The sequence below is a fragment of the Camelus dromedarius genome, chromosome 28, assembly GCF_036321535.1.
Source record: "Camelus dromedarius isolate mCamDro1 chromosome 28, mCamDro1.pat, whole genome shotgun sequence".
NCBI classification, from domain to species: Eukaryota; Metazoa; Chordata; class Mammalia; order Artiodactyla; family Camelidae; genus Camelus; species Camelus dromedarius.
In genome coordinates this window covers 12,264,934-12,553,291 of record NC_087463.1, presented here as the reverse complement: position 1 = coordinate 12,553,291, position 288,358 = coordinate 12,264,934, and the positions used below count along the sequence as shown (strand labels likewise).

Below are 288,358 nucleotides of genomic sequence, written 5' to 3'. Positions count from 1 at the left end.
TTTTTGACCTCCTTCATAGTCAGAGGTTGGCAGATCGTCTAAGCGACATACCAATCAGTTCTACTTTGGGCCAAGTGGGGGATACAAAGGCCCAAGACTGGCCATGTAATGTGTGGGACTCAGTGCAAAATAAAACTGCAGGGGCCTTGTGCAAAAACTGTTAAGCTTTTCACGATGATGACGCAGAATATTCAGTGGAGTGTGGGGCCCTTCTAAGCAGGTGGTTCCGTACAACTGCGCCAGTTGCATGCCCGTGAGGCTGGCTCTGAAAAGGTCACATGGTACATGGCCTCTGGACCCACCAAGCTTGCCCTCTAGCTCTCAGACTCTATGTGAGCTTTTCCTTTTCCCTCACTTCTTATTGTGTTACCCTTTTGCAGTAGTGTTCTTGGTGTTTGAATTTATGATTCAAAACGCAAGCTTCCTGGAAATCATCTAAGAGCACTTGAACCCACTGTCCTATTTCCCCACATTTCCTGCACCCTTCCATTCACTGCCATCCGGCTGTCATCCCCAAAGCCCCTCCCTCACTCAACCACCGCTATCATTTGCTCTAAATTTGGGTGGGGTAGCTCTGGCTTCTTAATTTTCTCTTCACGGTACCCATAGGCATCCCACTTAAACTGTATGCATCATTTACAGTTTGACATTGACACCATCACCCTACAACTCTCCTTTCGGACTTCAGTGATGCCCCTCCAGGGTTCCTTGTGTCTCTCTTCTCCTTTTCTGCTTTTTTCACTTCCTATATATCTTTGACTGTTCCTCAACATTTGATAATCCTTATAGATTTATTTATGACTCTGGGTCCTGGTTCTGATTTTTTTTTTCTCTGCATATATTCCTTGAGGATCTCATTCACTCTGGTGGCTTCAACCACCACCAAATAATGCCGACTCTGAAATAAATACGTTCACCCTCCTTTCTGCTGATTTAGACCTATACTTCCAGTGTACATCTAGACAGCTGTGTGGACATTCCTAAGGGACCACACCCTCAACACATCTCAAGCCAGCTTGTGTTTTCCTCATTCCTTTCTTCTCTTGTCCACTTGTATTGCAATATGACTTTGTAATCTCAACTAGAATCATGGGTGATCCTTATTCAGTCTTTGCCTCACCACCCGTTATCCAGTGCTTCCCCAATTTGCATTAATCTTACCTAAAATCTCTGGAATCTCTCCCCTTCTTTCAATTTTCATTACTAGCTCTGTGCCCATCACCAAACTAGTCTATTTGCCTGTATCTGTACTATCCTGTCTTTGCACTGGACTCAGTCTCCAAGTTTTCTACCTCCCAGTTACATTTACCCAAAAAATGTTTTCTAAAATGTAAATTTGCTCAAGGTACACTCCTGTTTAAGGAACCCTATTGTCTGATGGTTAAAGTCAAAACTTGTTTGGAAGCACACAAATAGTTTAGTTTTTTCTGTCTTATCCCAATTTATCTAAGATTAATCTTCCTTACCCAGCCTTTCTAATCACACACCTTAAGTCAAGCAACTCCCAACTGTTGACCTTTCCTTGACTGTGTTGCCCTCTTTTATATCTCCAGGCTCTTGCCCGTGTTTCTTATGTCCAGAAATGCTTTCCCCTAAATTCTTTACCCCCACAAATTCCTAACTGTCTTTCAAGGTGCAGCTTATCTGAGACTTCTCCCAAGAAATCTTTTCTGCTCTCTGGGCCCCCATAGCTCTTCACAAGTAATTATGTTGATTGCAATGGTTTATGTGCCTTCTCTACACCGAGCTGTGAACTCTTGGAAGCCAGGTAGCATGCGATATCCGTCTTCATATCCTCAACAGCTACCATGATCCCTAGCTCAGAGCAGAAACTGAAAGAATGCTTCATGACTATCTGATGTGGAAAGTCAAAGGTTTACCAGAACTCTTGACTCAGAGACTCTGAAGGGGTTCATTTCGTTTTTCTATTTAGTTACAAATGGTAGAACTTGGACCAAGGAGAAAAAAAGAACTTTATTAAAAACTTTCCATGCTGCTGTGGGACGTGCTCAAGCAGAGGTGAGTTACCATAGAGGGGGAATCTGCACTGGGATTGAACGCTGTCTGAAATTTCTTATACCTAAACCCGTATAGTAAGGTGGATAAGATACAGCAAAAGTGTCTCACAGATAGAACTTGTGATGTGCCTGTGGAACCAGCCGCCCTTGTTCTTTCTATCTCTGCTTCCTCCTTTGCCCTCACTTATTCAGTCTTTCTTGAACGAATTTTATGTCTACTATTGAGTGGTTATTACACCTCAACTTTTGAGAACTTTTGTGAGAGAAAGCCAACAATACCAGGCATTTCTTATTTTTGATCATTCAACTTGTGTGTCAGGCTGTTCATGCCATTTGTTTAAGCTCTTTTGGGTCACAGTGACCGAAGTTACAACCCTCATATAGATCAGTTATGTTCCCAAAGAGAATTGTCACCTCCTACATTCTAAGGCAGCATGCCTTTCTCTGACCAGCTGAGAAAAAAACAGCCTCAGAAGAACATCTCCGTTATTGGAAATACAACACCAGCTAGATGGTGAATCAGCAGTATTTGTGTGTGCCTATGTATTTTTATTAACATTTGTGAAATTTCAAGTGTCTCCAGCACCAGAGCTAATTTCAGAAGGACCAAATTCAGCATAGCTGGGTAAACTAATTGTCTCTTATATACTTATCTTTGGCATGCAGACAGTCAGACCAGGCTAACAATGGTGAACAACATAATGGCAATTACTTTTCATACTACCTTTGTGTCTTTCTGCAATGTTTTAAGCAAATTTTGGTTGCCTTCTTTTGTCAAATTTAAGGCTGCAATGAGTCATGCTTTATTACCCAATTACATATGAGAATAGATGCTACCAAATTTTCTAGTGAAGCCCACAGGCCAGCTCCTAAGTTTAAATTTCTTCATTCGTCAAATGGGAACGAGACATTTCAACAGACTTGTGTACAACTAAAATCTGTAAAGTTCTGTAAAAGAAGTATGCCAAATTTTTGAGGCAACAAATTTAAATACGTATTAGAACTACATTTGTTGAGAAATGGACATGCTTTTGGATAGGCCAAGGTTGGGGGTCAGTAAGAGAATTTATGGAGAAGAATTGTCCACAACAGAATAAAAGTAATTTACACAGCACCGTAAACATTGGCGGCTCTAGGCAGTTCTGGATATATAATGTAACAAACAAAGGACTTAGTCTCTGGCCCGGAACAATTTTCAATTTATCTCCACAAATGCTTCAAGACGACACATTAACTATTAGGCATTGTCATTGAAATCCTCCTCCAGGACCAGCTTTCCAAGACAGTTTTAAAGGTTTTGAAGGGAGAAATGTTGGCTAATATTAAATTGGCAAATGAGTCTAGGTCAAAGGAAAGATTGCATGAACAAACAAAGCATGACCCTAGAATGAACAGAAAGACTAGGAGAACTGGGGAAAAAATACTAGAAAGAGCGGGGACATTAATAAAATCAAAGATATTGGTTAGGTGAGAATCCAAAAGTCCAAGGAAGAATAAGAGAAGCCAGTATACATTTCAATGGAAAGACAGTGAATGTAGATTTAAATGTGCAGAACAGGGCTGGCAAACTTCTTCTGCAAAGGACCAGATGGTAAGTATTTTTGGCTTTGCAGGCCATATAGTCTCAATCACAACCCTTCAACTCTCTTATAGTTTCAGGAAAGCAGCCATAGACAATTCATAAAGAAATAGTGTGGCTGTGTTCCAATAAAACTTTATTGACTAAAACAGGAAGTAGACTGATTTGGCCCACAGACCAAAGGCATAGAAGAATGAAGGAGGAAATAATCAAGCCACATGATTTCACAGCAGTTCCAGCATTGCTGGTCATGGCATAACATCATGGCACAATATCACTGAAATCATAGCCTTATACAGGATTTGTGGTAGTTAAGTGGATGATACCAATAGTTAGTTAGGGGTGCCCTAAAATTGTGCAGTAGGCAACTGCCTACTTTCTCTTTATTTGTGCTTTTCTTTCGGTGAGTGCTTCCCACTAGCCCCTGTCCTGAATACCACCTACATGCATCTTCCAAGAGACCAACAATTTACTCCCCACCATTGCTGCCTTGGACACACTGGGTTTTGTATTTTTGACTACCATAGAAATTAATTTGAAAAAAATTGACAATGACTCCTTAAACATCATAATAGTAGGAATCTAACAATATAAAATGAACACAAAAAGTTACTTCAGTTAATTCTAGAACCGTCATTATAAAGACTTTAGGAATCTTTTGATTTCATACCTGGAGACTTAGGCTTAATCACAGAAACTGTGTATAATTAGGGACAAGGCACTACTAGAAGCCAGGGCAATAGATTTCTAACTTAGAGCTCTTTTGTCCCATTGGATGTTATTCTATTTATGTTGCTACTTCCCAAAGCCATGAAAGTAGTTTTAAATACATGCAAAAAGCGTAATGATCCTATGAAGTCTCGACACAATCTCCATTCCTTCTGTATTATAGAAGAGAAGCAGGAGAGGTTCAGTCTTTCTTAACATCAGAGACATGGACCAAGCAATCTCTTATTCCATCCAAATATTTCACTCTCTTCATGAAAAGTAGATTGCTCTCTGGCCCAGGGGTTTTCCACCTGTGAAGACAGACGTGCAACCAAATTCATCCACCGTCCACTCTTGTCATCAGCAGCTAAATGTGTGCAATGACTGGTCAGGCTGAGGATACAAGACATCACAAAGACAATCCTCCCAGGTGGTTTCAACATCTCCATCACCACCTGCACTAGCCAGCCAAAAACTTGAAAAGGTAGAACCACATGTGTGTTTCTAAGATGAGAATCATTCTGTTCACAAGTGGTCAACACCACATGGACTGCTTTTGCTAGACATCATTTGGCCAAACCCTAACGCTGCTAGTTGAGTCGATGAAATGTAAAGCATTCGAGTCAAATAAATTGGATTACTGCCCTTGGATTAAGATAAATCATTTCCCCAATTTTTGGTCTATTTGCTTTGGCTGAGCTTGAATCCTGCAAACTCTGCTTTTGATAACCACACGAAAGCGGCAGGGAGTGAGCTAGCAAGAGTGAATGTGAGAAAGATTGAAATAGAAAATACATCATCAACGAATGACTTTTGAGACTTTTTTTTCCCTGGATGTTTTAGAACTTGGAATCCTTCTGTAATTGCATTCATTACCCTTGACCCAGGAACTTGAAGAAAATAGAATTGGAGATTAATGATGGATTTGTGAGGATGGTAATTCCTCTGTCTGTCCTTCACAAGTTGAGCAAGGTTTTCCATGAGGTGGGGAGGATCATAAGGTGTGCCCTGTCCCCATTCAGCTTCCCTGCTTAGGGGGAAAACTCCAGTCTAGTACTGCACAGGCTGCTGAAAAGCTACTTGGGGCTTTGACTTTGGACCCTCTGTGACTTACTTTTAGAAGCTGTATCGTCTTGTCACTCAAGTATACAAATTAGCCAGCAAATAAAGCCTCAGTTCTTTGGTTGCTTTCAAACTCTGCAGGTATCATAATTGGAATCATAGCCTTATGCAGGTTTCCTGGTTGTTAAGTGAATGATATAAATGGTCTTGTTCAGGGGTGACCTAAAATTGTGCAGTAGGCAGATTGCCTGTTTTCTCATTTATGCTTCTTTTGTAGGTACCTCTCACCATGCTCCATCCTGAGCACGACTTATGTGTATCTTCCAAGAGACCAACAGTCTACTCCCCACCATCGCTGGGGCAATGCCTTATGGGTGACCCATTCTCTTTCGCTTTCTAGTGCCCAGTTTTCCCCAATGCCCTCAATTAATTCACAGTAAGTTATAGATGCCTGAAAAGGGTTGACTCCCCCGTGAGAGTAGTTGCACTTACGAGATTGTCTTCTGCAAAGGAATGAAACTCTGTTCGCACAAGCTGGGGCTGACTACTTGCGGAAATAATTTGGGGGCGTGGAAGGGGTTTGCATTATCCCTGGAATCATGTCACTTTACTGCTCTCTACTCAGTACTTAATTGCCTCCTGGAGCACGTGGCTCATTTCAAGGCTGCTGAGGTCAGGAAAGCATTTGGAGAGCATATTGCCATATTGGCTTTTATGGGGTCCTTGTTTAGATTGGGTAAAATTTCATGTTCTTTAATGCTGGGAATATAGGCAAACCTATCCTTGGAAAGTTTAATGGAGCAGGTCCCAGAAGGAAATGGAAGCTAATAAGGTGCTCAGTGCTGTTGCAGAACAGCCCAATCTGGGTGCTTTCAACTCCCCTTCATGTTCTAAACCGAAAAAAGCCACGGGCACAGAGCCATGAGTAGCCGCGACAGGAGTGAGGAGGGTTTTTTTGTTTTTTTGTTTTTTTCTTTTGGCCCTAGGGAAAATAAAAGTCTTGAAAATCTTTTTCACTCAGGGGAAAAAAAAATATAGGCTAAAGAATTTAATAAGATGGAGCCTTTATTTAGAAACAACATGCCTTCCTGTGAGCACAGATCTCACTCGGAAAGAAGCTAAGAATGGACCTGCACAATTATTTTCTGGCAAAGCACCGATCACATTTGGAGACCTCAGCAGCTGAGCACAGAGTGACAGCTGAAAACTAAAACATGTTACAAAGATCAGAGACATTGCTGAATGCTCCATTTTGAAGTTTGATCCAAAGACCCAATTTATGTCATGTTGATTTTATTGAAGAGAGGAGGTTTAGTCCAAAGGCTCTTTTAAGCCCTAACTCTTTCTTTTGCTCTTTTGGCCCTTCAGCCTCACAGGATTTCCAATATCCCTGGAAGGTATTTGCCCTCAGAAATGAGTCCAATAGTGCTTAGGAAGGAATTAGGTACTTCTCTGAGCTTACTTCCCCTGTCCCCCACCCTCCCCACCCCTCAAGACCCATGGTTACAAGCCGGCAGCTCCCCCCACATTCTAATAAGATGTCTCATTCTCCCTGAGGCATGCTTGTCAGTTCTGGGTTCTTTTGCAAGATCTACAGCTTGTCCAACATGAAAGAGGACAAGGACAAAGTAGATGACATTTTGACTACTATGTAGATTACAAAAGACTTATTAAATACATGGTATAATAAAAGAGACAATGAAATAAGAGGTGGTTTTGAGTGAAGGTCTTGGGCTCTGGAGGCTGACAGCTGGGGTCTGGGTAGTATTTGCTTCGTGACCACGGACCATTCACTTCTTGAAGCCTGTGCTCCTCGCGTATTAATAAAAAGTGTTCTAATCTCTGCCTCCTACGGCCATTATAAGAATGAAGTGAGTTTAAAACGCCCTATATGTGAACGTTCTCAGTACATATGATGTAATGATATTAAAAGTAACCTGGCATGGTTCACAGTATAAATACTAAAACAAGAGATCAGGGGAGTTCAAAGAGCACAGAGTGGGGTGACGCAGTCAAGAGTAGATTAAGCGAGGTGTATGTAGCGTCTGTATTTTTTCCGCAGCCCTGTCCAGAATGAATGTGTGAATTTGCTCCCATCTCTAAGGAATGAAGAGTTTTCTTTTCCCATTCTGTCTTCTAAGGTTAATGATCTTACATATGTACACTTTCAGAGCCTTTTGAAACCCCAAATGCGTATTTTGGCCTAAACAGGGCTTCCCCCTCTTCCCCTCATTCCTCACACCCTCACATTTGGTAGATTACGTTCCCCATTGTGTGTGTGGACTGCTGGCCAGCTTTCTGCTTCTGTGGCTGGCCTCCATCTGACCCAGTTCAATCCAATTCTTCAAACTGCGTTTGAGGAAAATGCTTTACTTTCGGGTGTTTTATTAAATTCAGATGCATCGTGTTTATTGAATTTCCTAGTCTGATTCTAGGACTCAGTTTAAAAGATCCAACTGGTAGACCGTGATTCACTCACACATTTTCAAAACAGCCGAGAAATTTGAGTGGGACCCCTTAGTTTCAGTGACTGCACCACAGTTACAGTCTGTAACAATTGACACCTTTCCTCCCTTGCTCGTTACATTTTCTCTGCAGTCCCATGCCCCACAATTTGTAGCCTTCCCTGGAATTTACATCCACTTCAAAGGCATGCTGCATGAATATCTTTCCTTTGCTATGACCCTGAACTTGAAGAGCATATTTTCCGTCTCCCATAGAGGACATAAACTCCGTTCTTACTGAAGAATTCCACTGGACAACATGAAGTCTCCATCGTAAGTGACCTCCTGGGTAACGATTGTGTTTGATACCTTGACCAACGAGACTCTAAAGTGTTTCATTAACAATTGCTTCATCGTTGCCGAAATAGATTAATCACCAATACTCTCCCCCATTTACTTATCTTTTGGAACCTCTATTTTTCCAATAATGCGCAGCCCAACCTTTCAGCTTCAGTTTTCTCAACCATATATAGAACCATATTATAAAGAACCACTGGATTGTGACTAACTCTTCGGGACTCCTGTCCCACATCCCAAATCTATAGTCCTTTGACTCTGTGGCAAGTTTCAAGTTGTTTTATCTTTGTTTTCTACAGGTTTTGCGTGGGTAAGGCTGTGAGCTATGGAATGTGTTTATCCCAAAAGAGACTCTGAGCTTAGGGATGTAGTAGTAAACCTGATTTGCAAATAAGCCATGGCCATACATGTATTTTTTCACCCACATATTTTTGTTAATATTAAGCAGTTATTTGCAAAACAAGCTGGTGCAATTCCTTGGTAGGATTGTTTTACAGGCTTCTATTCAGCTGTTGCAAGAAAAGAACTGCAAAAGGGATTTAAGTTATATCTTATTACTCTCTGTGAGGGAAAATATTGAATTTGGTTAAAAATCACTCAACTCATTTAGAAATTATGTTGCAGACAGACAAATGCAAAGTGCCAGATGTTGGAGTTGGGTAGAGATCTAATTTGAGTCAATGAAAAGTCCACTCTGACTTTGTATTCTTGTCCCTTTAAATGTTATTTACTTTTATTTTTTTCTCCCACTTAACCAAGTTTTACTGTCTTATGAAACATAAAAATTCATAATGCACTTTAAACTTAATCTTATTTAAAAGGCTGCTTCATATAGATCTATTCTACATTCTTACAATCTCTATAATCACAGAATGTTCTTTGTTGACTAATTTCCCTGGTACCACTAGTCCTATGATGTAATGAAGATCTACAATGGACAACTTGCTGTTTAAATTAATTCCACTTTTTATTTATATAACGTCTCATATAAGAAACTGATTATACATTTAAGAGGTTCCTAGCTTGTGTCTCTTCCTTCCAAGACCACAGAGAAGCTGCAGTGATTGTATTAAGCTAAATAATACTTCATTATTCTGCCATTATGTAAGTCAGAAGGCAGAGATGGTAACACATCAATTATCCGGCTTTGTCAGTAGATGAGCTATTCCTTGTAAGCAGTTTTGTCAAGAAACGAAGTGTATCCTATTATGAGTTTAAAATATTAGTATTAGTCATTAGACATAGAAATCTAGTTTAAAAAAATCACTGTGTACCTCCAGGCTGGTCTGGCAGGAGACTGTCACTTAAAATCCCATTCTCAGGTTGACAAGAGGAAACCAGGTGGTTCAGGAAAAAAGGAAAAAGTTGCTTTCAGACTGGCTGGCTCCTGGCTGTGCATCCCCTGCCCGCACATGCTCCTGCTGGGGACACCCTCCATCCTCGCAGCATGTTTCATGTTTCATCCCTGTGTCCACGTGGTCCAGCTTGGTTCTTCGGATTGCCTGCATCTCTTATCTCTGAACTAGAGCTTTGACTTATGGTTTCCTGTATCCCTCATTGGTATCTTCCTACCCCTAAACTCTGACACCCCCACATCTGTTATCTGTCCCCGTAGCTTTGTCTTTTTGAGAACGGCATATAAATGGTCTCATAGAATCTGCCCATGTTTTGGGATCATCTCCTTTCGTCTAGCATGATGCCGTTGAGATTCATCCAAGCTGTTGCAGGCATCAGGAAGCCAGTGCTGAGTATTAGCCCGTTATAGGGGTGGACGTCAATTTGTTTACCCATTCCTCCATTGAAGGATATCTCGGCTTTTTTCCCCCCAGTTTGTGGTGATTATGAATAGAGCTGCTAGAAACACTTGTGTGTAGGTTTTTATGTGAAGTAAATTTGCATTTCTTCTGGAATTGCTGGGTCTATAGAAAGGATACGTATGTTTTCTCTTTGTAAAGAACTGTCTGTTTTCCAGAGCGACAATACCAGTTTATATTTCTACCTGCAACGTGTGAGAGATCTAATTACTTCACATTTTCACCATCACTTTGGTACTGTTGACACTTTTTAAATTATACCCATTCTGATGAGTGTGGAATGATATCTCATTGTGGTTTTAATTTGCATTTCCCACATGAATAATGATGATGAGCATCTTTTCAAGCATTAATTTGCCATCCATGCACCATCTTTGGTGAAGTGTCTCTTCAAATCATTTGTTCATTTTTAAAATAAGATTGTGTCTCTAATTCAAAAAGATACATGTACCCCAATGTTCACTATTTACAATAGCCAAGACATGGAAGCAACCTAAATGTCCATAGACAGGTGAGTTGATAAAGAAAATGTGGTACATATATACATATATATACAATGGAATACTACTCAGCCATAAAAAAGAATGAAATAATGCCATTTGCAGCAACATGGATGGACCTAGATATGATCACACTAAGTGAAGTAAGACCGAAAGACAAAGACAAATATCATGATATTTGTTACATGTAAAAATCTTAAAAAATGACACACATGAACTTATTAACAAAACAGAAATAGACTCACAAACATAGAAAATAATTTTTTTTTAATTTTATGGAATTCCAATTTGTTACTTTCTTCTCTTGTAGATTATGCTTTTGGTGTTGTATCTGGGACATGTTTGCGTAACCCAATGTCATAAAAATTTTCTTTTTTGTTTTCTTCTAGAATGCTTATAGTTTTGTGTTTTACATTTAGGTCTATGATTTATTTTGAGTTAAGTTTTGTATAAGATGTGAGGTCGTAGTTTGAGTTTTTTTCTGCATATGGATGTCCATTTGTTCTGATATCACCACGGCTCCCTTGATATGATACCTCTATTCTGTTGAGATCTAGAAAACCAGAGAGACAAACTTATTAGAATAGCTTGTAGGGGCAGAGGCTTTACCTACTGTGGTAACTTAATGGTGTTTCCTCTTGCTTCTTGTTCTGAGTTGTGCACTAGTTGGATGGGAGGACCCTATACATGATATCCATCTAGATAATTGAGGTGTCACCATAAGTAAAACAAAACCAGATCACTTAAGCTGAAATACTGTTTCAGCACAACTCAAAACACCTGATCACTAGAATTATGCAGACATTTGTAGCAGACTGATAATAAAATTACTGAATTATTTGCATCCCTCTTTCTTTTTTAAGGCAGTCCATATAATTTACATGTTTTGGTCCATTAATTAATTCAGTTAACACATAGTTATTAAACACCTACTGTGTGCATGTTACCACTCCAGATGCTTGAGAATCATTCATGAGTAAAAGCAGACAGAAATCACCCCCTTGAAAGGCTTGTACCATGCTCACATGGGTAGTAAATATGCACGTATGGGTGAGGAATAGGTGAACACATATTATTCATTTATATTAATAAGATAGTTAAAGATGGATAAGATAATATAAAATGAGGTATATATATAATAAAATAATATAGTAATAAGATAATAGTAAAGGGTCTTAATCATACGTTAGTAAATAAGACACTTTTCCTATTTTCAAGGGCTTAAGAAAGTAAGACACAAGTTCCAAGCAGCGCCTTTCCATTGATTTCTTCTTTATTTATTTAATAAATATTTATTCCTAAGTAATATATGCAAATCATCGTGCTGCTTTATGAGTATTTTAATTTCTCTTCCCTTTCTTTGGATTTGTCTCTGTGTGTGTGTGTGTGAATGAGTGTTGGAGGCTGATGTTGATGGTAAATATAGTGCACATGTAAACGTGATGCTCTCCATAAAAGTGGTCCCAACCGGAGCAACGAGAATTTGGAAGAAATAATCCTGTCTGCTGACGTACAAGGCCCTGCTTGTTTGGCCCCATGCCTACCAAGAAATGGTTAATAGCAAGAATTTCATTCTTCATTCCTGAAACATTTTTAGTATGAACATTTTAGTATGGACAGTTTCAAGCATATGCAGTATTGGAGGGAAAAAAACTATAAAAAAAATCCCATGTCACCATCATTCAGCTTTAGACATTTTTTAAAAATATTAACAGCACGGATTTTGCAGGGAGGCTCATGTGAGATCATGTCCTGATTCCTTACCTGATGGCTCTGTGACTGAGATCAAATTGCTAACCTTCTCCTAGCCTCCTAAGCCTTTTCTTATCTGCAAAATGGGGTTAATGATGCCGTCCTCACTGTGTATGTGGAGCTTCAGGGGAGATAATGAGCAGACTATGTCACTATGTCCGTTACTAGAGGGACTCAGTACATATCGTCTACCTGCCTCTCCTCCATGGCCCCAGCAGCTTGTTTTTAGCACCATAGTTGTTTTGTGTAATAAAACCAGGCTCACCTTGAAAGAAGGGTGTGTGCTGTCCATCAGCTTCCACCCTGCTTGGCAAATAGCATGTATTCAATAGATAATTACAAGCTAACAAGTGAGTGATTGGAGAAGATTTTACAGGAGAGATGTGGAAAGGTGTTGATGTAGGGGAAAGGCATTCTAAGAAGTATATGTCAGGGGTAGAAAAGTCCAACAGGTGCTCACAAAAATGATAAGGTCTCTCGCTGGAGAAATCTAGAAGGTGAGAGTAGAAAGATAGGTCAGGTCCGCAGCATAGATCCCAGGATTTCAACATTATGTAGATAACAGGGAGCCACTGGGGTTTTCCCCAAGTAAGTTATTTTTAGTTAGTGCAGCCGTTGTCAGTGTTTAAGTGTGTGTTTTAAAACAGAGTTTTACTGTTAAACAATGTTATGGGGTGAATTGTGTCCCCCACCTCAAAAAGATACGTTTATGTTTTAACCCCCTGTCCTTTGAATGTGACTTGATTTGGAAATAGGGTCTTTGCAGGTGTCCTCAAGTTAAGATGAGGTCATTACGGTAGGCTGTAGCCCAGCATGACTGATGTCTTTATAAGAAGAGGGACATTTGGACACAGAGACACGAGAGAGGACAGAGAATGCCATGTGGTAACAGAGGTAGCGTTTGGAGAGCTGAGCTGTAAGCCAAGGGATGAAGGCCACCACCGGGAGCTGGGAGGAGGCAAGGAAGGAGGTCAAAGAGGGAGCCTGGCCCTGCCAACGCCTTGATTTCAGACTTCTAGGCCCCAGAACTGTGAGAGAATGAATGAATTCCTGTTGTTTAAAGTTACTGAGTTTGTGGCGCTTTGTTCACGGCAGTCCTGGGAAACGAATACACAGAGCTTACGAGTTCTCCCTGGAAATTCCGTTGGCGTTACCAACTTGCGCCACTAACGTTCTAGGTAGCGCCTAAAGATAAACTTTGGTCCCATCGCCTCTTGAATGGTCCCAAATGCAAAATTAAGAGAGATGCGGTTTGGAAATGTCCACGGGAGCCCAGAAGCCAGAGGTACAGGCCCAGCGCTCCCCGTGCTGTGCAGAGCTACCCACGTGCAGGGAGAGAGGGGCTCGCGGCAGCAGCAATAGTAATATATACACTTTCCGGCCCAGAGACGACGGGAGGCGCAGGAGCGTCCCGTCTGGTTCTCCTGGCTGCCGTGGGGCCTCGGGGCCTTGTGCGGCGTGTCTAGATGCTGTACTTCTGAGTGACTAGTGAGCTGTGTTGTGTTGTGACAGCAGGCTGGGGATGATTTTGGAAGCGCATTGTGTGGCTCAGAAAGCAGGGGCTGGTGGGGGGAGCCTTGCCAGAGGGCTTGGAGCGCATCCAGGTTTATTTGTCTTACTGCTCAGCCTCCTCCCCCAGCTCTGCTTGGAAGCAGCCAAAAGGGATGCTCCGGAAGGAACTGACAGAATACAGGTGGGGACTCAGCCGGTTGCCGACTAGTCAGGGGGGCATCTAATGAGGAACAGAGTTCACTTCAAAATGGCGAAAATCCATACATAGTGACTAGAGACCAATCTTTGGTGACCTGATGTGGAAGATCTTTTCCATTCTCCTAAGGCTAACAGCCCCAAGTCGGAGCTGTGCATGTAGTAGAGTTGACAAAAATAAACAAAAATGTATCAGGTTGTTGGCTATGCATCCTTCCAGCTGACTACCGTGGGGAGAAATTGCTCTACCAGCTCTCAAAAAAGGAGCTTACATCCCCTCCAGGCATGTGTTCTGGGTGTGGAAGCTGCCCACGTTCAAGGTGAAGTTGGAGACGGGAGGGGAGACCAGGAAATTTTATTAACAGAGATGTTCTGGCATTGCACAGTCAGGTGGCGCTCAGCCTCACAGCTTCCGCCAGTGCTCTTGGGTTGTTTGTGGGGGCTGGGCTGTTTCCGACTCCCAGGCATTGGGGTTTTTCTCCTGGAACAACATGGAACAGGGTTGGACCTCAACCCCAGTCATTCTTCTTCGGGTTGCAATTTCTATTTTGTCTCCGAAAGAGACTCCTTCCCTGTTACGGGTTGAACGCTTCCCCTTCAAATTCATATGTTGACGTCTTGGTACTTCAGAACGTGACGTTATTTGGAAACAGGGGTGTTGCAGACGTACTTAGTTAAATTAAGATGAGGTCATTAAGGTGGGCTGTAATCCAGTGTAATAGCATCCTAATGAAAAGGAAACATTTGGATGTGTAACGGGAGACGTCCATGAGAGGATGAAGGCAGAAACTGGGGTGATGATTCTGTAAGTCAGGGAAACCAATGTTGCCAGCAAAGCACCAGAAGCTATGAGGGAGGCATGGAGCAGATTCCTTCATGGCCCTTGGTAGGTAAACAAGCTCAGGAATCAAGCTGAGCGAGGAGGGCAATAGCTCAGTGTCACAGCACATGCTCAGCACGCACGAGGTCCTGGGTTCAATCCCCGGTACCTCCATTAAAAAAAAAAAAGAAGAAATCAAGCACCTTGATTTCAGACTTCTAGCCTCCAGAACTATGAGAGATAACTTTCTTGGTTAAGCTACACAGTTTGTGGTACTTCGTTATTATTATTAAGCATGAAATCAGACATGGGGAGCGGTGGGCTGCAGGTCAGTGGAGCAGACCTGGGGAGTGGGGTTCAACAGTGGGGTTGTAATGGAGAGGTTTGGAAATTGGCACATGGACATGACCCTACTAACTGCCCCGGACTGTGTTTTTCCAAGCATGCCCCTCCCTCCGCATGCGGTATCAGCCCTGCGGGGCCACAGTGATGAGAGAGAGGACAAGAGAGCAAGGACTCCAGGTTACATACACACAGACGAGACACGACAACCAATTCCATTTAAATTTAATCAGAGAATTGAAGACAGGAAGCTAAAGACTTTAGTTCCCTAAGGGATGATATATTAGGATTCCAAGTGTATCAGTTATTCTAAAAATAAAAGTAAACATGTGAAGGAAATAAATTAATAAACAAAGCAGCCAAGTTTTCATTAGAAGACTGCTGTTTTCCTGCCTTAGAAACATTGCTTCCTCAGAAAAGCCATGGATTCTCCCGTAGGCTGGTCCTTGTGGTGATGAATGTGACATTCTAGAAATCTGTGTCAAAGCCCTTTACGTTTTTCCTCTCTTTCCTCTTTTATTTGTTTTCCACCCCAATTCTTAACAGCGTCTTCCTACAAATAAGATAAGGCATGTCTTAACGCTAATACAATGCTTAGCAAATAGATACTGAAGAAACGATCATTCTTTTCATTCAATTTCCTGTCTCTTAATGGTCCTTTTTATTGTATCTTCTTTAAATATATGTGCCTTAAACCTCAACATATTCATAAAAGCAGAGACCGCAGTCCTACTTTTATTTGTTTAATGAAATTTAATTAGCTGCTAACATTTTTTAAAGAGTGAGATTATATATACACATAATTTAAAAAGTGGATTTCCAACTCCAACTTTTCTGAAGAAAATTGGAAGATCTGGCCACACCGGTCACTTCTGGCTGAAGCTTAGCACGCTTTGGGGCAGGGCGTGTGTGCTCCGCCACCTTGCCATGGCCCCTTCCTGCGTGCTTTCCCCTCGACAGCACAGAACTCTGCCAGGGCCGGGGGCAGCAGGGATGAATCCCTGCTGGGAATTTACCCTTCTTTCCAACTCTGCTTCCTCTTCCCTGCCTCCACGTTATTTCCCACATAGCTGTGTAACTATCTGATTCAATCTAAAACTATCATTGGCAGAAAGCAGAACCTGGTTAACATTTGCATTAAGTGGGTATTAGTAACATTAGCCAGGAAAGGCTGCCTGTGTTGAATTTGGCAGAATAAACAGAAATCTGCACCATTAGTACTGCTTAATTAGCACCGCTAGAGAACCATGCCTATTAGTACGTTGAGCTTGTGGCTGATGCTTTCCGAACACTAGTTAATAAGTAAATATTTCCTTTTAAATTACATTTTATGAGCCAGGTCGCCAGTGACAGAATTGGACAGTGGCTGATGTAATAAAAGAATTAATTTTTATTAGCATTCGGAGTTTGCAACGTCTGCAGAATTCCTTGGTCTGAGTATTGCCCTTGCACTGGATTGCCTTTTATCATCAACTTGACTTTGGCAACCTCAGCTGTGATGAAAGAGAATAGGGGGGAAATTGTGGGGTGATCCGATTCTAATACTGTTCTCTGAAGAGGGCAGGAGAGTCACAATGTCCCACAGAGGGGGTGAGTAGCAAAATGAAGCTCAGCCCAGGCTGGGGTGATGGAAGTTGTCAAAAGCGGTTGATGGATTTCAGCCCTGGTGATGCTTTTATAGGCAAATGGAACGTAGCATCCTCCATTGGGAAATGATGGTCTGATTTGAAGCATTGTATGTGGGTTTAGGATTGTAACCAGCAGAAAGGCACTGCTGTAAGCCTTTTTGATAATTCTAGGTTGACTTAAACTGAGGGTATGACATAAAGGCGTGGATGCCCACCAATTGGATGCAGCTGGAGGAATCAGAAATGACTTTGCTGATGCAAGAACTTGGCATAATAGAGCTTTGAAAGAGCAACGGGTCACTAAGGGGTCAGAAGTGCAGACAAGGCACCAGGAAGTGTGACTTTCAAAGCAAGTGGCAGGTCAGAGGCCAGGTATACAAACAAGAATCGGGACACAAATGCCAGGTGGTAAGGCTGAATGAAACCCAGAGCACTGCAGAGAGCCGAGAACCAGGAGACCTGAAAGGCAAGGCAGGTTCAGGACAAGTTGAGCAGAGACTCAGGAGTTCGGAGGGAACTTCGTCCCTGAGGGGAGCCCACATCCAGCAGGAGGATGGATGCCGTCTCTGTGCCCAAGCAGAGCCGGTCCCAGGGAGTGCGTCTAGAAATCTGAGAGTGAGGACACCAAGTCAAGCGCTTTTCACATTAACCCTGGGTTAACTCATGTACATGAAGCCAAGAAGGAAAAAGCTGCTTTGAGGATGACATCCTGCTTTTGAAACCCTATAACAGCTTTTCTTGGAGGAGATAAAAATGCAGTGCATCCTTCTTGGTGCGTCCTCATTAAACCCCGGCTCTACTGACATTCATACTTTTCAGCACCTGCATTTTGCCGGCAGATCGGACCTTGACGATCTTTTAAAAAGTGATGCTGTTGGTGAGAACAGTGTTTTCAACATCATGTTACTTGATACCAGTTACGACCTCCAGGTACACGTAATAGTCTCTCTGAAATGTGTATCAGGCTCTGGAATTAAAAATATGTTTATAACTTAAAAATGTGAGATAATGGTTTCAGGGAAGCTGACAATATAGAAATCAGTTTCTAAAAAAGGTGCAGTCCAGAAATAGACACACGCTCCCTCTGTCCCCTCTGTCCTGGCACACATAACCCAAAATTTGGACCCTCACATTTGTAACTCATTTGCATATGTAAGTGCCAGTTGGCAGTGTTTTGAATGCTTCAGCACTTCTCCGCATCCGTTTGAGTTGGGGCTGCAACCGAAACCCTGTTTCAACGTGTTTTGTTTTTCCTGCCATTTCCAAACGAAGTTGTGAGCTCGGGACCTCTTCCAAGAAGGCCCAGAAAGTAATTTAGTTTCACCTTCTTCCTGTCCTGTAGCCTGTCTCATTCAGTGTCTCTCTGAGACTCTGACTAGAGGTCCCGTGGTCATTTCAGTAAATCTCAGAATGTCTAACTGTGGCGCAACATGCGGGAAGCCATCCAAGGAAGATGGACACGTTGGCTCCTGTTAGCACCATGTAGAGATTTTCGATCCCTAGGCTTCGAGTTCTTTCTCTGGGTTAAATCTCTGTGCTGAGCTAGGTGTTATTCTTTTTTTTCTCCTTCTTTCCTCCTTCACAATCTGCAGATTTCTTTTCTTTCCACCTCCACGAGGGCACTGGTTAATTGGTGCACAACCATTTGGCTGAGTGACGTGTAAGGACGGATGGTTTACCAACGGAAGCTGTCACGGCCGAGTAGCAGGGGGGTAAGCCGGCAAATGTCTTTGAGCAGGATAATTAGAGGACAGGATGCTTTTTCAATTTAATTTTTACTTTAAATCTATTTTTAATTTGTAAGGTCATCCTTTAACAGTTACAAATGGGAATACAGGCAGATATGTCTGTCACCCACTCCTGTTTCCAAAGCCACCCACTTCCTCTCCTTTTTGGTAATCAGGGGCTTCTCTTTACAATTCACAGATACTTTATGCATATACAAGCGTTACCATGGGAGGTTAGCATTAGATACCAAGAAACAGTATCAGCTGCTTTCGAAAGGTGATGCCACATAGTATGTCAGCAGATGACGCTGGATCTCTTGCTCCAGGCAAAGATTCTATTTCTGCTCTAACAAAAGATGCTTTGTGCTTTGAAAGTCAGGAAATGTGAAGTCCAAAGGTAATTTCAGAACAGAGAGAGAGAAGATAGGCTGCTGGCAAATCGGGGTCAGGAAACCTTCCTTATAGCTCTGATATATTTATCCAGATAAAAGAAGATGAAGATGGGGATGAGGGGCAGTAGCCAAAGTACCTCTCGAGTCATTGTCCTGCAATTCATACCTAAAGGCGGGGTGGGAAGCCCAACTCTGGGTCTGGAGGGACAGACCAGTTAATAGACCCTTGAATGTTAACGTGCATACAAGTGGGGGATCTTGCTAAAATGCAATTGCCGATTCAGTCTGTCCTGGGTGTGGCCTGAGAGTCTGCGTTTCCAACAAACCTCCAGGTGCTGCTGGTCCTCAGACCACGCTTTGAGTACCAAGAACCCAAACAGATTCCACCACCAGAGACTCCGTCTCCACGGGTGTAAGACAGAACTCTGCCTTTTGATGACCTTGAGAGGTAATTCTGATGTAGGTTGACCTCAGAACACACTATGAGAAACCCAGCTCCTGGAATTTTCTTTCCTTCACATAGAGTGGAGAAGGTGATCACCGAGGAGGATAGAAAAGGCCTGGGGAGGCGAAGGATAAAGCTGTGGGCAGATGGGGGCGGGGAGGGGAGGGAATTTGAAGCAAGTGCACATTCTGCAGTTGAAACCCAGTTTTGCTTCTCACCAGTGAGATGATTTTCTCAGAAGGAGGATGACAAGACTTCCTCCATATCTCTGCTGTAGGCTTTGGAATAATAGCCACAGACATTGACTAACACCCCCGTTCCTTGAAATTTCTCCTTCTCCACGAGCTTTGGTTCCAGTCATCTAATCTTCAACGTATCCCAATGAAGCCAATGCGCTTCCTTGTGTAATCCCACCGCAGGTCATCCAGATGCCTCACGAAGGCTGATTTTGTCCCAGAACTCAGATTTGGCTTTCAGGCAAGTGATACGCAAATGCTTAAAGGGAAATATGCCCAGATTTCCAACACAGTCCTGATCTCTGTCAGGAAACCAGTGGGCACTGACTGGTTCAGAATCAACTTGGCTAGTAAAATAAGTAAGTATTGTCTGTTTCCATTTCCTGGGAAATTGGGCTCATTCTGTAAACTCAGGCTTCTCTGGGAAGGCTTTTCAGGGTGTCTCCCCGCTGCCAGCCAGCTATGCACGGCCACTGTGTGCATCTGCCTCTGGGCTCCCTGGGGGCAGTGGGTCAGATGTTCACTGGATGTGATGGAGGAAGGATGGAAGCGACTGGAGATAAAGAATTCTGGCAGGCATCTTTGTCTCCTGCACACCAAGACCCCTATGTCCCTGTCTTGGGACCTCTGTGCAGAAATGACCACCCCTTTTTTTTAGCGTGGCTTGCCAAGCCCCAGCTGAACAGGGTGAGGGAAGTAGACTCGACTGAATTTGTTGCTGCTTTGTGCCCCCTTGTGTTCAGCACACTGCTTTTAATCATAACAGCTTGACCACACGCAAAGCCCCAAAGCAGACAAGGAGGGATGAAGTTCTCCCTAGCTTGTGCACCTGCTGTCGCTGATGTAGGAAGTGAAAATAAGAAAAAATGCACGCCGTCCCACGCAACACAGAAACACCAGCCCCAAAAATCCCCTCGCGAAATGCCACCGAGACTCCCACTCAGCCCACACCCTCACGCAGGCACAACGGCTGAGCACCTGGTATGGGGGGCGTCGCACCGCACACCTCGCATGCCGCCTTGCTCCGGGCGGGAGCAGGGGGATTTAAGCACGGGCACCCGATTCACAGCTTCCAGCTGACTTGCTTTAACTATCGCAGTGTCCCTTTGAAGTGGCAGCAATGGCATTTTTGCCATACTATTATTTTCCCTAATAGTAAAGATTACACAGCCCGTGTTACGGGTTGAATTGTGTTCCCCCGACCCCAAATTCATATGTTGAAATTCTAACCCCTAGTTCCTCAGAATGTGACCTTATTTGGAAATAAGTCATTGCAGATGTCACTAGCTAAGAAAGGATTAGGATGGGCCCCAATTCAATGACTGGTGTCCTTATAAAAGGGAGAGATTTGGACACAGACATACATGCACACAGGGAGAAAACCACGTGAAGATGAAGGCGCAGAGATCATATTGATGTTTCTAAGAGCCCAGGGACACCAAAGACGGCCAGCAAACCCCCGGGAGCTGGAGGAGAGGCGTGGAACAGATTCTCCTTTAGAGACTTTAGGAGCAACCAACCCTGCTGACATCTGGATGTTGGACGTCTAGCCTCCAAAACTGTAAGACAACACATTTCTGTTAAGTCACCCAGTTTGTGACACATGGTTATATCTGTCCTGGCAAGCTAATACAGCCCCCAAGGAACAGCATGGGGACTTAAAACAGGTTTTCTCGATCCCTGGCTACTAATACTATCAGCTGTTGTACCAAGGAGGAGCTGAGAGCATGAGGACCGTGGCAACGTTAACATTTTAAAGCCAATGAGGAAGCATTTTTTTTTTATCCCCCTAGTCCCCTAATTTAGATACATTTGGCAACATCAACTTGTAAACAGCCCTTCGTTCCTGCCCCGAGACCTCCCCCAGTAAGGATTGGATGCTTACTCCCAGGCTGTATATCCTCACATTCTGATTACTGTTGCTGCACAGAAAACTCTTGTGAAACACAGAAACTCAGTACAAATCGTATTTCACTGCAACGCACGGATTCTGAAGTCTCACCTGGGTGGTTCTTTTTTGCCTCCAGACATTTTCCAAGGACTGTAGGTCATTCTCGGATGGAAAGGGCTGGTCTGGAGGAACCGGGACAAGCTCACTCCCATGTCGGGTGCCTCGGTGGGGATGACTGGACGACTGGAGAGTGCGGCTCAGCTGGGACTGATAACCCAGATGCTTTCACACAGCATCCGAGCACAGTGGCTGCAGGGTGCTCAGACTTCTTGTGTGGGCCCTGGCTTTCCCTAGAGTAGGTGTCCCAAGGAAGCCAGGGAGAAGTTGCCTGGCCTTTAAAGACTCAACCTTGAAAGCCGCAAATATCATTTCTACCATGGTCTGTTGGCCAAAGGGGTCACTGAGGCCCAACCAGATCCCAGGGGAGGCTTCAAAGACCTCACCTCTTGACAAGAGGAGAATCAAATAATGTGCAGTCATTTAACAACCACCAATTCTACCTTCCCATTTCTTGAGTAGCAAAGAAAATGAGTCAACTCTCTACTTTTCTCCAGTCTCTGCTCCCGTGTCCCAGGGCTCAGACAGGGGTGGCGGGTGTGAGCACCCACCTCCCCGGAGAAGCACCCACAGCTGCTTATCTACTTGCTTCATGGCTGACACTGTGCCCACGGAGGTCCGAGTCTGCGCCCTTGTAGAGCGTCCAGTTCCAGGCCGGGAACTTCTTAAGAGGCCCAAACGGAAATGAAAAGGGTTAATAGGACCCCTTCCCAAATCAGCAAGCCCCCAGACATGAGTTGTCTGAGCCCGTTGACTCAATGCTTCCGGAATTACTTAGCGTCCTCCCAAGTCCTCTTTTATTATCTCTTAAAAGCAGCCACAGGTGAAGCCCACACCTGGTCTATTCACTGTCTGCTGGGGACCCAATGACAGGCTGAGTTTTCTGGAAGAGCAAAGTGTCCCCCAGCCCCAGAGAAGTGGGGGCCACATCACCAAGCTGTGTTCTTCAGAGCACACTTCCCTTAAAGCAACACCTCTATAAACGAAGTGGGGACTGGACTTTCTGTTTGCCTCCTTTGGTATTTCTGTTTGTTATTCTAATCTCTCTCCACGTCCCTCTCGCTCTGCCTTGCCCATGGTCCTCAGGGTGTCTGGGTTACTCGGGACGGTGACGCTACCTGCAGAAGCCCATGAGATTCAAAGCATTCTGCCACTTACTTGACCCTAGAATACAAGGCACAATAAAAAACCAGACAGTATGCAATTGTTGTTTAACCCCAATATTATCGTCTTGTGTAGATGTGTGTGTGCACACGTGTGTGAGCTTGAGTGAGAGAAAGAGAGAGAGTCTTAAATCCCCATTTAGGGAGTAAGTTCCTTGAAGATGGGAACTATATGATATTTACTTTTACCTTTGGAAAAAATCCATGGTGATGTGTTCAGCACATAGTAGGCAATGTGTTGGGTACATAGTAGGTACTCACTGAATGTCTGTAGGAAGATGGATGGGGGATTAGTCAAGCCAAGTCTGCTTTTTCCATTGCTTTCAGGACCCTAGTGAAATCTCGTGTATACGCTTAAGTATATGGTGGAACGTGGAATATGGAATAGGAATGGGGAAGCGGATGGGTGCCCAGGTTGAAGCTGGAGCCCTTGAACTAGAACAAGCCTGACTGATGAGGAGTGAGTGGGTTGGTGGCCAGGTCACCTGGGTTGGCTTTGGACATAAGTGATAGAGACAGAAAGGGGAACTAGACTGATCGCCCATTTCAAGCATGGAAAAATTTGATCAGGTGCTCAGGTTCAAGTGCTATTTGAAGAGATGCAGCGATAGATGGCCCACCTTGGGTTTCTCACAAAGGCAAATGTTGGCATTATTCAAAACTCATCGCCCACGTGGCCTGCATTCGGCTGCCCACAGGACATTTCCTCTTCACAGACCTCCCAGCAATCTGCCAGTGAACCTTCAACTCCAGCATTCTACTGAAACTCTTCCCTAAAGTGTACTGATAAACCTGAATTCAAAAGGGGTTCAGTTTCCCTAGTCTCAATTCTCCTAGTCTTCATCATTCAGCAGTATCCTATCTATACTTTTTTTGAAAAAGATAATTTCATTATGTAACTTATAGTTGCCTGTTATCAGTTCAAAAGTCCATTAATCCAAGGTAGTTCCTGTGTCCCTGGTGGAAGCCTTAGAGGCTTACGGTCAGATGAGGAACATCAGGACGTCATTGCTTTGGAAAATTTACTGCCAAGGTGGCGGCCAAGCTGATCGGGGCAGTAGACAGATTTGAGAAGATAGTCAGGATGCCTTGGTAATAATTCAGCTGGGATGCAATAAAAGCTGATATGGACCCAAAAGGCATTTTGAAGACTAGACAGTTTTGAAGAAGAACCAAAAATATCTGACTGACTAGATAAAGGAAAAGAATCTGAGATGGTTTCTAAGTTTTGAGCTGCACGATTGTGGCATTACAGCTGACAGAAACTGAGAAGTCTGAAAGGGGATTTGGTTTGGGGAAAAGATAAGGGTTTGGTTTTAGACTTGCTATGTTGGAGGCGTTCTGGATAAGAACCATGACACTGTGGGCTACGGGGTAGTGGTTCACTGGAAACTTGGGTTTCCCTCCCCTCCTGTGCCCGAGGAGGAGCCCTGATATGGTCCAAATTGTCAGCAGACCCTGGCGTTTAGGGTAAAGGCGCCAGGGAGAAGTGGGGTGGTTACTGCTCTCTCTTCTGCATGCAAGGACCATTTCCTCTTTGACCATCTCTACCTTAGAACTCTCATGCAGCTGGTGTGGTAAGGCGGCAATGGAACGTTTCCTGCTAGGGAGGCATTCCATTCTATCTTTAAATCCTCCCAACCTTAAAAACCCAGAGAGGAACCAGGGTGGGGCCTTCCAGAAAGAGGGGGTTGGGGTGTCTCATCCTGGCATTTTTTAATTCCTAGGCTTTACATTAAATGGACAAAATTAATCTTTTTATTTCATATGTGATCCCAGAGGCAGGAGACCAGGTAGATGTCTGGGTCCAAACTCACAGCTGGAAGTCATACTCCTTTGCTTGGTGATTTAGCAGAAGGTTGAGCCCACAATCCAGGAGGGGATAATAGTCAAAGACTTGAACTTGAACTTGAACTTTCTTTTTTATGATTAATGTATAATTTTGCTGGTGCTTAAGAGAGCAGAGAAGTGGGGAATATAAAATAGCAAGATATTCATGTTTTAGAGGATAATCCAAAACATATTGTTGATAAAACCTGTGAAGGAAAATATGCTGAAAGAAAAGACCAAAAAAGCAGAAGTATCCTGTGACAAGGCAGCAATTCCACTCCTGGACAGTTACCCAATGACAATTGGCACATACGTTCTACAAAAAGACATCCACAAGAGTGTTCGTAATACGTGGCAACTAAAAATGGAATCAACCCAGAAGTTGATTGGTGGCAAATGGATAAATGAATTGTGGTTTATTCACTCAAGGGAATATTATACAGCAACAAAAAATTAACAGGCTATAACCACAAGTAGCATGGCTGAATCTCACAAGCATAATCTGAGGAGAAGGGGCCAAACTCAAAGGAGTACCTACTCTGCGATTACACCTACATGAAGCTCAAAACCTGGGGAAGTTATCTATGCTGACGGAAGTCAGGAGAGTGGTTACCCTTAAGGGAAGAACACAGAGGCTTTTGGGATTCTGGTTATTTTCTTTATCTTGATGGGGGCTTGTGTGTTTACTTAAAAATTTTTGAGGTGAACACTCTCACATGACTTGCATCTGTATATACATTTTACTGTGATAACATCTGCATAAAGGAAAAAAAATCACAGGGTAGATCTTTGGGGAAAGGCTCGCTTAAAAGCTAAGTACAGGAAGACACACTAGAGAAGAAGTCATTAGAAAAGTAGCAGAATTGCTGTGTTCGGTTCCACGAATGCTAAGAGGGAGTCTTGAGAAATTGTAGGGAACTACATAAAAATGTTTAACTTACCATGTCAAAACAAAGAAGGAATGAGATCAAAAGTCAGGCAATAGCCTGGAAGATATATTTATAGCAATAAGAAACTGGTTTACACAATTATGGAGGCCAAGTTCAGACCCAGGGTTGCTGACGGCATGCTCCCGTCTGAGTCTGCAGGCCTGAGAACCAGGAAGGCCAGTGGTGGTAATTTCTAGTCTGAGTTCAAGTCCAAATGCAGGAGAAGATGGACGTTTCAGCCCAAAGACAGTCAGTCAGAAAGAATTCTTTGTTACTCAACAGAGAATACTTACTCTTTGTTACTTTATCCTGTTTAGGCTTTCAAGGGGCTGGGTAAGGCCCACCCATACTGGGGAGGGTGATCTGCTTTACTCACTCTGCTGAGTCAGTCTCATCCAGAAACTCCCTGACAGACATACCCAGAAATAAAGTTTAACCAAATAACTGGGCACTCCAAAAGTGACCCAGTCAAGTTGATGCATAAACTAATCATCATAACTCTGACCAAACATAAATGAGCAAAGGATGTGAATGAGGGACATGAATGGGTGATAATGGCAGATGCCCACTTGTGGCAAATCCCACAAAATATACTCATAGACACTATCGCTTATTTTCATTTATTGTAACTTAGACTTTTCATGTAATAACCAATGCAGTTTCTATAGGAACAGGTAAAAAACAGAGAAATGAAAATAAGCTTTAAGAAATTGAAATAAGTTGGTCAAAATTTTTAACCTCTCCATGCAATGACTTTGCTGGATTGCAAGATGTTTAAGCCAAGGGCTGCATTTTTGCATCTCAGCAGCTAGTGCAACGCCTAAGCTCATGAATAAGCCCCTCGTGACACAGGTTTGTTGTAAGTTTGGTTGGTTCAGTGGGTTAGGCCCACTGGGCTCACTGGCATACCAGGCTGCCCTAGAGTGGGACTGCACTCTGTCCCTAGAATGGCTGCACTGATGCCTTGGAAAAGCCAGAGATGACTTTGACAGATTTGTAAACTCACTGCTCATTGGCCCCTTCCTAACTAGGGCTTTCCATGCAAATGTGTCTTACAGTCTACAGATGAACTAACTCCCATGAAATTTAGACAGAAAATGTTATGCCTTTAATTGAAAATCTCCAGTTCATTTTAAGAGCCAAGAATTGGCACAGGTAAGACAGAATAGATCATTTTCATTAAATAGCAAGTTGATATTAATATCAATATTCTAAATCTATCGCTCAGAGGAATTTCAAGAGAAAAGAAATCACTGTGGTTTGTCTGGCATTGATATACAAGACACACATCTATATTTTTCACGTACCTATGCATGTCATTTGTGTGGAAATTATTTTGCCTATTGCAAGTGAGTGCCACAGGTCTTTAGTTTGCGATACTTTTACACTTTTTACTCTTGGGAGAGTTAATTACAAACAATTTAATTAAGATCTCTTGCTCATTAATGTTCTAGTAGCTTAGCGAGTTTGCGTTAGCTCAGCAGGTTGCAAAGGTTCAATTTTATCAGTTATCCTCCCATTAACTTATACACCATCAGTACTGTGCTTGTTTTTTTTTTTTTTTTATCCTTCTCTGCCTGGGGTACCGACAGAATTTAAAATATCATTAAAACTAAGAATTCGGGAAAGACTCCATTGGTTGCCACCTGTCCTGATGAGGCTTGGATTTCCATTTTGAATCTCTAGAATACGAGATCAAGGATGTCTGAATAACGTCTCTTCAAGAAGACCAAAGAAACAAAAAAACCCCACATATTTTATTTTTGATTAGACATAGAACAACTAGCATATGGTTTTCATTAGCTTTGTGAGAAATATAGATTTCAAAGAAAAAACCTGTTCTAGAATTCATTAGAAGCACAAACGCTAAAGATATAAGTTTTGGCTAAAAGAGTATTGTAAAGAATATATTTAACACTGGGGAAAATACAAATCAGGTCTTAAGGAAATATTTTTCTATTTATCCTTTCTGAGGACATTTTATATCTATAGGCATAATTTATACCTTGATCTCAGGTATCACCAATACAGGCTGCCCAGAATGGATTATATGATCTATGAAATTCAAACTTGTTAAAAGTCAGTGCAATTTTTTTCTGTTTTTTTTTTTTTTAAACTAATTGACCCTTTTTTTCCCCCTGAGGTATAAATGGTTAAGTAAATAAGGAGTGATTAGCTTCCTGATTTAAATAGTAAATAAGGAACCGTTAATGTTGTACCAGGTTGGGTTTTTTTACCCCCAAGATTCTGGCCATGAATCTCAAGTTCTCTTATTAACCATGATGTTTACTAATAATTATTGGATTTGAATCTCCTTTCTACTCTTGGGCAGGCCATATCTTATAATGCTGTCTTCACTTGAGGGAAAATGGTTACAAAAAGAAAGACACTTAGAATTTGTTTATTTCTTTGTTTTCAATTCTATAAGCCCTAAAATAACCTGGGAACATTTTTTTTTATTTTTGAACTGGATAAATTCTAGTATTCTGAGATTGTATCCAGAAATGATTACTTATTCATAGGGAATAGGATAAATTTAAAAGACCTTTGTAAAAATTAATGAGAAAATAGAAATATTTCTTTAACAACTTAAAGATCAAAAACATTGAAATTAGTTAAATTCAGATTAGCAAAAATATTTCTTGTAAATTGATAAAGGGAAAGGAAGAGCTAAGAAAAGAGACCGTGGGCTTCTGAAGACAATGTGACTCAGGACAAGCTGCAAGATTGAGCAAATCAAAATACAGAACTCTCAATGGGCTTTGAATTTCAGACAGATAATATTTTGGGATAGATTTGTCCAATATGATATTTGGGACAATTTTATCCTGAAAAAGTATTTATTGTTTATTTGAAATCCAAATTTAACTAGGCATCCTGTATTTTATCTGGCAACCCTAGACCCAGGGAACTTGGGTTATGAGTTCAAGGTCACAGGGCTACTTTGTGGCACATTTACCAATAGAACCCGGGTCTCATAAACCGTATGATTCCCATTCTCTACATAATTCTCCTATGGACAAACATCTTTAATTAGTGGCTTTTAAAAATAAAAACATTTTTCTTTTATTTTTCAGATGTCTCATGTCCAAAGACTTTTTCCTATTCCATAAAATGACACTCTTAAAAAAGGATCTTAATATAAAAGTCACATTCAGCTCTCCTGATTATTCAGTAAAATGGTTATTTTAACATGGAATATCAAAATTGTTCTTCTCTCTGTGGTTTTATAGCCAAGTAATTTGACTGCGTATTAAAACTTAAGAATTATGACCAAGGAAATTGCAATTCAGGATCAGACTTGCCATGTAAAACTTTGAACACTCTCATAAAATCCATATTTTCCCTCCTCACTATTATTTTGCCATCAAAAATGAAAGCAGAGGGTGGCTACTTACTGATGAAATGTACAAACACTGTTTGAAAAGACAATGATTTTTGCAGCTGAGAACTCTAGATGGAAATGGGCAGCCGTTTGTTTCAGTGGCTATGATTTTATGACCCAAAGCTGTGTTTTCTGGCAGGAAAATTTGGTGCCTGGATCAGAAGTGTGAAAACAGGAGGTCCTCTGCAGGATGCTGGGAAATGAGGCTGGTGGTTCCTGTAGCCTTTGAGGACAGGCACTGAAATTGTGGCTAGTTTAAAAATTTTTTAAAAACAAAAACAAAAACCCCTTAAGAACCAGAGTCTAAAATCCACACTCTAATTGGTCTCCTTGCACCATCTCGATGGTTTATCTGAAAGAGGAATAACCAAGGTACTGATGCACCTACCTCTGTGCTGTGTGTTAGGCGCTGGGAGGGTCACCAGTGGTGGGTGGAAGGCGTGCCAATCTGCTCAACACAGTGCAATTCGGCGAGCTTCCGTCTGTTAGGCTAGGATCTCAGGCTTCCATGATCTTACCATCTAGCAAGAGAGGCAACCTGGAAACAGACAGACACCCGTTTTGCTCTAGTCGGGAGCAAGCAAAGTGCCATGGAAGTAAAAAGGAGGGACCATTTGGAGGGCTCAGAGGTTCCTTGGAGATGAGACGGTTTCTTTTTAGAGAGCTATATCAAAACATTTGCAAGAGATACAACAGTGTATCTGAGATTTGCTTCAGAATGGGTCATAGTACTCTGAGAGAAGGAAAATGAGTAAGTTAGCCATGAGTTGACATGGGTAGAAGCTGGTTTGAGTGCATGGAGGTTGATTACACATCCTGTGTACTTGATATATTTGAAATTGTCAGTAATAAACACTGTGCGCGTGTGCGTGTGTGTGTGTGTGTGTGTGTGTGTGTGTGTAGACTGAGGCAGAGATAGAAAGAGAGCAAGAGATTGAGATTATAAAGCAAGGCAAAAGTGCCTGGGGAAAGTAGAGCAGCTCAGAGAAACCAGCTCGTTTCAAGGCACCAATTCGCAAAACAGAGGAGATCAGTTCTTGCTCGGTGAGCCCAGGAGTCCGAAGGAAGCAGAGGCACGAACTAGGAAAGGTCCCAGCATTGCTCCTGGCTGGTGTAATTAGTGAGAGGTCTTTCAAGGCTGGAATACGGGGCGTTCAATCAGTGTACTTACCAAGTGCACCAGAACCGCCCACTCTGGTTCACACGTACAGCCTGCTAGACCTTGATTGTCAAGTTCTTCAAGATCTGCTTCCTAGGATCTGGCAAAAGCACTGCCACTTGAACAAGCACTGCCAGACTGGACCAATTACCCAGACCTATGCAGAGTGTTAGAGAAAAATATAGTCATCTCACCCTCCTCCATGACCTCTTGGACCAACGTTCCTTTGCTCAATCTGGCCAGTATTTTTCACCCCCAACTATTTGCTGAGCACCGTGCTGTGTGCGCAGAGGAGAAGTGTCTCACCATTTCCATCTTTGGGGAGTTGAAAGATTTGCTGATGACTTCACAGCCTTGCAGGGAGAGAGCAAGTGAGCCCATGGCGCGTGACCTCTTAGGAAGAGGAACAAGTGTACACTTTTAAAACATAGCCATTTAGCCACAAAAGCAAGCTGAGTTTGAAACCGGTCCCTCTCTGTCCTTCCTTGGCTGGGTAATCTAATTGCAATGCAAGGAAGTCTGGCAGTTGCGAATGCTAGCTGGCAATAGAAGCGCATTTTCATTGACTTCCTGGGATTCTTTGCCTCTCTCAAATATTTTGGATACAGAGAACATGGCACAGATTCTCCCGTCGTCGGTGCTAATGATGAGAAGAACGGCATAGTGGGGAGTGAGCCTCATCCAGACAGAGACGAGTGATGGGGATGCAAGCAGCCCGCCCGGAACGGAGGCCGCTTCCAAGGCTGCCAGGCTGGCGACCACGAGCCGCAGAGACAGTGACATCCAAGTGTCGCGGCTCCGAAGTCGGTGGAGCCTGCCAATTGAAGACAATTAGCAAGCGCGACTTCTCAATTGTGTTGACAGATGAGGGAGGGAAAAAAATCAAATGGATGTGAGAGCTGTGTTTATCCTGCTGCAGTGTTTTGCAATATCATGTCTATTGATCTGCTTTTTGTTCCTCAGTTCTTGGGTGGAGGGGGTTCTGCTCTGCCTGTCAACCCAGCAAGCCTGCTCCCACAGCTGCTTGTCAAGTGAGAATTTCTACACAAATCGCCCCAGCCCGTCTCGCAGGGGACATTAGGCCAAACACACTCTGTTGTGATTTAATGGAAAGTAGGGGGAAAATGCAGCATGCGGCTCAATTTTCTTTTTATAACAGTTGGTTATAGCTTTTGAAATCTGTAATATTGCACAGCCCGCTGTCCCTGGTTTTGCGGGTTATTCTACAATCTGAGAAGGTAAGCTGGATGGTGTGTGGCTGTCATTTGTGGTCACAGCTGACCCTCCCACTAAAATGGGATATGAGTTCCCATCACTTTATAATACATTGCAGGGCCTCTCAAATTAAGATACAGCGGGAAGTCATTGGAAGAGTGTACAGTTATTTTAAAAGAATGTGACACCTCCAAGCTGGCCACCATTGTTCAGGACAAAGAGTTGGTCTTTGCTGGTTTGACTTCTCCCTCTGGCTGTATCTGCTCTAATCCTGGACACACGCTTCCCAGAATGGAGCGCTGGCCCCCAACTGGATGAGTCCTCTTTGGCTGGACCTCTTATCCCAGGCCATTTTAGATTTGAAGCTGTAATGCTAAAATGTATCTAACTTGTGGACCAGTCCCAGAGAGCCTCATATAAGGGAAAGAGATTCAGGATAATTCAAGACTATAGGCTAAGTTTGACTTATACTCAGTTCTTTGTATCACTTTTACTTTGGAGAGAGGGCCTTATCTAAAAAAAATGACATTTGGAGTAGGAAATTAGGAAGGTGTCGGAAGAGATTAGGGGAAGGATTTGGGAGCATCCTTCAAATCAAACTTCACACTCAGCTTCCTTCTCCTTCTACGTGTCATCCCCATCCTGCAATACATGAGAATTATTAAACATGTCTTTACTCCCCAGCTCTGTACTTATTAATTTGCTTTTAAGTCTTCTACAAATGGCAATGGTTGTGGAGTGTCTCAGTTCAGCGAGCCTGCACGTGGGCTTCAAGGCATCCTGTCTATGGCTTGGGTGCCCAGCTGGGCTGAGAAGACCCAGAAAGTAAAATCACATCTATCTTAGCTATTAAAAAAAAAAAAAAAGATCTGCATTGTCGCCATGTGTTCGTGTGTACAAATTTCTTCTTAGTATTAAATCAAGGTCCCTGTGTCCAACTCATTCGCTGGCAGAGAGTTAGGTGCATTTAGGGAGATGCATTCCTTTTCTGCAAACAACACAGGGACTGTTAAACAAACAGCAGGAAGACGGGCTCAATTTTAAACAAAATTTACAGGCCCAGAATGAACAACCCTCCCTCAGTAACAAACTTACTACCAGGGAATTTCTTAGGCACCGGGGATTAGAAACGCTGATTTTAAAGTTAATTACAATACATAAACATGGATTTAAAAAGATAATTATTTGACGTTACTTTGGAACTTGACTGGAAATTGCTTCCTAAGGACAGAAGCTCCTTCTGCAAGGTCTCCAATGACTTAGTACACGATGAAAAGGACATGTATCACACAGCAAGTGGGACTCTTTGTAGCCATGCATTTAAAAAAAAAATCAGAGTTTCCAACTCTTTATTCTATCTCCTGTTCTATTATTTCCTCTCTCCAGAGTCTCCTGCTACCTAAAATGTCATAAATATCATTATGGGAGAGAATGTGGTCTAGTGCAGTTTTATTAAAAAGTCTCACGCTTTTTGCAGCCAAATCATCCGCAGCATATGCTGTTCTCAGCCTGTCCTCTGTTCCAGCAGGTTCACGGGGAATAACATCAGTAGCACTGAAGCTTCACAACTTTTCAAACGCTGTTTTATTCACTCAGACACATACCCACTCAGTGCCAGTTATGCGCACGGGATGCTAGAAAGATACAACAGGGTTTTTAACAGTAAGTCCCTGTCCTCGAAATGCTGACTGTCTAGTTGTGATCGGACATTCACAGGAAAACATTTCCGATCAAGCTCTAACCAAAGGCAGGCAGTTCGGGAAACCACCACGGGGCCGAGGTTAACTCCTGACAAGGCAGATGCCTCCTTTAATTACAGGTTTGGAAGGTGGGGAAGTCTGACCGCGTTTAATCCTCCCGGCACATCTGTGATAGAAGTGTTTGCATCTCTGTTTTACAGAAGTAGAGACTGAAACCCAGGCAAGTTAAATGACTTGTCTAAGCCTGCAGAACTGGTAAGTGGCAGGCCCCTAGCCCTGTTGAAGCCACACGGGGTACTAAAAACGCTAGAGTGTGGGATCTGACACGACTGGACCTTCATCTAGGCTCTATGTCTTTCTAACAGAGCAATCTCTGTGGTGTCTATGTGCTAAGAACGATGACACCTACTTCCTAGGGTTATTGTGAGAATGAATCAGGTCTGTTGTGCGCCCCTCACATCTAAGATACCACTCACTCTTAGTGGCATCATGTTATGTTTCACTTAGAGAAAAATTATGCCAATTAATCTCTCAGTATAATCTTTCTCATTACTTATAATCTTCATTTATTATTTCTTCAAAGAGCTCTTTTAGACTTATTTAGACATAGGTCTTTTTTTTTAAATCAAATATGACCCTTGGGCATACATGAAAGGGAAAATATAAGATAAATGAACAAACCAAGGATTTCTAGACTTCATCACAACTGACATTTCATACCAGCTTTTTGACTCAAGGTTCCTTTTTTTTTTCTTATAGAAGGATACTTGATTTGTAATGTTGTGTTAGCTTCTGGTGTGCAGTGTAGTGATTCAGTTACACATATATGTTATTTTTCACTACAGGTTATTATAAGGATATTGAACATAGTTCTGTGTGCTATACAGTAGGACCTTGTTGTTCATCTATTTTATATATAGTAGTTTGTATCTGCTAATCCCAAACTTCTCATTTATCCCTCCCCACTCCCTTTCCTCTTTGGTAACCATAAATTTGTTTTCTATGTCTGTGAGTCTATCTCTGTTTTGTAAATAAATTCATTTGTATCATTTTTTAGATTCCACATGTAAGTGATATCATATGATATTTGTCTTTGTCTGACTTACTTCACTTAGTATGATAATCTCCAGATCCATCCACATTGCTGCAAATAGCATTATTTCATTCTTTTTTATGGCTGAGTAGTATTCCATTATATATATATATATGTATACCACATCTTCTTTATCCAGTCATCTGTCAATAGACATTTAGGTTGCTTCCATGTCTTGGTTATTGTAAATAATGCTGCTATGAACATTGGGGTGCATGTATCTTTTCAAATTAGAGTTTTCTCCAGATATACACCCAGGAGTGGTATTGCTGGATTACGTGGTAAGTCTACTTTCACTTTTTTAGGGAACCTCCATACTGTTTTCCATCGTGGCTGCACCAGGGTTCTTGATGTCTATGTTTTTCTACAACATCACCCTCTAGGTGGCAAGAGTGATGGTGATGCAGTGTTTCCTAAAAGAATGTTGTGCTCCTACATCTGGGACTTCAGCCATGATGCTCTTACTCTGGGTGCAAGTGTAGATGCTGGGGTGTCAATAGAAGTTTTTGAGCACCAATCAGAACTTTCATTTTTTCTTCAAATTGTCCTTAAGTGTTATATGAAATGTTTAAAATAGTTCTTGGTTCATGTAAGCACTCATCAGGATTTGCACTACAACATAATCCTAGTTAAGGTCTTAATGGCAAGTGATGAGTCAATCCAAGACCTTAGAATCCACCTGCCTTCAAGTAGCATCTTCAATGTGTACTAGCTGTATGGCCTTGGGCTAATTATTTAATCTCTCTGTGCTTCAGTTTTCTCATCTGGAAGATACGGTTTCTCAAAGAAACTATTTTGCAGAAGATCAAGTGAGTATATAATTTTTTTTTACTAGTTTAGACATGGGATGAAGAAGTGACAAATAAATGTTAGCCACTATTATCTATCTCAGAGGTATGTGTGGTTTGCAGAAGATTTCTGGAGAAGACAATAGCTTAACTCAGTCACTTACTTAATATTTACAGCATTTACTGAGAATTATGCAGCATGGGAAAATCCCAGCCCATGGAGCAGGGCATTCAAGTCATTTGTGGCATTGCTTGTGAGAAGACAGTTATATAAATGATTCCTTGCTCTACCCATGGGTCAAGCTAACCATGAATCCTTTTATAGCCAGTTTAATGGGTCTCTCTAGAGCCATGCAGAAATGTCAGAGCTAGCATATGACTTCGTTAGAACAGGATTTGCTACAGGACCTGACTTCCAAGTCCCAACAAGAGATCTGGGTGCAAGAACCCCTTCCCCATTCTATGCTCAGGGCACACATTTTCCCTACAGTAGAGAAAATAAGGAAACAGAATCTTCCCCAGCAATCTCCCCTCCTCTTCTGCTCTGGGCGTCTCCCCAGATCTCCATAACATAATGTGAAACCTTTATTAGCTCTTCTAAAATTTGAAGCTGAAAACCAGGGAACTGTATTGCCCTTTGCCATGGTTCAAAATTAGAATATGGGTCAGTACAGTTGCCATGCCTCCTTCACCAAAATACTGCATGCTCAGTCATTTTCAATGAGTCATTTATTTAATTCATCAATATTTTTTTCTTTTGGTTTGGGTGAAAAGCAGGCTGATCTCTGATGTGGCTCAGATGTTCTGATCCTCCAATATATTATGTTGGTTGCTCTCCAGAGTCACATTAGAATTAAAAAACAAAAAAAGGAAAAAACAGAGCAAGTCAATTCTTTTTTAATACTGTTTGTTCTCTTTTGCATTCAGTTTGATTCTTTTATGCGATATCTAAGCATTTAGTTTCACCATCTTCAACCCCCTAGGAAGATGAATGAAAGTCGTATATTTCTCTAAAAAATGTTTCAGGAGCTGGAGAAAAGAAAACCTTTAAGGTAAAGTTTTAATTTTTCTATCAGAATGGGTGCCAGCTGGCTGCCAGCTCCTCTGGTGTATCCAGCCTCCTGGAACTACTGGTCTTTCAGTCAATAACTCATTATCTTTAGCACCTTGGACCTTTGCATGTTTTGCACCCTCAGAAGAGGTCTCCCATCTTCCTGGAAAATCCCCAGTCATCTTTCAAGATGCAAATAAGATGCCACCGTCTCTTCAGAAGGCTGCTCATCCTCACCCTTCCCTTCTCCAGGGCAGACTTAGCTTCTTCTCCTTTAGGGTTCATGGGCTTTGGGTATTTACAGCGCTGGTAGAGTGCCCAGCTCATTAAACTCAACTGCTGATCCACTCACCTCTCCTACTCAAATGTACAAAATGGCCTGGGTTATCAATTTTTATCTTTTACTCCTGATTTTTGAGAACAAACAAGACTCACCAAGGGTACTCAATAGACACTTGTTGAATAAGTGGTTACCAGAAGCCCTCCAGATATTATATGGAGAGATGGACAATTATCATGAAATTCTCAGCAGTGACCAAGATCTACAGCGTATTGAAGACATAGTTGTGAAAGCCAGGTGTGGCATTTGTTGATTTATTACCTCTTAGCTCAAAATATGCCCTTCTTTGCCTGCTGCTCTGTTCTAATGGAGGTGGGCTTTGTAAATATTTCTCCTTTGCCAACTGGTAAAGTATTAAGTTTTGTCATCGAGACAATGCTGGCAGGACCGTGGAGAGAAAAGGGGTCTCTCTGGTGTGCCTTGCTTGCCAGATTTTTACAGGGCACAATTTCCCCAATATTTGGCTCCTGTTGTGGAAGGCTATTCCAGATCCCAGTTCATGAAGCTTAACGTGACCCACAGCAGCCAGCAGCTTCTCTAGAACCTCCTCTGATGGCTTCAGAGTGGAGGGCTGCCAGCAAGGCACAGACTTATGGACATCCTCTCCCACTACTTTCTTGGGTGACTCAATAGTGATTTCTGAGACACGGCACCAGCCTTGGATTACTTCCCCCAGCACCCCAATAGGACAGATTTCCAGCAAGTCCTGCCTGCGTGGTACCTCAGCCTCCTCTTGCTGTCCCTTGAGCTACGGCCACGCCCTCTTCAGTGAGGTCTGTATCTCAGCCCTGTTTGGGGACGGGTCTCTCTTGGTGCTCCATCCCAGTCCTAGGCATAGAGGCTGCTCCTCAGAGCTGTTCTTCCTGTATTCTTTGCTCTTTTCTTTAACTAATCAAGTCCCTGTTACTCCAGCCCTGTTAGCTGTTCCTTGTATTACACTGTCCCTATTCAAATGACTATGTGATTTTTGCCTCTTTGTTGGGCCTTGATTGATACATCAAGTGATAATAAATAAAGGTTTGAAGACTTTTTTTTTTGTTTTGGAACTTTGGAACCAATGTCAAGGTATAGTGGAGTCTACAGATCTGTCTCTTCCTAAGACATATTAAATGTTTATCTTACTAAATTTTGAATGTTGCATTTGGAAGTAGTCTAAAGCCAGGACTAGAAGTGAGAAAAATAAATAAATTTAGACACCCTGAATTTTGAATTTTTAATAATTCAAAACTCTCCCTACCAAAATTTTCTCCCAATTATTATAAATGAACCACATGATCAAAAGGTAAGATTTAAAAACTGCCATCCTACTTTCAGATATACCCAATGTCTTCTACGTGGCAGGTCCTTAATACACGCTGATAATGCTGTAACTGATTGGGTGAATATAACCACATCTTTCAGTTCATTAAAGGAGTTTTTCTAGGACCTTCTTCTAAGATACACCCAACCTTCCTCGCTGGATTTATTGCATCCGCACAAAGGTCACATTTCTAATATTTCTAAAAATAATCTCAGCCCTAGTTAATCAACTGAGTGGAGTATTGGTGTTTGTTTCTGTTGTTGCTAATGCGTTGAATGACTGAATATACATTGCACTGAAATAACAGATAGAAGAATAAATTAGTGGGAGTTAACCTACCCACTCTAGTGTCTTCTGAGAAATCAGAGCCACATTAGAAAACTAAATGCCACTTACCTTTCATTACTGAGCTTGGGTTTCATATCTGAATCAATTAGTTGCATTCGTGAAGACATCTACCTTTATTAAAACCTGCTTAAGGAGCTCATTCACTGCCAACTGCTACTTTCAGACTTCCAGGGGAATTGCCCATGTGACGCGGAATGATTTACCCTTGTACTTGTTGGATGATAGCTTGGGTTTGTAATGGCTCGTCCTGTTTTAACTAAAGCATTATTCGTGGGTCTTTCTTCTTCATATATTGTTCTCTTGGCTACACAGTTTAGCATGAGCCTGCTTATTTGTGATCTAGACTCCTCATTTTAATCTTTGGTACAGTGATAGCATGCTTTTGGCCAATTTTTATTCATTTCACCTTTCCAAACGTTTTCCAGCTAACTAGCAGGTTTTAGGCTGACCAGCCTAACCCAAAGTTCTTTTTCTTTCTCTGCTCTGCTCACATGATTTTATAGTATCTAGACTAGGAGTTGGCAAACTTTTCAGTAAAGGTCCAGATAGTGATGGTGTTAGGCTTGGGGCATTTTACAGTCTCTGTGATAGCTACTCAGTCCTACTGCCATGGGGTGAATGCGGCCAGAGAGAACATGTAAGAGAATGAACATGGATGGCTGTGTCCCAATAGCCTGTTACTTATAAAGCAGGCAGCAGGTCAGATTTGGCCCGCAGGCTACATTTTGCCGATCCCTTATCTAAACAAGCCTTCAGGGTAGGGCACACGCAAAGGTTTTCTAGATGGTGCCCAGGCACAGATAGCTTTAAGGGGATCACTCTTCTGATCATGATCTTCAACCACATTATTCCCTGCAATTAATCTGCCTCAAGTCTGTGGTGGAGCAGTGCTCCTCTCCTGCCTCCTCTTTAGAAATTTCTCCACTTTACCGAAGAAACGCCTATCTTGTCCACTCTGAATCTTCTTGCCCCACTGTGTAAAAAGCCTCTGGGGTGAAAAATCATTGCAAAGGGTGTAAACACACTTGTAACATAAAACAAGTGTTCCTTATGGATGACTCGCCCCTCAGGGACAGTTCTTTGAGATCCAGGCACAAAAGCAACTATAAGAAATCTTGAAGGATGCTGTACCTTATTTCATCAAGGTGAAAAGCGCAGGGCAAAGCATCGTGCCTACTCTATTTACCTATTTTACTGTTACATTATTTTTCATGAGTGTTGGGTATTGTCTCCTAAATGGTCAATGGTCAACCGTGTCTGCACGTATCACCTGAGAAGCCTTAAAAATTCCCAATGCCTAGGTTATGTCTAATCCAATTACATCAGAATCTGAGGGGAATGGGTCAATGCATCAGTTTTTTTAATGCTCCCCAAGAGATTCCAGTGTGCAGCCAGGACTGGGAACTCCAGTCTAAACTCTCTGTTTGCAAACTAATTCACATAGGTTTGTTTACGCAACCTAAAGGGCAGATGTGGTTTTGCAACTTGCTTAAACTTTTTCCTTTATTTCCTACTGGCTAAAGTATAAAATAAGCTGCCCGTAAGATTGTGTTCATCATTGTTTGTAGGTCAGTTCCCAAGTTAATTTTCTAGTCTTCCAGTCTTCCTAAAAATAAACCCTCTAATCTAGTTATTCCAAACTACTCACAAACATTCTGATAGTTGACTCTTTTCCTTTACACCAACATTGGTCTTTCTTACTCTGACCTGACCTTGTTGTTATTTCACATATTAAAATCCTTCACGCCCTTTAGGAAATAACTTCTTCCATGAAGCCATATATCAACAGCTGGAAAGTCTGTTTGGTCCCTCTCTTCCACCTGCTCTGGCATTTAGTGTGCAGTCCTCATGTGACCTTAGCACACTCTTGGTGACCATTGGTGTAACTGTCTCTCCTCTTTTATTAAGCTGGGAAAATACTCCAGGACTTGACTATTTCCTAAGTTTGTAATCTACATGGCACCCAAAACAGTGTTTTAGCCTTAGATGCTGAATAATTCTCTGAAAGAAGAATCAAATTTCTTCTTGATATAACTTGTTATGAGTTGTTGATATACATATTGTGCCTAGAAAATATCTACCATATAATAAGTGCTCAATAAATATTATCTATTATTATAACGAAGACTCTGAGGATAATGACAGGTTATAGGGGAAAACGGAAATCCTCCAGCTAAAATCTTCATTCTCAAAAGGAAACCTAGTCTCAATGTATCACATAATTTAAAGAACTAATTAAAATATTAATGCATGTATTAGTTAGGCCAGGCTAGATAATGTGGCAGAAATAATCCCGAAGTCTCAGTAATTTAACATGAGAGTCTGTCTCTTGTTCCACATGGGTTGTCAGGGGGTCTGCTCCACAAGGTACTCGGGGATCCAGGAGGATGAGACTCCTCCTATTGTACCACCTGGAGTGAAGAGCCTCATCAGTTGCTGTAACAGCAAAAGAGAGAGTCATGAACTGACTATTAAATGTTTCAGTCCATTAGCTCAGATGAGTCACATGGCCCATCTTAAGCAGAAATTTGGAAGTGCTCTCCTCCAATTGGCCATGCGGTGGAGGACACTGGATGTTCATGAACACTGGTAATGGCTACCACAGTATCATTTCCCCATTACAGATATGTGCAAAGATTTACATAAAGTATTCATGTATTGCTTTAAATATTCACAGAGAATGTATGATAAAAGCATTCAACAATGAGAATTGATTAACTTTAGTTACATCCTATCCACATGATGGAATACTATGCAGTTATTAAAAACCTTCTAGGGCAATATTTAACAACATGGGAATATGTTTATGTTAATAACATTAAGTGGAAAAGAAGGCTATGAAATAGTAACCTTAGTATAATCATAATTTGGGGAGAAAAATACAGCCAGATAAGTCTAGAAAGCTGAGCATCAAAATATCGATAATGGTTATTTTTCAATTACCACATTATAGGTGATTTAATTTTTCTCTTGGTCCTTTTCCATATTTTCTAAATCTTCTATAATTAACATGTATTTATCACAAGCAAAAATTATTTTGAAAAATTGCTGCCCTTACATATATTTGTACAAAATACACTATACAATATTTTTTCTTTGCTTATTTCTTGCATGCCTCATTCCTGTAACATGACCACAGTTAAGTCATGTGTTTCTTTTTATACCAGCCAGCTTATGGAGCCCAGCACAAAACCAGCCACATCATCAACTCTCAGCAGTGATTGGCCATTGAAGGATTTTTTTGAACCAGATTAGAAACAAAACCCAAAAAGCATTAACGATGACAAAATCAAATAACTGTAACATCTTGAGAAAGCTTAGACTATTTTCTGTTCTCAGACAGCTCTATTCATGATAAAGTATTTCAAAGGAAAAAAAATCAGAATCTAAGCTCCTCTTTCTTCTGAAAATGACCACAGCATTCTTTAAAGTTTATTTTCTCCACTCAAGTAATTTTACTGCTATTCCTTGATGTTCTGGTCTCCTTTGGAAGAATTGTGAGGCAAAGATGGGAAAGCGAAATAAGAATCTCAGGAGTCAGTGTGCTTAGAATTTGGGACAGATGATTTATTTAGTTCAGAGATCAAGATAGGTATTATAATATGGTGCAAATTAGAATGAAGATCCTAAATAATTTACGCTAATGCTCGCAGTTATAAAGATAACTGCCTCACTTTGCAACTGATATAAATTAAGGGAATATATTTAAATGTATATTTTAATCAATCAAGAAGACTCATCTGCCAGCCGGTGTCAGATGCTAATGCATGCTCTCCATGAAACGGTCTGTTTATTAACTAAGTAAATGCCAACTGACTGAGTCACTGAATTCAAAAACAGGAAAGGTGACAGTGTACTGTTCTGGTCATTGGGTATCATTACACAGCACGAAGTACAGCCTCTACTCAACCGTGAGACTTAGTTTATTGCTAAATGACCTAGGCTGCCGTTTATCCAAAATGTAAGGTGCATGATGGCATTAAGAGGAGTGAGGTGTCACAAGGAAGCAGCATTAAGAAGAACTCGCACGTAAATTGAGACCACTCGTTCCCTGCTTGGGCTGACCAGCTGCCTACACATAGTAGGCTGCTCAGTGAAAATTTGTGGAGTTGAATTGAATGGAGCTGAATGTGCTATTAAGTATCCTGATGAGCTGGAAGAAAGACATCTTTTCAGGGAATCTTAGGGACTCAATAAAAAGCAAACCTAAATAACCGCCAGCATCAAAAGATGCAGAGCCACAAAAGAGGTGGAGAAGCACAGGTACAGGTACTGAATGCCTGAGTTGAAAGCAGAACCAACAAATCAGGGCACGTTAGCCACTCAGGGAGCACAAAACGTGAGAGAAAAGGCTTTTGAAAGGAAAGCCAGAAGAATGCGACAAACTGGAAATCCACAATCAGTGCCATTCCCTTACTAATCAAAATCCATTTTTTCAGCTTTTTATTTTTTCTGCGCTGGCGTTTTTCTCCCACATCATGGGCATAGAAAATAGAATCAGCCGGGAAAGTGGCAGCTTCTCAACATCGCCAACGAGTTGCTATCAAACTTATTTTCAGGTTTCTTCTTGTTTTTAAATTTGCCTGCTTTCTGTTTGAACTTAAACAGGAAAACCTGAAGATGATTCATCTTGAATCTAGCCTGCTCGAATAATGTATTCACCAAAGAAAGCTCTCCTATCCAAATTTCATCCTCAAATGAATTGCCCTTTTCATGATATGTTAATTTTTCGCATCCTAAAGTCTCACAAAACATTTTAAAAAGGAAGATTAGTGTGCTGGCTAGAATGCAATTCTGTGAAATGTGATGGTTATTGAACTTAAAACAAATGTAAATATAATTTTGGATTGAAAGTAGTTAATACCTTTTTCAACTGTAAATTTGAAAGCGGACTTGAAGCAGAAAAATCTAAGTGGCAGATACTCTGCGGAATTCTTAATGTCTATAATTTTTGAAGTTTTAATTTTTGTCCTTTTATCTAGTTCTGTTTGATTCTCTATACATCTTGAAAAAGTTTCCACAGAAGGTTCACACCAAATTGGAAAACTGAGGTAAAGATTCCTTCTTCATAATCTGGGGGTAGGGGGAACAATTTAACTGTGTTATCATTTGGTCATTTGCCCTGCTTTGATTAAAGAGGCTGACTTAAATAACGCGTATCTCTAGGGTTTTAAATGGCTGTGAATTGGCTTCAAAAATTACAGTGCTTTTTAAAAAGAATTCATCTTTAGTGAGAGCCATAAGAAAGAAGACAAGTTAATAACACGTAAGACTATTTCCTTAATTCTAACCTTCGATAAATACCCAAAATGATATAAACTACTATATATAAAATAGATAAACAACAAGGTCCTACTGTATAGCATAGGGAACTCTATTCAATAGCTTGTAATTGCCTATAATGAAAAAGAATATGAAAAGGAATATATATATATATATAAACTGAATCATTATGCTGTACACCAGAAATTAACACAACATTGTACACGAACCATATCTCAATAAAATAGAATAAAAACTTATTCAGCTCAAAAAAAATACCCAACATGGATTTGGATTGGTACTGCTGGTAGCTTAACTGGGAGTTATCTCCTGTGTGAATGCCCAAGCCCTGTATTCCTGAAAGTCTAAGTGAATTGCGTCAATAGGCAAACCAGTCAGGATTCTTTGCACTCAAATTTACTTCTCTATGTAAATGGTGATAAAGCTGCTCTTTCCAAACCTGTGTTTTGGCTTCGGAAAACCATGGGCTTCCTAGCGGATAAAAGTACTTCCTCTGTGTTCTCTCAGTAGCAGCAGGGATGATGATGTTTATGCTGACTGGAAGAGGGGTTCCAACAATGCATCATCAGATGTGTCCAGCTCAAGATCAACTACATTTTCTCCTGCAGTTCAAGGGCTTCTGTCACCAGTCACGTTGGCCAGAACCACACTGACTGTGCTCCTGGAGTCGAGTTCCAGGGCGTTGTTACTCAGAGTCTCTTTATTCCACTCCAGTAGCACAAAAACTGCTAACAGCTCTTTGCGGGTTATAGATCACACCAAAATGGCCAATTACTTCTTACTGATGACATGCCAGCTACCAAAGAGCCGGATTCCAATGACTTTGGTTGCTTTTACCTTTTTTCCTTCTATCCCAAGTACTAGTCCCCAAGGATAAAATTGTGTGCGGTTGAACAGGGGGCTTTGGTAGGAGTTAGAAAAGCAGAGCCATTTTAACTTTATTTGCATGACATCACACTAAGTAAAGTAAGTCAGACAGAGAAAGACAAATATCACATGATATCACTTACATGTGGAATCTGAAAAATATGATACAATTGAAATTATTTACAGAACAGAAGCAGACTCACAGACATAGAAAACAAACTTATGGTTACCAAAGAGGAAGGTGGGGGCAAGGGACAAATTAGGAGTTTGGGATTAGCAGATACAAACTACTGTACATAAAATAGATAAACAACAAGGATCTACTGTATAGCACAGGGAACTACACTCAATATCTTGTAATAGCCTATAATGAAAAAGAATCTGAAAAATAATATATAGGTACAACTGAATCACTTTGCTGGACACCCAAAACTACCACAACATTGTAAATCAACTAGACTTCAATAAAAAAGTTAAAGAACAGCTTTATGTCAAATCTTACGTATGTTCCCATCTTAACCTTGTTATTTCTTTTTATTGCCTGTTTAACAAGCTAGCATAATATTGGATTGTTGGTGTATTGAATAAAATATTGAATAACTACTCTAGGTACCTAGAGCTACATCAGATGCTTTACATCCAAATGTTTCCTTTTAAAAGAAATACATATTTCCTTTCATTTTGAATTTTAGGAAGAAGGAACGCTATCTAGCAAGTTTTTTCTATTTATAAAATTAAGTGCTGTGTATCACAGAGCTAATAGTATTGAGAAAAACTGCGGTTGGAAGTTGGAAGCGTCCTTAGAAGTTAAGTCTCTAATAGTCTCATTTTATAGGTGAAGAAACTAAGGTCCAAAGAGGGCAAGTAATTTGTTAAAGGTCACATCTAATTAAACGTGGAGCAGGAATTTGGTCCTAGATCTCCTGAGTCCTCGGCCAGTACATGTCCCCTTTGTCTCATTGCCTCTTATAATGGTTATTGAGGATCCGTTGGTACCTTAGTCCCGTGATATGAAAAAAAATATTCAAATGAATGAAGTCTGCTTTGAGCTGTAGTTCTCCTTACTACACTTGTATTTAAGATCAGCACTTTATTTTGCCCTGAAATGAAAAGAACAAATGCACAATATTACATGCTAACATTTCTAAAGCGCCATGAATCACTGGAAATGATAAAGACGCGACAACATTGATCTAGTCTACGCCAATTATCGCGCCTCTCTTATGGGATAATTAGGAGATGCTCACTGAAATATGCTTTTCATTCCCATTCACTGGTAATGACCAGGCACTCCTTCAGAGAAGATTTATTTTCCCTCCACCTCGGCTTCTACCAAGCTAAGCACTTATTCTGAACTCATGCAAATGAAAGGTGTATATTCGATGCAAGAGAGTGTGTGTGTGTGTTTGTGTAATTAAGACGTACGTATTAACTTTTTAGCTGACACAAGGAGATACAGCTTCAAAATATTGGAAATTTGCTCCAGATAGAACACATCTTCATGTCCTCTATTCTATATGAAACAAGCGATATTTACAGGAATAATTCTCTATATAATTACACAATTATTAAAAACATAGTAGTGAAGTAGGAGCTTTTATCAAGTCATTCAAATTAGTGCTGTTTCATACTAATCACTATCTACTTGAATGTGTATTGCTTGGATGTGACTGTAGAAAGCTCATTAAATAAATTTTCTTTAAAATTTAATTACTGGGAACTTCTTCAGATAATAATGATTATGGGTATAATTAGGATCTTTGTTCCTCTTTGTTGTTAGACTAAAAGGTACAAAGACTCAGAGAAAAAGAGATCGAAATTGCATATCCAACACTTGGAGAAGTAGTTGTCACAGGCGTTGTGGAATATTAAAGAGCTCCATCTTCCAGCAGAGCATCAAAATCGAAGTACGGAAATCATAATTCGGCATTTAGTTATTTTGTCTTTCATTTTCTTCCTAAATTGCCTGGGTTGTCTTCGTGAACTGTAAGTGAGAAACAATATAAGGCCGATTCCTTTAACGTCTGTCTGTAGAAGATGTTAGAAATGTGTCATGTCTTCACACACAACCACGGTAGGACACAGATCCTGTACTTCGGTAGTTTAATAAACTCACATGAGAGGCTATGTGTCGCCCTCTCTGTACGGACTAAAACCAACATATATGTTCACTGCAGTTAGAGTTAATGCCTTTGATCCTTGTAATTCAGAAAAACGCACAAGCACTTTGACTAGTGAAGTTTTAAGACCCTCTTTTTAAAACGGTGATTGAACTTTTATATGAACTGAAGGTTATCGCAGAGTGTTTCCTAAGATGACTTCATTTAGGAATAACGTACAGTTTGAGAAGAAATACCGCATACAATTTCTGGAATTAAATACTATAATAATCTCTGGATTCCTCAGTCAAAGACAGTCCCAAGCAGTCCACAAAAACATTCTCTGCTGTGAAACTCTGAGCTAAGAAATGAATTGTGAATATTTTGTCAAAGACTTCAGACGAACATAAAAAAATGAATATGCTTTAGTTATCTAAACCCGATACAAGTTATGTTTCTAAAGCTTTCAACATAAGAAGTTAGATAGTATTATAGCTGAATTAGATTCTTGTAAGAATGAAGAGGAAGGCTAGACTCTTGAAGTATATTGGTGCTAAAGCACAGGACAAAGAGCGTTCCATGCATATTAGCAAAAATAATGACTTTAAGTAGCAACCTTCTGACCTACAGCTTTCACGCTGTCCATCAGCGAGGACCTTTGCGTGTAGACTGCTCTGCTGGGTGTCCCATAAAGCCTCCAACTCTCCTTGTCATCAGAAGGGTATAGAGAACCAAAAGCATCACCAAGCAGAACAAAGCAAGTCCAGAAACATTTAACTGGCTGTGCGAGAGGGAATCTAATCGATATTCACATGGTGCTTGAGTTGCTCTTAGCTTTGAGGGTGACATAGTTCATTTAGGTCCCTGGGATCAGGCAGGATGAACAACAACTGCTTGTGTTCACTTAGATGAGAGAGGCATATGGCGGCATGAAAGGAGAAGGAGGAGGAGGAGGAAGAGGGGGAGGAAGAAGAGGAGGGTGAGAAACAGCTTCACCATCACCATCATTAGAACAATAACCATCACCACAATTCAAAAGTTTGGGGTTTTATTTTCCTGTCACTGAAAAAGCCAGTTTTCTGTCAAGAATGCTGGATTTTCCTTGACAGGAAATAGAAGATCTGGGTGTGACTGTCTTCCCTTGGACTTCCACAGGTTTCTCTGTGGCTTCCATGAGAATGGAATCTTCTGTTCCAGCCCAATACTCCATATTAAATATAGGACTGCTGCATTTATTGATTAAATTTTAAGTTAGTATCAGTGTGTTTTTAAGCCACATTCAGCAGAGGACAAAAATCATGCGCCCTGTTGGAGAAAGAAATGGGATTATGGAGTCTGCTTGATTTTTGTCACTACCAATTCTAGAGCTTTATAGAGCTTTTCTAGAACTATATATAAATGGAACCATAAGTATGTACCCTCTTTTGTCTGCCTTATTTCACCAAGCATAATTTGAGATCCATGCATGTTGTTGGGTTATCAGCAATTCAATACTTTTTATTGCTGAATAGTATTCTATTGTATGAATATACCACAATTTGCTTACTCATTCAATTATTGATAGACATCGGATTGGCTGTTACAAATAAAGCTACTAAGAGCAGTTACATACAAGTCTTTGTATGGACAAGTTTTCATTTCTTTTGTGTAACTGCATAGGAATTGAATAGCTGAATCATATCATCATAGATGTATCTTTAACTTTTTAAGAAATGGTCAAGCTGTTTCCAAAGTGGTTGTATAATTTTATATTCCCATCAGCAGTATATGAGAGTTTCAGTTCTTCCATATCTTTTTTAACACTTGTGGTGGTCAGTTTTTATAATTTTAGCCGTTAAAATAGATGTGAACTTGTATTTCATTTTGATTTTAATCTGCATTTTCTAATGACAAATGATATCAAGTACCCTTTTTGTGTGCTTATTTGCTATCTATATATCTTTGGTGAAGTCAGTACAAATGTTTTGCCCATTTAAAAAAAAAAAGGTTGGTTGTTTTCTTATTATTGAATTTTGAGAGTTATTTATATATTCTAGATGCAAGTCTTTTACCAGATATATGATTTGCAAATTCTTTCTCACTCTGTGACTAGTCTCTTCATTTTCTTATCAGTGATTTTAAGAACAGAAAATTTTAATTTTGACAATGTCTGATTCATTGCTTTGTTCTTTTATGGATCATGCTTTTGGTGTTGAAATCTAAGATATCTTTGCCCATCCCAAGGTCACAAAGTTTTATTCCTATGTTTTCTTTTTAAGTTTTAAAGTATTAGGTTTAACATTTAGGTCTATGTTGCATTTTGAATTAACGTTTATGTTGGTATTGATCAAAGTTAATCTTATTTTGCATCTGGAAATTGAATTGTTAGGCACCATTTGTTGAAAAGACTATCCTTTTTCCATCTAATGCTTTTGCATCTTTGTTGAAAATCAATTGTCCACATATCATATATGTATGAGTCTATTTCTGGACTCTATTCTGTTCCATTGATCTATTCATTTATCTTTGCACCAATTGCCCCTCTGTCTTGGTTACTATGGCTTCATAATAAGTCTTGAAATCAGATAGGGCTAGTCCTCCAATTTTGTTCTTTATCAAAGTCATTTTGGTTTACTATTTTTTCAATGTGTTGTTTTAAGTTCTCGTTTTTACAACAGAACTGTAAGCTAAAAGAGTTGACGATGTTTTATTTTATCTCAACTGCCTAAAAATATTTTACCATGCACACTAGTCGGTTTTATTCCTCTAGTGATTTTTTTTTTTTTTTGACTTACGCTTTTTCAATAAACTTAGAAATACTGCAGCCTTTCCCAGTCTCTTTGGGATTTGCTCTTGCCATTTTCCAGAATTCTCTGAGAATTTTTGAAGCATGATAGTTTTCCCCAACTTTAGTTAATCATACATAAAGTGCTCACAGACTGAAAAACCAGCCGTTCTATATGTCGAGATGCATGCTTTTTCCCATAGAAGGAGAAGAAAGAGAAGGAAAAAAACTCACACACATTACTGACAATGCTGCAGAAGGTGTTTTCTTGAACTCTAGACAATGAACGCTAATGGATCATTTGTGCTGTGTGCTGAAGCCTTTTGAATTCACAACAAGGGAAATCATCTCTGATGATGCTTTGCTTAGCCAAGTTCTCCAATCAGCCAGATTACAAAAACTGAAACTTCAAGGAGCGAGACCATCTTTGGAAGGACAGAAAGTCTGCCTGGCAGCTTGACTATTGAATAGTATGTGGAATAAGCTGGGAGGTTGTCTAGAAAGGTGCAAATGGGTACAGGGTCCATTATTCTGTGTGTTAACATCGTCTAGTCCTTTATCCTTAAATAAGCTTCCCTTGTAATGCAGAGATAGTGGATTTCTGCTACACAGCCATCCCTGCCCGTTGGTTTAGACTCTAGGTAAAGGTTATGACATGTGAAGTTTTCCAGAGACTTGCAGGTGGTAAAGCATCTTTTCATTGTCCTTGTCAGCCCCTCCTGCCACCGAATTGAAATTGCTGTAACCAATTCAAGAAAGAGGTTTAGGAGCAGAAAAATTATCCTTTTCATTAAAACCCAAATGGAAATATGAGAACTGAAATATCAGCTTTGTTTCAGAACCAAGGCAAGGATTGGAGAACCAGGGTTGTGCATTAATCAGGCTACCCCACAAGTGTGGGGTAAACACTTTTTGAAGTTTCTTTTTTTTTTTAATTAAAAAAATTTTAATTGAAAATTTCTTTGAAGGGTGTATTTTGCAGATGGCTGGTGGTGTGGAAAGTCCTATCCTGTCCTGATTCTTTTGCTCATCTATGAAATGAGTCTTCCCTGCTACTACTCCACATTGTGGGAAGTTGGAGAGATCACGTAACAGATGTCATTTAATTAGGGTGTGGAAAATTGTTCTTTGGAATCCCCTCTTGCCCTAAAAACTTTAAACATTTTAAAAACAAGGACTTCTTATTAAAATATAAACACAAATCCTATAGCATTTCCTTGCACCTAATCCTGAAGTATAGCCCCTGAAAAATTGACCTATTTTTTAAAAAATGGTTCTTTTTCTTCAGTGTAAACTCTCAATGTTACGTTAAGGGCATTTGATATCAATGGAACAAAATCTATCTTGAGAGGCTTATTTGATACTGTTTTCATTTTCTGTGATGGCTAATTCATCTACTCAACAAAAATTATGTGAACACCTACTATAAACCACTGTTTGGCCACGAGGAATACGATAATGGACAGAACTTCATGAGCAAGAATTTATGCTCTTATTCAAGACAAGGGAACACTAAGGAAGTTAAAGTTAGTTTGTTGAAATTCTGGCCATGAAGATATGGCAAGATTTTAAAGTTTTGACAGTCTCAGTGACAGTAAATCGTTTCCTGCTGCTTTTGTGGTTTTAAGTTCTAAACTCTGAGAAGGCAGGCTCCTACGATTTTCCTGCAACTGGACATCCAGTGTTTAATATGGTCCTTATTATATATTAAGATGCTCAGGAAGTATTGAATGGCATGAATAAAATGAAGAAAATATAAATCTTTTCTGAGGTCATGAAATACAAGAAAAGAAACCGAAGCTTTGGAGGAGTTCAGTGTTTTGGTATTGGTAGATTAGGCAAACGTCTGGTAGTCTTTAGTTTACCCTTCTTACAAGCTTTCGTTTTGAATTTGTTGGTGAAAATCCTTGACACAAAAACATTTGGGAACGGAAGGTCTATCTTTAAGTCCACAGTAGTAGAATGATGGCCTTTCATCCTTGAGCACTTTCCTTAATAATCTATCTTTATTCAGGTACGTGTCTTACAGGTGAATTTGATCATGGTTATTGTTGTTGCTCCAGCTAATGGTATTTGTAAAATCCAATTGTACAAAACTCAGACCTCATTTCAGATGGTGTGTTGGGAGGGAAAAAGCCAAAGCTCTTACCTGAGCATTTTTCATCTGGAGATGAATCATAGGCAATTAACAGGAACAATTCTAATTAACTGACATAATTAAAAAAATAATAATGTTTAACATTATTGTGTCATACAATGACATTAGCCTTAACAGCTTAGCAACACATCAAGGCCTCATTTCCATAGTCACAGAGTTTATTATTTATCCTGGGTTTCTCTGGTAACCAGTCTGACAATACTAACAGCAATGTGGGCTCCTAAATTGTTTTGCCACACAGCTTCATAATTTATGCCATTGGCAGTAATTGTAATGTCTGTATAATTTCCTTTTAATTATCAACTAATGAAATTTACATTCATTTGGGTAAAACAGATATTCACATTCAACTTCCAATCACCTGTCCATGCTTTCACTTAATTTTCTCAAGTTTGGTGCCTTTTATTTATATTTTTAATATCACACTGTGAGAGGAATATTAACATTTATTTTCTGATTAGTGTTTAGGGAAATATTGATTATGTGGTTCTTTTCGCTTCTTTGCCTTTAAATTTTCAGTGTGTGAATTCCTTAATCCAAGAAGATACGTACTTCCTAGTTTTTTCACATTAAACTCCAAGGAGTTTAAGTGGAATTAATTTAGTAAACTTTAATTGCAGAATAATCTCTGCCTGTTCCCTTACCTCTTGATTTATTACAGGCATTTATTTCTACTTTGAAAAATTCTCATCAGTTTCCCAGGGAATTAATTTAGATTTCTAAAAAGAAAAAAAAAAACCCCACAAATTGCATCCAAGTTCAAATTAAGATGCTAATTACAATAATTATTTCATCACATTATATAGAAACTTTGTACATATGAGTATAGCAATTTTGAGGCAAAAAGTGCTATTTTTTCACAATCTTAAGTCTTGCAACTTTGAACAGATGAGTTTCTTAGTTTAATTAGTTGTATACAGAGACACTGCCCCTCAAAAGAAGTTAGGCTGAAATGCCAATCAACTACTAATTTGAAAAACTGATAATAAATAGACTTCGTAAGTGAGCTCAGTGCCAATATTAACCCACCAAGGTGGGATGAGCTCATGATTAGTAAACTATGGGGGTCGATCATTAAGAGGCATGAACAGTGTGCTTTGGACCAGAGAGAGCCACGCTTATGGACTCCGCTTTTCCAAATGGGGAAAAACTTATTGAAAAAGTGATTGTAATTTTATTATTGTTATTATTAAAAAGGGGAACACTTTAGGAAGAGGATTTGTTTGTTCTGCACCTGGGCCCAAGATCGTCTGGGTACCCAGTCATTGGATGTCCATAGACACCACACTCAGGGTTTAATTCTGGTTAAGACATTGCTGGGAGAGTTGGTGAAACGGCATTTGCACCTCAGTAATGGGGGAAGGAAGATTTTAGCAGTTCTGACTTGTTCTTTTGATTGCGGGGAAAAATCAAGGATTTTGACTCTAGTTCTTTGGTGTTTTGTTTTTTAATTCAAACTATTTCTCCTTGAACCTCCTGAGGTAAATGAAGGCTTGATGCCTATCCATAGATAATATGAATATGTTTAGAGCAGAGTTAACAGATATGCTCTTATGCATTCTTTTATTTTTTTGCTAGACTGGGGACAAATGTGTTTTAGCTTCACACATTGATCCAGTGTACACATTATAGCCATTCTTTATTTGACCTTTCCTGGAAAGCTTGGTAAAAATCAGATTTGGGGACTATAAGTCTGTCAGTGACCTATGCTAAGATTTTGAAGCAAGTTATGTTAGGAAGATGCTGGATTTGGACTCCAAATAAATAGGTCAGCTATTTACTGTCTACATACAGACTGATCCTTGCCTTCCTATTTTGTAAAATGGGGATGGACAACACTACCTGCTACCTCAGAATTCATATGAGAGTTAAATGAGGTAGAAGAGGACAAAGTGATTTATGAACTATAACGTCCTAAACAACCATAAATCAGTGTTACAATTCTATCAGGGTCTTCAGTTAAAAATGGGACTAACTTCAGGGCAACTGCCATTTTGTGGGATGTTCGTATCTATAAATAGACACTTAAAGTACATATTCTCCAGAGTAAATCTATGATTTATCTTTAATAGTGAAGACTATTTTATAAATATAAATTATGGCTTCCTAACTTAACCATCATCTAATTTTGGATTTTTACATTGATAATTTTACTTCAAAAATTATACACAATTTTAATAGTAAGTCTCTTATAGATTTTAACAATCACATTACTATTACATTTTCTCAACTAAGGTGATTTAACTAGAGTTAAGACTGTAACAGTGATTAATAAGCAATAATATGTTACCCCCTGAAGTCATCTCGGCAGTCCCCAAATAATTCTTAGGTAAATATCCTATGGCTCAGATTGGGAATTTTATTTTTTGACCCTTCAATTGAAATAATTTCCTTCCAATTTAGACAAGCCAAAAATAACAAGTTCATTTAATGTACGAAATGAACCTCTACTTGTTAAAACTAAAGGATAGGCAGTGAATGGACTGTTTATGTCTTGATGATTGTGTAAATAATCATTTTCATGTCTAGCGTGTCTATGGTCATTATAGGTTCGCAGGATTTATATTTGGGCTCTGTATCACTTTAGCCATGGTAGGAAACACTATTAAAATGGATGATCCTGTTCGTTATCCATAGTTTGCAGTGCTCTCCAACACAAAAACATCATCAATATTAACACTCTCTGTTGACTGTTCATAAAATGTTTGAGTGAGAAAGGTATACTGTATAGAGTTGTGCCCCTCAAGATGTTTTTATTAGATTTGGGAAAGCATCCTAACAAGGTGAAAAAAAAATGACAAGGAAGCTTACAGCCAGTGTAAAATGAATGGTAGACATACTAGGTTTATAGTAGACTTTTAGATTGTTTGAGCAGAAATATCTGTCTTGCCTCCATCACATCTTCAAGGAAGCAGCCTGGGATGCCAGCCTGTGAGCCCCGCTGGCACCTCTTACTAATTCTGTGACCTTGAGCAACTTATTTTCTTCAAGTCTCAGTTCTCTCACCTGTAAATGAGACTAGTTATAGTATCTGCCTGCTAAATTAGAATTTTATTTTATTATTTTTATCTATATTGTTATCATGTATTTTCATTATTTTCATGATCCAGATGAGGACACTAAGGCACAAGGAGGGTAAGGAACTCACCTAGTAGTATGTCTGGGGTTTAAACCAAGCTCTTAAACCCCATGCTACTTTGCTTTTCAGTAACTCTCTTTACACAAACATACAGATCGTCTCTGAAAAAAAAAGTGCATTTCCAATTTTAACACAGATGGTAAATGTATCCCTAAGTTATCACTGAGACTGAAAATTTGAAATTCATGAGTGAAACTCAATAATGAAAGAAGTTCCCAATTTAGTTGAAAAGACAGGTTTAATGCATGGAAATGTACAACAAGTTGAATTGTAATTAACACTTTAAACATGAGTTTGAAACAATGACAACAAAAAAATGTCAAAAGATAGTTCTTGATAAATTGCAAAATAAGTGGTCTAGCTAATAATTATTGTACTAGCCACTATTCAGAGAAATTAGGGAAAAACATTCTTTTCTCCCCTGATTGAGGAGCGTACTACAAAACACAAGAGGTTGTTCCACACTCCCCTATGTTCAGCTATGAGTCGTCCCAGGTAATAGTGACTTTAAACAACATAGAATTTCCTTTGTCACTTCCAGAAATCATGAGGTCCAGAACTGGTACAGCAGGACATGATTTCAAGTTTCCTTCTATCTGGTTCTTCTATCTGTGGCTTTCATTTGCAGTGATCCTTATGGTTCAATGTGGCTGCTGGAGCTCCAGCTATTAAGTTTATATTCCAACCATTAGGAAGGAGAGGAGAGGGAGAGGGAGAAGGCTCTTCCTTCTATCTTTAAGGATGCTTCGGGGAACTGTATGATCAACTTCTGCCTCTATTGTATGGGCCAGAAGTCAGCTATCTAACTCGACTGAATGCAAGACGCTGGGAAATAGTCTTTTTTTCTTCTTCTTCTTCTTCCTAGGTGACTAAGTGATCAGATAAAAGTATTTCTGTTACTGAGGGAGGTGAAGAAGACAATTGTCAGTCTCTGTCACACTACCTCATAAATCTCCATTTATGGGCACAAGTCCACATACTTTTTGACAGACCAGTCCACACACTGAAAATGGATGGCTACTATGTTTATTTTCACAGCCTACCACAACTTTTATCTTGTCCTGGCTGGTTGACTTCATGGCTCGGAGGAGCTAAGATACCACTACCATGTCTTTACTTCTCTCCACATTTGGAAGCCTCAATCACTTGTTCTAGGGTTCCAGATGAGAAGAACCAATGGAATAACCCCAAATAGACTTTTTCAAGCAACATACTGCAGTCCCCGGGTTTACCAAGAACAATGTGGAGCAATGAATTCTCTACTTCATTCTCAAAAATCGAACACATCGCCACAGTCTCCCTAAGAAGGCTCTCTATTTGCAGAAAGAAAAAGGAAAGATGTGCATAAATTTGCCAAGTATTTACAAAGCACACACCATAAGGCCATGCTCAGGCCTGGGTTTAAATAAGAGATTGATTATGTGAGCAGACCGTGGACTGAGATGAAGTCCCAGATCTCAATGTGTAGTAGTTGTTTTTGCTTTATTGGTGTTCTGCACGATCTTGAAAGATTTATTTAAGCTCTGGAAGTGTCATCTTCCTCTTCTGCAAATGAGAGACTGAAATTAGTACCCTATTCCCTTCCTCACAAGGGAGGAAGTTAATTAGGATAAAGCTTGGGCAATTATTTGAGCTCTGCGGAGAAAGGTATACACAATTTCTTATAAATTCCTACAGGAGAGACCATTATTATTAACCTATGTATTTTTTTTCTCTACCTAGAAAGCACCTCCAATCCACCTCTGCCATCTTATTCTCCAGAATGACTTCCTTGATCTCCCCTGGTTAAATGTGAATGTGCTTCTGTCTCTGACATTCATATGATTCCTGACCCTTGCAGGATGTATTTGTAACTGTAATGTGAATTTTATGATCTTACCAGGCCTTTCCCCTATGATCTATTAGATAGTGTAAGTGGTTAAGCACTCAGGCTTTGTGAACAGAAAACAACTTGGCTCAGACTCCCACTCTGACACTTGGTAATTTTGTAAACTTCAGTAATTTAACTTCTTAAGCCCCAATTTCCTCAGCTGAAAAGTGGACATAATTAATACCTCTTTTATAGAACTGCTCTAAGAATTAATTAAGATGATATGCATAAAGCACCTTAATCGATCCAGCTACAGAGCAAGGACCCAATAAATGAGTGCTATCATCACTTTGGTAAAAGTATCAGAGATAGGGATTTTTCTCCATTGCTGTGTCCCCTAAAACATATACTTGCTGGATAAGTGGTTACTAAAAATATTTAGCATTTTTGGTGTAGAGTGAGTGGTAATCATAATATCATACAGTTTGAAAATGGCAGGGCTAGAATTTGAATCCAGGTCGTCTGATTCCAGATTTCCTGTAAGTAGTCACCACCTCTTCTCCAGGCCACTGAGGCCCTTATAAAGCAGCACACAGGTACGTCCAAGGACTCTCAAGGGTTTTGTCTCCACTGAGGCTTATGGGGCTCCACTGGGATGGACGAGTCATCTATGACAGCTCATGGACAGCTCCATGCTCTGATGGGTTTCAAACGCTGGACTCTGCCACTTATACTTGGCCCAGACTTTGGCCCTTGGAACTGGGAGGTGGTGCTGGGCATCCCCAGTGCAGGACTGTGTTTGTCCCAACACCCTGGGACAACTCAGCCGTCTAGCACATGGTGCCCTGCACCCTTGTTGCCCTGGCCCTGGCCCATGTGGTAATGCCTGCCCTGGTCCTCATGATGGGGACAGACTGTTCTAGCATTTTTTCCCCCATGGGTTGGAAGCTAAAATGTAATACTATTATTTCTCAAATCTCCATGCTACTAGAGGTGAGCTCGCATATTCATTGACTTGTGTGTGCAGAAAAAATAGACTCAAAGTGACGTATATGGTTACGAATGTGCACTTAGAAACATGGCTGCACACACAGGCACACACGCGCAGAGCCTTAGTCACATGGCAGATCCCTCTGGGGCAGCTGATTGCCTCTATTTCTGGCTTACTCTATAGGGAGCTAGAGCAGAGGAGCTGGGATTAAGGGTTTTTGAGAGGTGAAAAACTCTTTCGAGAGTTCACTAGTTGTGTAATTCATGTGTACGTAGTTAGATGATTGTTATACATGATGATGCAGGGCTGATCACTGAATTGAACGATCTTTGCCAAATCCTACCAGAATTCCTACAGGTGTCCTTAAGTCTGGGGCACTCTGATACTCCTTGTATTTTACAAATACTCTGAGCATTTTATCCTCCTCTGAGCATCTTCTATCTTCACAAAGAGAAACTTGGGGAGTTGGTGATGACATCATTTTCCTGTTGGCCAAAACTGCTTTGGAATTCTTGATTGGAACAAAGCTGGGACATAAAATTTGAATTCATCACACGGTGCAAGATATGTTTGAGAGTGTGTTTCTCAGTTTTAGGGAAGTTGTTTGAGATCCCTGGGAGCTAACTTCGGGAGATAAGGTGGGAGGCAAGGCTGGATAGCAACACTTAAAATTAAAAATAACCAGTGTGGACAAAATCTTGTCATTTTTCTGTGATGCTCACCAGATTACTTTGAGGCCAGGATTCAAAGATGAGTTAGAAAAATATGCTTCTGGCCAGGGTAACATCACAGGAATAAAAGTATCTGGGCCCCTTAGGGTGTTTAATTTGAAGGGGATCAAACAAAACTAAATATGTAGAATCTGAAGTTTGTTAAAAATTGACAGCTTTTCTTTAGAGTTGTGCTTCTTTCCCTTTAGCTCTTTGCTTTTTCAAGTCAGTGGATGACTCACTTTGCTTAGACTAGACTTACTTTCGGGACTTAAAAATTAACAGCAATGCAGAAACATCACACCAAGAGGTGGAGACCAGAGCGCTTCCTACTCCGCTGTTACGTTCTATCTCCAGAGTGTCAATTACAGCTTAGGTTCTATCCACACTGGTCCAAGTCCCTGGCTTAAAATAATCTCTTTCCAAAAAATCCAAGCCATCTGGTGGGGAAGCAGACACCAGGCAAGCTGCTTTAAATGGAGGTGATTTTCTGACCTTTTTTTTATTACTCCTTAAGTCAGAAATGATCGACTTCTGTGAAAGTCAATCATAAACTCGCCCCCTTATGTGACATGAGGTCAACAGACCCCTCTATAACTTGGCAGCAATATTAAAGTTAATAAGCATGATTTTGGATAAGAAAGATTTCTTAAAGGAACTTTGCAATCATTATACACTCTGCTTGTTGCAACATCCAATATTTATCTTTGAGGACACTTCTGAAATTTTTAGTATCACTTCATAATATACCATGATTTGTTAATTGTATTTTACGTCTGTAAGAGAGGAAAACTCATTGGCTGTACAATGAGTGTGAGTGAGCTTCAAGTCTAGAAAGGGGAACTTGACCAAACCTCTCCCAGACTTCAGTGCTTCTTCCAGTTTAGTGTGCTTGTCCAGTTGGAGATGTGGGTGCCGCTGGTTTGGCTGGAGCCTCAGTTGTTCATTTCTGACAAGATCTCACAAGATGCAGAAGCTGTTGGTCTGAGGGCTGCTCCTTGAGCAGCAAAGATCTCAGAAAATATTCCTTGTTGAGGAGTTCTTATTAAAAATAAGTAACAAGAGGCACAACCTCTCAATTAAAACTTAGACACACGCTTGCTGGGATTCACGAGGTTCTGGGCTCTGGAAGTCATTAGGAGACCCCTGTCCGGCACATTTCCACGTGCACAGCGCGTGGGATCGATTAGTGGGGGGCTGGCCCAGGTGTGGTCTGACCGGCGAACGGCCGGGGGAGTCCGCCTTTGTAGTTATATCAGGTGTGGCTGCATCCAGCTTTTAAAACAATAAGGGCCAGGACGTGTGGTTTTAGGGGCATATGGTAACTTTGGGTGAGCACATAAATCTTCAATGCGAGGGGAAAAAAAAAAAAAAAGGAACTCTTGGGTTTAATTAAGAAATTTGTTAGACACAAAAAACCCTGTCAGATATTTTGCTTTGATGTTAATTGTTCCACAAAAGTAGGGACTTGGGCATGATGAAGTTCAAGGCGGTTACCAAAGCAACGCAAACCGCGGAAACAAAGAGCTCTCGCGGGGGGGGGGGGGGGGGGGGCGAGGATTTTCTCTCTGTTTGCGGTCATTACTAATTCTGCAGCGTACTGTGTCTGAGCGTGACATGCGAGGCCTAGACCTTCGTGTTTAAATGTGCTTTTTCGTATCAGGGGAGTTTTAATAATTCTTGATTGTTAGCTCAAGAAGGGTAGATGCAGGCTACCAAGGCTAGATACTCTGGAAGCACCGATACAAGAAAGCGTGCTCTTCATATGTCTAGTCACCTACATGCTGATTAAAATAGTCTGTTACTTGGGGAAATAACGTTTCTGTCAGTGTCCTTTTGCCTGTTATTCGCAGGCAGGTATTCAAATTCCACTGCATCCATACATCCATTGTAATACCTTTGACTGTATTTGCTCAACTCTTTGAAGGTTAATGGACCACTGAGAAGAACCTGATGAATGAGTGAGCTGGGAACACAGCAGGGAAGAGGACAGCAGTGTTGTGGGACTGCTGTGGTGCAAGGAACTTGGGAGAAAATGCCGTTTCTGGGATGAGTTGCATTGCTTCCCGGCCTCTTGTAGATTTGCTGTTCCCTGTGACTGGCTGTGGGGTCTGTATCAAGCCACTTAACCTCTCCACGCTTCCTCTTCATAATGATGAGCTTAGAATGATGCAGTTGACTAGTTTGTAACAGGAACTGGAATCCCCGTATGCTGTAAATTGCTTGGTATTAACAATAATTGCCTACAGATTTTTTCTAAGCCATTTACATGAAGAATCTTTGCAATATGAGGTTAAATTATAATGTGCCAATAGTCCATCGATGTGGAACAGTATACGTCCATACACGGAGCTGACACTCTTTGCCTGCTCAAGGCAAATGCGTTCCATTTCATACGTATGTTTTTGTCTGTTTCAGGCTTACAGCTGTCCTGGCATTAGGAAACCAAAATCTTTTTGACATATGCTTTTCTGTACACATACATTGTGCCCTAGTGCTTCGGAAACCATGCGTTGTGTCTCCCTTCCTGAAAAAGTGACGGACACATTCCTGTATAGTTGTGTGCAGCTGTGATGACACTATCGGAATTCTCACGAACAAAGAAAGCTCTGTGCTGGAACAGAGCTTAAAGGAATGGCATTGAGTGTGAGGAGATTTGCCGGAATCCACCAAAAGGAGAAGTTGTATGAGCTAAATTTCAGCCAAGAACAGAGTAAATAAACCTAGGTTGTATAGGATATATAAACCAGAGAGACAGCAGAGAGTGGCTAGAAATGTAAGTGACCTGGTCCGGGTTTCTAATCTGCCTTGAAGGACGTATGGTAGATGAAGGTGAGGTAGAGGCTGCTGGAAAGGTATTTTTGGCAAAATGTACAGTTTCTCCACTTTGGCCAAGAAATGAGTCAACCAACAAGACTTTATTATAAAATACCCAGTGGAAAAAAGACTAAAGCATGGAAGAAGCACAAATCACAGTCTCTCACCTTGAGAAGCTCACAATTTAGTTGTTGAAATGAGAGAATCACCCAAAATGGACTCCCTGGGTAAGCTCATCCCTAGGTTGGAAATCAGTGGATTTTGCAAAAATATGGCTCTTGAACGAACAGTCGGTTTGTCAGGAAGCATCTCTTGCAGAGCCCGAGTTTCCAGGAGGTCCAGTGTCATTTCCAGTTGTTCAGGGACTTATATCTAGTTTTTCACCATAGTCCTGGCACCTGGAAACATTCCTTCTGTATAACATTCAAAATTTGTTGAATGAATGGGTTAATGGATACAAGTGAAAGTGTGCAGTATGAGTATAGTAAACATGAACTGGGGTTTATGTTCAATGACAATGATTCTCTTTTTCATCAGTTGGAATGGGTTGGGGTCTAAGAATACAGAACGTAACAGCAGAGAAAACACGCAGAGATTTTTTTTTGTTTAATGAGGTGAAGGGCAGTCTGGTGCCATCAGAGACATACGTCATCCCATGTTTCTGCTTTGCCATCCTTAGTATGTATGTATGTAGCCTTTGTCCTCATCACTGCTGTCACCTCATGGCAACAAGAGGACGGTTGCAGTTATAAATGTCACATACTTCGGGCAGGGAAAAGGGGAATGAGGCGACGGAATGAGGCGACGGAATGAGGGGAGGAAGGTTGACTTTTCTCCTACAGAGACTTTGTCCTTTATTTTTATCAGTTTCTCCATCCCCAAGGATTCTTGCAGGCATTTTTCTTGTCCAGAACTGTGTTACGAGGCTATTTCTAACTGTAAGGGAGGCTGAGACCATAAGAGGTCTGGCAACTTTCAACTTTGTCTCTCCTAAACCATTACCAAGTAAAGAATTCAATTAGATTTCTGGAGAGAGGCCATGAGGGGTGAGAGAGAAGAGGTTAGGGAAAGTTCTGGGTGTCAGATGGCAAGTCAGTGGTGGAACTGGGATTAGAACTCAGTTCTGTTTGTCTCCAAGGCTTGCATACTTAACCTTTCCTTCTCCAGCTCTGTAGTAATGGGCAATTATTCAAACTCTTGTAAGACTTAGTTTTGCCTTTTTATATAATGGGATAGTTATAAATTCAAAGACTTTTTAAAGAATTAACAAAAATAATATTTATAAAATATTCAGCCACATACATACACACACACATATATGAAATGCACACAAAATTGAATGACCACCATGTTGATATATGAAAATCAGAGATTTACATTGATACCAAAACCAGGTCAGATAATAACTTGTGTTAAGTGATACTGTCATTTTATTATAATTGCAATTTATTTCTTCCATTAGATTTTATTTTTTCCATTTTTAATTGAAGTATAGTCAGTTCACAATGTTGTGTCAATTTCTGGTGTGCAGCATAATGTTTCAATCATACATATACATATGTGTATTTGTTTTCACATTCTTTTTTGTTATAGGTTACTACAAGATATTGAATATAGTTCCTTGTGTTTTACAACATAAACTTGTTGTTTGTCTGGTTTTGTGAGGATTTCCTTGTGTTTCTGATTGTAAGAGATATTCTGCCAAAGTTCAATAGACATTTTGTGAGAATTGCTCCGTACGTAGATATTGTTTTTGCTGTGTTCGTGGGAGAGGGTGAGCTTCTCATCCTTCTACTCCACCATCTTGGCCCAAAGCCTATAATTGCAAATTGATACACATCTTCACTGGAGTCAAGATGCTTGGCAAAGATAGCTACTTTCTCCAAGATTGACAGTGTACTATTTGCCGGTCCCCAAAGCTGCAGCACTGGTTACGTGCATGGGTAATAAGATTTGGATGAATGAAGTTCCCATTAGACTTTCTGGAAACACAGCAGGGTCTCTCGGAGTCCATCCTCATAGACATAGGAGATTTCTGCATTTGTTAGCCTGCATCCTGCCAAGCCAGCTCATCTTAGCCAGGTGCAACCCCTCAACCTTGGAGTTATGCAATGGACTGTAGATTGCGAGGTTCTATAAAATTCAGGCATCAGCAAAGATGCCACTTAAACTACGCTTGGACTCTGCAACGAATTCCAATCTCTGCCCAGGACACCACTAACATCAGGGCCACAGAACTAACCCCAAAGCCGCTTTTCAAAATTCAGTTCATTTTCTCAAAAAGTAGACTGATGGTGGTTGTATAATAATATGTGTTAGCAATTTCTTTTTAAACAAAAACATACCAGGGGAAAACTGAAAACTAGGATTTACAACATTACGTATAATTACAGAGTAACGACACTGATAGGCCACCTGCGGCTCTCACGCTCCATAACTCATACACATGACTTGACTTTCTGCTGCAGAAAGTCCTTCTTGCCTTAAGCACTGTTTAAATATAAGGGGGGGTTGTAAACTGTTCAAAGTACTAGACATTCAAACTTCTTAGCAAGAGAACTATATAGCATGTAGGTATATTTTTAACACAAATATACAATGTTTTAATTTTTTCCTCTAATATAAAAAATGATACTTTCGAAAAGGTGAAAAATATAGGAAAGCAAAAAGAAAAAATAGAAGGCAAAGTCTGTAATTTTTAAATAACCACTGATACTTTGATCTATTATTTTCTAGACTTTTTTCTTATAAACGTGTTGATTAGTACTATATATGTATATTTTTAGCAACTACATTATATATTTTTAAGAGCCTGGAATGATCGATTAACATGGTAAAGTGAATATTTTTATCGTCTTATTAAGTACTTCTTACTAATTGCAGCCATCAACTTGCAGTCTAAATAAACTAACTTCTAAAACAAGAGAACTAATTTATATTTCCACTTGAAAAAGAATGTTTATCATTTTTACACCTACAAGCACTAAATTTTTCATTTGATTTCATTTTAAACAAAAATTGGTACCTCTTTCATTTTTGGAAAATATTTGTTTGATTACTGGAGAGCTACAATTTTCCCATGCACGTATTGACCAGTTATACATTATCTTTTGCAAATTACCTGGTCCTGCCCTGTACGTAGTTAGGTGGGGAAGGTGAGTGGAAGGGTTTATTTGTTCCTTACCGGTTGGTAAGACCAATTTCTGTAAAAGAATCATAAACCCTTGTCATTTATTGCAAATGTTTTTCTCAGTTTGATGTTTGGCTTTCTTACGGTCATTTTGAGTCATAGGAATTTAATATTCTTACGTGTTCAAACCTCAGGGACATGGAAAGAATTACAAATGTAAACGCGTAAGTAAATAAATCTTTCTAATCAGGACATTCCTAAAATAGTTCGGAAATGGGAGTGAGCATGTTTGTGTATGCAGGTGGCTGCTGGCTGGTGCTGGCCCAGCCTGGCTCCTGTGCCCCTAACAAGGTGGCCAGGTTACAAATGCATTTGCTGCAACTGCTTTAAGGAACGGTACCCGCAAGATGCTTGCTGCTACCTAGAGATGGATAACCTTGCAAAGAACCCAGTCAGAGAGCGAGTTACTTAAAATAAAATGGGAGGAAGACTTTTAAGAGATGGAACATCTGTGATAAACTCATTTTCCGTGTGAGCACCAGTGGAGATGCTTGTCTGGGTCGGCTGAACGGCATTTCTATAGCAGTCGAAAATTCATTTCGTTTCATTATCGGAACTGCTCAAGCACCCCGGTTTGGATCAGGAAACAGCTTCTTAAACCTGCAGGAAGCTCATTTACCCCTGCTGAGGCTCCAGCTCCCCATCTTATGGGAAGGGAGGGATGGCTTGCTTACAAATCCTGGCAGATATAAATACATAGACATATCTCTTCCCTGATCCTATATATAAATATGATTTGTATCAAAGGAACATGAACATTTCCATCTCGAGCAGCCTCAATGTTATCTTTTATTCTGTTTGATTTGGGTCTGTTTCAAGGCTACTTTTCCAACCTTCTCATCGGTTAAAAATACTGCTCTCGGGGCATTAGTAAACAGAGAAGTGCCTCTAAGGTGATGCACAGCGGGACAAAGAACAGAGCATCAATTCTCTTGACAGACAGCAATGAAGCAAGTTGGAGGATTTTTCATACAACGAACGCTGATTGAGAAAACTTCTAAAGAATCCTAGATGGCATTTACAGATTCAGAACTAAATTAATAGAGAGGGGAAAAGATCCATGTAACTCAAAGCCTACCTGTTCTTTGACTGTGACACTCCTGGGCTCAAAAGCTTCAACTGCAAGCACATCCTTGGGTCCTCCACATCAGAGAGGGAGCCAAGAAGTCAGTGGGCAGTGGGAAGAGGCAGACTAAGTGAGACGGGGGAGGGGGCACACTGTTAGGGACGGGGGCGTGGTGGTTGGGATGGCACACAGATGCTGGGGACAAAAGACATGCAGCCAGTTAGGGCAATTCTGTGTCTAGAGAGTGGAGTGGCAAGGAGGGGGTTATCACCCAAGACAGTCGACTAGCAGGTACCAGCATCCCAGGAATCAGGGAGGAGGCGCTGCTGAGAAATCCAGACAGCTAGGCCCCACATCAGGGTGAGGGAGTTTAGAAAGGGAATTACTCCAAAGGGGAGTTTCACAGGGGGAACCCAGTGCAGGTCTCCATCTTTGGGTCACTGGCAGGAATAAGCCACCGTCCTTTCCCCACCACCTGCCTTGGAAAGAGAACTGGGCAGGTCACTGAAGCATGGACCCAGACCCTGAGAAATAAGTCAGGTCCCCATGAGAGACGGCTCCAAAGACTGCAGCAGCCCCACGGCTGAGCGGGGGTGGAGGTGGGGGCAGCTCCGCAGAAGGGGCTGCTTGTCTTGGGCTCTGGCTCCTTCTGTTCATCCCAGTCAATGTAGGATTGGTCTCACACCTCCAGAGTGTTACATCTACAGGAGACAGAGAGAGATGGGGAGAGAGAGAGAGAAAGAGAGAGAGAGATGGAGAGAGTGTGCAGCAGGGCTAAGGGCAAATCTATGTGATAATAATGTGGTCAATTTCTGCTACTTTTAAAGAGTTAAAATTGCAAATACGAAATAAATAGTATTTTACTGTTTCAATGCCTGCTAGTGTGTGTTTGTGTGTGTGTGTGTGTGTGTGTGTGTGTGTGTGTGTGTGTGTGTGTGTGTTTTAAATTGAGCTCTCATGGAAAGCTGATTAACTCTTTCCAATGGAAAAGCCAGATCTGGGAGTTGGCAAGCAAGGGGAGAAGTGGCGGGCTAGGAATCGGAAGCCCAGTGTGGACTGGAGGAATCGTAGCACCGAGAGTGTTAGTTTTAAAGTCTTTATTTTGTTTACTTCGCTCCCTAATCTACTTCAGTCTTCCGAGGGTCTGCCTGTAGTGGCACGAGACCCACAGTGGGAGCTGAATTCATCCATGTTGCTGGACGGCAGACATCGCAGGAAATCAGGGAAACTGGCTGTGTGCATCAGCACTCGAACCAGTTTGGGTCCAGGGGGAGAACTTGGCTCCGCTTTATGGGGTAAAAGAGTGGGTCACGGACAGATGGAGGGGAGTGTCAATAGCAAAGCTGCGGCAGGTGCCCTTGCCTGAGTATTTGCGGCAGAACACACAGTACGTGAAATGATTCATGTGCATTGGTTCATTTACAGGAGCCCTTTGAGATGGGTACCATTTACCACTTTTGCACACAGATTTCTCTGACCGGGAAGCTCGCGGTCGGTACTAGACGCTGTAGACCGTCTCCCTGGTCTGCTGACATCGGTCACACGTAGGGTGAGGCTCAGCCTGACGGAGTCACTGCTGCGCTGAAAGTGCAGGATCACACAGCTTGTCAACACAGGATATTTCATCTGAATTCCCCGACCTTCAACTGATTCACCTTTTGCCCGCGTGAAATTAGTAAAACGGCTACATTAACATTTCTTTTAATGCTCTTTTTTAAAGAGTACATTTTTAAGCACGGAAATAATGCATTTAAATGTGCTCTCCAGAATGTGCATTTGTTTATAATAGACCAAGAAAATTGCCAATGCAGAAGTACAAACTGTTTCAGACACGAACAATTTTTGTACTTATGGTACTTATAGCAGCTTAAAATATACATTTTCGTGTATGTGGGCTGAGAAATGCATCTTTAAATGTTGACTTGTAATATCAACATATCAAAAATTCCCATTAATTGCAAATATATCTCAGTTACTATCTATTTCTTGAATTAGAATAATATCTACCTCATTTTAATGACCAATATAGAGCAATTCACACCCATGTGATTCATGAGTAGGAAGCAAGATGGAAAAGAAATGTACAAAATCCTAAGTCTGTTACCTCCAAAGACAAACACCTTTCTTTTATGTATTAGAACAATTACACATGTAGTTTGATCTGAACAATAACCGTAGAGATGGGGAGAAAGAAAAATAGAACGGTAAGATGACAGGGAGGAAACAGAGATAGAATAATGGTGGGGGTTTGGAGGAATAACATGGATTAATCCACATGACAAATAAAAATGAATGATTTTTTGGCAGAAATACTTCATTAAGTTAGGGCTGTGCCTTTTTTTTTTTTACTCATTTATATTAGGCTTAAATGCCAGAAAAATGTTATTATTTTGCCTACTCCCATTTATTAAAATCATTTTTAAAATGTACTTTGCAGACATCCATCTGTCATATCAGGAAATAAGCTAATTTTCTCTTTCTCTCTTTCTTTTTTTTTTTTTTCAGTACTCTAGAAGAAATTAGATAAACGAATGTAATGTAACATACATTTTGTCCACTATGTAAGAAAACATATACTTCTTAGAAAACTTTGAAATAAAGAAAAATAGAGGAGAAAAATCATTATTCTCAAAGAAAACAAATCTTAACATTTTAGTGAATCTCTTTCCTTCCAGTCGGTTTTTGTCCCCCATAAGAACTTATGGGTTTAAACTAACATTTTTGCAAACACTGAAATATCCGGAGTTTAATCCTTATTAGGTACATTATTATCAGTTTTCTCCCAGATTGCAAAGAAGTAACAAAACACTTCAGGAAACTTTAGTTCATTCATCTTGTTCGAGTCCCACAGAAGTGATGTTTTAGCCTAAACTGAGTTAATTTCATCCCTGCATCCCTCACTGCTTTTGATGTGCACAGCCACATGTGCGACAGAGCAGAGCCTCCATGTACTGTTCCCAAGTCTCTCTCCCAGGTGCATTGTAATGATGATGGAACCACAAAAGCAGCGTCAATGAAGAATGAACTTAATGTCTCAGTAGGTATCCGTTGGTTCCAAAATTGGAACATAATACATGGTAAGAATTTTCTTCCCTGGAGACATTAGCCAGTAATAGGTCTGTTCTGATTCCATTAGTTTAAAGGGTAAGTTGCTCCCTGCACCGCATCGTCTTTTACCAAAGATTGATGAGAAAACAGTCCAAGTGGAGGGAAAAGTTGATCATTCCCTGGGAGATTCGGGTTCTAGGGGAGGAGACTTGCATCTGAGTGTGCACGTCCGAGCTTACCCCACTTGAAGCCTGTGCTGTGTGGCTGCTTGAAGGAAGACTCGGGAGACCTCAGAAGTTCAGTTCAAATCGTCAGTCACTCAGCAGCCTGATCCTTGTTCTCTTGTCTCCAGTGGAACCAAGTTACTCCAAGCTTGAGGATGGAGAGTGTACATTCATTATCATGGAGCTGGTCTACAGACTCGAACTATGCATACCTACTTGGGTATTAGCATTTGGTGCCTTCACACCTGAGGGGCCAACTCTGTGCAAAAGGAGATAATGGGAGGTTTTCTAGTTTTGCCAACTCTGTCCCAGAGTCAGCGGTTTCTTCCCCAGGAAAGTGGTTTTCCGGCCTGATGTTCATATGACTTTTTGTCTCGGGAAGCTGCTGTCACCTTGATCTTTCCAGACTATGTAACTGAGCACAGAACGTCATGCAAAGGTTATCTCTGGATAGACTGCATGCACTTGTGTCCTCATCACACGTTTCCCAAGAGCTGGGCGCTGACTTTTGGTCAGTCAGAGAACGAGGTTTTGCCCACTTCTCTGGGTTCTATTCTCTCTGCCTTAGTCGTGTTAAAGTCAGTGTCACCATCTCAGAAACCACCACAAAGCATCTTAGCCATGGTAACTTCTTTTTCTTGCTGCCTTTCTTAAAAAATCATACTCTGTATAAGAAGCTACAAAAGAGCTTTCTCTTAAGTGAAATCATTCAAAGACCAGCCTATGTATGGAGATGCCCTCAGAGTTTTTGAGAGACTGTCTTTATGTAAAAATGAATAAATGAACAAATTTTCTCTGAGCATCTATTACATAAAAATATGTATTCATTATTTAATATGTAATTAATTCATCATTTAATATGTAACAGGCACTGTTAAAATGGGATAAATAGGGTACCTATCACACAATTTAAGAAACTCCAACAATCTTTAAAACAACTGATTATAAAAATGTTCATTGTAGAAAATCTGAAGAATACAAAAAAGAATGAGAAAAAAAATAAAATTGTCTTGAATTGCCCATTCAAAGAGAATTATGGACCAGTTTGTAGTGTTTCTTATTTTCCTGGGCATAGTCTACATGTAGATCATTTTTTTTAATAGATCAAAAGATCTACTCTTCCCTGTACAAACATTATCAGTAGATCATTATTGAGATAATACAGAATATAGCTTTACCTCTTTTTTTGCCATTCAACATTATAGAGCGAGCATTTTCCATATCATTAAATGTCATGTTAAAGAATCATTTAAATTGTACTTTATATTCTAATTCCTGTTCACCAGGTAACAGGATTTCCTTCTCACAATTACCTGATACTCACCTCAGTTCTTTATCAGAATGGTTTATTTAAGAAACAAGGAAAGTTGAGACCTTTCCACTAAAATGGTTAAAATAAAACCTATGTAGGTTTAATGTCGGTTATCTGGAAAATTCACTTATGCAAAACTTATAATGGTAAATAAATGAGCTGTTAATGAATTCACGTCTTGTCTGGTCCAAAAATGTCTATCTACATGACAGAATAGCATCACTATTCCTTTAAGTCAGCGCAGAGTGGTAGAAACTGTGGTATCAATACAGCTGCATTTTTAAACAAAAATCCAGAGGACCATAGCTATATAAGTCAAGCAAAAAGTAAACTGATTACTTGGCAAAATTAATTAATAGGAATAACTACTGTCATCCAGATATTCAAGAACTTTCTTTTTCAAATTAACATTTTTAATCTTCCCACTCTCTTCCCTTTCAAAATACATCCACTCACCCAACACCCACAACACATACCACACAAGACACAGCACACACAATAAACACACACACTTGCTCACAAACACACATCCGCATTCCTGGATTAGTCAACCAAGTCTCCGTTTTGCTGTCGCGTTGAATCGTAAGATTTAGTGACATATTTTTCATATCTTGTCATATCTAACTTGCAGAATCACGTACATATGGTGAATTTGGGTTGCAGAATCATGACCAGATTTTTTTTCTAAAGCACAAATCAAAACATTTTGATCTTTCATTTAATATAAGCAATAAAACCCCTCACTTTACCTTTTTTTGTAACTTTGTAAAACATGTGATTTGGGTGTGGGGGGGGTGGTTTCACTGTGTCAAAAAACATCTTGAACCCCTCTGCCTTTTTTCTCCCTCCTCCTCGAAGGTTCTTCAACTTGGAATTCAGATCCAAATCCGAGTCTAACTGAAATTCAATTCAGTTGTTAATCCCATAAAGGGATACAAGAGCTGCTACACATGCTGGCAGACCCAAAAATCTACGAATTTTTACTTTTAATAATGTTTTCCCTGTCTCTAATTCCCTGTGTAAGAAAATGTTCTTTTGGACAATTACCCCCGTAATGGCCTTGCCAGAATCAATTTCAATTTCAGCTGTCTCAGAGAGTTCGGTAACAGTCTGAGACTCTTTTTCCTACAATCTTCATTTTCTCGCATAAGAAAACTAAATTTCTTTTTTCATGGTCCTCCCAAATGCCTTCACATACTGTTAAATACACACAGGACATATATGTATTAGCATTACGAAACAGGACAATAGCCAGGCCGTCTCCGACTTACAAATGGGTTAAGTTCTAAAAACCCTTTTATCAATCATTTAATGCATGTTACACACTTCCCCAGAGAAACAGTGGTAGCACTAAAGGGTAGGGTCCAAGAAAAGCAAAAAATAATTTAAACCATAGTGCATCGGTATAAAGCACTTTAAGCAATATTTAAGCGGCACCTAGCCACCAGTGAGAATAAGAAATTCATTCCCAATTCTAGTAATGCATACCAGAAACACGTCTCTCTCTGTTCAGTGGTTTCTCTGCAGGGGACAGAAGGAATGGCATGTGGGGTTAGGGGGGACTGTGTGCCATAGGCAAAAATAATCCCCATGCCAATATCTTGTTAACACTCCACAGCTTCAAAGGGAAACACATTTCTCCAGATATATCACACCCCAGGGGGTCCAAACTGAGGAAAAAAAGGATAAATTTATCCAGAAGAAATGGGACCTCTAGCCTTCAATATATTCGTTGGCCTGATGTTTGTCTATCAGATTTTTTTTTTTTGCTTTTTCACTGAGAGGAGGGTAAACATTTTTTGGAATAACTTTAAAATGTAATGAAATTCAAATTGCATACCGTTGGGGGTTCAGAAGCTGCTCTCAGGTCACCATTGCATTTGTACCTAAGAATTTCACCAGCGGAAGTGACCAGCAAGCCAGCTGCTAGGAGGCAGGTGAAAGCATCACTTTCTCAGTGAATCCATCACCACTAAGGGATGAAACGGCGATCTCACGGCACGTGAGCGGCCATTCCACCCCCGCTACCATGTTCGAGCATCACTCATCCATTGCCTTGTGTTGCCTGCTGAGCCTGAATGAGGTTTCAGAATCATGTCCTACAAGGGTGCCACACTTTCTCCACTTAAAAATCAATCAATCAATCAATGTAATCTACCATATTATTACACCAAACAAGAAAAACCATATGATCATAATAAGAGATGCAAAAGCAGTAGTCAAAATTCACTCATGGTAGGAACTCTTAGTGACCTAGGATTAGAAGCAAATTTCCTCAACCTGACAATGGGCTGTAGGCTTTTTTTTAATAAAAAAATGTCCAGAACTCACTCAGAGTCAGGAATAAGACCTTTTCCCTTCAGCCAGAATAAAAAAAAAAACCCTTTAATTCACAGGGTGTTGTATAGCAGGCGACTTCCTCAAACTGATTAAGGGCAACTACAGAAATGCTACAGGTATCATTGCATTTAGTGATAAAAAGAATAGATGTTTTCACCCTAAGTTCAAGTATAAGAAAGGATGTCCGCTCTCACCTCTTTAACATGGTTTTTGGAGGTTCCAGCCAGTACAACACAACAAGAAAAATAAAAGACATCCAGGTTTGAAAGACAACTTATTTGCAGACAGCATGACCATTTATGTAGAAAATCCTATGGAATTTATAAAACAACAGACACTAAAATAGCAAGTGGGTTTTGTAAGGTAGCAAGACACAAAATCGATATATTTTTATACACAAGCAATGAAAAATCAGAAATTGAAATTAAAATAACTATCATACATTACTATAAGAAATTTTAAAAGACCTACATAACTATAGAAATACATCATGTTCTTCATTGACTGGAAGAGTCAATAACGTTAAGATGGTAATTTGTCCCAACTTCATCTAGAGATTCAACAGTATCCCAACAACCTTTTTGTAGGAATTGACAAGCTGATTTTGAGCAACATGTGAAAATGCAAAGGGCATAAAGCACTGAAAACAACTTTGAAAGTAAAAGCAAATTTGGAGGACTAACAGCATCTTATATCAAGACATTATAAAATGTCAATAATCAAGAATGTTGGTATTGGCATAAAGACAGACAAATCAATCAAAGGAATGGAATGGAGGGTCCAGAAATATACCTACACATACATGGGCAGCTGATTTTTAACAAAGGCGCAAAAACAATTTATTGATAAAATAGGCTTTTTATGGCTATCGGCATATGAAATACAAATTTAAAAACCACTTTGACCCATATCCATACCACATATAAAAGCTAACTTAAGTGGATCATGTACCTACACATAAACCCCAGAACTATAAAACTACTGGGGAAAAAAATCATAGGAGAAAAACCACTGTGACTTTGGGGAAGGCAAATTTTTTAACATGAGTCCAAAAACATAATACATCAAAAAACAAATTATAAATTAGACTTCATCAAATTTAAAGACTTCTGCTTTAGGAAAGACATTGTTAAGAGAATGAAAACCAAACTGAAGACTATGACCAAATATTTATATGTCATATGTGATAAAGAATTTTTATCCAGAATATATAAAGATTCTTGAGACTAAATTACAGGGGAAAAAATCCTCCTTTTAAAAATAGGCAAAAGATTTGAATACACTTTTTAACAAAGAAGACATATGAATTGCAAATTAACTCACAAAAAGATGCTCAACATCATAAGTCGTTAAGGAAATTCAAACTGGAAACGTAATGAGATACTGCAACACATCAAACAGAGAGGCCAAAATGAGACGTCCCCTCACACACCAAGGACAGGGAGGAGCGGGAAGCGACTTGCTGGTGGGAATGTAAAATGGTGCAAGTATTCTGCAACCGTTTGGCAGTTTCATAAAAAGTTAAACAAACGCAAGTCGTGTGATTCAGCCATTTCACTCCTAGATATTTACCTAAGAGAAATGGAGGTGAATATCCATACCAAGCCTGGTTCAGGAATACATAAAGCCGCATTAATCTTAGCCAAGTACCGCAAACAACCGCGATGTCAATCAAGAGGTGAGTGGATAAACCACCTGTGATGTATCCACACAATGGAATACCAGCTAGTAACGAAAAGGAATGAACTATGTGATGACCATGAAGGAATTTTAAAATGATTTTGCTGAGTGAAAGAAACAAAGCAGAAATGGTATCTAACGTATGATACCATTTACGTAAAATTCTAGAAAACGCAAACCAGTCTAGAGGGACCAAAAGCAGATCCGTGGTTGCCTGGGGACCACGGGGCGGGAATAACAGAAAGCAATTACAAGAAGTTATAAGGAAATTTTGATATTTCACAGGTGTGTTCATAGGTCAAAATGTACCAAGTTGTCAATTTTAGTTATTTGCAGTTTACTGTATGTTAGTTACACCTTCATATGGTTGTTAAAATACCAAAAAATAAAAATAGCCAGACTTATAGACTCTAATTCAATCCTCTGGAGAGAATCCAACTGGATGGACAGCTCAGTTTCATGCAAAGAAAGAGTATTCGTGTTCGAGAATGGTTTCTAAACAGATGGGAGGTTAAAGAAGGATTATGTTAATCCTGTTTAACCCACTTACTCTTATCAAACCATATGCATCATTTTTTTAGTAAAAAAATGTAAATGGGTTATTTATTGGCAATAGTGGAGAAACGGGCAAACATACAACGATCTGTCTGGGCTTTCTCCACTTCCGGTGTCAGGGCTGAAGCCACTGAGGTTCCAGCGTCTCGAGCTCAAGAATGGATGTGACTGGTGATGGCAGACCCCCGTGGACCATGCCAGGCTTCTGGCTGGAAAGAAAGCATCTCTCGCTTTAGGTCCTTAAAGAGAAAACACAGCACTCCCGCCTCCAGACCGAGACTCAGCCTATTACAATGCTCCTTTTTCTCTCTCTGGTCCTGCCAGCCCAGGCCAGTCTGAACTGCTCACTCTTACCCATGGTTAAGGCTTAGCTCATCCGCTGACTCACTTGTAGAAAAGCTTTAGGTTCTAGGTCCTTCCTCTGCACGGGGGGAAATAATTTAATATTTAAATATAGAATCCTGCCATTACTACATTCAAGACTTGCTGACTAGCACAGAGCGATAACTAGTCCACACACTAAAAATACCGACAGCTAAACTACAGGGTTATGCCTCTTCCTACTTCTACGTCTCAAGGTGACAAAATCCTAAACGAAACAAGATACTACGTAACAAAGTCCCTGGAGAAAGCTGTTCTTTCCCAATCAAAAGAAGATAAAACAAATAGAACTTTAAGGTCTTCTTAACACTAAGTGGCCGTGTGGCTTGGGCGAGTCACAACTTGTGAGTCCTTGATTTTCCCAGCTGTAGAAATGATACGATTATACAGAAAGATCTCGAAGGTCTCATTCAATTCTACGCAGACACATATACTCCCAGGCCTTGGTGGGTTTGCAATCTGGTAAGAATAGAAAACTAACCATCTTGAAAAAAACAGCATGCATTACTAGAAAAAAATACAATTAGGTGTTCAATTATGTGGTACAGATTCTCAGTATTCCAAGAGTCAGAGGCACAGCAGCACAGTAATTTCTGAGGTTGCAGAAGCGAGTTGAGGTTCATGGAAAAGTGGTGGTTTCATCTGGGTCTTAGACATGACTTACAAGCACTGTGATTCCAAAACACACTGGGGTAGTGGCTAATTTTCAGGGCAGGAGCTGTGTCTTCCTAATTGCACTTTTCCTCCCCAGAGCTCCTTGTCTACCTCCTTGGATTTCGCTCCAAATCTAGTCTATCTTGTCCTATTTACTGTGGACCCATGCATGCCAGTGAAACGCTGTGGTGAGATCTTCGCGAGCCAGGCTTCTGCTCAACATTTCTGCAACCAGATTCATCAGTTCTGTGGTTCGACACCAAGTTAGATCGTATATTCTTTAAGTCACAGCCCTTTCCAAACTCTTGTCATAGAAATGCAATAGATTTAAAGTGTGTGATAAGAGTAGGTTTCAAAGGAACAGAAATTAGTAAAGGGAAACCGAGGAAGCTGGAGCGGAGTGGATGCTGATGGCGGTTGCTCCTGTAGCACATACGGACCACAAACGGTACAGATATGCCCCCACACACAACAGCCTTTTGCGGTCGTGGAGGAAAGATCATGAGCCTCAAGCCTTTTGCTCTTCGGATTATCTTCTTCATGTTTAGCTCTACTGCCTTCTACGCTGTTTGCCATCTTCTCGAATCTTCCCTCTGCTCTGCATAGCTTGGGTACCCGGTGCTAGGTTATGAGAACTGCAGTCCAGTGACAAATGTCTGCATCCTTCCCCCAGCCTCCACTAGGCAGCTGAGCATAGAGCTATGCTTTCTAAGACATCTGTTTCTTCATCTATTTATTTATCCCTTATATTTAATTTTCCTTAGGTAATCGAAATGTTTTTTGCTTTATTAAATTACTGTAGGGTCAAATTTCAAAGCACAGTTAATTCTGGTGCAGCCATGGGCTGAGGCTAAAGGTCCCATTGAACTTAGAACTGCCTGAATAGTATAGAAATTTGGGGCATGATGGCTTAGGGGACTTGGGCTAGAGTATGGTGTATGTCCAGGCTCCGGGCAGATGATGGGCCAGGAAGGGTGCAGTAGATCGTGTTAATGGGCCCAAATATTCTTCATCTCTTCAGAACTTGGTCCCTTTGCTTGTGTGATTTTGCAGTTTTAGTCAAGAGGTGAACTCTATTTGCCTCCCCTGGAGTTTGGGCTGGACTTACATCTTGCTTTGGCCAATCGCACATGATAAACTGAGGGGGTGATCTCTGTTCAGTTAAGAACCTGGGCTCTGCAATCAAATGTCAGCTGCGTAGCCTTGGACCAAGTGACTTGGGTGAGTTACTTGTCTTATGCTTTGGTTTCTTAATCTGTAAAATAGGGAGATATGTACGTCAGAGATACATCAATCATATGAGATAATCCAGGTAAAGCTTGGTACAAAGTAGATGCTCAATAAATGCTAGGCATTTCTCATTTCTATCTTCTGGCGTTGATCTCTGATTTTACAATGCAAACATTGGTGATTTCAGAGCCTAGGCTGATCATGTGAAACAAGAGTGCTGCATAGGGACGCGTGGAAGGTCCTCCCAAATCCTGGGTTTTATGATCCTAAGAATAAATACAGCATTAAGAAGCTGGATGTCCAGACGTTTTCTGAAATGTCCACTAGGTGGCGACATGTTGTCATATTTCCTGTCCTCACTGTCTAAATTCAAAGCAGGAATCCTGAGAGACCACATTGCCCTCATCTGAGAATTAAGAATTTTGTTATCTCAAACGAAAATGTGCTGGCTACAGTCATCGTTTGAAGAACAAAAAAAGTTCCAATTAGTGGCCTCTCGTTTAAAAAAATAACATTTTTATTCACATGGTTACCCTTATATCATAAGAGCAATACAATTGTTCACTATTACACTCCAGGATTTGTCTACTTTCTATTCTTGGGCTCTTATTTATTTGATTTGTGAATGTTCTGTGTTAACTTGTTGGTTGCCTGACGAAAGATAAGGAGATGTTCATCTCCATGATTCAAAACATTTCATCGCCTGCCCTTCTGTGCCTTTGCCACGGTATTAACAACTTAGAGAGACAAAGGAGAAACAGGTTTTCTCCTCTCCTGGATTTTATGTTCTTCGATCAAAGTACTGATGCAGAAAAAAAAGTCAGGAGCAGCACATGGACTGACGGTGTGACAAAACAAAGGTGGCATTTTCACCAATATCAAAGTAATCTCTCCAAAGTGAATTTCTACTCTGCATTCTTTTACTATTCCTGTATAGTGTGTTTATTTGCAGAGGCATAGGAAAGGCACGAGAGAGAAGAAGTCAGTGAATCTGACATAAAAGGAGGCTTTGGGAAGCAGCTGTCAACGAGAGCACAAGGAGTAAATAAAACTGTGGGTGAGGCAGAAAACGTTCCTAGTGGTGCGCATTGGCTTTAAAGAGCTACATCCTGGGGAAGGGCTTCAGTTTACAGGCAAGAAGCAATCATATAACAAACCCATGATAAGGAGATATATTGGAAAATATTTGCATGATGAAATTTTGTTACTTTTTATACTATGTATTTGAGTCCATCACAGAGAGAGCTTTGGAAGTGCCATGGCAATCAACTGCCATTCCATTTACTTCCAGTTACTGGAAAGCATTAAGTGGGTGGGGAAGAGCTGACTTGAATGAATGAAATTCTAGAACAAATGCTGCCTGTAGGCATTGCTTCTGAAATCCCACTGCCTAGAATAAAACAGTCATATGTCCTTGGTGAATGCACATGCTGTGTCTTTACTTTTTAATTAAAATAGTCATTCATGATGCAACTATTCCCTGGAAGTTAAGCTCTTGGCCTATTATAAAATTCACATTCTCCTGGCATCTATCCAGAAGGAACCCTACTTCAAAAAGACACCTGCACCCCAACGTTCATAGCAGCACTATTTACAATAGCCAAGACTTGGAAACAGCCTAAATGTCCATCAACAGATGACTGGGTAAAGAAGATGTGATATATTTATACAATGGAATACTACTCAGCCATAAACACCAACAACATAACACCATTTGCAGCAAGGTGGATGTTGATGTTCCTGAAGAATGTCATTCTAAGTGAAGTAAGCCAGAAAGAAAAAGAAAAATACCATATGAGATCGCTCATATGTGGAATCTAAAAAAAACAAAACATAAATATAAAACAGAAACAGACTCATAGACATAGAATACAGAGTTGTGGTTGCCAGCAGAGCGGGGTGTGGGAAGGGACAGACTGGGATTTCAAAATGTAGAATACATAAACAAGATTATACAGTATAGCACAGGGAAATATATACAAGATCTTGTGGTAGCTCACAGTGAAAAAAAATGTGACAATGAATATATGTATGTTCATATATGACTAAAAAATTGTCCTCTACACTGGAATTTGACACAACATTGTAAAATGACTATACCTCAATAAAAAAAAAATGTTAAAAATAAATAAATAAACAGAAAATCAGCAAAAAAAAAATTCACATTCTCAAACTCAGATTTTTAAGCAACCTTTTGAAATGACTTTTGCTGTTATATAGTGACGGCGCTGGGGCCTAGCATGGAAAAGGAGGTTTATTGATTCCAATATATATTTTTGAAGAAGGGTCATCCAGCTCGAACCTCCAATTCTATTGAAAGTCACCCGGTGGTTATGTATAAATATTTGCAAATGTTGTATGGGAAGGTTTTATCTGTTTGTTTTGTAAGGAATACACTGTAGGTACCTGAATGGTTTAGAATCATTTAAAGTTGTAGTCGCTGGCAGCTGGAAACTTCACCTCAGCCAGGACGAAGTAGACCATTGTTCATTAAACAAATATTTATTGACATTGTGATATAGGCCTTCAGATGGTAATACAGGAATATCTGCAAATATTGCACAGTGGGGTTTCACCTGTTTGTTTTGCAAAGACCACACTGTCAGGACATGGATGGTTTAGAACTATTGAGAGTTGCAATTGCTGAGAGCTGGAAATTCGGCTGGCCTTAGCAAGAACAAAGTATATCACTGTTCCTTAAACAAATATTTACTGACTTCCTGATTTAGGCCTCAGGAATTCAGTGGCTGGCCACATAAACCTAACTCTGCCCTCACAATTACTCATAGATTTTAACAGGAAACCAGACAGTAAGTAAACACTCGCAATACATGTAGTCATGAAGGGAAAGCAGGCTAGTGGAAATCTGAAATAAAAGAAGAAAGATTTCCCAGAATCCACATTGGAACTCGAGTCTACTAAATAAATGTCCTGTACATGTCAAACAAAGAAAAAAACAAACAAAACCCCATGTTGCTTAATGTAACTGATTTCAAATAATCAGGAAACATGGCGCACTACCAATCTGTTGGGACTTTGGGATCCTTCAAGCTAGCGCAGAATCTACAAACTCTTTCTGATCCCCACCGCACTGACTCCCCAGATTTAACCTCTAGTGTCCACTCCATGGATAGAATCTGTAAGTGATGCTCGCTGCCCTCTGGATGCTGGCAGCTGGGAAGGTGTCTTTCTAGAACCTCCAGACACTTCCGCTCGCACGAGTGAACTGTATCCTTAATAAGTATCCATTACATATTTTTCTCAAACCTGTTTATGCCAGCTCTACTCTGCATTTTAGTTTTTTTAATTTATTTAAATATTATGTAAACGGATAAAGGAGTGTAAAAAAGAGTAGATGCTTTTATGAAAACAAGCTGAGTGCTTTGATGACTCAAAAGCAGATTGCTCTTAAAATCGATGTAGGTAAGAAAATTCATGCAGAAACAGTCAAAATCGAGAAGGGTCCTAACATTAGATTGATTCATAAGTGTGTTTAAGTCCTTACTTTTCTTTAAAAGAACTGAATTTGGACATTCTAGACCACGCCCTTTTGGGTCCACATATTTAGGATCAAGATGCCCCAAGATGATTCATTAGAGGTCAAGCCACTTACTCAAAAACTTGAGCCCTGCCTCAAAATACTGGCCAATAAAGATGTACTTATGTTTTAAGTTAAAGAAAAATGTTCTAAATATTTACATACCACTTTTCATGATTCTACCACTTTAACCAACTTTTTGGATCCCACTGCAACTTTTTTCATCAAAGAAATTCTTTAAAGAGGAGTCAAGCATTCCCAGCTTCCCATTCTTTACCCGTTTTCCTCCTTAAACCCTTGAATCTAGACGTCGGTGACCTCAGTGGGTTCCCCTGGCAGCCTAGCCACCACGGCCAGTGGTCGGTGTCTTTCATTTCCTTTTAGCTCGCTCTCCCTTCCCTGCTCCTTCCAAGTTCAGACACTCACATTTTGTAGAAGTTTCCCATCTAGCCCACTGCCCCAGATGCCCCATTGATTTTCCTAAAACACAGTTCTGTTCAGGTTGCCCAAGTCCTACTTGGAAGGTCTGTGGGGCCAGGCAGGAGGAGGGCGGGTGAGAGAGAGGCAGATGGGAAGGGGGATGTATGGAAGGGCTGCAAAGGTGAGTTGAATGGACCATGGAGACCAACCAGGTGAGCAGAGGTCACCGAAAAATCCAAACTGTGGTTGAAGGAAAGCCAGGAAGATTGTGCAAAATGTGAGGACTGAGGACTTAAAATGGAAGGGAAAACCATAAGGTGAAACAGGCTTGGAAGACCGCAGCATGGAGAATATATCGAATGTGGTCTGAGCAACGAGGAGGCCTTGAAGCAAGATGGGGGTGAAGTTGGCTTTCTCTGAGCTACCTGGTATTTGAGCTCCCGAGCAACCCTGGGATCCAGGGTTAAGTTTAAGATCTGTGATGCCTTTTCAGTTCTATACCTATCTTCGGAAATTCCTTGGAAAACTCTCTGTCCCCACTGCATGCATTCTCATTGGGCTTGTTGACCAAGATGCTCTTCCGAACTTTGGCCAGATGATGAGCAAATGACTCATATGGATTAACAGACCCTCTGTCTTGGAAATTTGAAACTTGGATGGAGAGGATCTTGGGCGTTGACGGACCCAACACAAGCATCTTGGAAAGACTTCGCACCAGGTCCTGCTCCCGGTGCCCTGGTCTAGTAGAGCCACCTCGGTTTCCCGTCTTCCTGAGGCTTGGTTGTTCAGCTTTTCTCTTGATTTTGTGACCTCCTTCCAATGAACTCATTCAATTAACTCTCAGTGGGGGTGCAGTTTCCGCTCCGTCCTGCGTGAGGGCGCTGACGGATTCTTCAGCGTAGTGGACGATCCTGGCTTCTGCCTACAGGGCTTTTCTGTCCTAATACTCAGTGATTCCCCATGACCCAGCGTATTAAGTGTACATGCCTCACCTGGGAGTTTCAAGCCTCCCAGAATATAATAAAGATCTACTTCCCAAGTTGTATTTCGTACTATTTTCCTATTTTACATTCTGCTCTCTAGTCAATAAATTACCGAGTATTAGCCATCTGGGGTAAATTGTTATAATAAAGATTGACAGTGAATCTCACCTCCTGGTGTCCAGTCCCCCCTGCATTGATGCTGGGCTTGGTCACATGACTTGCTTTGGCCAATGGGACGTTAGAAAATGTGCAGAAGCAGAGGCTTATTAAAAGAAAAAAAAGCCTTTGTGCACTGGGGCTCATGCCCTTAGAACATTGCTGCCATCATGCCAGGAAATCCAGTCGAGCCTTCTTGAGGATGAAGGAGCTGCGGTGAGAGAGACGCAGCTGTCCTTGCCTCCAGCAGTCCCCCAGCTAAAGCCTCAGGAGTGAGTGAGTGCCCCACAGAGTCAAATTACGAGAACTGATAAATGATGGTTATTTTAAACTACCAAGTGCTAGGGCGGTTGGTTACAGAGCAGTAGATAACCGAGACAAAATTTGTTCCCATTGTCCTGAGTTCATCAGATACCTGTTTTGTCTTCCAAGTATGGCTCGTCCATGTTCCACTAGTCGTCTCCTTACTGCTCCCCTGGCCTCTGCCCGCCGTCAGGTCGCAAAGTCAATGCCACCTGCTTTCATGTATCTTTATGGCAGTATCTGCTTAACCAGTTTCCTTCTCTTGCAAAACACTGCAGTCCTGTTTTGAAATGTATTACAACGTTTCATAAGCCCCACTTCTTCCATAGAGGCTTTCCTCCTCTACCAGCTGTGGTTTCTCCCTTTTCTGAAACCCTCACAGTACTCTGAACCTCTCTCGTACGAATGATTTGCATCATATTCTCTTCTGCCCCATCGCTGTCTCCCGGGTAGCCCCCTGTGAGGTATTTACCAGCTGTTGGAGCACGCGTCTCTGCACTCCCGATGCTCTGCTCCTCAAAATGTGGTCCCCAGACCAGGAGCAATGGCGTCGCATGGGAGTTTGTCAGGAATGTCAAATCTCAGGCTCTCAACCCAGAAATACTGTATCGGAATCTGTGTTGTACCAAGAGCTCCAGGTAACTTGAATGCATTTAAAGTTTGAAAAGCATCATTTCATTTCATTGTTTCACTTTAATGAAGGAGTACGCAGATGTGCATTAGAAAAAATTGGGGATTTGAAAAAAAGTCTATCCTGATGCTTGGGGACCACACCAGTGAATTAAATTAACTTACCGTCAGGGTTGATACCCCCTCTTCCAAAGTAAAATTGTAATTCAGCAAATAAAAATACAGAAACACCTGGTTAAATTTGAATTTTAGAGCAACAATAAATTTTTTTTTTAGTACAAGTCTGTCTCAAATATTACATGGGACATACTTACACTAAACAATTCTTTGCTGTTGATTTGAAATTCAAATTTAATTAAGCATCCTAGATTTTATCTGGGAGCCTTAATGTTTATTCCAGAGCATTGAGTGGTTTTCAAATATTAGAGTGCAACAGAAGCACTCGGAGGGATTTATCAACAGAGTCCTAGATCCCAGTCCTCAGAGCTTCTGATTCAGTGGATTTGGGACAAGGAATGAGAATTTGTATTTCTGACAAGTTTCCTGGTTGAAACTGTTGATCTGGGAACCACATTTAAGAACCATTGGTCTAGCATTAGATTTGTCTGAATGGATGCCTTAAATGTGTACAAATTAGTGATGGGAGGAAAACCTCTGGGTAGATACCATGGTTATCTTCATCAGCAATGTTGTACAGGAAAAAAACCTTATAGCGGAGATGAGGATTATATAAAGGTCAGGTGCGTGGGTAAGAAAACCAGTTCCCTAGCGGACATGATGAGTTTCAAGTGCCAATGGGGCCCCTGTGTGTGCCCCTCCCTTCAGGGCAGTGGGGAGCTTGGCTTGTCTCTAAAAATATCGCTCTAAAGCAGAGCTGTCCCATGGAAACAGTGTGAACCACCAATAAAATTTTTTAAATTTTAGTAGCTACAAGAAAATCATCAAAGAGCAGAAGAAATTAATTTTAATCATAGGTTTTATTTAACCCAGTATATTCATCATCTTAATCTATAATCATAATCAACAATTAATGGAATCATTGACATTCTTCTTTTTCATACTAAGTCTTTGACATCTGGTGTGTATTTCAAGCTTACATCGCATCTCAGTGAAGACGAGCCACATCCGGTGGGGAGAGTGCAGCTCAGTGGTAAAGCCTGTGCCTAGCATGCACGATGTCCCGTGTTGAATCCCCAGTACCTCCTCTAAAAATAAACAAACAAGCCTAATTACCACCCCCCAGAAAAACCAAAACAGACTAGACACATCCCAAATGCATGGCCTGACCTTGGATTGATCACCTGGTCCAACCACCTCACTCTTCTCTGATCACAGGCTTGAGCTGGTTCCCTGGCCAGTTGTACCCTGGGATTTTTTCCCCCCAAATTCTTACTCTTGCCCTCCCCCTCCTCACTCCTGAGATCTGACTCAAAGGGAAAACCATATGAATAAAAATACCAATGTCAAAAATAACTACCAGAACTTAAAGGACCTTGTTGCGTGAGTCCACTGCATCTTTGCCTTGGACAGGGTTTTCCATCACCCAGGAGGCATAACCAAAGTCTCAGTCCAAGAAGCCCTGTTGAGGCCTTGTTTAATCTAGTTTTAAAATCACAGATGCCAGAGAGACTAACACTTCCCTATGACAGCTTGAATCCCACAGCTTTCACTCTCAAGGAAACTGGCCCCATGTAAGTAACACAAGTGAAAGACAAGAAAAATCACCAAAAGATGATACGGTCAAAAGCCATAAGTTCCTGGGTAAAATATAAGCAAGGTGCTGTAATTGAAACTATCATTTATATTTTTTCCCACAGTCCATTTTATGGCATAGTGATCCCATATTTGAAACTCTTTTGGTTGCAAAGTTGTCCAAGAGTTTAGTCATTTTATGGTAAAAAGCCAAAGAGAAATTATTTATCAAACGATGAGACAGAAAAAGAAATATGCATGGATTTTCTATATATTAGTTCTACTTGCAGAGCCTTGGAAGTTTCAGATAAGCTTCCGCTGTGGGTCTGCAGCTCCGAGAGACTTGGAATTTGGCCACTTCCATGGAGAAGCAGAGTCGCACAGGGGATTCAAAAGCTAGGATCACTGCTGTGATCTAGAATGAGGTTTGAGGTCCTGAGACACGGGTTAAATTTAACTTAGATGATTAACTAGATGTATTTTCGGCTGGATTTCAGCTGTAAACAATCTGACAGGGTGATTGGCAGCCTCTCATTATAGAGGCATAGTGATTAATTAACACAGAGCTTAATTAATTTTGTAAGGGAAGGAACAGTATTTCCTCGCGGTGGAAAATCAATATTTGAATACTCAGAGCTCCTTCTCCGAGTTAATTTCACTCAGACGTTGAGCTCACTTTAAATTCCAGGGTCTTCATAAATGTTACGTGCTTCCAACTATTAAGGATAATTGGGAATATTTATGATATTCTAGCTCAAGTTATTTTTAGAAGAATGTGAAGTGTAAATACATACATTTAAAAATTCTCGTTTCAGTTTCAGAAGCGTTTTTCTATGATCGTACTTGTCAGGATGTTAAACTACATTGTTAAAGGCAAAGATGTGTATAGAAATTATGGAAAATGAACCCCCACCAAGCCCTCACCCCGCCTTTGGTGGGAATTACCTCAATATGGGGCTCAATGCACATTTGAATCATTTTGCCACTGTCAAAGCCTGGAGAATTACTTCCTTCAATGTTGGAGTGAGTCTCAGGGACTCCGCAGTACAGAGCTCATTCCCGTGGCATATGACTTAGCAGTCATCTCTAGTCTGCAAATAAGCCAAGAGTGAGAGTTATGTCTTAGGAAAAGTAATGTGCTGGGAGGGGCCAAAGAGAGCTCAGGGGTTGGCAACTGGGAGGGCTGGATTCTGCCTCTGGCTGGGAAAGAGGGACGATGCCTGCCAAGTAGCTCAGGATGAGGACTGAGCTATGAGGTGGTCCTTGGACCATCTGAGGTCGGACTCAGGATGAATAAAGGTGCTCGCTTCCCCGAGGAAGACAGCTTTTTTTTTTTTTTTAATTTAACTTCTTTATTAACAGAATGAAGACAAAGTTTTTGTGGAAATTAAATAGACTCTAACTAATGTCTCATCCTTTCAACCACCAAAGCAACTTAAGAATATCATGTGATTTTTAGAAAACTCTAACGCATTAAAAAAAAAACTTATCCAAGTGACTATTAGTTCAATCAGGCACATCTCACACAACGTCCTTGTGGCCACTGTTTCCTGCTGGAGTCAGCTGTCGTGGGCTCAGCTCCTTGGCTAGATATAGAATGGTATCGATTCTGAGATGCTTGTATTCAGTTCCACTTCAAGGCTGGTTTTCTGGGCAAAGCCTAGAAGGAAGAAGACATCCCCTTCCTCCTAGCTGGATACCCCTGACGACTGAGAGCCAAGGGCGGCCTAGCTGGGATTGACCAGCTGTGCCGAGCGGAGACCACAGAGAGAGATGGGGACAAGGCGGGAGGTGGCACTTGGAAGGAAAGGCACCTCAGGACTGTCCTGTAGAGGGCGTGGAACTTACTGCAAGCCCAGAAGCCCAGGGAGGACTCGGGGGTGAGGGGGCAGGGCATCTTCTTTTTCCTTCTGCTTAACCAAGAGCTAGAGCAAAGCCGATGTCACAATGGCTTTGCAGAAGCATTTAAATATCTAGAAAAGATACACCAGCCAGCTGCAGCCCAGGTGATTACCAGAAACAAACTGGCCATCTGTTCTTGTATTAGACTCTGAAGCAGAGGCCTAGATTGTCACTTCAGCCTGTGAAAGCATGTTCTGGAGTTCAGCTAGACTTTTCTTGAGACCTGGGTGGTTTTCTTGTCTTTACAAAACAGAGGGAAGTGACAATGATTACCCCAGCTTCTACTAAGGCAGCGTAAACCAAGCTCACCACCAAAAGAAAGGTCACAAAAATCAGAGATTCTGAAGTCCTTTGAATGGTATTTTTGGAAGAAAATGAAAGAATATCTAGTTTGGTTAAGAGAACAGCCGTCGTTTAAACAGTGATGTCTGGGGCTGACCTTCATCTGGTCCACACTGGTTAATCCGTAACAGTTCACTACGGCTGACAGCTTGTCTGATTGGTCAGTGCCACTGCTCAACCAGGAGGCACATATTTGGAATATCAAGCCTGGTTATGTCATGGTTTCTGCATCCTTTATATGAAAGGAGTCTTAGAAAAAGTTCTACCTGTTTAGACAGACATGGATACACAAGTAGACTCTCATATATTGTTCACTGATGTCTGCTAAGAAGTGTTTCACTCTTAAAGTCAGAACAACCAGAGTTTCATTTCCTACAGTGACGTTTTCTTTCCTCTCACAGCAGAGTTGAAGTAGAAAAATATATCACCTGGACCTTTTGTTTCTTACACACAAAGGGCCCCCACCTCTCTGCTTTATCTCCCATTAGTCCTTCATGGTCCAACTGGACCGGTCTAGTTGGTAGCTCCCAAATCTGCCTGAGCGTTTCCCTGCTTTTGTGCCTCTGCCGTTGTCTGGTCACAGAAGTCCCCCGTGCTCTCCTGGGATGACGTGGTGCTTAAACTCATGACGTAGCTGCACTCCTGCCTCCTCTGAGCATTCCTCCACGTCACTAACTAAAGTCAATTTTCTCTCTTCGTCTTCTGGTACTTATTAGCTCTCCTGCTACTCAGCGACGATCAGTTGTTTGGGACTGTCTACATTTATTATGTAATTGTATTTATACTTATTTTCCACGTGCATGTGTGACCTATCCATTTAAAGGGCAAACACATGGAATTTAAAATGATAAAAATTGACCTCAACACTCAGCACAGCAGCTTGCACAGAGTAGACCGATTGTTGTCTCAAGCTGCCGAGAGGTATTTCGATGCTTTGTGTTTTCCCTAGCTCAGAGTCCAGTCTGCAAGACTCAGGGGGCCCTTAGAGTTCAATTTTGTTAAAATCAAATGCCTTAATTTTCCACATTTGCATTCCTTTCTCCATCCAGCAAGTCCCAGAAAGTCCAGGAAGGCTGTAGGTATGGGGGAGGGGAAGAGCCTAGAAAATCTTCCAACATCTGGCCCTCCTCTGGCAGCATTGGGGGGGGGGGGTGCCGGGGGAAGGGGAGAGGAAAGAACAGAAGGGCAGGCAGAAGCATCACCAAAAAGGGGATAAGAGCAGGCCTCCTTCATCATCCTGCCAAGCCTTCTTCATTTTGTGCCTTAAAAAATGAAATATTTAATAGAGGCCTAATGAACATTTGAATTATAATGTGATGTAGGAGTACAGCTCTGGGAGGTAGAATCATGACCTCAAAAAATGTCCAGATCCTAATCTCTGGGACTCGTAAATATGTGATCTTACCTGGTACTGCTGACTTCACAGATGTGATTAAGTTAAGGACCCTCAGATTAAGCTAAGGATCTTTAGACAGCCTTGCTCATCAGTAAAGCAGAGAAGAAGGTCATCTGCTGAGAATGCTGGAGAGGAGTTGTTGCTGGAAATCTGGGAAGAGAGGAGGAAACCTGAAACAGTCAAGCAGGCGAGTAAGAGAGGAACAGGCATCCAAGACATGGAAACAGCCTAAATGTCCATCAACAGGTGACTGGATAAAGAAGAGGCGGTATATTTATACAATGGAATACTACTCAGCCATGAAAACCGACAACATAACGCCATTTGCAGCAACATAGATGCTCCTGGAGAATGTCATTCTAAGTGAAGTAAGCCAGAAAGAGAAAGAAAAATGCCATATGAGATCACTCATATGTGGAATCTAAAAAAACAAACAAACAAACAAAGCATAAATACAGAACAGAAATAGACTCATAGACATAGAATACAGATTTGTGGTTGCCAAGGGGGTGGGGGGTGGGAAGGGATAGACGGGATTTCAAAATTGTAGAATAGATAAACAAGATTATACTGTATAGCACAAGGAAATATACACAAGATCTTACGGTAGCTCACAGAGAAAGGAATGTGACAATGAATATATATATGTTCATGTATAATTGAAAAATTGTGCTCTACACTGGAATTTGACACAACATTGTAAAATGATTATAAATCAATAAAAAATGTTAAAAAAAAAAAAGAAAAAAGAGAGGAACAGGCATGGGGCATATCACGTGATCACTGAACAGCATCACTGCCCACTTGAACTTAATGATAATGAATTTAAAGTGAAGCCAGTTGACATTCCCCTCCCCCCTCCCAAAAAGAAAAATGGGCAATCTTAATTAAAATGTGAAGAAAAGCAACTTTAGAATATTTGGCTATTTTAAATGATTTGTACATAGTCTGTCATAAAAATAACTATCAAATGCTCCAGCTATAAGACAAATCCATAAACTTTGATCCCTCCTCCCCCAGTGTCCAACCTCTAAGGCACACCACTAGCGTTTTGTATTTATGGGTGGCTTATAAATTCTCCTGAGCTGCACTATGTAGGTTGCCAATATTTTAGAATTTCACATTCTTGTTAATGAGTGGTTCCCTGTTCCCCTCCACACAAGATTTACTCAAATTGCCTAGGTAATAGTACATCGCAGAACCATGAAATACAGTCAGTATTTTATACTGATTAGAATTGTCACTTTCAGCTACAGTCTCCTTTCTCCTCCCAGAAAAGTGCACAAAAATCTCTTCTCCTCTGATCGCATCAGTTTCTTCTTGGGCATGGTGAGACTTAAATACAAAGTTAGTAACTTCGTCAAAAATACATGAAAGATAGACAATCTGTGGGGCTGGACCACTCACTGGGTCATCCATTCTCTGCTTACCCGACAAAACTTGGACTGATGGAGTAGATTTCCATCTCCAAGAAGGGTTAAGGACAGGAAGAGAGGTGAGAGGGTCTCAGAAAGCAGGGCAGCGTCAAATGCTGAGCCAGATACCAGCTCAGAAGGAGGAAACGTGGTGTTTATGGGACCAACTTGCAATTGCAGACAGGAGTAAACCGCAGCAAGGCTCGGCAACAGCTGGAATTCTTCAGTGTTTAAAGTGGTAATAAATGTCCACGACTATCTTTGGAACATGATTTATCTCTGAAAAATACATCCATTTAATAGAACCACAAGGATTAATTAACCAGCACTTAACCTAACAACCAGCAACTTTCACTTTTCTAACTGGGTACCATTCCAGAAGTTTTATCTGTTGGGGGAAAAAAATTCTTTTTACTTCCTTTTACTGGAGTGAGAATCATAATTGTTGGGTTCCCAGGAAGACTCTAAAAAGCCCTTAAGCCCTTGGATTTGGGGCGGGGGGGGGGGTGTGATTTGAGTTGCAGTTTTCCAAATCCGGTGAATGTGGGGGTTAGAAGAAACAATGCATGCGCTTCCTTTTCTCCCCAGGTCTAAGAGTTTACGAACTTTCAAAGGGAGACAGAGGTCAGTCTGAAACTCAGGTACTGAGAGCTGTGCACTGTTGGAGACTTGTGCGTTGGGGCCCCCGGAGCGCATCCCGGGGCGCCCGGAGCCGGGCGTGTGCGTCCGGCAGCGGCCGGAGCCCAGGCTCCTCCCCGGAGCCGCTCGGGCGCCGGACTCTGCCCGGGGCGCGCCCTGCGGGGCGGAGCTCACTCTGGGGACCGCGGAGCCACGACCGCCCCGCGGAGCCGACCGGCTGGAGGCCCAGAGTCCAGGGCAGGAGCAGCTCCGGGACCTCGCGCTCGCTGAGCGCCCTCCAAGGTAGGCGACCCCTGGCGATCCGCGCACAGGTCACCCCCCAGGTGAACGGATGTCCAGGTGCCCTTGGAGCCGGTTCCCCCAGCGCCGCCCAGTGCACCAGGGACGTTTTCCTGTAAACAGGTCCTCGGTGAGGAGGATTTTCTCCCTGTAAACCTCTCTTCTGGACTCGGATTCCCTGGGCCAGAAGTCTGTGCTCTTCCGGGAACACAGAATTGCCTTCCCGGAGAAAGGATACCCGCTTCTTAGCCCAGTGTATATCTGACTGTCTGATTATTTATTTAGATTGCTGTTATGCAATCCCTTTGGCCAGGGGTCCCCGCAATTCAGAGGCGGTGAAGAAAGCTCTCTGGAAAACTTGCTGTCGCGTGGCGACTTTAACAGGTCACCGCGCTCACAATTTTTAAGAGCATAAACGAATGACTGGGTGAAGTTGGTTGTCTTACCCTTCATTCATTCATCCTGGTTTCTGTAGCGGCAGGTGTCGCAAAAAGACACCAGCCTATTGGCTGACAGTTCTGCACTGTCATGGGATTTTTGAGCTGAAAGTTACTCAGCCCCACGCAGCGGTGGGAAGGAGCCGTGTCATTTTATGGAAAGGGTAGATTTTAGATTGGATGACGGGACTGTAAACTTTCAACCTTCTTCTTCTTCTTCAAAAAATCTATGTATGTGGATGAAAAGAAGTAATTAGCTACAAAAATAATGAGCTGTGTCTGTTTACCATTTGTACTATATTTGTCTGGTTTTAGGAATCAAAATCTGTTTTCCTTCTTGGTGTATAGAGGCCAGATGAAGTGTCCCAAAGGGAACTGGCCTGCATTTGCAATAAGGAAAAGATAATCTGTCCTTTTGATTTTACCTAATGCTATTAAATATTCAGTTCTGCAGAAGCCTGGTTTTCCAGAAACATGATCTGAGCTGGAGTCTCAGGTACCGGAGCAGACACAAATGGTGCTGCTGTCTCCTGACTCTGGCCCTTCCTCCCCCCTCTCCCCCTACTCTGGAATATCCAAGCGTGAAGGTCCCTGACAAGGAGGAATTTGTGCCCAAGGCAAGGGCTTCTTAACTGCTTAGAAAAACAATGAAAATGGTTTACACTTCCTGTGACCCAGGCAAACTTGTTAAGAAGGTTTTTTACCTTTGTGATTTGCCGAATAAAACTTAGTACCTAACCCTGCACTAACTAAAAAGAGACTTTTGAAATAAACACAGACACCATTTCAGTTGTATTACTCACCTTTGTGGTTTCAGGAACAGGGATGGTGTTTGTTAGCTTATTGATTTACAAGGGGCTGGACCCTGGGCTTGACTTGGAATCCAGATTCTGGACAAAGCCGGGAAATGGAAGCTGGACTTGCCCAAAACTGAAAAAATGAGCTGTATGTTTATTTGTCTCAAATGATGACCAAAAAAAGGAACCAGCTGAAGATTTTTGAAGGGAATATGAGTCTTTTAAGGTAGTGGCTTCGAATCTTTGAACTGAGATATTTACATCCAAATTATATGGCCATTTATTGCTAGAAAAATATTTCATAATGGCAAAATGTCACTATCAATTTAATAACATGTTAAAGTGAATTGACATTTTACTAAACATGAAGACAGCTATCCACGTGAGTTTGGAAAAGAAAAGCCTGTGTATGTATATTCTCAGTTTTAGAAAATACTTGGTGCCCCTGTGGGTTTTCAGGCCCATTCATATAGTCATTGAACCAATATTTATTGAGTGCCTGTTGTGCGAGGCACTATATTTTGTCTTAGAGACACAGGGGGATATGGCTTTGTGTAAATAAGTCATTCTTATCCTAATGGAATTTACACAATATTGGAATCCTTCAGGACAGCCCCAAGGCTCTAGATTAGGAACCATATCAACCACCATCCATCAGCTTTGGACAGTAACTGAAACTAGACTAGTTTCAAATCGCAAACTCTTTTACAAGGGTTTAAGTAGTCAAATTTAAAAATTGTAAAGGAACTTACATGCTTTGTAGGGCCATTTTCTCACTTGCTTAGGTTGGGGAAGAACTTAGGGATCATATGTTCTGAGTTAAATGCTATGAAATATTGAGATATTAAACCTGGAAGAGCTAAATATCAATTTCATGCAAATTAAATTAAAACTAGACTTGTAGGAGGAGATGCCAGTAATTTAGGGGAGAAAAATCAATGACTGAACATCTTCAAATCAAGAAAATTTTATCCTCCGAGTTATTTTTTCCCTGTACATTAAAAAAATATGACTACAATCCTGCTTTACCTTGGAGGAAAAAAGTGACTTTACACAAGGCATTCTGGCCCGTTTTTTTCTTTTGCTATTTTAAAAAAAAATTTATTGGAGGTATAGCTTATATACCATAAAATACACCCAGATTTACAATTCAGTGATTTTTTTAGTAAATTTATGGAGTAGCGCAACTATGCTTACAGTCCAATTTTAGAACATTTTCATCATCCCCAACCCCAAAATCTCAAGTGTCTGTTTGCAGTCACTCCCCATTCTCACCGCCAGCCCCAGGCAAACCCTAGTCTATTTTCTGTCTCTTTAGATTTCACTTTTTTGGGGCAGCACCTACAGTGAGATCATACAACGTATGGTGTTTAATATCTGGCTTCTTTCAGCTAGAATCACGTTTTGGAGGTTCATTCAGGTTGTAGCAAGCGTCACTAGTGGTTCCTTTGTATCATTAGCTAACGTTCATAAAGGTTTGTTGGCTACGTCACATTTCACTTACCAGCTGATGGACATTTCTGCACTAGCATTTAAGTGGTAAGACATATTTTTGTCCAGCTTCCATGGTAGCATAATTTGAAAATAACTGATAGGACCCAAACTCTTATATATATTTATAAAAAATATACTCCTAGTACGGATCACTGATATCTACCGAATGTGTCATTATTGTGATCCTTCCGTGCTGTTCCATGAAAATAGCAAATAGTAAACCCCGTGCCAGTGGCAGGAGGCGTCAGTCACTTAATATTCTAGGCTGGACTTTGAAGACGTTCAACCCTGGACAGTAACATCTGTAAAGCGCATACCCCTCCTGTGCTACGTTTTCTTTACAAATAGTTTGCTTTTAAAGTCGGGGGATTTTGATGACTGTTTGACCTGATGGTGATAACTGAACTACTCCTAACAGCCTAAGCGCTTCTTAATCACGTATTTCAGTGGCACACTTAACGTAAAGCATGAGTCATCTATAGATGACGGTAGCCTTAAGCCAAAAAGCAGAAGGGAGTGCATCTGGATTTACAAGCCCTTAGTTTTATTATTCTTTAGTTTCCATGACTGTGCTAAAGAATGAAACTGATACAATTGTTTGCTGACTTACTAAATCAGTAATTGGAGCTTTGAAAATCCAAAACAGAAGAAATGCCTGTCCTTTTTCCCCAGGGCCTTTATGAGAGCTAGACTAGAATTATAAATTATTCCAGGTTCTTACTAAGCAGTGGTGATATCTGTAAGTCTACAGCACAAACCAAATAAGAACTTCCTAACACTACAAAAGCATTGGCTTTTATTTTTCACCTCTCTTAGGAAGCCCCAGTCAGAGCCGTTTTCTTATCCATGCACATTCATCCTGCTTGGTATCAACTTTTATGGCAAGCACATTTTTAGTGGATGACACGTGGCAATTTATGCTTAAAGAGCCTCTTAGGAAGATTTCTTCAGTTGAGTGGAAGCTCTTCTACAAAAAGTTAGGAGATTCTGTGAAACTAAAGAGAATATACTATGTCTCTGAATGCCTGTAAGTTACTGCTGGCATTGCAAGTTCCTATTGGGGAAGAAAAGAGCATTCAGATAACTTGAAGCTCTATTTTATCGACAACTTGTAATGCAAAGGATTTTATTTTTCAGCTTCTAAAATTTGGAAACAAATAATACCGTTTTCCAAAGCTGGATGTGCTCTTTGGGAGCTCAGTTTGTCTGCTGGAAATATCAAAACAACTTGTTAAAACTTCTGGCTCAGAACACTACTGTTTTTGTTGATCTGTGGTTAGATGACATGATCAATCTCTGTTGGTAAATTCCCTCTCTCTCTGTCTCTCTAACTTGGTGAGGGTTTAAATATTTCCAGGATAGATGCATTTTTCTAGTCTTACGCTGACAGTTTCATTCCAAATGTCTCCTAAGAGTCAAATACCAAATACAGGATGGATCTTCATCCTTCTCACGTTCATACACTTTGAAATTGATGTGGACACTCTCCCCATGTTGTGTCCCTTCAGCAACAGCAAGAAAGCTTGCTCAGCACTGAGCTGTTAGAGTCTTCTAATTACTTTGGTGATTTCACTCACTCATCACTCACGTTCACTCTGGTTTCACGCAGAACCAGAAGCCGCATCTCACCCTTGTATCCTTCTGTCAGCCCCTGGATTTCGGTAGGATGCTGCGCTGGGATCAGTCTGAGACCTTCCTGGCACAGGAGGGTGAGTGGAGTGGGTGGTGAAGGGCAGGGTCCCTGCTGTTTCAGGGGGTGGTCAGCCCCTAGTAGACTTTGTAGTCACTGGCCCAGCGTGCTGCTGTGAAGAATGAATACGTGTTATGCATCTAGAAGACGATAAGGAAAAGGATGGGTAGATGAGGCAAGGAGTTCAAGGTTCAAGAATTAGATTTAAATCTTCTTGTTGCAAATATTCTTATATACTTCTTACATATTTCCTCCTACTTTGCCACCTTAGTAAATATAGTAAATAGTAATCATGATCAGCTTTCTAAGATATGTGAGATTTCCCCTGTTTTTCTCACCATATTGAATGTCAGATTTCATGGGCTGTGTTTGTCCAGGACCAGCGGCTCTACCTACCGGTCAGCAGCCCCGTTGCTTGCTTTTTTAATAATCTTGATTCCATTTGTTATTTTTTGCCATTTACACTTTTTGGAGGATCAACAATTTAAATGAAGGAAAACTAAGCCAGTTAATTGTGGCTTCCAGTTCCGATAAAATCAGTGAAGTTCCTTGGATTTTGAAATCTCAATTGTATTTTGCTTTTTCCGGGGTATTGAATTACTACTGAATTGAATTACTGTTTTTAAAATAAAAGTATATAAATTCATCTTTTTTAGTGTAGAGTTCTGTAAGTTTTGACAAATAGTTACAGTCATGGAACCACCATCACCACGAAGATTTAGAACACTTTCATCACCATCCCACCAAGAAAAAATTAAAAAATTCCCCTGTGTCCCTTTGGTAGTCAGTCCTTCCCCCACTCTCAATCCCCAGGTAACCGCTGTTTAGTTTTCTGTCCCTATAGTTTCAAATTTTTTAGTATGTCATATAAATGGAATTATGGAATATGCAGCCTTTTGGATTTGGCTATTTTTAATCACCATAATGCATTTGAGATTTATCTATATTGTTATTGTATCAGTAGGTCATTCTTTGGTATTGATGGGTAGGATTTACCTGTTGGTGAATATTTGAATTTTTTCCAGTGTTTGGCAATCGTAAACATTTGTGTTTTATGGAACAAAAAAAAATCTCCTAGGAGAGGGATTGCTGGGGCGTACAGTCTGTACTTAACTTTATGGAAAACTGCCTAAGTGCTGTCATCCAACGTGGCTGTGCACTTTGCATTCCCACCAGCAACACACGGGAGTTCCAGCCACTCCCCAACCCCACCCACACGTGGTATTGTCTGTTTTTCCCTCCTTCGCTGGATGATTTTTAAAATGAAGTAAACAATGTTGAAGCTAAACTATCCTAAGACACGTTTAGGAAGCTATCGATATTTTGTAAATCCTTGAGCCTTTACTCTTAAAATATTTTATAAAGCCACAAAAGAAATTTTCCAAAAGGGCACCTTCCTTATAAGTGTTACAAATGACTGAGATATGTCAGTGACGACTGCTTCTTTCCATATTTTCTTCACTGACAAGTCGTAAGTGGCTTTTCAGTTGCTTGTTAGTTGAGAAGGACGAAGCAGGAGGAGTAATTGACTAATGGGATGGGGGGGGAAGGACTAGAGAGGGGACAACTGGGCTTAGGCATTGACACTTTCAAATGATGTCCTACAAGCAAATGTCCACGATAAGTTGTGAAGATAACTATTTCCTGTTCTCTGAGTGTGTGCTATGGTCGGATACCGCATAATAAGCTCTTTTTATGCGTTATCCCATTTAATTGTCCTGTAACTATGAGGAGGGTGTTTTCATCTGGATTTTTCAACTGAGGAAGTTAAAGCCTAAGGGAGTTTAAAAATCCTCCCAAGACTGCCCAGCTAGTGAGGAAGTAGAATAGACTCGTGGGCAACACTGACCGAGTCCCAAGCCCTCATTTTTAAGCCACGAAGTCACACTGCCTCTGTTGGTGGAATAAATCTATTACAACAGCCTCTGCTCAGGCTCCTGAGGACACACCTGGGGACTCACAGCAGGAGTTACTTGACTGTTACTTAGTCACTTTCTCTGGAAAACCCCCACTACTAAATGAGCTTGAGTCCAAGAAACTAGGCTTCGAAATTGATTCATAACGCAGCAGACGGCAAACGCGGGTTGGGATCCATGACCGTCATGACTGAGCTGTCTGCTTGACCTCGGCGGAGCTTCATTCCCTCATCTGTAAAATGGGAACAATAACTTTAGCCCCTTGAGGTGCTCCTGAGGATTATCAAGGTCCGCACACCCAGGCCGCGTGTGGTGGGCTCGCAACAGAGCCTCATCTCTCCTCCCCACTCTGCCCCACGTGGGGAGGGAGTCATGTGATCTGCACCTCCTGGCAGCTTATCTGCCATACTGGGCACTGGGCGAAACCTTCAGCTGTTTTTCAAAGTTTCAAATTATACCAATGGACTATGAAAATAGGTTGTCTCATTACAAAGACACTTGGATTTGGGGTCAGGCTATCTGGATTCAAGTGATGGCGTTAATGTGTGATCTTGAAAAACATCACTTTTCTGTGACTTGGTTACCTCATACATATATCTAGAAAGATAAATATATAGGTAATAATTATAGTACAGTGTGTTATGATGATTAATTTTGACACTATACGGAAGATAATTTTTTGGTAAATGGCACCATGCTTTGCCAGTAGCGTCTATTTGTACGTTATGTTAGTACTAATATTTCAATCTTGTTATTCCCCAAACTAAATAGCTTTTATTTCATATCTAAGAGCTTTCTATATCACTGCCTGTGATATAAATATATGTATGTATACAAATGAATAACATTTAGCAATGAATATAATTAATTCTACTTAAAGTATCTTAGATTATTACTTGCAAATAGCTTTGAGTTGGGGTCTGCGTTCAGATGCATTGTTTTTTGAGATACTGCGCATTTTCAGGTAAGCTGCACAGTCACCTGAGATTTTGCCAGCTGACACTGGATGTCACCGTTGTGCCGTGTAAAGCAACTGCAGAACAGGTGTGCTATTTAGTGTTGCTGACTCGGCCAGTCTCTCCAAGGGTTTGGAGACATGTTAGCTTTCCCCCCTTCTTATAACCTGATTACCCTTGTAGCACTTTTATCATAATTCACTCTTTCAGTTTCTAATCTCTAAGGCCTCTGTTCCTAAGAGTGACCAAGAATGATGAAACCGATTTCAATATTGTTAACTTAGAACTGAGAATCTGAAAATTCAGAAGAGGTGCTAAAGCCATTCAGGGCTCTTGGTTGCTAATCAGAGTCACTGACTCTGGCTAACCTAAGTGGGAAAGGAATGCTTTGCAAGAATACAAAGCAGCATCCAGAACTGATGGGAAAACAAGATATGGAAACGGAAGAATCCAGTGTCTTGGTGCCTCAGCCAAGATCAGTCTGTAGCAAGAGCAGGAGAGACTCCTTCTGGAATTGCCACTGGACAGTGGGTACCATGCTGGTGTTCCTGCCACTGGACACAAAGCAGCGCTCTGTACCAGAGTCCTTTCCTTCCAAGAGTCATGACGGAACAAGCCTGAGGGCCAGTCTCTTACCGGCATGTCCCGGTGGGAGGATGCAGGTGGCTGGGTCTAGGACTTGTATCTGTGCTCCAGCCCCAGGGAGTGAGGAAGAACAAGTAAGAGATCCTTCCTGCACAGACTCATATAGACGGTGAGCCCACCTACCTGGGAGGGAGATCCAAGCCCAGCATCCACTATGGTGCTTTTCAATCAGCACCCCAGATGTGAGTTGAGAATGCCACTGGGTAGGCAACTGCCCTTTCTTGCTCCTTCCATGGGCTGACCTGAGTCAGCAACCCCATGGCCCCTGACAGCATCCCAGACTGCTGTATATCCTGCCTTTCCTTCAACCCCAAGGGAGCCATACCAGGCAGGGCTAGACCTGTTTTAAGCGGTTAAGGAGAAAACTCCCTAGGCAAAGTGAAAGTCTTAACAGGTTTCAGTCTATTAAAAAAAAAAAAAAAAAGGAAATCCCTTCTCCATTAAAAGACAAAGAAAAAAAAAAAGGGTAAAGTACACTGCGGACCTTTATGTTAGAACATGACTCTCAGAAAGTTCCAGCCTCTGCTCTTTCTCTACCCTTTGCCTGGAATCCTCTTCTCCCACATGGCCACGCGGCTTCATTTCCTTTTATTCAAGTCTTTTGCTTAAATGCCACCTCTTCAGATTGGCGGTCTCTCCCCACGCATCCAAAACAGCACCACTTTTTTTATTCTATTACCCTGCTCTACTTTCCTTCGTGACACTCGTCACCACCCCTGCTTGTGTTCCCCATGTATTTATTGTTTCGTTTAATGTCCGTCTGCCCCTCTGTACTGCAAGTCCTGTGAAAGCAGGGTCTCTGACTCATTTCTGTGGCCGCGGCTCCTAACGCAGCTTCATTCTATAAATATTTAAAACATGAATGAATGAAGGGTTAAATAGAGGAAGGAAACACCTTGGTTAAAATCTCTAGAATATAAACAGTGCCTGTATTCGTTTCCTAAGGTGGCTAAAATAAAGTTCCACAAACTGAGTGGCTTTAACATGGTGCTTACTTGTGTCACGGTTCCGGGGGCTAGAAATTCAAGATCAGGGTGCTGGCAGGGCTGGTTCCTTCTGAAGGCTGTAAGGAGGAATCTGGTCCATGCTTCGCCCCCAGCTTCTGGTCCTTTCCTGGCAATCTTCGGTGTTCCTGGGCTTGCAGAAGCATTGCCTTGATCTTTGCCTTCAACCTCAAGTGGAGTTCTCCTCGTGTGCATCTGTGTCCAAATTTCCCCTATTTATAAGGACATCAGTTATAGTGGATTAGGGGCCACCCTACTCCGGTCCGACCTCATTTTACCTAATTAGGTCTGCAACGACCCTATTTCCAAATAATGTCCCATTCTGAGGTCCTGAGGTTAGGACTTCAACATATGAATGGAAGGGGGGTACAAAACTTACTCCATAACGGTACCTTATATGTGTTTATTCAAATGGTTAAGCCATCCTTATGTCATTAATCACAGAAGTAGGTTTAGTTACATAATCTGGGGTGCCCAGTGATGTGTTGGTTTATCCGATGGATTATAATACACAATCGTGTATGAATTGCTTTGTGGTAAAAAATGATGGTAAACTGTTCATCAGATGTGAGCACAATCAGTTGGGGATGTTGACAAATTATTGATTCATTGTACTGTTTTCAAGGAAAGAATCAATACCATGGATTTGCTAGTCTTAAAAGACCCCAAAGCAGATTTTTTTCCTTTATAGCCCAGCTCAATCTGCAGACTGTTTGCAGTATTCCCTGATTCTTCACTACCACTCAGGCTGCTTGTCAACAGTAATTGTGGGTAATGGTTTTATATCTCATTTACTTATTTGATAAACACGTACAAATCATTTATTATGTGCTGAGCATTAAGGGCCTGACAAATGTTAACTCACAAACAACCATATGTTGTTTATTATTTATATTATTATTGTTAATGATATTATCTGAATTTTACAGAAACTGAGGCACAGAGAGGTTAAGGAACTTGCCCCAGGTCACACAGCTACTGAGTGGCAGCCAGGCCCTGAAACTAGGCAGTCTGCTTCCCAACCTTTTAGTTGTAGAATGATCTTTCTTCACAGAAAGCCTCATGGAAAAATTCAGTGTGTGACAGAACAAAGCAGAGCTGCTTTTGGTTCAAGTCCAGACGGCGAAGCCTTGTCTGCTCAGCACCTCCCCTGCCCCCTGGGAGCCCTGTTTGAAAAGCCTTGATCTAGGAAATAATACCTTTTGGCGTGATGCCACTTGTAAGCTGTCTTCAATCCACTCTAGCATAAAACAAATGAAATTCTTTTCTCACTTTAATTAACTGATTGTGTTTTATTTTGAGAATTTTATCTGCCTAATCTACTTCTGGCAGAAATAAAATGCTAAGATGGATTTTTCCCAGGACGGTAATGCCATATGGCAATTTGGACTTTGCTGGCTTAAGTTCCCCTTGGGTTTCTTTCTACAAATGAAGGGCTGTGGTCGTGAAAGTTTTCTGAACCAGAAGAGAGAAATGGGATTTGATTTCATACAAATAGAGTTGCACATAAACTTTGCAACCAGATAGGCATGACCCACCTCCTCTGTTGCAGACTGCTTATTTTCTGTGGTTGTTCATGGTATAAAATAATCTGAGCAGCAATATTAACAGTTACTGTCCATTGAGTGGAATTTTTTTAAAAAACCCTCATTTTTACAACTCTAGGTGTTATCACCCCATTTTACAGATATGTAAGTTGAGGCTAAGATTTTATGTAATTTGTTTAAGATGGCACAACCAGTGAGGGAAGAAGGTAGGATGTTTTGAGAAATATCAGCGATTAAGGAGCAGAATTTTTTGATATTAAGAATAAAAGACACATAAGAGAATATCTTTTAGGATAAATAATGTGAGGCCTGATGCTTATTGTCTCTGTGGATGTTTATTTTGCTTCCAGGATTTAAATGTTGTTTTGGACTAAGAACTGAATCCCGGAGAGACTTCAGAGGCCTGAATAACAGAAGTAGTTCCCCTTAAGTTCTGCTAAGACAGGAGCAGAGCTGCGGCTGCCAAGTCAAATTCTGCTGAAACAAATAGAAGCCGTAGTGGCCTTTCTAAGAGGATTTAACATAAAATGGAAAATTCTTGGCATACTCTGTCAGTTTCATTGAAGATTAAAGGATAAATCCAGGACTTTGAGGCATCCCCAGAAGCTATCTAGTTTTAAAGTGATGCTAGCAAATAGGAAAATTCTTTGTGTATTCTGACAGCATAGGTCACTGCTAAATTTTAATTTTTTTTTTTTCTCACTAGGGAACCTGGCCTCAATGTGATAGAAACACCCTTGATCTCGGTGACCAAAAGAAGAATGTTTGAGTTTCAGCTCTGTTAGCTTTACTGTGATCTTGGGTATGTTAATTCACCTACAAGACTCTTCCTTATCAGTAAAAAGAGATTAATCGTGCTACCCCACAGGGCTTTTATTTTATTTTATTTTTTAGTTCTTTCCGATTTATTACGAAAATTTCAAACAGAAACAAAGTAGTAGAGGAACATAGTGAATCCCATGGGCCCTTGCCCAGCTTCAAAAACTCCCCACGTTTTATCAAACTTTTTTCATCTTTACCTCACCTCATTTTCTTCTCTCTTTAAATACCAGAGTAAAACATTCTTTTTAAAATTCCAAATGCAATATTATTTCACCTGCCAATATTTCAAGATGTATGACTAACAGATAAGATCTTTTTAAAGAATATCATGATTCTGCTGTTACACTGAGCAAAATAATAATAATTCTTTAACATCATCCGCCCTCCAGTCAGCATTAAAATTCCCCCAGTTGTTTCAAAGCTGGTTTATTTGACTCAGGAGCCAAAGAAGATTCATATAATGCATTTGGTCATGGGTCTCTTGAGACGGATAATTTATGGCAATTTCTCTTCTCTCCTTTCATCATATAATTCATTTGTGGAAGGAATAGTTATTTGTCCCATAAAACTTCACATCGTCTGGATTTGGCTGATTGCAACCTCCACACTTACAGGCTATTGAGAGTTAAATAAAATGCAGTATATTAAAGGTCTCTGTAAGGTGTAAAGAGATATACATACACATATATAAGTTTTATATATATATACACACACACATAGAATTTTGTTATGTTATTTTACCTCCTCAGACATTTATTAAGCACTTACAATGTGCTAGAACATAAACATGAGTAAGGCATGGACTCTAATCTCGAGGTTTTAAAATCTAATATGATATGGAATAAAAAGGAAAATTTCACATTTTTTCTTCTCTGTTTAATTCTTAAGTTTCTAATCCAAGATTGATTCAACTGGTGTTGTTTTAATATTAAATTAATTCCTGGATTTTGGATATATACAGATTTCGATAATTTACAATATTTTTCTACTATGTTTGGTTACACTGCCTAATACAGAGTTTCTTTCAGTTTATGAATCATGTAATTATAACATCAAATAAGTTAGTTTTGTCTAACTGAGTTATGTTTTCCCAAAGCTGGACTTCACAATGACAACAGTAACAGTGACCCCAGCGGCGACCCTGAGGGGTAAGGTAGAAGACAGTTCTGCTCTGTGTGAGTCCACGTCAGCTCACATCATTGAAGAAACCGAATACGTGAAAAAGGTATGTAGGGATGTGGCCACTGGAAATCGTGTTGGCACGATAAGACTTTTTACAGTAAAATCTGCTATGGCTTGGTCTGCTTTGTTTCTCCCTCCCTAGAACACGTGAGGAAGAACAAACCTAGTTTGACAAAGGACCAGCTTGGTAGCTGAAATTTAAACACATGCTTAGTAATTTCTCTTGAGGGTATGAACCTCTGTTCCTACACTTGGAGTAAAACTGGATAAACGGCCAGGAGGGTCCAGAACACCTGTCAGCGCCCAGTTTGTCCCACACTGTTCATCACTGCACCTCTTACTTACTGTTTTATAGTATTTCTCCGTTGCTTCATGAGTATGGCTGCTAAGTTGCCAAGTAGATGTTCACGTTCCCTGCTGTGTTTCTGTCTCTCCTCGCCTTGTTCCTTCTCTAGCAGCTCAAGGTGACTGTCACCAACGATTACATGTGGTACATGCCAGCATGTACTCCATTAAAAATGTGAAATCTTTTGAGAATCCTACGATAATGGCTGACAAACGTGTACATTATTATGACAATTTTTTTTTTGGACAGATGGAAAAATTTGGACATTACTAGTTTGTAACTTTTTCAGTTTGATTAGTTCATCTTTGAGTGTCTTGCAATTCCATAGAGCACCAAGACATGGGGCTTTTATTTCATGTATACATTTGTATGATCTCCTCTGAATAATTATTCTCTAGTAATTACTAAATAGTAATTATTCCCTAGTAATGACTAGATAGCTATTATATTGTGATAATTACTAGATAGTAATTATTTTGTAGTGATTATTAAATAGTAATTGTTTTATAGTAATTACTAATAGTAAATTAGTACTAAATTACTATATAGAAAAAAAGAACTAAAGAGTATTACGTACTAATTACTAAATAGTAATTATTTTGTAGTATAATATTCACTGAGGCTATATTTTATGTTTGACTAAGAAAGAGTTATAAAGACCAAATGCACATTTTCTGCAATGTATACAAGATAAGCCTACGTGCAAGTTAGGTTGATGGCGGTTATTTAAATCTGAGATCCTAGTATATGTACTACTTTCTAAATAAATTAGGCACCCTGTGGCTGGTGTAGAGGCAAAAAAAAAAGTATTGGGGATTAAATGCCTTTGAAACATTTTTTTTTTCCTTTTAGATTCGAACTACTTTGGAAAAGATCCGAAATCAAATATTTAAGGATGAAATAAGACAGAACAGGACAAATTGCAAACTAGATGCAAAGGTAATGAATTTATCAGAATGCACCACATTTATTCCTTCATCATAAAGCCATATAGACTTTATTTAGATAACTTTTTTTGATGATTATGGAATCTTTTCTTGGTATCTAAAGACGATAACCGGCATATGTATGAAATGTTTAACCACAGATGTCATTAGTAGGGTGAGATTGGAATGTCCAGATCTTACCTGAATATTTTAAACTTAGCTTACTTATCTAAAGTATATGGGAAGACGTTGGCCCAGCCAGGAGACATGGCAGCAACATTTCCGAATGACAGACAGGGAACAACCTTTTAGCTCACTTGGGCCACACCAGTGGACACACAGTTGAAGCCATGATGCTAGTGATCAGACAGTCAATAAGCTTAACTCACCCCTTTCCCGGTGATCAGCCTTTTATTCTCAAGATTGTGAATGACAAATACTGCAAGCTGTATCAGTAAACAAAGAATGCTGAAGCCATCAAGTCATCAGCAGCTGCTGCCACCCCTCAGTGAAGACAAGTCTGCAGCCCAGCCTCTGCAGCCACTCACAATGGTGCACTCTGAGGGGACTCAGAATAAGAAAGGACAGGACACTGGCCCTAGAGAGCTAAATGTTCATTAAAGGAATGATTTCAATGAGCCCAGATGTTTGCTCCTTCCCATGCATAGAAAAGCGCTAAATTCTAAAACCAGATGCCTGGGTTTCATGTTCCAACTACCTGGTCTTTGTTGTAAAACTCCTATATATCCTAGCTCTTCCCCTACCTCTTCAGAGCAGTCCCTCAGAGCGATCTGAGAGGCTGTCATCCCGGGCTGAGTCCTCAGAATTGTCCACCGAATAAAACATAACTCTCAACTTTTAGGCTGTGTATTTATTTCAGTCGACAAGATCAAGCAATCTGCACTCAGCCTTGTCTGGATTGTGCCAGGTTAAACCTCACCTGAGCCACAGGCACCTCATTAATGTCAGTGTTATCACGATGTAGGATGGCCACAGAGAACATGGGGACACAGGGTCTGATGCATGAACAAAGTCTCCCTAGTCGTCCTCGGCTCCCAGACTAACACAGCCAGCCCCAGTTATTGTCTCCAATTAAGTGCTCTGAAACTGGACGGAAGGTGAATGCTTGCAAATGAGAGGGAAGATCAAACATTCAGGTTTGACCTTGTTGGGTTGCCTGTTCGACTTCCAAGGGGAAGATTCTCGTGGAAGGCTGGATATCTGATTCTGGAGTTGAGGGTAGCGGTCTGCGCTAGAAGGCCCAGGCTGTGGGGCAGAGACTTGCGGAGTCAGGATGGTATTGAAAGTTCCCAAACTGGAGGAGATCGCCAAACATATGAGAGTGGTTAGAAATGAGAGAAAATTTAAGCACCGAATCCTGAGATTTCCAACAGTTAGACGTTGGGAAGAAGCAGCAGTGCTGACAAAGGCACGTTCATGAGCCCCACGCACCCTGAGGCTAAACAAACGGAAGCCTCTGGAAACCTCGGAGTTTGGAGCAGAGAAAGGTTTATTGCAGGGCCTGCAGGGCCAGGTAAGGAGGACAGGGCCAAACTCCCCAAAGGGTTTCAGTAAAGCATATTTAAAATCCAGATAAAGGTGGCGGGGGGGGGGGGGGGGAGTCGCAGGGTGTGTGATCAGCTTATGCACAATCCTCTGGTTGGTTGATGTTGAGATGACAGGGCGGTCCACCCCTAGGCGCCAGTAGGTCTGGGGGCTACGTGTTCTCCTTCATCAAGTAGTTAATTTCTTTCCTTTGCTGGTGGTTTTTTAGCATATGAAAAACTCAGGAAATGAATCTGAGATACTATTATCTGGGTCCTTCAGGGAGGAGCTGCAGCAGAGGATGTGGGGGAGGGCCTCTGTCCCAGGAAGGCCCCACAGGGTCCTGCTGGGTTTTAACAGGAGTCTGAGAAGTGAGGCTAGTGAATTAGGAGGGAAAACAGAGGAGAAAGGAGTCCCTGAAGACAGGCAGAAAAAGGGTTTCAGAAAGTGAGGAGGGACCACTGTGCCAAATGGTGTTCTTGGGTCAAGTAAATTGAGGGCTGGTTATTGACCACTTGATATCACAGGGGGGAGGTTGTTGGTGACCTTGATAGGAGCAGCTTCATAGGAGTGCAGATAAATTGTTGTCAGTGTGTCTGCCTCGGCCATCTCAAACCACAGGTCAGCAGACAACTTAGATCAAATAAAAACAAACAGCTGGCTTTGTGGATATCATTTATCTTCTAAAAGGTCTTAAAAATATATTTAAAACTGTAGGGAATGTCAATGGCATGAACGATGTACTTCTGGCCTCCTTTTCACATTAGAATCTATTCAAATTTGGGCAAATACAGAGGCCAGCTGCTTGATCTGGAATTTCCCGTTGATAATGGAGATTCGAAAGATTTATTTGTGCCAACTTGAACCTTCCTTGCTGTGTGTAGTACTGGCTGATAGTTGCTGGTGTGAAAGTTGGTTAAGGAAAGAAAACGTCAGGTCTGTGATCTTCCTGTTTGTTCATTTCAGCGCAGTGGAAACATTCAAAGTGGCTCTGGTTCTCAAATGGAGCCCAGTTTGGACCCGCTCGTGGAAAAGATAAAAGGAAAAGACCTACAGCTCTTAGAACTGAACAAAGAGAATGAATTATTGAAAATCAAGGTATGACAGTTTGGAGAAATTTCTAGGTTTGTCCTTGAAACCTTTGAGCCAATAGGATGGATTTGTGGATCTGTGAGAGCAGAGGCGCCGCCATACACGTCCATCTGTCCACACGTGTGCTCCCGCACATGGAGAAGAAGCATTTGTGCACTTGATCAATTAAATCTCACTGTTTCATTTTGGGGATGATTTCTATTATTGAAAAGATTTTACAGAAGTTCAACGGGTATAACGTTTCAGTTGTGCAAGATGAGTTAATTCTAGAGACCTGCTGGATAACGCTGTGCCTGTAGTGCACACTTCAGTGTGCACTTAAAATTTTGTTAGCGAGGTTAGGTCTCATGTTAAGTGTTTTCACTACAATACATTTTTTAAAAAGTCTTCACACATTTATTCAATATTAATTAGAGCACCCATAGTCAAATGTCTCCTTATTTTGTTTAGTTAATCTATCGTTGGGTGCCTTATATTTTCCTTTTTTGGCTATTTTATATACGGTCCTACAGTGAATATCTTAGTAGGTAAATTGTTGCGGCCATCCTTGATTATTTCTTTAGGTTCAATCCTTGAAAGATTCATGACACTTTAGCTTTATTGCCCTTAATGTTCCAATCTTGTCCCACTTCTATTTCAGGAAAATACATCTTTCAGTACTGTTGTGGACATTGATGCTAAAATGCTCGCAAACATGTGTATAAGCGGATGGGGCACTGGGGACCTTTTTGCAGAGTGCGGTCTATAAATGCAGGGCACTGATGTGCGGGGCGCTCTCTTTGGCCTGGAGGGTGCAAATCACCTGCGTGACAAGCCCCACTAAGTAGGGGGTTTTCAAATGTTATGTTTTCTTCTTAGCAGATAACAGCTGACAGCGTCTTTCCTTCTATCCATTGTCTGTGAAGGTACAAGTGGTACAGTGACAGCCTCTGTGTTTTTAATTGCCCGTCACACTGTTCTGTCCTCACCCCTTGTAACTGTAAATGTCAAGACATGCGCAGTGACCTTTTGTTTCTAGCTGGAAGCCTCCAGAGAAGCAGGAGCAGCGGCTCTGAGAAATGTGGCCCAGAGGTTATTTGAAAACTACCAAACACAGTCTGAAGAAGTTAGAAAGAAGCATGAGGACAGTAAACACTTACTCCAGGTACCGAGCTCGCCGCTTGCGTGCTGGTGAACTGACCACCAAGCTGTTCAAGTCTCTCTTTTTGGAGGAGTTAGACTTGAGCCAAGCCAGGGCCAGGTGACTTGGCAAGCCCGGGGAAGGGCGGGCTGCCCGTCTTCCGTGTCCATCTCCCCCATCCGTGCTCAGCCTGGTACCCAGATGTTGCTGAGATGCTGTGTTACCCCCTTGCCCAGAGCCTGGCAGAGCACAAGCAGGAGGGAGGCGAGGCGGTGCCCCCCAGCCTAGAAATCAGGGCTGACCCCAAGACACTGGCCAGTGACTTCTCTTCTGGTTCTGGGTCTACCTTTGACTGACTAGGTGGCCCCGTTCGAGTCATTCTGTCTCCTTGGACTTGACTTTAAAATGGAAAAGTTGCAGCATTGGATAAATTGTTTCAAAAACTTTTTGGTCCTGGAATACATCCCTCAGGGTAAGCAAACAAGTAAGAAGAGTGTATGTGTGTGTATATATATATGAAAAATACAAATTATATATTTTATATTTTAATATATAAATATATATGAATTTAAAATGTAAAACCATATAAATATATGTATATGTCTCTGTATATCAGAGACACACACACACTATTTTTGTTTGCTTTTCAATCTGAAATATGTATCCTAGGACCAATAAAACTTTATTTGAAGGGTGTGTTCTAGGACTGGAGGAGGGGAGAAGTGTGTGTATGTTTGTCTTGGTCAAAACTCAAAACAGGGAAGGTCATTCAGGCCGGGGTGGGGCGCCCTGGTCTCTGCCAGCCCAGTCAGGAGCCCCAGGGGAGCGCAGTAGGAAACCCGCAGCAAAGGCAACGCATCCTGAAGCCTGAGGCTGTGATGTGATGGTCACAGCTCACATGCAGGCGGGGTGCAGAGAAGGTACCAAGGGAATGAGCGAGCAGGTGTGTGTGGACGGGAGTACCTGAGCCCTGCAAAGGGGACTCAGCCCCAGTCTGGTGGGAGATCCCGGGCAGAAATTCCTGCCTGGTATTTTCAAGGGAAGTCAGACTTTTTTTTTTAACCGAAAAACCTCTAGTTCTATTAAAGGCACAGGCAGACGGGCGTGCCCCTCCCAAGTGTGGCTTGTGGGCTGCCTGCTGGTGGCGTCTCACCTATATCTTTAGGCACAACCCCTGCTCCATGCTAGGAGATAAACCCTGACACAGTGGGAATAATTATTCTGCTTTTACGACACTTTCTGATTATAAAACATTTTTTACTTGAACATGTAAGATTTTATTTTTGTTCTAGTAAGTTTTGTTGAGAAAAAGTCAAAAATGTTGCTTTTCTTTTTTTAATCATATCATCATATTTGTAAATATTTTAATTTTTTTTTATGTTTCCAAACAGATTTTTCTTTTTATTGAAGTATAGTCAGTTTACAATGTTGTATCAGTTTCTGGTGTACAGCATAATAGTTCAGTCATACATATGCATACATATATTCATTTTCATATTCTTTTTCATTATAGGTTACAAGATACTGAATATAGTTCCCTGTACTGTACAGTATAAACTTATTTATCTATTTTACATATAGTAGTTGTTTTTCTTAAACTACTGTCTCTCTTTCTTATACCAATTCAGATAGTATGTTTATGGTAACAAATGTCAACATTCTAGAGATAGTATTTATATATTATTAATTCTTCATTGATTTAGTGTTGTAGTCGATCAGGCTTATTTTGAAGGAAAACTGAATTTAAGGAAGTAATTCTAAACACATGTGAGTTATTAAGTTTTTTTCTGGTTACTCAAAAAATTACAGAGGAAGATAATATCTGTATAGGTTTAATTAAAACAATAGCCTGACAACTGTTTTTCTGACCAAAGGTTAACAAACTTGAAAAAGAACAGAAATTGAAACAACGTGCTGAAAACCTGAATGAAATTGCTGAAAAGCTTGAAGAAAAACATAGTCAAATCACGGAACTGGAGAATCTCGTACAGAGAATGGAAAAGGTAGGCCCCTGAAGAATTTAAGGGATTTCTTCCTGACGGAGTTAGGGTGGAGATTAAAGAAAATAACATGAAAATAAACAGCATTAAGTAAAAGTACCCTTTGCAACTCCTAAGGCCTTAGGAAGTGCTCGATAATGTTTGCTTCTTCCCTTACACATGTAAGGTAACCTGTATTGTGGTTACTGATTTACCTCTTTGCAAATACTGCAGTCATATAATTATCTGTTGCTTTTTTTTCCTGGTAAATGTATGTCTCAGGGGAACCAGGTGAGGCTATGAATAGAAATGATGGAAAAGATCACAAAGTCCAGCTATGATTAGTAATAACATAGTGGATTCCTGTAATCATAGTATTTTTATATACTAGAGTCAATGAATTGTCCATTTTGGGCCGCCCAAGTCCACTTTAGTTTTGTAAAAGCCTACAACTCCCCGGGGACAGATGGAGTTCACATTAAGAAAGCCATTCTACGGAAATTGGAGCTCTCAAAAGTGACAATTTAGGGAAGAGAAATATTAGAACAAAAATTATTAAAAGTTTCATGCAGTGTTCCTTGAAGTAGCTGGCACACATAAAAAGTAAGCACATTAATTTAATTTTGCATGCCTTAGAATTTGGGATTTAGACAAACCAAGACGTATTTTTTTAATAGCAAACCAAACAAATAGCAAATTGGCATCTCTGAAACTGAGCTGGGAGTAGATAAGAATATAGGCTTTAACATGTAGTAAGTATTGCCCAATACATTTTTATATTTTTTTATATTAATTCCCTGATTTGCCTCCACTCTTCTCAGACTTATTTTGTTTTATGGGTCTGCCTGAATCAATGCTATTTGAGAAATGTCACTCCAAAAGCATCACATTTCAGTAGTTTTGCCAAAGGAGCTTTGATTAAGTTTTTACATATTTCCCAAGAATTTAATTTATAACACTTTTGACCAAAATTTATAATCTTAATGAAGGTCTTATGAAGAAATCGCAAAAATTAATTAAGCCCGAACGTAACTGAATCTAGTAATAATAATATACAGCTACATCCGTGTTGGGTGGTGGGTCGCTGAGTGTTTTACTGCAGCAGGAACCGCAGGGGTGGAATGTCCTCTAGGAGCTGGCTTCCCTGGGTGTGACAGGCTATCATTAAGATGTTTTGGACAAACTGTAACATTTGGATGAATACTTTGTAGTGTTAGGATATTTACCCTGTAATAAATACTTTAGCAAACTAAGACTGAGCAAGGAATGTTTGCATTCAGGAAGGGAAGACGATTCTGGAACTCAGATAGGGTTGTTGAATCACACTGGAGTAAAGGGCGTGGCGTTTACATTTAGACTCGTGATCACCTCAAACCCAGTAACACTGTGTCAGGTTTAGTGGCTAGCTGTCAGTCCCTGAAGATTAACACAAAAAATTGGAATGTAATTTCCATTTCCTAGAAGCCCTGGGAAATCTGTACTGGATGTGAGTTCCTCCCAGAATTCTGGAATAGATTCATTCAACTGTTTATTCAACAAATATTTGGGCACCTACCATATACTAGGCAGGGCTAGAGGCTAGACCTCTATTTGTGACTGAACCACTTATAGTCCCTTTGTGGAAATTGCAATTGTAGTTTATTTGGCTTGGGTAAGACTCAAGGAACTTCCTTCATTCATTCCCCCAGGGATCCTTAGGGACACTGACACTCCTACTGAAGATGAGGGAAAGGACCCCAGAATAAGGCTAAGTGGCTTAAGATACTGGCAGATATGTCTGAAAATTGATGGTCTAGCCTTTGTCTTAATATTGAGCCCATATGGTGGACTGTCTCTAGGAACTCAGACACAGTCAGTGGACAGGATGCCCACATTCACCAAAGCCATGCAGTAACCTTCCAGAAGACTCCCATTCACTGACCTCCTAGAGTGGAGTCTTTTGGAATCTCTGGGAGGTGGAAGGAGGTGGGGATGCAGTGGAAGGAAAATGTATGGGAGATTTTTTTTTTTTTGTAAACATCTTTAGTTTAAAGATCCATTGTATTTGTAAAAACAAACAAGCAAATAAAGAAAACTGTAAGAAGCAAAGATTGGTGACATCTTGGTTTAAGGAGATCCTGAGAATATAGGCTGTGATGAAGGATTTCTCAGGAGGAGAGTGTGTATCAGAATGAGAGGAGGGTGGGTACTGAGACCTTTGTCTCTGTAAGAAACAGACGTGAGTTCAAACAGGACATGAAAATGAAAAATGAGCATCCACAACAAAAGTTGATAAATACCGCCCTGGGATTGGGTACCCCCTGGAGAAGGATTCATTTTCTACTCACTTGCACAAGCCACTGCTCCAGTAAATAGCCATTAGTGGTATGAGGTCTGGTAATGAACACATTACTTAAAACCTTCACCATCTGTCCCGCTTTAATCAGAAATGCAGTGAGAATGAATTTCACAAACACAGTGATAAGCCAGCGAAAACGCCCAATAAGAGCATTTTAATACGGCATATACTCCTTTGGCTAGCAGCACGATTCTGCTGCATCATATTTGTTTTCCAGTGTCACTGATTTCGCTCTGTTAGAATTTGAAAGCATGAAGGCGCTTTGGAGACCATCTAGTTCCTCATCATTTCACAAATGAGGACAGTGCAAATGAGGAGCTATTCCACTGTCTTCCAGTTGGCAGTTCACAGTCCTTTCCGTGATGCCCCTGTCTTCCCTGATGCCGGATAAAAAATGATATCCTTGATTGCTAAACCATTTAGATGTCAACGTACGACAAGGATTTAAATTGGTATCCACTCCCCCTTGATCAGTAGGGTGAAGGAGCTCTTGAGCTCTTCAGAGGTGTGGTTTGGGGAAGAGTGGATGCCCGCTGGGTGGTGCTGTGAACGCCTTTCTCTTTCCAGAAGACATTGTCCCCGAGAAGTGCTGGCTGGTGTAGTGTGATTTTCCGTGTTATTAGTGAGGAGGTACTAGGGACCCAAGCTAGATGCTGGAGCCCTGACCAGGGCAAACCATTTACTTGTCCAGTTGCCTGGTCTCTTTGAACCCTGATTATGAAGATCCATTAATTGAGAGTAAGTCTATTAGGAAGAATGTTAAAAGCCATTTTCCTTCCTACAAATTCAAAATATATTATCAGCGATGTGTTTCTTTGATGATCCACGTGTCCTAATAAACTTGCAAAGAGCATCTTGATTCTCAGATCCACTAGGGCTACACCAGAAAAATAATCTATATGTGACAAGAATGCTACAGGAAATTTTTGAAAAAGTTAGTATAAATTTAAAAAATAGCAGCACATAAGATATGAAGTGTTTGACTCCTTCAAATTATTAGAGATTCAGGCCTTAATATGTGCCAGAGAAGCATGTAGACCTTTCACATACATCTCCAATTATCCCAACAGTTCCATATTGATAGATCTCCATTTTTAGGATGTTCAAAAAGTCAAAAATATGACAAACAAATATAGAGTGAATACATGTTAGATGTTTTATTCAACTCATTAATTAATGAGGAAAGCAGTAAGATGGTACTACTGGTTTAAATAAAATATTTTTTGAAATGGGCTATTGATATGCATTTTGAAAAAAAAGAATATAGAATAAGATTACTAGGTTTAGATACAAAGCTGGTTAATATTCTTTAAGGCAATTAAATCATAACCTTTTGGATTATCTTTTTTACTAGGGGGAAATCTATGAATTAACACGCAATCTCATAGAGTCAGGGCTGCAGTCAAATAATAAATAATAAAGTCAAATACAAAGAAATTCTCCAAGAGAATAAAAACTCCTTGGCTCAGGTTATTAAACAATGACCCAATATGACATTAAAATCATATAGTTTGATTTCTAAGCTTTGGTTAATTTTTTTTAGCGGTGATAAAGTCTAGAGAGGTTAAAACCTTGGCAAAAATTACACAGTCCCAAAGTTTCAAAATCAGGTCAGGCCATGTCCAAAGACTTTCCAATGTTTTTGCCATACGGTACTGCCTATTATTTACCCATATAAATATTGCAGAAGGAGTGATTTTTAAATAGCACTGTAAATAATGTCAAAACATCTATTTCCATCACATGTAAAAAAAAGAATGCAATCATTCTTGGGTTTTCATGGACCTGTCTATTTTCCTTTTGAATGGAAAGAGTTTGGTTTAATAATGACATTATTTAGATAGTCTTTCTCAATGTCAAAATTTCTCATATCTTAATTAGGATGTGACTTTATCATTTGTGACCTTGATCCTTCACTAAAAATACATTTACTACTTTTCCACTTTCTCACGGATGCCATGTGAGCAGGTAGGTATCGAGACAAGTGCAGTAGTGTCCTTGGATACCAACAACTCTGTGTAACGGAGGAGAAGCAGGTGTAATGTAGGGAGAGTTGGTGCCTGCAGAGAGATGAGCAGGCAGTTAGCGTTGGGGGTGGGATGAAGCCAGAGTTCTCCGGACAAGTGAGGGCAGTGAAGACCAGTCTTTGAGCTACTTGTAAACCATGCGGAGAATACCTGACCAGGCTTCACTGGGGTGGGTTGTAACAGCTCCAAGTGAAATTAGCTCTTTAACTCAAAATATAATTCTAGTATTACAATAAGCATCTTTTGTGAACAGTTTGCAAGAATGCCTTGCCAAACACATATACACACACAGAGAGAGAAAACAAGAGACAAAGGGAAAGACAGAGACAGAGAGGAAAAGAAAAATGCAAAAACTTGTACTTTATTTTCTCCTAGGAAAAGAGAACCCTGCTGGAAAAAAAACTGTCTTTGGAAAACAAGCTGCTGCATCTCAAATCCAACGCTGCTTATGCTAAAAGGTTTGCAAATCGACCTCCTAAGTGAAAGCAGTTCCCGGGGTCTTCTCCGCTGGTCCATGGCCAGTGGAGAGAAGGCTACCGTCCCCCAAGGAAACAGGAAGCCTGAAAGTACAGGAGGAAGGGAGCTTTCTTAGAATTAACAGCCAAGCACCTCGCCTTCCCCACCCACTGGGGACTCTGGAGAGGGCAGAGTTCACTGGGAGTACAGGGAAACCGGTATGTGTGTTGAGGGAGGGGTGTTAATCCCTTTGAAGAGTGAATGAGCCTGTCCCCTCCCTGTTTATCCTTGCATCCTTGCTGCTGAAGAGGATGCTGTTGAGGGCTCCATTCCCTTGATGCTTCTGATTTCGTGAACAGATCTCTGCTACAGCCAGCATTAAATTGGCTGGTCCACAAGTGAGATTGTAAGATCATTCTATGGTGCCCCCAAATTTGTAAAGAAAGAAGGAAATATTGTGAAAAACATCCTTAGTTCCTGGGACTTATTTGCAAATACTCATAATTCACAAACAGTCACAGTCCTTAGTTTGCTGGGGGGGCGGGGGTGAATTTATGGACCTATGGATGTCACCACAATGGCTTGACTACTTGGCTACAGATTCTCTGGAGTTTCATGTAAAATTCACATCATGTGAAATTTACTGAACTTTTTCTTTTCCTTTCCTTCCTTTTTTTTTTTTCAATTCTCAAAAAAAAAAAAAACAAAACACTTAGGAAGTTTACTTGTTACTTTGAGCTGAGTGTAGAGGTATTCACTTCGCTAAACGACAAGAAAATGAAATCAGTATGAGTCAGATGCTTGGGGTTAAGGCAACAGAGCCTTGGCTAAACCACCACAGATAAAGAGGAGTTCTGTTGGGTTAAGACCGGAGAGATCTGGCCACAGAGAAGACGAACTCGTGGGAAGGCAGGAGGGCAGCCCTCTAGCACCTAATGTGATGTTAAAAACCAGGTTATTTTGTTGATCCTGTTCAGTCATGGGTGTTTGTGCGGTTTCCTTCTTCTCTTGGTCTTTGTTCTTCCAGGTTCATTACCTTTTCCAACTTTTTTTTTTTCACCAGCTGGTTTATATTCTCTGTATTTTCCATGGAATTCCAGAGGAAAGAGTCCAACTGGCCCTAAGACCACTTCTTGTGTTGGGCAGATGGATCATGGTTGACCAACCCCTCCATCCAACCAGCAGCCGTTGGCAGGTGCCCCCTCCCAGGCTTGTGGGTGACCTCCCCTTACTCAAGGAACAGCCTAGGGCCGCCTCCCTGAGCAGGGAGCTATGGGTGGTTTAACTGCCCGTAAACATAGAGAGTGGGTTTGACAGGCACCATGACTTTCTTGAATTGCAATGAGCTTCATTCTGCCATTTTGATAAAAAGGTTCAATAGGTTCCAAATGGCATTTCTAATATGAGACAGCATCTCTGAGGATGATAGCTTTTAAGCTTTTATAATTCAGAAAAAATGACCTTTTCTTGCATATGGATATGTATACATTATTATAATATATTAAGCTAACCCTCACAGTTACTTTCAGTGGGAGTTAAAAGATTCGACAGAAGCATCTTCTCTTAAAAACAAGGCTTGACTCTGTATTGCTACTGCTGTCAGTACTAACTGACACATGGGTAGGTGGTGCCTTTCGGCTTATAAACAACCCCAGGTCCCTTATTTCATTGAATCCCTCCGTCGGCCTCTCAGCGGGGGGAACACAGCTTCTAACTGGTAAGGTGACCTGTCCAGATTACTCAGCCTTTCAGAAGGTGTAGAGCTGGGAGTTTGGGCTCTCGTGCTGTCACAGCAAAGCCAGTGCACGTTCTGCTCTAGAGGAGATGTGACCTTCTCTCTCTCCTTCCTGGAAACTCCGGAGAAATTCTCTCAGACTGGTTCCCTCAGTCCCCTCTGTGGCTCTGAGCAGAAAGCAGTTTTCCAGCATCTCTGTGCGTGGAGATGTCACGGACAAACACACTGGCCCATTGTAGAGTCATCCTTCCCAGAAACACCTTTGGGGTTTGTAAAGGCAAGTAGGGTGTTGGCTCCTCCTTGTAGACCCTGCTCAGGGATGGCAGGTCGCTTACAGGAGGAGGCAGGGCGTTTTGACGATGGGGCGGCATGTCAGAGCACACTGTTGTGACTCACATTGGTCATCCATCTTCACTGGTTTGCAGGGCTCTCTCGAGCCCCACCCCAACCCCTTTAGTGCCACCACTGAATATAACAATGGAGGCGATTCTGTAAGACATATTCCTGGGTTTGGTTGAAATGTGAACAAAGCTGCCTCCACATCTGAGTTTATTTTCACCTTGATCTGGCTGGGAAAGGTCGGGACCCGGCCTCTCCTATTCTTGTGGTTGTGATCCTCAGTTTCCCTCTCTTCCTCTGTGGACTCATGTACAGTGATGGCCACCATAAAGGTCCAAAGAAACATCAGCTGCTAAATAGCAGGAGATCTGAGTCCTTCTAGACTCCAGGATGAGCCCTTCATAGCTTCAGAGAGGCTCCAGGATGCCACGCATCTCACTGTCTTCTCTCCCACGTGGGAACTCTGTGTAGAGTTATTCATGTTCCCAGCGCCTGGGTGTGTGTAATGTGCCGGGAGGAACAGCATCGTGGTACATGACACATAGTTCCAGTTGCCACTTTCACTGCATCCCTCTTGTATCTGGACCTAGCTCTTTTTATTTCTTCTGCAATTTCCATTCCTAGAAACATCATAATGCATTAACCCCTGATAATGAGTACAGTTTGTGAAGACTTAAAAGGGTTATATTCCGGGATCGTGTAAATATGGCCATCCCCATGTTCTTCATACCCTCTGTAATTATGTATTTATATACTCTGAGTTCTAAGAAAATGTGACATTGTTAACAAAAACGACATAAAATAAACATAATCCTTCAATTGGAAATAAATTAGATGAAGAGGCCAAGGAGATAAAAGAACAGGTATCCAACAAGGCTGGCCTACGAAATGTGTACCCGGAGGGGCTACGCACCTGTTCAGGGTAGACCACTGACGCAATTTTAAATTTTCTAGCAGCCAACCTAGTGAGGAAATTATGATTAGTCTGGTGATGCACAATGTCCACGTGACTAAAACCAACCAGTTTTTTGGGGGAGAAGTCTAGTTCTTTTTAATGTATCTATAAGGCAAGAGAGAGATTTTCTAGCATATGCTCATAAAAAGAACCCTGAACAATGTCTTCAACTGAATCCTTATAGTAAACGCAGAGGATGTACCTCAGAAAATGCTTTTAAAAATTAGGATAGCATGAGGCTGGAGAATAATTCAATCAAAGCCATTTTAACAGTGAGGCGCTGCGGGCAATGTGGCAAGGCTCAGTAATGCTGCCTCTGATGGTGGAAGTTGGCCCCAAAGCAGATTTGAAAGTATCTTGACAAACAGATGGAGAAGCAGGCCTCCATGTCCTCAGTTCCCTTTGCCCAAGGCTTTGGTGGACATTGGCTGGTGGAGAGATGCTTCTTGCCTAGTACTTATGCTGCGATCATCCTGTGTTCCTAAGACAAAACCACTTGTGTTCACATTTCTGCAGGTTGAAGATAGGACTAGCATGCTTTTGTGAACACGAAGGAATCTAACAGGAAGAAGACCAGAAATGGAACTCCATTCGCTCTCCCTCTGTAGTGGATTAGGAGAGCATCCTCAGTACCTGTTCTCAAAAGGGTAGAGCTAAAATTTTTCTCTCTTTCCTTAGGGCTTTTTCTTTGCTCTTTTGCCATTTCCAGGCTGTGGACATTTTCAGCTCCAAGCCTGGGATCTGTGAGGCAAAAACAAAACCCAGGGGACTCACCGTTGTGTCGTTCCCTGGATCCCCAGGTCCCGAGCCAGTCTTCCTTCCTCTCTCCACCTTCCAGAGTCTTCTTGTGTTTGTTGATGCAAAATGTTCATGTTTGGGGTTAATGGGAAGAAGAGGGGAACACACATCTTCTACATCTTCCTGGAAGCGGAAGTTTTTCAGTTCTATTTTAATTTCAGCCTTTACTTTGTATTTATATTGAGGCATTGGGAGACTGAGCATAAATCCTAGACACAGACATTTGGCCTCTTTTCCTAGGTCTGGCCTTTGTTATATTTCTTCTTCTTGTTTCGCTTTAGAACATTTTTATTAAGACTAAGTGCTTGAGCTGAAAGATAAATAACAGAGATTAAAGAGAGCTCACAAGGCAGCTGATTTAGGTGTCATCTCACATTCAAAGATCTTAAATGGATGACGAGGTTTTTTTTTTAATTGAAGTGTAGTTGATTTACAATGCTGTGTTAATTTCTGGTGTACAGCATAGTGATTCAGTTACACATATACATACATTCTTTTTCATTATAGCTTATTACAAGTCATTGAATATAGTTCCCTGTGCTCTACAGTAGCATCTTGTTGTTTATCTACTCTGTATATAGTAGTTTGTATCTGCTAATCCCAAACTCCCAATTTATCCCTCTGCTCCCCACTTTTCTCCTTTGGTAACCATAAGTTTGTTTTCTGTGTCTGTGAGTCTCTTTCTGTTTTGTAAATAAGTTCATTTGTGTCATTTTGTTTTTTAGATTCCACATATAAGTGATATTATGATATTTGTCTTTCTCTAAATTACTTCACCTAGTATGATAATCTCTAGGTCCACCCATTATTTCATTCTTTTTTATGACTGAGTAATATTCGTGTGTGTGTGTGTGTGTGTGTACCACATCTTTACCCAGACGTCTGTCAATGGACATTTAAGTTGCTTCCATGTCTTGGCTATTGTAAATAATGCTGCTGTGAACATTGGGGTGTGTGTATCTTTTTGAACTGGAATTTCCTCTGGGTTGGATGACTAGATTTTATATTTATTGAACAATCCTAAGAGAGATTTTCTGCAACTTCCTTTAGTCACTGTTCTAGTGTATTAATGCTGATGAGTCTGAAAGCCCTGTATTTTCAAGAGTGCTTCTAGAAATAATTTTCTTCCTCTTGAGATCTATTTCAGACTTTTATTTATCTTCGGTGAGCTTGATGGTAATAATCTCAGGAAATACACGGGGAAATTTTCTGAGTTTTATATTTTGGAGAACATATCTACCCACCCCACCCTTCCAAAGCCTTTTTCCCCCTTTAGTCCCAGAGTTCTGGGCCATCATAAGACATGATGAGACCATTCTGAATATTCACCTTTAATAATGCATAGTATTTTCCTATATTATGAATTTTCAAAGTCGACCTGGCTCTGCATAGCATCCTGACTACTTTCTCACGATTCCCCAGGACAGTCTTGAGGCTGACTGCTCTTTCTTCCTTTTCTCTTCTCTTTTTCTCTCTTCTCTCCGGAGCAATTTTGAATCTCAGCACCAGACTTCTGTTTGCTTTCTGTGGTGCTTAGATTCTTATGGCCTCATCTCATCTTTCTTTTTGTGAAATGCCTCTTCAAGTCACTTTCTAATTTTTCTGCTGGGTTCCTGTCTCATTGGTTGGTTGATGTTCCTAAGGAACAGATTATTAGTTATTTGTGTTACTAATATTCTGAGGCTATCCCACTGACTCTCATTTGATGACCAGAAGTTTTTAATTTTTGTCTAGTCAAACTGATCTATCCTCCCTTTGCAGTTAATACTGTTTTGAGTTCTGTTTTTAACAATCTTTCTCTATTCCAAATTCATAAGGATGCACTTCTATTTTATCTTCTGAAAGTTTTTGGGGTCCCCAGTTTTATTCACAATCTACATGGAATTTATTTTTGTTATGAAGTGATGCTAGAATTAATTTTCTCTTTCTTTTTTTTTTCATATGAATATCCAGTTGTCTCAGTACCATTTGTTGAAAAGACCACCCTTTTTATGATGTTCTCCAGCATCATCTTTGATATAAATTAAGTCTGTTGGTCTATCTCTGCGATATGTATTTACACGTAAAGTAAAAGTGGCATAGATACTGCAGAATTTGTTTTCTCGATCTTTTATTGATGAATATTTAGATCATATCTAGTTTTCATGCTACGACCAACAGTGAACTACATTTTACACAGATTTTGTGACATACGTGTTGTCTAATTGTGTGGTATTTTATAGTCTAAATTATTTCATTCTATAGGATAAATAAGTAGTAATGGTTATCATTATACATTATTTGTACTTGTGCAAGGATTTCTACAGTTTTGTAGAAATTAATTTTTTCTACAGTAAAACAAACTCTTTCTAAAGCTCTCTCACGCAAAACTGAATGAGGGAAAAAAAAATCAAGACTGTCTTAACTATTGCAAGTTGCCTGACTCTTACTTGGCTTTGAAAGACTGTATTTTATATTAAACGTTACCAAGGCAACCTTAGTGGTTTAGAGCTGTGCTACCCAGAGCGCTCAGAGCATGGTCCGTGGACCAGCAAAACCACTGGCAACACCTGGAACGTGTTGGAAATGCAGACTCCCAAGCCCTCCCCCCGCCTGTTAGAACAGGATGTGCATTTTAACAGGATCCCTGATAATTTAACAAGATCCTCTAGCGCATGTTAAGTTTGAGAAGCAATGTTTTAGTACATGATGTAAAACAAAACGGAGACTTTTTAAAAAATAAGAACACGTTCTGTAGTGCCACATGAATTTCCATGCCCTTTATAATATTTGTAGAGACTATAAAAGTCAGAACTGAGATTGCACTGGATGTTGGCTACAACTTGTAAAACTTTAATAGACTAAAATTAATACATTACTTTGTAAAAAGCTCATTTTCCAAAAGCACATTCCCTTTACCTCTTTCACCAGACAGTATAATCTTGTAACGTTATAAAGGTCGAGATTATGTTACACTGAGGCTTAGAAAGATGGTGTGACTCCAAAGTCACAATGTCCCCGAGCTTGGTGATCTTGTCACAAGGCATTTTGCCTCAAACTCTAATGATATTGGCAAGAAGACAAATAGTCAAAAGCTATATAATCAATTCCATTTACCTAAATGGAGCTTTGGGAGAGTAGGAATAATCTACATTGGAGCTTCACTCATCTTTCTTTGGTTGATGTGGACGCAAAATATTAGCTAATTTATTCTTTTTTCCCCCCTTGCTTTATTTATAGGGAGTAGAATTACCAGAAGTAGAAAGCCAAAAAAAAAAAAAAAAGAAAGAAAAGGGACAAACTCAGGCAACCCGCAGCATATACTAACCCTGTATCACTGGAAGCTGGTGTCTGATACATACATGTGAACTCTCCATCCCCGGCCCCGCGTTCGGACCCCGCTGTCCTGTATCTGTGCATTCAGGTGGCTGCTGTGTCTGGGGGCTCGTAGGTGAGGCACATTAGATATGTCAGTGCTTCACTGGCTTAATGCAGCTTGCCTCAACCACCTGTTGGAGGGAGGGGAGTCACAGGTGACCAGAGAGGAGCTTTTGACATGAATTGATATCCTCATTTGAGTTCATATCCAAGCTAATCAGAGGCTGCTTCGCGGCTGGTCCTCCTCTGTGTGTCCTGCGTGGCAGATGGGGCCCCGGGTGTCTCACCCACATCGTGCCCAGTAGTAGAGCCATGTGTGAGCAGAGCCTGGCGGTGCAGCTTTGAAAGTAGCTGCGTGATGCATTAGTACATCCTTTCCTCTTTTTTCCCTTTTGCGTTTCCAGTTGCCAGGATCTTCAAATGGAGATTGCCCTCCTCCAGGAGCAGATCTCTCATCTGCAGTTCGTGATTCACTCCCAGCACCAGCACCTGCGCGGCGTCATCCAGGAGGTCAGATCAACCGAGCGTGTTTCTCTGCTTTTTCGTCCCCATGTGACATGGCTGTTTTCAGTGTCCTCTTGTGCCTGTATGCCAACGCCTGGGATGTTCTCAATGAAGATATTTGGGAAATTGTGGTGGCTTTTTAGATATTTCAGTGATTTTTTTTTAAAGTGTTCTGAGCCAAAGAATGTACAGTGTTCTGTAGAAGATTTTGTAGATTAAGAGATTCCACCCTTTCTTGAGGAAGACATAATCTGTTTCCATGACGTCGTAGACGGTTAGTTTACGTAGCGGGTGTGTTAGCGCAGGGGTGTAGCCTGGCCCTTCGCTGGGAACAGCTTGGCAGGTGGAAGGGCAGAGGGAACTGTGAAGGCAGCCAGAAGGATGGGGAATCGCATCCTCATCCCAATTACTTCAAGATATATATTCACCTGGTTTTAGAATCGGTTTTAGACTTAAAACCAGACCTTCATTCATTCTCTACCTAATGTTTGTTTCTAAAAGGAGTCCTTTCAAATGCCTTCGTGACACAGATGCAGCATTTGTCCTTGCTTGGCTAGGACCACACCGAAAGGCCAGGGAATTGAGTCATGGCACTTGAGAGTCAGGGAAGACGGAGGGGGCATCCCATGTACTCATTTTATAGATGAGGAAACTGAGGCCCACAGTAGTTGGCAGAGTTGGCCTTAGAATCCATGTGTTTCCTTCCTCCCTGCACCATTCTGAGCTTCATCACCCCACTTCCCCAGGTCCACGGTGCTTCTTGGCAGACGCTTTTCTTGCGAAGAAAGCCAGCTTACCTTAATATGCTGCTGGCTGAGCAGATCTCTGACTCAGGGAGCTTTCCCGCGCCGGGCAGTGGCCTCTGCATCTGCAGGATGACAACGTTATGTGGCTGAGACCCAGAAGGACAGTGGTGCTTTCCACAGGATGCATCCTGCTGAGTTTGCTTTAAACAGGTCTTCTAAAGATTGAAATGTTTAATCGCAACGTCTGTGTGCTCTCGTCCCCAGGTGCCAGTTTGTCCTGCTATTTTCTGTCGCCTGCTGAGTCTGCAAATGCCTGGGATTGAATTTTGATTATTTGATAAACATTATTTGACCACCGAAACCTGTACAATTTCCGACATAAGGAACTCTTCTCTGTTATCTGACAAGATTTTTCCATTTGTGTTTCCTAATTCTTAGATGGAAGAATTAAAAAATAATGTAAAAGACCAAGATAAAAGGATTGAAAATCTGAAAGAAAAAGTTAACATACTGGAAGCTCAGGTAAGGAGCGAATCTGTCGTGTATTTCAGCGTGAATACGAGTGTGGGTGTGTGTGTGTTCCGTCGATCTGCGAGCCTGTGTATGAACGTGTCCTCTGTGTGCGTGTGCACTTGTGTGGGATGGTGTGCCAGTGTGACGCTATGTCTGAGTATGTCTGTGTGTGGATGTGTGTCTGTGTGTATGTATGAGTGTTTTTTTGGGAGTGTGTGTGTGTTTTCTAGGCATAAGAATTATAGCTTTGCAGGGGAGTTACTCTTAATAATTATTAAAGTAAATAGTTATTAAATTATGAAAATAATAGAACAAATTTAATATTAAATTATTATTAAAATAAATTAAATAAAATACTTAAAATTATTAAAGCATATTAAGTATTAAATATAATTGTATGACATTGTTAAATTATTAAGATTAAGTATTAGTAAATAATTGTTAGAAGTTCATCCAAGTCTTCCAGAATACTTGCTGTACTGGGGAGACAGGGTAATGTTTCTCAGTGTGGACTTGAGCTAGACGCTTGGTCAGGGCCACTCTTGTGTGACGTCCTCTCTAGCCAGGCAGCAGGGTTTGCTGTCTCCTGTCTTGGTTTCTCTGCCACCTCTTCCCACCCACCCACCCGCATCCTGAGGTCCTGAGATGTTCTCTTTCTTTCTCTTTCCTTTATTATCATTGTAATGAAATCTAAGAAAGGAGAGATGACAAACACATGTGCTCAGATTTCCATTTTGAACTGGGAATCTCACACAAATCCAAGTTTACCTGTAATTCCGGAGGTCCGATGTGAAGTAGGGGGTCTAACGCCTTCGTTGTCTCACTTTGCTGGGCAGTCTGGTCTGTCTTCATGGATTTGAGGTGCCTATGTTCCCCAGACTCAATTTTTGTGTTGGAAATCTGTTCCAGTGGTGTAATGCCTATTTTGGCTTCAGTGTCCTACTGCTTTATTTTATTTTATTTTGGGCGGGAGGGGGAGGTAATTAGGTTTACTTATTTATTTTTTTATTTTTAGAGGAGGTACTGGGGATTGAACCCAGGACCTTGTGTATGCTCAGCATGCGCGCTACCGCTTGAGCTATGCCCTTCCCCTCCGACTGCTTTAATTATACATCTGTAGGACAGTTTAATTGGAAAGAGTGTTGTCTTTCTCTGATCTTTCACTTTATAATGGTTCTGGGCTCTGGTCATATCTACTTACGTGCCAGCCCTCATCAGAATCAGGGTATCCGTGGTGCTACTGCTTCTGATTCTATCTTATGTCCTTTAGTTGTGTCTCCTTATTTATATCATCCCCAAAGCAACTTTCATTGTCCTAAGTAAAGTGGCCGCTTAACCCATGCATCGCATTAGCCAGTCAGCCTGTTGGTATAATTGTCAGACCAGCACAATGTTTTGCCTCCCACTGTACTGCTTTTATATTCCCAAATTCAGCAAATAGTTGCTGATGAGCCACTCAGTGTGACATGGGAAAGCAGCAGATCTGTGTTCCCCTCACGGACACTTCGTGGTCGGATGCAGTCTGCCCACGGTGATGGGATGGCCCCTCTCAGTACTGCCTGAGAGAGTCTCTGTGTGAAGCTGATTTAAGCCACTGTTTTCTAACATTCTCTTTTATTTAAAAAAAAAAGGCTTCAAATTATAGCAGAATCTGATGAATGGCTTTAGGGTCTCAAAATTTATCATCTTCAGTAGATAAATCTTTTCCTTCACTGCAGGGAGTGTTACAATGCCCATGTCAGCTTTAAAAAGCCCGTCCAAGCCACATTCATCTATTCAGCAACTAGTATTGTGTGTTTATGATGGGCGGGGAAATGGTCTAAGTGGTAGGTATGTGGTAGGAACAGGATAGTCTGTCCTGACCTCATCCAGCTTTATTTTAATTGATGATACAGACAATAAATACATAAACAAGCAAATATACAATTTAATTAGGGAAGGATAACTGCTCAGAGAAGAGCAGAACGATATGACAGTTAGGAAGTGATGGGGGTCGGGAAGAGCACCTCGGAGCCTGCGATGTTTGACCAGGTACTTGAATTGAGTGAGCGCTGGAGCCAGAATGAGCCTGTTTCTAGTCTAGTCCTGGTCAGTGGTTCATTATGAAGATCTTAAGCCGGGATGACATGTGCCAGGGTACACTATCTTGCACTACAAACTTAAGACCATTACCTATTTTGAAATAACAGTGTGAGCCAATTCCGTTTATGAAAAACGGCCACCAGAGCTGAACAACGAATCCTTTTAAACACATCAACTTTCTAAACCATACAGACAGTGTACTTCTCTCATCCCTAATAAAAGCACCTGTTTCTTTTTAGGCATGCCACATGATTTTGTTTAACCCTCAAAGCTACCCTGGGAGAAAGTTATTATTTACTATATTCCGTAAAGGAAGAAACTGAAATTCAGAGACTTAAGACACTTGTTCAAAATCACTCAGTTGCACTGGAGTCTTCTCGATTTGAAGCACATGCTCTTCCTTGTATGATACCTACTTATCTGGGTGATTGTATAAGTGTGTGTGCATGTGTATATATGCAGGTGTGGGACTGTGCACATATGTATGTATGTATATTCAGAAGTGATATGTTTCTATGTATTTAGAATGTGTATTTAGAAATGAAGTTACAACGTTAAGTTTGCAAGACCATTTATATGTATTTTAGCCATTGTCACAGTTATTGCATTAATTTTTTCCCCCTAATTTCTACTTCTTTGAGTCATGGAAACAAATCCTTTTTTTCTGTATATTCTTTTCTATCCTAGCAGGGATTTTTTTCTCACCTCTGCAGGGTGGCTAAAATTCACTCATATAATTCTATTCTTTTTAAAAACATCTTTAAGGATTTTTAAATCTCTTTTAAATATCACCAGGAAATTTCTGCTTAACTCTGCCAAAAGTGTTTACTTTTCTTTCTACCCTGGCATATCTTTCATCATCTTAATTCACAGCTCCAGAATTCCTCTCACATTTCATGCCTTCTTAGCTTCTCCACTAATGACACACTCATGTGGAAATGCATCTTCAGAAATTGCTCCATTTTCTAGACTTTGAAGAGTATCCTACTTTATGTTATCACCATCATCCCTAAAATTGAATTTACTTCCAAGAGCGTGTTGCTAGAAGTTTAAAAATGCAGAAATTAGGTTCTTTTGGAACACCGTGTCAATGAACTATCCTTGGATAGTCCTACTAATGGCAGACGTATTCTGGTCAGTGATGTTGTTTTGCAAACTAATGATGTAATAAAACTCATGCCTTTGGCTGTTCTAGTGAAAGGAAAGCATACAAAAGCCCGTGAATTAAAAATATAAACACCTAAGTCTAGTAGGTGAAATAAATCATCACAGAAGTTGAAATATACGAAAATAAAGACTGTCTAATGTGATAACTCGTGCTTTTGTGCGGCCAGTTGGGAAAGTGGGAGTTTATTTTGGAAAAAATCCACATAGCTTCTACATACTTACCCAGCCACAGGAATATTTTTATTCCAATGCTTGTTGTCATCTTGATACTGTGTTTCAAGTTGCTTCATACCTTGTAAAGTGCTGTAGAGAGAGGAGATTTTCTCAGCCACGAACTTGGCCTTTGAAACGTGCCCGCACTTGTTTGGAGCGTATATTCCATTTCACTCCGTTACACAAGGACCATCTTTATCATCAGTTTGTCAAATCTGAAGCACATTTCCCAGGTGAGACGTAAGCACTTAACTCTTGAAATATCACAGTGGAATGATTCCTGTGTGAAGACTTTTGCCCCATCTTTCAGTTATCATTCCGTGTAGATGCTGTGGGATAAGAAGGGACAAAATTCCCACCTGGTCTTGGCTTTCCTTAGTCCAGTGGTTCTTCATCTTAGCTGCACATTAGAATCACCGAGGGAGTTTTAAAAACTCCTCTAAACCCAAACTACAACTAAATTAAACAGAATTTTTCAGGGTAGGATTAGGATGCAGGCATCAATAGATTTTAAATCTCCCAGGAACTTCCAATATACAACCAAAGTAGAAAATCACTCCGTCAGTCCAATGGTTCTCCAACTGGAGCAGACATCAGAATCCTCTGATGACCCTCTTAAAACCCATCACGTGGCCACCCCTGGTTTCTGATTCGATGGTTGGTTGGGAATTGAGGGTTTGTAGTTCCAGTAAATTCCCAGGTGACGTGGAGATTGTTGATTCTAGGATCTCATACTTTAAGACTGTGCTTTCATCTTTTTTCTCTCCCTTTTTTCTGCCTAGCCCACGGCACCTTGTCTTCAAGGTCCAGGTTAAACCTCCTTGTGTGGGATGATGTCATAAATTATTCTAGTCACGCTGTTTTCTGTTGATACCTTTTATGTAGTAAGGAATTACTGGCCGCCTTATGGTGCCCTTGAATTGCACTGATTGATTGACTGATTATTGAATGGCACATGTTTTATCCCCTCCACCACACTCTGCATCCTGTGTACTCAAAGGGAAGGTGCCATGCTGTCTTGTGCTGCCTCACATTTCCTCTGCTCCTGGCTTGATGCTGCAGACCTGAAGGGGACTAACTGGATGTGGGGAGGCGTGGCTGGGTGTTTGGGGTACTAGATTCCTTGTTGATTAATTCCCTGACAGTCTGCTTTCTTCTCTTTCCTATGTATCATACCTAGAACCCTTTCAGAAATCACTGAATCCCTTTAACTCCTGGCATTCACCATTTACTTATTTGTTATATAAGGAAGCTAGGCTAATTCCTCTGCAAAATAACATTTTGCAGAGAAAAGAGCATGAGACGGGGAGTCAGGCGGGCCTGCGTAAAGCCTGCACGTTTGTACACCCATGCTGCACGTACTGTCTGCGGGTTCTCAGAGGCAAGCCACCTAGCCAGTTTGAGTTTTGCCAGCCTTATTTCTTTAACATGCATAACCATGAAAGTTACTCCTCGGAACTGAGTTTATATCAAAGAAAGTATGGGAAACATCAGACAAAAATCTTGGCATTTCCTAGGCACTCAGAACTATTAACACTCTTGCTTCCATCAAAATTTTAGTGTCTGTTTCCCAAAACCATGCATTTTGATGTTGGCTTATTCCAAACAAGATGGAGTCTTAGTAAATACCACTTAAACTTCAATTACATGACTCTCTAAATCCTTAGTTTCCTAAAAGGGAATGGAGCTGGTGTGTTGCTGTTCTTTGAAAGTTATAGCTTCCTTTGCCATCCTCCCACGCAATTAACTTTTTAATCCTAGGCCCTCTGTACAGATGTATCCTTGAAAGACCTCTGACCTGCCAGGGTGGCCAACTGGCAACTCACCCTTGATTCTTCCCTGGGAAGTCTCATTTTTCAGATGTGTGAAAAGAAACTGCTTGGCTTGGCTGCATCATAAAGTACTGGCTCTGGACTGGGAGGACCTGACTTTGAATCTGAGTTCTGCCATGAACAAGATGTCGGGCACTTAAACTCTTTGGGACCCAGTTTTTAGTTACAATAATGGTCCTTGGACTAGAAAATCATAACCAACTACCTTTAAGTCTTAAAATCTTTGCCAGACATCGAGTTGAGGAGTTTATGTATTTTTATCTCATTTCAGAACCTGTGAAGAAGGGACTGTGACCATATCTATTATACAGATGGGGAAGTAGGCACAGAGAGGCTAAGGAACCTAAAGGAAGTCACACAGCTAGTAAGCAGTTATGCTAGGATTTGTATCTGAAAACCTAAATGATTATCCTTCCTGTTATGAGCCATTGCATTATCCCCCAGAATTACAAGAGTGCTTCCAGATTTAAAATATGATCATATATCTTTTTTCCAACAACATATATGATAGGCAGGGCATGTATCATTTGCCATTTGTGTAGAGATGAAGAAACTGAGGCTTCAATGAATTGAGGCTAAGGATGCCGTGAACCAAAAGAACAGATGGTGCTTATTTTCATGGAGTTTAAAATCAAGAGATTGCACAAGAAAGACAAATGTGTAATCAATATCGTGGGTGTCTTTAAAAAGGTTCTTTAATAAAGTCCTTTCATGAAGTTCTGTGCATCTGTCTATATAAAGGAAACTGTAAAACGAAACATAGATAGTTCAGCTGTTGAATTTCAGAGGCTAAGTCAGAATACTAAACTTTAGTCTCTTGGTAAATTATGCATTTCTTAAGACGCGCTTGTGTTTTCAGAGATAATATTTAGGGACGCTCACCTGGCTATATCCTGTGTTCTAACAGAGTGACTGGCTAAGGAGTGATGTAGGCGGTGGTTGACCAGAAACACCAAGCATGTGGCTAATAAGTGTGCTAGCCATGTGATCTCTGCACACGTTTTTTTTTTGTTTTGTTTTGTTTTTTTCTATTTTAGAACAAAGAACTAAAAACTAAGGTGGCAATTTGGTCTGAAACTCCTAGGACCAAGGTATCTAAGGCTGTCTCTACAAGGTAAGGCCTTTCTTCCCCACTGCCGTCTGCCTTCACCATCCCTGCTGAACACGTTTGACATTCATCCCACCTGAGAAAGAACCCCGTGGATGGATACTTACGTAATCGTTTGTTTACTGTCTGTCTCCCGGTTCTTTGAGAGTGGGGACTGTATTCATCTCGTTCACCACTGAACCCTTGAAGCCCGATGTATGAATACTTACTTGAATAAATGAATGAATAAATTTAGATATCTTTTCCCCTCTTCTTTGCCATAAAAACAAGCCCAGTCTTGGCTTCAACACTTCAAACAGTTCAGATTATCTCCCCTATTGTCCTTGTTCCTCTGTTGCTCATATTTTCTGTGCCATTGATGGGCATTTTAATCATAAATCGTGTGTATTTATTTGAATTTCCATGTCTGTATCTCAAATCAAGTAGATTGTAAATGTCAAGAGGACAGGACCAGTTCCTTGTTTTTCATTTTATTTCCTGCATTGTTAAGGACAAGTGTCTTCAGTAACTACTTAATAATGAATGAATGAAGCAATGACAATGACCCCTAAAGCGATGGAAACGGTGGTTGAAACCATCAAATCACTTTCTAACGTTGACAGAATCTGAAGTGACAGGTTTGTTAAAAAAAAAAAAAAAAAAGACTTCTGGGCTCAACTCTCATTTCCATAATACTCTATGAAATTATCACTTAAAAGAAAGCATAGTCTGTAATTACATGAATCATTTAGAAAGTGATTAAAAACTTCCTGTTCTAACAGCTTTTGAATTTCCCAGCCTGGTCTCTCTAGGGCAGAAACCCATTTTCTGAAATTCTCTTCTGCACAGGGCCTGACTGGAGAATCAGGCCCCTGTGATTAACATCAGTCTGGGAACTCAGGCAGCTCCCTCTTCAAACCACCCTGCAACCGTGCTTCCCTTTGCTAATGATATATGTAATTAGAGACCAGAGATGAAGCCATTATGAATCAAGTTTTCTAAAATCGTTGGGCCACCAGATGCTCAGTTATTAACTTTTTGGCCAGTAGCCCTGCAGTGTCTAACACAGAAAAGACAGTAAACCCCAGAAGTATTAAAGGAGAAAGTGGAAGGCCCAGATTTCAGAAGCAGTGAGAGTAGGTGTCACTTCAGTGGGGGAAGAGATGGAGAGTTTAGAATAAATAGAAAGGCCAGCATGACTTTCCAAGGGAAGGGACGATAGTCAATTTTTTGCTCCCTTATCAGACACACCCACTTGGCGCAGTGAGGCATCATGGCCAACCTCAGCTGCTTTGACCTCGGAGGGAATGGAGCCAGAGTGACGCCGAGGAGGGACCAGCAGGTTGTCTCCATATTGCACTGACTCCAGAACTGAATGCTGAGACTCTGGCTGGCACAGAGTGGGTGTGTTTGAAAGAATGACTTCTCGGCCAGTTCTTTAGTTGCAGTCAATTAACAAAGGTAGTTTTAAAGGCTTTTTTCCTCCCCATGACTTGGGAAAAGTCAAATGGGAAAATTTCCTAATCAAAATAGGGAAGCCGGTCTGAAATATGCCCTTTGTTTTTTGATTTTGGATAGAAATTCTAATAGTCATGATCTGTCTATAATGATGGATCTCATTGTTTCCAAAATGAAATCCAGCCAGTTGGCGGTTTGAGAATGCAGGTGGGAGTGTGGTGTGGTAAGTCTGGATTTACCAACATACAATGGAATTATGACTCTAGAGAGGAACTGGAGTATAAAAGTAGCCATTAATGCAGAGAAAAAAAGGTTTCACATACATTTCAAAGTTAATCTTGTCAAATCTCTTAAATCATTCATAAACTATAGTTCTATGTTATCTCTCAGCACAAAAAAAACAATTTTTTTAATTTTTTCTTAAGCATTAGAACATAGATGTTTCCTGAGTTGAACACGAAAGAAATGATTTGCTGGACATTAGGGGTCAGATTGTTAGGAAACAGCAACAATGAAACACACAGATATGTGGTATTTTTTCCTCAATGTGGGGGCATGTTATGACTATTTAAATATATAATATTAAATATTATATATTTAAATACTAGACTCACACAGTGAAGAGAGAAGTTTAGGCTATGAGAAACCCACAGAACTAAAGCATCCTGACCCGACAGTTGGTTTGTGTTTCCCATCTCCGAGTCCCTCCGGCACAGGTCCTCACTGAAGACAATGGCAGACACAGGCTCTCACTGTCTCCCACTTCCCCTCACGCTCGCTCACGCCCATCCTTTTACAACCAGATGCATAAGGTTAAGGCTTCCCAAAATGTGCTGTGCTTCTACTGTGTCTCATGGGGAATTAAAATCAATCAATTAACCATCATCGCTTAGGTTAAAGCCACTAGGTCAGACTTGGCAGTACAGCAGTGGTGGAGATGGTGCTGGTGGTAGAGCAACTGTACCGACAACATTGTGTGTGCTCGATGTTGACGACTGTGTGGTCTTTTCTACAGTGAACTGAAGACTGAAGGCACGACCCCCTACATGATGCTGGTTAGGCTACGGAGATGAGCTGGCTGGCTGAAGATCGGAACGAGAAAGATCACTCCTCTGTGGGACTTCTTTATTCCTTGAAACGGTCTAAGCTTGTGTATTAAAATGGCTCAATGCCAGTATTTAATGGAGTTTATCATATTGTATTTAATATACGCATTGATAGCTTGGCAAGAGGATGACCTTTCAGAAAAGCAAACAAATAAATAATCAAGGAAAGGAACTCTTTCTTCAAAGCTTACTAAGTGGATAAAGAAACCAGTTGCTTTTCTATGATGGAAGATGAATTTTGCTTTAAACTTAAAAAAAAAACAAAAATTGGATTTTTTTGTGGGGGGGCACAATTTTTGCTGAAGGGACTAGTTAAGGTTGTCAAATTCGACTTTTTGATAGTGGTTTTTACATAAAGTCATCCCTCAGTATCCACAGGGGATTGGCTCCAGGAGCCCCTCAGATACCAAACTCATGAGGACGCGCAGGTCCTGTATGTAAAATGGCAGAGCACAGCTGGCCCTCTGCATCCACGGGATCTGCATCCTAGGATTCAACCAATCGTGGATGAGCAACCTGCAGATACAGAGGACTAACTGTTTAAAATAAGGAAGAGCGTACAGGCATACCTCTTTTTATTGTGCTTCACAGATACTGTGTTTTTTACAGATTGAAAGCGTGTGGCAACCCTGCATTGCCAGGTGATGGTTAGCATTTTTAGCAATAAAGTGTTTTTAAATTAAAGTATGTACATTGCTTTCTTTTTAAAGGTATAATGCTGTTGCAAACTTACCAGGCTACAGTATAGTGTAAACATAACTTTTCTATGCACTGGGAAACCAAAAAAATTCGTGTGACTCACTTTATTGTGATATTCTTACTGTGATGCTCTGGAACGCAGCCTACAATATCTCTGATATACGTCTGTATATGTGTGTGAAAAAGTGGTATTTTTTCCTTGATGTGGGCGCATGTTATGACTATTTTAAAACCCTATAAAGCCATTAGGAAAAGCAAGCCTCCGATGACTTTATCTTTTTTTTTAATTTATTTTTTATTTTATTATTTATTTACTTATTTTTTAATCAGTCTTTTTTGGGGGGTGGTAATTTGAGTTTTTTGTATATATATTTTTTAATTGAAGTATAGTCAAGTTTACAAGGTGTCAATTTCTGGTGTACAGCATAATGCTTCAGTCACACATGAACATACAAATATTCATTTTCATATTCTTTTTCACCATGTTACTACATGATATTGACTATACGTCGCTGTGCTACACAGTATGAACTTGTTGTTCATTTATTTTATTATGTTAGTTTAGAATCTGCAAATCTTGAACTCCCAATTGATCCCTTCCCACCCCTTTTCCCCCCTGGTAAACATAAGTTTGCTTTCTATGTCTGTGAGTCTGTTTCTGTTTTGTAAATAAGTGTGTTTGTCTTTTTGTTTTAGATTCCACTTATAAGTGATATCATATGGTACTTTTCTTTCTTTCTGGCTTACTTCAGTAGAATGACAATTTCCAGGTCCATCCATGTTTCTGCAAATGGCACTATTTTATTATTTTTTATGGCTGGGTAGTATTCTATTGTATAAATATACCACAACTTCTTTATCCAGTCATGTGTCGATGCACATTTAGGTTGTTTCCATGTCTTGGCTATCGTAAATTAAGTTTTAATTTATTTTAATGGAGGTATTGGGGATTGAACCCAGGACCTCATGCATGCTAAGCATGTGCTCTACCACTGAGCTATATACCCTCCTCTCTCTAATGACTTATCTTGAATTATTTACGATGAATGCACGGGGGCAAAAGATTCTGCCTGTGTGAAACAGCATTACCTGCCAGGGATAAAGTTGAGAGAATTGTGCCAAGACTTGATCTGCTTGCAATGGAAGAGTTGCTTATCTTTAAATTAAAAGCTCATCATCATCTTGGCAAAGCCTATCTGAGTAACACGTGGAAGCAGAACAACTCTGGGAACAAGGCAGCTTTTGCAAACAAACCTTTGAAAGGAAGCTGTACAGCTGTGGTCTTGCACTGGCCTTGAACATCGGTCCTTTCACCAGTCTGTGCCTAAGAGAGAGAGAACCACCTGCCTCAGCGTTTTATAATGAGGAAGAAATAGATTGCAATACATTGAGATGCTTACGTACCATAGAACACTTCAACTTGTTAACTGCTGATTTTATAAACCTATCACTTAAAATTATTAGAGAAGTTCCCTTGCAAATCCCAGTCTTTAAACATACAGTAAATTAGGAAGTTTAGAGAGATGGATAATAAAAATCACTTGGCCAAGTACAAATCACTTCTTTCCTAGTTCCTAATGGACATCATGTTTAATGCGACACCATTTCCATACTGATACTGATTTCAAGTTCCCCATCCACCATACGTTCACCTTCAGCACAGAAACAAGGTTGCTTTGAGTACACAAAATAATTGGTAAAAATGCATTTTTATTTGAAAAGTGTGCAGAAACAATCACTGAATACAGTTCTCAGCCATAGTATTCAAACCCAGACACCACAAAATCATTGGATGCTATGATTTCTGAAGTTACTAGAACTTTGGTACAACAAGATAATGACCTAACAGTGTTTGTCAGACCCCTCAAGTCTATTCAGGGGCACAGAGGATAAAAACTCCATGTTTAAGGTTTTAATTTACATTCATAGCACTAGACAAAACAGAGAGCTGTGGCAATGACAGACAGAACCATTACACGTGCTTAGCCTAAAAGTGCGGGTAATGTCACGTAAGGGTAGACCATTGGGAGACAGTAAAGCACTTCAGTGTTATGTCAGAACGTTGTCTACTTGTAACACATTAAGCAGGATATTTACTTTCCTCAAATAATTTCAGATACAGTCAGTATCTTTTACAAGGTTATGGGCACAAAAGCCCTATTGATACAAGGAAGATTTTGACCAAATTGTAATACCCTGTCTAGAATGCAATTGGGCTCCTTCAAAGAAACTCTAGATGTTAGACAAAATGAAAGAGAACTCATATTTTTTTAAATAATTTGAGATATATTAAAAATTTTCAGTTAAACACAATGACCGCCAGTCGATTACCCGTTTAAAGTGTCCAATACCTACTAAAATTAATGTCCTGTCCCTGCTATGACGCTTCTTTTTACAGGGGCTGTGAAATTATGACTATGGTATTTTATTATTCTTACCTTAGGATAATAGTGTCTGTTTATGAAATGGAACATAATTTCCAAACCAGTTTCTTCCATCTGGTCTCCTGGGGGCCTGACATGAACCCTGCGAGGCACTTAGGATTTATAAGCCTCATACAAGAAGTCGTATTTAATGACACACCCATGGCCCCCAGATTGTTCTTTCTGGCCACTTTCCTTTCTGGAATAATAGGTTTCCTCTCTGAGAGCATTTGAAAAAATAACCCGCAGAACAGAAGAGTAAGGACAAGCATATGTTATTACTTTACTGCGACAGACTTGTGATGAGCCAACAGACACAAGGACCTATTAGGTTAAGGTCAGACATGCCGGCTCCGACAGACTTTGCTAATGATCTTTAAAGGCTAAGTCAGCTGAGGGATATTCACTGTGACTTCCAGGACCTGTTGGGAAGAAAAGGAGCTGGGAATCAAATTTAAATGGCTCCATTCAAAGATGGTTCCTTTGTAGTTGTTTTTTGTTTTTCCTTTAGAAGATGACAACCTTTTAAATAACCACATTATTTGGGTACGAATGTTTGTTTGTTTGTTATTCTCTCTAGATATGACAATATCTCAACCACAGACTGTTAGTAAAAAGAGCTCTGCAGACAGGCATCTTTGTGATGCTACTTCTTGAAAAATTAATCAAAGTGCAATTTATGAGAAAATTAGATTCAGGTAGAGAAAATCAAATGTTTCTAAATTTTTCAAATTTCGATGCCAAAAATGAAACGTGGTGTTTAAATATTTTTATTAGCTTAGTTCTAAGGGCATAAATCTCTAATTGATAGATAAAAATAATGGATAAATATTTGTCACAGATCTAATCCCAAAACTCTTTCTGTTAATGTTTCTTGGTTTTTTTTTTTCCTACCTAAAAGTCAACCTTGTAAGTATGGTCTTCTCTGTGTTTGCCAGAGTTAGGAACTCTGTTTAGACAACTTTAAACTCTAATCTCTCGTTATAGCTCTTGCTCAACAATGTCATCGTGGTTGGGTCTCCACCCAAGAACTCTTAAGGCAATAAGTTTATAAAATTCCCTGTTCATCTAACACTGCGTGTTACCGGTCCTACTTTATGCGACAAGTATCTTGATAGATTCACGCAGCATGGAGACAACACGCAGCCCAGATAATATTCTCTATCTGTTTTCCATGTTGAAGAGCTCAGCACGCTCCCCAGGATAAGCTAATATCATCTTGGTCAAAGATCAAGAAGAAAATATAGCTTTTGGTGAATTCTTAGACAACCTTTTCAAATATAGGCAGCATCCTGAAAAATGATAAAGCTTTCCCTAAAACATTCAAATAGACTTCTTTTAATACTTTAAAGCTTTGTACTAGAAGGTGAAAGATAATTGTTCTATTACTTTGGCTAACATAGCTCTCAGATCTTCCTTTTAAAGAGTAAGTATCTTAGGAAACCAGAAACATCAATATTATCTCTTTACAGTTTGAGTTTTAAACTCCAAAATTCTTTATGGATGAGGATTCTCCCTCAAAATTTTAGTGCACTACACAAAGAACAGAGCATATGTAACCCCCCCCCCTTTTTTTTTAAGTGAACAGACACAGAACAGTGAAAAATCCTGTTTCACAGACACAAGGTTCCAGGTTCTATTCTACACCTAGTTACACACCATATCTCTTGCACCTGCTGCTTCTCCGTCTAACTGCTGCAACACCCCATTGGTGAGGACATATATGTACTTCATCAAAGTTGTTGATTCCCGGTGGACAAAATTTACAGCTTAAAGAATAGTTCGGATGTTACTAAATTAGCTTTTAATGTGGCCAGTCCTTCTCCCTGATCAAGCTTCTCTCTCTTATAAAGGAGACAAGAAAGGGCTGATTAAAACTCTTGCCCAGTTTCTCCTGTCTGTACAGATTGGCAGAGGGTAACTTACACTAGAAGCATAATAAAGACACGCACTGATACATAACACGGCCTGCCTGGTTAAAAACGACAGATCAAATATTTACTTTAGAAAATGCTGGTTTTGAATTTTTTGCAGTGTGATAGCTGATAATCTGGAAATGATAGAAAACCAGCTAGAGTGATGGCTGAAGAATTTTAAAACCCTTGTGTAGAGACCTGCAAGCTCAATTCCCAGCATTTAGCATTTTCTCTGCCCGTTTGTGACTTGGTACCCTCATCACACCAAGACAGACATGTTCTCTCAACTATTTTTGATACATTTTTCAAAAGACTATTTTTTTTTACACTGAAAGGTAACATTATACTTAATCACAGTTAGAGTCTCAAATAATGTCCACTTCACAAGAAGTGAGCCAGGGGACCAGGAGATGATGATAATAATCTCCAGATTTGCATAACACCCTTCTACCCTTGGCTGAAGACATCAGAATACATGGAGCTGCATTAGTGTCTGTGGCACTGACATGGTGTTATTGGAGAAGAGCTATGTGGATGGAGACAAATTTGGTCACGGAATATCTGAGGCACTATGTTAAAGCAATGTAAACATCAGACTGCTGTAAATGCTCCAGAAATGCTTTCTGTATCAGAAAGGAATTTTGTGTACATTTTAAATCATTATCCAAAATACAATACGTTTTACTAAAGCATTTGGGACTTAATAAGTAATACATGCTGTGGTGTGTTCAATGGCATATACAGTTCTTTAAACATGGTCTATAACCTTCTTGGCCCTGAATTAATTTGAAATTGTAAAATTAATTATACGGAATTCTGAAATAATGAAAAGAGATTTCTAGTCATGGTTACATAGAATTTGGGGTCTTATGTCAAACTTGACAGAGAAAAATTTTTTTAGATCAAGTATTTATAAGTAGGATACTATTTTAATTTTCTTGTCTGTTTTAAATTCCATTCCTCTTGAGATTATTACCCAGTAACCATTATTTTTATAGGAACAGTTCTATAATTATGGGCACCGTCACCCTCGGCTTCCTGCTCCGCTATCAAATAATGATCTTAAAATCGTCCCTGAATCAATGCTCATTAAATATTGGACAGTGACAGGATCTTGGCATAAGTGAATCAATCCTATAACTGGAAAATAAATGGAAACAAAAAGACGCATCCAAAAGAGAATGCTTTCTGGATTTTAGAAAGGCTAAATATCCCCTATGATGGAAACACAGGGGACATCACAATTTGAACCCAAAGAAGAAATTGATACAATGACCACAAAAGTTCACCAAATTTTGCCATGTCAAGGGTTACCTTGTTTTTGCTCATATTTCTTCCAGAAGAAACGTCTTTGATGTTAGCTAATAGCCTTCTATCCTCTTGGCACAGGCACTGAGGTCATGAACAGCATCACAGAGAAAAACATCACGGGAGGGGATAACCAGTCATGAGTAATCTTAGAGGCTGGCATCGCGCTGCAGAAACCAGAGGAACTGGGCAGTTAACGCTGAACATCTGTTAATCCGTCAAGGGGGTCGCTCCATCAAGGATTCCACATCACCTCGATTCATGGCACATTTCTGGGTCTTATGATTAGATAATCCCTTGGATCTGTGTTCCTAAAACTGATTTATACGAGACAGATTTTGGTAGAGAGAGGTTAAAGGCAGGGGACTGGGACTGAGAGTTCCCAATGTTTGTAACTTAATCAAAAAAACTTGTAGAGGGTATAGAAAAGTGAAGTTTAATTGGCAAAATTTTATACGAAGAGGAATTATCCTGGAGGAAAATCATATGCTCGTAATAAAAAGAGAAAACTTAAAGTTCAATGCCTTTATCATTGATGACTGACTGGAAAACTTAAATAATAGTTTAATAGGAGTGACATGTTTATCAGAAACTAAAATCAAAAATGAATGTAATATTAGTTTAGATACAGTAAGGATAGGCTGATGGAAAATATTTCTGTGATCATTTTTGGAAAGAAAAGGTAGCTTTATGTAAAAAATTAAGCAACCAAATTTTTGGGGAGCTAAGATACAGCTCCATCCTTGCCAACCCCCAAATATAGTTCAACCATGCGTATTCCGCCTCAGGCAAAATAAAAACAGGTGCTAAATATGCTGTAATATGGCATGAGGTATCATCAAATTTTTTTGCGATGAATGACATGAGAATTCAGAGTGACCATAAAATTGATCCAGCATTCTTCTGCAGTTGTTGATCTACAAAGTGACACACCTGTATTTCTACAACTGAGTCAAAGCCAGGGCTGGGTATGGACTGGAGGGAAGAAATGTGATTTAGAGTTTCCAGTACTTTGTAAACTAAGAAGACATCTATAATTAATAGTCACTTTTTATTTCATATCACCAGCATATTTTAACTAAAAAAAATTAAGGCTAAATAGTTTTTCTTGAGTGTATTTTTAAAGCAATGTTTAACAGGCAGCAACCTCACTTCTCCTTGTGACTATTTATCATGATTTGCTAAGAAATATGAAATGTGAGGCTGAATATTATACTAGTTTCTAAAATTTTGTTTGAATTGGAAGCTTCTGGAGACTCTCTCAATCCCAAATGATAATGTCAGCTTCTAATTGGCTTGCGTGAAATTTGGCTAAGGAACTCTCCCAGACATCTGTAACAGGCACATTCAATTTCAGCTGTCCAAATGCCATGTTCCCATACCTTCTCCCAGGGCATGTCTCTTGTCCTCCGTCATTCACAGTCCTACTCATGTCTACCTGCCATTTATTAAGAATATGCAAGTGGCATTATTACACAGTCTCCTACATTTGCTCAGAAGTCTGACATTCATCCTCTCATAACCTTATCAGTAATGTAGTCATTCCAGCACAGCTTACAGGGAGTACATAACAATGCCATTCTTGGTGAACCACATAGAATTCTTTATCGTGTATGCATTTTTAGCTAACACGTTTTCCCCAGTGCAAACCTGAAAGTACGCATCAGATTCTATCTAAGAAGGAAATCCAACCTTTTTTTTAAAAAAAAATCATCTTTCCATGTTCCCCCTTTAGAAGCCTATCCTTGTCCCCAGTGTGACAAGGTAATTTGTTCTGATTCAAAACTCATTGGTATTTCTTCTTGTATGCTCTCTTATATCCCATTTTTGTTGGAAGAAAACCAGGTTGAGCATCCATGATGGTTTGATCACATGGGGAAATCTCTGCTCTTGTTTGGAGGGGCCTCATGGACAACTGGTCAATTCTTTTGAAAACTGTTGACTAATCCACTTTCTTAAAATAGATGTTCAGGCAGGAAAAGAAAGGCATGCCATGATGCATCGTCTACTCAACAACAATTGTGTGGTGTTTCGCTGTTTTTGGAAGTGATGTTTGCACGGGGTTCTGGATGATCAGTTCGTAGGCAGAGTCTAGCAGGCACATTTCTTCTCTGCTGGCTTCTCCCCATCCAGCTTCCCCGAGCTTCCACCATTGACAGTGTCGGGGACTTGGGTCTTCTCAACACATTGTTCCATCCGTTTCATTATTAAGTCCAGAAGGGTTTCCACAGCTTTCTCCACATTCTGGCCAGTCGCTGCACTTGTTTCAAAATAGGGTATGCTAGCATGGAAGAGATGACAAACATTTTTGAAAGGAAGAAACCACAGAAGATACAACAAGATGTGCCAATGAGTCACATGTGCGAAAACATGGCTGGCTGAGAGACTGTGAAATAATCACGGGTTTTGCTGTTAGCAAAATGAGTTGGAAAACAGCCTTGTTTTTCCTTAGTGCGTGAAAACTGGTGAGCTGCTTTTTAGCGTGGGGGTAACCCGTTTTGTGGGCAAGGAAACTGATACAGGAGGTGATCATGGACTTGAAGCCAAGGCATCATCCTGATTTTAAAAAACTGAAGAGGGTAAAAATGCTGAAACCAGTGATTACTATTACCATAAAAATATTACTTGCCTCCAATCAGTCATCGAAGTCTGATTTAGAAATTAAGCATGAACTGAATAGGATATTAACATGAATACAGTCTATGTTTATTTGGAATTCAAAGTTTCAAGAAGGTATGTACATTTTTAAAGCTTTCAAGGAGAATCCTGGAGTAAGAAAAATTGGCAGGTTTGGCAAAAATGCTTAAATTTTAAAAAGAATGACAATTTCTGACTTTGGAGGTCAATTTACAATCACATGAAGTATTTACATTTTTTTTAACCTGCCATTTAAGCTCACTTAGGATAACGACTGCAATATTGTGTCCAGATCAGGTACTGTTCCTTAGAGTTTTGTAGCTATTAATTGAGAGGCGTTAAGAGTGTCGTGTTGAGAAGCACGGGCTCTGATCTCAGGCTGCCTGGGTTGAGTTCAAGCTCTGCTGCTTACTAGCTGTGTGGCCTTCCACCTGTCACTTAATCTGCGTCTCAATCTCTCATAGATAAAGTGGGGTAACTGCAGACTCCCTACATATGATTATGAAGGGTGAGGTGAGTTACAGTCTAGGAACAGTTGCTAGCATGTAATAAGCATTCTGTAAATGTCAGCTGCTATTATTGTTAAATAACTCATTAAAGACATCACACACATTCCTCTGGAAGACCCTTCTCATTCACGTGTCGTTCCTGAATCAAGGGGAGTCCCCCCGGTGTCAGTCCTGTGTCCCTGCCCCTCACCAAGCAGCAGTGTGCAAGGTCAGAGGGCACCTCCGCGGAGCCAGCTCACCTGTACTTGTCAGCCAGGTCCCGGGCTTGCCGTTCGCTGACTTCCCTCTGGTCTGGCAGGTCTGCCTTGTTGCCAATTAATACTATATCTGGGTTTTCACAGTAAGCATTTGCTTGCAGTTGGCCTTGGAAAGAAAACAGATGGAATCAGCAAGTTAGTTATAAACAAGTGATGTCAAATGACTGCTCACACTTCAGAGTCCTAATCTAATTGCTCATCTCTAGCTTGGCTGCTTGCTACTTACGTCCTATTAGCCAAGTTACTTAACTCTTCCCAGCCACAGTTTCCTCATCTGTAAAATGGAGACAATGCCTCACGGACTGCACATTGTGGGGATTAATAACAATGCACATCCAGCACCTGTATGAATACCTACCCGTGCTCTTTACAGCTGGGGAAATGCCCTCTGAGATGAACGCACTGCTTTCCATACCTGTCGTCCCTCAAATATAAGTGGAGATAATAGAATGTGATCTTAAAGTATGTAAGTTTGCTCTCTCCTTTAGAAGGCTGCTACGTTTCCCTTCCTGAAGTTCAAGGTGATGATCTATTAGAGCAGAACATTTTTGAATTACCATGAATTCATGCAGAAACAATATTGAGACAAGTCAGTTGTTTTTCTCTTTTCTCCAGGAGACACTGTTTAAAAGAGAAGGGGGCATGATGGAGGGGGAGGAGGAGGGGGAAGGGGAGAAGGGGAAAAAGGAGAAGGAGGAGAAAGCAGGGAAGGAGTAAGGAAGGAAGGAAGGTAGGAAGGAAGGAAGGAAATTATAAGAAACTTGTCAACCTATGTTTTCAAGGTCACAGGACTATTTTACTGTCTACTTCAAGGCATGCTCTGTGCAACCTTGCTGAGGACAGAGGAAGAAGACAAAGGCTTACTCTGTAACACCAATTATTCGGGTATTAGAAATTAAAGCCTTATTAGAGATGGCAATTAATTATCTCAAATCACAAGAAAATCCTCCTGAAAAAAATTTAAAAACAAGGGAGCATCTCATTTGCCTTGAAAAATGATGAACGAATCATTTTCTGAAAGAGTTGAATAATCTTATCTCCTTATCTCCCCATGATCTAATAATAAGCCCCAAATCTGGATAAAGAAACGAAATAAAATAATATGGAAATGAAGATAGAATAAACACTCATTTGGAGAAGCAACAAAGTAAGTCAGAATTTGTTGGTGTTTTTCCCCACTGGAGCAACTGTGTTAGTGAACTTACATTTAAGGCAGTTATATATTTATATTATTGATTGTATGTAGCATGTAACAATAAGATGTGTATACATTTGAGAATCTCCTCAGCCAGACGGTCAGGAGCTCTGGGGTATCACAGTGGAACAAAGTAGACCAAGCCTGCACCTTCACAGAACTCACACCCTAGTGGTGCGAAGAATCAAGACCACAACGAAGAAATATTATAATACAACGTCGGGGGTGGCAGCGACCACGCGAAGCACCAAGTGCACTGAAGTCACACAGAATGACACACAGCCCTGTTTTAGATGAGGTGCTCTGGGAACGTGCCTCCCAAGAGATAAATGAGGTTTGAACAAAATCCCGAAGGAGCTGAAGGAACTGACACACGCTGTACATGGGAAGAGAGAAATCAAGGCAGAGGGAAGCAGGAACCAAAGGCGCCCAGGCAGGATCGCGCTTTTCAGGAGGGGCCTCTGGCTGGAGGCCGGTGAGCCGCGCAGCCTGAGAGGAAGTCGGTCACGACGGCCTGGCAGGTGGCAGAGGCCTCTGGATTTTACCCCAAGGGAGATGGGAAGTCCCAAAGGACTTTGAGCAGAGGAATAACACAATCTAATCTTTTAAAAGATATCACTCTGGCCACAGGCAGCCCCAATAAATCTAGAAATGACAAGGGGCACCAGCCCTGCGGGGCTGCTGGTAGGTCCCACTGGGACAAAGCTGGTGTTTGTAATAAAAAAGGCAAATGAAATACTGTCTTCAGTGCTACATCAATTAAAAAATAAAGGAAATATCAACTATCCCTCTTCAGTGCGGACATGTGTCAATCTGCCTCTCGTAACGGACGAGGCCACTTTTACACTTTATATTACGTTTAAGTTGCCATGAAAGCTGGAGATTTTTCTATACAAGTCTTCCTCATATCTGCACACTTTTCAAAAAAAAAAGCAAAATATCTACGTGAGCTTATTGACTGCCACGCTGCAAACCTTACCTTCCTGCGGCTGCTCTGCTCCGAAGCCACTTCTCACCTAATTAACCCGAGTCAATTAACCCTTTAGTTAACCCACGTGCAAGGGCACACATCGCTGGTGCCAGGGTACCCTCCCAGAAAACGCTGCTGTTTTCCCGTGTCCTCTCCAGACTACATGTAGCAGATGTGACAGCTCACTTAGTTGTTAAGAAGTCCTTCAAGACTTACTGGACAAGTGGAATGAATGGCTTGTCAACTGCAGTAACAAAGACCTTAAGTGTATGTGGTGAGGAAGCCTTGTCACCTTCTTCTAAGATGTCAAAGGAAGATACAATTTCAAGCCACCTTGACTGAGCCACATAAAAACCACCACTTTGAAGGTGACACTGAAAGCACTAAACTATTGTGACTTGTTAATCTGTGGTCCCCAATCTGGTTTCGTCTTGTGAGGCCAACAAGCAAATGGAGCTGCTGGGTCCCAAAGTGGCCAACGCAAGTTACTCAGTCCCACTTACTCATCCAGTTTCTGACATTTAAGAAGCTCTGTTGACTGGTGAGGTCAAACATTAATAAGAAACCCATGGCGTCTCTGAAAAATGCAGTGGTGAGGCTCCGGAATCTGCCAAGAGAACACAGTGGATAGTTCTGAAAGTTAGTCCACATGCACATGATGATGACAACAAACAACCCTATGGCCCTTTCAAATATGACATCTCCATGACATCCCTCTGGATTATCCTACAGAATGGGAGAGTGGGCAGAGAGACGGCTGGAGGGCCACAGGAGAACTCCTGGTTGTGGATTTGTTTAAGATCACATCCCAGTCGTACGTTCCACAGCGCATACGCACACAGAGTTTGTACCCTTCCATCACACACTTGCTTACACAGCCCCTTGGAATCTTTCTCTTGTTGGCTCGTGGGTACCTTGTGGCCCACAATTACAACATAAGCCACTTTAGAGTTGGGACTTTAACTTACACGTCTCAATTTTCCTGTCTGTGCCCAGAAGGAAGCTTGGCACATGGGAGACTGAAAATGAATGCCTGCGACTACAGACAGAAAACCACAACTTCTTAGCAGCTGGAACTGGGACGACTCTTTTGTAGGGAAAGACAATGTTGGTGAGAGAACTCTTTTATAAGGACTTTTGGGGGATAAAACTAAGCTTTAGGCTGGCATGCCTGTCTCTTAAGGAGCGAGAAAGCAGTGAAGAAAGGAGGAAGGGGAAGATGATTAGGGGGAACCAAGGGAAGGGCAGAGAAACTTAGTAGTTGGTGAGAAGAACCAAGAACATCCATCTCTAATGGAGGATTTTGAAGAATACACTCCCTCATGTGCGATGTGAAGACTCTCTCTCCTGCTCCTTCCGTCTCCCCCTGCCAACATCGTCAGGGAAGTTGAAGATGCGCTGAGATCCACTTCAATGTCAGGAACAAGCAAAACCAGAGATCACACATAGGGTCCAGAGAAGGTTTGGGTGATATTGATAAAGGTGTGAGTTTGCTAACTGGTTTTTAGGAAGTCACATGACTTTGAAATAAGAGACGTGTATCACTTCCTATCCTAAATGTCCTTCTAATTTTGGGTCTCCTATGTTATCTGATTTGTAGACCCTTGGGTTCCCTCAGGGTTCTCTTCTTGACCCCTCCTCGCTCTACATACTTTCACTAGCTAATCTCATCACTTCCCTGGCCCAGTGATCACCTGTATATTAAACCCCAAATTTATAGATCTAGATCTTTCCGGCCCTCCACACTGTTGGATATTTCCACTTGGAGGAAACGAAGGTCCCCCCAACCTCACACGCCTAAAACCGCACTGGCTCCTCCTCCTGACTTCTCTTTCTGTCAGCGGCATCACCACCCTCCGTGGTCGCCACAGCCTCTTTCTACTTCACGTGTTCTGTACGAACAGTCAACAAATATCTCCTGACCTTCTCACTTCTGTCCCATTGATTCTGTAAATCCTCTGCTAAAAACATTGAAGTGATGATCCATTGCTCTTAAGAGAACGACTGAACTTTTTAATAATCTATCAAGGCTCTGCATGAACTAACCCTGCTCATCCATCCAGCTTCATCTCTTGACTACCCACAGGCACGCTGATCTTCTTTTAGTTCTTAGAAAGTTCACTCTCCCCGCTGAGCTTTCACACATGCTGCTCTTTCTGTGGGTAACCCTGCCTTCATGCCTCCTGTACCTCCTACCCCTTCAGCCTGGGTAAGATGCCCTCACACATTAAATGGTATCACTTCCCCTGCAGCCTCCCCAACACCCACATCTGAGTTTGGACACCTCCTGATGCGTCTGCCTCCCTCCCTTTGTTTTCCATCCTATTACTGTCCTAAAGTGATATTGCAATGGTTTCTTTGTCTAAATTCCACCCTAGACCAGAAGCTCCAAGAAAAAAGGAGCTGTGTTTCCAACTTGCTATCCGTTGTGTTTTCATGGCCTTAGATATTTGATCCCTAAATGTTTGCCAAGTTAAGAGAAAGAAGTAAAGAAAGAGAATAGCAAAGGATACAAAATTATTAAAGATTTAAATGACTTCAATAGAAAGCAATACTTTTAATTCCAAAGCAGGGAGATGAGATATTTTCATGACTACTTATTTCTAAAATAGGATTTCTTTGGTAGGACGTAATTATGATGATTATGAAATACTAAAAATTTTCATTCAATTTTATTCTTGCGGATTTGGTCTTACCAGTCACTAGAAGTTCAGAGAGTGCTTTCATTGAATGTTTCTTTCTCTCTCTCTGGGGACTAGCTGTACTCATAAAATTGTCTCCTACTCAACCACAATAGTGTTGCAAACTCAGCCGCAACAGTCTGCTCTCTGTCGTCTCCTTAAGTGTGTGTGTGTGTGTGTGTGTGTCTCAGTTGAGGACAAGACTGTGCCTTATGCCCCTCTCATTACCCACAGCACATGACAGTTACTTAAAACAAACTTGTTGGCCGGATCTCATTGGAGCAAAGACTATTGCATCTGCAGAAACATGGGTAAGACAGTCTTGCTCTGGACCTGACTCCTACCCTGGACCACTCGGCCCAGTACCCTTGTTAACCCCCATTCTTTTCAGGGTTTCCTCCGGGGGAAAGGTAACTGATTTCTAGCTTCACCCACCAACCTCACTCTGTCCCCAGGATGGGGGAAGCTAGGACCTCATAAAAGAACAGATCCCAGGGTCACATTATGGCTCCTTCTCCCTCACTGAGAGCTAAGTCTGTGTCCTGTATCCTTCAGGGTTATGTAAGGGGTGTGATTTTTTTTTCCTCCTTCCCATAATGTTACTTTTATCGATAAACATTATCTTATATGGGTGACAGTGCCAGATGTCCTCAGGCACAGGGCTGAGACGTGAGGCGCTGTGTATCCTGTTGCTGAGCTACACCTTATGTACACAGAACGTAACATTCTCAAAGGATAAATATCCTCGGTGTTACTAAGACTGCCCCGAGCAGGTCCCATTTCCCTCCTAGAGCAGCTGTCTTAGGGGACAGATGAGAGAAGCCTGCCTTCACGCCAGGCTGACATATCAAGTGTGAAGACATATGGGAATCACATGTCCTCATATTATTCCCTCAAAAATGAATTAAATTGGTCTACAAAACATACATCTTTGTGACAACAAAACTGACATATGAACAGAGACTCCTGTGAGGAATGACTTCAAAAGAACCAGCCGAGCTGAAGGATGTGTGTAAATGGGATTCACAGTCAAAAAAGCTCACAGAGAGGGCCCGGCACCTCTCCTGGCGTCTACAACGCACTGAAAGTGAGAACGTTTTGGACTCATTTCAAAAACTGAAGTGTTTACAAGCATAAACATTCTAAGACATGTCATGCAGAATTTGGAGGTATGTGCCTTCTAAATGTCTTCTCTGACAATCAACTGCCAATTTTTGTTTCCTCTAATACTGAGAAGCTTCACTATCCGGGGGTCTTTAGGCTCTGAAAGCATGGTCCCTCAAGAAATATATTTTCATCAAACAGCACCTTCAGCTCTAAACAGTCGATGCTACATCTCCTGAGTATCTCGTCTTGGATGTTGTAACAGAGATGAGGCTGAAAAACCGAGCTTGGTCTCTGCCCTTATAAAGCTCGTGATTTTGTTGGGGTGTGAAGGCCACAAGTGGATTCAGGAACAGGAATTAGAGACATAAATAAAAGATTCTCCTCATTACAAAGTGGCACATAATTAACTGAGTAACTTAAGGGATGGTTGAATAGATGTTGCAGGAGTTCAGGAGAAAGAAGGAGTTTGTTTCCGCTGGGGTGTTCAGAAGAGCCCCACCGAGGTGGTGGCGTGTGAGCCAGGCTCAGTGAAAGGGGAGGCCGAGGGAGGGGGAGAGGGGAGTAAAACATTCCGGCTGGAGGGCAGTGGTGTGACCAAAATCTTAGTGGACAAAGCCAGTCCAATGGCTGAGGGTGAGAGGCTATGTGTAAGGACAGAAAGGGATGAGAAAGAGCTTAACACCCTTTTTCTTCAACTCCCTTTTCAAGTAGCAACATTGCAACGATGTTAATTTCCCACCTTAATTCAGTTAAATTCTGGAAAAGTTTTTTTTTTTTTTCCTATTACAAAGTACAAAGACAATGCATAAGAATCTTCACAAAGATTTCTGAAAATCTGATTTTTGAAATCTGCACCAAATACACAATGTTAGTTATGGTTAATGAACCATAAGTGATTTATATTTATTTCTTAATACAATTGTCTATTTTGAGACCAGAAGGAGAGTTGTACGTCCTTACATTTTCAAGTTCACATACAGCATTCACATTAAAGTAAGTTTTTCTAAGCTGCTTGTAGTTAGAAACAAAGTAATTCACTGTTACCGCTCTTGTCCTGCAGTGTCCCAGAGCTGAAGATGCACCTTAAATGCTTTTCCTGTTGACCCATTTGGTCCCTGTGTGTTATAAACCTGAAAAAATACAAATGTCATCAGTTGATAATGCTCTGGATTTTGTCAGCATACAAATTCGCTGGGTTCATTCACTCAGTATATTTTTTCTCAATTACTATAATCAAAGTTCATAGTGCAGAATAAATATTTGCTCTGTTTTTTTCCAGAAGTATCACATCTAATCTCACTTTTAAATGTCAAGTATAGGTATGATTTTCAACACAACTTAGGCATCCTGCAAACTTAAATTAGACACCTTCTGTCATTTCTTCATGGAGGCAGCAAACATCAGATTTAGGACCCAAGTTCTAGGTACAGATATCAACTCTTCATTTAACCTCTTTGCATCTGTTTCTTATTGGCAAACTGAGTCTCATAATCTCCTCCAACTTTACAGAGTTACTGCAAATTTAAATGAAATAACAGATGTGAAGCCATTTTTTAAAACAGTAAAATGCTTTACAAATACCTGAACATCGTTTGCTGTGAACCGAGCTTTCAAAACGACTTAGCCATGAAATATACACAGAATTTCTCAGTAAATTTACACAGGATATTTCAAGCCTTCTCTTACTAGTTGTTTCTTCAAAGGCTCTTTTCAGAAAAGTTAATTTTTAAATGATTGCCTTTGGATTTATTTAAGCAAAGCATAAGAATTTTAATATTTATGCAGCTCTCTTAAGTATGGTTTAGTGAAAATTTAAAACGAAGACTTTGCAAGGACTTATACCTAGATCAGTGGGAGGCGAGAAGGCACAGGAAACCCTGGAGTGGTTGGAAGCAAGTTTGTTAAGACTATGATACTTGACCTTCAGGTAAGAGACAGGACATTATGAGGAACTGTGATTTAAGTTTTCAACCACCATCTCCTTTGTTTTTCTGTTTTGCTTTGTTTTCTGTCCCCCCATCCCAATCCTCTAGGGACGAGTGGATCTGCGACATCAACAGGCAGCTGCAGCCGTCCTGGCAATTCCAAGCACACCTTGGGCGGCAGCAAGTCTGGCTCAGCTTCTGTGCCTCTGCTGCACGTCCCACATGTCACGGTATCCTTACTCCTGTCACGGCGTCTAGCACAGGGGAAGGAAGTGGCTGTGATTCTCACTTAAACTCCCTTCTCTTGAAAAAGAGCATGGATTGGTCTCACATTCTGTTCATAATAAGCTAGTGATTGATGGCTGAGTCCACACATAAATAAAAATGCTGCAAGAACTTACAAAGCTCACGTTCCAGCTCTTTGCCAATCATTCTTTTAACCTCTTTCTTAAGAGCAGAAAAACGAATACTTGTCTTTACTGAGGACCTTTAACTCCTGACCTGAGTTAATGATTTTAAATACTGACTCGTGTTTTGAAAGATTCTTTAAGTATTCATAGACAACACACCAAATAAACCCAGAAATGATTTATTTTAGTTGCTCTGTGTACTTCTGGAGACAAGCAATAATGTCACCCACTTCTTTTTTTTAAGCAAAATGGTATTTATAGTTGAGAAAGTAAAAAATAATATTCTGATTGGATTAAAGTGACAGGCTACGAATTTCATGTGTTAAAAGACAGACACCTCGCAAAGCAATAAACATAGCTTCTTCATTCTTGTTTTATACAGGAGGATCGGCAACAGGTTAAGAGTATGGTTAGAAACTCACCACACGTTTTTCCCGGAAGTCTATTCCTACTGTCGTGATGAACTTGGGGTTGAATTTATTGTCTGTGTATCGATAGAGGAATGTCGTCTTCCCCACCCCCGAATCTCCGAGGGCCAGGAGTTTGATCAGATAGTCATAGTCCCCATCAGTCATAGTGATGGTCTTGGTGGGCCTGCAGAGGAGGGAAAATAGCATGATTTGGGTAAAACTGGTTTTCCTTTCTTTGCCTTCCTGCCAATGTAAATTTAGCTTCCAAAGGCAAAAAAAATTGAAATGTCTCTATTCTGAGAAATTCTGAATTGACTGGCTCAGAGAAGCTTCAGGAGTAAGAACTCTTACAGGGTTTCACTCGGTACCCAGCTTTTTACATCATGGCAGGTAAAGGGGAACAAAAAGCTATGTGATACCCACCAAGCCTACTGCCACAGCAATGGTAGAACTTAAAGAGTCATAGCTTTTTTTAAAAGCCAGGGTTCCTTGGGAATCAGGAGTATGGTGTAAGGGAGAGGAGTCACAGGGAACAGAAAAACCTGTCCACGGTGAGGCAGGCGCCCCAGAGGGAGACTGAAATTATATGCGGGCCGTGGAAGACGAAAGCCTTGGGGAATATTCTGCATCTAATCATTCAGAATGGGCTTTCTATTATGTGCATACAAATATGCCCTTCTAATTAAAAAAATTTAGCAACTGGTACGACAAACCTTTAAAAACATTGATTTGAAATCATTTCAAAAGCAATGCTTTAAAATCTTCTGTTTGGAAATACTGAACCCTCTGTTCTCCAATGGCAAATCTGCTGTATTTGGCAAATCTGCTGAATATTTTCCAGGCCTTGAAAAAGAGGAAGAGCTATTCAGAGGCAAGACTATGGTAATTCTGCTAATCCTTCCCCTGAAGGAATGCCATTGCCATTTCTCTCACTGCCCTAACTTCTCCTCTGTCTCCGTCTTAATTTCTTCTGTTGTTACAACAGGTGATGCCAAGGGCTAATGCCAAGAATTGTACCATCACCTACTGAATATTTGGTGAAGCTACCACTCTTGAGGTTAGCAACATGATTTGCCATTTAGTACAACTTTCTGATTCGTGGATTATAGAAATGAGTTTGTTGTGTCCTATGCACAGGAGGACTTCTGAAGATATCCCTAGAATAGAAATATTTCTCCTGTATTACGTGAAAAGAAGGAATATTTCCCCACCTTTACAGATCCAGAAAGCCCTGAACTCTTCAGGAGTTCTGAGATTATTGAAATTAAATTTCAACGTAACACCCTTTCTTTTCTGAGTAGGACTCTAGTGGTGGACGTGTGCTAACCATGAATGTATCCTTTTTCTTTTCTAATATCTATACAAAGTATAACCATTGCTCAGGAAGAGATGCATAGCAGCCGTCAACAACCAGCCTCCCTTAATAGAAGGATACAGATACCTCGACTATTGATGTGCAATTTTTCTTAGGAAATGTCTGCATTGATTGACTGCCTAGTGGTGACTAGTTCTGAATTTGGATGATTCTAAATATCTCACCAGGACTTTTTTGGTGGAAATTGTTGCTGCTCCTAGTCTTTGAGCCAAGCGGGTTGCCGGAGGAGACTGCTGCCCACGGTGTGCGGCTTCCCACCATTTCAGGTCCCTCACCTCCTACATCACGCTATCTTATTCTCTCTTGCCCTTCCCAACTTACTCATGCAAAACTCCTCTGAAGGGTGACAGAGTCTGTCATTTCATTGGTAGAATTGGATAAACTGTTGATTCTCTTGGAAAAAGAGACAGATGAAATTTAAATCTTTTAACATATTTAAGTAACTAAAGCTAAATTCTTCCCTGGACACAAACCTTGATAATCAGAGGAAAGAAATTGAAGCTACTGGCTACTTAAATACAAGATTAAGTTGAAGGATACTGTGGTTCCCTGGAAAAATGAAAAGAATAGAGTCAAGAAGATACATCAGCACACTTTAAAATTCTGCTTAAAGTTAACTCTGCTTTTTGTGATATTTTTGGTGACAGTGTCAAAAAAGGCCAAGTCTTGAGCAAATCTAGTTAAATACCTTCAATGTACAGTATCAGGCCCGAAGATAAAAATTCCAAAAATGATGTAATGCATAATCTGGTTTCTGACGAGGCATGCCTACACTTACTATTTGAATATTTGGATAAGGATGCAAGAAAAGACAACATTATTTTACAAGATGGAACACGATTAGTTGATAGATGAATCAAATGGTTGTGCTTTTAGTTCAAACAAAACAATGATCTTCATGGTTTGCAGCGGTCAGAGAAGATTTTGTAGAGGAAGATGAACTTCCACGTAACCTTACAGGAAAGGGAAGGGTCAGGTAGGAGGAGAGGAGATACAGGACCACTGACTGGGAGATGAATTCCCACGTATAGATGAGACCATCACCACTTGCCAAGTACATGACCTACCATGTACTCCTGATCTGTAGCCAGTCTGCAGTACAGAAACTGCCTGGGGTTGCCTCCCAACTGCTCTAATCCAGAGTGAACAGTCCTGGCTACTATGAATCAGTTCCACTCTGGCCCACAAAGGCTCTTTTCTCCAAGCAAAAGGTGGTAGAGGCTTTGTGGCATTTAACATAAATTACACCTGAAATGAACACAAACCTTGGTACTGTGAAAACCCTTCCTTCAGTGTCTTCAATAGATTATTTAATATGAAAATGAATATATGCATGTATGTATGACTGAGACACTGTGCTGTACACCAGAAGGTGACACATTGTAACGGACTGTACTCTAATTTAAAAAAACAGACTATTTAAAGAAATTGACATATTAAGCTGAGATAGTTTGTCTCCAAGTTTCTTTTAAAAAATGAATTTTATATTCCATTGTATAGATAGATAGATAGATAGATAGATAGATAGATAGATAGATAGATAGATAATTCTTTTGCATTTAGTTTGTCATTTTTTTAAAAAAAATTTCTTTCGTATTTAGTTTGGTTCCTCTTTTATTACTATGTGACTTTCTGAGTCCTAAAATCGTACGACCTCAATATTTTGGCACAGCAAACACAACACCGCAAAGAAAAATAAAAACCTTGGCAAGGCTTCTTTTTCCAAGAACTGGGCTCAAAAAAATGATCTGGGAAGGATCAAAAAGCTGACAAGTTTAGCAAGATACTTATTCCTGCACGACGATTGCTGGGACTGTTGTTCTTGGTTCTATGGATCGAAAAGGGAAGAAAAAGCCAGAACGTTGTGGTGGTTCAGGAAATGAGTCTGACTCTCAGCCATTATCACTGTGTCACAAGCGACACCACAAGAGCAGGTCCTTTACAAACAGAAACTGAAGCATCCTCCTCAGAGCCTTTGGTGGGACGGTAAGGGGCTGGGAAGAGGAGGAAAAAGCCTTCAAAACACCCACGAGGCTCTGTTTAATGGAGAATCTTAAAGGTAGAAGCACATCTAAGCAATCGTGTTCAAGCCCTTAGTTTACAGGTGAGTAATCACGTGCGGGGAAGTCACGTGATTCACGGAGCGACAGTTTCTAATAGACGAACCCCAAGCCTATTGTTCATTATGCTTTGAAATGAAAAATGGGTTAGGTCGGTAGAAAGTAGAAATATTTTCATTCTATGGGGAAAGGGAATTCTCTTGGGGAATACGATTTTCATAGTTAGAATATGTCAAATGAGGTTACCCATACTTTCTTCTTTTACCCCCTGTTATGCTTCATTCTCATTCAGCATAAATTCCATTAGCTCAGGAACTTAATTTCCTTGTCCACCGCCAGATCCACAGAGCCCAGAACAGTGGCCAGCATACAGAAGGAGCTCAGTACATATGGGTTGAGTGTATAAATCTATTTAAGCTTCTCGGGGCCATGCAAATGTCATGATTAATGAAATTAATCTTTGAACAGTTGGTGGAAGTGGTGTCCTCCACATTCAGGACTTGCATTCGCCCTCCTTCTTCATCTGTAATGTGAGTATTTAGATTAAATGATGACCCTAGTACTTTCCAGGCCTGGCTTCCTGAGTTCCTTTTTCTATTTTAAGTTGTGCTAGAGTATAAAACTTGCCCCAAATAGAATATTTATATCTTCAGAGGAACGGTTTCAAATAACCTGGGAAAAGAGAAAGTACAGAGGGACTATAATTTTTGAAAGTGAGATTTGTGCTGGCAGAGGGCGTATAAACTTATCAGTGAAATAGGTCAGAGCTCACAGAACCAGGATCCTCCGTGAAAGCATCCATCTGTCCATCTAACGTGTACTCACTGGCACCTCCTGTTTCGCATGATATTTTGCGTGGCTCTGAGGATAGACTCTGATTTCTCTAGTTGGGGAGCTTAGCAAATGCTACCGATATGGGGGGATGACTACTGCACAGACAGACTAACCCGTGAAAGCTTTGGGGTTCTCTGCTATTTCTCCAAGTAACAACCTTAAGAAGGTCATGACAAGTTATGATCTTGTAGCTTGAACTTATTAAATTCTTAAAAACCAACTTAATGTTCTGAAGGCATTTTGGAAAGCTAAAAGCAGCACACAGATAAAGTATTAGTGATATTACTTTGCATTCGGTATAGATGGTTTCAATAAAATAAAGCTGTCATGCATCAAATGGACAGATGTTTGCTATTTCCTCATTTATCTCTATTTGACGGGTTTGTGTCGGGCTCCAGTAGGGGCATTCGAGGTCTGGGACTCTCACAGCAAGCACTTTATTGTCTGAATGATAGCCTGAAGGTGGTTCTCATCAACTGACCTTGAAATATCGCTGCCTATAACCACTTGTACGTCCTGGAGGTTAGGTATGGACGGCGGAAGTACTCCAGGGACCTACGGCCTGGGCATCGGTAGGACAGGAGCCATTATCTGGAAGGAGGGTAGTTGAGGGAGTACATTTTCAAAAAATATGTATTTCCTTTAGTGTGATGCTATAGGCATTATGTCCTGTTAGCGAGGATTATTAAAGATAATTTTTATTTTGGTTCTTCCTAAAGGCTATTTAGAATTAATGGAAGTGAGTCTATATGGAAGATTCAAACCAAAGTGTAAATATAAGTCAACATTAACTTAATTGAACAACTTTTACTGAAGTTGACAGTGGTCAGCATGTCTGCAGGAGCAATCAAATCTATTTTAAAAATGTGTTCATTTTGTTTCATTCTATGACCGAGGATCTAATATAATAAGAGACAAACCAAGAATTCATTGAGCTTATTCACTCTGAAAATAAAGGGTAAAAATCTTGAACACAAGTCAGCTTTAAATTGATTTTTCTCCAATGATACATCATTCTCACGTATTAAGTGTACTTCTAAGCCAATGAATAATTTTATTTCTCTAAAATTCTTTTTTTCCTCTAAAGTAACATTTTTCCCCTTTATCTTAATTTTGTGTTATCTTTTGAAACTGGATTTTCCTTGTATGAGAAGTTCCAAGCATATACAAAACTTCAAGGAATAGTAGTGTACCCGCATATATTGAGTGCCCAGCTTCTATATTATCAATACATGGCCATTCTTTTTTCAGGTACCCCAAATTCTCCCTTTATCAGATAGTTTTGAAGCTAATACCAGGCATCATAACATATTTTTTCATAAATAATTCAATACATGTTTTTGAAGATTTCTCAACTTAGCACTGACATCATGCATTCACAGAAAGGTTGTCAAAGGTGTGGCTTTTTGAGTATTTGATAGGTCAGAAGTCATCTCTTACTACTGTTTTAGCTGGTATTTCTTTTACAATGATCAAGTCAAGCATCTTTTCATATGTTAAAGGGTTATTTGTATTCCTTTTTTTTTTTTTTTTTTGTGAATGGAAGACCCACATCTCTCGGTCTTTTTTAAAAAATGGTTTATCTCTTCTATTTTTAGAAGTGCTTTATGTATTAGGGACCCTGTTATTTAAGTTGCCAATTCTTTTCCCCATTTGTCTTTGTACATTGCTTGTGGGATTTATGCTACCCAAAAGACTTACTGTTGTTGCCCATGTTGTTTGGGGGAGGAGAAATCAAATTCTGAGTCACAGGCAGATTTTCGCATCCCAGATGATACAGAAACTCATTCATGAGGTCTTCTGCTACTTACATGGTTTCAAATTTATATTTAACCATCGAACTCATCTGGACTGTATTATAAATATGTTATGAAGAACTGATCCAAACTTATCTTGTGATCGCTGTCCCAATACAACTTTATGTACAAATTCATTTTTGCACCACTGATTTGAGCTGTCACTTCTGTTCTACAGTAAAATTACACACACAGGTATGTCTATTTTTGGATTTTTCTCTTCTGTTTCATGCGTCTCATTGTCTCTTCAGGCAGCATCCACTTAAACATGATTATTCATAAAATGTTTCATATCTGAAAAAGTTACCCCCCTTCACTGTTCTTCTTTTCTTAACATCTTTACAATACTGAATTTTCTTATCCAAAAACATATGTCTTTCATGTGATCAAGTCATCTGCTGTGACTTTCAGGATTACTTTATGGTTTTCCTTATACAGGTTTCGAATATTTTTGTTAAGTCCACACCCCAGTACTTCATCTTCTTTATTTGCTTTCGTAACTTGGGATTCATCTGCCAACTTCTGCTTATTATTGTTTTGTTGTTTATATGAAGATTATTGACTTCTGTTTATTGGTTTCATTACCCAATGTTTTGCCAAATTTTATTCCTTTAATGGGTTTTCAATTCATTATTTTGAATTTTGCAGATGTATAATTGTATCTTTGATATAATAAATAGGCATTCTTTATTTCTTCCTTGCAAATGTTTACGCTGTTACGTGTTTTCTCTTGTCTACTTTCACAGGCTAATGTCTCCATTAAAAAGTTACATAGTAGTAGAGATCACGGACATCCTTGTACCCAATTTTAGTTGGAAATTCTCTCGTGTTTTTCCGTTAAGCAAGATGCTGGCTGCTTTTAACCTGAGTAGATACTGACTCTGTCCCTTGCCCATTCTTCTTCTGTTGAGATAGTCTTCCGGTTTCTCTCCTTAACTCAGTTTTATTAATAGATTTCCTTATACAGCAACACCTTTACATTTCTGAAGTAAATTTCACTTGTTCATGATGTATTATCTTTTAATATCCTGTTGAGTTACATTTCCTATGTTTTATTTAGTTTTTTCATCAGTATTAAATACTAAGATGTGCCTTGTTTTTGCAACAATCTTTGGTTTTGAGCTTTACATTATAATCACTTTACTGAAAGAATATGAAAGCTTTCCTACTTTTTCTGTGCTCTAGAGAAGTTCCAGTATCATGGAGGTTATCTGATCTTTAAATGTTTGAAAGAATTTCTATGTGCAACCATCTTGTCCTGGGTGATTCTGTGTGTTGGCAGGGGAGATTAAATTATCTTCCCTATTTCTTCTTTGGTAATTGGTCCTTTTAATCCTGTCTCCACTAGGATCAATTTTGCAAAGCTGTGATTTTGTAGAACATGCAGCATTTCATCTAGAAAGTCGAATGCACTTTATAGAGCTGCGCAAATTACTCTCATACTATTTATTAAATCCCCTGTTTTGATACTTATTTTTCCATCTGACATTTCTAACTCTGTATATTTGCACTTCTCTGTGGAAGGCTTTAAAAATCAATGAAAGTACTAGTCCTATCACCTCAAGAGGTTATTTTAATTTTCATACTATAGCCCATGGTCCAGTAATCCTATTTTCTAATATCATTAATTTTTCCCTTAGAATGTCCTCCCTACCCTACTCTTTATCTTCTAAATTCAACTCATAACCACAATTCACAAGTTCTTAGACTTCTCCAGTTTTACTCCAGTTTCTATGTACCATAAGGGTCATACATATACTGTGGGGGTCAAGATCTAGTAGACTTTGAGATTCTGGACTTGAAATTGCTAAAAACCCAAATTTGCTCAAAAGGTATTCTCATGAGCAGCTTGTCCATAATTCTCATAATCAGGGTCAGGGTAGGGCTGCTCCCTGATTTAAGACATTTTAACCCGAACTGAAGGAGTTTTTAAATCATTCTGTTTCCTAGTAGTGATCTGCTCAGGTCAGTGCCTTCCATGTGTTTCCCTAGTACGGGATCATTACAAGGCAGCAGGAGCCAGCCAAACACGAAGCTATTTTGTCCCCGCTTGCAGTGTAATATTGACAGTGTTCTAAATGAAATCTTTCTGAGAAGGACCTGAGAGCAGTGGCCTGGCATTACCCCTGAAGCTCACAGGTACCCTGGGTAGAAGGCAAACCCCCAACCGATATGTGCTGAAAAACACCATTTAGCAGACATGACCCAGACTGCGGGGCTGTTAAAACAACTCAGGCTTCAGGTGAGTAAGTGATCAATGGGAACAAAATAGTACTTTACAAAGTTGTTTCAGATTAGAGAAACCTCTGACAGCCAGTGCTTACAGGATAAAGGTAACTGAGGAATAGTTCTAAATGCTGATAAACTGAAATACCTCTTTAAAAATAGAGAGAACTTTACAGCCTTCTTGGACACTTAAATATGTGCAGTCCCAAAGTGTGTCCGGGTCACGCTGAGGACACAGGCCTTGTCACATACACTGTCACTGATCTGTCACCTTACCTTGTTGGCACAGGAAAACACTGGGTTTCTCTAGCTCTTACAAGATCTCCTTGTGTAGCTTCTTGGAATTTGGGGTTGTGTGTGTCTGCAGCTCCAGGGAGAAGGCACAGCCTGTTCCTCAGGTCGCCTGCACCACTGAGGTGCGAGGCGGTGGGAGACACAAGCAAGCTCCAGGCGTCCTCCTGGCTTCCAGTTTGTTATCACGGATTCCTGTTTGACCTTGCTCTCTTGGACTTCACGTCCATCTTTCTTTCCTGACCCTGGTTCTGCTGACTTCAGCCACAACGCAACACAGAAGAGCACCAGGCTTACGTAGACCGTCTAGCCAGCTCCCACAACTGCACAAACTGCAGCAACAACTACCACGGTAAGGATTGCTCAGATACCCTGAGAGGCGGCTGAGAAGGTCTTTCAGTGAGCTGTCCTGTAGCTGAGGTGTCTGTTGTATATTCCATGGCAGAATGTCTACATCCACTGCAAAATAACTTTAAGCTTTATCAGTAACTTACTCTATCCTAAGGCACGGTTTTGGCATTTCCCTCCAAAATCTCTGAAAGAAGTCCAGGGGATGTTGACATGTCTCTATAATCAACAAGCAAGTGAATCAAAGAACTTTGGCTTTCAATGTACACATTAGTCTTCAGCTCACACTGACGATTTAAAAGAATAAGTTGGCTTCTAGCCCAATTTACTTTGTATTGAGCCAACGGGAGAATAATTCTTCTATGGCTTGGAATAAGAGTATCTTTAGATATTATTCTTCAGTTTAAGGCTTCACGAAATTTAGAAATAGTAATGAGGAGCTTCACAGATGCTCCTCTACAATGTTACAAGGCAGGATTTTATGATTGCTGCTCTAGGCAGGTAAGAATTACACCCGGGCAATTCTAATAGACATTACCAATTAATAGAACTTTCATATAAATATCATTTTATCAAAGAAAGCAATTTGTGACTATGAAGAGAAAATACAGAAAAACGTTGTGGTAAAAATAACAAAAGTATCAAACTATTGGAAAAGAATATTTGAGGCAATTTAAATGATAATATAATGACATCTAACAAGTCACACTGCCTGCTTTTTTTTTTAATGGAGGTACTGGGGATTGAACCCAGAACCTCATGCATGCCAAGCCTGTGCTCTGCTACTGACCTATTTCCCTCCCCCACGACATTGCCTTCTTATGTATTAGGCACTGCTCTAAGCACTAAGTACTAAGGGTTAACATATTTAACACAACCCAATAACACTACAGATTCAACCCAATCTCTATCAAAATCTAGCTGCCCTTTGTAGGAAATACAAGCCAACCCTAAAATTTGTACGTAAATGCAAGGGTCATAGAATAGCCAAAATAATCTTGACTAAAGAAGAACAAAGTTGGAGGGTTCATACTTCCCCAATATCAAAGCTTACTACACAGTTACAGTCATCAACACAGGTAGCACTAGCCTGGGAGGAGACACAGAGATCAGTGCAATAGAACTGAGAGTCTACAGATAAACGCTTACATTTATGGTCAGTTGTGATAAGGGTGCTGAGATAATTCAATGGGGAAGGAATAATCTTTTCAGCAAATGGTGCTGTGGCAACTGGACAGTCACATTTAAAAGAATGAAGTTGGATGCTGCCTTACACTACGTGCAAAAATGAACAGAAAATGAATCATAGCCTTTAATATAAGAGCTACAACTATGAAACTCTTAGAAGAAAACATAGGAATACATATTTATGACCTTAAATTGGACAGCGATTTCTTAGGTGTAACACCAACAGTACCAATAACAAAAAAATTGATAAATGAATTTCATTACAATTACAAACTTTCGTGCTTCGAAAGACACCATGAGACAAGCGAAAATACAACCCCCAGACTGGGCAAAAATATTTGCAAATCATATTTCTTGAGGGAAATAAGGGACTTGAGTTGAAACTACATAATTTTTACAACTCAATGATAAAAGACAAATAATGCAATTAAAAATGGACAAAGGATTTGAATAGATATATTTCTCCAAAGATTATCTACAAATGGCCAATGAGTAGATGAAAAGATGCTAAGGTAGCATGAGTCATAGAAAAGCACAAATCAAAACCACAGTGAAATACCATTTCACACCCACTACGATGGCTATAATCATAACGGTGACAATACCAAGTGCTGGTGAAGATGTGGAGAAATGGAGCCTTCCCATGTCACTGCTGGGAAAGGGAAACGGTGCAACCACACTGGGAAACACTTTGGCACCTTCTCACAATGTTAAGCATAGAGTGACCCTAAGACCCAGCAATTCTGCTCCGAGGTCTATATTTAAAAGAAATGAAAACATGTCCAGACAAACACTTCTACATGAATGCTCGTAACAGCCCCCAACTGAAACAACCCAAATGTCCATCTATAGGTGAATTTATAAACAGAATGTGGCCTATCCCTAAGATGCAGTATTACTCAGCCATAAAAAGGAATGAGGTAGATACACACTATAACACAGATGGACCTTGAAAGCATTACTCTATGTGAAGAAGCCAGGAGCAAAAGGCTACAAATTATATGATTTCATTTAATGAAATGTCCAGAACAGGCAACCCCAGAGACAGAATGTAAATTAGTGCGTGCCAGGGGGTGCAGAGAGGAGGACTGGGGAGTGACTGCTAATGGGAATGAGGATTTTTTGGAGAAATAACGAAAATGTTCTGGATTTAGATATTAATGGTGACACATGGTGGATTTTATGGTATGTGAATTATATCTCGATAAAGCTATTATTTAAAAAACCTAACAGTGTAAAAATACTGTATTTTATTTAAAAAAATTTTTCCATCAGCTAGGTGTTAATTATTCAAATAATAATTCAAATTCAAATAATAATACCCTCTTAAAACCTAATGGAAAGGGCCTGTAAAATATACTCCAGGAAGTATATTCCTGAGGCTTTGTTAACTCATTACAGCAACTCATCCCAGGGTAGAAAAACTCAATGGTCAGGAGAGGAGTCAGTTTATCTAATTTGTTGCTGTTACAGTTTGGAGCGGTTTCCTCTTGCTGACAGCCATCAGCAAAGCTCAGCCTACAGCTAGCGGATCCCTTCCTTTGCTGAAACCCATTATTACACCGCCCTTAACGTACTTTCCCAGAGACCTATAATTTTGTTCCCTCATATATTCTAAATTTTGTTTCCTTGAAAATTAGTAGCCCCTAAATCATGGCTTTATTCATTCACTCTAGACATGCAGCCTTCATCACTATGTTGCTTAAATATCTGGATTAAATAAGCTTCAAGAATTTTTTACAAGATTTAATATTTGACCTGAAAGGCTTTTCTGTTTGTTTTACATAAATGAACAGCATGATTTACTTTTTTAAGGGAGTCAGAGTTTTCTTGTTTTTGTTCTGTTTTTTATGCTCTTCTAGGTCCTTTTAGCCAGGACTTCAGCTTGGGAGCAAGAAAAATAAATAAATAAATAAAAGGAAATCCTTGAAATTCTGCAAAGCCTTATACTGAAATAATCTTTGACACATATTATATTTCTCTCAGGCTGGAAAACCTCGTGCTGCAATAAATCAGATTAGGAGGCACACACAAAGAGGCCAGTGCCTTCCCTGAGATCTGCCAACAAGACCAGAAAATGGAATCTTCCAACTGAGTGGTTCTCAAACCCGGCTGCCTTTAAAATTCCCTGATGCCTAGGCCACATCCCAAACCAAGTACATCTGAATCCTGACGATGAGACAAATGCATTCGTATTTTTTTAATGCTCTCCAGATGGTTCCAACATGCGGCCCAGTTTGAGAACTACTGTTCTGTCTCCCAGCCCAGAGGCTCCTCACTATTAACGAATGCATTTCTAATCCGGAGGTGAACTCAACCTCCCACTACGGCTAACAGAAGAGAAGAGTGGACCACATTCAGGAAGGCATCTCTTTCCCTAAGACAGTGGCTGGTTGGGAGGATGGTTCCTTTCCCATTATAGGCACCTGCTTTAATGGGCCAACAAGTTCTAGTCACAGGGCTGTTCCTTTCCTTCATCACGACAGGACATGTCATCGTCTACACACCATCTCTCCATCTCAGTCCCTCCATCTCTTTTCTCTGCAGAGTTATGTGTTATAAGAAGGGCCATTAAGTGTATGTATGTAAATGGAAGCTTCTATTCTTAAATAATATCTTCACATAGAAAAGGACATGGTTTTAAGCTAAAGAGATTCTTGTTGAATAAGATGTTTTATTAAGTTTTCAGACATTGGCCTAATAATCTTGCAAATTGGGTTCATTTTCCTGCTGGCTGCTGGTCTGAGGAAGCCATACCAAACTTCTACTGCTTCGCTTCATTATCTGAGAAAGGACATACTAATCAAAATATCTGCCCACAAAGCCTGCCTCTCTGACACGCGAGGAAGCCAAACGAGATAGCGTCTAGTAGTTCACAGGAAAATGTCGATGAAAATAAGATGAGAACCATGTCATCACCATTTTCTCACTTGAGTAATTCCCAGAGCCATACGGAATAAGAAAGATAAAATGTCTAAGGCCTTTTTAGGAAAAGAATGTTGGCAGGACATTGTTTTACCCAATATTTAACAAGATGCATTTTATTAGCTTAATAAATGCTGGGAAAGAGAGATTATATCTACAAAGAATGGAGTTAGTCCAAAGAAAGTGCTTGTCTCTCAAGGGCTCTTTCTACACTATGTGGATGCTTATGTTCATTGAAATTCCTAAACTGGAATTTTATTTCTGCAATATGTATGATTTGAGGCTCAACGGAAATTTTTTAAAAGGCTATTACACGTGGCTATTAATCCTTATGTGGTTGAGGAGAAAAATCAACAAATGCTAAGTCCCTTCTTCTGATAGATTATTTGAAATGAGGTCTATCAGAAAATCTAGGGCTCTAAGTCCGAAAGGTGTTCAGAGGAGAGAAAAAAACTCATAGAAAGGACGTGCTGGTGGGGGCAGAAGTAACAATCAGGAGGGCTTCACAGGAGAGGTGGAATGAGAGCTGGAGTTTGATGGGAAAGGGGGAAGAGCACTCACTGGGCCCAGAGGCAGGATGTGCACCCTGAGTCACTGGCCACAGGAAACTTGGCTTAGATGGAGGCAGAAGCAGCATTCTGGGGGGCCTCGGCTGATGAGGTTGGATCTGCAGGACCAAGTGTTGACTGTAAGAGGTGTAATGATAAAAGGTTGAAGTCTGGGGACGGGTGTAGTTCAGTGGTAGAGTGTGTGCTTAGTGTGGACAAGGTCCTGAGTTCCTAGTATCTTCATTGAAAAAAAAAAAAAGATTGGAGTCCACAGCCCTTGTTTACAAGTTCAGTTTTAGTCATTTACCGACTATGTGGCCATGCGCAAATTATAAAAACCCCTTATTCATAGGGCCTTTATCTGCAGCTGTGGGTAAGTAAAGATACTTGGCTCAATGCATTCAGTCACCATGTTCACTCCTGACTTGCCAAGAAACAGGGAATCATAAAAAAATGTTTTGATCAATGACACAAGGTAACAAAAACACAAAATGATTAGTCAACTAACAGGTCACTTTATAGCCTAAAATGAAGTCACCAAATTCCTCTAAACAAAGGTGGTGTAGAAATCCCAAGGAAAGGCATGGCTACATTTTTAAAAGCTGGTTTTACTTCTCCTTAACAAAGCACTATATTCTCTCAGCCGCTTCCTCCCCTGCTGGAGTTCTGGATTAAAAATACAATATGTCAACAGTGACTAATTACAGCTTTAATGAGTCTATTGTTGACTTCTTGGCAGTAACCTAATCAACTAACCATGCCTTAAACTCACTCAGCATTTCCCAATATCAAACATTTATAATTTTGTCTTTGACAGCTTTCACCTCCAGCTGTTACTGGCGTGAAAAGAAAAGTCATCATTAGGACAAAGACATTTATAGATGTGTTCACCTTTTCCTGCTGTTTGGTGCATTTTAAAGACTAATCACAACAGAGCAGAAGGTAGCTTATTTAGTGCCTCGCTCAGAGCCTGCTAAGGTTCTGACAACAGAGAGGGTCTTAATGGGGAAGTGTGCGTCCTCTTTCTACAATTGTAATCTTTAACTTTGGAATCAGTGAACATTTTCAGTTAATAACAATTTGGAGCAGCCTAAATGTCATTGATAAAGAATATGTGGCATGTATATAGATATATATATATATATATATATATATATATATATATATATATAGGAATACTACTCAGCCATGAAAAAGATTACAATACTGTCATTTGCAGCAAGATAGATGGATCCAGAGATCCTCATACTAAGTGAAGTAAGTCAGAGAAAGACAAATATATGATATCATTTGTATGTAGAATCCAAAAAAAAATGACACAAATGAACTGATTTACAAAACAAATAGGATCACAGACATAGAAAATAAACTTAGGGTTACCAAAGGGGAAAGTAGGGGGAGAGAGAAATTAGGAGTTTGGGATTAGCAGATACAAACTACTGTACATAAGATAGCTAAACAATAAGGTCCTACTGTATAGCACAGGGAAATATATTCAATAGCTTGTAATAATCTATAATGAAAAAAGGATATGAAAAAGAATATATATATATATACACAAGCAAGTGTAACTGAATCACTTTGCTGTAACAAATAACTCAATCGCACTTCAGAAAAAATTGGGGCTTCTGAGAAAAGTCATGAAGTAATCAAAGTGCGAATGGTGTACTGAAATGGCACATAAAAAAGGTGGCTACTCAGAGTTTTGTATTATGCGTTCATCCTCCTCTTCCTTAAACTGAAGAAGGAATTTTGGGTGGAAACATATTCTTTTGACAGTTCTTATTTGTTGTATCTGTTCTCATTGAAAAAGAATCATGGTGTTAGCAAAGAAATAAGGGCCAAGAGTTGGAGTTTTTATAACCTAATATTTGTTATAAGATGGGTCTCATGAAATTAGCTTTGCCTGTATTTTCCAGAGTTGACCTAAAATGAGAGGATAGCTCACAGCATGATGCAGGAACACAGATTGGCTTATATCGTATCTCATCTCTGCAAAATCATCTTCATGACTTCTACACTCTCCCAAGGTAAAATATGATTACATTCTCCATTAAAGATTTACGTTTTCCTTTCCAGTATTTTTGAACAAAAGGACAAATATCATAACTGACTACAGTAAGACAAAGTACTGAAAGGTAAATGTTGACATTTTAATGGGAAAAAAAATCACAGTAAGTGATCTGACATGAAGAGTACATTTGCTGTATCTGACTCTCCAGTTTACAGAAGGTCTGTGTCTCAAAGAGATTCTCTGGAAACAATTATTTCCCCAAGGTCAAAGAATGTTCTTCCTATATCATTTCCATTGAATTTTTTAAAAGGCACATCCAAATGTCTTTCTTTCACTGTCTTGTTTCTTAAGGTTCCAGTAACCTTAACTGCAAGTAAGGGCTTCTTTATAGCTAAGCTAAAGGTTTTTCTGCTGAAATCTGAGCCCATTTTGGTAGATCATCACAATAAGAGGCAAAATTATGAAAGTTAAATGCTTACACATTAAATTTGAGGAGTATAAATTCTACTTACGTAGAATAACAAAATAGAGGAGTTTCACATTTGTCCTATCTACATATTTCTGTTGAATACATTAAGGTAAATAGACACACAATTGTGTGTGACTGTTTGGGGGTTTGTATTTTAGAATAAAGCTAGCTTTGCCCTTCTCCGATGTTCGTCAGCAGCTAATCTTCCAGTTCACATTTACACAATGACAGACAGAGGCCAACAGCAAGTCCACTGCCTTTCCCCTAACTAAGCAAAGGGTGGGACTATAATATGACACACCTTAAAAATCTTCCAACATCGTCTAAGAGAGTTGACTTTCCCTAGGATCTTAAACAGAAACTAATTTTATAATTCCAACTATGGGTAAGGTGTCCTTATTGAAAAATCACAAATGTCAGCAAATGATATCCTCTATCTCATGGTAGATAAAATCATATTTTTTTAAAGCAACACTAATACATAGGATAAAATATGAGGAATGAGTATAAGAATGCAGGCTGGAAAAAACACCTTTTCTGCAGCGTAACAGCCCTGACTGGGTTACATCAGGCATTGATTATAAAGGATGGGCAGGGTCATAATGAGCACACACACCTGTTTGCAGGCACGCAGGCCCTTCAAGCATCGAAAGATCATTAGGCCCGTGTGTACACTCCTTACAAGCCAGTCTTCTACTTAACTTGATCTTGTCAGAAGGTATGTCTGCTTTGAATGTTTATGGAGTAAGCCAGAAATATACACAATTTATAAAACAAATTTTCTAAATTAAGCAAGTTTAATTTTTTTGTCTACATCCATAATTCAAAGTAGGAGAGTGAGATCATCTTTTATGTTGAGAATTTGTGCAAGTTCTACAACATGCAAAAGCTTCCCTGCCTGTAAAGAGTAGGACGGAGGGTCCTACAGACATGATCTCCAGGTTTCTTTACCTGGGAGTAAGGTGGTACTAATTTCTTAGAGTGTAGAAGAGGGCAGAGGAAGGAGTTCTTGTAAAAGGAGCAAGTGGAATGTTAGGGTACCACATACCATCAGCCTCGTTAAATGAACCCTAACAGGCTGCCCAGGTGGAGGCTTTCTGAGGCTGGGCATTAAAAGTGACACAAGGTGCTTCAAAGAAAAGATCAAAAAGTTGCCTGGGGATGCTTATACTGTCAACGGTCTCTCCGATTCCTGCCTTTGGAAAAATCTAGTCCAGCAAACACGTTTACATGACTTCTGTATGTAGGACACTAAACCCAGGAGAGAGAAGGAAATGAGGCAAGAAAATGGAAATACTTGTGAAATGGTTTAGAAACATTAAAAAAGCAACAATAATGAGGTATTATATAAAAAACTGAAGAAAAGGGTATGGGTTTTATAATCAAAATCAGACTGCACAATATACTTGTAAAACAGTAACATTTACAAGGAAAGGATACTAATCTCTCCCAGATTCACTCATTTACTCATTTACTCACTCAACAAACATTTATTGGGCATCTACTATGTGCTGGGCACAACGAGTTTTTTATGGGGATTAAATGAAATGACCTAACAGGTTCTGCTCCTCTCACCCTCCCCAGACACTGTACTAGCTAAGCAACCACAAGTCCCGCGACGCCCAGCGCTGGCCCACTTTCCCCCTCTTAGTCTGTTAATACCTCTCCTTTCACTCTCAGGAGGACAGTAATCTGAACAAACTGTATGGTCACTGAAACTAAGAAGCGCCTCCCAACTTGTCTTCGTGCCTCCAGTTCTGCCTTTCCCCCATCCACCCTCCACCAACAGGCACTTCTCTCTTAAACATGTAACTCAGACGTCACTGTTCCGCTTAATATTTTCCAAAGGCATTCCATCAAACTGCATCTAACACCTGGTTCAGGCTGACAAAGTGCCATATGAACGTCTGACTCTTCCCAACTCTCTGTGTCCTGAAGGAGTCAAGTTCCGTCCTGTCTTAGGACCTCTGCACTGCCTGCTCCCTCCGCCTGTTTTCACAGGCTGTCCCCTTACTATCAACCGGTGCTCAGTTTACCTGTTTCTTCATCAGAGAGATCCCGTAGGGCCCCCAAAGGCAGAGGAGGCTCCCATTCACTATCTACGGCATCACCCTAGGTGAATATGTTGTACAGCCCTTCTCCCCCGCTTTGTGCACTGTGGGGCTTAGCTAAAAGTAGGTGCTCAAGAAATATTCGCTGGGCGCACTAACATACGCCTTCTCAGACCTGATTTAGTGTGGCACTGAAACAAAGACTGCTGGTCCTGGAGAACACTCCAGGCTGTGCGCTAAAAAACCTGAATATTCTGTATAAGAAGAAGTACCTTTACCATCAAAGTTACCTTGTATGTTGAGTCCAAAGAGGAAACTAACCTAAAACTTACAAGAATAAAGCTATAGAATTAAAGGACTATGATGGGTAAGTGTACAGTTTCCAACACTATCACGGGCTATTTTTAAGATGGTAAAGGGCTTAATACCTATCTCTGCTTCCTTGATTTTCAAAACCATGTCCAGGAAAAATAAATGATGGCAGATTCTGCTGAAGTGCTGGAAAGGGTCTTATTTAAGTGCTCCAGGGTGGCGTTACTGAAGGGGGAAATCTCCTTTGGGTTCCCGAATCCAGTTTCAACATGTGTGTCTATGTGTGTGAAAGCTTCCCCACATTAACAAGCAATTCTCAGACTTAAGGAGGTGTCTGAGAAATCAACTCAATTCTGACACTATCTACCCAGCAGATTCCACAGGTAAAGGGATGAGTCCCATAGACCGTCCTCCACTTCAGATGCCAATCATGAGCCCAGGTTGTTACCTGTACTTCTGACCAACCAGCTACAAACCGGTGGTTCCAATGACCCCTCCTGCTCAGGACACGAGTCCACAGCCCAGGTTGTTACCTGTACTTCTGACCAACTGTCTATAAATCAGTGGTTCCCACAACCCCCTGCTTGAGTTCGGGTAAATTGTTAGAGCAGCTCAAAAAAACTCAACAAACTCATCTAGTCACTAGATTATCAATTTATTACAAAGGATATTAAAGGATACAAATCAACAGCCAGATGAATAGATACATAGGGTGAGGTCCTGAGCAAAGGAGCTTTTGTCTTCATGGAGCTTGGGGCCTGGCATGGTGGCATGTGGTGGACACATTATGGTTCCCTGACCTGGAAGCTCTCCAAACCTCCTCCTTTTAGGTTTTTATGGAAACTTCTTTACATAGACGTGATGGACTAACTCATTGGCTATTGGTGATTGATTTAAACCTCCAGCCCTTACCCCCTCCCCCAAAAGCAAGAGAGAAGCTAAGAGTTCTAACCCCCTAGTCATGGTTGGTCATCCTGGAAACCAGCTGCCATCCTTACGTGCTTTCCAAAAGTCACCTCATTTTCACAAACTCAGTTGTGGTGGAAAGGGGCTCGTTATGAATACGAAGACACCCATTTCACCTTTATGGCTCTGAAGGCCAGGAGCTGAGGACAGGAGAGCAAATGTAACAAAAGATGAACCCACTGGTCTTATCACTTAGGAAATTTCAAGGGTTTAGGGGGCTGTGAGCCAGGAACTGTGGATGAAGATCAGATATATATGAGAAGTATATTTCAGTCATATGCATACACGAATCACACTATCACTGTCGCAAGCCCTCATTTCTATCATCCCATATGCAAGGTTCTCAATGGAGCAACACACTGCCTTGGAGGTCAACTTTTGAGGATACATAGTAAAAGCAATCTGTACTTCAAGTAAAAGCAAGATCATGTTTTAATGTATAAAAATGGCTAGTATTTCAGGAAAATTCAAGAAAACATTACCAACATAGGATGCAGGTAACTCCATTATATATAAACTGAAAAATGAAGCCACTTTTTATTTTAGACTTGTTTCTTGGGCAGAGGATAAATTAAAGGCTCAGTAAGGGACTGGACTCTGGAGGCAGGTCTGCCTGTGGACAAATTTCAGCTATGTCGAACTCTCAGAACCTATATTATAGAGATCTCATGGAGGATTAGGGAATTTTTTATTTATCTGTTTTATTTTTCAACCTCCACATATTTTTTAAATAAAGGTTACGGTTGATCTCCCCTGTGTGATATGAAATGCCAGAAAACCCCTTGGGTGTTCCCATATCTTTTTTTCCATAGTTGTTCTCTAAAAGTGGCCTCTGTAGATAGTTTTTTTGAGGTGTACTGAAAGACCTCCCTGGACCCCAGCATCTGCTCAGCCGTGAGCCAGAAATCCTCATAAAATCATGAGGAAACAGACATTCCTAATGGGTCTAGCAGAAAGAAGTAATGGTAACTGTATTAGGGCAAGAAATAACCAAGGAGGTAATATATTAACTAGTTTGCTCGTCAGTCTTGATTAGGTCAATTCATTACACTCATTATCTCCAACTATTACCCAAAGTCTTCCAAAGCAAGTTTTGATTAGCAGTGTACCTAGTAAAAAGTGATGTAGCATTTACTGTTGAGTAGATAACAAGAAAAGACCAAGATTATAACTGGGCATACTCACATTAACGAAATTCCCGAATGGGAAAGTAGAGAGGAAATTTAGTAGAAAATAAGGTCCCTGGGCAGATGGAGGGACACTAAAAAAGATGGGCATGTAGTGGGGGTACAAAGTCAAGCCCCAACACCTCTCCATTGGAATTTTGTTCCTACTTGGCCATAAAGACGTCATAATGCATTCTAAATATCTATATTGTAAATGGTCTCAGGCCCCGTCTGTTGAGCTCTTCAGATTCTAAAAGCTATTGTAAATAATTAACTTGGGAAAGCCACTCTGCCCTATAACTGGTGGCATTTAATTGAATCTATAATAATCTGCACTTTTGCTAATACAGTAAGTCTAAAGCTATGCATTGAAACAAGATGCAATAAAATGATGAGGAGTCAAGGGGAGACACCAAAATGTTCAGCTAGAATTTATAAGGATCTATTCGCATTACTGGATTCCAGAAGCAAAAGAAGCCATAGGCAAAAAGCTACCAAAAAATTCAAATGAAAGTGGTCTGAAGAAAGAGGATGAAGTGAGGTGAAAACGTGAGATGTGAGATAATGGAAGGTCTGGGCTGGACAAAAGGGGATTTTATAAACTCCCAACAAGACCTAGGCAACATTCTGAGCTTATAAAGACTCAGGAACACACAGGAAGAGAACCCACAGTATGGTAAAGCACGCATCATGATGCTTCTGAAATAGAGTTATGAACTTTCAGGCCATTCATAGAATTAACAAAACACTAAGAAATTTAATAAAAATTAAGTTGACCTGGTTTCACAGTCTTTAGAGAAAACTACACTTGTAATTACTTTGATGCTGTCACAGCATTATCCTTTGGATTCTGGGATGAGACCCAATTCCAAACTACTGGAATCACTCAAATTGTGGTTTCATGGATCCTTTTCTCTTTAAGCAAATCCACACTTGCCACAGACTGCCAAGCATCAAATTCTCTCTGCCATTCACTCGGCCTTAAAGGGTTCTTTCTCATCTACTTTTTGCTGACTGTTAAGATTTCAAGTGTAGCTGATCTTCTTAAAGATGCTTCTGAGTGAACTGAAGCCGTCAAAATTCAAGAATTTAAGATCCCATTGTAGCTCCATGGTTTCTGATTCCATGATAACTGTGATTTCAGATTCAGCCCCATTGATATTAACCTACCCAGAACATGGCATTTCCTTGGTTTTATAACAGAATGTCAAGTCAGTTCAACAAACATTTACTGAACATCAACTACAGGTAAGAGACTTTCACAACTGCTACAAATATGGAGACAGATGACAGTAGTTAAGCTGGGAACAGAATTTAGTTCTGCTCTCCTTCCTGAATCTATGACTCCGATTTACTGGAAGACATCATTATCAGCAAATGACCTTGAAATTGATATTCACATTGTGTTCTCTGCTGCAGAACGCAGACATTTCATAAAGCACGTCCAGAAAGGAAGAAAACACTTGGCGTGGGCCGTGCAAGATATCCACCCCTAGTGTTTTAATTCAGTTCCTTCACGTAGTCACACATCAAGACACCGATATGCTATACACCCAGTTTGAGCAGCAAGGTAAGGTTCATTAGCAAAAGCCACTGTTCCTTTTTGCCTAAATCACAACTTGTCATTATATTTGTTCACCTCCTTTTTTATAAGCCCGTCACGCTTAGGTGATAAAAGCAGGTGAACCCCCAAATCACAAAATTCAGAACTACCTTGTAAAGGATTTAGTAATGATGAAAGTAACTTGAGCCCGAAGGAATTTAACCTGATTGGTTTCTCTTGGCTGGTTCTTGCAAGAAGGCATTTTAGCTGAGATGGTCATCCACTGACAAACAGAAACTGCTGCTCTGAATCGTTCTCCAAATTAAAAATAGGAGTTTCTGAATAGTGTTAAGAAAGGTGGACTCTCAAAATTAGGCCAGATTGGAATGTGACCTTAGGAAGACTTTGGGGTCAGACATGGTTCAAGTCCCAGCTCCTCTAACTACTAGCTACATGGCTCCATCAATTTATTTAACCTGGGTCTCAGATTCCGCCTGTTTAATTGGGGGGAGGGTCATCAGTATATGTAAAGAACGCGTCTCACCACTTAGCCAACAGGGAGCCAGCGAGTAGGTGGAGCTGATCCCTTGGTATAAAGCATTGTTGGCAACTATTTCTTTGCAGTCGCTGCATGTCTTTGTAGCTGGTGTTGCAAACACTCATTAATAACATTTCTCACTTTGTGCATACTGCAATAAAGGACTCTGTTGCTAGTCAATCTGCATTTATCTGAATCACATATGGAGGGCTCAAACCCTGAGAAGAAAAGCAGCATCAAACATATAATGCTTGCTCTAAAGCACTTACACTGTAAGAAGTCACTTTGGGGTGATTGCCAAAATATATTGTTAGCTAAGAACAGATGTATGCATTTGTCAAAGCTCACTGAGCTGTATGTACACTTAAAATAGGTATTTGTGTGTGTGAATTATTCAATTAAAGACAATCACTGAAAGAAGAATGCTGCTGCCCAAATATAACCCTTAGAGATTCGGATGAAATTGGTCTGGAGTGTGTGGCTTGGGTACAGAGAGTTTTAAAACCATCCCAGGTGATTCTACCTAGAAAAAAAAGTCAAAAATCAAAAGCGAACAAGATGCCAAACAATGTGAACTGTGATCTAGGGTTGCCAGACTGAGCAAATAAAACTCAGGACACTCAGTTAAATCTGAATTTCAGATACAACACCAGTTAATTTTTTAGTGTAAGTATGTCCCAAATATCATACATTTATCTAGATGTCACGTATTTCGTTTGACAACACTACATAATATGTTAATTTTGTGCAAAAGAAAAAGAGAGAAAAGAATATGTGAATCCAATTGTTTAATTATCCATGTGTAAAATAGATATGGAAGACTAGATATGGGAAGGTGAACTAGACAGGAGGCCAGGAAGAGAAGGACCCTGTTCACTGTTATTTTTTGTGCCTTTGGAATTTTGAATCATATGAAAGTATTACATATTTTTAAAAACAAAATTATAACATTTAAAAATAAATAATTTCTAATAGAAGGGAAGAATCAATACAGGGAGACAAAACTAATATACATGACACACTTAGAAAACAAAACTGATAGAAACTTGCCCCCATATTTTATTCTGTTCTACTCTGGTAGGTAGATGTAAGTAGAATATTAACAACCGCTTGCTGAGTTGCAGACTTTAAGTGGAATTAGTGTTAGCAACCTGTTAAGCTGCTATTATGCTATGCATTCACATACATTAGTTAATTTAATCCTACAGTAATAATCTTTGGGGGTTTTCTAAACGAAAATGCTGAAACACAGAAACATTAGTGAACTTGCCCAGAACCACATTTTACGATGGGCAGGCCTGGGGTGTGAATCCAGGTCTGTCAGAATCCACAGCCTGTTGCTTTTAAACACAAGACCACACTATACCGTCTTCAAGAATATGAATTCCTAAAGCCAAGACATTTGTATTTGGGCGTGAGAACTGAGGCAAAAAGGAAGAGCAATGAACAAACACTTTCATCTGCTAACACCAGTCACCGAGCTACGAAACATGACACGCTGGTAAGTATTGTGCTTGTTTTTAAGTGAATGCGCACGTATATTTCACTTTATGCAGTGCCTGTGTTCAGGGACAGTCGTTTATAAATGACATTCATATAAATGTAATCATACTTAGAATAAAATTGGAAGTCTGCTTTTTAGACAAACTCTTGTTAAATTCTTTTTCAGAAGGGAAGCTATTTTTGAAGTATGGTTGACCCAGATTCCGTTGGTTTTGGACAGTGTACAAAATGAGATAAACCAGGCGACTGCCAACTGTCCTCTGGAGTTGGGGGTCTTCACAGAAAGCATGACCGACGGCCTGTAAGTGGGGAGGATACTTTGCTAAATTACAATGGATTTAACTAGTTAAGTTAAGTTTCTAACTTGAGCCTACCTTTAGCTAATTTATTGTTTGAAAAGTATGAATAAATATTTGCCAGGGAGAAGCAGAATGTCACTTAACTCATCAAACCAGTACTACTTTTAAAGTTATCAGAAACAGGAATATGTTAGAGGGCAATTTTGTTTTCTATTGTGAATGGTTTTTAAAAGATTGCTCCAAAACCCATTTTGGTCTACGCGTTCTGTCCACCCCCAATGGCCTGCTGTCTTTATATTGCAGGGTGTGGTGAGCAGGATGAAGGAGTTTATCTGTTGGATATGACAATGGAAGGCTAATATTTAGCCTTTGAAAATTAGGAGTTCTAAAAGCAGCTGACCAAAGGCTATAATCCAATTGAGAGGAGAGCCACAGACTCCCTAAGTAGTTGTCAGGATTTCTGTCAGATATTGGGCTGGGAGTGGTGGTACAGCAGGTAACCGTCCTCCCAGCCCAAGTGCAACCAGAGGAGGGCACACCGAAGCTAAGGTAAGCCTTGCCTTCCCCAAATTCAACCTTTGTACTTTCTCCCATTACACATCACCTCTTCTAAGCAGCCAATATTATAATTACAAATTCAGGCTTTTAAAAGATCAACTCAGGAATGAACATTAATACTATGCCCCAAAGGTGCTGTGGGCCAGGCAATGGCTCCCTTTGTCAGTGCTGGTGGCCATCTCTGTAGACTGATGTTTGTGCCATCATCTGAAAATTTTATTTTCTACTTTCTTCTTTCTTCTTTAAAAAAGTGAGCATTTTCTTTGAAAGAACAAGACTAAAGAATATGTATAAAATGCTAGACTTACATCATCAAAGAGTCTATCTAAAAAGCTATGAATAATTGAGGATTTTACATTACTTTTAGCTCCTTGGAAAGATACCCCTTCACCTCCCTGCTCTTTACCACCTCTTCCTAAACCACGAAATATATTTGCTTTTTAAAATACTTACACATATCTGACTTAGTAGATATTTTCCAGAATGCATCACATCCTGGTAAGGTATTACCAGTAATAAATCTGCATAAAACTCATATTGTTTACAACGAATCAAATTGCATCTCCATTTAATTGTATTTGTTATCTCTAATTGAATCAAGTTTTTTGTTTACTCTTCTTAATTTTAAAAATAGAGAAAATGAATGGTTTATATCTTTTATAAATCATGATGGTTAAACAATGTTCTTCCCTTGGTTTTCTGAAGCCCTTAATTTTTTTTTTCTCTGTAGGTCAGTAGCCTGTTCCTACTTAAATGTCTCTTTATCTTGAGCCCAGGGAAATATATGTACATTTATTTATGAATAAGTTCTATGAATTTTTCCCATTTCATATGTTAATAATATGAATGTCTAAGACTCGATATAAAAATCTCTGTATAAAAACTGCTGATAATGTAAGATTATGAAACAGCCATAGACACTTATTCTTATAAATTCTGACAGGAATTGAGTTAATATTCAAATCAGGACAAATTAAACTCAAGAATTTAGGCATCAACAATCAATCCATGAAATATATGTGGGGAGGTTTAAATGAGTTTATAAGCTTTTGCCGAATCTATTTTTTTTTTAAACATTTCTTTACTCACTATTTGAGCCTATATGTTATACCTTTCTCCAAATCTTGTATCAGAGAAGTCTGAGCACGAGTGGTAGGATTAATTAGTAAATAAAAACAAGCCTGGCTGTTTAACAGAGTCAAGGCTCAGAGGGGGCATTTTCAGTGATGTCTATCCTGATAATCAACATGATGTTTCTGTCTGACATCACGTTCTTAACGGGAGCTGCCTGGCATGAGCTGGAGGTCACAGCCTTCCTCATTCTTCTGCCCTCCCCAGGTTGATTCCTATTGCTACTGTACAAATGCAGGTGTTCTCTTTTTACAGTGATGAGAGGCATCAAAACAGCAGCCTGCTCAAAACATAGCGCCTCCTCCAGTTCACCAGAGAACTGGGTAACTCCATCATTACAATCATTTCATCCGAAGCTCTTTGGAATGTAAATGTCAGCGTAGTAACGCACATGATAGTCCTGCACTTCATGTCAGCATCTCAGCAAAATACAGAACTTCAGATCCCTGTGGAAATCCTTCACAGAACAACGAAATGGTATTTGCGCCTTGGGCTTCGCTATCAATATAAAAGAATCACATAAGGTCCTTTTCTACATCATTTATAAAACTACCATTAGAAACATTATCTTTCTGTACTTTGTGCCATAAAGTAACTCTGAGAATGTAATAACAGAGAAAGAAGTCTCTCCCAACAAACTGATAAACTTTCCTTAATCTGATAAGAAAAGCTAAGGTAGTCAGTATCTTTTCTGCCTGGAAGATCAGAGGTCAGTTTTTTGCTCAAATGTAATAAGCATCAAAGCTTCTCTTGTTTAAACTACTTTACCTCTTAATTCTGAACTACATGACTCAGTGTTTGCTTGTTTTTCATTCTTCCTTTAGCTACTTGACTGCATTTTTATCTCTAATGCTAAACAACTGCAAACCGTTTCAAGGAGGAAGTAAATACAGTCGATCTTGTCATTCATGGTAGTTTTATTCTGTGAAGTTACTGCCAACACTGAATCAGCAAACACTGCAGAACTACTTCCAGGGAAAATACAGGGTGAGGTTCCTGGCAGCCTCTAAGTCGCAGTATTTTCACCAAGTGATCAATATATAACCTTGTTTTATGTGTGTTTCTGTTTAAAGACACCTTATTTAATATATATCTTATTGATTCAATGACACGGAACTCACAGCTAAGTGTGCCGTAACTAACTCAGGCCTGAAAGAAGTTGATCTACCGCACGGATGTTCTCCGTAAGACATACCACAGCCTTGCAGAGCCTAGGAAACCTCAGACAGCACTTCAGCAATATGCTTGAGAGCCCTTTTAAATGGAAAAACTACCACCTAAAGGTGCAAAAATGAGAAAAATGTGGCACTAAGTAAACTTTGAAAAGGACACTTGTTTACTGTATGAGAACCAAAACCAGAAGGGAGGGTTTCACCGTGATTGACCTCAGCCAGGAACTTGCACAAAATCTTCCCCACTGCATACCCATCTGTGAATGCCTGCAAAAGCTCCAGGAGTGTTGATTTCCGGTGGCAAATCAATTTCAGCCAGTAGACACGTTCACAAATACACACGCAGTGAATTGTGAGCATGGACTGGGTGTTTTCCCCAAATTAATACTGTATTATATTTTGGCCAATTAGCGCATTGGCAACAATCAGAATATTAAATGATGGAGTAGAAAGGAGGGTCTTCAGGAAACAGAACCTGGGACGGGTCCTTTTTTGATAACCTTGTGGAAATGTGAGAAGGACAGAGGAAAGACAAGACCAGCAGATCCTACAAGCAACCAGGAGTCCCACAAGGGACTCGAGTCCTGGGAAAAGGAGAGGAGACACAAGATGAGGCTAAAAAAGAGATTGCACCAACCTACTTCACAATTTTACTTTTTTTCCTATGTCGGTGACCCTTTTATTATATCCACTATTGCCTAACTAGGGGAATTCAGAGGAACTTTGTTTCTTCCCCGGTAGATTCCCACTCTAAACTCAGAAAAATATACGAGGCTATTTGACCAAGTATTGCAATGCTAATACGTCTGAGGGAAAAGGAGCCTAATACATAATTAGTCAATTTTGGCCAAATTGTTAGTAAAAGTGGTAACATCAGATTCTGAAGGGAGACTCCTCTTTCCAGTGTTGATGATGAAAAATAGCACTAAACCTGGAGCAGCCACTCCCCTCCCCCATAACTTCGTTTTCACAGTGACACCAACACAAAGACACACACAGGCGAAAGCGGGCAGAAAGGCAGATTGGGAAAGAGTCATGTGAATTTTGTAGGACCAGTAGGAAAGGAGATCAGTCTACTCAGTTTGGATGTTGCACACAGTGAGTTCTTTGGGGATCAACTATGTAAGACGTAGCTCTGAATTAAAGTTGATTAGCTCACGAAGTGAAAATTTGGTCTGATTTTCCACCTGTATTTGGCTCATCGCCAACACTAATTAACCCTCTTGGATCTTCCACTCCGTGAAAATTACTGGAATTATTAGCACCACAGGGCTCTGCAGATATTTTAACTCATAGCTATTTGTCATGGTTTGATGGGTAATTCAACATCTTTTTCCACAAAGTTGTTTCCTGTAGACACTGATACATAGGTAAACCCCTAATTGTACACTGGGCTTTACTCACGCCCTCGACTTGGCTCTTGAGGTCACGCCCTTGTTATTTCAGACCCCACCCTGATCACTGTGATACTCCTCCTCTGCTCGCTGAAGCCATCTCTGGGCAACAAAAGGGCTTTTCTAGTTCTGGGCCACGTCTACTTCCTGTCCTTCATTTGGACTGTAGTCCTAAATCTGTTCGGATGAGTGAGTGGCATACAGATTCCAGCCTATGAGGGATGGTTGCTCTAATATTTGTGGTTTTTTAAAATTATTTTAATCCTGATTATCTGAAACGGGAGAAAAATGTATAGCTCTAGTTCAGCCAAATTTTATAGAATTTGAGGAAATCTTTCAAAGGAGATTTCATCATTAACATTTTATATTTCAGAAGGATAAAAATAATCATCTTGTTGCCATATGATATTTTAAAGCATCAGAATCAAGGAGACTGAGCTAAAAGTTTGAATGCACCCAATTTCCAAATAAGCCAGTTTGCTCTGCTTTATTTTATGATAGTTTGACATTGGTCCCCTGACCCAGCTGATACACAGCAGGTGCCTACCAGTGTGACTTAAATGCTCCTGCTATTCTGATTGGTCAGCAGGTGCCACGCCAGTTGGTTAATGCGTTTAATAGCATCCCTTTTCCCTGGGGAATCAGGAGAGGAAACAGGAGACAGAAGTGTAAATACATCCCTGATGCTATTTTTAAAACCACAAAGGCAAGTTCTCCTGTCAGAAGCATCTTCTTAATACAGGGTAGTTTACCACTGCTAAAACAAGAAGATGAATTTTACTGAAAATCTAAAGTTACAGGTACACTATTGCCACAAACTTTAATAAGTATCAGTGGTACATGGTGCTAATTTATTTTAGTGCCTTCCTGAGCCTCAGTCACCAGAAAAAGTTTAAGCAAACTCTAGCCAGGTTGCAGTACTCTCTGACACAATGCCTGGTGACAATGGTGCAAGAAACTGTGAAGGACGGTGATTGACTTTATGGAGGGTTTGAGTTTCAGCTCATTATAAAATAATACCAATGCATGAATTTAAGATATTTTTGCCTGAAACTGACAAATCTAGGGTGAAATGTTTAGTTTAAGCAGCCCTCCAAACTAAGAATATTTTTAAATAGGCATTTTGCTCTTAAAAGTAGAGACAGACAAAACCTAATGGCAATGGGGTGTTTTGAATTCTGCCCTGACCCACAGGAAAAGAGGAATTCTAGGTATTCTGTTGATATTTTCTCAATGGGTTTTTTGTCTTTCTTGATATTATCACGTAAGCTTTGATGGACTTGATAATGTCCTGATAAACTGTTATGCTGAAAAATAATTTGAAAATATCTATAAAAATTTTCTTTCACACACAAAGCTTTACAGAATTCTCTGAGAACTAGTTCAAAAACCTCAAATCCTTAAAAAGAGACTGAAAGTTATTTCAGTGAATTTGTCTATGTGTTCTAAAGAAAAAGAAAGAAAAACCCATGCAAATATTGCATATGCAAAGAAAAATGCAAGGAAAAAATCTACAAAATATCTCTAAAAATTTCAGTAGCTATCTGGCCTAGGTTTTCCATATAACGAAATAGTAAGAAACTGCTTACACATTACTTCTTACAAACAAGTAGGTCAATCATTTCCATGTCAGTTTTCTAAATTTCACTGACTTAAAATTAATTATTGTTTGGAAATAAGCCAAGCACAGACAGAAAACCAGGACTGAACTTTCCCATGATGAACTAGTTAATTTTACTTTAGGGTTATATCTTAAATAGTGGCCTCTGCAATTGGACATATGACCTACCTTGTTGACAATGCTTCCAAATATGTTTATGTGGCAAATGCTGGACTCCATTTTGCTTACTATAATCGATAATATGTATTTGTCTCTAAGGAAAATCAAACTGTTATCTCTTTGTGATTCCTATGAATTGTTGAAAACATCAATTTTGAACCATTTTATTCCATGTAATAGTCTTGTTTTTCTAGGCTAGCAGGCTGGAAATTGAGTTGAACAGTATATGCATGTCTTGGCGTTGGGGATTTCTCTAAAATTACCAAGATGTAAACAACCAAGGGATCTTTTGCTACCTGTAAGGTTAACTATTTAGTTTGCAATTGTGGACCAAGACCTCTTTAGAGACACTATAGTTTTTTATGACCCCACCTCTTACATTATCAGTTGCCTGAGGTTAGCTAAGAAAAATGGCACCATTCCTGATGGAAAAATACTCAGGTGGCTACTATTACTTTAATCTTCAGACTAACCACAGTGTCTGCCAGTTTATCAACTGAGTTTATTTACATATAATTGTAATGTTCACCCACGAGACAGGAAACCAAGAACTTACTGTCAAGGATACAGACTTAAGTGTTTTGAACAGTTTTGGTGATCAGGTCTCAAACTCTATGAAAAGAACAATTCCCTGAGGATGGACTTAACAGACTCTAGAGAAAGGACATCCTTTGTACAAATGGACCATATTTTCAGAACAAGGAATTTGAGTATCTTTTTAACCTACAGTCTGCTCTGGTAGTAATGGAAGGTTTTAAATGGTTTCTGCTTCAGAAATTCTTGGTCAGCGAGTCACCATCCACATTAGCTTTTACTGATAAAAGTTCTTTTGGCCCTAAACTCTTCCCCTACAACTCCATTCTTAAACCTAGAACCTCTAACACTGGGGGTGCCTTTGGATTTTTGTAACAACAAAGCAAACGTTTACCAGGAAGAGTGATTCATTAGCTGTTTTCAGTCATGGCTACTTTAAATCATCAGAAATTAATTCATCAGAAAGATTAGTCAATAAGTCATTGGTTTCCCAGTGTGGGAGCAACAAATTGGTACTAACCACTGTAGAAAATTATCAAAAGAGATAAAAGTCAGCTTTGAGATAAATTTCTAAGAAAGATCAATTTTACCCATGACTTTTTACTAAAAAGAAAGTTCTTTGCTCTAACTTCAATAAATGTCAAAGAAAAAAGATTCATGGAGACTATCTTTCCTCCATGATAAAATTACTTGCCCACACAGGAGTTTAGAGGCAATAGGGAATATGTGGCCTTATAAAAAGCTTCATTATTTTCAGTTACATAGGAGAATCTGAAGATATATCATGTCTACAAAAAGTCTGCAAAAAAGCATCTTTTGTTTCTTCCTTAATAAAACTTCATAGTAAAACCAACCATTGTTAAGAATGCTATGAATTTACTTATAGACACCATTGCTATAGCATAAATGTATTTTTGGAAACCCACCACTGGAATGGATATTATAAAAATACTCATTCTCTTTAATTCTAATATCAACTAACTCCAGGTCAGTTAAACAGGAATACTTTTAAAGGCTTTGGAATTAAGTGATATTTGCTGCAAACAAACAAACAAAAATATATTATTCTATATCTAGTCTTCTTGGACTTTTCTTAATTAGTAGTGGATTTGATAAATGCTCCCAGTATCTGGGGGTGCTGGATAATACATCAGGCCAAGAGAATGGCCCTAAATAGATAGAAACTTTTACTTCTGCCTATATATTCCCTTTTCTTTGGGACTCTGTGGTTTGGGGAAGACCTCGCTGTTGCTTGAGTCACTCAGTTCAATTTTGCCTTTAAATTGCTCCTTGGGCCAATTTTGGCAATCTTTAAAAGAAACTAGACTCAAAGATTATGGCTAGAACGGGAAAAATGTTTAACCTTCTCTCATCTCTTTTCTATCTTGGCATATAGACAGTATGAATGTCTTGAGATCTCAACAAGTTACATGCAAAAAATTATTTCAAACAGGAAGCAGTTCTAAGAGAAAGTAGAATTTTTATAAGTGTACCCAGTAAAATGAAAATTATCAAACTTTTGATTTTCTTCCATAATAGCCTAGACTTGAAAACTGGTGCATTCAATGAATGCATTCTTCTGGTGATGATATTTCAAAGCTGAAAATGATGGTGTTTGTTGTCAGTCTTTAATCAAAGGTTTGTAATGTTTACATCAATGCAAATTTTTACCCTTGACTACCATTTCATAATTTACAGTGATCCACAATGTTCATCATAAGTTACAGAACGAGTTTTTTGCAGTAATATTTGTTTTTCTTCATATTTATTATTATACTCCCACACAAGTGGGAGTGCCAAAAACAAGAGATGTGTGTCCATAATATTAGCTTACCTATATTCAAACCTCAAACAAGAAGAAAAAACAATGGATATTTCCCAAGAGACTATGAAATATTGATGAATTTACAGAAAGAGATAATCTAGAAGAGTCACAGTTGGATAAGAGCTTAGTAAATAATGTAAGTAACAAATGCTGGAGAACTAAAGGACTAAAGTCAACATGGTTTTAATTAGAAATCTTGACTGGGATATTTGTAGACATGGATTATGTGTCTAGCTCATAGTTGAGTCATTAAAATGTTGTTTAGAATTTTTCCTTCTCCATCTATAATAATCAAAACACACACAAAAAAACTGGGCTACTGGCATATTACAACAAGTTTTTATGGAAAAACACATTTGTTCAGAACTAGATGTCTGAAATGATGCATTTGTAACAAAAAGACTTTAAACACCTGAGTGCAGAAGGAACAGAGACAACACCGCAACTGGACAGGCAGGCGTGTAGAATGGTCCCCTGCTGATTATATGACAATCAGAAATAACTGTGATGGAGAGTGAGAGGCAGTCAGATGGCTGTATAAAGAATGTTCTTAGATGCAATAAAATATTTCCCAAACTTTTTCAGACAATGAACTGGAAAGAGTATTAACATGGGGAGGGGGATGGAGGGAGAGGGGGAAGAGGAGATGGGAAAGAGAGAACAACTTGCCTTAAACATGGTCAATCACCAGATACATGTTTATAAGTCAATCACTTAATGATATTTTACATACTGTCGGGAATTTCAAAAGTAATCATTACTAAATGATTATTCTTTAATTCTTTTAGAATATCGAGATTATATTTTTTAGGCTTTGGTAAGCAGAGCTTGAGGTTAAAAGCATCATAAATTCAATCACAGCAGAGCTAGAACAAAGGTACTGAGTAAAAGAGAATAGCAGCCAATTTGTTCTTAAATTAATATTGGGCATCAGTTATTCACATGATATACCACGACTTCTTAGCATCCCATTTCTAGCTGAAGATTAAAAATAGGCCTTTTCATATCATATCCTATTTATTTAAACCATTTCAATATGTTTTTAACCCTCAGTTTGTAAATACCAGAATATTTTCACTGAAGTGATTTTTTTCCCCCAAGACATATTCTGCAGTGTTTGGTTCCTATATTGTTTCTACTAGAAAACTTTGCCTCCAAACCTTGAGAGGGAGCATCTGATAACAGGTACTGCCAACAGGCATTGGAATGATTAAGATCAAAGACTGAACGAGGGAGGGATAGGGGCAGAATGGTTTCCACAAATTCAGTTCACACAAGAAATTAAGAAATTAGCAAATGGGGTGCATTTCTTCTGTGCTTCCCAGTATTGGGAAGAAAATCTCAGAAAACCCGAGGCCTAAGTCAGCCCAAGGAGGCACCTTGGGTCAAGATAAGGATATACATTTTTTCAAGCACTAAGAGATGCCTGCTTTTTTGTTCCCTCTTTGGAAAATCTAGTTTCGTTCTATATTTCTTTTTTAATATTTTGGCATATCTAGAAACATTTATCAACAGTACATTTTGTTTATGAAAATAGTCTATTTTAAACAATAGTCCATGAGAACTGAGTAACTCTTTTAGTGAACTTCTCCGGCTCCGAGGACCTTGGCTAAGTTAGACAGGACAAATATCATACAAATCAAGTTTGCCTTTCCTAATTATTTTTGTTCCGGTGTCTCCCTCAGGTCAGATTTAATGTACAGTTTCACTTCTCTGAGCAAGTTAAGGAGAGAAGTGACAAGAAAACAGATCAGGTTGACCTGAGCTAAATGGAAAATACACATATGGGCTACAGAAAAAAAAAAAAAAAAAAACTAAAGTAAAACATTGTATTTTTTTCCCCTAAGCCTCTTAAAATGAAATTATCTTCTCTTTTATATGGCTTGTATATTTCTCTTTTTTATTTTTCTGCCTATGCGTGTTTGTGTATACTTACACACAGACATACATCTGTATCTACAAATATCTATCCATCTATCTACCTGTCTATCTAAATAGGTAAATAGATATGTAAGTGGAAGAGAGGAAAGAAACAAAGGGAAAAAGGAAGGTAAGGAACTAAACACAAAGCAAGAGTTGCAAGCTACCCAGGTCTAGAGCTAGACAACAGGGATATTAAAATAATCAACCTATTCCTTTCATTTTACACCGGAGAAAATCACGTCTTCAGGACTCAGTGCCATGCCCACGGCTACAGTCCCTAGCACAAGCAGCGTCTGATTAATGATGGGCTTCAGGACGGTGTGATTTAAATCCCACCAATTTGTGATACATATAGCTGCCCTCTCTGAAGTTATTCCCCAGATTATGTGGAGGAGTCTTGATATCCTTGAATATAATTTTACCTACTAAAAAAAAAAAGTTGTTCTTGCATTTCTGGATATTAAACATTCGGTTTATATGGCAGCTATTAACCTACTTTACTTTGATGTTTTGTTATTTTTTTTAAAACTGCATTAAGTTAACTTGTACTATTATCTCTTAAGTTTGTGACCTAGAATATCTATTAAATACCAAGGAAATTGTGTTCTTTCTTGTATTTTTAGGATCATAGTTTTGGAAGAGAGGTTGAAGGTCATTTAGTTCAACTTCCCTGTACAGACTGTCTCTACCACAAATAAGTCGCGGAGTGGACATCTCAGTCTTCTCTGACCTTATCCAGTCTTTGTAATGACTTCCCAAGTGGTCCCTCCAGCCTCACCTTGTGCGCCTCTCCAGTTCCTGCATTCCACCCTCTAAACTCTTCCGTCAGCTCACTGAGTGCACCAAGCTCTTTCTCAGGAACTCAGCAGATGCTTTTACTCTGTCTGGATGGTTCTCTCCCAACTGTCCACCTGACTGACTCCCAGACATCCTTCGAGTGTCAACTGAAACACTATTTCCTCAGGTAGGTCTTCCTGACCAAGCCCACCTTGATTCTTTCCCATCTAAAGAAGTTATTTGCAGTCACAGTAACTTCTCAAATTTCTTTGATTATAATTTTTTTATTGCTGTCTAAGCCTTCCCATTTTGAACACTATTTTATGTATAAAGAAGATGAAAGAAATATAGAATTCCACTTTCCCTCACATCCACCAACTTCATTCAGTGCTTTGTTCTAAACAACACTAAAAGAAGCTTTGGCCCTCCTCAGCATTTTCCCCAGGCGTCAGCCCACTCTAGGTTTTACTCTTTCTCATAAGTACAGCTCATTCAATACCTTTGCGAGTATTTCTAATCATGTGACCCTTTGTTCATCTGTTCTGCAAGCCATTTTCAAAAACTGATTTTATTAGAGCATCTATGTAGCTTCATGAATTTCTCTAGTGATCTCTCTTTGGAGACTATGTGAAATGCTATTTTCAGAATTTTTTAAAGTTTTTATGAATTCCTATTTCTAAGAACTCTGTTTTCTATCAAAGTTGCCCATGATTCCAAATTGCCACGTGCAATCCTCATGTCCCGGTCCTCACCTCACTCTTCACCTTAGCAGCACCCGACACAACTGACCACTCCCTTCTTTCTGAAACACTTCCTGGCCTGGGTTCCATGACGACACTCTCGGGGGCCGGGGGTTCTTTTTACTGGCTCCTTCTACACAAGATCCCTCGATGTTAGAATAAGCCAGAGCTTGGACCTTGGGGCTCTACTTCTTTCTCTCTCTAAAGTCTAAGTGATGTCCTCAAAACCATGTCTCTAAATAGCATCCACAGACTCTTGATTCCCAAATTAAAAAAAAAAAAATTCAGTTATGACCTCTTCCAAGTGCTCTAGATTCTTCTTATATCCAAAAGCCCAATCTGACATTCCCATTTGGATGCCTAAGAATACATCATAGATCTTAAAACAAATTCTTCACTTCCCTTTCAAAACTGTGTTTCTCCTGGCTTTATCCATCTTAGGAAGAGCTTCACCATCTACCTAGTCTCTTCAGTCTAAAACCTGGTGATCATTTTGGTTCTTTCGCTTCTATATCCCCATCCCTTATCTAATTGATCAGCAAGTCCTGTCAGCTCTGTCTTGAAATACATCCTAAATTTCTCTACTTCTCTCCAGGACCACTACTGCAACCCTGATCGACATCACTGTCATCTCTGGTCTACTGGCATAGCCTCTTAATGACCTCTCTTCTACTCCGCATGCCATACAATGCATTCTCCTCCAGGAGGCCAGGGCGATCTTTTAAGAAGACGGCCTCCTCTGAGGCTTTTCCTGACCACTGAATCACAGAGTCCCACTTCCCTGCCCAGGTCACTCTGTAATTATTTCATACTTTAAAACATTTTAACTAGCACTGAATTTTGTATAATGGTTAACTTAGGTGTCCATCTCCCCAAGCTAAAATGCAGTTCCCACGATGGTAACGTCTATTACCCGTAGGCTTGGAAGAATACCAAGGTTTGTAGGGTGATCAGTATTTGCTGAATGAATTTTCAACAGATAGTATCTAAATCATAGTGTCGTCTCCTTTCATGCAGAATGAAAATCAAAAGCCGACACATTTACTAGGATTTTCAAAGCCCTTAGTGAGCTGGCCCCATTATCGCCCCACCCCCTTTCAGGTCACCCCATCCCTCCCTCGGCTCCAGGTGTCCAGGCAGGCTTCTTTGCTGTTCCTGGACAATACCAGGCAAAACCCTGCTTGTTGTTCTTTCAGTCTGGAAAGCTCTTCCTCCCCATAACCACACGGCTCACTCCCTGGCTGCCTTCAGATCCACATTCAAATGTCATCTTCTCAGTAAGACTTTCCCTGGGCATCCGATCTAAAATTTCAACACTCCCTGGGCTGTGTCACTACTGCTTTCTGCCTGCCTCCTCGGATGCACATTCTCCCCTTAGCACTTATCTCTGATGGAGTGCAGATCCAACTGCTCACCTTCCTTACTCTCTATCTCCCCGGGAAAGGGCAAGCTCTGTAGGATCCGGGGGTTTTGTCCGTTTTTTCCACTTCTATCCAGACAGAGTCCAGAAGAGGGCTTGACGCTATTAATGAACATTTGTTGAATAAGTGAACAAGAAACTTAAATTCTTTTTCTCAATACATTCAGTCATTGTTTAGTTAGAAAAGACAACTTACTGAAGGTTTTTTTTGGCTATGTGTTAAGCAGCATTTTATTCTCATGACTGGTAATCTAGACAAGTTTCCTTCATTTAAGGAAGGCCCATGAGAAAAGGTTAATATTTAAAGAATATGAATAATGACTGCAAAGGGTATGAAGTACATTAAATAATTACTCTCAACTCCATTCATGGGGCTTACAACAGGTTTTTATTATGCTTAGTGGTGTTGCTACTGCCTACTTCCATATAATAAATGTCAGCTCCATATTACACCTAATAATGAGTGAAAAAATCATTCCTCTTTGGCCGCCAACTCTAGAAACTGACATACCCTTCATGAGAAACATCTGGTTTATCCCGTCTGTTTTTACTGTAATTGTTTTCCTGCAGCTCAGCATTATAATTAGTTGCTCAAGAGCTGAACTATTGGTTAACCTACCCTGATGAATCAACTCAAGAAACTGGATTAATTGTGAGCTGAGCTTTATGTGAATAGCTGGTCTGTATTTCATGCTTTCCTGATACGAAAGACCAAAAAACTAACCAGGAATGTCCCAGGGTGAGGGCGGGATAAGGGCAGGTTTCTGTTCTGCACCACCTGGGGCTTTGGATGATTTCCACTTTTCCAGAAGTACAGTTAAATAAATGAAAAGCAATTTAGAAACCAGTAGAGAATATTAGTATAAGCTGGTGTGTCAAGGAGCTGAGAAGATCAATTATATTAGGGATACCTTCCCTATCGGGTCAAATATTCCTGTTCCCGAAAGGGCCTATGAAAGAGTTGTGGTTTGCTTACACTTGACAGATTCCCTTTATTCCTTCTTGGCATCTTTGAGAACAGGCTTATCCAGTTTCATCTGCAATGTTTTGTTCTCCTTTCGAAAGCAAAGATGGTTAACATTTTATGGGAGGTCACTCTCAGTTCTTGAGCAGAAAAGCTTCATTAACATTAAATGATCTGCCAAGATGACCCTGTTTTGGCCGTCCCTAAGAATCCCCTCTTGCCTTCAAGAAGGACTGATTTCCTCAAGGTAGAGGATTATGGTAGGAAGCTGTGAAAAATACCTATTTAGGGGGAACTGCACAAGGCAAGCACGGCTCTTACTTCATACTACAATTTGGACTTTATAATAGTAGCTTGAAAATTCAATAAACAAATTCCTGAGGCTATAATGCTGAAGTTAACTTTTCAAATGCAGAACTATATAACCATGCATATAAAAATATATATATTTATATTACTGAAGATGTGTGAGTGTAACTAAATATTAAGAACCGTAAACATTTTTCTTTGAAACAGAACTAAATAAAAATCCATAGCTATTATTATGTTAAATAATTCTGTTGCTAATAACTCCAAAACTATGTGTTATTCACTTGGGCTTAATTTAATAATGTACTCCCGAAACACCTGGAATCTTATACCCTTAACTTTAGGTCTTGAAATAAAAAGCAGTTAACTATGTTCTAGGGGTGCTGACTTGAACCAAACTACGCTTTTTTGTAGGAACACAGCCTCTAGCTTTGCTCCGGGACATTTCACTGGCTTCAATAGTTTTCAGATAACTAGATAACGTTGTTCTGGGTGGGAGGCTCTGGGAAACCAATTTACTGTGACCACTTGAACCAACACACGCGAACGCACCCTCCTCGCTGCAACACTCGGAGCAGAATTCAGAAGGAACGGGGTAAAAACACTGGAAGACACAAATCACCTTCGATTTCTCTGTGGCTGTTTCACGTGAGGACATGCCAAGATAGCCCGGCTTCCCTCACTAAGTGATTGCCCCTTAAGTGAAACTCTAAACGCATTATGATGATGGTGAATTGTTATCTGCTTGTTTTTGAGGTGCAGATGGAAGGAAGCTGCCAATGCTGCGCCTGGTTCTTTTTCGACCCTGACCAGCTGTTTGACAGGCAAGGACCAAAGCACAGACAGACAACCAGCCGGTTTCCTGCGGCCGCCCGCGCACACATCCCGCCGCACCCGGATCTCCGCGGAGCCGCGGCCCCTCGCCCCCGGCTCACTTCCTTCCCGCGCGGGAGCCGAGCCAGCCCCGGGTGGGTGGGGACACATTCCTGCAGCAACAGCCCGGCTCCCCCAACTCACCAGCCTGCGAAGTTCCCTGGGCGAGAGGTGTCAGGTTTCTGGGGCTTCCTTCCCCTTCCCGAGCCCGTGACCTCCTGGGCTCCGCCACCAGCCTCGACCCGGGCTCGGCCTCCCAGGGCGACCGTCCTGGGGACAGCTCCTGCTTTCGCAACCTGTGGCGCGGGATCGGGCCCACGCCGGCCAGTCCCCGGCGCCCGCCCGCGAGCACTGCGAGTGGCACGACTCGTAGCACCACCCCCGGGCCCGCCGAGGCGCCGGGATCTGGGAGGTTTGTGTGAGAAGAAGGCGTGTCTCCCGGCCCGGGGCGGGCGTGCGGCGCTCACCCCAGGCTGATCCTGGGGCTGACTCAAAGGCGCTCGGCTCCGGCTTCAGTTCTTCAAGAGCTGGCAGCCAGCTCATTTTGAGTCCTTGATTTTCGCGTGTGCTCTTTGCTTTCTCTTATTCAGAGAGCCCAGGGCACTGTGAGAAGTGCTTCCAATGCACTGCATTCTCTCCCGGGAGGGGTGGGGAGGTGAGAGTCTCATTAACTAGAGAGCGAGCCAGGAACTGGCACTGGGGAGCAGAGAAAGGAAATAAAAGGGGCTGGATGGAAATCCGTGTTTTAAAAGTTAGGATCTATTCATATGAATACGTTAATCAGTGTGAACCACCCTAATCTTTGCCTCCTAAAATCATTTCAGAGATCTGCCGGTTAAGTAGGAGTCCTGTCTATGAAGTCAGGAGTCAGGAGCACACACATTCACTGAGCTGAGCTTTATTAAGTACCTGCTACGTGGCAGACCTTGCTCCAGACACTTTCAATTCATCCGTCCACAACCAAGATCCTGGCTGGCCCTGTTGCGGTCACATTTCAGACGACTCTGCCATCTCTGGTATACAGCCTGATGGCACAGGTGAAAATCCGAAGTTGAACATATAACAGCAATTGATTTTTTCCCTCTGTGAAGAAAATCAAAAAGTTCCAAATCTGTTGCTTGCATTCATGTTGGTAAACAACAAAGTGATTGCTTAAATTTTCATTGTTTGACCCAGTTCTGACAGGGTGCCCTAGAGACAATCTGGGAGGCACTGCCATTGTCAGCTAGGCATTATCTCCTGGAGAAGTGCTGTGGAAGAGGAGGGGAAGAAAAAAGAGCCTAAAACCAAAACCAAATGCAAACAAACAATAGCAAAGCATTGGAAAAGATATATGTTGGAGAACACATTTGGTTTCACAGAAATCTGTCTATTCCATTAGGAAAACACAGACAAATTTCCATTCTCTGTGCCTCAGTGTTCTTATCTTGAAAATGGGGATGATAAAATTCCTTCATAGGGTTAGTGTGAATAAATGAGTTCATACCAGCAAAGTACAGAGAACAGTGCCCAGCACAGTGAACTCTATATGTGCATGGGCTCGACTTATTATTTTGTAAGTATATGGAGCACGTATCTACTTCATTCTCCCAAAGTAAGGTCCGGTTCATCAAAATTATTCTGATCTACTAGGAAAAAGCATAATAGGTTCAGGTTGTAGATTTTCAAAACACATATTCTGGGAATCTTATATTTATAGTAAATCTACTCTGCATCCATCAACAGTATCTATATAACAACTGTGTGTCTATGGGCCCTGAGAGAGATAAAAGAAATGCATAAACAACTTCGACTTTCTTCCACTGTGTAGCACATTAATTTAAAATGATTCTCTGCACATGATCTAAAATGGCAATTTGTCTTCTTCACCTAGTTCATGTGTTCACTTCCACTAACCCTAACAGCTATTACTTCCCGTGTTCAGGAGCGTTAATAAAGCCCTGTCCCCAGATCATCTCATTTGACTTTCACAGCACTGCTTTGAAAGAAGCAAGGCATCTATTATTTTTATTGTCCCTATTTTTAAGAATGAAGAAACTGAGGTTGCGTAAGTCCCGACAATGTGCCCAGAATCACGAAGGTCCATGAATGTAGAACTCAGGTCTGCTGCTCAGGAAGGCAGAGCTCACCGCGCTCAGGACACCGTGCTGCCTCCCTCCTGCTTCTGGAAAAAGTGCCTGTCGTGAGGAAGTCTAACACACATTTATCTTCTCTTCTCCTCGTCACCCTTCCCCAGATAAGGAAGGAAGTGTGCCAGCGGCCTCACGGGGTTAACTTGCAGGGACAGCTTTTCTGTAGTCACTTGCCACTGAAGTCCTGCCTTTCAGGTTCCGAGGCTCAGAGGCACGAGTGTTACCTGGTGACACTGCCAACCACTCAAGAGAGGTGGAACTTTTCCTTCCCAGTGTGAAGAGGGGTCCAAGGAGAAGGCAGGGGGACGACATGAGCGAAATGATTCTTGGCCACTTCATGAAGGCCACTTTGACCGGAAGTAGAGCAGAATAAAAGACCCTGGGGAGCCAGTGAAAACAAGGCGACAGCATCTTGTGTCATAACAAACATTAAATGCCTTTCTGCGTCTGGAGTTTATGTGGCACAAATTAAGTAGACAATTTCTGTTTGATAATGATAAACAGGTTTATCATTGAATAAATACAGCACTGAGGTAAACAGACACATAAATATACATGGAAGACTCCTCGTTAGAAACGGTAAATTGACCACGTGTTTTACCTCCCCTTCCCCGAACTCCTCAGACACAAGTATAAATTAATGTTCTGAATGTTATGAAATCGTAACGACAACTAAAAGGGAGAAGAGACATCAAGAGACAAAAGAAACTGCAATGGATTGTTTGGAAGAACCTAAGTCAGACGGAGGCTCAGTAACGCTGAGAAGAGGAGGAGTCTGTACACTGCGTGCCTCAAGAAAGGGTTATGGGTAAGAAGCAAGACAGTTCTCCCTACATAACTTGGGGAGCTCAGGCCCAGGAGACAAAAATACCACCATGGAAGGAGGCCAGCTGGTGGGGTGAACACCAGGGTCTGGTTAGATGTCTGTATACAGAATGCTTGGACCCAAAGTTCCCTTCCCCACTGCCGTGCAAGCAACCAACCATAAGTTCCTCCATCTGCTCAACTCAGCCTTCAGGAGACTGGAGGTTTATTTCCTGGAGAAAGTAAACTAGAGTAATTTGTGGTTTAACAAGATGAACTGAACAAATGCATTTTTATTTTGCTCCTACAGAAAATGAATTAAAAAGAAATGTACATACAAGACAGTAAAAAAAAAACCTCTTGTAATTGAAAATACACTCAAAAATTTAAAAATTTGACAGGTGGGTTATAAGATGAAAAGTTCAGGAGAATAAATTTTTAATTAAGTAATTAATTATCTAAACACACCAAAATATATCATTCTGATATATTAGAAGCCCAGGAATAAAGAGAACCTAAAACATCTTCTAGAAACATAGAGCAGATCACATACAAAGGAAAGGAATAAAAATTGCACTGGATTTCTCAAGAGCAATAATGGGTCCATGAAAATTCTTTAAAATGCCTTTGCATTTTATAAATATAATTATTTTGAAATGAGAATTGTATAGCCAGACAAAATGTCAGCCAAGTGTGATTAAAGATATTTTTAGACATGTAAGAATTCAAAAATGTACTTCCTTTACTGTTTTTAAGGGAGGATCCCCAAACAAGCTTATAAATCAAAAAAGATGTAGAGATGGAACCCAGGAAATGGAGGCCCAACACAGGTGGGTAACAATCGGCCTGGAGGGAAACAAAAGGGAAGACTGCAGTAGAAAAGTCTCCAACAAAAAAAAAAAAAAAAAAAAAAAAAAAAATTATTTAACGTACACACACATTTGAAAAATTATTGAGAATGTCTGTGTAGTGGAGGCTGGAAGTGCTCATCCAAGTTCATGTTCTCTTTTTCTTGAGTACCCCACTAGATTTCAATCCTTAGCCCTTTGCCAGAAGGGAGGCATATAACTGAGTTCTAGCCAATGATATGTGGTCAGTAGTGACGCACATCACTTCCAGAACATTCCCATAAAATGACCTCCGAGATTCTCTATGCTTTCCCTGTTTCCTTATTAGTATCCAGACACAAAGACTCAGTGAAGAGCTCTGAGACCCTAGAATAAATTACAGCCTCGATATGAAAGAAATTTGTGGCTCTGAATGATTGTGTGGCGTAGAAACCCTAGCTGCCACATATTGGACTGTGACATGAGCAAGAAACAAACTTACTCTGAAATAAGCCACTGAGACTTTTTTTTAATTGTTTGTTAAAGCAGTTAGACTATTTTGACTCTTACAGTTTGAAAGATCATTTGGGAGCATTTATGAATAATTTACAGTAGGTACAAAGTATGCTAACAAGGTGGGGAAAAAAGGATATTAATAACTCTAGGAAAAACAAAAGGTTATGAGAAAGGAAACATACTGATAATATAGCATTTCATTCAGATGTGAAATTGTAATTATAATTAGAAAATGGAAACACTGACAAGAGAGTAACCATAAACTATGATACAACTGCATGTGGAGGGTGTACTATAGGGAGATGGTATATCTGTGTGCAAAACAACTAAATTCTCAACTATTGTAACAGAGTCAATAAACAATGTGTGAAATTGCCAAATAAACAGTAGGATAAGCAAACCATGTAGAAACATGCGAGTATGTACAATAAAAATCCACTGAAAAAGTCAAATGTTTTCCTGTGGGGATTGAGACTGGGTCTTAGAAGGAGACCTGTATTAGTTTATAAGAACTTGAACACCATTTTTTTAAAACTATGAGATATATTACCTTAATAGAAATAATGTTAAAGTAGGCTTAAAATATACATAGGGAAGTAAAAGACATTTGTTCAACAGAGAAAACATGACAATTTATTATTAAAGTATTTGCATATATTTTTTGCATTGTAACCTACAAACAGTGGAGAAAGTGAATCTGGGGTGCAGACTGAAAGATAGATTTGAAAGGACTGTACAGTCTTTTATTCACTCAACAAACATTTAAGTAACGTGTGCCCAATACTTGAGGATATCAGACATGGGGTTAAAGTGAAGAACACAGAGGAAAAATATAAGGTGCTCTATAAGGAAATGAGTATTTTAAAGCTTTAAGCAATAAATATATTTGGTTTCTTCTCTTGTCCTAGGTGATATGAGCCACTGACTTAACTTTTAGGGTAAGATACTGCCTTTCATCTTTCAAAATACTCTTAAAACCTACCATCTTGTCTCTCGAGTTGAAACCCACACTGATGAGTTCAGAGGTTTCCTAATTCACCCCACTCCTGGGACTGCAGAAAAGACTTTGCCAGGTAGTCACACATGAGGCTGCCTCCACCCTCCGCTGATCTGTAGTTCACATGATGTATGTCTAATCACAAATAAAAATCAACTCCTCCCCAGTTTGAGGAAACCCCATAGCATGACTAAAACTCACAAGACTGGACTCCCAGGTCACGCCAGTTTTCCTCACTGCTTTTAACGATGTAACGTCAAGGAATATATATGCCTACGTGAACTATTACAGGCAAATTACTTTAAATGTGTAACACATCAAAACCTATTTTAGGCACCAAAGTGGACTTGCTCACGTAATTATATGTACAGCATCTATTCTATGGTTTGTTTTAACCTCCCCACTTCTAACTTTCTTTTGCCTCAAGTTTCTTAGAATGTGAAATGGACGTACACTGGGATATTACATAGAAATTATTTATAAGAGTCTAATTCTTTCTATGTTAAAGGAACATTCTATGGGAAGGGGACCAAATGGTATCATGAGTTATGTTTGTATATAGCCACAGTAGTGTGGTTATGCCATAATTCTGTCAATGGAGAGTATTAGACCCCTTTATAAACTAAGAAATGTTATAATTACGGACAAAATTACAATTACAAAATTGCTCACACAATTTATCAGATTGATTAAGGAGAAATAAATTAGTATTAATAAAAACTCAGTAGATAAGAAAGAATGTAATGATAATACATATACATACACATATAGTTACATATCAACATATATAACTGCATGTGTGAACATAAGTATGGTTACTGACAAGCACATGAAAAATGTAAATGTGTATATGCTTGATGCTAGCTTTATAGTGAGCTACAAAATAAAATGTTATATGAGCCTATCATACAAGTGTAAACAAATGTATGGCGATTCCTTCATTTTCCCAAAATATGTTATCAAAAAATAGTTTTCTTCTTCACAACGTTTGCTACTTTTTACCTGCAAAAACTTCAAATTGTGACACCATACACTCAGGAATAATTAAATCTTTCTTAAATTACTTTGCCTGTGTTTTAACCAATTATTGGGTAATTTGTCCAAGCATCCAAACTAACAGTGAGCCATAACTTAGGACAATGCTTACACATTGGGACTAATTTATAGTAAAGAATTTAGATTATATTTTTAAAAAGTTATCATTTTAACCCAAATAGGTAACTGCTGTTGATTTATCCTTGAACACGTATTTTTAAAAGAATAGTAATTTACGCAACAAAATTTCACAGTATGCTGGACATAAGAATGTTGTTACTCACTGTATCTCTCCTATGAGACTGAACATTTCCCAGAGTTCTTAACTTATTCAGAATAAGTTTCATGAAGTTCTTCAGTGACTAACTAAAACCAGGTTAGGATAAAGGATCACTGAGGATTGAGATTAACATCAAGACTAGGACAGACATGCTGTGTCCTTTCTGCATGAAAACGGGACTATTAACAACACAGAATTTTAGCCCTTCACACCTCATCTATAGTTTATTAGTACTAAATAATCAAGTCTTATGCCCAAAATGCTTTGCTTAGGGTTAAGTTTGGATTTAGCACCTACTTTAGTTTTTCACTTATTTGTGTTTGTTTATACCCTAATTTGTTTCAGAAAGATGATAATTTTTTTCTATAACTGCATAAAGTACAGTAAGAAAAATAAAACTCAAATTGATAACATTTTTAAAAACTAGGCAATAAAAATAAGATCCAAATTTACAAAAGAGAATATTCAGATATCCAGCAACCATAAAAAGGTGCTCACCATCATTAGTCATCAGAGAAATGCAAATTAAACCATAATGAGATACAGCTATGCACCTACCAGGGTGAGTAAAACAAAATAATAAGTGCTGGTGAGGAGGTGGAGCAAATAAAATGTTCACTCGCTGCCAGTGGGTTTGGTTTGACTATCTTAGAAAACTGAACCTGGGCAGAGATATGGCCCACTTTAAATATATGGTTTGTAGAACTCTATTATATGTTCACCAGAAGTCATTCACAAGAGCTATTTGTCGTAGCTGCAAGCTGAAAAGAACCTAATGTCCATTAATAATAAGAAAAAAAATTAAATATCAGTGTATTCATAAAATGGAATATTACACATCAGTGAGCATAAAGTATGTCTACGTGCAACATTAGCGAATCTCACAGGCATAATACTGAATGAGAATACCCAGACACAAGCAATATATCCTCTAGAATTCCCTATATGTAAATTTCAAAGTCAGGCCAAATTAATCTATAGTGTTAGCAGTCAAAACGGTGATAATCTTGTGGGGACTGGAGTCGTGACTGAGAAGAGACATAAGAGGGCTTCTCATGATGTTCTGTTTCTTCATTTGCATGCTGCCTATGTAGGTATACTTGTTTTGTGAAGTTTATTCGGGCTTATATGTACGACCTGTACACATTCCCATATGTATTCTGTTCAGCAATAAAATTATCTTAAAATGTAAGTTAACAACAAATTAAAATTGAAATGAGGTTTAAGATTGAAAAAGAGAATGTGAAAGGATAAAGTCCGAAGTTCGACTAGTACAGAAAAATCTCTTTTCTAACATTAGTTATATTTGTTAGAGACCATGAAGTCAGTATGATTCATTACGTACATGAAAAACAAATGTGTTGCTCAAGAGACATCTATCCATTCATAGAATTAAGATCTTGCTCCCATGCTCATAAAGAGGAGTCATCTTACATAATGAGCTCTGACTTCCAGAACATCCTGATAGTAAAACACCACAAGGAATTGGGGTGGCCTCTTAAAATGGCCATCAGTGCAGACGGATGGCATTAATAGTAAATTTGAGTTCAGTAACCGTAAGTAAGTAGCTCTATGGGTAAATGAGGGGCTGGCAAAACTACATTCTTTGCAGGTTTAATCTAATTGAGGGACTGATTTTAGAGTAAGGGACTGATAGGTTTTATCCTCAGTACATAGATTTTGGTAAGTCCTCAGGCAAGTGGACTTGGGGCTGTCTCCCCAGCAGCACTTGGAGAGCAACCATTGTATTGCTGGTTAAATGAGCATCCATGGGCTTCAGCCAATGAGGGCAAGAGTGACATCTTGTTATGAAAGCTGAGAAGCTTGGCATGGGTATGTGTCTGCATAGAAGGGCTCCCTAGTGCTGCTCAAGGTTACACCAAGGGAGGCTCCTCAGCAAGCAGTTTGGGGTCTCCTGTAACACACACATCACATCCCTGAAGTTCCACTTCGTGGAGCATTAGTCCAATCCTTGGAGGAAAAAAAACTGAACTAAGTGTAACCCATACATTTTCCATGGAACGTTACCTGTAAGTGGGTGAAATTCTTTCTTGCAGAGTGAAATAATCTTACTCTTTTTATGTATAAAACACAGATATACATATAGCACATAAACAGATATGCAGTCTACCTGTGGCATTAAAATTTCATGGTTGGGGGCAGTTATGGGAAAAAAATGACGGAAAAGGCTTCTTGGGTGAGGGGTTGTGTGAAATAAGGGTTAGGAAACACTGATGTAATCAAATGCAAAACACAAAATAATAACAGCTACCCTTCTCCGGCCCCAACTCAGAGAAGTATTCACAGACATTTAAACATTTAAACTGGATCACCATAACCTCATCCAGTATCCTTTAATAGAAATAATTTGTAATATATATTCTCAGGTAAATGAGTAAGTTAACTCAGTTAAATGTTGGAATATGTCTTATAAAAAGACAAATTTGGTTTTAGAATATTAATACTTTACCTTGGTTATTGTTCTATTAATGTCACTCCTACGCTGGGAAAATAAAAATTGCATTGTACTGCTTAACAATCTTGGTCTTTCTATGATCTGTAGTAGGAGGGGGTGGATATAGCTTGCTCAGTAAGTGTACCTTGTGGTTGTTAAAAATAAAAAGTAGCCGGAGGGTAATATGCTCTGGAGCACTCGAGTGGAATATCTGCTTGAAATTTATTTTTTAAAATAGCATTTTTTTTCCACTGTAACTGGTGAAACAATGCAAAACCACACAAAGAAAAGTTCCCCGATTCCATTCCATCCTCTGCCCTTGAGTTAATCAAAGGTATTTCCACAAGCTTCTTTATTTCTTCCAGCTTTATTGCGATATAATTGACGTAGGACATTGTGTAAGTTTAAGGTGTACCATGTATTGATTTTATATATGAATATACTGCAAACTGATGACCACAGTAAGGTTAGTTAATCACCTCACATAGCTAAAATTTTCTGTGTGTGGTGAGGACTTTTAAAATCCACTCTGTCAGGCAACTTTCAAATACACAATATAGTATTGTTAACTCTATTCACCATACTGTATATGGCATTCCCAGAAACTGACACATCTTATAACTGGAAATTCGTACCCTTTGACCACCTTCACCATTTCCTCCACCCTCCACCCCCTGCCACTGGCAACTACCAATCTGCTCTCGGTTTCTACAAGTTCGGTTTTTTAGATTCCACATATAAGTGAGATCTTAAGTGTCTTTCTCTTTCTGACTTATTTCACTAAGCAGAATGCCCTCTAGTTTCATCTATGTTACAGCAAATGGCAGGCCTTCCTTCTTTAATGGCTGAATAATATTCCATTGTGTGTGTATCACGTTTTCTTTATCCATTTTTCCATCAATGGACACTTAAGATTGTTTCCATGTCTTGGCTACTGTAAATAATGCTACAGTGAACATGTCGGTGCAGATATCTCTTCAAGATAGTGATTTCATGTCCTTTGGTCAAACACCCAGAAGTGGAATTGCTGGATCATATGGCAGTCCTATTTTTAATTTACCAAAGAATCTCTATAAATGTTTTCCGTAGTGACTGCAACTATCTGCATTATCACCAACAGGGCACAAGCCTTCCCTTTTCTCCACGTCCTCACCAACACTTGGTATCTCTTGGCTTTTTGATAACAGCCATTCTAATGGGTAAGAGATATTTCACGGTTTCTGTTTCCATGATAATTATCTGATGTTGAGCACTTTTTCATTTGAGTATCTTCCTTGGAAAAATGTCTATTCAGATCCTTTGCCATTTTTAAATTGAATTATTTGTGGGGTTTTTTGTTATTGATTTGTATGAGTTCTTTATATATTTTGGATATAAATCCCTTATCAGATATGTGGTTTGCAAATATTTTTTCCCATGCTGTAGCTTGCCTTTTCATTTTGTTGATCAGTTTCTTTTTTTTTAAACATTTTTTATTGATTTATAATCATTTTACAACGTTGTTTCAAATTCCAGTGTAGAGCACAATTTTTCAGTTATACATGAACATATATATATATATTCATTGTCATATTTTTTTCTCTGTGAGCTACCATAAGATCTTGTATATATTTCCCTGTGCTATACAGTATAATCTTGTTTATCTATTCTACAATTTTGAAATCCCAGTCTATCCCTTCCCACCCCCCACCCCCTTGGCAACCACAAGTTTGTATTCTATGTCTGTGAGTCTATTTCTGTTTTGTATTTATGCTTTGTTTGTTTGTTTTAGATTCCACATATGAGCGATCTCATATGGTATTTTCCTTTCTCTTTCTGGCTTACTTCACTTAGAATGACATTCTCCAGGAGCATCCATGTTGCTGCAAATGGCGTTATGTTGTCAGTTTTTATGGCTCTGTTGATCAGTTTCTTTGCTGTGCATAAGCTTTTTGGTTTGATGTGGTCTTACCTGTTCTATTTTGCTTCTGCTGCTTGTGCTTTGGATGTCATATCCATAAAATCATCGCCAAGATTGATGTCAAAGAGCTTTTTCCGTGTTTCCTTCTAGGAATTTTATGGTTTCAGGTCTTACGTTTGAGTCTTTAATCCACTCTGAGTTACTTTCGAGTGTTGTAAGATAGGGGTCCATTTCCATTCTTTTGTGTGTGAACATCCAGTTTTCCCAGCCCCATTTATTGAAGACACTATCATTTTTCTGCTGAGGATTCTTGACTCTCTTTCCAAATATTGGTTGACCATTATATGTATGCACAAGCTTCTTAATGTTCATATACAGGTTTTTTTTTTTTAAAAAAGAATAGTTATATAAATAAATCTGGATCATAAATCCGGGTCTATAATAGCTTTCCCGTTACAATGTAAAAGTTGAGTAGTTGCTGCAACAAAGGAGCAGCTATATGACCCACGAGCTTGAAACACTTAATATCTGACCCTTTACAAAGAAAAGTTTGCTGTCCCCAACAATAGAGCATTTAGTTAAATAAATCCTTGTTCATCCATTTGATGGAAAATTGAATCCATTAATGTGTCGTTGTAAAAGAATGTTTAATTAAATGAAAATAGATTCACAACGCATATGAACCAAGCAATTTAAAACAATACACAGGCTGAAGTCAGTTTTTGTTCATACACATCTGCATCTGTATCTGTGTCTATACACACACACACACAGTACTACGTGGGGTGCTTAGAATTGAAGTTGCCCATCGGTCAGAGTCTGATGGGCCCAAGATCCATTTCTGAGCCTACCAATTACGAATTGTGTGGAAACGGGTTAAGTTACCTTGCCTTATTGTTCCATTTCCTTTTTTATAACACTGGAGATGTGCTATCTGTGCAACACAGATAGCTCTCATCCCCTTCCAAAAACTGCTCTGAGGTGAATTAACATAGCATTACCTGTCCCTTACGGTGGTTTAATTATGAAATGAAACGGAAGTTTGAATGTGATATCTAGCACAGAGCAAAGCATACTACATTATAAATTCTCCTTCTCCCTCTGCTTCCAATAGACAATAGGAGAGACAAGAAACTCCTATCTTATTATTTCTTTTTCAATAAGCAGATGGAATAGAGAAAGGAGAAAAGAAAACCCCTTTCAAAGCCTGGGACATTCTTCACCACAGTGATAGACAAGGACCACAAAGCCCCAGAGAAAAAAAGCCACAACTGACAGCAACATGAGAAAAGGGTATTAATGTATTTCTATGCCATGACATCTGGTTTCTTCTCTGAATTATGTCAATTAAGGCCATAACTGCAGAGGATGAAGGAGCAACTATGCCTCTTTACTCGTTCTCTTCCCCATGCATTGACTTAGAATTATCATTTACATCAAGAAGCGGTAAAATATGTCTTAACTTATTAGCTTTATTTGCCATTATTTTGTGTATTTATATCATACATATATAGAGATATGCATATATGTGTACCTATGTGTGTATGTATATATATACACATACATATATATACATGTGTATACATACATACATAGGGGTAATTTTCCTTACATTAAAGGCTAAATTATTCATTTTATATTTAAACCATTAGAAATAAGAATGTGATTAACAAATGTAATTCCTAAAATGTCCTTGTTACTTAATGTGGAGTCACAGAAACTCAAAATCTGAAAGCAATCGTCCAGGTCAGAATTTTCCAGACTCTCCTCCAAGGAACACTGAGTAGGAAGGGTTCTGCAGTCAGTCTGCTTTGGGAAACACTGCTTCTGCTACTGCCTCTTCACATTCACAATGAGGGCAGCAAACACATTAAAGTGTCTGCAGTAATAGAACTCTTCAGTCTAACTGAGTCTGTCTTATCTTAAATAATTTGGCAATGAAAGTTCTTTACTCATAAACTCCTATTTCACATCTCCTAGAAGTATTGTTCCCAGAACATCTGTAAGCCTTCATCTAGTTTAATTCACTCTTTCTATAGATAAGGAAACATAACCGTGTATAACAAAAAAATGCACTCTGCAACTCATAGCCTCAGTTCATTTCTGTTTGCCAGCCATTGAGCTAAATGTTGTCCAGATCCTGAAATAATGCTGAATACCTGTTTATCTTCCCTCCAGCCCCAAACTCAAAAAATGGCAATGAAAGAATTAAAAAGGTATTAACCCACAGAGACAAGGGTAAGAAAAAGGAGCAACAGATTATTTTGACGTTAACAAGCAGATGCATGTGTGCTAACTGCCTTAGCAGGGTGGCGGAAACCGCTACGTCTCCACATGGGGGACACAGAGGAGGACGGCGGATTCACTAGAGACACACAGGACTGCTTAAATATCGTGTGCGTATGAAGCTGACATACAAGGACTTAGTGAACATCGCTATGTACATTCCTCCTCTCCCACTCAAAGTTTAGGAAACGCCTATTTCTGAGTGACTCAGGTGGGTGGTGAAGCACAGAAAGGCGAAAAGAGCAATAAAACAATCTAGATTCTTATGATTATTCAATTTTTTCATAGGAAATGCATCAGTTTCAAGTAACCGTCACTGAGCACCGACTATATAAAAGTGATGGACTAGATTCTGGGGATACAAAGATTATCTCACAGTAAAATTCATATGAAAGCCATGATTCCTGGCCTTAAGAAGTTTACCCCTGCAGGGGTTGGGGGATTCATAAAGTTTTGCTGCCTTTTTCAGACATTTATTCAACAGGTAATTTAGTGAGCTCCTGCAAATTTTGTGAGGTCCCAAGTTTGAATTTCAGAACTGTATTAGTTCAAATAAATTCCATAACCACTCTAATCCCCTGTTTCCCCTTTCATATAAAAGGGATAATAATCACGTCGTAAGCTGCATGCCTGAAAACACTTTGATAGATATTTCTGATAAATATATAAAAATAAGAAAACACAGAAGTTCCTGGAATTAAGTTTTGTTCAACCAAATTTATTGGGAGCCTACTAAGCGAGAGGACTTACAACGAAACCCAAAAGTTTAATCTTACCAGAAGTGAACGGGGTACGGGGAAGGGATTACAGATGGGCAGGAGGCCACGTTAGAGGTGACGGATCTATTCACTGTCTTGACTGTAGTGATGGTTTCATGACTAAAATTCATGTGTCAAATACATCAAATTGTATACTTTAATTAGGTCCAGTTTATGAATTAAACTTCAATAAAGCTGCTTTAAAAAAAGGAACACAAACATAAAACTAGGCTTGAACCTCAACCCCTTAAAGGGGACACCATCGTCTTTATATTGAACACCTCCCCCTCCTACTTTTAACTCCCTCATTGTGGGGTGCATTGTAAGCACTGTTTCTTCTATTTTACATTTTGAAGATGTTGACTTGTTTAAAGATGTTTACATGCATACATGGTATACTTTTGATAATTTTTCAGATCAATATTCTTGCAACTTCAACTTACATAAATGTTGAAAAGTTGGACAGTGAGAAAAATAAGATTATGATTACTTAGATTCTTAATAGTAAAACCAAGGTTTTTAAGCTTTTTAAAAATCAATACAATCCAAAATATCATTATCTGTACATAAATTGGCATGAATGTACTCTACAAAGCAAATGAAGAAAGACAGCCCAATTTTCTAAGAAATTATTCCTAATGTGGGATCGATTTAGTAATGTTTACACCTAATTTTTGGATCGTGTCTCATACAGCATGCAGGTAGCCGCTCAAAAGACGTGCTGCTGTATTGAAGGGAGTGATTATTTTATAATCAACCATCTACTTAATGAAAGCATTTCTAAGAATGTTTGGCTCCCAACACTTGGTTTTGACTTTTGTACTAGCTAAGCTTTTACTGCAATAACAGACTACCATAAATCACTTCAATCTGCAGTATCTTAAACCAACGTTTATTCTCTAACTGGGAAAATTTCATTCAAAATATTTTATCATGTATTCATTACTCTAATAACTCTTTCCTTAGGGAAAGTTTTCCTGTGGACCCTGGGTTGCATCACGGCCTTCCTTTTGCTTTCTCTGAGCGATCAATCTGTTCATAGTTCCTGGTCTAGTAAACACTCTTCTCATTTTTGAGCATGGCTAGATATTAACTAATTACTTTTCATATCTTTATTTTAATTAATTATTTTAATTTTAATTAATATTTTAATTTTAAGTAATATTTCATATTAATTATATGAAATCTATATTAATTATTTTAATTAATATAATCATATTAATTCTGTTATTTTAGTGATGGCGTATTTGACTGTGTTTTCTGATTGAAAACTGGAAGCTTTTAAAGTTATGTACATGTATGTGTACACGATAGTCATTTTACATTTTTGACTGTAGATTGGAAAGAATAAACTGGTTTCATTTGTTCAGTAAGGAACTGAGTGATCGGTCATAACACATATTTTTAAAACGAAGTCACTAGTATACTGGCTTCGTCTGAATAGGCTGACGTGTGATGTCTTTGTTGACGACTGTCAGGAATTTCCAATGCTCCTCACTATCTAGTTCTTCTCTACTTCAGTGTCTGTGAAGATGGACACTTTCCTGCCCTCTGATGTTTGCCTGGGCTATGGGATTGGTTTCGGCCAATGAAATATGGACAGGGTGATGGGTGCTATTCCAGGAGGAAACATTTCGGAGCCAGTGCGCACTCTGCCTCGGTGATCACAGAAGCACGGGTGGGATCTGAGATGCCAAGAGACCACAGCAGCCGGGAGCACTGGGCCAGCACGCGGAGGACAGGGACAGCTGCCTTGAATGGGGCGCCCAGACCACATGTGAATAAGAAATAAAACTGCTCAGATACAGGGACTGTTTGTTAACACAGCACGGCTGAACTCATCCAGATGAGTACAAAGAACGTACGGTACCTTAGGAAGTTATCAACGAACAGATTTTAAATACTCCTAATGGCATACATAAGTATGTAACCGACTTTGTTTGTTCTTACAGGATACCTTACTTTTATTATGATGGAAACTGGCTTTTGACTAGTTTTTAGTCAATGTTTAACATGTAATTAGTGCAAAATTTAACTCCTATTTTGAAAGATACAAACAGACTGGGAACAAGAAAAAGACCTAAAAGACCAAGCCGTAGTGCCATGCACATCTATGTTCAGAGATAGAGGATATCCCTGGAGATGATGAAATGATAAGGCGAATGCTAAGGTCTCATTTATTTTCTGAACTCTTTCTTCCCCGTAGTTCAGACATGGCGGTTTTTGCAGTCTGCGTGCTGCCAGCACGGAGCTATCCCATTTCCAGAATTCATCTGTGAGCGCAAGTGTCGATGGAGGGTGTGGCAAACTTGGTCGGTTCCCCACTGAGCGCTCAAGAACAAAACCATTACAACATAGCCAACAAGACGTTACAGGTGGTGCTTAAATCCCACAAAGGTATCATTACTGATACTCATCCACCAGGAATAAGATGAGCTTGTTTCCACGGCTGGCTGTCAAATGATATGCGTGTTGACAAAGTTAGGAAATTTGCTGGTTTTGTCAAAGGCTGGGGGTTAGTGGTGTGAGTCAAGTTATTGTGGTCACCCCTGTAAAGCTCCAAGTTCCTGGGGAGGTTATGTTGTTAGGGCAAAAAGGTGAGGACTTATAAAAGCCTCCTCAACTCTTCTGTGTGTTGCCCATTCCTACGTGAAAAGTTTAACCCTCAAAATAAGGCTTATCCTCAAAGTCAGCATCCATCAACGTTCGGCTTTTCTTTTCTGAATACTGATACTGCACGTGAGGGTGATATCTCAGAGCAGGACAAGAAGAGTTGAATGAAAATGAAATGCCAGTTGATGTAACTAAACCTCAAAAAGTCGTTCAGCATTTCAGAATAAGCTTACCATCTTCTATGCAGTGCAATTTGCTCAAACCTACTCACGTTTACTTGTAAGAGATTTAGAATGTTTATTTCTGATTTTGAGCAGGTCGACGGTAGTGCTGTGATTAATTTTTTGAATGTTATTTTTGCTAGTTGTTTACAGTTTACACATGGTGTTAAAGACTCATGTTTCTGACCCACTTGACCATCCCAGCTTGATCACAACTAACAAAACATCCTGAAAGCTAATCTATGCCATTACGCATTTGAAAGATGTTTACAAAAATTGCATGTATATAGATCTCAGACATGTATTTACATTCTACATAAGTTATCTTCTTTCATAGATTTGAAAATTTCAAAGACTTCGATTAATATATTGACATTAAATTTTAACAGTTCTTCCTATTTGTTCCTGTGAACATTCATTGTCATTTTCAACCCATATTTATCTTTAAATAAGGATTTTTCTATTGTTTAAGAGTATAATGTAGAGACAGTAAGATTCACCATTTCTGGTGTATAATTCTGTAAGTTTTGGTAAATGTATTTGGTAAATGTCATTCAGTCACCACTGTCAGATACAGAAAACTTTCATCATCTCAAAAAATTCCTCCATGCTCCCTGACCCCAACCTTCCAGCAATTACTGATCTGTTTTTTGTCCCTTTATTTTTGCCTTTTGAAGAATGTCAAATAAATGGAATCATATGGTAGATAACCTTTTTAGTATGGTTTCTTTCACTCAGCTTAATGTGAGTGGGTTTTTTTTTTTTATCATACACTGCCATTTCTCAAAATTTGGTTTCTTAATTCATATAACATTAAATATACATTTCTGCCACACTTTTGTAATCTGATGTTTCTTATCTAGCCATTTCTAATGTAAATTAGAGAGATCAATTTCCTCAAAGTCTGTGGGAACAAATTCCTTTCCACTTCAGTGTCTTTGTTCAGGTTGCTTTCCCCTCCTGAAATACCAAACCCAGCACCTTGACTCGTTCAAATCCTTCATGTGTCCCTACAGGATCAGATCAAGTCCTGCCTTCTCAAATAGTTCTCTCTGAAAAATACAGCCTAAAACAAACCCTGTGTTGAATTGATTGGTCATGTAATACCCGAATTGTTTCAGTTTATTTATGTTTTCTCCCCAGCCAGACTGTAAGGTCTCTGAGAGCAAGATAAGCTTCTAGCATGAGAAGGATGCATGCTGAGACCTATGACAAAGATCCGCAAAGGAGTCACTTGAGAATCCCTGCGAAGGGGTGTTGAGGAAGAGCAGGGGGCTGCTACGCCTTCATAAACCAGACCGCCGGGAGTTCAGGCAGAGTGAGATGTTATACTAGTTCCCCAGTGAGTGTGCACAATGAGAAGGAGATTTTCTTTTGTGGACAGTATGTTTAATTGGTATGGCTTTGAGGATCTGATGAAGATTGGTGTTACCACTGCTCACTGATTCACTGGCTGCAAGAACAGTGCTGGTGACTTCTAGTTGTCTTCAGAATTAACAGCTGGAGGGGGAACGGCAAGTTCTTAACTGAGGAGCAGATGACTGCAAAAGAGTTGTTAAATGAATACTATTTCTTGATGTAAAGACTGCAAAAAGGAACTTGAAATCTTCTATGAGAGCCATGAGATACAATACCTGGAACTAAGTAACCCAAGGAAAGGTCACAGGTCAGTGTTAGTCGTCAATGGCTCCCTCAGATTCCAGGGAAACTCGTATTTCCTTCACGGTGGCGAAGAGCCAAGGGATTCAAAACGAAGCCCATAGACACGGCTATGTGACAGTCACATGCTTTCTACTGTGAGAATTTCCAAACTGCAGACACTCTGCATTAGGATCAGCAGTCACATGAATCAGTGATTAAAGAGCCACAGATTCTTAAACGATACGCCTAATGCCTTTATTTCAGTAGAAAATGTATTTCCTACAAACAGGGACAACCAGTGGCTCTTAATACTATCTTATTAAGTAAGCAATTTTACAGACATTTAGGTGAGCAAAGCTTAAATATTTTTCAAAATACACAGACTGAGAAGAGACTGTGATAAAAACATGCCCCACCCACCACTGCTTCAGTCCTTGGTCATTTCTCCTGTCTTTGAAAGATGTCTTAGAAATGTGTTCATTTCTCTGCAGATCCATGCAGGTAAATGCACCCTTTTCCCTAACACATTCTCCATGTGTAAGTCACCTTGCAAGTGACCGATGAAAAGAGCATGCCTTTTTAACACCTAACTGACCTAACAGAAAAAGAGACTGAACTAGAGAATCAATATGATGATAATTTTTAATTTTTATTGTGACATAATTCCTAACTTTTGAATTCGGTATAAATTTGATCTCTTAAAAATATGAATGAGAAAGAAGGAACAGTGCCCCAGAGTGTCAGGCAGACTGAGTTTTTTCATTTGTTATTTGGATACTCCACGCTTGTCCACACTTGGAATCAAAGCGACTAGCAAAGCAAGGAGATGAAAGAAGAGACGGCCCCTGGAATCAGTCCTCTCCGCACCCCCGCAAGGTAACACACAATACGATCCATGTCACAGCAGGCTTCATCTCTCTAGGAAGACGTGGCTTCTGAGCCAAGCAGATGATTCAGATACCAGCACAATCCCCAGTCCTTGACCTAAGGCTGAGCACACTGCTTATCTGTACGGGTTGTCAACATATCTCAAAAACTGTGACTCTCCACCAAGCACAGGATGTGGGCATCGGAAACAAACAAGGAGGCAGCAGCAAAGTGCTCCGTATCTCTGAAGGAAATCCCACAGCTTGCAAGCAAATCAAGTGAACTGAATACATCGTTCAGTTTTATCACAGTGGGTCGTGAGGAAGCAGCTAAAGCAGATGCTCTACAACAGAGCAACAAGAACAAATGAGCACGGAATTTCACGTGTAAGGGGTCTGCCTCAGCTTACAAGTAACAAAGGCATGATTTTGATGGAGTAGTATTTACTTACTCAATCCATGCATTTGGGGACCTAAATTAAATTTTCCAATACAGTGAGAAAAAAAAATCAGTGCTTTCAGAAGCATTTTTATTACTCAACATGGAATCCAATCTCTTGAACCTTGGTCTTCAATTTAGAAACTTAGTTTCGAACAACAACTAAAAGTACCTGTTTAGTGAATGTCGAGTCAACCTCGAGATTACATTCAACTCTGTTCATATTTTCTAAGAATGATCTGCCCTTCGTTTTCAGGGCATGTTAGCACCCGATCTCTAAACTCACAATCCCCATGCTAGGATTTTCAAGTCAACACTATGGACTGGAGTCTTTTCAGAAAGGGAAGTCTTCAGCCACACTGGGATAAAGTCAAACTACTCACAGATTCCCCAAATGTATAGAGCAAATCATTACCATTTAAGATTGAGAAAATTGCTCTGTGCTTTGGCTATACCTAGGACAATTAAAGTAGAAAGACACAAATCTATGCAACTGGAGAAAAAGGCAAATGTAAAATTTTACCATTATACAGACGCTGATGGGGGAAAAAATGAACCAGAAGGAAAAAGGGTCTGGAACTATAAATGTTTCTATGGTGTTTTCTTGTAGAGCCTTTTGTTGGAATGAATGCCATCGTGACCCCCTCGTCTACCTAAGTTTTTCCCCTTGCTACCTCTCTGACACTTGTTGAGAATCCTCCTTCCCTTCCCGGCCCAAAACACCACTCAGAATAAATGCAAGAAGCCAGCACGGTGCCTCGTGCACTTGGTAAGGCTTTGTTGCCCACTAGCTGAGATTTTAAGGAGGGGGTCCTTGAATTGAACTGAGACCTCCAGAAAGCCCTCCCTCTCAGCTCTGCCACATCTGTCTCAACACTGCATGCAAACAGCCCATAGCGGTCAAAATCTAAAACAAAACAAAACAAGTAACAAAACCTTCAAACATATGCGAAACAGGTGTCTACATAGTAAGAAGCTCCCATCTGTCCTTCACCCAGAGACCCCACTCAAGTTGGACCTGCTGTCCCAAGAATATCTTTTAGAGCAAAAGCATCCAACGTCAACCGGAACCACGTGTTTCACTCAATTATCACATATCTTCGATTTTTTTAATCTAGGATAGCTACTCAGCCTCTTCGCATCTTCATGACCCTGACATTCTTGAAGGCGACAAACCAGCTATTTTAGGGAGTGTCTCTCAGTTTGGATTTGTCTGATGTTTCCTCCTTCCCTAACAGTCAAACTTTCATGTAATAGGAGTCTCACAGGGATCCTGTAAAAATGCAGATTCTGATTAATAAGATTATGGTGAGAGTCTTGGTTCTGCATTTCTAACAGACTCCTAGGCCACTGATGGTGCTGACCGCACTCTGATCAAAAAGAGCCCATAAGACACCCGTGGAGAAGTGGAGGCTATAATCAGGGCTGATTACCCACCTCCCCCTTCCTCAGGACGAATCCCACCACCCTTGATGCTTGTTTAATGCTGTCACATTCAGAAGTTCAAGTCTTCCAAAATGATTGACTTCACCACCAGAAATCCCAACCTTCTAGAACTACTGACTTGCCCTATTCCCAAATGAACACCCAGACTTGTCCTGACCATCATCTTATGAAAAGTTCCATCATTCTCCCAGTTGTTTAACTCTAAAATCAAGAAGTCATTCTTAAATCTTCTCTCTGGCTCTGCTCCCACAGCCAATCTGGCGACAGGATCTAATTCCAGAACATCCCAAATCTGTTTACTTCTATTTGTCTCTGCTGCTCTTAATGCACTCCATATCACCCTTACCTCCTGCACGACTGAAGTTACTTTCCATCTGGTCTCCCTGCTTCCACTCGTTCCCCTCCCACAGCCACCAGAGAGATCTTTTCAAAATAACATGCCGGGTTCTTCTGCTTAAACACCCCCAGTGCCTACTTACTACATTTAAGAACGTGCACACACGCGCACACAGACACACACACACACACACAAACCCAGCTCCTTTCTTTTCTGCAAGGACTTGTGTAACTTCTCTCATCTCACTCTGGTCTACTTGTTTTTTCTCTGACCAGCCATGCTTCATGCTCCTTCTGCCTTGGATAAGCTTCCTCCTGAACACAGTTTGCTACTTCTTATTACTCAGACCTCTGTTCAAAAGCCATCCCCTCTGAGGACCTCCTGACAGACTCATCTGAAACTGCCCCCTTCCCCAATTTCTGTACTTCTCCACCCACTACTTTTATTTTCATCATAAGCATCATCACTGTGTGAAACTATGTTATTTGTAGAAGGAACACTGTGTTATTTTTTGTCTTTGATGTACTTAATGTTATATCTGTCTTTGATGCCAGATATAACATAAGCTCTCGATAAATATTAGCTGGAAAAAAAGTGAACGAAAAGAGAATAAACAAATGGTATCCTAAATCAAAATATTTTGGTAAGCAAAGGACTGACAATGAGAAATTGGTAAGGTATCACTTCTCACACGACTGCTCACCGCCAGGGTAACCTTTCCATATCTGCACATGCTCCATCAACACCGATTTCAGACGGGAACACCACTGATGTGAGGCCCTTGGACCACTCCGTTTACTTAAAGGTTTGCGAAATGACACCAGTCCAGTTAGACTCTCTCCTCTTCAGAGTACTGTCCCCCATTCCTGCCACAGATTCTCTTCTGACTTCTCCTGGTTTCAAGAAGGCAAACTGAGCCTACAGGCTTCCACTCCCTTTGCCCCATATTTCACTGAAATAACTAAAGAATTTAAACATAAGAAAATATCTACAGCAGTTTAGGAAAAATCCCTCAGCAAGAAACTTGGAGAATGGCAAAAGATAATGGATTTGTCCTGAGAGAATATCTGATCCACGCTGAGCAGTCTATACATCCAGTCAAGAAAAGAAAGGACCCACTTTGGACATACATGAAGAGGCCCGCTCAACCAGTTCCAGGAGAAAGTCCAGTCTTGGTCACCACATACCAAATGCCAAGGCTGGCACTGAGCCAGTGGGGGAGGGCCGACGGAAAGCCTACAGGAACAATGACTGTGCCCCACACCACTCACTCAGTTCTTCCCAAGCAAAGAAACAGAGGAGGAAACTTGGCTCAGCCCAGGAGTAAAATCCCAGGGTTCTCTCTCTGGAAATGTCTTTCCTAACTCCCACTAATAATTACCACACTCTCCAGTGATACTGCCCGAAGCATCGGAGCAGAGAAAAGGACCCTGTGATCTCTGCTAGGGCCGAGCTTCATTGCATCTTTGATAATCTGGACTCCTGCTTCACTCTTGTGGTCGGCCAGCCAACAGAAATGGAAGCTTTGCTGTTTAGAGAATCCACAATCAATCTTACTTAATGGGAAGGGAGAGGGGCCAGGGCACCCTGATCACTCTTGACCTGTGTATATTCTGAAGGGAAGCCCATCAGCTGTTTCATCTCCATCTCCATTTCCGTCTCCATCCTGGCCCCAAATTCGGGCTCACTCCCAGCACTTCTCCACGCTAAAAAACCCAGGAGGGGCAGCTTCCTTAGGGACTAGCACAAAACTACTGACATAAATGCTGGCTAAGCTCAAATCTTCTACAGGTTTTAACCAATCTTGATCAGAGGTACCAAACTCTAAGGCTGTTTCTCACAGAGGGGCTATTTTTGAGTTCCCTCCTCCCAGAGGAAGTTGGCAACAGTAAAACACTTCCAGTTATCACAACTGGGTGGTAGAGGGCGCACTGCTGGCATCTGTGGGTAAAAGTCAGAGACACAGTGAAACAACCTAACGTTCACTGGACAGCCTTGCAGTTCCCTACAAAGAGTCACCCGATTCAATAGGTCAGTAGTTCAGAGGTTTAGAAATCCTACTCAAAGGTCAGTGGGTACAGATAGGGAATAGTAAATGTGGAGCTGGCCGTGGACTGCCAGGGCATCACGGGGATGGGAGTGAGTTGGGACACAGCAATATGGGCCCAGTGATGGCAATTTATGAAGAGAGGAAAAGAATCTAGGTTTTTAATGGGTGATTTCTATTGTTGCAAACCAGTTTTACAAGGGGTTTTAGAAATGTTTGAAATCAATGTTATCATGTTGAAAATCAGTCCAAAGTAAAATGCAGGAACAAAACAAATAAAAGAATAAAGCCACTCCATGAGCTAAAATAAAAAAAGCCAGTGGTGAAGATCTGGTCATGGACTGCTGGCTTGTCATCGCAGATTTAGGAATTCATTTATTATACAGGAGCTGACGACAATAATTCAGTTAGGTCTGAGCACCTAGGAGGGCAGACAGCAATTTAAAACTGGGCTTTAGTCTGAGCAATAACTAGAGAAAACGCCTACCAGTAAAAAATATTAATGTAAACAAGAGCTAAATTTAAATAAAATCATATACTTGATAAGATTACAGATGAAGCTGAAGCAGTAAGCAGCGGCCCGATTTGTAATATCTGTAACATATAACTGTTTAAAATAGATGATGCAAAGAATATGCAGAAGAGTGGAAAAATGCAAACAGGTAAATCTCAAAAGAACTGTAAAAAGTTGCAAAAGATGCTCGGTTGCCATGATAATCAAATATATGCAAATAAAAATGAGACAGTTTTCAACATTGGAATTAAAAAGGAAGCACTGTCCCATGTGGCCAGGCAATGGGGAGGGAGAGAGGTACGTGAGTGCACTCTGAGTGGCAGATATAAACTCTTTTTGCAATCTAGAATTTGTATCAAATTTAAAATGTCCACGTTCTTTCATGCACAAGTCCACATCTAAGAAATTATCTGAAGGCAACAATCAAACAGGTGGATACAGATCTACATAGAATTCTATTCATTGTAACATGGTTTATAATAGCAACTAGCTGGAAATAACCCAAATGTCCACTCATAAAATAAATGATATTAACAATCACCCAGTGGAATGTTACACAGCAGGCAAAAAGAATGAGATGTCCATATGCAAGGGGGAGATAGTTTATGATCTTTTTTAAGTAAAAGAAAAACTCGAAATAGAATAAATGCATTAAGCACACGGGAGAGCATGAGAGAAATTGAATGGAAAGAGGCTTTGAGGGAAATGTTCTCAATAGTTCATGATTTCTCACTGCTTTGTTTCTGGGTGGTGAGACAGTAGTCATTTATTCTGATTATAAGAAATTGCTGTCTGTATTATCTGGTTTTTCCCATATATACTGCAAATATCTTGCCCTTTTAATAAGATAAAAGGGATAAAAGTTGCTATTAAAGCATAAGATACTATTACTTTCATGCATAAATCAATCTGAAACGTATTTTTAAAGGCAGAATATCCACATATTATACCCTAGGGAGAAACTCAGTGTAGTATTTCTTTATATAAAGTTGTATTTCATGATCTCAAAAACCACTAATGCCAGACTTTACTTATTCTGTTAGCAATCAAGAAAATTCCAGTTAATTTACCTGTCTCTGTAAGTCTGAGAAAGGCACCGTTAATTAGCTAAAAAGTGCCATTAAGTTAGAAGAGGAGACATTTTTGGTCCTTGATTATAAATTACGTGACCCAAACAAAATAAAGGAAAACATATAACTTTATTATATTTTCCCAAAAATTCTAGCATCATCAACTAACATCAATTTGGAAGTAAGTCACAATATTAATTTTTTAAAAAGTATGTCTAGCATTATAGAAAGTTTAACTTTTACAACTAGAGCTAAACATAACCTAAAATAAGAAGTCACTTGCAAGCAGAAACCAACTGGCAACAGCAATTTTATTTTTAAATGAAAACTGCCCAGAGAAATTGAACAAACGATGTTTCCTTATGCAACTAATCCTAGAGTGAGTAAACGTAACTTTGAAAAAAATGTACGTTTTGATCTTCATCTTCCTAACCACTTCTCTTCATCATTTCAATGTTTCTGTAATCTCTTGAATGTCAATAATACATTCCAGAAAAGAATATTTTAAAAAACATTTTCTTGAAATTTGTAAGACTTGGGGGATACACTACATCTAATACCATAAGTGAAAACAACAGAGTCATAAATAAATAATATTATTTAATATTCAAACAACTAGGAACTCTTTGATATTAAAGTCTGGATCATAGACTATAATCTAACATATAACTGAATGTTGGCAACTGAGAAATTCCGAAATACAAGATCCATCACTTCATGGTGAGTAGTACTTTTTAATGTTGTCACTGCTGACAATATTTTTCCTACTTTCTTTGAAGGCTTAACAATAGAAAAACCTCACAGGCGCAGGTTGACATAGAGAGACTTTTCTCTGCCTCGACACTTATCCGAAAGGATTCGTCTACTCTCCCACAGCAGAGGTGGTATCAGGATGGAGTCAGAGTAAGCCTGGCTGCCCCACGACCCTGGCTCTCACCTGGGCTCTGCCATTATTAGTTCTTTAATCCTTGCATCTTCATGCTTCTGTTCCATCATCTGCAAAATGAAAGAGTCCTGCAAGCTGACAGCTAAGGTCCCTCCAAGCCCTAAACCTCTGTGGTTCTATGACCAGATCCGGAAATGTGCTTTATCCCTGGGTTCCCTGTAGCCCTCCTTTAGCATCTCTCAGCCTTTGAGGACAACTGCCTGAATGTTCAGCTTGCTCTGAGAGGGACAGTTGTCTCCTGGGCTTCTAATGTTCTTAGGAACTAGGAAATGAATTGCTAAATAACAGAGAGAGGAAATAAGCTCTCAATATGAAACATTAATGGGAAAGATAAGCAGAGAGAACAGAGAAATGGGAAGAGAATTCAGTTGTCAGATTACAGAACAGACCAGTGATCCACACATTAGAGCCAGCAAAGGGAGTTTTAAACAAAATACTCAGCTTTATCTTAATCGATTAAATCAGAATCTTCCAGGGTAGGGCTGACATTGAAATTTAAACAGGAATGAAAATGATACGACTGCCAGGTATCTCTCTTGCCCAGCCAGCGCTGAGAATCACAAGACAAGATGATGGTGAGAGTGCCATCTGAGAAAGAGAGAAAATAAATCAATGCAGAAATGTTCTTAGGCAAACGGATAATTTTAATCTACAAAACCCTCAACTCTTCTCATTTACGAAGAAACCACAAGTCATTCCTTTAATGCATCTACTGGGCACCCAGGGCTGAGAATCTCTAGAGCATAAGGAAGTAAGCAACATTTTAAAATTTGCTTCCTATTAGATTCCAGACCTCAGTCATTGGAAAGTAGAGACAGACAGTTGTTTACTTAGCCTGTTACCATACATGAGAAAAGTAAGTTAGACTCAAGTATTTTGAATAAAGAAGGAACGAATTAATGTTTTCACATTTTAAAAAAGCTGTAGATCCCAGTAAACAATTCCAAATTCTTAAAAGCTTGAACACACACTTGCACACGCAAATGCCTGCACATGTTTACATAATTACTTTGCGCATATTTTTATGTGGCTGCAAACGTATTTTCTTGATGTCCACAGAGTTGATATTAGTCACATCAGAAATGAGCCAGATGGCTAAAACTCTATATCCCTGGTCCTGAAATGGAGCAAAGACTGCGATGATTCGTTTTAGACTCTGATGTGTTAGAAAATCCTGTCCCTTCACCCTGCTCAGGACCAAGCACCAAGCAACACAGCTGTTAACACAACCACCACACGGCTACTGTCTTAATTTCAGAGTCATTCGAATGACTGTTTCCTGACGACAGTTTTTTAAACTCCAGGCATAAATTGGGAGAGTCTGAGGACATATTTACACAGAGCACTAGTCTCTGGTTGTTTAAAATATCTGGGAAAGAAGATCAGATTTCAAACTTACTGTGTTTCACCTATCAATTATTTTCTCAGTCAATCTCCCTATTTTTTCCACTAGAAGCTGGTATGACTGGGTCTGGGTGGGGATGCTAAGAACAGTAATAAAGGTAATAATTTAATTAATAATGTTGAACTGAAGACCAGATTTTGAGGTGTGAATCGCAGAACGGGGGGGTCTCCAGGCTATACGTCAACATTATCTACTCAGGCATGTGACAAGCGAGTGACATTACGGCAGCATCACCAATTCTGTAACACTGACCTGAAGTGGAAAATAAAAAGTTTAAAAATCACTCTGAAGCTCAACTTCCTCTGCGAGACAAGGGTGGGAAATCTGGAAAGCTGGTGGCAGGAGGCAGACCAGCACGCCCTGCTGCAGGGAGGAACAGAGGGCTCATTTTGAAAAATAATGCTCATGGTCTCTGCAGTAAATACGGACTAGCTAAGAAAGCAGTGAACATGGATGGTAGCAGCCGTGTAATTCAAAGGAAATCGTCATTTGTGCATCGCGAGACAGGACTGCTGGTTGTTTGTTTCTATGTACATTTTTCATTATTTCACACTGAAAGAAGGAACCACAGACACAAACATATCTGGGGGACAGTCCAGACACTGGGTAAAGGACAAAAGGCGATGGACACATTCTGGACACTGCTCCTCTACTTCAAAGGGGGCCACTTCTGCTCATCTCAGCTGATCACTGTCAGGGGACACACTGCCTGGTTTACTCTTCTTTCAAAAGAAGTGGGAAATAAGATATTTATGTAAACTCTCATTAAAAAAAATAGTAAGTTACGCCAATAATGTTTTCAACATTGTATGGATCGAACACATCAATTTGTGACCTTTGCTGTAAAACTAGTTTCGTATTTCCAGACTGAGAATTATCCTACGGGTAAGGCTCAAATCTTATTTCTTATCAAAGTGTGACGCTTTTTTTTACTCTATCAGAGCTCACACCGGAGCTGGATACCATTTCCCCATTCCAGCTTAACTAAGTGGAAAAGGTAGTATGCCTTTTGAAACTGCTACTGGAGCACATTTTGATTATCCTCAACTTTTTATTTAATGAAAATTCAGTCCTACTTAAATGTCACTGATAAGGGCACTTGGAAAAATAAGCCAACATTTTCACCCAGCACTCAGAATTGATAGAGCCTTCTAAGAGGGCTAGCGTGTACAATGATGACGAATCTTATATAGTGTTTCTGGGTTCCAGGCTCTATGCTAAGTATTTTGTGTGTATCAATTCATTTAATTCTCAAAACAACTACCTCATGTAGGTACTAATATTTTTATTGTCTCCCTACAGGGAAAGAAACTGAAGCGCTGAGATTCAAGTATCTCGTCTAACTTTTCACACAGCTAGTAAGTGGCAGAATCAGGGTTTACATCCAAGCAGTTTGGCCCCAGAGTCTAACATCAGTCTCTCTTCCAGCTTTTCATATTAAAAAGTTAACATATATCCAAATGATTCTCCATCTTTATGTGAATCATGAAAACTACAGCAGAATCTCAGACTGTGTGCATTCCTGTAACGCGGTATGTAGGACGTAACTATTCTGTAACTGAATGGACCGCTACAGTGCGCCATTTTCTGAATCCATTATGAATCACTGCGGGTGTTTTCAGTCCAATATGCAGCACAAAGAAGACTTTATTACTTTATGGCAACATTTGATTTGCTCACGTGCTGTTGTCATTTCAAATATTTCACAGAATCCTAAGGAATAAAAATTAGAAGGGACAGACCATAAAGATAATCTGGTCCAAATTACCCTTAACTGAGAACGTGGGAAAACTAAATGAGAATTAGGAGACCTAACTCTCCAGTGACCACCAGAACTGAGTCAAGATATGTGGGATTCCTCTTCCTCCATCACTAATCTAGGTTCCTTTCTTTTTATGTTGCAAACCACATGAAAGAGAGTATCATTTCCTGACAGAGGAGAATTCTCAGGGGAGGAAGATGAAGAAAAATCAGGTCAAATGGCTTTCCCCAAAGTCTGTTAAGTAGTGGAGTTGAAATATTTTAAATCCAAAGGGCTCTCTTATTTTTTCTGCTGAGTTTTTGTTCAAAGACCCTAGGATATTTCAAATGTCTATTAATTTACCAAGACCCAAGGATATTTCAAATGTCTATTAATTTACCAACTATTTACATTAGGAATTGAGATAGTCTCAATTTTCACATATTAATATCAGAGTTTACTGTTATGTTACTATTTAAAAAGACAACTACTATGTTCTTGACACTGCTGGCATTTTTCAAACCCCTTATGTCCAAATAGTTTACCTTTTATGCTTACTATCAGAACCTTAGAATACCTTCATTTTGTTAGAAATTTATAGAGCAAATTTTAATCTGGTAGTAATCTAGCAGAGGGCGTCACACGTTCCTTGTTATTAGAGAGTATTATCCACTGGAGCATGGAAGACAAATTAATTCTTGCTTTGAATATAAATGATATAGTAATATCAATTACTGTAATGACCAGAGGAAACAAACAAAAGGATTATTTAGAAAACTAGGGTGTATACAATTTATCCACTCTTTTACAAACATAAATACATTTCGTTTCTGCTCACTACACTAGTGTTCATCTAAGTTCCTCTCTCTTAACCTTTGCTCTGTTTGCACAACTGAATAAAGGGGTTTAGACCATTATTCATTTGTCCTCACTTTTGCATCAGTGATGATATAAACAGCCAAGTATAGAAATCTATTTGCAGGGAGCAGGAGCAAAGTGAGTGGGTCTTGGTCCACAAAGAGTTGTGGTTTCTTTTTTTTTATTTATTTGATGATTTAGATCTCCGTTTACTATGAAATAAAGTTATAAAGTAATGAGAGGGATTTTTAAAAACTTATATGACACAAAAACATCTCCAAGAAAAGTTGAAATTTTTCTTGAAAATTACACCTGCTAAGAATATATGCTAATTACCTGGCTCTTTGAAAACATCCAGATGTTTATTGAATTTTTATTTTTCCTTCTATATTTTTAATATGCAAGACAGTCTTAATGTGCTTGTCTTCTAGTATCATGCATGATTAAATCGGTGATGGGCCTTATGTGGTCAACATCCAAAATAAACTCCAGGACTTTTGCTTTTGTGAGAAACACTAAACATTCAAAGCAATATTTTGATGCCATCTAAAGAAGGCAACCCTTGTTCTCATTTTCAGGGTGTGAAACTGAAGGGAAGATCTTTCTGAACTGGACTAACACAGGAGTCAGGCTAGAGAAAGGCTTTAATTCTCTTCTGCTCACTCTTCTTCTATTAAATATTTATTTTGCATAGCTCCTATTCCGTCTTCAATATTGGGACTGAGTTCTTGAGCTACACTGTTCAGCATATTTACTGTATCCTGAAATATTAAAATTGCTTTGGGCATGGTGAATTAAGCAAAGCAAATAAGCCTGAGTCAATTTCTAGTTAATCAATGCACATGAGCACAACAGAACTTTATTAATCTCCGCTGATGCTGAGAGATGTGCTAAAACACTGTTATTCAGTACACAAACACCTTGCAATAAATCTTAAGATCACTTTATCATAGCTGAAGTGCTTTAATTTAATTTAGTTATGAACACACTTACTCCAGTTGTAGCTGTCAAACCTCAAATGTTTCATTTCTAGATAAATATATTTCAGGAATGTTAAAAAATAATTAGTTGAAAAATTAGGTTTCATGGTGATTTTAAATCTCTCAGACTTTTATTATATTAACATTTCAACTGGCATCAGTCTGTCGAATAACTTAAAGGCTATTCTCTTTCCACCGCAAGTGTTACAGACGCGATATGTGTCTAGATGCGTGTCTGAATGTTATTTAATCAAGCATAAGAAGATATTATCTAATCTAACCTGGCATTTCAATGGTATTTCAGATGGTACATTCTTCAGACAGCTGTATCATCTTGCTGATCTGTACATGAAACAGAGTAACGAGTTAGAGTGCCACCAGGGAATCAGGTGCTCTCAGTGAACACCCACTCCAGCCAGACGGAGATCCGCACACAGAGAGGTGAGTGAGAACAGGTCAGGGAGGCAGGAAATGTCAAAAGCAGTTGCTCTTCATGTTACTTTTTTCCAACGTTGAGTTGCTTCAAGTAATTCTGGAAAGACTCAAGGAAAGGGACGTTGGCTTTTTCATAAAGTTGAAGCAAAAATCACATTGTCTGAGGGAGGAGGAACTATTTTGCAGAAGACAAAAATGATGGAAAAGTGGAGGAAGAAGAGCAGAAAACACAAAGGAAGAAGAGAAAGTGGACGAAGAGGAAAAGGAAGAGGCAGATTAGATACAGAAAGTATGGAAAGAGAATGTGTCTTTGGAAAATGTCAATCAAACTGGCACAGGTCTACACCCCATTTCTGATACCTCACTCAGTCAAGCTACTTCATTTGGGGGGGCCTCTATAGTCACAACCGTAAGATGGGAAAAAAATCTATTATTCGTTGATTTGATCTTAGATTTCTCATAAATAAGGCACTGGAAGCATGTGCTATAGCAGCCGGCCCACAGTGGTTCAAAAACACGCATTCCATATTTTCCTTATTATTAGGCAGTGTCTACAAAATATGCATTAACGCATTTGAACAACAAATATTTATTGATTACTTCCCATGTTCCGGCAACTGAGCAGACAGCAGGGAAGAAAACAAAACCCAAAACCCTCATGAAGCTTATATTCTGATGGGAGAAGTTAGCCATAAACAAAATAAATAAATTGACTATACAAATCATTTCCTAAGATGGTATTACCAAGGGAAATACAGGAGAGGAGATAGTCAGTGTGGGGGAATCAAATTTTTGAAAGAGTGGTCAGGCAAGGTCTCACTGATACAGTGGCATTTTAAGAAGAGATCTGAGAAAGTTGAGAGTAAAGAACATTCCAGTCAAATGGAAAAGCAAGTGCAAAAGTCCTGAGGCAAGGATGTGTCTGTTGATAGACTGAAAAGTCCTTGGAAATTTGAAATTTGGAAATGGCTGGCGGGATGAACAAAGAGGGTAGGACTAAGGGGTATGGTTAGAAAGGTGGTTGCGGGTAAGAGGGTTTCATCCTGAGTGAGAGAAGCCATCAGAAGGTTTTAAGTGGAGGAGTGGCATAATTTGACATACGTTTTAAGAGAATCAATCACTCTGGCTGCTGCACTGAAAATGGGATGGAAAGAACGTAAAGGCCAATGATGACAGAAATTTGAACTCTGGGGATTATTTGATTTCTTGGCTGCAGCGCAAAACCAGATGAGGCATCTCTCCCTTAATCCTCATCACTCCAACTTCTGCCTTGTTGCCTCAGTTAATCACATAACTCCTCAGTCACAGCTTAGCAATTATTTTCTGGAATGTGACCAAATGAGTAAACCATGGCTGACTCCTTACAGATAACTCTCTCAGTCCTTTTGTTCCTGGGAACTGCCCCCCACCCTCCACTTTTCTTTCTCATATTTTCATGCGAGCAAACATGTCTGGATAACGTGACTCTGCCTTTGTCACAACTGATTGGTACAGGGTCAGGCACAAGACTCACACTGGTGCAAGGGGCTGCTTCCCAGGGGTATTTGTAATTCTGAGAGCCCAGAGTCTGGCTGTTCTCTTGAGGAGTGGGGCTGCAAGCTTGGAACCTGTTGTGGGCATCCACTTTCTGCAGTGGAGACTGAAGAGGGAGAACCTGGTTTAGAGGGAAATGGAAGAGGAAAGCGCAGACTCACAGGGCAGCAAGGAGACAGGAGAGCGAGAAAGCAGCTTCCAGGACCTATGTGTGGTCCACCTTCCTTACTTTCCATTAGACACCCTTGTATCTTCACAGCAAACTGCCTTTTTGATTACTGTGAGCTAGAGGTAGTTACAACCGTACGTAACCAGAAAACTTTAACATTAGAACCTGGTGTGACAACCAGAGATCTACAGGTACAAGGGTTACTGTGTGCACGTGTATATACATAAATACATAAACATAAAAATGTATCTCCACAGGCTCCGGGAGTAACATTTTAAAGCTGAAAGCAAAATATTTACTGATTCAGCTACCACATTCGAAATACTTTTTAGAAATGGATATGAGTTGCAAAATCACAGTAGGGGAGGTGATAAAACGCTTTCTTCAAACTCTGAAGGAATGGTGATAATGATAATCATCAGCTTGGTGTGTTTCCAAAAGCAGTTTAAAAATATTATCGTAAGACTCTTATTGCTCTCCTAAGGAACCCCTAATGACCCTGTCGCTGCGTCAGCTGGTTTTAGTTCTGGTTTTCATATGGGATTCTGAGACAGTGTATTCATCTCATCATTGGAACCGAGGTAAGCACTTCATGGCATAATTCCAGTTTTTAAAAATACGCTGCCTTAGCTGTCAGTGACCGTTTCCTGAAGTTACAGAAGAGCCAGCATCATTACTACACTGAAAATGGAGCACGTATGAACAATCTGTTTTACACTCAAATTTAGAGACTCACTGGTGTTTTAACAACAATTTTGAAAATCACTGTAGAGGTTTTCTTGGAATTTATATGACAATCAATGAAAAGAAAATGTCAGAATAGCCATAAAGTTGTATCTTAGTGTTGTTTTACACAAGAAGAGAACTAGGAAGGGAGAAGGGTAGGAAGAAGAGTTTCCTGGAGTATTTAAAACACACTAAATTGTTGTTTAAAAAAAGCATCTTCTTACATCTCTTAGCATGGAGGGCAAGGAAAAGACATACGCTGTTGCTTGAGAATCTGTATGTTTAGACCAAATTTGTATTTGCCCTGCATAGCAAATAAGCACAAAAATGTTAATACCTTATTGGATTTTTTTTTTTTTTTTGGATTCAGCTTGTACCAGGGTTAAAAATCTCAATTTATGTTCATGACAGTGGAGATTTTAAAACCGCCTACATTCTTTCTAATGCACTGTTGGAAGACTTCAAAAAGAGAAAAGAAAAGAAGCACAGGGAGATGATGACCATCTGCAAGCTAAGGAGAGAGAACTCAGAAGAAACCAAGCCTGCTGACACCCGGATCTGGACTTCCCGCACTGTTAGCAAATAAACCCCTGTTATTCAAGCCACCCAGTCTGCGGTATGTCCTATGACAGCCCTAGCAAACTAATGTCGCAGGTCTGAGACAGGACTCAATTATTGCATTTCTAACAAATTCCCAGCGATGCTGAGCCTGCTGGCCCAAAGAACCACACCTTGTGAGCCACGATCTAGTCTTTTCAGCAGCTGGAATGGCTTCCCACTCCCGGACCCTTGCACTTGGCTGTGTGTACATCTCTCTGGCTGTGCTGAACTTGATTTTCACTGTATCCTCATAACAAGAGGCCTCCAACTTGGGATTCTGTCTGTACTGTGCCCCACTGAGCGGTCCTGGTTGCTATGACCAGCTCCCCTCAAGGTTCAGGACCTGAAATTTTCAACGGGAAAATAGAAAAAAATGTTTCATCATGGGTGTTACTTTGTATGTTTCCAAAGCCTACACTTTTGATTTCAATACTATGCAGGGCGGAGTATAACTGAGTGTGTGAGAACCGCGCTGTCAGTAAGATCTTCGGGTGATTTTTATCTTACTCAATGGTGAGAACCAATGCTGAACAATTTTGGAAAAGGACAGAAGAACTGCTATCTAAAACAACCCAGAACGACTTCAGAGGAGCCAGCTAATCCTTGAAGGGTGAAGAGGGTTTACACGTACAGGAAGGAATTGGAAAGAACTTACAGGTTAGCAGAGGCCAAGGTGAACAAAGCAGAGAGGCAAGAACGCACAAGCTGTATCCAGGGACCGTACACAGACCATCTTCACTGGAAGGAGAATGGAGAGAGGAGAAATAAAGGCAGAAAGCTGGGTTAAACCAGAATGCGACAGCCTGGAATGTAAGATAATGATCATTCTTGCTATAGCTTCCACTTCTTGAGCATTTCCTGGAAGCTGTACTGTACACTCCAGGAGGACAGATTTTTCACTCCTAGAACCAGGCACACTGCAAAGCAGGTGCTTAATAAAAGCAGGCGGGGTGAAGGAATAAAAGCCCTACGCCACTTAGTTGGTCTACACTGATAATGTGTGCAGGTGGTTTATCTCCTTTTATAGGTTCAGAGAGGTTAATTATTTTGTCCCCATGTCACAGGTAGGTTTGTATCCAGAGCTGTGTGACTCAAAGACCATTTGCCTTCATCCGTGCTGTGCTCTCTGAGTGAAGGAGTTAAATTCTGATGCTGCAGGAAACAGGGAAACAGGGGAGGATTTTGGTCATACTGAGCAGCCGTTTTGTAGGAAAAAAGTGATGAGTATGGCTTCAAGTGTGTTCAGTTGGCACTGATGGCAGGTTGCTCAAATGCAAATTCTGGAAGCAACTGGAGAAAGGAATCGCAATTACGGCATTAGGAGAAACAGCATATGGCTTATTGGCCAGAGGTAACCTACCAGGCCTTCCAACATGAGGCAGAAAATTTTTGAGAGAAAAACTACACATACATTTATCATTCTGAAAAGTCATAAATTGTTATAGCAAATTGGCTTCTTGTACTCTGACTTCTGTAGTAAGTTTTCCTTGTCTTACCATTTTATATTTTTACCAGAATCAGTAAGCGAAAGTACGAGCTAGACTGAGAGCAGAAGATGGAAAAGGAGAGAGAGGGAGAGAGAGAGAAAGAGAGAGAGAGCCACTCATACACAAAGAAGTACTTAAAAACCAAATAGTCAAACCTTAACTAAATTTGTGAGGAAACTTGTTTTGATTACATCATGAAGGAAATAAGGAAATACCGTTTGCAATTTAAATCTATCTTTAAGGAGGTAAAAGGGAAAATCAAGACAAATAGCGAACAGACTAAAGTTAAAACATAACGTTAAAGACAGTTGCCCTAAACACAGACAACAGGCTTCTTGGGTACACATGCTAATTGTTTAAACAAAAGGTAAGTTATGTCCATGCTCCTTACTAAATTTCTCCAAAATCCTTCCAGTTTTTAGTGGAGAACTTTCCAGCGAACAGAAGCGCAGTTGGAGCACAGACTCGGCAGGCATGCTGGGCTGCAGAAACACTGCCCTCGTCTCTCACTCTGCAACAATGTTTTCACATCCAGGCATTTCTAGTAACGTTTTCCCATCACCACCTGCCCACATCCCCATCACCAACTGATCCATGAGGTCTGCAGTTCTGTGTTTTGAATGATTTCTCTCCTCTCCTTTCTCACCGCTCACCACTGATCGTTTTTGACTACTTTAATAGGTCAGAGCTCATAGCCTTCAACGCTGAAACAATTATTCCACCTTATAAAAGTTACTGTATATTTAAGAATTTCTCTCACTTCTCCCAAAACATATATGAATAAAGAGTACTTCTAAGCACCCTATTTTTATATACGATCTACATTATTGTGATCAGATTTAGTTATTCACCAAATACTCCTTGTGTGACTGATGGGGAGCCAGAATTATTCTAGGCTCTGTGGACACAAAGATAAAAGGACACCAGAGATTTTCACAGTCCAAGAGACAGGTGCATAAATTGACAATTGCAGGACAACAGTGAAGACGGCCACATGGCCCCACCCTCTCCGATCCATCCTCCAGGCAGATAAGCAAGTCATCTGTTTTGCTCAAAGGCAGTCACGGCACCTCTCTTCCGGCCTGTCTTTGCTGTGAGTCATTTAACCACAAGAGGTGGAGGTTTCAGGAAACCAAGGGACAGAGACCAGACACTTCAGCTTTACTGGCCCCTGCTGCCTGCAAAGAGCAGGGCCCCACATTACCCACACACAGCTGGCTGCTCCTGCTCTCTAAAGGGAAGGGGCCTGATTTCAGGAATGACTAAGGCCTCAGAGAGGGCTCGGTTCACCTGGTTTTGGGGCGGGATACAGACGCGTGGGAAGAGTAGTGAGCACGGGGCTCTGCCTGCAGCCGGGCCTTGCCTGTCTGAGCAGGAACCATCCCTAGGAGGGGTGATGCTCTAGCTCGTAGCTGAGACGTCGGGCAACTTTCTTTCCACACCGGAAACACTGAATGGCCAGTTTCTCTCCATTTTCTAAAAACATTGCAGTCAAGCAAACTCAGTTTGTAAATAAATGAGATTTATACCAAGGGATGTGCAAATACTCCATGTTCTGCTCCTTATGCCACAATATGACCTGTTTTCTGATTAAGCAGCACATCAATCTTGGAGTAACATGCTTAAAAGTTATGATCACAGTGTAGTAACTCTGTATCTTTCCCATGAGAAATCATTTGCAGAAATGCCAAAGGGTGTCAGCATCTTCCTACGGCTGCTTCACAGCATCACTATGCCTCTCAGAATCTGGCCCACTGAAAGGCCAGACACTCAACAGGTACATGAATGTGAATGACGGCACCAAGGCTGATCATACAGTTATGGGTGGTGGAGACATCAGGGAGAAAGCTGGGGAAGACTAGAAATTGGCTAGATCACAAGGAGCAGGGGTGATACTCAGGCATTCAGGAAGAGGAGACAGCTGAGCAAAAGCTGTGAGTGAAGGCAGCCTGGATGACATGGGGGCCGTTACAAGTAGTTCTTCCAGAGGGTGGTGAGAGAGGAAGATGAACAGACAAGGGCTAGACTTCAGGGGACACTGCAAGTTAGATTCAACTCACCAGAACAGTTATTCTGGGGTCAGACTCTACGTGGTCCACATACAGTAGTGCCATCCTGAAGGCTAGGAGACAGAGCTTGGCAGCTGAAAAAGATGGGAAGAGTTTCTGGATGCTGAAAGGACCACATTATTGCCTGAGGCGGCAGGTCTGGGGGGACAAATCCTTAGAATTTTTTCCTTGGCAGTATCATGCCAATGGGATAAAAATTAGGCCAAGAAACTCAGCCTGTTCTCTGGAAGTGTAATGGATGAAATATTGTCAAATTGGCATCAATTCCAGCCTCAAGAAAAAGGTCTGAAGTGCAACTGCTACGTTCCATCATTTAGCTAATGGGAGCTGGGGGATGTGCCAGACATTGCTTCTGGGCTCTACACAATTTTTGAGACGCTTCATGCTGACAATCTGATCATGGCCTCCTCAAGGTGGGGGCCGTGCAAAAGGAAAATAGCAGATGCATTTCCAAGCCGAGCCTGGGTGAGAAGCTTTTCTGCCCACTCTAGGGCCAGACCCTCTGAGAAAGCAAAGGACAGAGGCCAGGTTCCTCCCAGGATGCAAGAGCCGTGACTGGCAGCCCCCAGAAGCACACAGGCCCCTTCTGTGTTTATCCATCCAACCTCTGAGCAGACGTTTGCTGTGCATATAGCGTTTCTAAGACACAGAGCTAGGCTCTGGGGATGCAGCAATGAACAAGACACAAGAAGCCTTTGATGATGGGATTTACAAATGAATACAAACCTGTCAGATGGAAGTAAGTTCTAGGGGGAAAAAAAGCAGGACATGAGGGTAAAGAATGGCACGAAGAACACGCTATTTTAGGATCTTGAGCACTTATGAAACAGTGTTTCTTCACTGTAAAATGGAAATGAGAATAGAAATGAACAGTCTCAACTTCTCCAAGTTGTAACGAGAAATGAGTGCAATGGAGTGATGTGAAGCTTTGCAGGCTCTCTGGAATAAGCAAGGAGTTGGGGATCGGTAGCTCACGTTATTATCAAGGGTGAGCCCATGGGACTAGTGCAGTTCTGTCAGATCTCAGAAGTCTGTCAAACGTCCTGTATTCAGTTTTGGTTCCATGCCTCAAAATCCACCTAGCCTTAGTCAGCCGACCCAGTTCACCTCACTGGGTCTCGGTGCTTTCTCATCCGTTAAAGGAAATAATAATGGTACCTCCCTTGCGGAGTTGTTGGGAGGATTAATGAGATAATACATAAAAAGTGCTTAGCTCTGAGCGAGTCACAGGTTATAGATGCTCAGCAGAAGTTCTCTATTAACTTAGCAACTTCTTTAGGGAAATTTCCCAGCATGAGAATTAGCCTTTCAGGATTATAATTATCTCTGAATGATAACCTACGATTTCCTTCTGATAGCACTCACTTTTGGGGGGGCAGTGGGGAGCAGAGCGTTGGCTGAGAGTAAAGCAGAGATACCATGCGTGTTCTTCACACACAGCTTCTTGAAAGACATCTCTTTACCATTAGAAGGCAATAATATGTGAGGGAAAAAAACAGGTCTATTTCCTACTACTCAAAAGTTAAATTAATTGACACTTCCTGGCCTTAGGAAGTAGCATATATCCTGCTACTTTATGTATCTTTATCATCTTCTGCCAGAGTGTGCATTCTCATGTAAGAAATCGTCCTTACTCATGTGTATGTGCAACACCTGAGACAGTGCCTGACAGAGCTAAGTGCTTAGAAGAGAAGGTCAATTGGACCAGAGTAGCCTGCTGGAAAGGAATAATTAAACAATAGCCACAGCAACAGAGCAGACGCCTCCACACTGAGCCCCTACTTGTACAGAACGGCACTGGGGCTCACCGCCATGGCGATACCCCCTTCCTTTTCCACTGTGAAGCCTCCACATTCTTGGGTAGAATCAGGCCCAAGTCGTATCCACCCTCCATGCAGTCACCTCCTCTGCTCCTTCAGGCACGTCCCTAAGGTAGCCTGCATGGATGCGGAGTTTCTGCGTAGGAGGTCCACCCAGGAGCAGCCTTAAAGAAGATGAATATTACTACGCTGAATCCTGGCCTTAGGAACAGGAAAATATTTACCCCTTTAACTGTCTGAATGAAGAAAAACATTCATTTTCTTTTGTGTTTTAGAAAATTGTATTTCAAAGCCAATAACTGCTCAATGAAATTCAAGACAAAATGTGAGATGATCTTTGCCAAGTGAACCAGAAATGACTGGTGAAGAAAGAAGGAAATACAGGCATGACAACTGGTCCACCTGCCTTTTTTTAAATTCTGCAAATATACTGGATTGGAAATGGCATATAAAAAATCAAGCACAAAATACATGAAAAGAATATGGAATTAAATTATGAAAAAAACTGGTTAAATTCTTCCTGACAACAAAAGAAGACTGTACAAAGAAATGAGTGAACAAAAGAAAGCAGCAAGAATCGAATGTAGTAAAGCATGTTAGGATGGGACAACATCCAGCTTGGTGCCTATACACAGTCTAAGTATAATAAGCATATTATACATCCCCAATACACCTTGTCAAGTAAGTGGATGAATACGAAGCATGGCTTACTGAACATGCAACTAATTGAGTATAAAATACATCAAGTATTACTTTACAGTAATTAATAAAAGAGAACTAGGTTTAGGGTAAGGATTTTAACTGTCCTAATTCAGTGTAACTAGTTCAACACAGAACATCTCTTATTCTCATACTTGATGCCAACTTGAAGTTTGGGTGCATACAACTTTTAAAATGAAAGATCTCACACATTTTGAATCAAACTGCTGCAGGGAAATAAGGAGAAGCCTAGAGGCCAGTGCAGAATTAAGGATGAGCCACCAAAACATTCTCCTTCCTCCAGCAAAGGAAGGAGAGCTGTAATTCCCAGGCTTCATTTGCACGCGCTGTTATTCACAGATGAACAAAGCGTGCCACTTTGTTACTCACCCCCTGGGTCCAGAGCACGTAAGCACAGAGAGGAAATGGTCCAAGAACCATTGGCATCCAACCCGTAATACATTCTGTTACTAAGTATCTGGCATGGCAATTGGCTAGACCTCATCAGCCAGCTGCCAAATGTCATTTAACAAAGTAGTCCCCATCCAGGACCTCTATGTGACTATACTGATAATATTATCACTGGAAGTGAAGAGACACATTCTCTAAAGAAATTCATCATTAGAAATAAACATGGCAGCTCATCAAAAAGCAAAAGCAACACAAAGAAATTGAAGAGGAGATTTTAAGTAATCCAGTGCATTTGTGTGGGTTTGCACGTGTGTTAAAGAAACTAAGTGAGCCTTTATGGATGATATATTTTTTCTCTTTATTGACCAAATTAGTGACTAGACTTTCCCAACACCACAAATACAACAAATATTTATTCTTGCCAGCAGTCTTCAGGTCACAGTGTCCAAAGTTGCCTGGGTTTTTGTCCATCCTTCTAACTATTTTGGGGAAACTGAGTGAAGATTTTTCCTCAGCCTGGCTTCTTTACAAGTAGAAACATCCTTTGTCAGTTTGCCAAACATGAATCAAATGTGATGTTTTACAGAGAGAGTGGGAGAGTTCCTTCAACGTACTATCTTATTTTGCACGGTCCTCTCGGGCAATCTCACCCTCTACACACACACACGCGCGCACACACTCCTCAGCTGTGACCTTCACCCTGTGATACTCCCTTTCTACTTCTAATCCAGATCTCTCACTTCAACTCCAAATTCACAGGTACTATTGGGCACTTTAAAAATGAAATATGGCCAATATCAAGCTCAGAGTCTCTCTACTCTTGGAAATGTTTACCTCACTCTGACTTCTCTTTATGAGTGGCACACACATGAATACAGTCCTGAGCCAGCCAAGATTCTACGTCATTAAGTACTCCGATGTTCCCTTTCATTTCTAAATTGGTTCCATTTAAAATTAATGTTGATCTTTATCTACAAAACAACTCTCTTTTCAGTCCCCTGTTGGCCCCCCTGGACTGTCACCGCCTTAGCCTGGACTCCTCTGGATGCTCTTCTGCATCCAGTCTCACTGTGCTCATCCACCCTCCATTCTGATTCTGCACCGATCCTTTAAAACACGTATCTGATGATGTCTAGACACTACTGAAGATTCCTCAGTTTAACAAGAGACAGAACCTAAATGAGGAAAATTAGTGTCTTTGCTCCCAAAATTAATATATAAATTTAATTTAATTTTAATTAGAAACCCAGTAAGATTTTCTGAATAGGATCAAATGATGCTAACATTTATACGGAATGATAAGTGCTCGAGAAAATTTTGAAAAAGAAAATTAAAGAAGGGATAAGTCTTGCCCTTTCTACAGATAGCAGAAAGTACCATAAGGCTGCTATTAAAACACATGGTACTGCATAGGAACAGAGAAATCAACCAATGAAACAGAACCGAGATTCCAGAAACAGATCCCAGAATATAGAAGAATTTAGTATATGATAAAGGTTGTATTTTAACACAATGGGGGGGGGGTAGTTTACTTAATAAATAGTGTGGCCCAATGGGTTATTTAACTATAAGGAATAGAAACTGGACCCCTGACATACAGTATATACAAAAATAGATGCCACATGAATTAAAAACTTAATTATAATAAATAAAACCGTAAAATTATGAAAGAATATCTCAGTAAATACATGTACAACATAGGAGGAAGGAAGACCCTCTTAACCACAACCAGAAACCCCAATGTTACAAACAAAAAGATACCATATAGAAGGTAAATTTTTTGTATGGCAAAATATACTATTATTAAAACTCACTAGATGAACAATAGATTTGGAGTAAATATTACTATTGCAGAGGATAGAGAAAGAGTCCTCAAAAAATTAATATGAAAAAAAAATTTTAATGGGCGAAGAATAGGAAAAAAGCTATCCCCAAAAGCTCAAATTCAAATTGTGAAGAAATACGAGAAAAGATGTTCTAGTGTCATCATGAGATGGCATCTGACGCCCAATGGACTGTCCGAAACAGAAAAGAACAGTATACCACTCAGTACTGGAAAAGTTGTGGAATAAAAGGTGTTCGCATATGTTGCTGGCAGAAATGTGTATTGTTACAGCCTCCTGAGAAAATAATCCAGCAATTTACGAAAATTAAGTCTTTACCCTAGAAATATAAACACAAGTTTTTAAAAATATGTATTTACATGTATGCGTGTGTATATATATATTATATATATATATATATATAATATATATATACATATATATATAAACTGGAGGCAAAGAAAAAAACATATAAATAGATGAATAGGTGAATTATTAAATAAAAATGGAAAATATGACACATTCACATTTTATGAAGCCTTAAAAATGTAAGTTGATTTGGAGGAATTTCCAAGAGACATTAAGTGAGAAAAGCAAGATGCAGAAACATGAGTGCCTTCTTTTTAAACAATGACGACGCCATCTTTGTGTGTCTGTGTGTTGCTATCTAACTGTACGCAATTACATGAATTGTTGAGGAAAGTGTGAAGGCTAGACTAGACCGTTAAACGCTGACGACCCTGAACGGGTAGTCTGGTGATGAGAAACCAGGAGACGAGAGTAAAAGGTGAAACCACACACAGGAGGCCTGCATGTGTTCACTTTTAGCATGTATGACATTAGTGTAGACTCTGAGTATAGGAAAGAGAATTTAAAAGTTCTCAGTGGTTCTTTATTGGCTTCAGGCAATAATTTATTTCAGTTTAAAAACTGTTTGTCACTCAAGACTCTTCCCTACATGATCCTCACCTTTTACTCCAGCCTCATAGCTCTGCGTTTCCACAGACACCCTCACGCTTTGGCCTCAGGGAAATTCCTGTAACATACGCCGTTCTCTCACCCTGTCTTTTCTTTGGACTTGCTGCTATAAAGAGTTCCTCTTTAACTACTGATGAATTTCTACTCATCCCTCAATGTGAGTGCAAGTTTCACCTCGTCCAGGGTGTCAGTCCAGTCCCTATGCACCTGCCTTGTCTTTGCTCTGCTCTGGCTCCTACTGGGCAACACTGGGATTGTTACTCGCCTGTCTTCCTTCTCCGTGTCTCTACTGGCCTGGAATTCTTGGAAGGAAGGACTGTCTGTTATTTATCATTATACCCCTGATCATCATTTACTCTTCCCACTGGCTCCCTCAAAACAGGAACTCCCTGAAATGACTAGGTTACTGTTACGGGGTTAAACATTTCCTTACAATCTGATTACCTCACTGGAGATAAGGCTGAGCTTGCTGCGTTCCACACAATAGGTAAAGCTCAGTCAAACAGTAAGAGCAACATTCTGCCTGCAGAGGGTGGCGCTTGCGGTTATTTTGTGTGCTCTCTGGTGAACTGTAGAAAGCAGGCGAAAGAACTCACGTCTGACTTCAGCTGGTTGAGGACTGACCAAATGGAATGAAATGAGTGTACATTAAATAAGATAAAAATGGAAGATAAACAACACTCACTGGGTTCATAGAATTCAGGGTCATTATCTAAAACACAAAAGTACAATGATTGCCTAATTGTGTTTGTGAACACCTTGATACAAACAGTTCCTACCTATGCTATTTTTAGTTGTATCTTGTTTTAAAGACCATTAATCAGTCACCCACACTGGTGGTTCTCTCCAAAATACAGGGAGTCAAATAGCTGCTGTAACCAAACGTCCTCACAGCCATTATCTTCCCAGAGAACTATCACGTGACCTCTAATCATGCAGTTAGAACAGCGGGGCGACCTCTGAAAAGTCAACACTGCTTACTGCACATCAGCGTGAGCCACTGGGTAAGCCTCGGTTGTGTGTGCAGCCATTTGCCCTTCCAGATTATTTACCCACGCGAGAACCTGCTTGGGGAGTATTAGAGCAAACATCGCAGAGAGGAAACGGAGAAAGTGGTTTAGTGTTTCATTTCCTTTAAGCAATATGTTAAAAGCGCAGGATAAAAGAAGAAAGAATCTTTGGCCTCCAGGATGGGAAAAATCTTTGTGCTAGACTGAAGTTTTCCCACCTTCTCTGTTTGAGTCTAGAGTCCAAATTTGTATTCATTCACAAACTACGCAAATTGGACGGTCTTCAAAAGTTCCTTGTCAGCTGTGGCCAAATGCCTACATTCTTGGCATTTGGCACAATTAAAAGAAGAGCCAAAAATGAACCAGTAGCAACCTTCTAAAGAAGCCATTAAGGAAGTCACATTACGATGCATTCGTGATGATTTAGCTCTGTGATTCACATTAAAAATTCCCTCAGCAGGCATTGCTTCTTTACTTTAGAACGAGTAACTGAAATGACATTTCAAAACTAACAAGCTGAGTTTATCATCTCTGGGAAACCAGCGATCTACCAGAGGGGATATTAAACGTAAATAAGCCAGTCACCTGCACATCCCTCATTAGAGCTTTCTAGCATTCCACGTCCTGTGTCAATGTCTTGACAAACATTTCAAGGATTTGTACGCAGAGGTAAGACACAACTAAAATGTAAAAAACTTCACTACAAAAACATAAACCCTTAGACCAGAGATATATTTTAGCACTAATTCAATCTAATCCCTTCATTTTATAAACAGAAAAAAAAAAAAAAACTAGACACATTAAATTACCTGCTCAAATCGTAGGGCAGTTGTGGGTAAAGCCAAGAATGGAACCCAGTTCTCCTGAATCTAAATCTGGTGCTCTCTGTCCATACCTGACGGTATTCACTCAATCAGCTAAACGACCTGCATGTGGTAAATTTACAGGGCCATCATTGCCCTTTCACTCTCCAATAATATCCCCATTTGTAATGTTCCAATGTTGCTTCGCTTTGTATTTGTTTTTTATTATTATTTGCTGCTTTTGATAATTTCTGAAGGGTTTACCATGAAGATGATAAAGTAATGAAATGGAATAAAGCCATGTGTTCCTTCATGCAGCTATTACAAGTCTACAACTGAACTCCAGAAATTTGTAGGTTTACTGAGTCTAAAATTGGCAATTCCAGAGGTGTGACTATTGAGCACTAATAATAAAAATGTGCCACAACAAAAACATTTGTTTTGTATTTAAACAAATTATAGTTCCTGCTAGAAGAACTTAATGTCTTCTAGCATATTAAAGGATTTGAGAAGCCTTGCTGTAAATAAACTAGCCTAATTTCATTGAACCCATTATTTCTCAAAGATATTTGAATATGGAAGCTCGTGTGTGTGTGTGTGTGCGCTTAAACATCATTTTTTAACAGAACTAATCTTTTATAGAACAAACCTTAGTAAGTTGCCTTATCACAGTGAGCAATGGAATGTGGGCCAGCATCTCATCCTTCAATTCTTCATCTTATCGAAAAATATCTGCAAAGTGTTTCCTGTAGGCAGCTCATTATACAGAGGTGGTAGGTGTAGGGAGATGAGAGGGAGAAAGAGATGTAGGAAGTTAATAAGACTAGAACTTTTGAGTTTATAATTTCATGATGTACAGTCAAGACACGCACACACAAGTAAGCAAAATCATAAGGCAGTGAATAATTCAGCGTCCAGCATCCCCATCAGGCACAGATGAAGCCATTAGGATTTTCAACTTGAGTTCAACTGGGACAAAGCACATTTAAATTAGACCCTGAAGTATATGCAGGAAGGATTTTGTCTTGCACACACACAAAAAAAAAAGTGCCTTGATCAATACATGTTTGCTTAACAAATCAAGGACATTCTGGTCTGAGAAGCAGCATAAACAGTATCTTGAAATCAAATTGAATGTAATGTTTTAGTCATAGAAAAGTGAAGAATCTAGGTTGCTTGGAGTGGGGCTGGGGTGGGCATTGTGCTGGCGGGGAAAGGAAATTAAGATTAAAGGGGCAGGATAGGTGCTGAATTTTAAAATCTTTATTCTGATGAAAATTCAAGAGTCTTCCTGAAGTTGCAGGTCTTTTCTTATTCACCCTTAGCATCTTGCACATAGCCTGGGTATGAAAGGGGCATTTAAAAGACGTTAGTTAGCGGGGAGGGTATAGCTCAGTTGGTAGAGTGCTTGCTTCGCATGCATGAGGTCTTGGGTTCAATCCCCTGTATCTCCATTAAAATAATAAGTAAATAAATAAGAACCTAATTACCTCCCCCCAAAATTAAAAAATAAATAATTAATAAAAGACTTCAGTTAGTGAAAAGAAGATATGAATGGATAAAAAGTACAATGGAGAACAGCTGGGGGGTTTCTGCTTGGAAAGTAAGATGACCCAACAGTCTTTTCTGAAAACAAATCTGGTTGGTGATGTTTGAAGTGCTCTGGGGTAGTGGCATGTCACAAATTGTAGACATCCATTAGAAGACAAAGGTAGACGTTAAGGACAAATGTCTAGCCTGGAGTGGACATATCTGAAATGCATTTTGAAGAAAGAATCAATAAGCCCAAAGAGCAACTAAATAAAAAGAAAAGAAAAGGGATGGTTTAAAAAAAAAAAAAAGCAGCCAACTTGAAATTTAAGGGAGTGTCATTAACAGACAAAGGAAAACTCCAAAGAAGAACAGACTTTGAAGAGGGATTGAATGTTGAGGTATGATGGCAAATACCCAAGAGGAGATAGTCAGTCACCTCAATAGTGACCTTGGAAAGCACAACTACTCCAAAACATACCCAGCCCTCTCGGCTCATTTTCCAAGTGAGGTATGGATATGATTACTATCACCTCTTCTTTTCAGGTGAGAAAAGTGTGTGGCAGAAATACCAGGTTTTGCTCTAAACACACATACTCAGCAGGGAGCGTAGCCAAAACGTTAACCCCTGTCTCCCGATTTTATATCCAACATCTTTTACAGCATTCCGTGTCAGGAGATTTAGGATTGAGAGACACTGTCTGGTCAGAGATAGAGGTTTGAAATCTCCCCAAACACACATGATGGAATAGTGAAAGCAGTACTGGTTCCCTGAGGACTGAGTTCAGTTTGATGAGCTTTAATGAGGTGCCTGGTATGTGCCCGGTCTGTGTCCTCCATCAGGGGAACGGGAAGACAATACGCACAGGGTGAAGGGCTTACACCGAGGGAAAGCTAAGAGGAATCAATAAACAAGGCGAGTTAAATATAAACCAAATAACTACTGTCTCGTGAGTGCCCACTACATGCAAATCAGGGCATGGCTGAGGGACCAAGAAGAATGCGCGAATGAGAAGGTGCAACGTTTCGGAAGTTAAGGCTGCGGAAGAGGGATGGCTTCATTAGAGGTGACCAACGCCACAACCAGGGGGTGAGGACTTGGGAGCTTTATCCCTTGTCAACACTATTTCCTTTCAGGCAAACCAAGAGTGAAAAACAGTCTCAATCAATCTTTCTCATTCATCCAGTTTGCCAGTTTCTACTAGGACCAGACTCGTGCGGCAGTCCTGGACTGAGTATGGAGGTTTAGTACTTAATGGGTGGGGCCAAGGGAAAGGAAGCAAATGATGCATAAGGATTTAAGGGGAAAAGCCTGAGTCAAAGGTTTTCAAATATACTTGAATAACGGAGACTCCTCGTACCCATTTCTCTCTCCATCAAACAGAATTAGAGAAATCAAATAGCACAGAGGATATTTCAGTCCACCGCCTACTTTTCCAGGCTTCTTTCCCACTGAAGCTGGAGGGAACTGCACATTTGCCAAATCAGCACATTAATATGCAGCATGGTATAGTATCATTTGCTGTCCTTGCCTTACATTCTGATCATCTCCACCAACCAAAATCCCGCATACCTTCATAGCTTGGCTCAGATTCCGTCTCCCCAGGATGCCTTTCCTGAATGCCTTTGCCTGAAATGACCTCTCCCTTCCTGGCCTCTTTGGACGGGCACTTTTGTGTTTTGTGTCACTCACTGATCTGTATTGTGACTGTTCAAAAAGCATCATCCATAAGACTATCAAGTCACTGAAATATTCTAAATGCCTAAAATAACATCACACACAGTATATGAACCATGGTACTTTCACTTCAGAGACTTCCCATTACCCTCACTTACATTTTTGTATGTATTATTTACCCTTTTAAGTTTTACGTTCCCTGAGGGCAAGGACCAAGTTTTATGGATCAAAATATTCATCAAAGCACTGAGCTTAGAGACTCCATAAATATTTGATGGATGGATGAGTTAATTAAGTAGGAAAAAAATGTGAAGGAAAGTAACTTTCTTTAGTGTAAGTATTTATTCCTCCCTGCCTGGGTATGCTGTGACACATGTTGCAGGGCATACGGTGTGGGCACGCGTGTGTGCAGAAACAGTTCAGATCCCCACTCACATAGCCTACAGACTAGAGGAAGGAGCCATATAATATGGGAATAAAATACTTGTCAAAGAGTGACATATACTAGAAAGACTAATAAAGCAGGGAAGAAGAACACGGAGTGGGCAAGGGGAGGAGGGAGACAGGCGATTTTAAATAAGATGATCAGGGAAGACCTTGGGAAGGAAGTAACCTGTGAGTAGAGCATCCAAGGAGATGACTGGACGAGCCATGCACATCTCTGACAGAAGACTATGCCCCAGTGGGAAGTCTCAGGAGGGAGTATGCTTTGGTTGTTTAAGGAGCAGCAAAGAGGCTACTGTGACTGAAGCAGAGTAAGTGGAGAGGAGAAGGAAGTAAGGTTAGACTGTAAGGGAATGTAATAGTTTCCCTGGGCAGCCACAACTAATTTTCGCTAACTGTGTGGCTTAAACAACAGAACTTCATCAGAAGTCTAAAATCCAGGTGTGGGCAGGATTGGCTCCTTCTGGAGACTCTGAGCAAGAGACCATCCCACTGCCTCTCTCTTAGCCTCTGGTGGTTGTTGGCAATCCTTGGCAGCCCTTGCAGATGCACTGGCTTATAGATGCTTTGCTCCAATGTCTACCTCCATCTTCACACTTCCTTCTTCTCTGTTTCTGTGGCTTCTTTTTTGTCTCTTATATGAACACTTTCACTGGATTTAGGACCCACCCTAATCCAATAGGGTCTCATCTTGACCATTACCTTAATTACATCTGCAAAGACCTTATTCCAAATCAGGCCACGTTCCGAGGCTCTGGGTGGCCATGAATCTGGGCCGTGTTCTGAAGCTCTGGGTAGGCATCTGTGGGATCATGTCTCTTGAGCTGGTAACAGTGGATGTGGTGAGAAGTGGTCCCATTAGATCTATTTTTAATTGGGCCAGTGGGATGTTTTGACACATAGGATTTTTGACTTACAGGTTTTTCTTCTTCAGTGCTTAAAAATAAGAGAAGCGTTGGTTTTGGAAAAGAAGAAGTTATGTTGCACCCCAGCAGTTGTTACTGCCTACTTGGGTCTGCTGTGAATATGGAATAAACCCGAATGATGGTTTACAAACAGTTGAATGTAGGCAGATGAAGTAGGGTCCTTTTCCAGTTTTAATATTTGGTGTTTCTTATTAACTATATCTATGATTGTATTTTGTTGCAATTCAAATAGAGCAAAACTCTAAAGATAAATTGTTCTAAGGACAGGAAATATATTCACATGGCAAAAATGGAGAAATGTATCACATTTATTATGCAAACCTCAGAACCAAAACAACTCTATATTCTGATTCACTGAATCTATTTGAATGGAGATATTTCTCTTTGGGGAAGGAAACTGATCTCACTCATCTGAGAAGAAAGCAAAGACTTGCATGTTAAAGAGTCTTAGGAGTTAAGCTCAGCTGGAAAAAAAATAATGAGAATCAACAGGAACTTCTGAGTGCCCTGGTAACAGTTTCAGCTGAAATCCTGATTTAGTTTCCAAGTTATGACCTCAGGGAGACAGGACATGCAGGGAGAAAAAAGGAAATGAAATACTATAAATTGCCCTCATTGTGATGTCAGGTTCTCAAGCAAATTCCTTGATATTCAGTACAAAATAAAGACCAAGCATGCCCCTTAGTTAACAAATGCCTCTCCATGGACCTTTCCCGCTGACTCAACATGGTCTCCTGTTACTTGTTATCTAAGGAGGAGTCTCCCACTTTCTAAAACTGGCATTCAATCGAACTCTCATACTTTCTCCTCCGTCCATAAGAGAACCAGGGCTCCAGTTTAAGCCACTCAGTGTCTCTCTAAACACGGTGTCTTCTTGACTGCCTTCAGGCTCTGCCTGCCTACCTGAGGAGGGCACCATCACGCTCAAAGTTCTTCAGAGTTTTGTTCTTTTTTTTCTTAGTTAGAAATATCTTTATTAATAATAAAGTATTATTTTGTACACCAGAAATTAACACAACATTGTAAATGGACCGGAAGCCAATAAAAAAAAAGCACTGTTAAACATTTTACTACATTCATTAATAGTATGGCTTCCTTCCACTGAAAAAATACCGAGCTGAAGTCAGCTGCTGGTATTTGCAAGCAGCCCTGTGTCATTCTGTAATTACATCAGTGTGGTGTACACAACTTTTATCTCACTGGTTTTCGAGTATCTTACTGTTTTTCCCTATTTCCTATTTACAAGTATTTAAAACTACTAATACTTGTAAACAAGTACCTATTTACATGTATTTACAAGTCCTAATACAGAGGTAATTACTTGCAAAAAAAACTTCAGAGGATCATGTCTTTGTTAACTGGAAATTATGACTTTTTGTGCATTACTTGTTGCCATGCAGATTATATTGTAAATGACTGGGTCATATTTCATACTTGCGTAAGCAGACAATTATATCTGCAAATGTTAAGGGTCATCCGTAAGAAGATTTGCCACAAAGCCGAAGAGGCACAAATTTCAGGCCTCTCTACTTGTGTGGGATAATCAAAACGTCATATATTTTTGCTAAATTTACAAAAACAGGATATTTTAACTGCATTGGTTAATTTAAGAACACTATTCATTTCCATTCTGACTTTTCCTCTGTCATATTTCCTCTCATATCAAACATCAGTCTGTCAGTGGCCATGAGAATTTCAGGTACCTGGCTAAGGGAATGTTGAGCTGAAAATCACCATTCTAACCATAATTTTGACAGTCTGAATATTTACAAACTCCTGCCTTAGTATACATGAAAAGTAGCTTCATTTATCTCTTTAACAGCATGTATTAAAGATCTGAGAGAAAATTCAGATTAAAAAATTAACTGAAGATTAAACAAAAGTGATAATGATCAGTGATGAAACCAATCCAGTGTCAAGAAGGGGACTGCAACAGAAACATCTTATGAAAATTATCTATCAAAAGCAGTAATTTATTAGAAGAAGGAAATTTGTTTTAAAGAGAAGTAACGAATCAATCCTCTTTCATAGTTTGATATTTCAATTAATGAAGAGGAGTGAATCTGTGCACACTGGAAAGAAGTTAAATTTCTTGATTTCCCACAAAATATGATGACAACAAGTCTAGCACAAAACTTAAATACGTCATTACAGCAAGGACATTGATGACAAACTAGTAAACGAACGTCAACAACTTAAACAGGACTTAAGCTCAGACCCTGCGCAAGGAATCTTGAATGTTTTAAAGACCTGTAGCACATATATAAGAGAAACTGGATAAAGGGTTACCAAATTTGACTACAATTCTATAAATGTGTATTATGCTACCAAAAATGGCGTGAGACTGAAAAAAATCTATTCTACGTAATCAATAAGTTAAACACACATATATACACATGCAACCTGCACACACAGATTCTGATCAATTACGCTAACAGAGAGACTGAATTAACTTTCTATCCTATCTATAAAAAATGATCCTACAAATCTTTATCATATGAAGAACACGTAGCCAAAACACCCGTAGAAAAATAAGGTATTGCAGAAGTATATCAAACAATTAATTAATAAAAATATTTCTAGATGTTTCCCATATTTTTCAGTTCTTAGACAAATTTGTAATTTTTCTTGTTTTTGTCATTTCAAACAATTATTTGCTTCCATACATAATTTTATTCATAATTAATTTATTTGCAATCAAGTCAAAGAGGAGCCCCTCAAATATTACAAACACAGGCCCCATAAAACCCATTATTTTCCACTTTAACCAAGATAATTTCAACCATAACTATGTTGTTCTTAAATATTTACCAAAACAAATAAATAAATAAATAACGCTTTTCAGTCTCCATTCTGTCAGAATACTCTTCCTTAGAGATAAATTATATTGTCTCTGCTCCAATTTATACTAATTATTCATATTTAGCTTTTGGTGAGCACACACAGGGATTCACTGTACACATAACAAAATACATTGTGAATGATAAATTTAGATAATCCACAACTTTCTCAGGAAAAAGTAGACTGAATTTCATACTATTTTTTGACTACTATGCCACCCACCCTTGTCTCTCAAGTTAAGATGAAAAATTAAAGTCAAAAGGTATGACTAATTGCAAATGTTATAAGAAATCGTTTTTTTAATGATATCCAACAGATATGTAATAGTGGTTAGAACCCACTCAGATGCTGCTAGAGCACTGGCTCCTTTCCTGTCCCCCCAGAAGGTCTAATTTTATCTCCAAATTTTGGTTCTGACTTTACTTGATAATGGCTCGGGTATCTACGAGGATCCCTGTTCTGCTCTGACTCTGGTGTCCTTTTAATATTTGTGATCTGTCTGCTTCCCGTTCTGCTCATACTTCCTGTGTGGATACCTGTGTAAGGTTCCCAACTGAGACTCGGCTCACTCCTGCTCTGGAATTCGGACTGCTGGCTGGGCCAGGTCTCCCCTGCAGGTTTGCTGCTGTGCGCACAACCACCCTCCGCCCACCTGGTTCCTGGCTCTATCCTGACCTCTAGCGACCACAGCAGGGACCACCCTGTCTGAAGCCCTTACCACGCATCACATGGGATAGATCTGGTCAACTGTCTCAGTGAGGATTACCCTAAAAACTGTTTACTCATATTTAAGCATGAAAGTTTATTGACAAATAATGAAATAACTTGCTAAAGATTAAAATGATAGGCACAGGAAATTCATCTTCTTTTAAGCAAAAAAAAAGTTTCTGTACTTAGTAATTTATTTCTTTATCCATCACCTTCATCCTTCATCCACTCATCTATCCATGAGTTCACTCATTCATCCATTCATTTGACATGAATATCTGGCAAAGTCCTAAAGTAAACTAGACAAAGGTACATCACAGTTTGGCGTGGGGCTCGCCTTGTCGAGATGCATAAATACGCCCAGCCCAGAATGGAGGAGAGTAGGTTTCCTCCGAACAACACCAGTTCTAGATTGCTTCTATCTCTTGTCACATTTCGGTAATTCTTGCAATATTTCAAACTTTTTCATTATTATATTTGTTGTGGTGATCTGTGATCTTTGATGTTACTACTGTGACTCAGATGATGGTTAGCATTTTTTAGCAAGGAAAAAATTTTAATTAAGGTATCACACTGTTTTTTAGACATAATACTGTTGCACACTTACTAGACTACAGTATAAACATAACCTTTATATGCACTGGGAAACAAAAAAACGTGTGGCTCATTTTATTGTGACAGTCACTTTACTGCAGTGGTCTGAAACCAAACTCACAGCATCTCCGAGGTATGCCTGTAGCAGAAGTGATGTTTAATAGAATTATCTAGCTGACAGATCAATGATCATTTCATACTTTTTTCCATAGACATTATTCAGTTATCATTCTTTATAACTCAGTGATAGATGTTTTCATTTTTGTATAGAAACACAAATAAACTGCAAATGGATAATACTACCCAGATCTCTATTGAAATGGCCAATCAAAGCAGAGTCATTATTAATGGACAAAGGTCTCCGTGGGTTTTTTTTTTTTTTTTTTACTTCATGCAGGATTCTGGACACGGAACAGATTGTGATAACAATGTAATCTGTTCTCCGTGTAATACTCAGCATCCTCTTGTGCAATGTTTCAAACATGATCACTGCCTACTGATGTCTAGTTTACTTCCTTACAGATTCATTTGGCTGATGGAACTCTGATGGACGCGATGGAACAGGGGGCACTTGCTATTATCGACTTTTCCTACCAGGAAATCAAACTGAATGTTAATAACAATGGGGATCTGGGGTCAGACCAGGTGTCTGAGCAATAAAAGTACAGCCGCGAGACGATCCCACGCAATCCACACCGCTGGCCTGTGTTCCTGGGGCTCTCCTTAGCTCTGAGGAGGGTTAAAAGCCAAAGTGCCTTGAAAAGGTAACTCCCCACTTGTCATTTAATGGGACCTGCAGTTGTGAGAATTACACTGTCACACAGAGGAGGAATCCTAGAAACTCTCTCAGGAACCATAGTGTGATGCCATGGAGAAACTATTTCTGGATTCAAAAACTCTCTTTTAGGTGAAAGTTTTAAGTGCTATTTTTAATGCATGTAAAGACTTCCAACAGAGCAATATGCCCTGTAAAGGAAATGTCCCAGTTCCAACATTCTTCTTTCACAGGAAAGTCAATACTTTATAACAATCAGAGAAGTAACAATAACCTATATTCATATAGCTAATGCAATTTACAAAGCAGTTTTGTAACAAAGGCACACATCTAAAGAGAGTAGTTTCATTCAGCTATCATTCTGTAAACAGGCACCATTTCCTTGCTCCAATCTAAGTAGCAGTAGGATCTGCTGGTATAAAATATTTCTTCTAAACACCATTTGTGTGAGTGTATATGACATTGAGGGTCTGGGAATTAACCTAGTGCTTCATAAAACAGCAAAATGATTGGATGTGAATAAGTGAAATAAATTATGCAACAAAATAAACTATGTACAAATTACCAAAAAATTAACTTACACAGGTATACGACTTTTCTAATTCTTGTGTCACTCACTACATCAAATGCATCTATGAACAATTATAGAAATATTTTTGTTGTGGGGGAAAATCTGGGCGGTAGAGAGGATAAATAAGTAAACAATAAAATAAATTACAAATAATGTATAATAGCACTGCAGTGCCCTGCAGTTTACCGACTTTCAGGATCTTACAAGGCATCTAGCATTGTGCTAAGTTCTTTAGATGTATTGACTGATTTAACTTTCACAACAAACTTGAGTATAGAGGAAGAAATGGACGCTAGAGCAATTCAAATAACTTGCCCAAGGCCAAACAGCTATTAAGTAGCCAAGCCTGCAACACAGAACACAAGTCTTGGAATGCGCTGCCTGGAGACATATACAGAAAGTGGAGAGGCAAGGGGATAGTTCAGAAAACAGGAAAAAGGCACAGAAACCCCACGGTAAGCAATGATAAACATGCAGCTAGCACAGCTATCCCGCTGGGGTGGGTGGGGGCCGTGTAAAAGGCCTGCTCAGACAGGAAGGCTGCCATGGACCTCCTGGCTGCTGGGAGGAGCACAGAAACTTCTAGTGTGTCTGCTGCCCGAGTCAAATGCTCATCCTGGTACAGGTACCTTTTAAGGTTAAAAGCAACAAAAAAACAAAGCAAAATCAAATATCTTTTCGTGGTGCTTTCTTAGGACTTTGCTATTTCATTCCTCAGCATCCTCTTACAATAACATTATACTTTCAACACACATTATTTATGTTCTTGGATTTCTTCCTACTACTCTGATTTGGCAAAGCAGATGCTTCCCTGCTTGACAGCGGTGATTCTCAAGCTTGCCTGCACATGAGAATCACCTAGGGTACTTTTAAAACATATGAATGCCTGGGCCCCACCCCACAGCAATTAAGTCATAATCTCTGGGGGAGTGGGTCAATGCATCCTGTTTAATAAAAGCTCCCCGGATGATTCCAATGGGAAGTCCGGGCTGAGAGTTGCTATTAAGCCTGAATGAATCAAGGCTCATGGCTTAAGGTTACAGTTAGTTACTCAGTCATAAAAAAGAATGAAATAATCCACTTGCAGCAACGTGGATAGACCCGGCGATTATCATATTAAGTGAAGTAAGTCAAAGAAAGACAAATATCATATGATACCACTTGTATTTAAAATCCAAAAATAATTATACAAATGAACTTATTTACAAACCAGAAATAGACTCATAGACATAGAAAACAAACTATGGTTACCAAAGGGGGAAGGGGTGGGTGGGATGAATAAATTAATAAGAGTTTGGGATTAACATATACACACTGCTGTATATAAAAGAGATAAACAACATGGACCTACTGTATGGCACAGGGAACTATATTTAATACCTTATAATAACCTATAGTGAAAAAGAATCAGAAAAAGAAGATATATAGATATATATATACACACATACACATATATACACATATATATACATACAAGTGAATCACTTTGCTGTACACCTGAAACTAATTCAACATTCTAAATCAACTATATTTCAATAAAAAAAAAACTTAACAAAAAAGAAGTGGACTACCCTCTGTGTTCCCCTGCCTCAATTTACACATGAATCAAGTACAGAAAAATATACAATGGTATGTTATGAGGTGCTAAACTAAAAGGTTGCAAGCAATAACAACTTCTTTGATTGGAAGAATCGTGTCCTCATCCTAATCTCACAATTTGGGTCCTAGAATGTGAGCCAGATGGATTACAAAACCCCTCTAGTTACACGGCAGTCCCACCAAAGGGACAACCAGAGAAATTATGATTCCAGGAACTATTTTCCCAGCTCAGCATTTTCACTAATGATTGTGTCACTTTGCCAATTACTTTTTTCACAACCTAACAGATGTGATTCTCAGTTTTCATGGATCTTTTTTTTTCTATGCTTTGTTCATTTCCCTTCATCTTTTACACCTTCCTTCCAGCACCTGGGTAGATGTAACCATCTCATTAATCATATTTTGTGTGATCCGAAAGAAATACAGTTAACATATATGCTACTAGTTTCAAAACACATCTCCCTCAACCTCACTTCTGCACTCTGGACCGGCATGGCCACATTCCAATGGCTCCTGGAATTCACTGTGCCCAAAACTGAACTCAGATTTTTCCAACTACCCCTATAGTCTGAGGAGCTCCAAATCTATACCACCGGCTCAGATTCCCTTTCATGTTCAAATGATTACCCGTGGCTGCTTCCCCAAGAATGACACAGGCCCCTCAAACTCAACATGCCCAAAACCAAACTGATCGTCTTCCACTTCATGAGTATTTCTCCCCCCAAATTCTCAATCAGTGGCATCACCATCCATATACTCATCCAAACTAGAACCCTGGGTGTCATTCTTCATTTTTTCCTTCATAATTACTTCTCATATCAATCAACCACTGTTTCCAATTTGACTTCCTCTATGGTTCTCTGCTCGCATCCTCTTCAACACTGCACTGCCCTAGTTAAGTTAGCATGTCTCACAAGTACCACCAATTCAAAGCCCAGGCTTCTAGTATTGTCGTTCCTTAAACCCATCAGCTATGCAGCTGCCCAAGTATAAAATTAAACCTGATTGTTTCATTGCCCTCTTAACTTTTAGTGTCTCCCCAGGACTGGATAAAGTCCTACCTCTTCAGCCAGCCAAGGGTCCCTATGTGGAGTGGCCCATGTCTTTCTCTCCACTCACAACTCCCGTCAGCCTCTGTCTAGGACTCAGTTCTCTAGAAACAATAAATGTTCACACTCTCCCTCCAACCTGCTTTGTAACCTGTGCCTTTGGCTCTCTACCTTTTGTTTGGCTAACTCCTGCCCATCACTTAAGACTTATTTCTGTTATACCTCTTCCAGGAAACTGTACTTTGTCCCCTACTGCCTCCCAGGTTCTACTCTGCTTTCATGATATTCTGTGCAATTCTCTATCATTCAAATTAATCACTATCCTCCTCTCTAATGTGAATTTCTCAAATTCAGTGACGGTACTCGGCATCCTCAACAAATAGAGTCTGGTACTCAACCACTGTGAATCATGAATATCTCCACGGCGCTCAGGATACCCTTCTTCCATGAGAGTTATCTTCCATAGCAGTTACTGTGCCCCTCCTCTCTCTTCTCAACTAGACTGTTAATGCCAGGACTGCTATCAAAGACTGTATTGTATTTACCTTTGATTCTTCAGTGGTAACTATACTGTCTTCCCATAAATAGGTGCTCTATCAATGACAAGTGAAAAAAAGGAAAGGAAGGTTCAATTTCTATATAATGGTTCAGCACAACTTGAAAACTGTAAACATTAAAAATTCAAGTAAAATGTGTAATATTATCCTTCACTTCTCTATACAAACAAATGAAACAGTTAAAGATTCCTGGAGATTTAAGAGATAGTTACCACCTTCACATATCTGATTATAAATAGAATATTTGTCTTATTATATTCCAGAATTGAATCATTATAAGATTCTGAAAGAGATCATCAATTTCACTGATAGCTGAAAGAAACAGTTCCCTTACAGGTGTGAATGGACAGAGACATACGAGGAAAAGAGGCTAGTAAGGAGAGATGGACCTTCCACTGTATACAAATGAAGCATCAGTCACCTATCTTTTCAGCTCAAGGCACCATGTTGTTGACAGCTAACTGATGCAAAAGTCTCAAACATCAACGATTAGGGATTCCAGAATAGTCGGCATTTTAAAAAGCTTGTCAGCAGGTATTTTAAGACAGTAGATATTTTTAAAAGCCCAAAGCAAAGAGCATAATTAATAAGTATTAATTTGTAGCAAAAATATATAACTAATATTGTTACAGCTTGCAGACAAAAAAACAAAAACAAAAATAACATGGTTTGTAGCACTGCTGGGGAATGCTGTGAATACTTAGGAAAGTTTTGCTTTTTTCCCTTCCCTATCATCTCTCTTTATACTAGATAATTCGCTCATAATTTCAGCCTTTTTGGACTCTCTTATCCCATCCATTTAGTAGCTTTTTTCATATAATATGTTCTTTTTAGAAATGAAATTTTTTTTTCAATTTTCTGTGCTGTTATTTGTAGTGGCAGTGACATATAATTTAGAGAAGTTATCTACAATCTCTGTTAGTGCAGCTGAGGAGGACGGTGGCTCACTTTAGGAACTGGCAGCTGTCAGCACCTGTCATAAGACATCAGGGTCTGTGAACCAAATCGCTTGTGACTGAGAATATACCAGCAAGTCTTAGACTGGAAGTCAGGACAAGGCGCTGAGACTGGAAGAAAGTCATGAGCTCTGTTTGAGATTGCCTGCCTCTTGTGAAGTCCAGCGGCTCCTTGTGAACATGTGATCTCTACCCACCTGTGTCAGAATCACCTGGGATATTTGTTAAAGATGCAGATTTGTACCTCAACTCAGACCTATTACGTCATATTTCTTGGAGGTAGGGCCCAGGAATCTGAATGTTTCCAGTCTCCCCAGAGGATTCAGGGCCATGCTAGAGTTTGGGGACATCTGTTTTAAGCCACATATAAAATGTCTGTGACTACAGCTCCTTTCCTTCCCAGCCAAGAGAACCACATTATTTTAGGGAAAGCCTTCGATCCACTTACATTTAGGCATTTCATTTAGAAACTTTTACGTACAAGAAATTACTTGTAACATGCTGCACAGTGAATCCTGACACGTGTTAAGGTGCAGAGCTGGGAACTGCTGTGAGGTCCTGGGAGAATCGAGCTCACTGAGCTCCCACACCGGTCACTGCAGCCTCTTTCTAGAAAAGGCTTACTAAAGGCTTACCCTTCAGAGTGGCCCTCCCAGGAAATACGTTAATCTTTATGAGGACTCAGATGATTTTGTGGATGTGATATAACATTATAACTGTAAATAGGATAGGATCAACCACTGAGAAAGTCTTAATAAAGACAATATAAAATACTCGAGCTGGAAATTCTAATTTCACAATCTAATGACTAACACTGCCTCTGAAATCCATGCCTATTTTGGAACATCATAATTATATGGTAGGCAAGGTATGGGAAACAAAAAGAGAATTTAAATGTGTGCGCACACATGCACCCACACATGCGCATACACTGAAATGCCAAGAACTACCATTCAGATTTTTAAAATCGTCCCACATTCTTCAGACTGAATCATCACTTCAGAATGTGGTCATTTGTCCACCACTGGCTATCTTTCTTACTTTGTAATTCACATCTATGACAAATTGGTTTTGACCTTACCCAGGTTTTATCTTATTTAAATCCATATTTAAGTTCAAAACAAAAGTCTACGTATTAAAAGGTTTTTGTTAGTTTTAACCTTGTCACCTGGAAGGAATGACCCATAGATATTAACAACCACTGTTATATTAATATGTATTTGTTTAGAAGGTAATATGAAGAAGGTGAGACATTGGGCTGGCAAATTCTGATCATCAGGAGGGAAGAGAACAAAATTCTACAGGACGTAGTCCCTTGTTATAAGTAAAAACAGAGACAATTCAGAAGTAGCTTAAGGCTGGAGAGGATTTAAGATTGTTGGGAGGGAGGCACTATGAAATGGAGAGCAGGTTAGGAAAAGCCAAAGGCAAATATGTAAATTCTGCCTTGGCCCGGCCCAGCAGAATGGTGCAAGACGCTCTGAGGCAAGTGCGCCCTTCTCAGCTACGTGGAGATCTGAGAAGCAGGCAGCTCAAGAAGAGACTGATTTTTATTTGACTTATAGGTAAACATTAAATCTCTGTACTGTTTCTCTTTGCTATTAGGAAGTTTTTCTTCTCATGTCCTCCAAGCCAAGATTCTCTGAAAAGCTTGGTTTAGCAAGTTACTTGAAGCAAAAGTATTGTGGGAATGCTAGTGTACAAAAAGTGAATCATGAATTGAGTATAATAATAACTATGATGCATTAAGCGCTTCATATACGCCAGCCATTCTGCCAAGTATTTCACTTATACTAATTTCACTTTCACCTTTGATGAAAGGCACTGTTATTCTCCCACTTTCTCAGATGACAAAACAAAGACTAATTAAAGTAAACAAGGATGGCGGGTAGAAGATAAAGCCAAGGTTTACACTGAAGTTTGATTTATTCCAGTCTTCTCTGTCTTAATTGCAAGCCTGAATGCCTTCAAAAATTAAAAGTGTTAATTATACAAGAAGCATTAAATTTAAGACTCCTGTACCTACCATCTCCTTTGATATGTATAAAAGAAGTTCAAATTTATTTTAAACCTCCTTGCAAAAATTTAGGAATATTTTCACAGGTTAAAGTTATGACCTATGCGAAAACGTCAAAACAGGTCTTCAAAAATTAGTAACGTCCCTGAGGAATCAGGTCTCACCACAGAGCGTCCCAATAGCAGTTGTATCTAATAATAATCTTGCATCCAGAAGCCAAGTCAACCTCCCAGTTTTCATCCCATCTAACTGACAAATAAGAGTCTTACATCATACCCGGGACCTAAGCAAGATACTCTTGCTGTCTGATAACACTGGCATAATCTTTATTCAAGTTTTTCCTCACTTGAGGACTATTTCTTTTTTTAGAATGAGCACCTACTAATTTCACTCTTCTCAGACAAAAACAAACTAGTCAACGGACTTCCCTGTCCACCTAGCAACTTTCTTCCAAGCTTCGTCTCATACATCAACATCTCCTGACACTCCTCTCCCACCTGCGATGAAAAACCTCCCTCTCTACCCTCTCACAGTATCCTGCACATATGTCTCCTGGGGCTTGTGCATCATGCTTCTATACAGCTGAAGACTATGTGCTGTTTCACCAACCAGACTGTAATACCCATCTTTGTATCTATCTTGGCTAAGCATGGTGGCCAACTCACTGCCATAGCTCAATAAATGTTTGTAAACTGACCAAATACTTCCAATAACTGGTTTGAAGTATTATTCTTCCTCAGGTAGCCCTGGTCCTGATACCTCTCTCAGTCCTCCAATAAAAAGAAACAAGTTAATAGGCTGGGATCATGAGTGATAAGATGCAAGGTCACCTATGGTCTGGACCTCACAATTCTAGTGTTATCAACTTAGTCCAAATCTTACAGGAAAAAAAAAAACTGTTTCATTGTTTCTTTATCACATTTTGGAATAGAAATAAACAACTAAAAGCCTCGTCCTGAAACGAGGTAGGGAAAGTGAAAGGAATATTAAAAATCCGTAAGTGGTAATCTTCCCGCAGGGGGTCCGACAAGAGCTGCTAAGAGATGTGGCCATGGCTCAGAAACCTTCAGGTGAATGAAGTCAATCCACTTTAACACTCAGTCGCTGTTTTACTTTAAGAGCAGCAGTACGTGGTTAAGAACACAGACTCAGGCACGCTGCCTGCATGGCCCACATTCCCTTGAGAGATGCTCACTGGACATCATCTATGTCAGCACTACTCCTCTGACCACTGGTTTCAGCCACCAGTGTCTCTTGTCTGGAGGACTGTGACAGCCCCGGGAATGGTCTCCCTGCTTCCACCTCTGCTCCTTTGCCCTCAGAGAGGGACGTCACTGGACAGCTCCAGTCTCTCCTTTGCTCTGCCTCCCCCAACGGCTTCCTTCTCACTCGCCTTAAAGGCCACAGTTCAGCAAGATTATTCACACGATCCCCTCGGCCTCTCTCTTGTGCACCTGATCTCATCTCCTGTTATTCTCCTCTTTTCACTTTTTTCTATCCACATGTACCTCCTCGCTCTTCCTTGAACACGAAAAACACGTCCCCATGCGAAGCCCAGGGCGCTGGGCATCTGCCTTCCCCTCTGTCCGAGGTGCTCTTTCCTGCGTTTGTTATCTGTGTGGCTCGTTCACTCACTGAACTCAGGTCTCTGCCTGCGGACCATGTGGTCAGCTTCCTTCCTCACCATTCAACCTAAATCAGCCACGCTCCCTCAGCACTTGCTCCTCTTTAACTATCCCCATCCAACGAATCACAGATGCATCTGTATGTTTCTGGTGTGCTGTCCAGAGCTCCAGGATAACAGGGATTCTATCGCTGGCTCCTAGAAGAGGATCTGGTACCCAGCAGGCAGTCGATATTTACTGAATGAATAGTGGAATACCTCTGCTAAAAAAAAAAACCTCATAATTCGGTTTCGTTAAGAGTATATAAAATGTTGAAAACTACAGCATATAAAAGTTAAATAGGATGATATTTGAATGCTATTCCAAATGCAGAATGAAGGGCCAGACAAGGAGTCTGCTGTCCTTGCGTGCTTGAGATGATGTTATACAGGACCAGGAAACAAAATTATTCTCTCAGTTTCTGTCTAGTTGCTAAAAAATCCTGTCCCAAAATGAAAGACACATTTTTGCAGACAGCCAGCTCCTGCAGGCTTCCAAAAGTAATACAGGGTCAGATAACTGTCAAAAGGTGTCCCCACAATGTGAACAGACATGAATGCAAAATTTACAAGGTTTTTCTTTGCACACTCTTGAGGAGATGAGACCCTACCATCAACGTCCTGGCATATGGCCATCATCTGCAGAGGAAACCAGAATACTATACAACTGACAGCCTTTGGTCCTCTTATTTAAGTCAGCTTGGCTGTGCTCTCTCTCAATCTAGAAACCCAGGAACTATAGACACCAGACTGGCTTACACCTACCACTCAGCTGTCTTCAGGGCACCTGTTCTTATAATGACTTGCTTTCCCCTCAAAAAATGCAAATAAACGTGATTATTGGCAGAAGCAAAACACAGAAATGAAGGTAAATCCACTGCGGAAAGAGCAAATGAATTCTTAGTAAATAGAGTAATTTAAGCAACTTCATACTTTTCAATATTTGTATATTTGACTCTAACTTCTTCCTACTTTCCATCATTAAAAGTTAAACTAATGGCATATATGTCCTTTTAGGTTTTTAAAAACAAGGTAGGACTGCTTATAAACTCAGAAAGATGAAACTGGATCCAGAAATTTTAGCTACAAAATAAACTGCAGTTATGACAGTGTCTCCACCACCGTGCTGCACCCACCATCATGACTCAGAGAAAGGCCTCTCATGTACGTTCTCGGGAGATCGTGTTCCAACAGGCTTAAAGCTTCCTCCAGGGTGACAATTAAGGCACCTCTACAAGCAATTGCCTTAGAAGGATTTCCTCCCAGTCATTTGCTCTAATCGGGAGATAAGACTACATTAGACTCCTTTTCCTTTCAAGCTTTACACATGAAAACATTCACTCTTGGATGAAAAGCCACATTAACTTTTATGCTGAAACATACTTTTATTTGTAGCACAAGCCTTCAGGCTAAAACCAACCCCTCAAGATGGATTTTGCCAGAAGGAAGGATGTCAGAATTCCCAGAGCTTTTCTCATGAGTAGTTAAACTTTAGAAAATGTCTTCCAAAATTACAAGGGTCTTGAGTGCTCACCTACTGCCACCTTCTGCCTCTAGGCAAGAGGAGAACCAGCCCATCAAGGCTGACAGGTAGCTCACTTTTTATTTAGCAAAGGACTTGCAGGGGCTTTGCTTCAGCAGCACACTCTCTATTTTAACTGAAGTACAGTCAGTTTACAATGTTGTGTTAATTTCTGGTGAACAGCATAGTGATTCAGTTATACATATAAATATATTCATATTTTCATATTCTTTTTCATTATAGGTTATAACAAGGTATTGAATATAGTTCCCCGTGCTATGCAGTGGGGCCTTGCTGTTTATCTGTTTTACATATAGTAGTTAGTATCTATAAATCCCGAACTCCCAATTTAATCCCTCCACCCCTACTTTACCCCTGGTAAATGTAAGTTTGTTTTCTATGTCTGTGAGTCCAGCAGCACATTCAATAAGGTTGGAATGTTACACAGACGCTCAGCCACTCTGTAGGGGTGACACGCTAATTTCCATACATACATTTTTTAAAAATTAGATGCACAACAGTGTATGTAGTATACTAACTTTTGTGTTACAAAAAAGAAGGAAAGACTATATATTCATATTTATCTGTATTGGCATAAAAGAACACAGAGTGGGTAATAAAACTGAGTAGCCTGGGGGTCAGGAGTGTGGGGACCTGATGGGCGGGGGGAACAGCACAGGTGCGTCTTCTTGGTGCAGCCTTATAGTCTGGGTTCTGAATCAGAGCAACTGGTTCCTTATTTAAAAATTTTAAGTCCCATAGGAAGATACAGTCTCCCTTAATGATCCTTAATGTTGTCTTAGATTTGAAAATAATCATGATACCACTTGGTTCTTTGGTTTTGTATGCCAAGGCTATCATTCAATATCCATCACTTCTAAGACATGCTTATTGTAAAAGAAGATCACAATTAGATTGTCATCATGACTAAAAAACTAGGAAGGATTTTTGAAAGTTGAGACCAAGTTTTTAATCTTAACATTTTTGTCCTGCTGAATGTCTCAGCGCTGTCTCTTCTAATAATAAAAACGCAGTGGAAATAAAATTTCTCTCTATTTCATTATTTATATCACCAATAAGTAAAAAACAAAAAATGCCATTTAGTGAAAGCCTACTATATTTTGGTGTATACATCCTAAGCTTTACATTTGACAGATGAGGGAAACTGCGGCTCAGGACATTGTAGTGACTTGCTCACTTTGCCAGTCCAGGTACCTGCCTCGCTCTGCCTGATCAGAAAGCTCTCACTCTGCCCGTAGGACCACTGTAGCCACTCCCCAGGCATGATTCTACTTGAAAGCAAGTGATACGCTGGCTGGAAGTGTTCCACTGTTAAGATGTGGAAACTCAGGCAGGCATTTTATAAATGAAAAATTGGAGAGACATTTCTTATTTCTTTTTCTGCTCTAACATCCAGATGAGTTATGCTACATTGCTGCCTATAATAAAAACAGGTTCTGAAAGTGTGCATTAGAAAAATAATCTGACTGCCAAAATGTTTATCAACAGATGGAAAGGATGCCTTATCATTTCCTTCTTAACCCTGAGGCTCTGTAACTGTTTCTATTTAGACATCCAAGGAGTTGGGAGGATAGTGCCTATGAATCATTTCATTATCCAGAGGACTGGTTAATAAATGTACAAGATAAAATCACTCTTATATGAAGATCCTCAATATTACTGCCTTACATAGAGTCAATCAAGTAACTGAACTTTAATAATATTAACCACGGGATGAATTCTTCCTCTAGTCATGTGAAATTGTCACCAGACCATGCACAAACCATAAAAGACAAAAAAAAAAAGGTAAATGGGACTATATAAAAATCAAAACTCATTGCTCTTAGTAAAAAAGAAACTTTGATGAAAATAAAAAGACAAACAAAACTAAACACACTCTCACCATACAATACAGCACTCATGCTCCTTGGTATTGACTCAAATAAATTGAAAACTTATGTCCACACCAAATCTACCCATGGGTGTCTACAGCAGCTTGAGTCCTAACTGCCAAAACCTGGAAGCAAACAAGATGTCCTTCAGTAGGTGAATGGATAGATAAACTGTGGCTCATCTTGAGAGTAGAATATTATTCAACACTAAAAAGAAATAAGCTGTCAAGCCATAAAGACATGGAGGAGTCAAAGGCATATAACTACGTGAAAGAAGCCAATCTGAAAAGGCTACATACTGTATGATTCCAACTACATTCCACTCTGGAAAAGGCAGATCTATGGAGACAATAAACAGATCAGTGGTTGTCAGGGGTTGGGAGGGTATGGGGGTATATGGGAACTCTCTGTACCTTCCTCTCAATTTTGATGTGAACTAAAACTGCTCTAAAAAATAAAGTCTTTTTTAAAAAGCCATAGAACGAGAGGACATATTTGCAACACATATATCTTACGAAGGATTTGTAGCCAGAACATATAGAGAACTCTTACAACTCTATTATAAGCAACTCATGACAAAAGTCAGCAAAAGATTTGAATAGATACTTCTCAAAAGAAGATAAACAAATGTCTAATGAGCCCAAGTAAAGATGCTCAGCACCACTGGTCTATCAGAGACTCATTTAATTTGAAATGCAAATTACAATGAGATACCACTACACAACCCACTCAGAGGCCTAACTTAAAAACATGAGCAGTATCAGTGAAGATATGGAGAAACTAGAACTCTCAGACATTTCTGCTGGGAAAGTAAAATGCAGCAAACACACAGCTAAATGTCTACTTATCACACAGTGCAGAAACTCCACTCTTAGGTGCTAACCAGGAGAAATAAAAATGCATTTCTACATAAAGCCTTGAAAATCAAGGTTCATACCAATTTTATTCATAGCAGTCAAAAAATGAAAACTACCTAAATGTCCATCAGTAGGAAAATGGATAAATAAGTTGTAGTGTATTCATAAGGTGGAATTCTACCCAGAAATTTTTTTTAAAAAAATCTTGAACAACTTATACATGCAAGGAACATGGGAGAATTTCAAAAACATTACGTATGACAGGAGGCATACACAAAGAGTATGCACCATATAATTTCACTTATATGTAATTCCTGATAAGGCAAATCAATTTATAGTGATAAATAGCATATCAAAGGCAGCCTAAGGCCAAAATTGATTGCAAAGTGACATCAGGGAATGCTGGATGTGATCACAGTCTTCTCTACCTTGACTGTATATACAGGAGGACACATTTTCCCAGATGCATTAAGTTATAAACTTAAAATAGGTGTCTATTTTATATAAGTACACCACCATGGAGTTGTTTTATGAAAAAAAAATGTTCTGGTCCAGATCAGGATCTGTCATCACACCTAGCAAAAGATGCAGATTAAGTTTTTTAAAATATTATGAATGTGTTTATGTTCTAAAACAGGGTTTAAAGCAGAGATACATTATGACCCAGGAATCCTGGTCCTGGGCATATATCCAGAAGGAACCCCATTTCAAAATGACACCTGCACCCCAATGTTCATAGCAGCACTATTTCCAATAGCCAAGACATGGAAACAGCCTACATGCCATCAACAGATGACTGGATAAAGAAGATGTGGTGTATTTATACAATGGAATACTACTCAGCCATAAAAACCTACAACATAATGCCATTTGCAGCAACATGGATGCTCCTGCAGAATGTCATTCCAAGTGCAGTTAGCCAGAAAGAGAAAGAAAAATACCATATGAGATCGCTCATACGTGGAATCTAAAAAAAAAAAAAAAAAAAAAACAGACAAACAAACAAAACATAAATACAAAACAGAAACAGACTCATAGACATAGAATACAAACTTGTGGTTGCCAAGGGGCCGGGGGGTGGGGTGTGGGAAGGGATAGACTAGGATTTCAAAATGTAGAATAGATCAACAAGATTATACTGTATAGCACAGGGAAATATATACAAGATCTTGTGGTAGCTCACAGCGAAAAAAAAATGTGACAATGAATATATATATGTTCATGTATAACTGAAAAATTGGGCTCTACACTGGAATTTGACACAACATTGTAAAATGATTATAAATCAATAAAAAATGTTAAAAAAAAAGTAGAAATACATTATGTAAAATTCTGATTACAATGTCTGGGCTCAAGTAGGTGATCAACAAACATTAATTTCATTCTTTTATTCAGTTGTTTTTATGTGGAGAATATATGTAATGTCTTCGAAGGCAGTCAACTATAAAACACTGAGAAATATAAGCAAAAGGACAAGATTATGAGTCAATGATGAGTCATCTAAGAACAATTAAAGGAGGCTAGTACTATATGAAAGCTCTTCCCTCTTTTGTGATTTTTAATTACGACCTAGGTTTTAGAATGTCCTTGCTGTTTGCCTTCCTACCTCTGGTATCTCTCACTCTTTATTCTACTCATTTGGAACTTAGCACACATACCCTACATTAGACGTTACATTCTTAAGCACACATTCCTGTTTTTCAATTTTGTCAAGAACTCCTAGAAGGCAAGAACCTTGTCTGATACCTTTTATTTTTTATGGCTGGTTTGAACAGAGGAGACATTCAATAAAAGTTGAATGTTGTTAATGATATTGATAGCCTCATCTTTGAAAATCTCTTGCCTCATCAATATTAATCAAATAAATTAGATATTATTACATTACTTCCATTTAAAATGAAAAATTTATTTAAGAGATTCGATACCTTAAGGTCTTTTTCCTTCTCTTAATATACTCATAAATCTAGAATCCTTCATTTATGCACTTGATTAGTCTCTCAGTAAACACATGCTGAACATCTCTTTTTGCCAAGCATTATGCTAAGTGCTGAATATACAAAGATTATCATGTGCTCGCATTCTAGGGAAAAAAAATGTCAAATACAGCAACAAATTTATAATGGTGGGCTAAACACATCAAAAGAAGTGTATGGAAAAGGACAAAGATAGTACCAAGATAATGTTCAGATAATGTTCACAAATAAAATTTTGATCCATCTATTCATTACCTAATCCAAAATTTTGCAATCAAAGGTTCAGACATCTGAATGAAGATGATCTATAATTGATACTATAAATAAAGACTGAGCTATTTGGGCATTAAGATTGTGGTGATTTTCCAAGGCAAGGAGAGTAACCCTTCTTCTCTGATTACTTAAACACCTGCAGTTATGTCTAAAGTCAATAAGCACGTCCAAGGTTTCGCTTTTATTTATGAGAAAGAAACTCTGTTTGCGTAAGACAGCCCAGAGAGTCAACAGTGAACCAGTAAATTACAGTATGATTAGAAGCTGACGTCTTCCATTTTGGACCTTAGTGCAAGGTCAAGGTGACCCCTCTATGGGCAGCTTTCTTCCACAAAGGGAAACATTTTTGGCAATTCTGAATGAGAAATAGGTCATAAGGATTTTGTCTACTTATGTATTTCCTTGATTGCAATTTGATATAAGAAAGTAATCTGTACCAACCTGTTCTCTCTCTTTTGGCCAAAAAGGGGAAATAACATTAGAAAAACAGTTCAAGTCATTAAATCTTTGTCCAATTGAAAACTCAAATGCTCACGCTAACTCCTTGGTCAGGGACCTTCTGTATGTCTCCTTTATGAAATTTGCCACCCTCCACAATTCTCCTTTACCTAGAAAACCCCCACTTATCCTCCACGTCCTAATTTACACGTCACTTTCTTAAAGATGGCCTTCTTGGCTGCATCCCCTCAAACACACACCCAGCTCCTACCCCAACACACTAGGAAAGAGTTTCCCTCATATGCTCTCATAATATTTCCTCATAAAACTTAAATATTTGTAATTAATTAGCTATTTCTTTTCTGTCTTTCTTGCTGGTCTACTTTCTCTGAATGGGCAGACACTTTCTATCTTGTTTGTATAATAGGCACCTAACAGCTATTTGTTTAATGAATAATGAAACTTACAAACAATAATGAAGTTCAGGGAAATATTTCATTTTTCAGTGAGAAATCCAAGGTTCCCTATTATAAAAGTAATTCTGCACTAATGAGTGTTACAATAAAACCTAGGTTTTATTTAACATAAAAGTTACTTTTACGGCAATATGTATAATTCCATTTTATCACCATTGAGCACAGAAAAATAAAATCCTATGTGATACAAAAGACAAAAATTTCCTTAAATACTATGGTTGTCCTGACTCACATCTCTTCTGTTTTAACCATACTCTTATTTACAGAACCATTCACAACATCCCAACTTCCATGGTTTCATAAGAGGGTTGACTGCATCACCTTGAGTAATTCAAATGATACATATTTTGGTAGTACTGTGTTTTTTTTGAAGTATGTATTGGTCTAAAATCATCTTTATTACTGCTACCAAAATAAATCATGTATCATATAGTTATCCTGTTTTGGCATAATCACGATACATGTAAAGCCTCTTCAGGTAACAGTTACTTACTATTGAATTCTATCACAATTAAAACTATCAGAAAATTTCTCTGAAATCTGGAAATAAGACAAAAAGATGGAGAACATATGCTTTTAGTATCATACTGGGTCAATGGCTACCTAATGATTGTCTAGGTAGGCAAAGTGCTGGCCCGAAGAAATTTCTGTGAAGGCAGAAATGCTGCCCAGTATGGTAGCCTCTAAGCCAGGACAGCCACTGAGCACATGAAAAGTGGACAGTGCAACTGAGGATCTAAAAGTCTGATTACGTTTAATTTTAATTAAATTGAGTTTAAATTTTAACAGCTGTATTTAAGGAGTCAGCGGCTACCTTACTGCACAGCACAGGTCTAGAGGAATGTGCTCTTTATTTGCCTCATTTTTTTATTATTAGGTAAAGCTCCAAGACTTGGTAAAATTATTTCTTAATGTGTAGAAATTCATCCATTAGATATGCAAATAATTTTTGCCCAGGGAGCAAATAAATCCAAAGATTTATAGCCTGTTGGATATTAGCCAATTTTAGAATCTGACTCAGTAATTTTAGTCCAACATACCTGTGTTAAATTGCCTGTATCTACATAATGTGTCCCATTTTCTCCAAAGCAATCATAACATCTGGTTTTCTTATTAATCAATAAGTTATGTGAAATGGTTTACATTTGTTCACTTTGTATTTTTCAGAGAGGCATGATTTGAAAATTAGACTTTAGCAGTTTTGGAGGTCACCCCCAAAAGCCCCTAAAATTCACTTACAAAATTATTTTTGAGATTTTTTCAGATAACAAATCACAAAGATTTGGTATTTTATTTTATAAAAGTGATAATATTGCTAGAAATAGTTGGGTTTGGCAGCTTCACAGTTACTGATTAGTTCAATACTACTATAAGAGCTGCATAGGGAAAACTGTACAATCATAAGACTGGCTCTGACTTCCTTAGGCTAATCTGCATAGGTGAAATATTAATATAAGTATTTCAGAAATTAGATGCTTTTCTAGGAAGGCCCTGGAGATTTCTTCAGTGCCTTCCGTAGTATGTTCTCACCCTCAGAGAAAACACTGGTCAAATCATCATGAGAGCCTATTAAAGATTTTTACTCCCCTCTCTTCTAACATCATTGGTATGGTCATAAATTCACTATAGCCAGCCTCATCATCAAAGAGCTCTGTTTCCTGATGCCTGCACGGAGGCTCTGCTATAAGCTTTAGGCTAGAAATGGTGTCTTCCACAAAGAAGGTCAGTCCCAGGTCTCATGTAAAGGACAGGACCAAGAAGTCTTCAAAGAACAGACCTTTGGGGATTGACTTCTAAACTCACAAGGCTACAGACAACTTTTAGGCTGTACCAGTGGAATGAGGCAGGATTTGCTGGACTCTGCAGCCCAGAAGCAGACATACTGCACGAAAGCACTAATCACCAGGAATAAAAGAGCTCATGAGGAAAATGCAACTATGATTATTTGTCTGGAATGTGGTTGGAATTATTTTAACATTCTACTTTTAAATAAATATATAAGGAAACCCCTTCTTAAGCTCTCTGTAATCCTAACACTAGAAAAGTATGCTTTTGTAAACTGAAATTAAATGTTCTAAATGGTATCTGAGTCTCACTGACCCACTTGAAATTTAGAAGTAAATATTTTTACTGAGTCTCCTTATTTCCCATGGCAATTAAAAAATATATAAACCACAGTAATAAAATAATTAAAAATGTAATGTTTAAAATGTTAAAATAACAAAATACTGTACAAATTACATAGCATCAATGGGAATCTATCCCCATATTTATCAGGATGTAACTACACAAATCAATGTTGCAGCCAAGTCTATGCTTGGAGCATCACATTTCAGATGGTTTCTTACTTAATCGAGTCTGGTAGCTTATCATTACAGAACGTATGTGGAGTGGATGTCCACAAAGCCTTTCCTGGAAGATGGTCTGTTCTCTGCTTCCAAAGTCCCAGCCTCCCAGGTAGTAAAAAGGTTACTTCCAATAGGCAAGGGACCTTAGCAAATTTGAGGCAGCTCTAGAGGATAAGATTTCACCTAAATGTATAGGCATTGCAGGTGAAATCTAGTGGAAAGAGTGTTTTAGGGTTGGATTCCTAGCCGTAAGACAGAAGTGGTACTAAACGAGAATTTTGGAAGTTCAACTCGAGATTCCTTATGAAAATTTACAGACAGCAGTAAATTTCATGGCATTAGTGGTTGCTCAATACCATAAAGCCTTAGATTTGCAAAGCAAACTGTAGAAGGCCTATCCAGTGGGCACGGGCCTCCTGACACACCTTTGGAAATAATCAAGTCGGAGCTATGCTCCAAGAAGCCTTCACTTACAAAAAGATGATGAGCTCATCTTGGCACACGGGCTTGGTTGGTCCACCCCTGATCTAAACCTTAGAAGTGAGGCAAAAAGATGGGCAGAAAGTATTTTCAGTAACATTTGGGGACAAAGGCCATCCAAAGGTTGTCTAAAGAAAGGAACTTAGTTCATCTCATTGTTTCCTATTGATTAAAAGTCCCAGATTTAGTGAAGTTTCTTGTTAACTCTCAGGCTTTTTGTCCCGTAGAAATGCAAATAATTTGCCTCATGAAACAGATAATGCCAAAGATTAATCTTTTTCTTTAAACTCCACAGCTTTATCCTAACACCTCTTTTGTAAACCGCTAGTACATCTCCTGTTTCTTAAATGCTTTTCAGACCGGTTATTACATCTTAGAGATATGCTTCATTAATTAATGAATTAAAGAAAATCTTATACACATGTCCATTTTATACTTGCCTGAAAGTTACAATTCTACATTCTCAAATTGTACTTTAACACACTACATGCTGATACAATAAGTTGAAAATTTAAGATGTGGCTTCTCATGAACTGACCTCTTGGAATTTTATGATCATCTCCTCTATCCTGGAGGTGGCACACCAAGATTTCTAAAGTCCCTACTAAACTTCATCTTAAATATTCTAAAACTGAAAAGTCTGAATGCATTAATGGGGGCAGAATACTAGTGAAAGAAAGAAACTTTAACATTCTGAAGAGACCTTGAACAGACTGATTTGGAATTCACTAATCTTTTTATTGCAGTAACGATGAAAGGAATCCATTCAAAATGAAAAAGCACCATTTAGATGATCACTTTGCCAGGAGCAATTGCTCTTTAATTGAGTCATTTGTTCTTCAGATAGATAACTTTTGACATACACATAGAATGATACAAGATTCATATCTTTCCTAGGGTTTTTTTTCTTGTCAAGGCATAAAATAAGGTCACTCTTTATTAGAGTATATGTGATGTTCAGACATAAAGCCTCCCTGTCCTTTTCAGATTGAGAGCAAAGTTGCTATAGATCTGAATTGGAATTTTCACCTAGTTTGAATTTAGGCAAATGAAAAACTGTAAATAATTAGAGCTTTTCTATAGCAGAGCATCAGAATGGTCTGCTGAGGGTCATAAAATGTTTCATATTCTAAGGTTTTAAAAAAATAGTTTATAAAAGAAGTGAAAGGCAAGATAATAATTAAAACAACATAAATAAGAGGATAACACCTACAAATATTCATGATGCAAATTAAATCACTTTGGGATTCTATCAATAATGGATTTGATCAATATTTATTTTACATAGTTATTGATCAGTATTTATTTACATAGTTACATAGTTATTTTACATAGTTATTATAGTTATTGAAATATTTTCTGTATTAAGAAATATAGGATATTGCAATACAGATCATCTTAAATCCAACTGTGAGTTAATCTTAATCTTGAAAATAAAGTTTTAACCACAGGGCATGATAACTATCAGAAAACACAATATAAATTTGGCCTCAGAATCAGAATCATGTATTTGTTATAAATCAATCATTTATTTGGTTATCATGCAGATGTTCTTGAATGGGAAAATTTCAAAGGTGTTTAGTTCAGAAATCTGGTTATTTTATCTAAACCCATACAGAGTGCTCTAGTATTAAAAAGTGAAAATTGTACCTGGTTAGAAATAATCTTGTGCCTGGTTAGAAATAATCTCAACAAGATGCATGGATAAAAGTGAAATTTTTCAGTGGGATCAAATGAGATTTAATAAATGTTTTTAAGTCTAAACATTTTTCTAGAATTTCAAGTTTGAATTACATTACCTTTTGTACTGCATATAGCTAATTTGAACTGCATAAATTTCTGATACAAAGAATTTTTATATTGCAACATATGATGTTAACTGTATGATATTTGATCTTCGTGATTTGTGGAGACTTGATTTTTTGTGTTAGTAAATTTTTATACATAAAAGAATATGTAGGCTTGAAAGAATAACTTACTGGTTGCAGGTTTCATATACATCTAACAAATTGAGATTGTAAATTGCATTGTTCAAATACTGCCCTTAACTTCTGCCCAGTCCTGAAAGAGTTTTGGTAAAATCTCTCATTATGATTACAGATTTTTCTATTTTTTCCTTGCTTTATATATTGTTTATACTAATTTAGGTTATGTTATTGGGTGCTTACAGGTTCAGGATGAGTATATCTTACTGGTGAACTATACACTAAATCATTACTTTACAACACTTTTAAATTCAAATTATGCTTTCTGCTTTAGAATGTATTTTCCTACTATGATCATTGCTATTCCAACTTTCATTTAGTAATTACCTGCCTGTTAGACATTTGTCCCTCATTTAATAACATAAAGTATTACTAAAATTCAATATATTGCAATAAAGAAACTAAGACCTAAATAGATCAAGTTACATTTCCAAAGACACATACGTAGATAGTGACAGAGCAGCAGACGACTGAAATACTAGCAGCACAAGGTCTCATGAACTTGAATTTTACTTCCTGACCTGACCCTCTCCACTACTTTCTTACCCTTAGCAACAACCTTTGCTCTATCCTAGTCCTGCAAAAGGACAGATTTTAGTCTCAAACCTGCCAGTTTGTCTGACTGCTATTCAGTAATATCTCATCTTCTTCCACAAGACTGGGACCTGGGCCATACTGAATCTAGACCAGTCAGGGATCTTATTCCCCTAAGGATACCTCTTTTCAATGCAACCTCTTTCATGCTTTTGGTTTAGCTCTTCATTTTGGATTCTGTCTGATAAAGTAGCTTCAACTACATCTAGCTGATAACATCCAGTATTAATGTTTTCCTTTGAAATGACTAGAGAAAAACATTGTTGAACAATTTTGCCACTATACCTAGTGGTATCGTCAAAAGCAACGGGGGGTGGGGGGAATACTTAAAAGTCACCCTTAGCAATTTTCCACTTAAAAATTATATATGTATATATAACACATGTGGTGGTCTATGTGCAGGTGTATACTTCATAGCTGTACACTAATGAGATGACAAAACTCCAAACTCTTCAGGTATGAATCACTCCAAGGATCAATGAACCACCTTCTTCACGAATGAACTCACTTCTTCAACTTGAGCTTGAACCCTATGCTGTGCCACATTCATCTCACTGAACTTCTCTAGAGGTTGTGTGACAGGCCAAGCCCAGTAAGCACAGTCTTGCCAGAGGCCACGTGTCTAACCTCCTTGGAAGTGGTCATCTGAGTCTGGCATTCCCTGGGAGGAACAGCACCTTAATTAATCTCCATCAAGCGCCATGTTAGTGGTTTCTGAGGAAACGATCAAAAATCTACCATAATTGCATCTAACAAAGCTCTTCACTGAGATTTGCTCTTTAGGAAATTCAGGAGCAGTGACCTTCCTTCCTGCTGTCAGTGGAAATGGCTATCTTTTCTCCCTCAACTGTGTGACGTAGAATCACCAAAAGAATTTACAGAAAGGGGCACAGGAGTGATGAAAAAAAATAGTCCAATACTTGTTTATTTGACTAGGTATTCAAAGGAGTGAATCCATAAAGTTACAATGATACTTTATAAGTTATAATGGAAATTAAATTTGCCCCAGGTATTGTCATGGATACTCAACGTGTTATCTCATTCTTCTCCAAACTCTGTAAAGTTTTATCAAGAGGGTGAAATCCTCAGGCTTTCAAGATTCAGAATGATGCAGAATGAGTTTAAACTGCAGTAGGTTTGTACAAAGTCTGCTTTCTATTACAGCACATGCTGCTCATTACTTGGCTGCCTCTTCCACTGGGATCCCTGATGACATATCACTCTTCCAGGGACCCTTCCACACAACCACATCTGAAATATGCACCACATCATTCTTTATCATAGCACTCTCTTCTAATTTTCAAGTTAGTATCTATCAGATATATTCTGGGGTTTTTTTAGTTATAATAACAATTTTTAAAGAAGTTTAATAATCATGTGTTTGGTTCATAAAATTGCTTGCTGCCTATTTCCTTCACAAAATGATGAAATGATGGAGACCACGAATGGTGGGAAATCTTGCATACAGTCGAAATTCCATAGCTGGCATATGTTAAGAAATCGATAAATATCTATTTTAAAAAGATGATCCAAAAATGTTAAACACTGTGTCCATAAAATTTTACACTGATTCCAAAGTGCAAACTACAAGTATTACATTATATCTGAAGGAATAACAAAGCTCATTTGCAACTTAAAAACCTATGGAATCATGATTAATATTTGTCAACTGTTTCCTTAGAGTTTTGAACTTCTTCCCTCTTAAATAAGAGACACAGGGGAAGGGACTGATTGTGTAGTAGTGGCGTCCCAGGTTTACGTCAGTTACAGTTGTGAGAACCAGGAGGGACAATTAATGTCTTGGATGAAATCAGCTTCTCAACAATGCATGGCACACATTTCATATTGTTAATGGGTCTTTTACACCCAAAGGCTGTGCCTCATATATTTTAAAGTCTTTGGCTGTACCTGCAAACTTATTTATTTATACATAAAGTCAGCTTCTGGAAACAAGATCTTTGCTTCTGAGAAAAGCTTCCTCTCAAAAACTACATGGATAAGAGCTTACTCCTATTGCCAAACTCCAGCAAAATACACAACTCACCCTTCTGGTTCACACAATTGTAACCGCTGTGGACGTGGCCTGCCAGTAACATGCTCTCATTTTCTTCCCTTTAAGTCTTTTATTTAATAAGGGAAACTCATGACTAGATTTCAAAGAAATTCTCAAGCTACATATAACTTGTTTATTGTGGCTTGTATATGTGGCCAACAGATCCTTAAAAACTCATGTTAGCACTGTAATCGCCTCTCAGGACAAGCTAAGAAGGACTATACGTCATTCCTTTAAGGTTGCTTCTTTACCCCTTGAACACAACGCTCCTCACCTCTTATCATCAGAAGCCAGCCCGCAGCTGACTTGCTGCATTTTCCCCAGTTTCTACTAGGAGGCCCCTTTTCTTACTCAAAACGCAGGTGCTCAGAAAAACAAAATAAAAGTTTGTTTGAAACCCCTGAACACCTGAACATGTTTTCCTGAAGCATCTTTCCTGCCTTTACACTAGCTTCTTTTAGGAAGTTTAATCATGCAAAAGCTATTTTTCCCCCTCTCTTTCTTAACTGTCTTGCTAAGCACTGTTTTCATATGGAATAAGTTACGGTCTTAAGATAAAAGCCCACATTGCTGCAGGCGTAATTGGTATGACCACATTTGCTCTCTGCTGAATCTCTTTAAATAAAAATATGTATTTAAAATTAATCTTTTAGAAATATCTATCTTACTTAGCCAGCACATCTAGATGATATATTCACCTGGATCTCCTGGGCAGCGGGACTTTTCAAGGCCTAAGAGGATTATCCTCAGGGATAAAATCACCAGATAATCACGACTTTCACACTTCAGCAAATTAGCATTCGTGTTTGCATTTTATTCTTCAGCTTAAGCTCCACTTGTTTGCCAGCAATTCTAGGCTTCTGCTTAGACTGTTCCCACTGCCTTCAATTAGGTCTAGCCAGTGGACTTAATTTTAGGATTTAAACTCAAGAAGAAAGTTCATGTTCTAAGGAAAGTACCAAGTTCTGAATAAGAACTATGTTCTCAAGATTTTTTCCCCTGTCATCATTGGAATCAATGCATCTTTAGACTCGAAACATAATGAAGTTACTTAAAAATTATTTATGATAAGACATGTATAAGAATATGACATAAACTGAAGTTTAAGGCTGCAAATCATATGTTGGGCAAGAACTTTTGAACTAAGTATTAATTTGAAGAATTGAGTCATCTTTCTAGACTTGGAATACAGAAAATGTTTTTAAAAGAGATAAGGAGATACTTCATTAAACACAAAGTTCGTGGAGCTATATTGCTACACTAACTAAAAATGAATTTGAAGAATTACTTTTGCATCACAAAATATTAAAAGTCTATTACTAACCCCACTCTGATTTCACTAAGTTCTGTCAGAGGCAAGATATTATCTTCAAAAAGATTTTACCTGCTTAAGAAATATTATATAGCAATATTAACATGTTATTTTTACATACTTATATTCATTTGCACTTAAGGGTGTTGCAAATTAAGTAATATAACCACTTATAATTATTTACATTTTGAAAAATACAGGTAGCATATTTATATAGTAAATACTCAATCAGAATGTTTAAATTATAAAGAGTATGGAATCATAAACTAAGACTCAATTTCTCCCTCCCTCATATCCTCTGTTCCTCTTTCTTCTCCAAACGAGAGTTTTAGAACTATAGGTATATTTTCAAAAGTTTGATACTTAAGCAATCTGAAATTTTATTTAGGGTATTTCAATATAGCAAGTATAATGTACTTAAAGTATATAATTTTTGAACCATTAAAAACATTTTAAAACTTATTTAAAAAACTATTTTCATTGAAGTCACATTTTCAATACTGATGAACTATATTATGTCTAAGATTATTTGCTTTCCCGGAATAAATTTAATGGTACAATTTATCTTACAATTTTCTATGAACTGACCATTAATATGACTCAACATTTTATTGATTTATAAATATGTTTACCTATTACATTATGGTATAAGATACCTAAATTTGATCTAATTTCTAAGGTAATAATCTAACCTGACAATCTGACAAGGCTTTAAAGTTTTCAAAGAGGTTTAAATTCATGAAATTGGTACCAAGGCCCTAAAAAAGCAACTTTAATTGATTTGTGAAATACTTAGAGAGAACGTCCAATTTCCTCCATAGAGTCAAGTTCATTTGGGTTTTCTAACAGCAAACTATTCCCTTATCGCACATAACCAGATTTATTGTTGGACACGAAAGGGAATCAGATTATTATTATTTTTTTTAATGTTTCTGGGTGTAATCTACTACTTGCAGTATCGAGCCCAGCATGGTCAAGAGAAAGCAAACCAGATTTTTCTTCAGCAGCTTTACCCTGAGAGGGACAGAATGGTTTACCAGCTCTCTGGCAGCCTACATTTATGGTAAGAGTATCTGAAATCAGAAATAAACAAAGCATAAAAAGACTCCTCCACTGCACCACAGCAATGATTAGAAAGGACCATCTCTGAAATTTGAAAACAGAAAGCAGAGAGCAAGCAAGCCGCCTGCAGCCCTGAGCAAATGCTCTTTCCCATCAGAACTCTGTCGCCAATCCAGCTGCTCCTCTTGCAAACCCGCAGGCTAGAAGAGGGAACCACAGCCACTCCGAAGTGGAGTTTCAGGCCCATCATTAGCGGTTTCTGTCACCACCCCGGTGCTTTGCCTTCATGAATGAAATATGCAGATGGATCTTACACTGGCTCCTTCAATGAGGAACAAGAAGGTCAGCAGACACAGCCAACACAGCCGGCACATTAGAAATCTGTGACCCATGTACTTACACCTCCAAATGCCTCCAGGTTTCAGCCTCTGGAAATATCTAGCCCATTTCTCTACCGCACTGTTGCTTCCATCAGCTGTGGAAATTAACATAAAATAACATAGTAACCCAACAAGTGCTGGACAGCGTTCCAGAGAATCAGATTAAGTGAACACTAAAGGCACACTGATGGTGTACAAAATCTGCATGATAAATAGCGAGTAAATACCTTCCGATCCACCAGAGGGGGAAGGATGCTGAGCTGCTACGGCTGCTGCCTGCTGCCTGCTCTCTTGTGTAACAGCGAAGGCGGCTCAGTCCCCCTGACAGGCGGTGAAGCGTGGCTGCCTGTTGGTGTCCGGGCGGTCCTAGTGCCTGCCCCAGGTCAGCGCGCGAGGTAGCTCTGAGCAGCCTCCCCATTTCCTGTGATTCTTCCAGTGAGCGGCACCGAGGGTTTTCAGGGACGTCAGCGTGTTAAGTGTCAGGGCAGTTGGATCTGGGTTTTGGGAAAAGTCATTAGTAAACAGGGTCTCTAACGCTTCTAAACACTGCTGTTGAAACCAAAAGAAAAAAAAGAAAAAGAAAAGAAAACCCCCAAAAGTTACAGATGATCTCGTCTGTTAAATAAAGTGTGCTATTGATAATGTTTGAGCCAGAGGGCTCTTAGAGAGAAAACAAATTCACCCATATACCATACTGACTGCAATCCGTGTTTCCCCCCCCCCCCCCATTTAAAACGTAAAGGAAAAAACAAGTGGGGGAGTTTTAAAAGCTTGATAAATCTTTTCTTCCCATCTGCAAAGAGTATTTGTTAAAGGTCTAAAAACTTCATGTTTTGCATAATCTGTTTACAAATCTCAAATAAAATAAATGCAGAGCAAAGAAAATACAGACCTCTGGGAGCTTGTTCTCTAAGAGAGGGAAAGTGTGCCAAACTCCAGACAAACACCACCCTTCATCTTTTCTATTCATTTGCTCCATCTTTTTTCCCTTTGTAGCCCCTTTTCCCACATAACATTCATGTTTTTTAATTTAGTTTTTGTCTAACTCCTCTACTGCAACGTAAGCTCTATGAGGGAATCTGTTCTGTTTGCTTTGATAGAGTAATATTTCAATACCCTGGAAGATTACTCAGCACATAGTAGGCCCTCAGTAATTAAATACTTGTGGAAAGAAGGAACTAGACACTCAGCTGAGAAATTACACTAAAGAGAACAAGTACAGAAGTTAATCTCTTAACTGATTAAATTCAATTAGCAGGTCTCTCTGGGCAGCTGTTTTATTTAAGGGATTGTGTTAAGTTTACATTTGCCTTTAAGAAGCTTATAGTTTAAATGTAAAGAAGAGATAATAATATATGTGTGCAATCAAACAACTCTGTGTGCATTTAATATTTGCCATAAGAGAGTAAACGATGTAAGTCAGGATGTGCTACACTTGCTGGGGCTTCTGTTTTGACATTATGAACGTGGTACTCAGCTAGGGGACTGGGTTTAAGAATTCAACACTGATTTCTCCCCGCAAGTGCCCAGTTAGAGTTTGGTTGTCAGTAAGCAGACTGGTTTGGAAGGGATCAGAATCTGGACAGTTAATTCCAGCAAGATTTGTTAAAAGAGTAAATATAGGTACTAACACAGGTGAAGAGAGGGAAGGCAGGTAGGTGGGTGCTACAGGCCCTGAATCAAAGCCTCAGGGAGTCAGCAAGAGGGTCCGGCAGCCACTAAGTGGTCGCCTTCTGGAGCAGGGAGAAGCCGCTCCTAGCTAGTGGTCCCGGAGGTCAGACCACGTAGGTGAGATAGGACAGCCAGCAGCAAGAGTTCTGGCCCATAACATGGCAAACTGGTAAGGCCGAGTCTCAGAGCCTCAGAGGCCAAGAGGGGAGAGAGAGAAGACTGAAGATCAAAGTAGGACTCTCCCCATGGAGCACTCAAGGCAGGGTTTTCTTACAGGAAAAGAAAACACCCAAAAGGCACAGGGTCAGACTAAGCCCAACAATAAGGGGCACTCATGCGTTTTAGGATCTAAGATTGGGAAGTCAGTCAGCTGGACTGGTACCAAGTCACACGCAGGTCAAACAGCTGTGACTGCGGCTGGGGAAGAGCTACGAGAAGAGAGAGCCATGCTCATCACTAGACAGTCAAGCTAAGCCAGGGTGATGTTGCCTCAATAAAGAAAGATTGCTTTGTTGAGCCCACAGATTACAATTCACTTATCCACTGCATCTTTCCGTTTTTCTCAAGTCAGCATATTTTCTGAAATGAGATTCTGTTTTAAAGAAAAATTTGACCAGCAGCAAAAGGTGCTATCGTTCCCTCCAGAGATGCTGGTAAGCACGCCAGGTGTGTGGACCAGACCACAGCAGCGGAGTGGCTGCGGCTGGCACGAGAGGGAGGCCATGCCCCTCCACCAAGCATCTCTGTAGCCATGGCTTTTTATGAGTCGGAGAGCGTCCTGGGGAACGATGCACTATGTCCACGGCTGGGCCTCAGAGAAACACTGACGTGTCACCTGTGCAACGATACCAAGTGGAGGGAAGACGAGCAGGGATGCTGAGAGACGCTTCACTACACACACAGAAATCTATAAAGAGCAAAAAGACGCCATCAACATAAAACAAAACAATCTTGACCTTAGCAGGTAGAGAGAAAAACAGAGACTGTACCTTCTTTTCATACAAATATGGAACATGTATCAAAATTGATCACACACAGGTCATAAAACAAGTTACAAAGACTTCTAAAGAATCAGTATCACACAGGCCATGTTCCCTGACCAGAGAGCAACTACATCTGTCAGTGACAAGATGATGAAACACTCGTATACAGCTGGCCAATACAACCACACACCTAAATCATCTGAGTTAAAGGACAAAATGAATCCAGAAATTTTAAAACACAGAAATGTATGATCATACAAATATTATCTATGGGGGCTATAAAAGCATACTTCAAATAAGCTTGTAGTCTTCAGTCCTTACATTAGCAAATAAAAAGGCAGAAAATTAAGGAAGGAGATTGAAATCTTAGAGAAAAAAATCAATGAAATGGAAAACAACTCTATATTATAGAAATATAGCATATAAAGAAACAACAAAGCCAACGGTATTATTTTAAGTTAATGAAAGAGGTAAATATTTGGCTAGAGTGGTTAACTATAAAGAAGGTACAAAAGGTACAAGAAAAGGTACAAGAAAGAAGGTACAAAAACCATTTAAGAACACCTTAAAAATAGTTTTTCGGTTTCTTTGAAATGTTTCTTTATATGATGTCTCAAAATATTTTGCTCTTTGCTTTATACTAAATGACTACATGTTCTGTGCCTTCTTTTTCTTCGCATCCTCTTTGCGCTGTGGCTATTACTGAGTGAACGGCTGAATGAATAAGCTGACCATTGACTTGATCAGCTGCGTTGAAGTTAGTTCAAAACCTTGTGATTCATCCAACATTGGAATAAAAACCGGAGCATTATATATAGTTTCAGGCTTTCTGATAGCACGATGTAACCTATTGTATCAATGCTACTACTATTTACTCACCTGAAAAAAAAAAAAACAGTACTTAGGCACAATGCATATACCTTATCTATTTACAATATTAATACATCAAGCCAACCAGAGAGGAATCTGTTTCTGATTGAATTTCACAAGCAAGGGTGTTACTGCTGATCCGCTGCACTAAATAGGTGGTGTGCAGTGCGGTCCATATCAGCTCGAGAGGCAGAAGAGGCAGTACTTAAGCTTGAGGACACTTCCCAGATTGAGAAGCAGTAAGGACTTCTCACTCTGTGCTGGTTCATTCCATCAGGCACAAGCTGGATGGTGGGTATCTCCCTATAAGTTTGAAGATTTGTTTAGCCACAAAATTCCAGATGACAGAGGGACAGGAACGGTACATTATTCATAATTAACATGATCTACCGGATATAAATGTAAATGTAAATGATGACAAAGAAGCATTTATAACTGCAGGAAAAAAACTCCCCCATACAGTACATTAGCATGTTTGTGCATTTTCTGCTGAACATTAGCTTTATCTAGATTCTTTAGTAAGATGCAGAGAATAAAAGATTTTTGCTGCAAGACTATTTTTGTCTAGGGGCCTTCACTGTCCAGTTGCATAACCTTGGGTAAGTTATTTTACTTCTCCAGACTTCTGGTTCCCTACCAATAAAGGGGCTCAACTAGGTGACACCTAACACCCTTTTCACTTCTGCGTGTCTGGATTCTATGTCACCAGGTGTAGAGAATCAGAGGACCATCTTAAGTAGACATACTGCAACTGCCACTGAAAGGCCTATGCTGGATAGTGTGGCTGCCACTGGAAGTTTTCATGTTGGAAGACCTCCCTGGACATCTCTCTCCCTGCCCAAAACTGAATTCACATCACCCGGGTGGTGGGGGTCGGGGGGTGCTTAAAAACAGATAATGTGTGCTGGGAAGGACCAGGATCAGAATCTCCAGAATCAAATCTTCTCAGAAGCCACTGATCAGTAAAGGAATTCTTTAATATGAAAAACATGCTATTTTCTCTTTAAAAACGGCCAGGAGTTCTGGTCTTCGACAGTGAAGTAGATACAATGTCCTTCTCCTTGTTTCAATGACTCTGTCAGCAGAAGTTACATATTTTGCTTGAGAGTTTATGTAATCTTTCCTTTTACATTTATGTTTACAACAGTGCAATTTCAGCACCTTTTCTGAGATTCATGATTAAATCATCTTTTCTTTAGTAGCTACCAGACCAGGACAGCAAGTTGCATAAATATCTGTTCTCCCCAGGTTGCTTTTTATTTTCCTTGTACTTCCAAAAATCCTGGCTGTGCTACCAGGATCAACTTTCTCCCATACTTCCTTGCTCAAATATTCAAGCGATTAGATTATAATAATGGTATATTAGAGCTTAAAAGAATCATAGAAATAATTCAGTTCAATTTCCTCATTTTACAGTTATTAAAATGAAAGACCATGGAGACTTAATAGTTTAAACTCACTGTATTAGCCTGTGTTTCCTGGAAAACAGAGCCTGAAGCAAGGCTTAAATATTAATGCTTTACTGGAAGGGAAAACCCAGCCTGGTGAAAGTAAGGGAAAAGGAAAGTGAGGTAGGGAAGGATGGAAAGCAAATGGACAATGATGTATTATCATGCTGACCTCTGATTCCCAAGCTCAGAGACGAAGCCAGTTACTCTGCAGATGGATGTGCACAAACACCAGTGGAAACGTGCTTGGTCTAGCAGGATGGCTCCAGACATTGGTACCATACCCAAAACAGTCTGTCAGAGAGAGAAGGGGGAGAGAGTTTACCTGCTGGATCCATCTTGTTTCTCTATTACTATCTAATGTTTACACATGAGGACTTAACTCCCCCTCACTTCCAGGCTGTGTTACCTGGCCCCTTTGGTATCTTCTGGGAAAGTCAAATTCCATGCCCTGTGTTACATGGAAGTGCTGGCTGGAGCCAGAGATCTGGGTGAGGAACTGGTAAGCTCAGGGGACAGAAACATGAGAACCCAAATGAACCTGACTGCCGTTGTAACTGCCAAGCAGAATAAGTGATTGAGTGTTTTGAAGACAAGTAACCCAAGAAAAAACTGAAGATGGGGCCAATACTGCCCCATAGCTTCCTAGTAGCAAATCAGGCCTATAAGCAAATATCCTTACACTAAATTTAACACTCAGAAAATAGCCCAATTTCTTAACTTGTCTTTCAAGACTCTCCATTGTCTAAATTTACCTTATTTATTCAGCTTATTGCCAACTAAAGGACTCCTTGAGAATTAAATCATCTGCTTCTAAACAAGTCAACTATTGGGACTGAGAATTGAGAACACTTGTGTCAACATGATTTAACTGTTTATTCCAAGAAATTCTTGCCCAGATAGATAAGAACGTAAACCAACAAAATAAAAAGCCAGTGTTTGCTTTAGAAAGTTCTTGCAAAATCATTTGTCCAGGAAAACAGTTTGCTCATCTGGGCAAATAGCTTTCTTTCAAACAACAGTTTGCTTATCGATATGAACTTCAAGATCCTCCCTTGTTGAGCCTAGCCATCTTCAACTATTATTCACAAACTCTGTCCAATTTCAAAATCATCTGCCTTGAAGAACTTGCTTCAAATTCCTGAGCCTAGATCTCACCCTTCTGAGACAAGTGTTTGATTGACTTGATTACTTCCCCACCGCAGACACACAAAATCCCAGGAGATGGGCAAGTCACTTATTTAACTGCAGTTTAGGTACAAATGAGCAGTTAACTCACACAAATAACGTAACCATTGCCTGAATCCCCAAAATAAAGGCAGAAGAGACCTCACAGAGAAAGAATAAGGTCGATTATCTATTCAATTCTAAAAATTCAAAACTGCACAATAAATGAAAATTAAGAGACAACATGTCTATTTAGAATTATAAGAAAATGATCCAATTTCATTGTGCATAGTCCCCATTTTATTGTATAAATTCATGTATTTTACACTACACTTCTATCTGTTTGTAAAATAGGGTGAAACTGTCCCTCAAAAGTGGGCTGAACTGGACTCCAGACAATTCAATGAAAGCTACTGGCTAGGAATTATCCTATCCTATCTGCAGGTTAATTTCGCACAGGGTGAATTAGTAACTGCAGAGGTAGGAGAAGCAACATCTCGGACGGGTCTTCAGCTATGCCTCTTAAAGTTTAAGAAACACCTCTTTTCAATGCCACTGAAGGGCACATGCATTGATATGACATCAAAACATCCTTAAAGAACATAGTTTTAAAATAGCTAACCAAGGTGAGGATACTGGTGGGCGAGCTAAGGAGAAGGATTCCTAAGTGCACCAGGAGGCAGTCTGGTTCCTTAGACACTTCTTTTTTTAGGTTCCATTCCCTGTTATTCTGAGAAAAACTCAGAATAAGTTTGCAGCAACAACAATATCAACAGAAGATTTAGTAAAGCTGTTTTTTCCTTATTTATATTTTTTAAATCTTTCAATGTAGTAACATGCTAAATGTAAAATAAGTGACTCTGATATAAGTGCAGATTTGACTTGGATATGAAAGAGAACGCAGGCTGAAGTGGTCTCAGAGGGATGTGTGAGACAGGTGGAGCTGAGGTGGAACGTGGGTTGACAATGGCTAGTCAGGTACATGGTAAAGGGTGGGAAGGTCCCCAGTCAGAGTCATGTGAAATGGGCAAGTAAAGGGAGGAACACAGGCCTGACTTCTCTGCATTCAGAAGCTACCTAAGTGAGCCTTCTATCACCAATAAATCTTCCATCACCAATGAGATAAAAATGTTACTTAAGGTGGATATTCATAATAGCAACAATACCATATAAAATTCTATAAACCCAACTAGAAATGAGCAAAAACTATAGAACTGCATAAAGAAAGCTTTAGATCTTTAGTAAAGGTCATAAAGAAAACCTGATTTCTTTTGTAAGAGAGCGCATAAGCTCTGGTATTAAAAGAATTTAATATTATACAGATAATGTGTCACTCAACCTACAAATGTAATGCCAAAAAATATCACCAAAAAATTTTGTAAGAATTAACAAATTGATTTGAAAAATACTTAGCTTTCTCTTGCACACCGTATGATCTCTCAAACCACACTATAGAACTAGAATAACTCTGAATATTGTGGCATTGATGTAGAAATGTAAAAAATTTATCAAGCATGAAATGGAGACATGTATATATCAGTGTAATTTATGACAAAAGTAGAATTTTAAATCAGTAAGGTAATGACAGACTATTCAACACACAATTGGCACAATAGGCCATCCATTTGGGGAAAGGATGTCAGATACCTACATTATTCCATACACAAAAATAAATTCAAATGGATTAAATACTTTAAAATCTGAAAAAGATTTTAAAATAAACTACAACAGAATATTTTTATAATCTAAAGAGTGCTTCTAAGCAATTCACTAAACCTAGACGCCATAAAGTGATACATAAATTTTTTTCAACATATAAAAATTTCAGTATAACTTAAATATCAGGGTAAAGATTACATCTATAATTAATAGAGAACAATATCAAATTAGAGAAAATAAAAGTAAACCAGCTGATAGAAAAATGGCTAAATTAGATGAGTGGCAAATTTCCTAAAGAAAATATACAAATAAGATCAACGAAAAGATGCTCAACCTTATTACAAATCTCATTTTACCTGAAAGGAACTCTCACGTTTTGTCCATCACATTGTCAAAAAGCAAAAATGCTGATTCAATACATTAAGTAACAAGAGGGTAGGGAAAGTCACTTACTGTCATACTTGGCATTATCCATTGCTAAATCTTTTTAAACAGCAACTTGATGTTACTGATAAAGGAATAATACATAAAATATAATTCAATATACATTTTCAAACTATTACTTGTAATACATATGTATGTGTGTGTGTGTGTGTAAATGCCATGGGTAGGAATGGAAGGAAGCCTGACTATTTATGTGATCACTTCTGGAGAGACAATAAAACTGAGAGAGGACTGGAGAAGGAGAAATGCTATGTTTCATTTTATTTCCCTATTCTGTGAGTCTTCTGCTGGAATTTAGTCACATCCCACTTATCTAGATATTTTTCACTTTTTAACCGAGCATAATGTGTGTTTTATGCCCACGCACACTTAGGTACACAGAATGGAATACACCTAAGTATATACAGCTTGATGAACTTCCACGAGATGAGCAAGGAACAGTCAGATCACGAAATAGAACGTTCCCCACACCTCAGAGGCTGTCTCATGTTTCCTTTCAAACAGAAACGCCTTCTCCCTACCAAAAGGTAACCATTATCCTGACATCTGACAACTAACATTATTTTTACCTATTTCGTTATTTTGTATAAAAGGAATTTATGCTCGGCAATTTTTTTTATATCTTCCTCCTTTGCTCAACATTTTGATTCTGAGTCATTTTTACTGTAGTTTCAGATTTTTCATTCTCAGTACTGTCCACTGACTGAACATTCCAGAATGTATTTATCCAATCTACTGCTAATGGTCTTTTGGGTAATGATCCAGTTTAGAAGTAATATAACATTCTTCTGAACATTCTTCTACATGCCTTTTAGGGAATTGACACATGCACGCGTTCCTACTAGGTCTACACCCAGAAGCAGAGCTGCTGGCTATAGGTTTTATGTACGTTATTCTTGAAAAGATGTTGCCCAACGGTTTTCAGAAGTGGTTTTATCCAGACAGACATAGAAAACAAACTTACGGTTACTATGAGGGAAAGGGGGTGGGAGGGGTAAACTGGGAGTTAGAGAGATTTGCAGATGCTATTATAAAAAGCAGATAAACAACAAGGTCCTACTGTAGAGCACAGGGAACCATATTCAATACCTTGTAATTGCCTATAATGAAAAAGAATATGAAAAGGAATATATAAGTGAATCACTATGCTGTACACCAGAAATCAGCACACCATTGTAAATCGACTATACTTCAAGGTCTAAAAGTAGTTCTATCAATTTCCACTCCCACTTGTGGTGTCTGACAGTTCAGTTTACATCACTGGGAATACTTGGTAATATCAGCCTTTCACACTTGACCTTTCTGGTGGTTATTTAGTGATATATAGTTGTAATTTAACTTGCATTTTAAAAACTAACTAATGCAGTTGAGCACATTTTCATAGATTCAATAGTCATTTAAATGTCCTCTTGTGAAGTGTCTGTTCAAGTCACCTGCCCATTTTTCCATTGGGTTTTTTTGTTTATTTATTATTTATATTTATACAAATACATATATACATATATATAGTATCTGTTCTCATTTGGTAGGTTGCTTTTTAACTTTTAAAGATATCTTTTGAAGAATATTTCTTTTTATTTTAATATAATCCAATTTATAATCTATTTTAGAGTTAATCCTTTTGGTGTCCTAATTAAGAATTAATTTATTAATTAAGAAATCTGCCTACTCTAAGTTGACAAAGACGTTCTGTGATAGTTCATCTAATTTTCCTGATTTCTGAAAAGCAATGTAAGTATAAAAGATTAGTAAAATCTTTTTTAGTAATAACACCTAAAAAATTGAGCACTAACAATCAATAGAATTTCACAGTGAAAGTCAGTAATTTAACTGGCATGATCCTGTTATGAGGGGATATACCCGTCCCACAGAGCACTATAAAGTTTAATTCCACTTTAACATTTGTAAATAAAATGTACTGCCACTTGACTACAAAACTGATGACTATACCCTGTTTGGAGAAAGCATCTTAGGAGCTGTTTCGGAAAACCAGGGATTTTTGAAGAATGCACCAACTATTCTGTCTCTGGACTGTGTTCTAATCTCCAGATCCTGGACTTGAGCTGTAGCGTTTCCTGCCTCCAGCCAGCCCTGCTCACTTCAGACTGGCCCCGTAAGCCCAACTGATACATATCCTGTTGCTTCTTTTCTGAATTCAGTGATTGCTGTATACTGACAGACTGGTACATCTCAAGTCTGACGTCAAGAGGAGATTCTGTCACCAACCAGGGACCTCTGCCTTGAATGAGTTTTTCCTCACATCACAGGGCTTGTCCCTATACTTGTGCTACTGACTGTATAAAGGTATATATATATAATTATGCCACCCCTAGAGTTTTTTCTAATTGTTGAATATATTGTACGATGTTTAATACATTGAACCCTTAAAGCTGTCTATTTATCTTTATTTCAAAAATCTGAACATGGGGACAGTGCATACTTGAGCTCTGTTTGATGGTGAAATTTAAGTAAGAATAAGTCACCCATGAAAAAAATAAATAAATAAACTGATGACTGTAGTGAATAGGCATAAGTAGAAATCATAGGTAAATTAACTAAATTTTAGATCAAAGATTTTAGGGTATCTTTAGATTAATATTATTTATCCTGGTAGCTCAGGAGACAGACTCTTCTCTATGTAGAACACCAAAAGAGACTTAAAAGACACAACGTGCTTTCAGTGTTAAACTTTGGCTATTGGATTTAACCAACAAAAGCTGAAAATCTCATTCTCTGTCTTATTGTAAGCACTCCTTCTTTATACTTCTTTTTATACATTTCCTCTTTCTCATTTTATTGGATTAGCAAAACGAACCTGCTTAAAGACAAACTTTACTGAAAGAAATCAAATTTTTATTTTGTTCTTCTGTTCCTTTTCTTCCTAATTCTTGGAGATATTTCTGGTTAGAGTTCCACATATTCATAGAGCTAAACAATATTTTAAAGTATTATACTATCCAACCTTCAAAAACATCCAAGCAATATAAGAACCAACCCTGATCGTGCGACAACTGGCCAAGCCTTCGGCTATAGGGGATATAATCATCTGGTTCTGTTTTTTATTTTGACTAAATAAACTATGAAGACTATAAACAATACTTTAAAAGCATGGAAATAAATTGGAAATTTTATTTTATTCAATGTCAATTTTCAAAAATAATTCCTTTTACTACTCCAAATTATTAAATAATGATTGCAAATTGTTACACGATTAAATATGTTAAGCGTCTTAATGAAGAAGACGGGTTCCATTACTCTCCTAAGGATTTGGAAAGAAGTGATACTGGTTTGCTCGATTTCTCATGTAGACCATTTCTTGTATATATCCTCCTTTTTTAAAAAAAAAAATCCCCTTTTCATCATTTAAACCTGCAACTCATCACTTGAGTATTCATCACTGAAATAGCTCCTAACTGGTCTTCATCTCATTAGTCTTCTCCATCTCCAATCTACTCTAATTATTTTCAACCTCATATTCTTAATTGACTCATTTTTATGTTGTTTCCCTTTACTCATTAACCTTCAGTGGCTCCCCATTATTAAGGGGATAAAACTCAAAATGTTTCAATCAAGCATCAGAGGTCTTTTAAAAATTGGCCTGAACCTACCTTTCCAACCACTACTCATAACATTCCTTTACGCAAACCCTGGCGGCTACTTCTAGTCTTCAAGAATCACATATACATGTATCCTCACTTTGCATCCACAATCAAACAATTTGCTCTCTTTCTGGAATGCTCTCCTATCCCTTTTCCCTGACTGTCTACTTTCAAAGCTAATATCATGTCCTCTGCCTTCTATGATATTTCACTAGTCAACTTTCTCCATGGATAAGAACTTCCATAGAATACATTGGTTTTGTCCTGCATTTGAGGACTACCAAATACTGCCTGTCCATCCATCCATCCTTCTGTCCATTCATGCATCTCTTTATTTAATGAATATGTGTTTAAAACCTGCTATTACTAAACAATAATAAGCAACAAATAAGCAAAGTCCCTGCTCTCATGAAGTTTATTTCTGTTACAGAGAGACAGAAAATTAACAAATATGTGTATGTATACACACACACACATTTCAGATGACAGTAAGCACTATGAATAACAAAGCAGAGTAAGGGCACAAGCAGAAGTGATGATGCAGGCATGTGAGCTACTTATAAATGACGATCAGAGAAGACTTCTCCATTGAGGAAATATTTGAGAAATGAATATATTCCAGGCAAAGTAGCTTTGACTTGTAGTAAAAAGTATCTACATATGTTCCCTGAGGAAGAATATCACCCTCAAATTAAGATATTCTGTTGACCAGAAATTCTAAAGAATTATTTCTTTAACATAGTTTATCTATCAGATTTCTAAAGTGGAGACTTGCCCCTTTTTCTCCAAATAAAGTAACAGACCCACTGAAATTTCATCTGAGTGGAAGGCATGGCCCTGGGATGCTGCAACACTGGACCAGAGGGCTCCTGGGACTGCTGGAAAGGCAGTCTGAACCCACAGGGATTTAGCTGTGGGAAAATGGGCAAACTCTCGGTCTTCTTCCAAATCCCTGTTATGAGAAATCTGTATCAGTTCGGGAGCCTAAAATGATCCAAATGAATGAAATCTCCCACCTTCAGATAAAGGCCAGATAACAATGAGCAAACAAATATGCTTCAGCCATTCATCTTAAGAGAGAAAAGGGGGAGGGTGACACACTTTGAAGATTATTTGTCTCCTGTTGTCTGAAATTTCCTTCTCCATGTGATGAAAATAACCAAGGTGCTCTCTGGCCGGAGAATGGAAGAATCCCTAATTTCAGCAGATACTAAAATCCCAATAAATTAATATATAACTGTTGAGTGAATAAGTGTGATATTCCATGATCCTCACAGTGATTAAATATTGGAAAGGAATTAATATTATGTGTCAAAATGTTCAACTCAGTTTGTCGTTAAAAAAATAAGCAAGGAGACTAAGACATGGAGTTAATCAAGCTAGGTTTTTAACTCAGTTTCTTAGTTTGTGTTTATTCTAAATTCAGTTCTCTTAATCTGGCTACAGTAGAAATGTGCTGAAATAGAAATTATTTATTTTTAAATTTAAAATCAATCTTTTTCTAGTATAAAATGTTTTGCTATTGGCAGATCTATATTTCAAGTAAATCTAAAATAACTCAATTTAACTCTCAAAAGTAAATCTCTACATGATAGTTTACGAAACTTGAGACTACTTTCTATTGGATCAAGATGTTTGAAAGCTAACAGTTTCCAAAATTATACCATTAGAAGTCATTGAAATGAGAGTCTGAAGCAATTTGAGAGAAATTTGAAAAATCAGAGGCATTTTTTGTGTGTGTCTCTGTATTTCTTATTTCTTTCATTTTAATATTGAGTCACCAGGCTTGCTCACATCCTGAATTAATTTCCTTTCATCTCTCTTCCATGTACAAGTTATCTGTATAATCGTTGGTACGTCATTACTCCATCTTCATTTTTCAGATGATTAAACTGAGGGTGAATAACTCGGCTGGGGACCAAGCTGCTAGCCTGGGTATACTCTGAGTTCTCAGCTGGGAAAGCTCTAACCGATGTAAGGTGTTGTAATTACAATTTATAGCCCCTGATGCTGCAGCGTGTTGCTTAGCTAATATCTCACCTCCTTGCACTCTGACCAATACTTTCCCTTTGGGGCTATTTCTCTTCTTACAAAAGCCATCATCTGGATACACCTCACCGTTACTCTTGTCTTCTCTATATATGAAAATGAATAATTTTGATCACAACTTTATTTCCAAAGGAGGTGAAAAGAATCCATGGAGAAAAGTGTCAAATCATTTTTTAGAACTCTATTTTCAAAACTCCACCTCTACTACATCTTTAATATTTGTGCAGCACCATAAAATGTACAGGTTTGGGCTCATTCTCATGAGTAAAGCTTGAGATTAAATGATTATAAATGCTTTTATATACCCATAATGCATTGACCATCTGTCTTGTAGATTGCATTTTTCACTAACTGACTCATAAAAAGAAATTCCTTCAAATTCAGCATTATGTATAAATAACATTTGATAATATTTTTATTCCTAAAAATGTTAAACACTAAAATATGTTATGGTCTTTTCTGTTTCCCTTATAGTCTGACTGATTAATATAAAAAGTAAGAGAATTTTATGTAATATATTTTGTGTTGAATAGGAAACAGACTACCCCTGTCACTGAGAAGACTCAAATCAAAATTGGGAAGTAAGATTCAAAGAAATTATATTGAAATACATGCCACTATATTACTAAGTGAATAAGAGAATGAGTCAGATCCTCAATGGTGTGAAGCAACCAAGATTAGGAATAAGTTCCATGAGGTCAGGCTACTCTGGGAAGGCTTCAGAGAATAGGAAAACATAAAATTTGACATGCATGAAATGTAAGTTGAGGAATGGCAGAAAAGTGATGGCAATTGCAGGAAGGAGATTTTTACATGGTAGAGCAATGCAGAAAGAAATCAAGAGTGATAAAGAGATGAGCTATGTGAATTGAGGGTTGTGTACCAGGATAATAAGTGAGATGAGGTCAATGGGTGGAGAAGTTCAGCTACCAGGCAGATTATTAAGAAATCTGGATTTAATCAATTAAGAAGGTAAAGTTCCAAGTAAACTGCTAGGGAAAATGTAGGTGTTATGACACTGTAAAAGTGGACGTTATTTTTGCGTGGGCATTTTGACTGACATCTCATACTGGGTAACAGAGAGTGTTTTCTATTCATTTCAGTGAGCTGTAGACATGGACGGTTTCTATGATAGCATGACACTGGCCAAATCCGGCCTGCCACCGGCTTTTGTATACCTTAAAGGCTAAGAATTTTTTTTTTTTTTTGTATTTTTAAATGGTTGGGGTGGGGGAAAGGGCAAAAGAAGCATAATATATTGTGATTTGTGAAATTACATAAAATTCAACTTTAGTATCCATAAAGTTTCACTGGAACAGAGATGCTCTCATCTGTTTATGATCAGGAATGGTTGCTTCTGTGTTATAACAAAAGTTGAGTATTCATGACAGAGACCATCTGACCCACAAACCCTAAAATGTCTACTGTTTGGCCCTTTATGGAAACCTTCTGGCATCAATGTCTCCCACACCATGAGATGCATGACTGACATCATGCTGTTACTAGCTGATGTCTGACTCTCCCCCAGTGATCACTGATTAGATGAGAGGCGAAAACCGACTCAAACTCAACAAGTGAAATGATCTCTGTCAGGATACTGGAGTAAAATTTGGAAATCAAGAGATCAGGAAAGATATGTGCCAGGTGTTTCTAACTGTTGAAAGTGAGAATAAGATAACTTGGGAGCTGACTTTGTTCATCATGCAAGATGTGCTCAGAAAAGCAGACATGAGAGCCAGTGAATCCCAAGGAGAGGGAAAGGGAAGCATCCTTGGTCCCTGGCTACCTCTCCTGTTCTTGGTTCCAGGCGTTCCACACTTCTTGTTCTCATATTCCAGGTAACACTCCTCTGTCTTTATTTTGAAAGCTCTTTGATAAATTGATTCATTTATCTGCTTGAGCTTGTGTGAATAAACTTATTTTGCTTGAGAATGGAAAAAACATCCAGACATTGACCTCAAAAAAACTTTCATTAAATTTACCAGAAAGAGTTCATCAATATGTAATAGGGAAGAGCTCCAGCAAACAGAGGTAATATGTCACAGAGATGGCAACAACATCTTAGAGTCCTTTTGCAAAGTTTCTATCCATTTTTGTAAGGTTTAATGTAATTTTATAAGTTTCTTGTTTTTCCTTTTATAGTTTAACTAGAGATACTTCCTATATGTAATGAAGAAGGTGTTTGATCCCCAAATGCATTATTGGCTTGCTGTATGACCTTGCAGAGTCACTTAAGTATGTAGACTTCTAAGGGTCAGTTTTATTCTTAAATGAGGAGCAATGCTGCATAAGTCTAACAACAGAATTTCTTAATTTGAAGTCCACAGGTGAAATCCAGCAGTCCAAAAATCTGTAAGCAAATACTGTAAGCAAAATGTTATGTGAGTATATTTTCTCAATTTTTCTGTAGAGGGCTCATAGCTTTCATCAGATCCTTGAGGGGATCCATGATGCCAAAAAAAAAAAAAAAAAAAGCTAAGAAACATTAACTTAAAGAATCATCATCAAAATTAGGAGTTGGGGATTAACAGATACACAGTACTATATACAAAACAGATAAACAACAAGGCCCTACTGTACAGCACAGGAAATTATGTTCAATATCTTGTAATAACCAATAATGGAAAAAATCTAAAAATATATATATCTGAATCACTTTGCTGTACACTTGAAACTAACACAACATTGTAAATTAACTATACTTCAATAAAAACAAATCATTATCAAGATTAATGAAAAATGTATGATGTTATTAACACACCAGGGTATGGTATTTGTTGTAACAGTTTGAATGGACTAAGATGGAAACTATTATTTACTGATTAGTTTGCATAAAAAGTGTTCCTGCATGTGTGTGAGTGTGCGTGTGTGAGAG

The 288,358-nt window shown here is 39.7% G+C and overlaps 2 protein-coding genes, 1 long non-coding RNA gene and 1 other non-coding gene across 10 annotated transcripts; 2 read left to right on the top strand and 2 right to left on the bottom strand.

Annotated features, from left to right (window-relative positions):
* Positions 1–83,150: 83,150 nt before the first annotated feature.
* LOC135319525 (uncharacterized) lies at positions 83,151–91,178 on the bottom strand. 2 transcript variants are annotated; one of them, XR_010378177.1, is made up of 4 exons: positions 91,094–91,178; positions 87,530–87,670; positions 84,826–84,971; positions 83,151–83,393 (listed from the first exon to the last, which is right to left on the bottom strand). It is a non-coding gene; the product is annotated as an uncharacterized LOC135319525 (long non-coding RNA). The 2 variants fall into 2 exon arrangements; XR_010378176.1 differs by lacking the exon at positions 91,094–91,178 and adding an exon at positions 90,300–90,560.
* CCDC68 (coiled-coil domain containing 68) lies at positions 89,757–132,748 on the top strand. 3 transcript variants are annotated; one of them, XM_010997197.3, is made up of 13 exons: positions 89,757–89,856; positions 99,484–99,559; positions 101,046–101,141; positions 102,258–102,386; positions 103,542–103,628; positions 106,127–106,258; positions 107,271–107,396; positions 109,247–109,375; positions 114,092–114,174; positions 121,761–121,866; positions 123,045–123,128; positions 129,451–129,527; positions 131,974–132,748. In XM_010997197.3, the coding sequence occupies exons 4-13, from the start codon at positions 102,270–102,272 to the stop codon at positions 132,029–132,031; spliced, it is 999 nt and encodes a 332-aa protein (XP_010995499.1). In that variant the 5' UTR covers positions 89,757–89,856; positions 99,484–99,559; positions 101,046–101,141; positions 102,258–102,269; the 3' UTR covers positions 132,032–132,748. The 3 variants fall into 3 exon arrangements, with proteins under 3 accessions (XP_010995499.1, XP_031297731.1, XP_010995498.1); XM_031441871.2 differs by lacking the exon at positions 99,484–99,559 and adding an exon at positions 94,191–94,290; XM_010997196.3 differs by lacking the exon at positions 99,484–99,559.
* A 1,705-nt stretch (positions 132,749–134,453) lies between these two features.
* On the bottom strand, positions 134,454–272,190 carry RAB27B (RAB27B, member RAS oncogene family). Of its 4 annotated transcripts, XM_031441872.2 has the most exons (7): positions 271,821–271,902; positions 271,614–271,688; positions 150,524–150,695; positions 148,811–148,896; positions 144,482–144,585; positions 141,796–141,919; positions 134,454–140,691 (listed from the first exon to the last, which is right to left on the bottom strand). In XM_031441872.2, exons 3-7 carry the CDS (start codon positions 150,674–150,676, stop codon positions 140,502–140,504), a joined length of 657 nt encoding a protein of 218 aa, XP_031297732.1. In that variant the 5' UTR covers positions 150,677–150,695; positions 271,614–271,688; positions 271,821–271,902; the 3' UTR covers positions 134,454–140,501. The 4 variants fall into 4 exon arrangements, with proteins under 4 accessions (XP_031297732.1, XP_064336425.1, XP_010995495.1 ...); XM_064480355.1 differs by lacking the exon at positions 271,614–271,688 and having other exon boundaries at positions 271,821–272,190; XM_010997193.3 differs by lacking the exons at positions 271,614–271,688; positions 271,821–271,902 and adding an exon at positions 190,508–190,770.
* On the top strand, positions 237,421–237,494 carry TRNAA-CGC (transfer RNA alanine (anticodon CGC)). Its single transcript has one exon. It is a non-coding gene; the product is annotated as a tRNA-Ala (tRNA).
* Positions 272,191–288,358: the final 16,168 nt, after the last annotated feature.

Excerpts from the sequence above, each read along its gene's own strand:
- CCDC68 (XM_010997196.3), top strand. The coding sequence starts at position 102,270 with ATGACAACAGTAACAGTGACCCCAGCGGCGACCCTGAGGGGTAAGGTA. Across the intron at positions 121,867-123,044 it reads TGCGCGGCGTCATCCAGGAG|ATGGAAGAATTAAAAAATAA; the intron begins GTCAGATCAACC and ends CCTAATTCTTAG. Across the intron at positions 129,528-131,973 it reads TCTAAGGCTGTCTCTACAAG|TGAACTGAAGACTGAAGGCA; the intron begins GTAAGGCCTTTC and ends TCTTTTCTACAG.
- RAB27B (XM_064480355.1), bottom strand. The coding sequence starts at position 272,011 with ATGGGGAGGCTGCTCAGAGCTACCTCGCGCGCTGACCTGGGGCAGGCA. Across the intron at positions 150,696-271,820 it reads CCCCTCTGGTGGATCGGAAG|GCCCACCAAGACCATCACTA; the intron begins GTATTTACTCGC and ends CCTCCTCTGCAG. Across the intron at positions 140,692-141,795 it reads GACCTGGCTGACAAGTACAG|CATACCCTATTTTGAAACAA; the intron begins GTGAGCTGGCTC and ends CTTCCATGCTAG.